Source organism: Thermobia domestica, chromosome 9 (assembly GCF_964235325.1).
Source record: "Thermobia domestica chromosome 9, izTheDome1.hap1.1, whole genome shotgun sequence".
NCBI lineage: Eukaryota > Metazoa > Arthropoda > Insecta > Zygentoma > Lepismatidae > Thermobia > Thermobia domestica.
In genome coordinates, this window is record NC_137462.1 from 245426186 (window position 1) to 245714543 (window position 288358).

Genomic DNA, 288358 nt, shown 5'->3' on the forward strand with positions numbered 1-288358 from the left:
CTTTTAATCACTTCCGCTGCTTCCGCTTAAAGGTGAAATCCTTTCCATATATTCAGTCTGTAGGTAAAAACCCGAAGAGCAATAAACCCGAAATGTAAACGTGAAATAAAAGCAAGGATTGGAATAGCGAAAGAACCCTTTAGGAGGAAAGGAAGTCTGTTTTGTGCGACCTTAAATAAAGAGTTGAGAAAAAGACTTATAAAATGTTTCGTGTGGAGTATTGTACTGTAAGGGTCAGAAACATGGTCATTATCCAAAAAATGATTTAAAACAACTGGAAGCTTTCGCAATGTGAGTGTGGAGGAGAATGGAGAGAATTAGCTGGGTCGAACGAAAAACGAATAAGAGAGTATTAGAAATGGTGAGAGTCAAAAGAACAATTTTAGATATAATTAAGAAAATGAAGAGAAACTGATTGGGACATTGGCTAAGGAACGGTATCATGCGGATCGTGCTAGAGGGTATGGTGACAGGTAAAAGAGGGAGGGGACAAAGGAAACTACAATTACTGAACGATATCAAAATAGAAAAATCACACGTGAAGACGAAGAGGTTAACTTAAGACCGTGGATCATGGATGCTTCTCAGTGGGAGCAAATGACCTGCCAAAAATGGCAGAACACCGATGATGATGATGATGATAACAAAATGTAATGGTGAATAGACACTGAAACTCCCTGGTTTCTATACTCACTTCTGACACCTTAGATTCCGATACACAATGTCAGTCTGGAAACAGAAGAATATTAAGAAAAGAAACCCCTGTTATACCTGTTCTTAACAAACGCACAAGTTGTGACTTTAAATCACGTAGAGCAGCGTTTCCCAACCTTTTTCAACTTGCGGCACACTACAAGTGTAATTTGAATTCTCGCGGCACACCCATATTATATATATATATATATATATATATATATATATATATATATATATATATATATATATATATATATATATAATTATTACTACTATTCTTATTTGTAAATATAAAATACTGTGGTATTTTTATGTGATTACTGATCTCCTTCTTACAGAGAAGAAAGCTCGATCACTGATTTTCCCCCGTGGTAAATCATTATGCTTATTTTTCATTCTAATTTTAAAATAGAAAACAATTGCAATGAAATATAGGACTCGGGTTTTTAAAAATCCACTTTCTCTTTCGAAAACTGTATCTAACCTTTCACTAAAAGGGAAGATCACTAAATTACGAACAAATAAACAAATCTCCTATACTTTTAAAACACAAATGTAGGTAATTTGTATGCATGTTTGCTTTGTTGAATTTATTGAATGATATGTTAAAATTTCAAGTTACGAAATAGTCTGCAACAGTAAAGAAGCAATAATGGTCATGACAATCATAAATACGTTTTTCAACATTAAAAATGTACAGAAAAGTAACACAGTATGAAACTTAAAATTGTAGATTTGTGGTAGAGGTTCATAATAATGTGAAATACAAATATATATTTTCCCCTATGTCTTGCAATTTGGTTCCTATCGAATTAATAATTTGTTTCGATTTCCTCGCGGCACACCAGCGGCCCATTCGCGGCACACTAGTGTGCCGCGGCACACCGGTTGGGAAACGCTGACGTAGAGTGACAGGCAACAAGGTAAAGATCGTGGACGAGGAAACAAAACCAAACAGAATTATCAAACCATCTGAAAATTCATTTTGTTCCTTTCATGCTTCCTAAAGAAACATCGGGGAAAATAACAAAGAGCCTTTTCATTCTGCTTTGTGAGCTCATGAAGCTATTTGTTGCTAATGTTTTTCTCATCTTCATCTGCGTATTCAAAGTAAATAAAGAAGTGGAATTACAAGCGAAACCAAGTTTTATTGTCAAAATTGTCAGCATTCGAAACAACATTAGGGACCATGTGCGAACTGTAAATGAATCAATTACAAAAACAAATAACTTTTTATCACCAGGAGTGAGGAGTTTTATTATTAACAGATATTGGTCTGCTTTTTTCCTACAATAGATATTGATCCGAAGAAACAGTTTGTTTTGTTTGAGTACCAACTGCATTTTTGTGATTTATGTTATTGCGGGATTCCTAATTCGATCTACGACCAAGTAGGTTTGTGGTAGAGAACATCGTGTCTTTGAGTTTTCCCGGGGTACTCCTGTCTCCTCCCATCTTATCATTCCATCAATTCTTCCATCATCATTCCCCTGCCTTAATCATCGTCTTCCTTAACTAAAGTGCATAATCGTGAGACTTTGAATTGAAATATTTTATTTCATTTCATTTTTTCTTCGTTTACAACTTTTCTTCTTATCTCCTGGTTAAAGTTTAGACAACCAGTAAAATATAACAAGAGGCATGACTTTCACACACATTGTATGGTGGTTAAGCAATCAATATGATCGTTCTGCTATGTTGGGTTGCATAACTCGTACTTGCTGAGCATCAATAAAATGTCAGTTTGAAAATCAAAAGATAGCTAGTCCAGGACTGAACATAGAGAATTCATAAGTAATGAATGTTGTAACGGTACCTTTTTAATTGTTGAATCCACTATAGGAAAACAAAGGTGGTACTTGAATAAGAAAATCACAAAAAGTAAAAAAAAAAGAGAACATTTCTGATTTTTTTAAAAAAAGTTAGCTTTTTCTGGAGGAAAAAGCTTCGTTCACCCCTCCCAAAAGTCGTTTTTTTTTTTTTTTTTGCATCTCTAGTCACAATACTGATGTTGAACTTCAGTGCCTTGTCTGCTGCATCAACCTAAAATCCTGGGCAAAAGTTCAACTAGAATGTAGTTCGAATGTCCTCCCAAACAAGACTTGAAACTGAAAACTTGTGTTTAACTTTCAACAGTTATGTATTTGAGAAACTTATATAATGATAACTTGTAGAAATATGTATTTGGTCTAGGAATTAATTCGTGCGGGTGGACAAGAGATGGCGCAACGAACGGAGCGTCCCACAGTTCCGTGTATCCACACATGTGTTGCAAACCCCTGTCATCGCGCATCGTTCGTAGTATAGGGCAGTGGATTAAAGCGTCAACAACACCAGTTTGTAGTTAAGTGAACATGGCGCAATTTGTGCCTGATAAAGTGTTTTTGCGGGGTGTCCTGCTGCATTACTTTAACATGCAGAAAAGTGCGACTGAAAGTCATCGTATTTTGGTGGAAGTGTATGGTGACCATGCTCTAGCTGAGCGAACGTGTCAGAAGTGGTTTGCACGGTTTAGAAGTGGTGATTTCGGCTTGGCAGACCAAGAGCGAGCTGGACAGCCAAAAAAAAAAAAATTCAAGACGAAGAATTGACAGCATTGCTCGAGCAGGATTCGTGTCAAACGCAGGAACAACTTGCAGCAGCATTAGGCGTTGATCAAACAACAGTCTCCAAACGCTTGAAAGCCATGGGAATGATTCAAAAGATGTCACATTGGGTTCCACATGAATTGAAAGACAGAGACGTTGAAAGACGAAGAACCATTTGCGAATTGCTGCTTCAACGACAGAGCAGAAAGGGGTTTCTGCATCGAATTATTACGGGTGATGAGAAGTGGATCCATTACGAGAACCCTAAACGAAAAAAGGCCTGGGTGAAAACAGGTGAACCAGGTCCATCACAACCAAAACGAGATATTCACTGTGCAAAGGTTATGCTGTGCATATGGTGGGATATGAAAGGTGTGGTGTACTATGAGCTGCTGCAACCGGGTGAAACTATGAATGGAGAATGTTATCGACGACAATTAATGCGTTTGAAGCAAGCTCTGGCCAGAACACGACCAGAATGGGAGAACAGACATGATAAACTTATTGTTCAACATGATAACGCTCGCCCACATGTCGCAAAACCGGTCAAAACCTATTTAGAAAATGTCGGATGTGAAGTTTTACCCCACCCGCCGTATTCACCAGACGTTGCTCCTTCGGACTACTACTTCTTCGATTGCATGAACAACGATTTGATTGGACAGCGGTTTACTTCTTCAGAAGATATCGAAACATGGGTCTCTGACTGGATCGCTTCCAAGGATGAGGACTTCTTTCGCCACGGAATCCGTACATTGCCTGACAGATGGGCGAAAGTGGTGGCTAGCGATGGACAATATTTTTCTTAAGGTATTTATGTATTTTGTGTTTGTACTACAGCTTCAATGTGTGCGTACCAACTGCACGAATTAATTCCTAGACCAAATATATGTTATTAAGGAGAATGGTCTATATCTTATGGTCTCATTTCCTATGGTCTCTATCGTATGGTATCATTTCCTTTCTTCTTCTTCTTCTTCTTTTTTTGTGGCAAAACATGTAGAAACTTATTCTTTCTCGATAATTCGATATAAACAGTATGTGAGGAAGCCATAGTGGATGTATGTAAGTTCGTTTATAAAGAAGATTAATTATAAAAATAATAAGTTAAATGCAGAAAATCCACGAAAAATACAGTAGATCAAATAAATTCTATTTCTTGTGTTATCATTTGAACAGTTCTTATATAAACTATTTTTGAAATATTTTCATAATTTTAATATAACAAACTAAGGGTTATTATATAACCTAAAACGTTATAAGCAGAAAGAGAGAAAACGGATGGCACTTCGAGTGAATCATTATGGAAAAGATGGATGCAATGAGAATGTGTGGGGGAGGGAGGAACGGGAGAATCAGAGGAAAACGCGCGGACACGATGTTGCACCCACAAACTCAATGACTTGGTATTGAACTAAGAACCCTTCCATAATACAAGCGAAGACCACCCAAGTTGTGGTAATCTTGAATTTGGAATTCTAAGAAACATAAATCAATGCTTGAAATAGGATCACACCCCAATATATACTGCTTCTATTTAATCAAAAGCCTCATTTTTCAATATAAGATATAGATGACTTTACTAAAACGCACTGTGGCATTTCGATACAAAACTGAAAGCATATGTTACTCTAAGGAAGAATAGAGTATGTGTAAAACATTATAGGGAGACATTATCACTTCATTTTTTCTTTACATTTAATGTAGGTGTATAATTGTGTTTTGAGATTGTCTACTAGATTTAATAATCTTAGTTTATGTTAACATAATATAAGATAGCATTAATTAACGTAGGCCAACGGTTTAGAAATAGGAATTCCGAGGTTTAGAACCTGTAATCCAAAGGGTTGAAAATAAATGCCAAAGAATGATAAAGATCGGTAGAAAAGACGGTGTGGGAGGAAATGATAAAAATATTTACACAGTCTACTGCATAAACCCACGTGGGATGGGATCAAAGCAGAACCCTTCCGATTTAGCCATATAATTGATACATTGGAAACCCAGTTTTACTTTAAAATGTTACAGAGTAACCCATTGTGATGAACCATACTCTCTGAACATATTTTCTAAATATACTTACACTAAATGAAAAGAAAGAACTAATATTGATATTTTACAGTATTTTGCATATTTATTTTGTTTTTTATTATGGGTTAATATTTCATCCAAATCTTACTTTAGGATAGCATGCCCATCCGGTTGTGAATAGGAAGTGGTTACTGGCAGAAATAGATCATACATCCTGTGGTTCGATACAATAAACGATAAATTATTTATAAAGAAAAGGAAAACTGTAGATTTTAAACTCTTTAACATGCAAAGATGAAGCGTACCGGTAATTTTCTTTCTCCTTTACGAGTAATGCTGCGTGTTTATTATTGCCTATTGTTCACACTGTGACCTAACCATTTTTCTGTTAAGTAGAATATTTTCTAGAGATACATCGAGGGCTAACATTGCTTTCTTTTGAAGATTTCATTGTCATTTTGAAACACGAGCATTGGCGTTACTGGCGGGGGAAGAGGGGACGTATCCCCCAAATACCTGGTATAGAAGATAAAATAGGTTAAGAATGGAAATGCTTACGTAAAGCAAGTGAAAAGTAGGAAAAAGGAATGACTGTTATATATGTTATTAAGTACAAAGGAAAGCCATAGGTCTTGCAATACTTATACAATCCAAACAATAGGCGCGTGTATATGCCATGTTTGACCTTAAGTACAATATCAAACTGGTCCTAGAGGTAGTGTGGCAAACGGACTATCTAACACTGTGGCCGCCATTCCGTCGGTATTTTCAGTTAGATTTTACAGTTCTCTCATACACAGCAACTTAGTTGCGCCACCGAGTTGCGCCACAAGTATGAACAGAAATATAAACCAAGCAACTGATAGCAGATACTGACACCTTTTTCCATTTTTTCTGTTTTTTATTTTTCAATACCCATGTATTTTCTCTGTAGTAGGACGAGGTTGCTAGGATACAAGAAATATATGACACGTAGACTATTAGACTATATCAGATGTAGACCAGTGGCTTTAATTCAAACCACTGTATCTGCCACCAGGAATCAAACCCGGACTCCTGCACAGGCAGCGAAGTTCAAACCACTTAGCCACGAGAAATTTCATCGATGTATGTTTGGTTTTGTCAAAAATATATTTTCCACCTTACTTCTTTCCTTAATGGTTGAATAATAATGAAAATGAAATGAAATGAAATTTTTGAGTTTTACGTCCCACGGTTATGCCGGTTAGGCTAAAGGAGACGGTGATGATGAGTAATGAATGCAATGGTGGAATGAAGAAGGTGAGAGGAAACGGGAGAACCCCGAGAAAACCCACGCACACGGTGTTCGTCCACCACAAAGTTCACTTGGCAGGGGCTGGGATCGAACCCGGGACCCCAAGCACCAGAGGTGAACGCTCTACCACTAAGCCACCGCGGCCTGAATAATAATAATAATAATAATAATAATAATAATAATAATAATAATAATAATAATAATAATAATAATAATAATAATAATAATAATAATAATAGATCCGGAAATGCTTCATTTGGCAAATAGGGGTGGCTGGAAATCGGATGATTAACAGAACAAAGAACAAAACATTATAGACGGCTAGTTAGCTCCCATTTTTTATACTACAAATAAAGGTAATTTGGAAGATGGTAGTAAATAAAGAAGCAGGCAACAATCTGTTTCTTGTATCTCACGCGTTCATTACAGGGATGATAACGCATTTTAACCCAAAACATGAGAATCGTCTATAGTTGTTTTAAGGCAGTCGAGAACTCCAGTATATGGTGTGAAAATGAGGTAAATTTCAAATGATAAATAATTATGCACTTTTCACCTCTGATCAGCAATTCAGCTGGGTTTTATTTTTTATTTATTGTATTTATTTATCTATTTATTTATTTATTTTGTCACAAAGATACATCGGCAACCTTATGCGGTGGCAGGGGCGTTTAGTGCATATTACCGCTGTTACCGGCGGTAACGGTAAAAATATGACAGTTTTTCGTTGTTTTCATGTGTCTCTAAATTTCATCATCAACATGGGAAGATGTTTACATATTTTCCTTTTCTTTCTTTTCTTTTCTTTTTTTTTAAAAAAAAAGTTCGGACGGCCTATGCCGCATTTACACTGCCAGTGCCAAATAGGAACATACTGTTGTTGATACCGTAGATTTCAGAGGTAACGTGAACCCCGATAGCGGTCATTCACTCCAGAAGCACCTTCCAGCATGCCAGCCAGAAGCATCCTGCGCGCTCGTATTTGGACTTTTGGAATGGCCCTTATGTTACCGTTCGGCTGAGTGGAACAGGAAAAAATAGGAACGTTCCCTGTCAAAACAAGGAGAATCTAGAATATCATCAGCATGTTTATTCTACTCGCTCTCTTCTCCCTATAGAGGATCGAGCTGACAGTGTGATTCAACTATAGTGTTTCGTTTGCTTCCTAATCCAAGTATGGAAAGTTGGCTGTAATTTCCGTATTCGTAAAGTTATTTCATTGTCTTAACAGTATACAATTTCATAGTAATGATAATTAGAGAGAAGTAAAGATGTTTCCCGGCGCTCCTTCTGATTCGTATGTTTATTATTATTTAGGATTTATGCTAATTAAGTTGGAAATATTTTGTTTTTAGTTTAGCATAGAATACTTTCGATTCAGCAAATTTCCAGCTTTAGCCTCTAGCCTACTAGTTGAATTTGCACTTTGATGCAGTTTGATGTGTTGAAAAAGAACTGTGCAATCGTCTTCATCGTACCGTAGTTTGACTGTCCCAAATTGTGTTTGACAGTTAGACTAGTTTTCAATACGGAAAACCTGTTGCTCAAACATACGATGGAGCTTCGGTTATGGTTGGTGAGGTAGGAAGCAGCAGCCTCTTGTTAAACAAAGATGCACAGAAGTCTATTTTTTTTTCATTGTTATGCCCATTGGCTTAATTTAGTGTTAGAAAAGTCCGTTGACTGTACAAAAGGGTGTAAGTTTTTTTTTTTCTAAAACTATGTTGTGACTTGCTTTATTCTCGAAGTCTTCAAAAAGAACAAATGCTTTGGACTATGTAGTCACAGGCCCGTATCCAGGGGGTTTAGGAGGGTCGGGTCCCTCTAAATTTTTGCTGCTCCCCCTAAAATTTTCACAGTAGGCTTGGAAATGAACTATAATATGGTGATTAACTATAATAAGGTTGGATCGGGCCCCGCTAACTTCAGCCAGCCCCCCTACATTTTTGGGCTTTCTGCCGGCCTGTGTAGTCAACAAAAGTATCCCAACAGCTTCAAACACAAGGTGGAACTATAGAAGTAGGATAAATGATGTGCTGTATAGCTTTAAAGATGAACTGTTAGTACTCTTTAAATCCATGACGAAAACATCGACGAATGAGATTCTCTCCAGAGTTTGTGCAGCAAAATTCTACCAAACCTTTCAAAGTTTTGACTTCAATTTTTTACTTAAACTGTTTTATGTTATAGGATCAAAATAAGAAACCTAGTTCAATATCTTAGAGAAGGAAATTCATAATGTAGGTTTTTGCAGAAAAAAAAATAGATGACTTTGAAGAATATCTAAGATCATTGAGAGACGGTTTCGATTATATTTAGTAAAAAATGGAAGAACCTGAAGAGCCACACTTTTCAAAAAGATCAAGGTAAATGAAGTGAGATTTGACTCTCCCCTAAAAAATCGTTGCCAATGCCTATAGTCTGAAATGATTAATACGCTAAAAGAAAAAAAGTACTAGATTTTCTGATATTGAAAAACTAGAGATACTTGTAATATCAACAACCGGTAACAATTGTGAAAGTGTCACGCCACGCCACTGTGCGGTGGCAGTCATTGCAGTGTCCCCAAAACCTTGCGAAACCTTCCATTTAAGATAATGCTTCTTCACGAGTGGCAGATATTGAGAGTTGCTCGAGACGGTTGAGCTAGAGCAAACGGTGGCAGCAACTGCTTTAGTAGAAACATCTGCAGTTGCTCCATATGAAAGCTCCATTTAAAGCAATATTTCAGAAGCAGTAGCGCAACTCAGTGGCTGCGTATGAAAGAGGGCTTAGTGGCAGTGGCGAGGAATGCTCAACAACGTCTGGCACGTGAATTGTTACCGTATCTCAGCAATAACGTTGCAGCAGCAACCCAAACTATTTGTTATGCGAAAGGGCACGGTGCATAGCAATTCGCTGGTTCCAAAAATTTGATGCAAGTTATAAAAATGTCGAAGATCAGCTAAGGTCAGGCTGGCACAGATTCTGAGATCATCATACGACACACTATTGAGGAAAATCTATCCATCAGCATACGATGATTAGCAAACGAACTCGATATGTCCCAGTCCACTGCAGTCTATGTCACTTTCACAAATTCGGGAAAATCATCAGGATCTGCCGCACTATGTGACATGAGTTAAACCTAGTTCTTGACCAGAGGAAAATGAATGTGTAGCGACAACTGCTTCAAAATTCGCGTGATGTGCCTTACCTTAAACGAATTGTCACATGCAACGAAAAATTGTTGCTTTCCTAAATCCGAAACAGTTGTTGAAACATAAGTGACTGGTAATATAATTATGTTGCATGATTGTGTAACCGCATACTTTTTAACACTAAAGAATATATTTTTTAAAGTATTAAAGCAGTGTTTCAGTAAAAATAAACCTTCATTCTTTTGCGCAAGACAGTATTGATACATCTCTCTCTCTCTTTTTTTTTTTTTTTTTTTTTTAAATCAATTTAAAGAGACTAAAAGAAAGAGAGAGGTTAATATTTCCAGTTGCAAGAAGTGTTGCCACTGAATCCAGTAACATTGAACATATGGGAGGGAACTCCTTTTTCTTAACACAGGGAACCGCATTTATATCTGCATCGCCCCTATCTTTTCGTATTGTCCACTAGCAGCTGTAGTCACTTCAGCAACATGTAGTTAGGTTCAGTGATAGTTACAAATTCCTCCACTTGGCAATTGGTAAGGTGGGTGAGTCACGGCACTTTAGAAACAGAAACACACGCAAAACACAAACTCGCAGAAAATGATGCGAATCTGGTGGTGTAGTAGAGTAGTATTTCTTCTTGGCATAAGTTTGAGGAGCTTTGCACTCCCGGAGTTGGATTGCCCTCCGGAGGTAAGAACAATTAAATTGCTATACCGTCCAATCCCCTGATATTTTGATTCTGCCCTTCGGAAAAATTTTCTGGAAAAATATGAAATCTTTGAGTTTTACTTCCCACGATTATGCCGGATGGGCTAAAGGAGACGATAATGAGAAATTAATGAAATGGTGAAATGAAGAAAGTGGGGGGAAACGGGAGAACAAGGGCGCCGATCATGGGGTCGGCCCATCAATGCTTATGTGGGCACCCGCATTGTATTTATGAATGTACAATATTTGGAATAATTTGGATTCAACTTGTCTTAAAATCCTCATGCATGCTTTCTGCAACCAAACATACATCTGAAAGTTACAGAGAAATCGGTGCCTTTGAGGGAGAACCCCGAGAGAATCCACGCACATGGTGTTTGGCCACCACAAAGTTCATTTGACACGAGCTGGTATCGAACCAGGGACCCCATGAACCACAGGTGAAGGCCCTACCACTGAGCCACTGGGGCCCAAAATTTTCTGTAAGGAAGCTTGGATAGTAGCGGAAAAAAATTAATTTTAGCAGAGGCGTAACTTTAGGGCAGGAATGCAGGCGGGGTCGTCATGGCTTATTGAGAAGCAGACTTCGTCCTTTTCTGATAGAGAGACATTATATACAGTATTATGATAGTTTAATGTAGAGTCCTACACATATTCGTCCACAGAGGAGAGCAAGAGGGGGAAATTTTCACTTACTGAATTTTTGAAAGGAGTTCGATTTTTCGAAATACATATCAAAACACATTGGTTACTCACTCATTACAGTATTTAATATATTTACTGTAGTTAATAGGTTATGCAATATGCGTCAATAATAATTGTTTTTCATGAATAATTTGTTGCATCAAATCCTGTGGGCGTTTCTGGTCCTAAATATTTATTATGGGTAAATAGAAAGGAATTATCAAAATATAAAATAATTTCATATTTTGATTTTGTGATCAGGTCGGTGCAGTTTTTAAGAATGCTCATTGTCTCAAAAGTCGTCCAATATCGTCTCTCTCTCAAGCAAAATGTTTCCCTTTCGTTTAGTATTGTCATACTACTAGTCGTGAAAGCAGGAGATTTCAACATGAAAAAACAGGAGGTATGTCTAATGAAAAACTAAAGTATAAGTGCAGCTAACGATTCACAAAACTTTCATAGACTTAATATTAATGATACTTTTTTTCCATTCCATCCAGTTAAGTAATTTAAAATTAATGTGTTATCAATATTTTTCATTGCAATGTTAAGTTTTACGAAATGAAATCTTTCAGTTTGGCGTGGCATGGTTATACCGTGTAGGCTAAAGGAGATGGTGGAGATGAGAATGAATGAAATGGTAGAACGAAATAAATTGGAAGGAAACAGAGAAAAACTGAGAAAACTCACGCAAACGATGTTTGCCTTCCACAAAGCCACTTCATGCGAGCTTGGGTAGAACCAGAAACCCCGAGTAACTTTTAATCTAGGAAATAATTTGATACAGTGAAAGCATGATACTGGGGATTTTGGGGATTTTAATAATATAATTAATTTTCTTATGTACAGAAGTCTATTCTTTCTATATCAAAAGAAATATTGACCAAAAATTCAACACACATTGTATTTTAAACTATAATGTGTTACAGTTTCGAATATCTACCATATCCTTCATCAGACACTATATGGACACTATAGAACATAAATGAAGATACATACATATATATAGCCATTCTTATGAAAAAGTCTACATTATATTGGCTGAAGCCTTAAGTATATCCCGAAGTTCCCCGTGTTCATTTTCCTGAGACCCCGTGGTCATTTTTGGTCTTTGTAAGGGCCATTTTCTATTCCATCTTCCTGTCTATGCTATCCAAAATTCTCTGCCATAATTCATTAATAGGTAAGCTCCCTGTCCAGTTCATCAATTTATCTCATCCTACCTTCTTTACCCAATCTACTTCTTTCCACTTCCTTATTATAATTCTCTTCTCTATCTTCAATACTTCCGTCTTATCCAAGTTAATTTCGTGATTGGTCTCCTTAACATGTTTGTATAATGCACTGGTATCTTTCTTCGTCCTCACGCCATCTTTACAGTTTCTCCGTTTTTTCTTCCATGCTTTCTATAACATGCCATCTTCCACTCTCATCCTCTTCCTTCTTCTTCCTTGGTCAGTATTTCTTTTGTTACAATATCCAACTCCAGGGCCGTGCCGTGGGGGAGGGCGAGCGGGGCGACGGCCCCTGACGCCAAAGTAAGGGGGCGAAAAATTCGGGAGAAAAAGGAAAAAAGATAGGAAAAATTGCTTGGAATATATGTATGGGGCGCCGTCGTATACTCTCGCCCCGGGCACTGATTTTCCACAGCACGGCCCTGTCCAATTCGAAGCCACGGATAGAGTTATTATTCTTTCTGTGCTTAATATTGATTTCACCAAATTCTCAGATTTAAAACATTGTTACAGTTAAAAACTGAAATGAGGAAGACTCAATAGGCAAACGTACTTGTAATATGGTGTACAAAATTAATAATAAATCACATAAACATTCATAATAGCAGAGATATCTATTGTTTGCAATTGCGATACGTTCTTTTTTCCTACCGCGAAATATACTTCTACCACCTACAAAAACGAAATTCCTATGTTCAAAGTATTTTCAGCATCAAATTCTATAGTTTTCCAATTCATGGTAATACTTTTGATTGAAAACTGTGAAATCACTCTAAACATTAATAGTTAATAAATGTTGTCTCAAAAAAAAAAAAAAAAAAAAAAAAATCCCTGCCGCAGGTCTAGTGGCTAGCGTATATACCTTTGGTGCACATGGTTCCAAATTCGATTACTAGTGGGAGAGCACAAAATCATTAATCTCACAATTATTCACTTTCAATAATCATCTTTTTCTTTTAGCCTAAAGGACATAATCATGGGACATTAAACTAAAAGTTTCATTTTTTTTGAAAAGAAAAAACCTTGGAACTCTATAAAAAACATACAAGTATTTGAAAGTGTTATATTGATATTTTGAATTGGTGCTATTTACAAGCTTGTACATTGACAATATAAATATGAGAATAGAAGTATGTTATCGCATATAGTATAGATTTATGTATAGAAGACAAATAAGCTGATAAGGTGATGCCGAAAAAGAAGTTGTGATGTACAGGAGTAAGACTCTTTCTTAAGGTACTCCTTATGCGTTCTCTTGCATTGCTTACTTAATATGTGGCCAAATATCTCTTGAGGATGTGAACTGTGACACATTTTGCGTACTGAGAGCCTTAGCATGTTGGAAATGAACTTCTGGAAAATTGAATAAAATTTAGATGTGAAATGACTTGGTATTAGGCCGCATTAGGTGTTTTATGTTCGTTTAAGTCACAATGTCAGACGGCTTTCCTGCAACTGAATCAATCGATTTTCCATTTCCCTGCAGGTGTTAAAAAATTACATTCATTTGTACTAATGTGATGTGAATAACACTGCTAATGACAGAACTGTATCATAGTCATTTTTCCGAAAAGAACAAGTAGAATAACATCTAAAATTGATGATGAAACTTGAAGATATGGTTATTCTTCTTACAGACTTCGTTAGAATTACTAAACAGATGATTATGAATGCAGGACAAAATCAAGAGGATAAGACCTTGAAAATTCTTACAAAATGAACTAAAATCAAGGGACAGAATCATAGGCGCAGGCTAATAGAAGGATGATTATTCTTTTCTACAACTGTCACACATCTTTGACAGAGGGAGGGGCGAAGAAGACTACAATTGATGGACGATATCAAAACAGAAAAATCGTACATGAAGAGAAAGAGGTTAGCAGAAGACCGTGGAGCATGGAAGCTTCTCAGTTGTAGCAACTGATCTGCCAATAATGGCAGAATACCTGTGATGATGATGATGTCATGCACCTAAAATGTTATCTGTAATTCTTCACTTTATAAGTAACCTGTTTAAAATACTGAAAACTCAATAAAACACGTAAGACAGTTGTATAGACGTGTTCAAATTGTTAGACTCGCTCTCGAAAAATGCGAAATTCATGTTGCAGTCCTAATTTCGGAGTTCTTGAACATGTAATTTAATTGTTTAAACCACCAATATAGGATTCTTCATTTGTTTACTGTAGACTTGAAGTGGTGATATCACCATTGAACAGCAGATGGCATTAGTAGAGGGGAGAGAGCTCTGAAAGTGGTATTTCAGCTTAGACAGCTGTTGTGATTTCGAACAACAAGTTACAATCTGAAGTATTGTGTCGTAAGCGGTTTCGACATTCAAAGCGTTCAACAGTTCGTATGGGTCAGTTCGAAGTGATCTTGACGTGTTTTGTGTATTAATCTTTTATTCTATGAAGTCCTGTAATCGCGGTATAATTTGAAAAGCCAGAGACCTTTTTTCCCGTAAAGTGGAAGTTGTCAAAACACTTCTGGTGAAAGGAAGATATACACGACAAATTGCTATTAGAGTTGGGGTAGGACAAAAATCTGTGAGTAAAATCTCCGTTTCGATGAGCAAGAAGCAAATGTGTCAGCAAAATAGGCTTTGGAAGTGTGGGTGAGATCCAAAGCTATCGCTAAGACGTATCAAAAAACTAAAAAAGATTGGCTCTGGGAAACAGAAACGCAACTTCTAGAGACTTAAGAATAAAAATGGCTGAGTATAGTGTAGACATTTCACCTGAAAATGTTCGAAGGGTTCTTTGTATTAAGGGAATAAAAGCACTCCGGCCAAGAAAGAAAGCAAAAATTACTCCAATCATTGCAAAGAAGCGCCTCGAATGGCCACGAGGCAAAGAACATTGGACTGCCGATGATTGGAGAATAGGAGTTTTAGTGATGAATCATGTGTCTTCGTGTCTGATGAATGTTCACAATATGTGCGACTAGTGTTGCAAAGGTCTAGAAAAAAAACGGAAATTTTGGGTAAAAAACCAGTTTTTTTACCGTTTTTCCCGAACCTGAAAAAAACGAAAAGATTGGGGAAAATTGAAATTTTCGAATGTTTCACACATTATGCCTTTAAAATGAAAGATATTTTATATTTACTACTTTACAGTTAAGATCATTGAGTAGTTATGTTTCTTGTATTAGAATAGGGAAATTTTATGGCAATAAATATATTTACACCATTTCTTTAAAGTTAGCACCGTGATAGAATGGAGTTATGGCTACAAAAAATACTGAAATATAATCAAAGTTAGATTAAATAATATAGACGCATTTAAATTATCTTAAGTAATCTTATAAAGTTACCGTTTTATGGCAGGGAAGTGTTAAAATAACAGGGCCAGAATCATTTTATTTAATGCCAGTATGCTAAAATCAAGTATTTATTTTATGGGGACACGTATCTTCCTTGTCCTGTGTAAATTTTTGTAAATTTTGAACCCATTAGAAAAAAATCTTTTGTTCGGAAATATTGGCAAAACCCGGATAATATAATTTAAAAACTATTTATTCGCCTGATGCTAATCTTATTTGCTGTAACGTGTCTGCAGCATCTATACATACAACGTATTTCGCTAGCAGGAAAAATAGTTAAAGCAACATCTTTTAATTTTACTTTTTAGTTTTCTGACAAAAATACCTCTTTATTATTTGTATATTTTTCGAAGAACTCAAAAAGAGAGAGGATTTTCTTTACATATACACACATACACCGCATAACTGCGTAAATTTGAGCAGCGACAAATATATTAAAGAATTTAACATGTGAAACTTTTGTTCGTTATTCTTAAAGCCTAGCAGAATACCCGTTCTTCACACGGGGAGAATAGTTTCATTTTCGATATAAGGAGCATCAAAACTGTCACCAGTGAACTTAGGGACTCCAAAACTATGAGTTTGACACTAGTATCAGTCATTTTCACTTACTATTACGTGTCATCCTCTCCCTTTAGGAGTAATAATGGGGGCTGAATTTGGATTTAAATGTAATCGGAAGTGTCACTGTTCATCTCAGGACCCCAAAAACCATGAATTCAACACTAGTATCGGTCATTTTGGATCATATATATATATATGTATGTATGTATATCCGCCTCCAAGTTGAAGGCGATGCATTTGGCTTTAAACTGCATCGGAAGTGTTACTGTTGATTTCAGCGACTTTAGATTCGACACTAATATCGGTCATTTTTCGATCATTTTTATATATCTCTCCGCCTCCAAGTTGCGGGCCTCAATTTGGATGTAAGCGGCATCGGAAGTGTTGCTGTTCATCAAAACAATCCCAAAAACGATGTATTCGACTATAATATCGGTCATATATATATATATATATATATATATATATATATATATATATATATATATATATATATATATATATATATATATATATATATATATATATATATACGTATATATATATATCCCTCTCCTCTGTCTCCAGGTCACGGCGCTGAATTTGGGTTTAAACGGCATTAGAAGCGTCACTGCTCATCTCAGGAACCCCAAAAACTATAGATTCAACACTGATATCAGTCATTTTCGATCATTTTTTATATATCACCCCCTTCCCCCTCCCTAAAATTTCGGCGTTGAATTTAGATTTAAACTGCATCGGAAATGTTACTGTTCATCTCAGTGGCTCTGAAAACTATGGATTCGCACTGATATCGATTATTTTGCATCATTTTAATATACCTCCCCCTCCCTCAATTTGCGGGGATAAATTTAAATTTTTTTAAACGGCATAGAAAGTGTCACTGTTCACCTCAGCGACCTCGAAAGCTATGGATTCACACTAATATCGATTATTTTTCATCATTTTTTATATTCCTCCCTCAATTTGCGGGAGTAAATTTGAATTTAAACGGCATCGAAAGTGTCACTGTTCACCTTAGCGACCCCAAAAATTATGGATTCGACACTTATAGCGGTCATTTTCGATCATTTTATACATCTTCCTCTCCTTTCCCCAAGTTGGAGTGCTGAATTAGAATTTAAGCTTCATCGGAAATGTCAGTGTTCATCTCAACAACCCCGAAAACTATGGATTCGACACTAAGATCGATAATTTTTAATATATATCCGCACTTCCTTCCTCCAAGTTGTACCTTCAAAGTGAAATGATAAAACCCTTTCAAGCCCGAACCTCATCTATGTTGAAAGTTTTTGTCGAGATCAGTCTGGTGGTTTAAGTGTTGTTAAGTTACAAATATAGTTACTTTCATTTTCTTTCATTTCTAGTCTAGTTAGTTACATTCTAGAATACTTTCATTATATATATATATATATATATATATATATATATATATATATATATATATATATATATATATATATATATATATATATTTATAAAAAACTCAGCTATTGCTTCTGCACTATTTCAATAGTTCGTTCTTTAATACACCCCTTCCTCAACCATGGTTGAAGAATTGATTAAACATAATGTTCTTGTATTAGATAAATTTATTTTAAATATATCTTTCTCATTAATTTCAATTAAGTTGCTTTTCAAAGATCCTCTAAAATTTCAGTGATGCACTATGGGCTATAAGCCATTAACTTCTATGACCACCCTGTTACAAACTACAGACTTAAATATTCGCTAAAGCATTTCAGTAGTAAGTAGTTGCACAATACCAATATGAAATATTTAATTCCAACGGTAACAACTATGTTAGTAACACTAAAATTATTATTAATAATGATAACGAGTAAGGAGTAGTTAATTACGAGTAAGACAATTATTTGCTACAGAAAGACTTCTGTACAAGAAATATATGTGTAAAAATAATTTACTTCAAAACAACACAAGGAAAGCAAAATTTATGACGCACATAACTAAAACACAATATTATGTTACTAATATGAGGTCAATGGTGTGGAAACAGGGAAAAATAGATATTATGAAAGATCTGTAATCACATTTGATAGGAAGTTAAAATTTTGTCAACATAGAAATATATCATGGAAAGAGCAAGAAAGGACAATAGGCTTCATTTATTTATTTATTTATTTATTTATTATTTCAAAACGATAGAATATGCATTTATACAAATAACTTGTAAGAACTAAGGTACTGTAATATGATACAGTATATCTAAAACTTTGACTAACAGATTGACAGTATTCTTCTTACGGACGCGATGGTAGCGCCCCAAGAGATTTTTTTTTAGGACTTCTGCAGTTTAGGAGTTCTGCCGTTTAGGACTTGTGCCGCGAAATGATTTTTAGGACTTCTGCCGCGTAGGACTTCTGCCTTTTAGGACTTCTGCCATTTAGGACTTGTGCCGCGAAATAATTTTTAGAACTTGTGCATTTTAGCTCTAATGCCGTTTAGGTCTTGTGCCTTTTAGGACTTCTGCCGCGTCCCCTTACGGTAGTGGTGGATGCTGTTTATTAAATAATTATTTACCATTAATATAAAAAGTGAAAAATATATTTACTCTTTATTGTATCTTTTAGTGTTTATATATTTTTCAAAATTTTTGGGTAAGCCCGTGCCTACCCGGCCTACCCAATAAAACCACCACTGCTCGCAGTACATAAAAGGTGCCACAGTTCACATCCTCAAGACATGTTTGGCCCCATATTAAGCAAAAAATTCAAAAGGATGCGTAAGACGCCCCTTATCCTCGATTGTCTGACTTTTTGATTTGATTGACACTACAAAAAACATACAAGAATTTCAATATTGATATTGATATTTTGTATTGCTGCTATTTATATTGACAATATAAATTTTGAAAATAGAAATAATTTATATGATACTATTTCATACAGTATAGAATTATGTATATAAGACAAATCAGCTGATAAGGTGATGCCGAAAAAGGAATTGTGATGTAGAACACTAACATTCTTTCTTTAGAGTCGCCTTATGCATCCTCTTGCATTGTTTACTTAATATATGGCCAAACATATCTTGAAGATGTGAACTGTGGCACCTTTTACGTACTGCGAATCTTAGCATGTTAGATATGAACTCTGAGAAAGTGAATAAAATCTTGATGTGAAATAATTTGATATTATACCGAATTAAGTTTATTTTATGTTCGTTTCAGCTACAATATCAAACGGCTTTCTTGCAACTGAGTCAATCAATTTTCCGTTTGCCCGCAGTTATTTTTAAAAAAATCACATTCATCGATACCAAAATAAATATGAATAACACTGCTGATAAAGAAGTGTATCCTCGTCATTTTTCCGAGAAGAACAAGAATAACATCTAAACTTTATGACGAAACTTGAAGAAATAGTTATTCTTCTTACAGCCTCTGTTAGAATCACCAAACAGATTATTACGAACGCAGGACAAAATTCAAGAGGACAAACCCCAAGGAAAATTCAGACAACACGGACTAAATTCAAACGACAGAATCAAACAGAATCATAGGCGCAGATTAATAAAAGAATTATTATTTTTTCTTCAGCTCTTATACATCTAAAATGTTATTTGAAATTCTTCACTTTACGGAAATAACATTTTAAAAAACCGCTTAAAACTCAATAAAAGGCGTAAGACTGTTATAGTAAGTATATATTTCACATTTTGATCTTTGCACAAAAAAAAAGTATTTCAGAATTAAAATAAATATTTATACATTACTCAAAATAAAAGACTGATATATGCTACCATACAAGAACGACTTTTTTAAAAAAATCAAATAGCATCACAGTTACTTTTCATAATTAAAATGAATGGTCTTACTGTAATATGCTAGACGTATTTCAAATACCCAGAACTTTTCATATGGGTATGTGTGAAAGTAATTAAAGCTAATATGCGCTTTTATTATAACATTTTTAAGTTTTATTGAGTTTTCAGCATTTTAAAAGAAACAAAAAATATTTCAGTTAAAAAACACAGATAACATTTTAGAATATATGACAATTGAAGAAAAAAATAATCATATAGAGTATGCATTGGTACACTCAAGTCCAAAATTATTGTCGCATATCTATAACTGTCTTCTTGTAAGAATATAATTTGATAATGATTTTGCATGGTACTTTTAATATTGATACTATGTATATAATCTGGAAATATATATTTGTGGTAAATTTCATAGGAAAAGAATTATAAATACGAAAATTATAATAATTAAAATAAAATGTTGCTAAATGGACAAGAAAATTTTATTTTCATTTTATTGTTCTTATTTACTGCTCTTTTGACATGAAATTTGCCACATACGTGTCTTTGCCGATTATACACATACTAACATTATAAGAAATACCGGGGAAATTTTTTATCAAATTATATTCCTAGAATAACATATTTATAGATATGCGACAATAATTTTGGACATGAGTGTACATCCAATAAATACTCCTGTGATTTTGTGCCTTGGATTTTGTCCTCGTCAGAGTTTTCCTTGCATTTTGACCGCTTGGATGTAGTTCCCGCCCTCGTTACTACAGCCATTTTATACATGAGTTCCGTTCTGCATACAAACAAGCTACAAGTCAAGCTTTTTGGTGCTGCATTTCCCTAAAAATTTCCTCCTCGCATAGAATTCTCTGTCTCGAAAGATTAGGCAGAACGGGAATTCCCGTTCTCCCTAAAGATAAGATCATTTAAAATACTGTATTCTCTACAAACTCCTGGAGGGCCTGTGGGCAGAAGGAGAATGAATATTTTTAACCTCTTGCACTGAAATGACGAGTCTAGCTCGTCATGGCCTCCTGTTGCCAAATTTTACAATGACGAGCTACACTCGTCATAAAATTTAAGCTATTGTAGCACCACATAGGGTTACTATATTGATGTTTTGAAAGTTACATAATGATAAACCATCTATGATACACTTTTATAACTTATAATTCAATTATCAGAATTCAGAAAATAAATCGTAGTGGAAGGGATTAATATTGCACCCCCCTAGTTGGGGGTTAAAGGAATTTATTTCCGAGGGGTGTCCGGAAATTTTAGGGAGGTGCTAGGAGGGCGTTAAGGGGGTGTAGATAAATCACTGAAGATAACCAAAAAAGTTCTGTCACTTTCTCTGGAGGTCTGTGTTCCATTGGTCCTTACATCGTAAGTTGAATGCGAATGGAGATAAGGCGAAGGTCAGTTGTTGGTGTGGGTATCCAACATACTACCTGATTGTGGCAGTTCAGTTACACCATGAACTTACGTAAGGACAGAGTGAACATGGGACCTCCACTGAGCGTCATAAGGGTGGGTATGATGTACGAGTCCAAACTGGGGTCAAACGCCACTGCAGCGGGGCGGAACATATGCTAGGCCTTTGATGAGGGTGTCGTGACTACGCTGACAGTGCAGCGGCGGTTTAACAAGTTTAAGGACGGTGACGAAGCACTCGAAGACGCACCACGTGCCGGAAGATCAACACATGTACAATATGAAGATCTTCAGGCAGCAATTGAGGCGAACAGCGGCCAGACATGTGAGAAACTAGGACTACAATTCAGTGTGAGTGGAGAACCATTCGGTAGCACCCCCCATCAACTTGGGAATCTCTACAAGTTTGGTCGATGGGTCCCATATGATTTGACTCCGGGCTAGAAGGCAACGCGAGCAGGCACCTGTGTTTCTTTGCTGTCTCGTCTGAAGAAGGAGCCATATCTGAACACGATGTTGACGGATGAGGAGCGGGTCCTGTACGAAGCTTCATGGCGCCGTCATCATTGGTTAGCATCTCATGAACGGGTTCCAAAAAAGCCGGAACCAGCACTGCGGCAGAAGAAGGTCGTCCTATGTGTTTGGTGGACTACTCGCGGCATCGTGCATTGGGAACTGCTACCAGCTGGTCAGAGCATCAATGCAACTGTGTAGTGTCAGCAGTTGAGCCGCGTTCAAGAAAAACTCAAAACTCTGGAGCCAGCACTTCTGAATGGCAAAGGGGTCATCCTGTTACAGGACAACGCTAAACCCCACATGGCTGGGATAACCCGGGACACCATTCTATGCCTTGGGTGAGAAATACTATTGCATGCGCCATACTCCCCGGACATTGCACCGTCCGGTTATTACCTGTTCCATTCCTTGGACAATCACGTTAGAGGATGCCAGTTCAAATCCCTAGTAGAGATGCAAAATGCACTTGATACCTTCTTCAGTTCCACCAAGGTCTACCGCGATGGATTCCATGGCCTTCCAGAACGTTGGCAGAAGGTCGTCGATGCTGATGGGGACTATTTTTGATCTTCCAGGTACGTCTTAGGTGATATTTCGATATTCGAAGATGGTGGGTGAAAAAGTAACAGAACTTTCTTCGTTACCTTTATATTAGAACAGTGTAACAATCATTATCAATCCATTCTCTCGTATCAAATTTGGGTGAAGCGATATTTTTAAACAGTGGTAATAGTTCTAATGGAAGGACTAGCGTCGGTGGCCACTGAAAATGACATTCTCAATGAAATGGACACGGATGCAATAATAAGAGATTTTGTCAAATTGAAAGCCAGGAATATGCCTTTAAAACATGAAGTTTTCAGTAAGAAAGAAATAGAGAAATTGAGTTAATTACCATAGTCGTATATATAGAAAAAATACTATGTATGTATGTTTTTAGTGAAGCATAAGAGCATACCTCGTTGTCAAAATCAAAGGTGTGTTAGGAGTTTTATTCGTTCCGATCTTTATGTTTCAATTGAAGAGTAAGGGGAAAAACAAGGAATGTCACAAAACTGCATTTTCGAGATAACGGCGTTTTAATGTTGAAAACCGTGTACAAAGAATAGGATTATGAAATCTTTTGCCACTTTTTACATGAACATTTCTACATCTACGCATGCATGGCATAGATAGTCAAATAGTGCCAAGAGTCACCAACAGATAAGACAAAGCACCCGAAAAAGCACATACATGGACATTCCTTGTTTTTTCCCCGTACCCTTCATGTACTTGTCAAAATACATCTTAGGTATATATCTTAGTTGTGTATTGTGTTTATTTAATAAAAAATACTATTAATTATTAAAATTGGAACTTTGTTTAGTATTCATCCGTAAGTCAATTAGTTTCACCATGTTTCATTAATATTTACAGGGAGACGACAGATATTGAAGAAATTTGCGATTGTAACAATTATTTCAAGAAATTTTGTCCATTATAACTTTCTGCTCTTTTATATAATTTAGGTGGGGGCGCCTGAATATTGTTTGCTTACACTTAAGAAATGTCTAGAACTGGCTCTACAAGAACTTAAACTTGAAGAACTCATGACATTGTATACAATATCTGCCCCTCACAGCCTTGGCCAACTAATTTAAGTTTTATTTCTTCTCAAATTGAGGCCTGCTTTATTAACTCAGGAATTCGAGAATTTGCAATTTTGATCGTTAAGTTGCTTGCAAACAATTAAAAATTATTTTCTTTTTGCTTCTTATCAAGGCCAATAGATTAAATAATCATTTGTTTTTTTAAATCATGTTGTTTTAAAATTTAGTCAATGACCTAGGGGTACCTTGGCCCACTCCCTAAATTTTTGGCAGGGGTACGTAGCACCATACCCTTAAATTTTCGAAATTGCCAAATCTAAAATTTGGTACGGTAGTATAGGACCAGGGTATGTACCTCTGTAAGTTTTGGAGTCCATCTCGTTCTCTTTCATGAGTAAAAAATTACCAAATATTCTAATTTAAGAGGTTTTTGACTTAATTTATCCTGTTTGGTGAGGTCTTATTACTTTATGTGGTTATACGGGCGTATACAGGGGTCGTTTTCTTTCATAAGGCATGGCTATGTTGATGCACCCTTTTGAAAATTTGAGAGGCGTGCCTAGGACCACCTCTTAAATTTTGGAATGATCAAAAAACAATAAGTAGTAAATGTTCCCTAGAATTCTAATATATACTACTATAAAGTTGGGTGATCCATCTCGTTCCTCTTTTCAACAATGTATCACTTTACCTACCTTACCATGAGTGGATCTTGTTATCAATCGGAATTTCGTTATCTTACGATGTCAATCTTTGAAAATAAATAACAGTTGTTTACAGGGCATTTCCAGACAAATGTCAACCTGATAGGGAAAAAATGAAACTGCTGTCATGCACATGTGCAATACATCATTTGAAAGCTAATTTCATATAAAATCCAGATCAAAACAGATTAATTAAATGCAGTTTGTAATTCACTGTCAAATAATGCTGAATAAATAATAGATTATCCAAGTTTTTAAAACTGGCAAATTGTATGTTGAGTTATAAACTGATATACAGAGGGATCGACAGTAAGATTTTGACCATCTTTTCTTCATTGATGCACTGTCATCAGTATTTCATAAATCAAGTAGTAAAATGAGTATAGTGTATGTAAATATAATTATCTTGCATATTAGATAAGCACTATTTACATTCGTGTCAGTCCGGAACGTTTTCCATGTTGAACTTTATGTAGCCTTCCTGTATGTTTGTGAATTTTAAAAAAATACTTCACATTTTCTGTCTCCTTTAAACAGCCTTTCAAATGAGCCATAGGACTTTACTGTAGATTCTCCCATAACCGACTAAACTGTGTTCCGGATTGACTAAGTGTGTGTTCCGGACTGACAGATGCTTCTTTTTTCCTGTCTGGACTTGTTTTTGCTTTCTAATCTTATCAGAAATTCTGCCAGGTAAACATCGAGCTTGTACTTCAGAGCTTCTTATTTATATTTTGACAATTTGCAATCAGTGGCGAAGAGTAATCCCACAAGTAGGGTATAGTGCAGTCAAATTAGCAAAAAAGTAAGGAACAAATTAGTAACAAGCTGAAAATTGGTAAAATATTGGTAATGATTATACACATTAAAAGTCCCCTGAAATCCCACTTGACCTTCACCGCCATATTGGAAAATGGCGGCTGGAAGTGTCAAATGAATAATACACAGATAAAAATAGCAATATCTTCGCTATGGTTGAACATAAAGAGATAAACTCAGTGTCGTTTTATAGAACATAAATAACACAATATTTTTTAAAAAGAGAAACAATTTTTCATAAAACACATACTTTTACAAATATTTAGCTCTAAATTCTAAAATTCCTAAAACTACCGTCAAACTGATTTACAATTTTATTGAACTTAGGAAGTAAATATTAACAAGTTAAAATTTGACATAGATGTTGACAGAGATTATTTAAATGACATACTAAAATCCCACAACTTCTTCGTTCGCCATATTGGAAAATGTCCGAAGTAATTGAAAGATATTTTAAGTGAAATACAAAATCTGGACCGGGCTAAATATTTGAGAAACTGTAAATGCAGTCGATTCGAAGTCAATTGCGATCAATGGTGGTGCAAGGGGGAAACATTATGACGTGTTTAAGGCTGTCCTCCGCCATCTTGGTAACCACCATATTGGAATCAACTTGTTTATTTTAAATGACAACATGGTCATGTGACATATTAAGCAACATCCTCGTTTGAAGAGAAACCCAATGGTAAGATTATTTTCCCAAAACCTGCATCAGTTTTGAAGTTGTGAATAGATTTAGGATATGTTATATGTGAAATGTTGTGAAATGTGCTGTGCGAAGTTTCGAATTCAAAGATAAAGTAATAAAACAAGCTTTGTAACATCTCACATTACGTATTCTTTAATAACCTGGAAAAGAGAGAGCTAACACACATGAGACAATTACAATCACATGACATGTTCAGCATGCCCACCGTTCTGTTCTATGCATATCCGCGAGACCCAGTACTTGTGCACTCTGCGAAGCATGGTTGGTGATATTTATTCACAGGCCATAATGACTCTCCTTTTCAGGTAGCCAATGTCAATAATTTTACACTTTTAAACAATAGCTTTAACCCTTTCCACTGGAAGGGCGCCACTCTGGCGACATGCTGGTTTTCCTCAAAAAATCGAAAGGCGCCGGTACGGCGACACTAGAATTTCGAGGCTTTTTCCACTCGAATGTCGCTGCCAAGGCGCCTACTTCCAAAAGGCAATCCTCCTGTCATTTGTTGGGATTTCAGTGACCATGGCGCTGTTTCGATAGACGCTCTATATTTGAAAGAATGTAATGATTTGTGTATGTTTGTGTACCACAATGAAAGCTTCGGGAAGTGGTGTATCTTCACAGAAGAAGCGGAAGTCTGTTCTACAGGGGGAAATTGAAACAATTCTAATGAAGATGATTCTGAAAGTAGCTTGTCTAATATATCGGATTGTGACAGTAATTTTGAAGTTCCCAATGATGATGAAAGTGATTTTTCGGATCAAAGTGTGTCGTGTGACGAAAGTGATATTTCGGATAGTGAATGTAGTGGAAGTGGCGTCCCAGGTGAGCCTGAAAGTTGGGTGAATGTAAAGGATGATGATGATGATGATGAGGTACGTAAATATAATTTTACAATAACTGAGGGATTGAGAAACTGCAACTTAAAATGTTCTGCTACTCCCCTGGAATATTTTCGTTTGTTTTTTACAACTGTCGTCTTCCAGGGCATTGTAAAAGAAACAAACAAATACGCTGCAGAGCGTCTAGAAAAAATGAAACAGAATATGGGCAAGCAATCAATTTGGGCTACTTGGAAGGATGAGACGTTTTGCTGTTGGGATGGAAAGATAAAACAATTTTTTTTGATGTTGTCAACATTACATTCAACAGATAAACAAGCTGTGGAATATGTAGTGAAGGGTGGGCAAAAGGTAACCACTGAGAAGCCATGTGCGGTTTTGGACTACACAAAACATATGGGAGGTGTTGACAGAGGTGATCATTATTGCGCAACTTACTCTTTTTGTAGAAAGAGCTTGAAGTGGTGAAGAAAGATGTTTTTCTGGGCTTTGGAGGTGTCATTGGTAAATGCCTACATATTGTGTAAGTGCAATATGGTGAATAATGGGCTGCGTGCAATATCTCACCTGAAGTTTCGAAGACAAATCATAGAGGATTGGAAGAACAATGGACTGCTGCTATTGGAAGTAAGGTGCTGGACTGCTGCTATTGGAAGAACAATGGACACTGTTGAGAGACTGAATAAATAACCTCACTTTGTTGGACAATGGGAAGGTAACAAGAAAAGAGATTGTGCAGTGTGTAGCAACAGAAGTGTCAAAGGAGGTAGAAAAGAGACACATTTTCACTGCGAAACTTGTACAAATAAACCTGCATTACATCCTGTAAGGTGCTTCAAATTGTACCATACACAGGAAAATTACAAGAAAAAGTAAACAGAGGACAACTATATATATTGTAAATAGGTAAGTTCAATAAATTGTGATTTTTGATGTATAATGTGCTATATATTCTCACATGGTTCTTTTCCAGGTTATTGGTCAAAACGTTCACGAGCTACTGGAGGGAATTTTTCCAGACCCTCTCGAGTGGAAAGGGTTAAAGTGTCCCTAAAGATAGAAATCCAAAGGAGGTAGGTCGGGGGACCTTGCTGGCCATTCAACTGGTCCATACCGACCTAACCAACAACCGGGAAAGTGTTCATTCAACAATCAATTATTAATACATTACCACCACAATGCGGCGGTGCCCCATCTTGTTGCCAATATTGATGAAATCACCCTTCCTCTTCCAACAAAAGTGGCATAACAGTGTTTTCAGGTATGTTTCCATATTGCGCAGCATCCCAGGTTCCATCAATGAAAACAAGTCCAATAAGTTTTCGCCCCATACTCCTCACCACACCATTACCTTACCTGCATCTTGCATCTTTGATGCATCTATCTAATTAAAATTTTTATTAGCCCTGTACCGAACATTTGCCCAATACCGAGAAAGCTTTTTTTAAAAAAATCTGCAACGGTTTTGAAGTTCTAAATTGATTCAAGCTAGCATATGTTATCATTGAGACTTAAATTTTGCTATGTGTGGAACACTGTATAGATGGGAACCGACTGTCTCTTTTTCTTTTTTCTTGTAGATAGGACAGTGTGCTAACTCGAGAGAAAAGAATCGAAATTTTCCTTTTGGCTGGATGATGCAGTTCAGCAATGACATCCGTCTTCAAAGAGCGACATCCTAATCGCGAGCCGGTGACAGACAGTGCTGTACGAAAACTAATCCGCAAATTCATGGCAAAGGGAAACGTTGATGATTTACCTCGATCAGGACGTCCACGAAATGCAACTGATCCAGACACATCAGCAGCTGTGTTGGGATGTATTGGTGAAAAGTCATATGAAGAGTGTGCGACGACTATCAAGTAAACATAATGTTAGTGTCAAAAGTGTTCAAAGAATATCAAAAAGGGAAAAGTGGCACCCTTAAAAATTAAAGGTGAAACCAAAACTGCCAAAGGATGGAGTTTTGTGAGTAGGCGTTGGCCCAAATAGGTTGTGACCAAGTGTTTCCACATAACATTGTTTTTAGTAATGATGCAAATTTCTATGTAACAGGTGAGATTAACAACCAAAATGTCCGATACTGGGTTAATACAAATCTTAATTGGATAGATGCATCAAAGATGCAAGATGCAGGTAAGGTAATGGTGTGGTGTGTAATATGGGGCGAAAACTTATTGGACCTGTTTTCATTGAAGGGACCTGGGATGCTGCACAAAATGGAAATATGCCTGAAAACACTGTTATGCCACTTTTGTTGGAAGAGAAAGGGTGATTTCATCAATATTGGCAACAAGATGGGGCACCGCCGCATTATGGTGGTAATGTAATCGATTGTTCAATGAACACTTTCCCGGTTGTTGGTTAGGTCGGCATGGACCAGATGAGTGGCCAACAAGGTCCCCCGATCTACCTCCTTTGCATTTCTATCTTTAGGGACACTTTAAAGCTATTGTTTAAAAGTGTAAAACTATTGACATTGGCTACCTGAAAAGGAGAATCATTACGGCCTGTGAATAAATATCACCAACCATGCTTCGCAGAGTGCACAAGCACTGGGTCTCGCGGTTAAGGATATGCATAGAACAGAACGGTGGGCATGCTGAACATGTCCTGTGATTGTAATTGTCTCATGTGTGTTAGCTCTCTCTTTTCCAGGTTATTAAAGAATACGTAATGTGAGATGTTACAAAGCTTGTTTTTTACTTTATCTTTCAATTCGGAACTTCGCACAGCACATTTCACAACATTTCACATATAACATATCCTAAATCTATTCACAACTTCAAAACTGGTGTAGGTTTTGGAAAAATAATCTTACCATTGGGTTTCTCTTCGAACGAGGACGTTGTTGAATATGTCACATGACCGTGTTGTCATTTAAAATAAACAAGTTGATTCCAATATGGCGGTCACCAAGATGGCGGAGGACAACCTTAAACACGTCATAATGTTTCCCCCTTGCACCACCATTGATCGCAATTGACTTCGGATCAATTGCATTTACAGTTTCTCAAATATTTAGCCCGGTCCAGATTTTGTATTTCACTTAAAATATTATCTTTCAATTACTTCGGACATTTTGACATTTTCCAACATGGCGAACGAAGAAGTTGTGGGATTTTAGTATGTCATTTAAATAATCTTTATCAACATCTATGTCAAATTTTAACTTGTTAATGTTTACTTCCTAAGTTCAATAAAATTGTAAATCAGTTTGACGGTAGTTTTAGGAATTTTAGAATTTAGAGCTAAATATTTATAAAGGTATGCGTTTTATGAAAAATTGTTTCCCTTTAAAAAATATTGTGTTATTTATGTTCTATAAAACGACACTGAGTTTATCTCTTTATGTTCAACCATAGCGAAGATATTGCTATTTTTATCTGTGTATTGTTCATTTGACACTTCCAGCGGCCATTTTCCAATATGGCGGCGAAGGTCAAGTGGGATTTCAGGGGCATTTTAATGTGTTGTTTAGAACATCATTCCCAACATCTGTACCAATTTTCAGCTTGCTACTAATTTGTTCCTTTCTTCATTAAAATTTCAGGTTCGTTTATTGCACTAGTAGGCCCAACAAACTAACGACGCAAATAACATTTAATATATCATAAAATGTTTAAAATTACAGTCAGAATTCTATTTTCCTTATTGAGTTAAAAAGAAACTACCAAATCTATTTATTTTAAAGAACTTTCTTAGTTGTATTTCTAACACTGTTTAGAGTTGAATTTATGTGCATGTATACATAATCCTTTTTGTTTTAACAAGAAAGAATGAATATATAAGCAAAAGTAGACGGAAAGTAATCTATTATTATTATTATTATTATTATTATTATTATTATTATTATTATTATTATTATTATTATTATTATTATTATTATTATTAGTTCATATTTTCTTCTGTCTCGGATTTGCAGGGGGTTAAGGGGAATTTCCTCCTCAGTTCATGTTTCATTTCCTGCATATTTGAAAATGGAGAGAGAGAAAAGAAATACATTCTTACAATTAGATGTCAAATTTCTTGGATAAGCGTTTGTTACTTGCATCTCTCACTTTAAAGTAAATACTGTACTGCATTTAATTAATGCATCATGAGATAATGACTTCACAAGAAATGTTAATGTTCAGAAGGATCTTATTTGAATCAAGGTAAGATATTTAATATTGTATTCCATGGAGTGGCTTCCGGGCTTAAGCACTTATCGAAATTTTATCGTAACTTTTTTTATTGTTTTAGCCTATATATATATTACAGAATTTTCACATTTTCAAGAATAAAGTTAGCAAACCCCTTCTCGAAACAAGCAAAGCCCCCAGAAACAAAATCGTAAATACCCTACTGATTCTATGAAATAAATAAAAAAAAAAAAAAAAAAAAAACTAAACTAAAATTATAACACAAATATAATTATTTTATCCTGTACAGAGTAGAATGAAATCCAGTCAGCTCACTGGATTAACAAGAAATGTTAGTCTTTACAGCAGTATCGTGGTTCTTGGATGATAATGGTCAGCAACAGTGAATGACTGTTGCTTTTGTTTCGAATTCTTTGGAACATGAAATATGTGCAGTTCATGTTTACCTTTAAAAAAATCTTTCTGCTCTTGAGAATCAGGATGTATTCCGTGAAGGAGTGGCATCAACTTTGAAAATCTTCTTTGACGGCGCATCTAGCCATGGAACTTTTTTGGAACCTCCCACGGGAAAGAAACAAGATGGTATAGGAGGTGATGTAAAAGGGATTGCAAAAAGGGCTATGTTAAGTAAAAACTCCATTTGAAATGCACATGATTTCGTGAAACAAGTTGAAAACAGGGTGAAGCATATCAATGTTTTTGAAGTGCCAGTGGATGAAATTGAAGCAAAGAGGATCTTGATGAATTTTGGAAAGATATAGTGGCCATTCCAAAACTGCGTGAGAACCACTTCTTCAAGGTAATAGGATATTGCCAGAGTGAATACGCTAGGTATCATGCATCAGAAAAGTGGATGAGGCACAAGTTTCTATGCCACATGCAGCCATAAGACACTAAAGCAACATCTGAGGAAGTATCCCTTCAAGAACATTTTTATTACGGCGTGTTTTACGATCAGAAATTCTACATCGGCAGAGCTCTCCACTGCAGCAAAGATTAGTGTTGTTACAATGTAATTCTTGTAGCAGATAGGACAGTTTTCGTTGGCCAACAAAAGATACAGTTGAAAATGTAGCTCGGAAGTTTTTTTTTTTCTTAATGGTCCACTTAAAGAAGAATAATTCGAAACTGCAGAAGTATAACCTGTTGAAAAAAGGATTGTAAGAATTACAGTAGTCCATATCGTCCAATGCGCACATGTTTTAAGTGCTTATATATATGTCACTTTGTGCACAATACTATTGCTCATTACACTCGTATTCCCAGTATCCTAGTTTTATTTCACAAGAGTCCGGAACATGGCTTATAAATTTAATATCTCTGTTATTATAAATTACCTTCATACAAGAAAATTATGGTAGAATACTACACTTGTCTACTGTAATTTATGATATGGGACACTGTCTGATTATTAGTACTTTCAGAGAATTAAAATGATGAGTTGTTTCAGATTGAAACTAAGGTTACAAAACTGTCAGTCCGGAACAGTAACTTCAATAATTAATTTCTATTTAAGTACTGTCATAGCAGATATCGTATTCTAGTCAAAATGAAGGTGTTGAAATGCCTGATAGCTAAACAATGTTACAGCATCCTGGAGCTTTTATTTCAGCGATGATATTAATTCGAAGTACAAAATGTCTTCCGAACTATCAGTCCGGAACACCTGGAAATGCCCTATATGGTTCCATATCGTGCTAAAGTAACCCATGAGAAAAACTAGCTCAATTGAATGTTAAATGGTGCCCAAGCGACCCCAAGTTTTCAATGCATTTACAATATACAATATGAGATTAAGTTTAAAACGCCTAGGAGGATTGGCACCATATCTTGAGTAGGGGTAATGGCATATTGGCCACATTGAAGTGTGCCATTTTAGATTGTTCCGAAATTTTATTATAAGGGGTCATGTGACACGTTTTGGGATGTATTTTATCACAAAAACACGTGAGACATATCTCTAATCATTTAATAGTTATTACCTTCATCATCATCATCATAAGTATTCTGCCATTATTGGCAGGTCCTTACCGCAACTGAGAAGCTTCCATGCTCCACGGTCTTTCGCTAACCTCTTCGTCTTCACGTACAATTTTTCTGTTTTAATATGGTCCATTAATTATAGATTTATAGTCTCCTTCGCCTCCTCCCTCTGTTTCCTGCCACCAATCCTCTAGCACGTCCCTCATGATACAGTTCCTTCTTAGCCAATGTCCCAACCAGCTTCTCTTTCTCTTAATAATATCTAAAATTGTTTTCTTCTCCACCATTTCTAAGACCCTCTCATTAGTTTTCCACTCGACCCGGCTAATTCTCCACACCCACACTTCGAAAGCTTCAAGTAGTTTTTCATCATTTTTGCGTAATGTCTATATTTCTGATCCATACAGTACAGCGTGATTCAAAATGATGTGAACGATAAGGAAACGTTCTATAAGTGATAATACTCTATCAACAATGAAATCTCTACGGAAATACTTTCAATATTATCCTCAAGTTTTGGTTGGAACGAGCGTAGTAGTTTAAAATTTATCCGCTAGGTGGCAGTGATTAGTTCCAAGATGGCTGCCTGTGGTGCAGAGAGAGCATTTTGCGTTTTACAGTTTCACGTTTGTCGGTCTGTTGTTAGTGTTCAACGCGAGTTCCGCACAAAACTTCATAAAGATCCACCATCACAGAACTCCATACGTAAGTGGTATGACAAATTCAACAGAACGGGATGCATTTGTAAAGAAAATTCGCCCGGTAGGCCGTCCACTTCTGAGGCAGATGTCGAAAGGGTTCGAACCAGTTTTTTCAACGCAGCCCACAAAAGTCAACAAGGATAGTAAGACTAGTTTTAGACGGAAGCATTTATCGTAGCATTTCTCGTAGCAGATGTGCTGTCAAAAATTTCATATAATATTCTATGGCATCAAAAGTATATGGTGCTTTTAAACGGTGGCATTTTGATAAGCATCTGTCGTGACGTAGCAAACAAATCACTGGAGAAGAGCGCAATTATGGCTCCGAAATTAAGCGTGAGGTAGCTAAAGCTATAGTAATTGTAACAACAGTTCTCGCCTACTCCAACTCAATTTTCTTTACTACAATTCAATTTCCCACACAAAACAAAGAGCATGGATATTTGGCACAAAATCTTTCGCTTCTTTTTAACACACCACGGCGCTGCAATCGGACCAGAAATGCTGGGGAAAATGCTACGAAATAGAGCAGATTCTATCGACAAGAAATGCCATAGGATATGCCATGGCATTGGCATGGGAAATGTTATAGCATTTGCTACTTTACATGGTAGGATATCGATGATACGATTTTTGCTATGAGAAATGTTACGATAAATGCTTCCGTCTAAAACTAGCCTTAGCAAAGAGCTTCAAATGCCTCAAACAACTGTTTGGCGTGTAGTGCATAAACATTTAAAGATGTATCCGTATCGAGTGCAGTTGTTACGACACTTAACACCTAAGTGCACGTGTCGCAAGACTTTTTGTGAGTCATTTCAAGAGTTGTGCAGTGTTGATGATGATTTTTTGGGCAAACTTTGTTTCAGTGAATAAACAAAATGTGAACAGTTTCAGTAACAGGAAGAGTGAATAAACAAAATGTTCGCATTTGGGGAAATGAGAAGCCTCACCAAATCAGTGAAATTGTGCGTGATTCACCGAAGACGAATGTGTTTTGTGCAATTTCATCTTCAAACGTTTATGGTCCGTACTTCTTTGACGAAGGAACTGTGACTGGACAAACATTTCTACAAATGCTTACTACATGGCTTATGCCACAACTCGAACATGACAGTACAAACTTCATCTATCAACTGGATGGAGCTCCATGTCACTTTCATCACAATGTCAGAATTTCCTCAACAATAGACTGCCACACCGCTGGATTGGGCGGTCAGGTAAAAATAATCATCAGCTTCTACGTTGGCCACCAAGATCACCGCACTTAACCCCCTGCGATTTTTTTCTGTGGGGATATCTAAAAGACATTATCTACAAACCCCCTCTACCCCAAGATGTGAATGAAGTGAAAGAGCGCATCACTGCTGTAGTGCAAACTGTTGATGCAAACATGTTCAAACGGGTCTGGGCGGAATTGGAATGCCGAATAAATGTATGCAGGGTAACAAAAGGGGCCCACATAGAACATTTATGATGTACTATTTTCGTTTTTTTATCCCAAAAACTTGCGGAGTTTTAGCATTTAACTGCAAGATTTAAAGCTATTTGGATGATTAATAAAAAGTTATAAGGAGTTGTAATCGTTCACATCATTTTGAATCACACTGTACAATATTTCTCACGAAGCATTTTATGAATGTTTTCTCAACTTTTTATTCAAGGTCCCACAAAATACAATTTTCTTCCTCCTAAACGCGTCTTTCGCCATTCCTGTCCTTGCTTTTATTTCACGTTCCGGTTAGGCTAAAGGAGACAATGATTATGAGAAAGAATGAAATGGTGGAATGAAGAAAGTGGGTGAAAACGGGAGAACCCCGAGAAAACCCATGAGCGCGGTGTTTGTCCACCACAAAGTCCACACGTCGCGAGCTGGGATCAAACCAGGGACCCCAAGCACCGAAAGTGAACGTTCTACTACTGAGCCACCGCGCCCCCATATCAAAAACTAGTCACCTGTTCTATTTTCTCCTCTTCTATTTCTATATTTGACACCGACTGCTTCGTTCTAATCACCATGGCTTTTTTCTTTTTCACACTTATTTTCATCCCATAGTCTTCACAGCCCTTCCCCAAGTTTTCTAACATCTTATTGATTTTATCTTCAGATTCCGCAAACCGTATATACCGAATCATTCTACCTTTTACTGAGATGCCTTCTTCATTATGTAGGTTCATTTACATTCTCATCCAAATAGATATTAAATATTGTTGGCGAGAGAGAGCACCCCCTTCTAATTGCACTCTCCTCTGTCATTTTCTCTCCTATTCCAACACTTACTTGTTGGTTTCAATATGTTTCTTATTAGTCTTCAATCTTCCATTGCAATCCAATCTTCTTCAGAACATCCAACAATTCCCAATTCACGCGGTCACAAGCCTTTTCTAGATCACTAAATACCACACACACCTCTTTTCCTTTTTCTGTAAACCTTTCACCGATCACCCTTAAAAATTCAATTGCATTCCTTGCCCTTACCTCTCCTGAACCAGAACTATTCCTCCTCAACTTTTTCATTTGGTCTTGCATGCAACCAGTGATGTAATGCTGGATTTTTAGATGGGTATACGCTCATCCCTTGTTATATATATATATATATATATATATATATATATATATATATATATATATATATATATATATATATATATATATATATATATATACGAGGTTTGTCCGGAAAATACGTATACAAGTTAAATAAGAACTTTATATTACAATTATTCAGGTATTACAATATGGTCTCCTTCAAAGTACTCTCCCTTAGACAAGATACACTTCTGCCAACGCCGTTTCCACTGTTGATAACATTGCTAAGAGTCTTCAGTTGGGATGCTGTTCAGTTGCCGTGTCGTTTCTGCCTTGATGGCTTCCACATCTCCCAAATGCCGCCCCCGAAACACCATTTTGCATTTCGGAAACAGGAAGAAGTCACAAGAGGTTAACCCTTAACGAGTTTTCGTAACCATTTGGTTACACATTTTTTGATTTTGATTATTGGGTTGAAGAGTGTTATATTTCCTTATTGTTCATTGTAGTTGTTTGTGTACATACTTTCTGCGATGGGAGAGCAGCTATTGCCCCCTTGTGACAACTCTGGTGAATTTTATGCGGGAAGTAGTGTGTGGATATGTTGTTGTTTTGCAAGCAGTGCTGAAAGCAGACAGAAAATATTAAATACTGAAGGTAAGAAGTTTATGTTTTTATTTTTCTCGATACGTTCTTGTTTGTAAGTCATTGCCCAACAATGTGCAAGTATGAAAACGGCATAATGTCAAAAATCGATTACTATTTACGATAAAAATATACTACGTAACCATTTGGTTACATTGTCCGGTAGCGGATCAAATGTATACTTTGTACAGGAAAAAATACAATATATTGGACTAGCTTATATTGATGTATCATTTGATATTTTTATAGAAAATCTAACGTGAAAAAGAAACATAGTACTCTGTTTATTATTCAAATTTTAAATTTCATACAGAGGCTCAGTATGGAATATAAATATATGTAAATCTATATGTGTGTATAAATAAGTTTTACTGTGAAATCTCATGTCAGATGCAAAGGAGAAATATTGTGATAGGCTATTTATATTTTTGCAGGTGACTGTGTTTCCTCAAAAATGGATGAAGAACTTACCTCCGTTGATATATCCTATGGAAGGAAACTAAGCATAAGGCCAACAGTAGTGATCTCTTTCTCTTCTAATCTATCGTATTTCAGAACCTCAGATTCAGAACCTGATCTTACTTTCAGTGATTCAGATCCAGATTATATACCTGAGATATAGTACAGAGTGAGGCATCAGTTAGTTAAGACTCCTGTAGCACAGGAGCATCTTGGCATTCACATTTGGTTCATGGTATATGTTTTTCGGGTGGGTAATGGACCATATTGTTTGACATGGTTGCCCTGGAGGCATTCTTGGAAGCTGTAATCGTGGATCCAACTTTGGATTTTTAAAGTGGAAGGGGATATGTGGGGTATCATTTGATACGACCTCAATTTCAGGGAAAAAGTGATATAGACTACTTCACCTACCGTTATTGGTTCAGAAGTTATTTTGTCATAAAGTGTGAAAATTTGGCATTACAGCATTATTTGCTCTATGTGCTATCCTTCTTGAGCAAGACAAACTGCAAAGCGCCTCTGCCAATCCGCATGGATTCGCAACAGTATGTCAAAGGTTTCACAACATTGCAAAATTCTCTGCGTCAGATGGTGGATACCATGGATGGGTTCTTGATAAGTAAGGTTCCTCAGATGATAGCAGAGGAAAAGCTCTAGTGGCGTAGAATCTGGGCCACTCTATCCGTCTCCGTCGCCCATTCCAATGTCCTAGAAATGGTCTATCGAGCCATTGGCGTTATCATGAGGCATAGTGAGGTGGAGCTCCGTCTTGCTGAAAAATTATGGGAAATCACCGTCCTCATTCAAGAGAGAGGAGTCTGAGGTTTTAGTCGTGTACATTGATAACTTTTTACAAGTGTGAAATTAAGGCAATATTTGAAGGATGTAATGAAAATCTCAACTCTTCCAACAATGAGACCAAATCGTTTAGGAGGCGGAAGATAAGATTTTTTCTTATCTTTTGAGGCAAATGCATGAGAAGTGTAGACAAGTCAAACATGTTCATAGAACTCTGCCGTACACCAATGAAATCAAAACGATGGTGTCTGAGAATTTTTGGGTACATGCTAGATTTAGTTGTTGTAAACAGCTGGTTACCTTACAAAAGAGAGTGTAACGTACTTGGGAAATCATCCAGACATCTTAAAGTGTTTCGAGCTGATACTGCATCTGCACTAGTATCATGCAGAAAGCCTAAACAAGAGAGACCATCTTTAGAAAGCTTGGGCGAACCTCAAGTGAAAATATATCGACCTGTTGCTACGTGACCATGTGATAATACAAGGAAAGAGTTTGTTGCTCACTGGACAGCCCACAAATCTAAGGGAAGATGTCGTTTTTGTAAGTCGGGAGTAACAAGCTCACTAAAGAATTCCTTTATGCAGTTCCATCTGTAAGTATATGTATCACGATAAGGAATTATTTTGTTACTTGGTAATTGATATCTTTTCTAGACCCCTAATTCACTGTTACACTACGTTGATATATTCAAATTTAAAAATATAAAAAATGAAATAAAAAAGAAGAATATTCTATAAAACTACGCATATATTTGAATGTTATATTTATTCAATCTGTATTTTCTGCGAAATGTAAATATTATTATTCTTTCTATGTGGACTCATAGATAGTACCTTACATTTTCTTATAAATTAATATTCCAGATTTAGATATTAAATCCTATAAAGTAAACAACTCTTACCATGTTTCATTTATTTCTCCTTTCTTATGAGACTACTTTTCTTTATTACTATATGGCTACAAGTACTCAAAAATCACTTTACGGAAAACTGGGCAAAGTAACCATTTGGATACAATTCAGTTCTCTAAAACTATTGGCGGCAAAATTTAGAAAACTACTTTCAAATGATATACAAACGAAATAGACGACATACTGCAAATATCATAATTTTTTGATAATTTTCAAAGGTTGTGAACTGTTAAGGGTTAAATCAGGTGAATAAGGCGGGTGGTCTGTCACGGTGATTTAGCTTCGGGCAAAAACTCACGCACAACGAGCGACGTCTGAGCGGGCGCATTGTCGTGATGAAGGATTCACCTGCCCCCTTGTGCCAAATCTGGTCGAACTTGTAGCTCCTTATCTCTCTACGTAACTATGTTATCTACAGATAATCAGAAGATAATAGTTCAAGCTCGTTTAGCCGAGTATAAAATTCCTTGAACGGAGTACAGCAAGAAATATTTGATGTTCAACTATAGAAATAAATTTCTCTTTTGAACTGTTTATTAATCTGAAGTAATTACTGGATATCAAGACATAGATATGAACAAACATAAATTTACGTTTAATGTTTTAGGAAGACTAGTACATTCACTTACCTTCTTTGAGATTACGCAGAATTACAATGAAATACTTCTCCGTCTAGAATTACGAGTGTCGTCCACAAAAAAAGCAACATATGATTTCTTTTACAACTGCTTTCATATTTACTTGTCGTAAATGTCTTTGCTTTGAGAAAAAAATCCACATATTCACAATAATACTAAGATTACAAACTTGAAATGTTGAACACTGATAATATAAATGTCTTTTTTCTTTCCTTCTAATTAAGATCAACAACGAAATAATTATCAGTACTATATCACTTCACCAAATAAAATAATGACAAAATAAAATGTTGCTAGTTAAAAGAGATTGTAAATGCTTTGTACAGTTCAAACTCTTAAAACGAGCAGCGAGAATTCTGTTGAGCTACTCCCGAAACATCCCATTTACATAATAAAACTAAAATAACCATATACATGCAAAGATTATCGTTCCTGTACATAAGTATTCAGGAAATTATGAAATAAAAAGAAAGGAATACACTAACATAACTAAATATGATCAATGAATATCATCAAAAAGGTAGTTACTAAACTATTAAAATAGTTTGCTAGGAAAAATTCCTTTTATCAATACGACACTCTTGTTTACTTAGTATGTTATTTGTTTAATTAGAAAGGACTTCGATGTGCCAATCAAAAGATAGCTTCGTAAATAACTAATATATTAAATGGAAAATACCGCAAAGTAGCAACTGTTCCACTATCTCAAAGTTGACAGTAAATCATGCACTAGCAAACCTGTACGATACGAAGGTAATCTGCATTTAGTCCTCTTATACAAAACATGCTCCACTATACTTCATCTGTGCCGGAATTCACCATTGGCAAGTAGTAGATAATACCGCTACGAGTCTCTGTTCAAGGGATGAAAATTTGTATTATTCCATGTGTCAAGTTCTTCTGGATAATAGCCAGTATTTCTTTACGTCACTCAACCTATTCAGCTCCAGGAATTGACTCACAATATCAAACTGTTCACCAACAATCTCCTTTGTTCATCGAACGTACACTGCAACTTGTATAAACTGGTACTGGAATGATCCCATTTGAGAATTAAAATATATCACTTTCGCTTTATCTTATGCAGTACTAGTAATATTTTGTACCACTGTAATTCGTACAAATTATAAATGTAACTTTTCTCAATGAGCAATAATATTCTTCCTTTATCCAAGGTATATAATGCACACGTGACCAAATTGCGAACTATGTCAATGGAATATTTTTATAATACGTCGCAGGAATTTCAACTCCGCAATTCTTTCACCACTACTGCAGCTCAAAAACAAACTATATATATAACAATTCTATAATTATCACTCACAAGAAACTTTGATAATCAAAATTAAAAGTTGCAATTGAACAATAACTTTCTTTTGTATTTATTTTCTTCCCATCAGTGCACAGAATACCGTGCGCCAAGGTATATAAAATAACAGGTAGCACCAGTTCGCGATTAGCGTTCTGATTGGCTCCCTACGTGAATTCTAAGGGTGGGAGGAGTTAAAATACTTTCCATAAACCAATCCTCTCAATAAGAACACTTCAGGTAGTAAAATACATAAAGCAAACATTATTCAAAATTTCAGAGGTTCCGGGTATATAGTAACAAATTAGGTTAGGTTATGTTAGGATAGGTTAGGTTATGTTAGAAATCTAATCCACCCTAACCTAATACAACCGAATCTAACCTAATCTAATTTGATTAGGTTAGGTTAAGTTAGGTCAGGTTAGTAACCTCACCTAACCCGTTGTATTTAGTGTGTATTAACCAAATTGTCAGAAATCGTGACTGCAAAATATTTCCTTTACATTACTAATATTTGTTTATTACTCAATATAACACATTTTACATTATGTATTACAGGTTATAAGTTGCACAGATATCTATAGAGTGGTATACATACATAAAAGAACCACCTTCACAGGGGAAAATCTGCAGTTATTTGTCCTACACTGTGCCCTTCGATTTATCGGAATTTAGTTTTTTTGGCTTAGCCCCCTCTCTCGGCCAGTCCTTTAATTATAAGAATATGGTACGTAAGAGTGCACTTTGATCAGAACAAATGATTTTGTCACACGATGTGGCATTCGAGAAAAAATAAAATCAATGTGATTTGTTTTAACAGGTACGGTTCGGTTAAACAAGATTAGATTAGGTAAAGTTAGGTTAGGTTCGGTTCGTAATAGGTTCCTTTGCTAGAATGTTTCCGATACTTAACAAAACCTACGAATATCATTAAATAATATATGAGAGTATACATTTATATTCTCGTTGGTACCCCCTTCCACTTCGCTTTACGCACATAAACTCCTTAAGCTTCAGGCCCTCAGAAACAAATGTCATAAAAGTAAAATTAATTATTGTTGTTACACACCTGTTTTTCAATTTAACTAGTGTGTAGTATATTTTTCCCTGGCTTGTGTATAGCCCGCTCCCCCAGTTCTTTGTCACCGGAACTGGAAGAGTCACTACTACTACTACTGCTATTGCTACTACTACTACTACTACTACTACTTATATCGAGAACAGAACCCAACCAACCCCTGCGGGGCTTCTAACCCGTTCCTACTACTACTACTACTACTATTGCTACTAACTACTACTACTACTACTACTACTATTGATACTAACTACTACTACTACTGCTACTACTACTACTACTACCGCTACTACTACTACTATTACTTATACTAAAGCTTCCTTACCGCAAGATTTACATCTTAAATCTTTATAACATGCGATTCCGATTCATTATGAACTAGTATGAATCGTTAGAATCACTCGTTAAAAATCACTGGGAGGAGCGGGCTATACTCAATCCTTTTCCCCATGCCAGTCTTTTTTAATCAATAATGAAGGAACAACGTCAGATCTTAAACACTACTTTTGCAGGAAACTTAGAAGCTCGTTTTTTCAAACTCTTTGATAATCCTCTGGTGAAAAGTGAGCAGAACATATTCGTGCGATATCCACATTAAAAGTGTTCTTTCGCTTACAGCCGGTTCAATCTTCTTCGAAGTTCATCATTTTTAGGGAATCGATGGAACATTATTTCATTTGTATTGCTTTCTATGTTATTAGTGTGAGCTACTGCACAAGTAAGATAACTTTTCCCCATCTTGAAACAGTAGTGTTATTGTTTATGCAGAATTTCACTTATTTTGAAAAATACCGCGATACCTCCACGTGACGTCACCGACCGCAGAGTATCCTGGGAAAAACGAGAGCAGAAAAGCTATCCCGAGAGTCCCCTGACCGTGCGCCAATTACCCATTACCAAATAGAAGAAGAAGACAACGAAAGCTAAATAACTAGCAGCAACAAAATGCTGAAATGTCCTTAATTAAGGATTAATATAAGTATATAAACTTACTGTTATTTTTGCATCTTATGTACCTACAACTAAAAGTTAAACATAAAATGAATATGACAAGTAAATAAATATACATACATGGAGTAACCAAAATAGGGTTACTACAAACTCGGGCCACACGAGCTCTGAGACGTCTCAAAACTTCCACGTTAAACTGTCCGTTCACACCCTGGCCGGGAGGGACAAATTTCTTGTGAACGATGCCCCTAGAATCAAAGAAAACAATCAACATTGTCTTCACATTGGATCTTGCTTTTCGCGACTTTTTTGTTCTCGGTTCTCCTGTAGCTTCCATTCCTTGCTTTGAGATTTGAGCTCCACAACGAATTCGTAAAACCAAGACTCGTCTCCAGTGATAACTCGGTTGAGAAAGTCTCCTCTTTCCTTTGCTTCCAACCAATCCTCATGGCACTAAATCCTCTTTGCTTTCTGTTCTAGAGTCAAGAGCTTCGGTACGATTTTCGCACACAATTTCTTCATTTCAAGTTTTTGTGTCAGGATCTCGTGAACGATTGTTTTGGGAATTAACAGCTCGTCAGCAATCATTCTGACTGTCAATCTACGGTCTTTAAGAACACAAGTCCGAATTCTTTCAACATTTTCATCAGAACTCAAACTGGGGTCAAACGTCCCTGCAGCGGAGCGAAAGATATGCCAGGCCTTTGGTGAGGGTGTCGTGACTACGCGGACAGTGCAGTGGTGGTTTAACACGTTTAAGGACTGTGACCGAAACACTTGAAGACGCAACACGTGCCGGGAGACCAACACATGTACAAAATGAAGATTTTCAGGCAATAATTGAGGCGAACAGCGGCCAGACATGTGAGGAACTGGAACTACAATTCAATGAGTGGAGAAACGATTCGGCAGCACCTCTATCAACTTGAGAAGCACTACAAGTTGGGTTAATGAGTTCCACATGATTTGAATCCTGGCCAGAAGGCAACGTGAGCAGACATCTGTGTTTCTTTGCTGTTTCATCTGAGGAAGGAGCCACTTCTGGACAGGGTGTTGGCATGTGATGAGAAGTGGGTCCTGTAGAAGCTCCACGGCGCCATAATCGTTTGTTAGCATCTCATGAACCGGTTCCAAAACAGCCGAAATCAGCACTGCACCTGAAGAAGGTCTTCCTGTGTGTTTGGTGTACTGCTTGTGGTATCATTCATCGAGCTGGGCAGAACATCAATGAAACTTTCTACTGTCAGCAGTTGAACCGTGTTCAAGAAAAACTCAAAACTCTGGAGTTAGCACTTCTGAATCGCAAAGGGTTCCTTCTGTTGCAGGACAACGCTAAGCCCCACGTGGCTAGGATAACCCAGGACACCATTCTACGCCTTGGATGAGAACACTATTGTATCCGCCATTCTCCCCGGACACTGCACCGTCAGAGTATCACCTGTTCCATTCCTTGAACAATTACCTTAGAGGACGTCAGTTCAAATCCTAGTAGAGGTGCAAAATGCACTTGATATCTTCTTCGCTTCATATCCCACCAAGTTCTACCGCGATGGAATCCATGTCCTTCCAGAGCGTTGACAGAAGGTCGTCGATGCTGATGGGGACTATTTTTGATCTTCCATGTACCTCTTAGGTGATATATCGATGTTCGAAGGTGGTGGGTGAAAAAGCGACAGAACTTTCTTGGATACATATATATATACAGTGGTGCTTTCAGCCGGTTCGCACCGGTTTGCAAGAACCGGTTGTTAAAATATTTCGAGTTCGCAGAACCGTTTGTTATACCCAGAAATAACGGTAAATTTGATCCAGTTATACCCAGAAATAGTAAATTTTAATTTAACTACTTTTGTTTTTAGAAATTCTTACAGCTACGGGGTTAAACATATGATCTCTCAGAACAAGGTATAAGCATTTATTTCTTTAGATATCAAGAATGAAAACTGGGATCATATAAGTTTAGTGGTAAGGGTTGTTTACATTTGAAACGTATATATACCATTATCGACAGTTGTCGATCCATTGCTGGATTAAGGTGTTGCGAATATATTTTTTTTTACAACCATCTATCTTGGACAATTCGTTTCCAATATATTTGCAATGCTATCTAATTTTGTCACACCACCTTGTATTAGGATGTTGAGTAGTATCCAGTAAAAAGAGTTGCTTTTGTCTATCTTTATGGTTTGTTTCCTAGGAGAGTTATCCATCTATCTACTCTCTCTGTCTCTGTCTCTGTCTGTCTGTCTGTCTGTCTGTCTGTCTCTCTCTCTCTCTCTCTCTCTCTCTCTCTCTCTCTCTCTCTCTCTATATATATATATATATATATATATATATATATATATATATATATATATATATATATAATGTATGTATAGAACCGATTGTTAAACATTAGAATAGCACCAATGTATATATATATATACGTAGGGTCTTTCATAATTGCTATTACAGCATTTGGGGATTGAAAATAGACACGGAAACAAGCAAAGAAAAAAAAGAGAAAAAAGAAAAGTCGCCCAAGTCGAAAGCGATGTTCTTTGCAAGTTATGAGCGCGGGAAATTGCAGAAAATTGAACTGTGAACATTAACCCTTTCGGGATCCTGGGTTTTTGGGGTATTTTTTAGACTTTCAGTCAAGCAGCTACTGCATCGTCACTATTTATCCTAGGATCATGGTTCATACCTCATTCTCTGCAGAATGAAGCTGGCTTTCAAATGGTACCACTTGCATGCCCATATCATATACCAGAAGAGGGAAAATTGATGTCAAAGGGAAAATTTCGAAGGGAATTTTTTTCACACTTTGGGCCCCTCTGGAGCGGCCCTGTGTGAACGTAGAGATCTCAAAAAAATCTGATAAATAGTGCTTGGTAGACTGAATGTGTGTGCCAAATTTCAAGCTTCTATCTTGAATAGTAAGGGCGGGAGAAATTTTATCAAGAATCCCCACAATGCCCCAAATTACCGCAAAACACCATGATCTGACGTAAAAAATTCCCTGACACATCCCTAATTACCCTAGGATCATGGTTTGCACATCATTCTCTTCAGAATAGAACTGCCTTTCAGACGGTATGGCTCACGTGTCTAAGGCGGGAAAATGACGAAAAACGGAATTTTTGGGGTAAAAATATCCCTTTTTTCAACTTTTAGCCCCTCTGGAAACCCCCTGTTTTAACGCAGAAATCCGAAAAAAAATCTGGTAAATACTACTCGGTGGACTGAATGTTTGTGCACAATTTCAATCTTCTACGTGCAAAAATAAGCCCGCCAAAAATAAATTCAGAAAATGACCTATATTCCCCTATACAGAAGTATATTTTGATAAAAATTTTCTGACATCCCTAATTACCCTAGGATCATGGTTTGCACATCATTCTCTTCAGAATAGAACTGCCTTTCAGACGGTATGACTAACGTGTCTCCATCATGTATCTAAGGCGGGAAAATGACGATAAACGGGATTTTTGGGGTAAAAATATCCCTTTTTAAACTTTTAGCCCCTCTGGACCCCATGTTTTAACGCAGAAATCTGGTAAATACTACTCGGTGGACTGAATGTTTGTGCACAATTTCAATCTTCTACGTGTAAAAATAAGCCCGCCAAAAATATATATACCGACAATGTACCTTATTCCAGTATACAGAGGGATATTTTGTAAAAATTCCCTGAGACATCCCTAATTACCCAAGGATCATGAATTGCACATAATTTTCTTCAGAATAGAACTGCCTTTCAGGCGGTATGACTCACGTGTCTCCATCATGTATCTAAGGCGGGAAAATGCAGAAAAAAGGGATTTTTGGGGTTAAAATATCCCTTTTTTCAACCTTTTGCCCCTCTGGATCCCCCATGTTTTAACGCAGAAATCTGAGAAAAAATCTGGTAAATACTACTCGGTGGACTGAATGTTTGTGCAAAATTTCAATCTTCTACGTGCAAAAATAAGCCCGCCAAAAACATCATGAACATAGACTTCATAAGAGAAAATATATATTTTAAAATTATGACGTCATCACCTCCTATGTCTGGACGCAGGAAGGTGTGAAACAATACGTAATGTCTTCTACAATGCCTCTGGACTTGAAATACAAACAAACAAACAAACAAAAAACCGGACGAAAAAGCTCAAATAGAAGAGTTATAACGCAATGTACTATGAAACACCCGTATGGTACAAATTGTACCATAGAATGCCCAAAGGGTTAATAGCGGAAAGACTAATAGTGTTAGAAATGGTATGGTGAATTTAAGAGGAAACCATACTTGTATTTTCGAGAAAATGCCATATTCAAGATGTTTCGAGACTTATGTTTTCCCTTAGGAGCGTTTCAAAAAGAAAAGAAAATCACAAACGACAATCTTACCGAGCGAAGTAGCTCAAGTGGGTTTTCCTTAGTCCTACCAGGCAAATACCAACCGGGATATTATCTACTAGACAGGCCCTGGCCAACACCTTCCCAAATTATTTCTACTGTTGTTGTTAGATATCCAGTATAAAATGGCCTCTGAACTGTATGTGGTAATTGTTGAACAAATAAAATAAAATAAAATAAAATAAATACACACCCTGAAAAAAAGGAAAAATAGACAAAGACGAAGCCAAAAACAACGTTCTCCCCCTTAAAATTTTTCCTAAAAGAAGTAAAAGTTATAAACTAAAAAAATGAGATCTTTTCGACATTTTAAATTCGCATTTTTAATTTTTTTCTTCTTCTTCTTAAAAGCGAGGAAGCAAGTAAGAAAACCCGCAAATCTAGCTCTTCTAGGTAGATTATAATTACCGTGATTAGACATTTTCTCAGGTATTGAAAGGTGTTTCATCTTTGTTTATTAAATTATTAAGCGTTGAGCACAGTATGAGACAAAGGTATTTGAAATGGATGCTGTCTGGACTTATATGCTGGTGTACCATTCCAGCATTAACTTAATTTGCCAAAGAAAACCTTACAAAGACCAGTGAGGATGATTGGTTATCGACTTTTTAAAATTAGAATTACTCGAGCAGCTGTTTACAGCGAAATTTAAGCCTGTAGCCGTGCACACAGATATAAATTCCAATAATAATAATAGGAAAAAATCGATTAAGAAGGTGTAATAAAGCTTTTGGAGATCAACTATCCTAAAAGAGAGTTTTGTTTATTAGCACCAGGCGAATGGTACCTAACTTATAGCCCCCAGTAGTCTCCTTTACAATACTCTTAAGGTGGATCACTACCCGGAAGCCAGTACATATTTTAGCTCATTCCCTTAACTAGTGCGCAATGAAACGTTACATATTATATATTTTGTACTATAAGATAAAGTTATATTTCAGCTACAACACAACACAATTTATTTGATTGTGCCTTCTAATATCGAAAAAGGAAACAAATAAAAGAAAATGGTTGATTCGTTTTACAATGAGCACACAAGATGGCACTTGCTGTTAGAAGTGCTCAATTTTATGAAATGTTTATTTGAATGTGTAAAGTACTTTAAACTAACAATCTTATTACGAAATAAATATATTGTTTGACCGTTTTTCGTGTTATGTTTCACATTTTATTTAAATATTAATTTACATTTAAGGAAATATATTTTGAGAAGAAACTTGCGCAGAACGCCATAATGCGTTGTTGCCAAATTTGTACGTTTAATTCCTGGATTCTAGCGTTGCAGTCTGAGAAGCAGAACTTAGCTGTGAATTACGGTAAGAGTCGAAAACTAATTTCTCCAGCAAGTATCCAAGCAGAATTCCATGATTACTTCCTTTATTATCTGACACCAGTAAACACTCGACACTACCTGGCAACGCCGCACTATTCAAGCAGTGTTTAGCATAGCACCGACAATACCTAGTGATCCACCTTAACGAAGGATATTATCCCTGTTATCTTCATCAATCGGGAGATGCCATAAAAACCTTTATTACATGAAATAAATAAATAAATATATTTATGTCTTTCTCTGAAGTAGTAGCCGGCAAATTAACATCTTTGGATTTTTCTTCGCTAATTCTCTTTGTCTTTGCTTCAGTGTTTTCGTCAACTATAGTCTCTTTTCCTTTTTAACTAATTTTCTAACACATTGAACATCTTGCAAATTGCGAAGCAACTCTCAATTCGCCAACCGACACAGAAATTTAAACACTACTAAGCAAATACAGTATTTTCAAAGTGATGGTTGCACTGATGTTCATTTCTACCCTCTCCCCTTTTTTGCCGAGTAGTTTGCGGAAAAACTACTACTAGCTGCTGAGTATTTATCGAAATCAATCGCCGCTTTCTTTGATGTCAATTGCAGCTACAAATGAACAATACTAATCCGAGGTTCGTTGTTGTAGTTCGTATTGGGAACGACGGTGAATGCTTCAAACTAAACCGACGAAAGGTGAACTAAAATAAAGACCACATTTCTTCGGAACCACCTTCCGCGATTAGAAAGGAACTGGTTCGATCCCATATTGCCTCGCTCAAATTGTATCTAATCAGCAAACTTTGAATTTGGATCAAAGAGGGTGTGAAAACTGTGGTCATTGCTATGTCAAAACAGAACAACTTCAATGTCAGCACATGAATGTAGGCCCTACTCCTTACCACTCAACTCTATCTCCCACTGATTTTTAGTAACAAAAGTTTCCAAGAAAAGCATATGGAAACAGTTTGGCTTTATTTTATTACAGAAAGCTGTTTCAGCCTTATGGTAGTGAAGTACAGACCCGTGCCCTAGGGCGTATAACCCCGTTTCCACCAGTGATCATGTTCGATGTGAGAGCCCCGTTGGTAACGATTGCACGACATCGTAGTTTCCACTTAAGGAGACCTCTATTGAGCACTGCCTGATCCAATTTCGCCCACTCTCCAAAGGCCACCAAGTGGGGTCGGACGATGCTTATTGATGTTCCGTTTGAGGAGGCCGAAAGCACAGAAGTCCATAGGGGATGCATCTGGTGACTTGACAGGGATGTCTCGAAATGGGATAGCCTTTACACGTGTCTCCTGTTGCATACGTGTCATGTAGGTCACCGTTCGTTTGGCAGTATGGCTGTTGGCCTTGTCCTAATGGATGAACACTCTGTCAGTGTCATTGTCATACAAAGCCGGGGCATGTTGGCGATAGATGGGTGTCAATACATGCTCGATATAATACGCTGCATTTACCTTGACATTTGATGACACCCGGTGTTTCGGAAGCTTTCCTTTTGCACAGAAACCCGTCACTACCATAAATCCCTTTGGAAAACTCTCCTTGCAGGAGCGGACCAACTTTGCACGATCGGTTCCATCACTATGGCGGTAGTAAATTGCATGCATCTGCCGGGATCCTGTCAAATAGACCCATGCTTCATCTAAGGTGATCACATAACGCCATTTGTCACCTGCCAGGTAACCTTCGTACAGCCTTTTGCGTGCCACCCGCCGTTCTGCTATGTGCGTTGGCTTCAGAAAATGGACCCGCCGCTGGTATGCATTTCTGAGTCTCAAATTGTCGCGTATGATTCGGTGTACAGTTGCAGTTGACCGTCCAACACGCCTCGTTATGTCACGTTGGGGGGGTGGGATTTTCCTGGGTCACAAGAAGGCGGACGTTGGCAATGACGTCTTGACTGTGTTGTGGAGCCGGTTGCTTTTTTTGCCCCTTTTGACGATGCATGGCAATGGTTTGCTCTGGGTTTGCATTGCGATGGATAGCAGTTGTAAATGGTGGGATGAGAATGTGGGAGGAGTTATGCTATAATCGCGTATGTAAATGTGGGGATTAAGAGATTTGGACCCTTGCATATAATTTTAAGGCTGAAGGCCAAAAGAATTAATGTAAATGTCGGTAGAGCAAAGGATTAAATAGCATATGATGTATGCAAAATGAACAATTTTGAAAAGATTATGTAATTAATGCAGACTCTAGATGTCAGGGCCCTTGGTGGTTTTAACGCATAACCTGAGCGGAAATTACTCACAACATACACCTGATTACGTCACTCGAATTCATGGAGTTACCTCGATCATAATCCACAGCCTGTAAAGAAACATGATACATTTAAATCTTTTGCACATATCTTTTTGCTGTCCTGAGGGTGCAGATGAAGGAGACTCTCCATGTTTTAGCTGTTAATCCTTTAATGGGGATCATGTATCCAATGAGAAACTGTACACTAACATACACACACAACAGAGAAAAAAGAAAATATTTTTTTTTAATTTTGACTTATTACGAACTTTGGTACCAGGCCTTTGAGTATGCGATGCTTGAGTTCATTGTCCGTGATCACGCGTATCTTTCTTGTTGAAGGGTGTCCTCTTCAGTGGCGTGTCTCCTGTCTTGTCCTCGCTTCCTCCACCACTTCCGATTTGGGGAGATGTCTTGAACCAAGCAGCATCCTGAAGAAATCTCTGGAAATTGTTGGTTCCTCCCTCTCCTTGGCTCCTGTACTGGATCGTCAGTCAAAGGCATTCACCAGCAGACTCGTACTCTCGTGTTCGCAAGATGGGAAACATTAGGGGCCTGTCGCTAATAGCCTGGGCGTTAACCTTGTATCACGACGCTTCCTCTCAGTGAAGAGTTTGTATGAACACTCGTCTCATAGGCTACATGGATAACGTCTCACAAAACCAAAACAAAATTAATTTGCCAATGAAAGAGGCATTATGAATATTTATATACAACTATATACAGGTGACTGACGCGGCTCTCTCTCTGAACATCCTGGCGCGAAGCTATTAGGCACTGTTCTTCACGCGGCGTAGTGTTGGTACGACTGCAAGAAGTACACGGTTATGATATTAAGCACACTCAAACACAAATGGAGCTCGCATCATAGTTTGTCACTTTCATTTTCAACACATGATACTTATTCACTTCCAGCACGTTCACTCGCGGAAATTCTTTGTTTTCTCGGTACACCGATAACAAACTATTGGGCGCTGTACTGTATGAAGGACATTGTGCGTCCTTCCCGCGAGTCTAAGACCAACTACTATAGGTCGAGAGAAATAGCCGAGGTCCGATGAGTACTCTCTCAAAACTAAGAACGAATAACCCCGAGTCTTCGAATCTCGTTGTTTTAACAACCTGCAGTTTCTTTCTTAGTTCGAAGACTCGCTACAAACCTGTCCACTTTTCAAATGCCGGGGTGAAGAAGTGTGAAGGAGGGTTGCACTACTGGTTGTTTCACCTGTGTGACCTCATTTTGACCAAATTCTACATTTAGGCGTAGTTTCTTTTAAATAATGTTACACACGATTTAAATATTCAGAAAGCGATATGCTCACCTTATAAAGAATACAACCAGCTTTTTGTTGATATGTATTATGTTATACTACGCATATGTTTCACACTTTAAATCGTTAAACAAACAAAATATTATGTTACTTTTTACTTCCTCACTCACTTCGATGTCAACTTCCATCCCCTGCTGCCTCCTGATGGCAAAATAGCAAAGTTATCACCTGTATGACCGAGAGGGGGTGGGGTAGTAAGCATTTGAAGTTTTGAATGTTTTTTGACATTTGAAGCCTGTAAATGATCAATCTACATATAGAACATAAACAACATATAAAAATACACTAGTATGCAGCCTCTCTAGAACTGTTATACTCTGTAAACATATGTACGGTTACAGATTACCTTTCAAGACGCCCCTCTCTCCCTCAGGTTAGCGTCTGCAAAAGCAAAAAAATATATGGTATGTCGTCTGTATATATGTAACTTAACAGTACCGTGACCACTTAGAAGATATATATTGATATAAGCTTTTATTGGGTTTACTCATTCATGTAAACGAAATACTACCTATATATATATATATATATATATATATATATATATATATATATATATATATATATATCGATTATCCAGAAAGCTTTTACAAATTAATATAAAGAATTATAGATGAAGCTACGTCATATATTAGACAGAGGTGACATCTTTAGGGTAAACAGCCAAGTTCCGTCGGCTGCTCCTGTTGATTCAGAGTTTGAATTTTAGAGGCTCACTTGGCCAGCCGGGGTATCCGTTAGGCCAAGCCACGCTATTCATATTGAGATTGCTAAAAGTAGGCCTGGCTAGCAGAATTCACGCTCTATTCTATTCTGGAAATCGTATATACTTGCGAAGTTTTCGTGAACTTGGAAAACAATACTCTGCTCCGACTGTCTCGTCGACCCACTGTTTCTTACCCACATACTAGGGACTAATATTGAAACCCTATCTCTTTCTTAGACTGCTAAACTTTTATCCAATAATATTCTCCAAAATGAAGATGGTAACAGTGGCTTCACTCAAGATGCTAAAAGCTTGAATCTTTGCTGGAACAAAGGTTGAGCTTCGAAGTTCTCTCTCTTTTTTTTATAACCGTTTCATCGTCCATGCGAAACTTCAAGTTTCCAAGTATGTTTCTTCCATGCGCTCACATTTAAGAACATATTCCAATTTTACTTTTTATATACAACATAATTAAAATACACTAATTTCAATTTGATGTCACACATAAAAGGGATACAAAACACTAAATATTTATATACAACACTTAACCTAATAAGTGTAGCTTCACTATAATCCTTTATACGACCCACAACTAAATAAAATGAAATCTAATTAATGCAAAGATTAAATATAAAAATTAAGCAAAAATTAAATACACAAAACACGAAATATATAAATTATTGTGTGCCTATTACAACATTCCCCTCCTAAGGAAATGCAACCGTTAGTTACTTAATCGTTGCATTTTCTCTAGAAGTGACACACTTAAATAATCATATAAAAGTATAAAAACTCATACACTACAAAAATGCCCTGTTAAACACATGAATAAGCACTAAAAGGAAACAAAACACAATACTAAGAATATATTTACATTTCTCTGTTCACGCTCATTTCTTTTCCTTTCGTGAGGCGCTGGCTTGAGCTAGGAACTGGTTTCCCTGTAGTTCATTGAATGCATTTTTCTCTCCTTTTTTCATTCTGCCAGCGGTTCTGTGGCGACCTGCTGGGGTGTGTCCTCACGTGATGTATACTTCTTCAGGTGGAAGAATTTCCGTTTCATGATGTATTGCTTAGTATCTGGGTCACCCAGTGTACACACATTTCTATCTGTTTTGGATAGGATGACATACAATCCCGCTTATAATAGGAGTATTTTCTTTGTAATACAAGAGAAAGCGTCAGACTTGGGAAACGCTCTCTCCAACAGAAGTTCACCGACCTCGAAATGCGCTGGTTCGCGACGTTTATCGAAGGACTTTTTCCTAGTTTGTGCAGACTTCTTTAGATTCCTTGCCGCCATCTGTGAGTAGTACTGTACGGACTTATGTCTTTTCACTTCTGGGATTTCGAAAATCTTCGCTATTCCTTTCGATGGTGATTGTCCAAAATGTACTTCATAGGGCTAAAGACAGTCGACAGATGTACCGACGAGTTCAGACACTTTTCTATTTTCTCTAGGTGTTTGGGCCATTCGCGCTGCTTGTCATGGCACAATTTTCGTAACATTCTCACTGTTGATCTCACACCCACCTCTGCCATGTTTCTCTGAGGATAATATGGCGTGCTGTAGATGGGCTTTAGGCCTAGCTCCGCGATTTCCCTCTTCCATTTAGTGCTTGTGAACTGTGTCCCATTGTCTGTCTAGATAATCTCAGCAGACGGACAGTTTCAGGAAGTCTTTCAGTTTCTTCAGTGCTGTATCAGTGGTGGCTCTCCTACATGCAAATAAGCCAATCAGCTACGAGAAAGCATCAACACACACCAAGATGTAACTGACGTTCCGCACTAGTACTGGAAGGGGGCCTAGCCAGTCTAAGCATATCATGTATCCATGTCGTGGCACTACTACTGGGTTTAGTGGTCCCGGCCGATATGCGTGAAGGGGGATGCTTTCTGACACAGGCCACACGAAGCTGTGAACTTCCTGATTGTGTTTCTCATTTTCGGCCATACGAAATACTCAGATAATATAGGCACGAGTTTACAAGCTGATAGATGTCCCCTCTCATTGTGGTAATATTCCAACAATGGCTGCACAAGGACTTCCGGTATGCAAATCCGTAGACCATCACGGTCACGCTTGCATAGCCGTCCATTTGATAACAAGTATTGGTAATTGGAACTTGCAGTTTTCCCAGTTTTCCTGACTCTGCAGCTTACTCTTTATCTCTCCAAATACAGGGTCTGATGTTTGTAACTCTGGCAACACTGCTACCAGTTCTCTAAGTTCTCCGGGGATGTGGGTTAATATCGTCATCAGTGACTCGTTTAGTACTAACTTTTTCGATGTGTCAAAATGTTTCCCTGTATTTGGTGGGTACCTTGAGATATAATCACTCAGGTTGTCCTTTGATTTTACATACTGAAATTCGAAAGACATGGTCAAAGTAAGTACCCAGCGCACTAATGTCTGTGACGTCAGCCTACACAGGAGCAAGAACCGTATCGATCGGTGATCCGAACGGATTTTGAAATGATTCCCAATCAAATAGTGCTTAAATTTGTTCACCCCATCGATCACTCCAGCGAGCTCCTTTTCTGTTATTCCGTAGTTACGTTCTGCGGAGTTAAAAATGCGTGACGTCATACTTATCACCCGTATTTCACCGTTGTCATCCAACTGGTACAAATGTGACGAACAGCTGACATCGGATGCATTGCATTCCAATATCAGCTGTTTGTCAGGGAGTGGCTTGTTCAGCACTACTTTTTCCCGAAAGACTTCTCGTATCTTGTTACATGCTTCTTCATGACACGGAAGCCATTGAAATTTCACTCCCTTTTTGAGCAGCTGAAAAAGTGGGAACAGAATCTCAGAATACTGAGTACTGGATATACGGTAAAACTGGCAGTACCCTATAAAAGTACGCAGTTCTCGCACGTTCCTTGGTCTTTTGAACTGGATAACCTTTTCAAGTTTCTCAGGTGGCTTCTCTATTCCCTCAGGCGAGAGTTCATATCCTAATATTGTAATCGTACGTCGTGTGAATTGACATTTCTTCAGACGTAGAGAGACTTCCTGTTTGTAATTTTCCTAGTACAATATCTAGATGGCGCAAATGTTCTTGGAAAGAAATGAAGCTAAAGTGATGTCATCAACATAATGGCCACAAAAGTCTACATTCGTCCCCTAGGATGCTATTGATTGCACGCACACATGAAGCTAAGCTCTGCTTCGTCCCGAAAGGTAGCTTCATAAATACGTGTTATCCCTTCGTGAAGGAAATCTAGGTACTTTTGACTGTTTTCGTGCACTAACACTTGCATAAAAGAGTCTACCGCGTCTATACGGGAAAACTAGCGCCTTTCACAGAGATCCTGAAGTGTACTAAGAGCAGGGATGGGCTGGTCAAAATGACTGCGTGTAATATTCCCAAGTTTTCTGGCGTCGATACACACGCGCAGAATACCATTCTTCTTGGGTACGACGACGAGCGGACTTAGATAAGAAGTGGGATACTTCTTAATAATTCCCCACGCTACCCATCGGTTGATGTGTTTGTGACCTCCTATCGGTGCCTTAGAGGATACGGGCACATTCGCACCTTTAGGGGCTTGTCGTCTGTAACCTCGATGGTGTGCACATAATTCTTAATGCATCCGGGCTTTTCATTGAATATGGCTCGATGTTTGTAGAGCACGTCGTACACGTCTGTGAAGTTGTCCCGCCCACCTAATGAATTTTTCTTTTTCTTATCTACATCGTTAGTTTATCGTTAGTTTACGTTAGTTTTGCTAAAATTATAGTTAGTTTCGAAAAAATAAAATTTTTATTCAACAAATAAATGGACAGGCCAACTTCACGGTTCCCCACCCACAAACGAATTTCAAAAGTTTTTCATATCACATCGTTAGATTATCGTTAGTTTTGCTAAAACTATCGTTAGTTTCGCAAAAATAACGATTTTATTCGAGAAATAAAGTTTCCCACCAACTGTGAATTAGCCCGCTCATATTGAATTCTCATAAAATTCCAACTCACATCGTTAGTTTTACTAAAACTATCGCCAGTTTTGCGAAAATAACGATTTTATTCGAGAAATAAATGGGCAGGCCAACTTCACGGTTCCCCGCCCACAAACGAATTTCAAAAGTTTTTCATATCACATCGTTAGTTTACGTTAGTTTTGCTAAAACTATCGTTAGTTTCGCAAAAATAACGATTTTATTCGAGAAATAGTTTCCCACCAACTGTGAATTAGCCCGCCCATATTGAATTCTCATAAAATTGAAACTCATATCGTTAGTTTATCGTTAGTTTACGTTAGTTTTGCTAAAACTATCGTTAGTTTCGCAAAAATAACGATTTTATTCAAGAAATAAAGTTTCCCGCCAACTGTAAATTAGCCCGCCCATACTAAATTCTCATAAAATTCCAACTCATATCGTTAGTTTATCGTTAGTTTACGTTAGTTTTGCTAAAACTATCGTTAGTTTCGCACAAACGATTTTATTCAAGAAATAAAGTTTCCCGCCAACTGTAAATTAGCCCGCCCATACTGAATTCTCAGAAAATTCCAACTCATATCGTTAGTTTACGTTAGTTTTGCTAAAACTATCGTTAGTTTCGCACAAACGATTTTATTCAAGAAATAAAGTTTCCCGAAAACTATGAATTAGCCCGCCCATATTGAATTCTCATAAAATTCCAACTCATATCGTTAGTTTACGTTAGTTTTGCTAAAACTATCGTTAGTTTGCAAAAAGAACGATTTTATTCAAGAAATAGTTTCCCGCCAACTGTGAATTAGCCCGCCCATACTGAATTCTCATCAACTTCTCACATCGTTAGTTTATAGTTTACGTTAGTTTTGCTAAAACTATCGTTAGTTTTGCAGAAATAACGATTTTATTCAAGAAATAAAGTTTCCCGCCAACTGTGAATTAGTCCGCCCATACTGAATTCTCATAATATTCCAACTCACATCATTAGTTTTGCTAAAACTATCGTTAGTTTTGCACAAATAACGATTTTATTCAAGAAATAAAGTTTCCCGCCAACTGTATAATTAGCCCGCCCATACTGAATTCTCATAAACTTCTAACTCACATCGTTAGTTTATCGTTGGTTTACGTTAGTTTTACTAAAACTTTCGTTAGTTTCGCAAAAATAACGATTTTATTCGAGAAATAAATGGGCAGGCCAACATGGTTCCCCACCCGCAAATGAACTTCAAAACATTTTTCTATCACATCGTTAGTTTTGCTAAAGCTATCATTAGTTTCGCAAAAATAACGATTTTATTCAAGAAACAAAATTTCCCGCCAACTGAATTAGCCCGCCCATATTGAATTCTCATAAAATTCCAACTCATATCGTTAGTTTACGTTCGTTTTGCTAAAATTAACGTTTGTTTTGCAAAAATAACGAGTTTTTTCGAGAAATAAAAGTTTCCGCCAAATGTAGACACAATTACATAGCAGGCATACGCCTATCATGTTCCCTCAGGTACATGAGAATGTGTCCAGTATGTGCCTTATATACTTCTTACGTAGGCCTGTTATGTAAATGTGCTGTTAGGGTTTACATTTGGCGGGAACTTTTATTTGTCGAATAAAATCGTTACTTTTCTAAAACAAAAGTTAATTTTAGAGAACTAACGTAAACTAACGTTAAACTAACGATATGAGTTGGAATTGTAAGGAAATTCAATATGGATTGGCTAATTCACAGTTGGCATGAAACTTTATTTCTTGAATAAAATCGTTATTTTTGCGAAACCAACGACAGTTTTAGCAAAATTAACTTAAACTAACGATAAACTAACGATGTGATATGAAAAACTTTTGAAATTCGATTGTGGGCGGGGAACCGTGAAGTTGGTCTGCCCATTTATTTCTCGAATAAAATTGTTATTTTCGCAAAACTAACGATAGTTTTAGTAAAACTAACGTAAACTAACGATGTGAGTTGGAATTTTATGAGAATTCAATTTGGGCGGGCTTTCACATTTGGCGGGAAACTTTATTTCTTGAATAAAATCGTTATTTTTGCGAAACTAACGATAGTTTTAGCAAAACTAACGTAAACTAACGATATGAGTTGGAATTTTATGAGAATTCAATATGGGCGGGCTAATTCAAATTTGGCGGGAAACTTTATTTCTTGAATAAAATCGTTATTTGCGAAACTAACGATATTTTAGCAAAACTAACGATAAACTAACGATGTGGTATGAAAAACTTTTGAAATTCGTTTGTGAGTGGGGAACCGTGAAGTTGGCCTGCCCATTTATGTCTCGAATAAAATCGTTATTTTTGCAAAACTAACGATAATTTTAGCAAAACTAACGTAAACTAACGATGTAGATAAAAAAGGAAAATTCGTTAGGTGGGCGGGACAACTTCACAGACGTACGTCGTACAGTTGTTGTTTTTCATTCCCACTCAAATCAGTATACTTTTCGACATGTTCTCTTATCTCAGCTGGTGTAGTCTGGGTTCGAACTTTCGCCCATTCCTGTGGCGAGTATACAACATTTGAGAGTTCAGTTGCAGTTGGGAACTTCACGTCATCCAACCGACTGCGCAGAGTAGCCAACTCCCTCTGGTGGCATCCTTCTGCATCTTCCAATGCGAACTGAACGGCAGTATGTGGTCCCCTACAATGACACGCCCATACTACTAACTGTGGGATTATAACAATCAACCACATCATCTTCGAAATCTCAGGCTTCAATCTCAATGTCGCGAAAAGAAACCTCAATGTGATGGGGGTGATTCAACAACAGTATGTTCTTATCATAGTCCAGGATTGCCCTACTTTCTACAAAAAACTGTAAACCCAAAATGAGTTCACGGTTCAGCCCTTTTACTATAATCGCCGAGGTGTAAAAATCCTTTCCTTGAAACTCCAATTCTAGAAGCACCTGTCTAATTATCGAGGCTACAGAGCGCCCAAACGCGGAACTAACTCTAATGTTGGTAGACTATAAACGTAGGTGGGGGTCACGCTGTCTAATACTTTCCCAAAGCTGGACCGAGAGCGCACTCTGCTTGCTCCGCTATCTAGTAGCGCAAGTTTTCTCTCCAAATAACGGGACTTCTACTTCCGGTAAAATAACAATGTTGTTTGTGGGAAGTTTCTCTGCCGAAGAGTCCAATAAATCGCGAAATATCGCATTCGTCTCTTCATAAAGATTCTTATCCAGACTAATTTTGTTCCCATTCCGTAACAAAAGAAAAATTTCAGGCTGACGAATGACGTTATTTCCTTCACGAGAGAAGTGTCACGTCCTAACAATCTCTTTACATCTTTCACAATTCTCATTTCTTACTATTTCTAATTCCTTCACTAACGTCTCATAACTTTCTTCTTCTTCTTCTTCATTTACATTACGATTTTCTACGCTTGAATTACGCACATTCCCAGAAATATAGTTCCCGGTACGTCCACAATATGCAGTACCCTAATATTCTGCTCACCGCTGAGAATATGCGGACAATTCTCAGTTCCGCGAGCTGTTTCCAGGGCTGTTCGCTCTCGAGTTTGTACGAGACGAGTTAGATCTCGTGGATGGTCCAGCCCTCTGTTCTTGTATCCGGAGCTCGTTCATCTCCGCGGCATAGTCACTGTTTCTACCACTACTATTATTATTACGACGTCGGTTTCGCCCACGTCTTTGACCTCGCCCATTGTCACTCGAGTTTCGAGACGCCCCGCTGTCTCGAGTCTGCTCACCGGAATTTCTCATCTGCCAATTCTCTTTCTGGTAACTATTTCTCGGATTGCCTCTTCTATTACCCCTCTGTTGGTAAGGTCCATTGTCTTTATGGCGCCTTCTGTTATTACGTGAAGGGTTATTCGGCCTACTGTTTCTCTTCGGGGGGAAGACTGCCCTACTTCCTCTTCTTCCACGGTGAGCGTGTTGATTCCCCTCTGGCTATTTTGGCTCGGTGGCTGATACGTACTCTGTAACTCACTAACAATATTCAGAAGTTCATCGATAGTCCGCGGCTTCGACGACACTATACAGCGATAGATGGAGAAAGGTAGCTGTCGTGGAAGCACGCGAAGCAAAACTTGGGGGGCAAAGGCGGGTCGAGGATGCTGTTAGTATGTAACAGCTCTAAAAGGTATTCTGTCGGCTTCTTGCTTCCCCGTGTCTCGAATCTGGAGGTAAGAATTGAGGCACGAAGGTTAGCGAGTTTCTCCTCGCTAAGGTATGAATCACGAAAGTAGGTGACGAGTTCTTGATAATTTCTGCACTTCGCCACCGTCACTTGGTACCACTGACGTAAAATAGCCTTAAAGCATCGTCGCGCGAACGCGAGACGACGTTCTTCTGGGACTCCCGTTAACTCAAAATAGCTTTCAAGCTCCACCAGAAAATTGTGGGCTTGGACCTCGTTCTCGGTCCCTGTGAATGTCGGTAAGGTCAGATCCCGGTGCAAGAAACCGAGTGCAGATGCTAACTGGCACGGCTGTAGTACTGAATTGTTGTGGGGGCAGCCTGCTTATCCGAACTCCCTTGTCTCGAGAGCTCTGGAGACTGTCTCGAATTACTCGGTCCTGCGACCGGTGTCTCGGATCTCTCATTCGAGACAGAGGCTGTAACTTTCGCATTCGAACTATTTTCTCGTACCGTCTCATGTAATAGTTCCAACTGTTCCTCCCACCTAAGCCCGGCACGCCTCAATTTCGACTGTAATTGTCCCACTGAATTTTCTACCCCATGCAGCTGTTCGGTTACAGTACCCACACTCGATTTCACACTTTCGACCTGGTTGTTTATTTCGGCTATATTGTCACCTACTTTCTCCACATCATTTCTCAAATGATTTACCTCGCGATTCACCTTAGCGATATCGGAGCTTAGAACCTCGGTAATTTCCTCTATCCTATTGTCTGTATTGACCTCAAATTGGTGAAAGCGTTCATGTCACGTGAATGGAGTTTTTGAGCTCCTGACAGGACACGGTGATTCTACTCTCCAGAGCATTCGCTATGGTTTCTAACCTAGCTTCCAGCTCGTGGATATTTTGTGAAAGTTCCCGCCTAATACTGACAGTAATTTCGCGTTCCACCGTCTCCAATCTCTCTAGTAATCTCTCACTAGCGTTCTCCTGTCTACGCGCGATCTCTTCCATTGCATGTTCATCAGCCTTTTCTTGTTTTTCTAGCCTACCGGAAATTTCTAATAATGACCTTTCCTGTTTCTTCTCCTGCTGTTCTAATTTTCCAGAAATTTCTAACAGCGATTTTTCGTTTCTTTTCCTGCTTTTCTAGTTTCCCTGATATTTCTTTTAACATGGTGAAAAGAGAAGCGAGACACTGATCAGAAGCGATACCAGTGACTTGCGCGGAAGTGGACGGAATCGGATCCCTAACCTGCTCCGATTCTATTGCTCTATCTGTGTGTACATTATTCTCCACTAACGGAACTACTTCCGGCCCTGAAGCGCCCTGTTCTACAATCGCGCCGTCATCAGTATGCAAATTAGGTAAGTGAAATTCCATCGCCTGTCCAAATTCCTCTGGCTGACTCAAGTTACTGTCCGCGGATCCCTCCATAGCTCTACGTTGGCTTCGCGTTAATACCACAAATCAAACGAAAACCAAGCTCTAAATTGTCTAAAGTGCCTAAGGTTCAAAATTTCAAATAATTTAATTCCCCTCCGAAAGGGTAAACATTTCAAATATATCACAAACACAACAAATCAAATGGTATTAAATAATGCATAGACACATATAAATGCAGCTGGAATTTTCTGGATCACACGCGGTAACCTGAAAGAAAGCTAATTAATCCGCGTCAGGCTTATATCAATTTCCATGAATCCGGTGAGTACTTCCCGAATGCTGGTGTGGCTTCATGACCAAATAAAAAGAACAAATGAAAATGACAAAATTTAAATTACTTTTATGCCACAACCATTCCAAAAAGCCAGCAAACTTTAGAAAAAGGGATTGAAATTTTCTCAGGTCTACGTGTGCCGAGCCCCACGCGTACGGCAGCCAAGTTCTTGTAAATGGTGGGATGAGAACGTGGGAGGAGTTATGCTATAATCGCGTATGTAAATGTGGGGATTAAGAGATTTGGACCCTTGCATATAATTTTAAGGCTGAAGGCCAAAAGAATTAATGTAAATGTCGGTAGAGCAAAGGATTAAATAGCATATGATGTATGCAAAATGAACAATTTTGAAAAGATTATGTAATTAATGCAGACTCTAGATGTCAGGGCCCTTGGTGGTTTTAACGCATAACCTGAGCGGAAATGACTCACAACATACACCTGATTACGTCACTCGAATTCATGGAGTTACCTCGATCATAATCCACAGCCTGTAAAGAAACATGATACATTTAAATCTTTTGCACATATCTTTTTGCTGTCCTGAGGGTGCAGATGAAGGAGACTCTCCATGTTTTAGCTGTTAATCCTTTAATGGGGATCATGTATCCAATGAGAAACTGTACACTAACATACACACACAACAGAGAAAAAAGAAAATATTTTTTTTTAATTTTGACTTATTACGAACTTTGGTACCAGGCCTTTGAGTATGCGATGCTTGAGTTCATTGTCCGTGATCACGCGTATCTTTCTTGTTGAAGGGTGTCCTCTTCAGTGGCGTGTCTCCTGTCTTGTCCTCGCTTCCTCCACCACTTCCGATTTGGGGAGATGTCTTGAACCAAGCAGCATCCTGAAGAAATCTCTGGAAATTGTTGGTTCCTCCCTCTCCTTGGCTCCTGTACTGGATCGTCAGTCAAAGGCATTCACCAGCAGACTCGTACTCTCGTGTTCGCAAGATGGGAAACATTAGGGGCCTGTCGCTAATAGCCTGGGCGTTAACCTTGTATCACGACGCTTCCTCTCAGTGAAGAGTTTGTATGAACACTCGTCTCATAGGCTACATGGATAACGTCTCACAAAACCAAAACAAAATTAATTTGCCAATGACGAGGCATTATGAATATTTATATACAACTATATACAGGTGACTGATGCGGCTCTCTCTCTGAACATCCTGGCGCGAAGCTATTAGGCACTGTTCTTCACGCGGCGTAGTGTTGGTACGACTGCAAGAAGTACACGGTTACGATATTAAGCACACTCAAACACAAATGGAGCTCGCATCATAGTTTGTCACTTTCATTTTCAACACATGATACTTATTCACTTCCAGCACGTTCACTCGCGGAAATTCTTTGTTTTCTCGGTACACCGATAACAAACTATTGGGCGCTGTACTGTATGAAGGACATTGTGCGTCCTTCCCGCGAGTCTAAGACCAACTACTATAGGTCGAGAGAAATAGCCGAGGTCCGATGAGTACTCTCTCAAAACTAAGAACGAATAACCCCGAGTCTTCGAATCTCGTTGTTTTAACAACCTGCAGTTTCTTTCTTAGTTCGAAGACTCGCTACAAACCTGTCCACTTTTCAAATGCCGGGGTGAAGAAGTGTGAAGGAGGGTTGCACTACTGGTTGTTTCACCTGTGTGACCTCATTTTGACCAAATTCTACATTTAGGCGTAGTTTCTTTTAAATAATGTTTCACACGACTTAAATATTCAGAAAGCGATATGCTCACCTTATAAAGAATACAACCAGCTTTTTGTTGATATGTATTATGTTATACTACGCATATGTTTCACACTTTAAATCGTTAAACAAACAAAATATTATGTTACTTTTTACTTCCTCACTCACTTCGATGTCAACTTCCATCCCCTGCTGCCTCCTGGTGGCAAAATAGCAAAGTTATCACCTGTATGACCAAGAGGGGGTGGGGTAGTAAACATTTGAAGTTTTGAATGTTTTTTGACATTTGAAGCCTGTAAATGATCAATCTACGTATAGAACATAAACAACATATAAAAATACACTAGTATGCAGCCTCTCTAGAACTGTTATACTCTGTAAACATATGTACGGTTACAGATTACCTTACAAGACGCCTCTCTCTCCCTCAGGTTAGCGTCTGCAAAAGCAAAAAAAATATATGGTATGTTGTCTGTATACATGTAACTTAACAGTACCGTGACCACTTAGAAGATATATATTGATATAAGCTTTTATTGGGTTTACTCATTCATGTAAACGAAATACTACCTATATATATATATATCGATTATCCAGAAAGCTTTTACAAATTAATATAAAGAATTATAAATGAAGCTACGTCATATATTAGACAGAGGTGACATCTTTAGGGTAAACAGCCAAGTTCCGTCGGCTGCTCCTGTTGATTCAGAGTTTGAATTTTAGAGGCTCACTTGGCCAGCCGGGGTATCCGTTAGGCCAAGCCACGCTATTCATATTGAGATTGCTAAAAGTAGGCCTGGCTAGCAGAATTCACGCTCTATTCTATTCTGGAAATCGTATATACTTGCGAAGTTTTCGTGAACTTGGAAAACAATACTCTGCTCCGACTGTCTCGTCGACCCACTGTTTCTTACCCACATACTAGGGACTAATATTGAAACCCTATCTCTTTCTTAGACTGCTAAACTTTTATCCAATAATATTCTCCAAAATGAAGATGGTAACAGTGGCTTCACTCAAGATGCTAAAAGCTTGAATCTTTGCTGGAACAAAGGTTGAGCTTCGAAGTTCTCTCTCTTTTTTTTTATAACCTTTTCATCGTCCATGCGAAACTTCAAGTTTCCAAGTATGTTTCTTCCATGCGCTCACATTTAAGAACATATTCCAATTTTACTTTTTATATACAACATAATTAAAATACACTAATTTCAATTTGATGTCACACATAAAAGGGATACAAAACACTAAATATTTATATACAACACTTAACCTAATAAGTGTAGCTTCACTATAATCCTTTATACGACCCACAACTAAATAAAATGAAATCTAATTAATGCAAAGATTAAATATAAAAATTAAGCAAAAATTAAATATACAAAACACGAAATATATAAATTATTGTGTGCCTATTACACTGTATTAATTCCCTTATCAGACACTGTGAAACCTTTCATCTTGCACTGTGTTCTTATTCGGCTATAACTGTAGCCTATATCAGAAAGTGCTACGATGTAGCTTTCCCAAAAAGGGTCGATTTTCGGCGGTATTCTGCTCACACGTGTCTCTCCACTGCACGGCTTGTACGTGTCTGGCTATTCCGTACTGCGTGTGTCACGTTCCTGACGCGAAACTAGCGCCTCTGGTGGCGACTGCAAATTGCTACCATAAGGATGAAACAGCTTTCTGTATTATTGTAGAAGAGGTAGATTTCAGAAAGTAGGAACAGTGCATGTGACATCTTGAGGGAAAAAGCTCTACATGTTGAGTGCTGTTTTCCATTATAGAAGGGATTCTCGGTCGATTTTCACGTCCCGAAAACGCAAACATTTTTTTAAAAAATTAGGCATCATTTGCAGCAACAACATGAAGACCAGTTGTTTAATGGGATTTTTTCTTTTGAAATACAGTACATGAAAATCAGTTGTTTGTTCTAACGAAGTGAATATACTATGGATCGAATGTAGCATATATCCGTGTACTTCCAAAATTTTAGGTGGCTATACGCCGTACACCCGCGTATACCCTCCATTACATCCCTGCATGCAACCTTTTTTGAGAATTCGAAGCAAACTTTTTGCTGCATGAGATCCTCACATTTCATTGGGTTCGATTTCTTAGTCATCGATTGGTATATTGTCTATCCCGATTGCCTTTCCATTCCTAATCTCGGATATACCTTCATAATATATGTTTAACTTACGATTATCTTTCCAAACTTAATGATCCCTTTACTTTATACTGTACAGGGTGGCACAAAAGTAGATATACCTCCAGTACTGATCGGCTCATGGCATTTTATATCATTTACTTGTTGTTATCCACACAGGTACTGACTTAGTTTCTCCCTTATCTGTTCTTAATTTATTTTCACTTATGCCTTAAGCTCGGAACAAACCAAAGCAAATAAATTCATTATCTTAATAAATTAAAATGCCATACTTGATAGATGCAGGTCTGTATACTTACTTTTGGGACACTCTGTATATTGTAAATACGTTCAAACCTTAAGGGCACTTTGGGCACCATTAATATAAATTAACTGCAATATTTTTTCTGATATAAAACTATTATAGGGGTGATACTTAAAAAAAAACTCTAAGGCGAAAAATAAGGACCATCCTAATATACGTATACATTCATATTTTCCACAATTTGACCTTTAAGGGAAGGCAAATGGATACAACGTAGTGTCATTTGTTGGCTGATGCGAATACAGGTTCGTACCGGAAGTCTTTCATAGTGTCCCCTCTGCAGTCCAGCAATATACCAACTTCTGAAACACAATTACGTATATACGTTATATGTTTAAGTATCGACGTGAAAAAGATAAGGAATAGGGAACAACGTTAAGAAAAAGAAAAAATACGAAATAGATGCCTTTTATTCAAAGTACAAGAACTATGCTACAAGGAACATAACATTAGACACTTCTACGATGGTAGTATGATTATCACAGCAATTTTATACATTAATAGTCGATGCTTAATAACATAAAATTCACGTACTGGTAAATATGAAAGAAATCTGAAAGCTCTTACATTACTCAATTAGTTTTATTATTAATTTTACTTAACAACTTTTAACTATTTAGGACAATTTAAATGAGGACATTTTAAAAATATCAACTTTGGAAACTATTCCGTTTACACTCGAAATGTAACAAATAAACAGCTGTATCCCAAATCGAGATGCGGTGCTTTGGCTGTGTGTATCCCGAATTCATTTCTTAGCATAGGCGTGGATTTTTCATATTCGTCCCAGAATTATGTTCTTATTTTGAAGGTTCAAATAGATGGATATCAGTGATATTCCTCGTAGGTAGCTACTACAACAACAGAATTCAATCTCAGAAAAATCAAATCAAATTCACCATTCGAACCACCAACGAACAGAGTGAAGTGTATAGCGTGGTTCGACCCACGAGTTAACTTCCACAGAAACGTGTTACAATCCAAATAAACATGCAAAGAAATTGCTAGACATATTCATACAAGGATTTATGTTGTCCATAGACTGCAAACCATAGTTCTCTCTTTAATAAACGAAGATAAAATATTTTTCTAACGAATTTTAAAACATGAAATTTGAATTCATTAACACCAGGATTAAGACGACGACATATTCACATCAAGAATCGTGCACTATATTGAGTTGCAGTAGGTGCTTAAATGAATATCACTATTACAGCTAACATATTCTTAAATTACTAACGTCAAAAATAAGCGATATATAACTTGTTATACAAAAGAGTGACGAGGTCTAAAAACCCTACCCCACGAAGGATATCCATAAGCTTAGTGCACTACACATACCCGCGACAAAATACAATGATTCGATGTCACATTATTGTGTCTAGCGTCATGCCCCTGGGAAATAGCACGGAACAGGGGGCGGTAAGTTTGTTGTTCATTGCGCATTCAGTTTTCTGGTGAACTTATGTACGCACCAGACTGTTTTGACATGGATGAGCTAAGGATGACGTACTTCCGGCATCATTTTTCTCCGGTGGGTTATAAAGAAATGTTACATATGGAATTTACGATGGTTATTTATTGTGTTGACTTATATATCTTAATGTGAACGGGACAATTGTAATTTTTGTCCAAATTCCGGAAACAAGAAACTTTAAAAAGCTCATCAAAAATAAGAAGATAAAAAAACGTATTTTATAAAAATTTATTTGAATCGTGTATCGGTTTATACTTACTTCAATAGCGGCCATACTATTTGGAATCGAAATTGCAACTTTTATACTCTTGCATTTTCATTGTCACTGGAGGTGACGTACGTTAATACTTGACTCATCCATTCAACAACTTATTTCTGAAGTCCTTAACCTTAGAAACGATAATGTCAACCGATGCTCATTGCTGGCCACCGTCCAATAAAACAACTTCATTCTGCGCCAATTTATCATAGAACGTACGAGTGGGAGATACAGAGTTCAGGTTCAGAAACGTATGGGTAAATGAAACCTTTTGGTAGCCCTTGGTTGATATAATACAACAAGGATCTTGTGGTGAAAGATTACCACTATTTACTGTATTGGTTGCACAGTAAATGAACTACTGGGAAGTTTCTGTTTCTACGGCAATAAATCTGTGGTTCCTAAACCACAAAGTGAAAGAATTAGCTTGACAACCCAACAAACAACTTAAGGAGTGACATTTTTAATCAGATACAATCTCGCTTACGCGCTTGTTGGATTACTGACCTTTCGCAAATCTAGTTCTTCCAGCACCACATACACCGATTGCTGCAACACAGCGAGTATATGAACTAGCAGATGTATATTACCGTCAGAGATTCTCGTCACCTTTTTATTTGACCAATCCTTGTATATTTAACCAGAATGAAATATCTCCATGCAAAATTTTATGTAATTTATCTCACACTATAATCACCTTTATCTTTTTTACTTATTACAGATTATGTAATATTTAAATTACAAAAATTAACCATGATCTACAATTACAGACTTACAAAAGTGTCAAGGCAGAATATAAAATTTAAATAGTACAGTGAAACATTAAGAAGAAAAACTGTTACGTACATACCGAACTATTATCAGGAGTATGTTCTTATCACATATTCATGTCACAAAACGCTATACTATGAGGATCACAGATGAAATGCTGTGACTAGTTGCCTGTAGCACTAGTTAACAGCATAATCAAATACTTTAATTGCACATTTTTCTTATTTGTCTTTACATTCTTATGCAACATGAGGATTTGAAAGACTAGACCTACTATTAAAAGGGTTAGGACTTGCACATCTTCATTTGATTTCTCACGCTCACTTACAGCTACTAAAATACTGATCTCCAATACTTCCAAATAACCTTTATAGAAATCAGGAAACAATAATAGTGTCGTTTGTGAGGCACGAATTTAATTTTCCGCATCTGAAATTCTCAACGAACACGAAATTTACAGGGTGTCTACTAAAATCTCAAAATGAAATTTCGTTTTATATAACAAAATTTTCCAGTCTGTACTTATATTTATACAGATAAAAAAAATCGTGACCCGAAAGCTAAATTTCGTGACTTTTTCTTCACTTTCATGACTTTCATGACTTTTTCTGATTTCGTGACTTTCGTGACCAACAGACACCCTGTTTAACTTAGCTATAGACTACATGTAATTGATCATTATCACATATAAGGACACGTAATGCACATCTTTGCTTTATATATTTTCCCCCCTCATATAATGTTAATTTGTATAAATCTTGCTGGCTTCTGTCAGCACTTTCAAAACGTACAAAGATTGAATGAATAAGGTGAGATTGGATAAAAGGTACACGGCAGAAGAGTATCCGTACGTCAAACTTTCTGAACATCACACCACAATATTGCATTACATACAACGGATTTACTGCATGCACCCACGATCTTCACAGTTCAGCATGGCGTTAGAAGTCCACTGTTGCTGCTCACCAGTGTCCATACAAGAAATCGTAAGTGGTAAGAGTAAATTCATTTGAATATAATACAATGTTGTAGTGTAGTATAAGTAACTGTGTCATATTTTTATTTGATCATTTACCTCATATAGATAACCTTTTACGTCTTTAAAGTGAAAATCCCACCAATTTATATTAGAATCAAGAAAAAAAATCACAAGTACAGAGGTATTTGAGTGTCTATTATTTAAAACTTATTTTTAAATGTAAGAGTTACGCATTGTACAAACTAGTAATAATCCATGAGATTGTATGATTCAAAACATTAAAGCTTACAGAATATTTGTACAGGCTGCACCATATCTATTCAACAACTCTCTCTTTCAAAATCAACCAATGAATGATTTCGACTAGAAAAAGTTTCATATGTAACCTACGAATCAATATTAGGTGATAAGATTAAAATTAGGAACTTCTATATTCCGCATTTTTTGACAAATTAAAGGAAACCAAAATTTCACAGCTATCCCTAAGTTATAATTCATTCACACTTACAAAATATCAATATGCGTAATGACTTTAGTTCTTTAATCTACTGATTCACATGGAATGGATCTCTTAGGATCAGATCAAAAATATACTTTTTGGAGTCTGTATTTCATTTTCAATATCACAATCAGTTATCTCCAATCTACAGCAAAATTTTTAATTGAGAGTGAGAGTTTGAAATTATTTTGAGCATAAATGACAAGCAACTTCCTACAAATGAAATTTGTAATACGTAACTACTTCAATGTTTTTTTGGCAATATCATCCTCTAGTGATATACAGTATATATAATGATTTTCACCACGAGCCTCTGGAAATATTTGAAAAAATAATAAATAACTATATTCTGAAACAGAGATGCAACTATCACTCTACATGTTAAAATTAACGATTTTTTAAATTCCTCATATACAGCAATGAGAAAACACTGACTTTTCCTCATATACAGCTCATATGAATTCCTCATATACAGCACTGACTTTTACGTACTAATTTAGCAATTCAATTCAAAAATCACCACAAGACGACTTAAAAGGAGGAAAAAAGAAAACAGCAAATACTTTCCTACATACTTAATACACGTGAAATACTTTTTCACAAGCTTCTTTCTATGAAAAGGCTACTTGCCGGCTTGTATCAATTTAATGAATGTTATGAAAATATCCGACGTAGGTGCCTAACAAGGGAACCTTCCGAAAATGATAGTTGCAGTGAAAGATGTGGCCTATGCTAATTGAAAGAGCTGTAACAGAGATGAGCATTCCCAAAAAATTAGCTGCCCATAGCAATAGGCTCAAGAAATATAAGGGATGGAAGTTCGGGAAACAGCAAGGTTGGACAAGGAGGAAAAGTGCAAATTCCGCAAAAGAAATAAAAAAAAAAAGGACACGGCAAAATACAATGCTGACAAGTGATGTATAGAAAGAGACTTGCCGTAATAGGGAACAAATGAAGGCCACCAGTGGGGTTAACAGTGTGCCAACTGCAATGAAAAGTACATGTTTTGCAAAGAGCACTATATGAAGTGAGTGCAATATTCAGTGTCAATCTGTCATGTAGAACATAAGATATGGCGTGTATAATCAGTGGTACAATCTAACAAAATAAAATAGAAAAACAGAAGTACGAAAAATACGGAAAAGACGGAGTTGGCCATAATGCGCCACATTTGATCACGGGCTATGCATATTAGAATGAACAAAACAAGAAGCACCGAATATGCAGGAAACCGACGTACCTAGAGTCGAAAAGAAAAACGAGTTCCAAAGTTGGCAACACTGGCCATGAACATCCAGACAAGTAATATAGTTAGGCCACTAGCTTCACAAAAAGAAAATTCCGGCAACAGGCATCACTCGGAATGCATCAATGCTAGAGTGATTGAGGCAATGTCAAGTCGGGGAACATGAAATGGATGGGTTGAGCCAACAACCGATAATAGAAGTAGTGAACATTATGTCATGGTTTGGTCGTATGTGGGAATATGCAGTGTGTCCCACCAAACTTTGTAACGTGAAAGATTTGCGAAACGAACAAAACTGTGACGGATCCAGTTGTGCAGGAATGTACCAATATCAGGGGGTGATAAAAGTCTGTGAGAAGCAAGTGCTCCCATGATCCCCATCATAGGGCCCCAGGAGCCAACTTCCAATTTTCAAATGGCAACAGGGCCCGAGTGGTACCTCTCTCAATAGATCATGGAATGTGCAACAACATCTATAGGAAACAATTTGCTATATGAAGCATGTTTTTCAAAATGGCCGCCACAAATATATGTTGTGTCTTAACATGGCATCGAACATTGTGATCTCAAATTGCTGCGAAGCGAAAAGAGATGTTGCAAATCCAATTGCACAGGAATGTACTCATGTCAAGGGCCAAGAGAACTTTGTGAGAAGCAAGTCCCCCAGGGCCCCCATCATAAGGCTCGAGGGATCAACCGCAACATTTCAAATGGGAACAGGGAGCGGATGATATTTCTCTGGATAGATAGAACACCGCCTATAAGAAACATTTGCTATATGAAGCACGGGTTTCAAAATGGCCGCAAAAAAAAAAAACGTTGTTCTTGTCACCGAGCAGATATTTTGGCGGCCATTTTGAAATCCCATATAGTGAATATTTCTGATATGCCTTGTTGCATATTCCAAGATTTATCGAAAGAAATATAACTCGATCGATGGTGCTATTTGAAATTTTGAAGTTGGCCCCTGGGACCCTATGATGGGGGACTTTGTGGCACTTGCGTCTCACAGAAGTTTGTCGCCCGCTGACATGGGTACATTCCTGCACAACTGGATGTTCACATTTTATTCGCTTTGAAACTATTTCAGTCGCAGAGTTAGGTGGGATACTCTGGATATATCATATAGGAGGTGATAGTACTGCAGACAGCAACACACAACAGATCAAGCCTTTGATTATGTTTGCTTTCTGCAGGTGTGGATATGTAATAGAAAGACCACCAAAGGTTCCGACACCTCTAGAGCACTGTTTCGAGGCATTCACAGGCGATCATTGTACCATGTGTGACGGATTGGCAGTATTCCGCTGTGCTCACTGCAAATGTATCTTCTGTTTGGACCATTGTCTCATCGAACAATTGCACGTACAATGTGGACGAGCATGTACAAATGATGAGAAGGCTAATGCCTGTTGCCGGAATTTTCTTTTTGTGAAGCAAGTGGCCTAAGTATATTAGAATTGTCTGGATTTTCATGGCCAGTGCTGCCAACTTTGGAACTCGTTTTTCTTTTCGACTCTAGGTACGTCGGTTTCCTGCATAGTTGGTGCTTTGTTCATTCTAATATGCATAGCCCGTGATCAAATGTGGCGCATTATGGCCAACTTTGTCTTTTCCGTATTTTTCGTACTTCTGTTTTTTCTATTCTCTTTTGTTAGATTGTACCACTGATTATACACATCATATCTTATGTTCTGCATAACAGATTAACACTGAATATTGCACTTACTTCATATAGTGCTCTTTGCAAAACATGTACTTTTCATTGCAGTTGGCAACAGTGTTAACCCCACTGGTGGCCTTCATTTGTTCCCTATTGTGGCAAGTCTCTTTCTACACATCACTTGTTAGCATTGTATTTTGCCGTGTTTTTTTTTTTTTTTTTTTGTGCGGAATTTGCACTTTTCCCCTTTGTCCAACCTTGCTGTTTCTCGAACTTCCATCCCTTATATTTCTTGAACCTATTGCTATAAGCAACTAATTTTTTAGGAATGAACATCTCTGTTACAGCTCTTTCAATTGGCATAGGTCACATCTTTCACTGCAACTATCATTTTCGGAAGGTTCCCTTGTAAGCTGTAGAAATAATTATGAAGCACAGTCTTCAATATTCATTCTTTGTTCTCACAGAATACTATACCTAGGTATTAAGTGTGTGAAATTTAATGACAACTTTTTCACATTATATCTGGATTATGAGGAACAAAATAAAAGCAAATAATTTTTTTTTTTTTTTAATGATATATTTTGTAATAATTGAGGTTGTTTCTTGATGTCTAATTCATCTTCTCACAGACTTAAATTCATTTTGCTGACATTCCCAAGAACTCAAAACCCATGTAATAAATGTGTAGTATTAGAAGTGCTTGATCTGAACACCAGAGCAATCACTTCGGGCCAAACTCTGCAAGTAAACAGTATCTGAAATACTTCTGTATTAAGAACAAAACTATTCCACCTCTATTTCAGACATTAGAATAAAGTATTTATATTGTTCCAGGAACTAAGAGAATGAAAGCTCACAATGCATACAGATTACACTAGATTCAAAGGAAGAGTTCAAAATGGCAATTGGGGCTAGTTAAAGATGCTAAATTCACGGAAACAGTTACTTTCAAAAAGAGCGAATAGTGTATGACGATTACAAAGAACATGGGACAGTAGATAAAACAAGAGCATACATGTGTTAGGAATTCCAAAGTTTTAAATCGTTGTTGATAATAACAGGAATGTAAGTCGAAGAACCAAACTTACTATGTTACAAAGGCTGTATGAAGTCACAAACTATTACACCAGATAAGACTTTGACCCATGACTGATGAGTAGCAGATCACTTGTGTGTCGTTGGTGTAGATACTGGTAACCTATAGTACCGTCCCAGCCTACAAGACGCCTTAAATTGACATCTACGCCGGTATTTACATGTTCACTTTCCATTTGATCCAAGAAGGTGTTTCCAAGTAGGTTGAGAGGCATAAGAGATAACAATGCTCTATGTTTAGCGTGTCCCCAATTTTATTCCTGGTATGTCAGCGTGTGTACGTACACATACAACTTCCTGAAACACTCTTTATGGTGCCAATAGCAGTACACGCCGAAAATATATCATTTTCAAAATACCAGAAATGAATTTGGAATCACAACATATAACAGTATTGTGAAATATCAACTCAAGTCTCTACTGCAAGCTTCAACTCTTCATCGTGTATGTATCAACTTGTGATCGACCAATGTCCAGCAAACAATACTTTCGTTCGATATCTCAGACCCGACAAACTTTACGAATTGACTATTTTCATGCTCTCCCTCGTTGGTAATTCCATTCATATAACGACGTCATCAATTACCTCACAAGGTTCTTAAATAGCCAATATAACAATTAATGTTTCTGTAAAATTATATTTAATGAATGGAAAACAACATCTTATACGGCAATTAAAGTTACGACTTCCCATAAGCACTACACATGACAAAAGATAAGGTAAAAAGGACTATACAACATATAATTTTGATTGAAATGATGCTGTATCTAAGGTACAATTCTCAACTATGTCACACGGACTATAACAGCAGATTTAAAGCACCAAATTTTCAAAAGAAAAACTTAATGTACAGCTGGTCTTTCATTTCCTCGCACAACAGTAAACTCTAAAATACTGCGACAATACTGTTCGTGAGTTGATGGTGGAATAGAAATGCCTTTACACCAAAGGCATAGGATAAAAACCAAAAGAATTATGACTTAATTCCAAGAATCAAGAATGCTCTTGCCTGAGAAACTCATGTGCTAAATAGCATCGTCTTTTCTCATTAAAGCTTGGCATAGAAACGGTGAAAACTACTTCCAATCAATTATCCCATTTTTTTAAGAATCTTTTTCCATTTTTCTAAGCATCTCATTCATTTTGACCTTAGATTTCTAAAATCTAGCTAGCTAAGATACGCAAGTACGAAATAATAGTCGAAACACCTCTTGTCACATTGATGACTCACAATTAATACGACGTGACGGAAGATGTCAAATGCACGAATTTTACGAATATTTAAATACATTAGATTCACACAAACAGTTTCATATACATCACTTGCAGATAAGATAAAAGAAAATCATCGGGATTTGAAATTTGACATACATGAAAACAGTGGAACCACATTTTCTCGTTGAATTTCATAGCTGCGTGCTCTTACATGTTCATTCTGTCAGCTTGTACATCGCAAGAAGTAAATAATAATAGTAAATACAAAAATTATGAGATCTGCCCTTCTCGTAAAGCACAGGAAGAGAAGTCACTTCTCTAAAATACATATGCGACATTTAGAAATTTACAATTTAATTTATTGCACAATTCTTTATTAGATTACCCAACAAGACCCAACAGTTCTATAATTTTTCTTTAAAATAATACATCCCCTCTACTCTCATGATTTATACGAAACATTCCTTGAATATCTGCATCTTGCTACGTATTTCAATTCTTGTCAAATTTACGTAATCAATGACCTATTTCGTTCTGAAAATTCCTTAATTTAACTCAACAAAGCCAAAGCTATTTACTTGTAGTTGATGCCAACAGGAAAGAACCATTTGCCCATAGAAAGAACCTTGTCTACTTCCCAGAAAAAGTGGAAAAAACAGAAACATAATTAAGGAGGCAAAACTTCCCCTTCCTCCTCCGCGCAATACCAATGGGTGAAAGGATCTTCTTACTGTATTCACACAGCAAGCAACACAAAATTTCACGATTCATACAGCTCAAATGACAAAGCGAAAGATCTACAACGGAACTGTTGATCGAATCTTTTTTTCCTTCCGCAAACTTTCATGATGTTAAATTATGAACCCTTATAAATGCACCACGAATCCCAATATTTATTATCATCATCAAAGTATCCTTTTGAGTACACAAGAACGCAAGACCATGCGACAAAAAAATAAGTTTCAAAGAAATACTTTGCAAACGGCACCTAAGCCTCCCCTTCCTCTCCTGCCTTCGCAAGCCAAGTGCGAAAATTATTTAACTTGATCATGAAACATAAAAAGGTCATATATTATTACGCATTATAATAATTTCAGAAGTGTTTAGCGTTTAAAGTTATTGTGAAGTTCCTTCTTACTTTTTACCCATAAAGAATCAGAATTTTTAAGAAAGGTTGAAACAGAGAAAAAAAAGTTCTGCGAACTTCACGCAACCGACATTGATAAGCAATTTAGACTCCTTCCTAAAGAAAACAGCAACTGGTTTCATACCAGACTGAAAACAGTATTACAAAAATTAGTGAAAATTAAACATGTTTGAATTTGTATGTACCCCACAGATACGAGCTCGTGAGAGTGTGAAATAGTTAATCATAAATTTTATTCAAATTTAAAATAACACTTCAAAATAATTTGTTCTTTCAACAACGGCAGTACAGTTATTTCTGCTTAATAATCCCGCCAATCGCATATTGGCTCTGACATTTATATGCCTAACAGTAACTTTTGATAAAATATGAGAAATAGCTACAAGAATTCGGAACAACTACACACATTTACGTCAAACTGTACATGTTTATCCTTACTCTATTGTTAGCTTATTTCAGGATGGTGCTTTGCAATTTGTATTTACTGTCTGACTAGAATCAATTTGCAAATTAACTTCTTGTACATATGTAATTCGAACTTCAAACAGAATTTCACATATACAAATTTATTTTAGAAAGTAAAAACAGATAAAATCAGATTATTTCAGTGGGAAATAAATAATTGACAGACACGCTAGTGCACTTCATTAAATGTTATTTGAAAATTTTAACGTTTGAGAAACAGAAGTTTCAGGATTGTTGTAAAAGTATACAATGTATACTTATGTATTGTTGTACAAAGTATACATTGTTGTAAAAGTATTATATGTATCGCTGTTAAACATGAAACTTACACGTTAATACTCATATTTTGTTACGACACACAGAACAAGAAAAACACAGAGTTGCTCTACCTCAATCATACATGGAATGAATTCATTATTGCTACTTTACGAACTACGTTGAAGAAGATTAACACTTTACGGAAAATATGTCAAATTTAATTACGAACAACTATTGCACTGGTAAAAAACAAACTATGATAATTTTGCTGATTAGATTAAATTCTGCCTTTCATCTTACATGAAATATAAAAAGGAAATAATGGTTTACACGCCAATCACGACCCAACAAGCCATTTTTCTAAAGAACATTCTGCTTTTTATATTGATGATCTTCCTCAGTGTCCCACAATAGATCACGTTTTCCCATCACATTTTCTTATTTTAGTAAAGGAGTTCTCTTTATTTATATCATCATCTTATTATGGTTCTAATTCCAAAAGAAACTTGCTCATGGTCCGTTCGGCACATTTAATTTTGGCTTAAAATGGAAGGAAAACTATTCGAAACACTCATCGTTAGTTGGAAATCACAATTGTATTCTCATACAAAACATTCAGCAAAATGTTATATTATCATACGACCAGATATGCAAGATTCTTAGTGAGCAGTGTGGCAGTAGAGTATGTTCCTATTGAAGGAAAGAAACGTGCAAGATGTAATCTCTAAGAAAGGAAAAAAAGATCTAACAAGTTTTCATAAGATTGGTCGATTAACCCATTAGCCCATTTACCTCCCGTCTTCCACACGTATAAATGTCGAGGTATCTTGCATTTGTGTCACACAATATATCTGATGAAATGGTTACGGAAAACTAGTTTCAATGAATATATTATATAATCGTACCGGAAAATTTTCTTACAATGTAAAAAACTTCACGTGCTATTTTTCAGTTTTAATTTAATGACTTACGTTTGAAAAGGTATAAAGGTATAAGTCCATAGAAAAGGGAGAAAATCTTACTACTCTACTTCCATTATAGTAATCTTATTTCTAAAAAATACCACAGGTATTCTTTGGCTAAAACAAGCAACTACACCCTGTATTTGTGTTTATCCATTACTATATATAAATTACTACATATTACTACATATTTGTTCCCTTTGATATATATACGCATGAAACATAAATATATTGCAAATAATAAATCAACACAATCTAGGCACTTCATTATTTTAAATATAGTGGAACTCTCACGTAATCACACGAACAGAATATTATGTATTGCACTTGAAGTTCACATAAATATTTTACAATCACAAAGGTTCAAAGGACAAGATAAATACGCATGATTCAAACAGGAAAACGCATATAAAGAAATACAAAATAAGCGAAATGTTGTTGTTTCATTTATTCTGACATGATTTGTACCTTTTAAAAGGATTGTGTTTAATCTGAAATCGCGAAACAAACTTGGCAACAGCGATACATATTTAGTACGTATGCAAATATATGTAACAGCGAATATACATAACGATACCCAATGCATATTGAAAGCACAATGGGTTATAAATATTGTACAGTATTTCCATTAATAAGCAAACACGTATTTCTTCCTGAGTGCATTACCACGTTTGTTTTTTTCGTTTTTAGCATCACAGTTCTTCAAACTTGTGATTTGTAGCACCCTTGACAAATTTTCTGGAAAATAAATTAAAAAAAAAAAAAAAAAAAAAAAGAAGTCAGATTCAATTAAACTTAAGCAAGCATCATATGAACAAAGTTAGATTTTGTGCAATGAAAATTAAATAAATTCCACGTGACTTTCTCATTTTTAAGAATCCTTATGATTTCAATACCTCATACAATACTGGTATCATCCTCAGAGCGAAAGCCACTTTTTAAAAGGTAAATCGAGTGGATAATTACATGTTACTTAATACCTTCATCACAGATATTTTTCTTATCAACTTCTTAAAGATCCTGAAAAAAAAAAAAAAAAAAATCTTAAGAACTAAAACATTAAGCAGAAAAATACTGATAAACTGATCAAGAAAAGTATTTTCCTACCAACGTACATACTGAATCACTCATAATTATAATTCAAAGTAGCCAATTCTTTGCGTTTTATTATAATGGCGTGCCGCTTTAGTATATACATTTGTACGAAAATACTTTTCCTTGATTAGTTTATCAGTATATCTTTCTAGTGAGTGTTTGAGTGCTTAGGAATTTTTGCAGTCTTGAAAAGTTGGTAAGTCAATATCTGTGATGAAGATCTTAAAGTAGTAACAGATAAATGACTACTCAAAATGTGACATCCGCTTTGATCAAGATACCATGATTGTAAGAGGTATTGAAATCACACAGATTCTGAAAATAAAAATATGTAACAAGGTTCGTAGAATGTATTTAATTTTTTATTATTTTCGATACAATACGATTACTGTACTAGAAGTAACAAAAATCAAAGCAACGTCTTAAGTTTAACAAACAAGAAAACATAGTTTCCTATATAAGACTTGAGTATAAAAATTAAATTAGTCACACTCTAAACTGAGAACAGCAGTTTACTGTTTCACAAAGGAGCATTTGAGTACTTCTGCTCCTTTTATAGCCCCAGCAATGCCAGACGTGAATTTCGTTACAAGAAGTTCCTACGTGGCTAAATGGGTACTTTTTCGTCTTTGGTGCGAGAGATCCGGATTTAATTCCCAGGGATTGGTTGAATTTGTATTTAGTGTCCCTTTCAGCAGTGAGGCTATATGAGTCTTGGATTTACAGCTTATGTAAGAGGCGAACTACATGAGCTTCTGCCGGAAATCGAACCCGGATCTCCCGCGCCGATTTGATGTTTTAGTTTAGCGTTCCTTTCAGCAGCAAAGGTATAAGAGACGTGGACCTACTTATTAACGTGGAATCCGAGCCACATGACCCCCCACCGAGAATCTAACCCGGGTCTCCCACGCCACAGACGCGTACGCTAAGCGCTTAGCCACGAGGGAACTCTTCTCCCGCGTCGTTTTGTTCCCTATTGTGGCAAGTCTCTTTCTACACATCACTTGTTAGCATTGTATTTTGCCGTTTTTTTTTTTTTTTTTTTTTTTTTTTTTTGTGCGGAATTTGCACTTTTCCCCTTTGTCCAACCTTGCTGTTTCTCGAACTTCCATCCCTTATATTTCTTGAACCTATTGCTATAAGCAACTAATTTTTTAGGAATGAACATCTCTGTTACAGCTCTTTCAATTGGCATAGGTCACATCTTTCACTGCAACTATCATTTTCGGAAGGTTCCCTTGTAAGCTGTAGAAATAATTATGAAGCACAGTCTTCAATATTCATTCTTTGTTCTCACAGAATACTATACCTAGGTATTAAGTGTGTGAAATTTAATGACAACTTTTTCACATTATATCTGGATTATGAGGAACAAAATAAAAGCAAATAATTTTTTTTTTTTTTTAATGATATATTTTGTAATAATTGAGGTTGTTTCTTGATGTCTAATTCATCTTCTCACAGACTTAAATTCATTTTGCTGACATTCCCAAGAACTCAAAACCCATGTAATAAATGTGTAGTATTAGAAGTGCTTGATCTGAACACCAGAGCAATCACTTCGGGCCAAACTCTGCAAGTAAACAGTATCTGAAATACTTCTGTATTAAGAACAAAACTATTCCACCTCTATTTCAGACATTAGAATAAAGTATTTATATTGTTCCAGGAACTAAGAGAATGAAAGCTCACAATGCATACAGATTACACTAGATTCAAAGGAAGAGTTCAAAATGGCAATTGGGGCTAGTTAAAGATGCTAAATTCACGGAAACAGTTACTTTCAAAAAGAGCGAATAGTGTATGACGATTACAAAGAACATGGGACAGTAGATAAAACAAGAGCATACATGTGTTAGGAATTCCAAAGTTTTAAATCGTTGTTGATAATAACAGGAATGTAAGTCGAAGAACCAAACTTACTATGTTACAAAGGCTGTATGAAGTCACAAACTATTACACCAGATAAGACTTTGACCCATGACTGATGAGTAGCAGATCACTTGTGTGTCGTTGGTGTAGATACTGGTAACCTATAGTACCGTCCCAGCCTACAAGACGCCTTAAATTGACATCTACGCCGGTATTTACATGTTCACTTTCCATTTGATCCAAGAAGGTGTTTCCAAGTAGGTTGAGAGGCATAAGAGATAACAATGCTCTATGTTTAGCGTGTCCCCAATTTTATTCCTGGTATGTCAGCGTGTGTACGTACACATACAACTTCCTGAAACACTCTTTATGGTGCCAATAGCAGTACACGCCGAAAATATATCATTTTCAAAATACCAGAAATGAATTTGGAATCACAACATATAACAGTATTGTGAAATATCAACTCAAGTCTCTACTGCAAGCTTCAACTCTTCATCGTGTATGTATCAACTTGTGATCGACCAATGTCCAGCAAACAATACTTTCGTTCGATATCTCAGACCCGACAAACTTTACGAATTGACTATTTTCATGCTCTCCCTCGTTGGTAATTCCATTCATATAACGACGTCATCAATTACCTCACAAGGTTCTTAAATAGCCAATATAACAATTAATGTTTCTGTAAAATTATATTTAATGAATGGAAAACAACATCTTATACGGCAATTAAAGTTACGACTTCCCATAAGCACTACACATGACAAAAGATAAGGTAAAAAGGACTATACAACATATAATTTTGATTGAAATGATGCTGTATCTAAGGTACAATTCTCAACTATGTCACACGGACTATAACAGCAGATTTAAAGCACCAAATTTTCAAAAGAAAAACTTAATGTACAGCTGGTCTTTCATTTCCTCGCACAACAGTAAACTCTAAAATACTGCGACAATACTGTTCGTGAGTTGATGGTGGAATAGAAATGCCTTTACACCAAAGGCATAGGATAAAAACCAAAAGAATTATGACTTAATTCCAAGAATCAAGAATGCTCTTGCCTGAGAAACTCATGTGCTAAATAGCATCGTCTTTTCTCATTAAAGCTTGGCATAGAAACGGTGAAAACTACTTCCAATCAATTATCCCATTTTTTTAAGAATCTTTTTCCATTTTTCTAAGCATCTCATTCATTTTGACCTTAGATTTCTAAAATCTAGCTAGCTAAGATACGCAAGTACGAAATAATAGTCGAAACACCTCTTGTCACATTGATGACTCACAATTAATACGACGTGACGGAAGATGTCAAATGCACGAATTTTACGAATATTTAAATACATTAGATTCACACAAACAGTTTCATATACATCACTTGCAGATAAGATAAAAGAAAATCATCGGGATTTGAAATTTGACATACATGAAAACAGTGGAACCACATTTTCTCGTTGAATTTCATAGCTGCGTGCTCTTACATGTTCATTCTGTCAGCTTGTACATCGCAAGAAGTAAATAATAATAGTAAATACAAAAATTATGAGATCTGCCCTTCTCGTAAAGCACAGGAAGAGAAGTCACTTCTCTAAAATACATATGCGACATTTAGAAATTTACAATTTAATTTATTGCACAATTCTTTATTAGATTACCCAACAAGACCCAACAGTTCTATAATTTTTCTTTAAAATAATACATCCCCTCTACTCTCATGATTTATACGAAACATTCCTTGAATATCTGCATCTTGCTACGTATTTCAATTCTTGTCAAATTTACGTAATCAATGACCTATTTCGTTCTGAAAATTCCTTAATTTAACTCAACAAAGCCAAAGCTATTTACTTGTAGTTGATGCCAACAGGAAAGAACCATTTGCCCATAGAAAGAACCTTGTCTACTTCCCAGAAAAAGTGGAAAAAACAGAAACATAATTAAGGAGGCAAAACTTCCCCTTCCTCCTCCGCGCAATACCAATGGGTGAAAGGATCTTCTTACTGTATTCACACAGCAAGCAACACAAAATTTCACGATTCATACAGCTCAAATGACAAAGCGAAAGATCTACAACGGAACTGTTGATCGAATCTTTTTTTCCTTCCGCAAACTTTCATGATGTTAAATTATGAACCCTTATAAATGCACCACGAATCCCAATATTTATTATCATCATCAAAGTATCCTTTTGAGTACACAAGAACGCAAGACCATGCGACAAAAAAATAAGTTTCAAAGAAATACTTTGCAAACGGCACCTAAGCCTCCCCTTCCTCTCCTGCCTTCGCAAGCCAAGTGCGAAAATTATTTAACTTGATCATGAAACATAAAAAGGTCATATATTATTACGCATTATAATAATTTCAGAAGTGTTTAGCGTTTAAAGTTATTGTGAAATTCCTTCTTACTTTTTACCCATAAAGAATCAGAATTTTTAAGAAAGGTTGAAACAGAGAAAAAAAAGTTCTGCGAACTTCACGCAACCGACATTGATAAGCAATTTAGACTCCTTCCTAAAGAAAACAGCAACTGGTTTCATACCAGACTGAAAACAGTATTACAAAAATTAGTGAAAATTAAACATGTTTGAATTTGTATGTACCCCACAGATACGAGCTCGTGAGAGTGTGAAATAGTTAATCATAAATTTTATTCAAATTTAAAATAACACTTCAAAATAATTTGTTCTTTCAACAACGGCAGTACAGTTATTTCTGCTTAATAATCCCGCCAATCGCATATTGGCTCTGACATTTATATGCCTAACAGTAACTTTTGATAAAATATGAGAAATAGCTACAAGAATTCGGAACAACTACACACATTTACGTCAAACTGTACATGTTTATCCTTACTCTATTGTTAGCTTATTTCAGGATGGTGCTTTGCAATTTGTATTTACTGTCTGACTAGAATCAATTTGCAAATTAACTTCTTGTACATATGTAATTCGAACTTCAAACAGAATTTCACATATACAAATTTATTTTAGAAAGTAAAAACAGATAAAATCAGATTATTTCAGTGGGAAATAAATAATTGACAGACACGCTAGTGCACTTCATTAAATGTTATTTGAAAATTTTAACGTTTGAGAAACAGAAGTTTCAGGATTGTTGTAAAAGTATACAATGTATACTTATGTATTGTTGTACAAAGTATACATTGTTGTAAAAGTATTATATGTATCGCTGTTAAACATGAAACTTACACGTTAATACTCATATTTTGTTACGACACACAGAACAAGAAAAACACAGAGTTGCTCTACCTCAATCATACATGGAATGAATTCATTATTGCTACTTTACGAACTACGTTGAAGAAGATTAACACTTTACGGAAAATATGTCAAATTTAATTACGAACAACTATTGCACTGGTAAAAAACAAACTATGATAATTTTGCTGATTAGATTAAATTCTGCCTTTCATCTTACATGAAATATAAAAAGGAAATAATGGTTTACACGCCAATCACGACCCAACAAGCCATTTTTCTAAAGAACATTCTGCTTTTTATATTGATGATCTTCCTCAGTGTCCCACAATAGATCACGTTTTCCCATCACATTTTCTTATTTTAGTAAAGGAGTTCTCTTTATTTATATCATCATCTTATTATGGTTCTAATTCCAAAAGAAACTTGCTCATGGTCCGTTCGGCACATTTAATTTTGGCTTAAAATGGAAGGAAAACTATTCGAAACACTCATCGTTAGTTGGAAATCACAATTGTATTCTCATACAAAACATTCAGCAAAATGTTATATTATCATACGACCAGATATGCAAGATTCTTAGTGAGCAGTGTGGCAGTAGAGTATGTTCCTATTGAAGGAAAGAAACGTGCAAGATGTAATCTCTAAGAAAGGAAAAAAAGATCTAACAAGTTTTCATAAGATTGGTCGATTAACCCATTAGCCCATTTACCTCCCGTCTTCCACACGTATAAATGTCGAGGTATCTTGCATTTGTGTCACACAATATATCTGATGAAATGGTTACGGAAAACTAGTTTCAATGAATATATTATATAATCGTACCGGAAAATTTTCTTACAATGTAAAAAACTTCACGTGCTATTTTTCAGTTTTAATTTAATGACTTACGTTTGAAAAGGTATAAAGGTATAAGTCCATAGAAAAGGGAGAAAATCTTACTACTCTACTTCCATTATAGTAATCTTATTTCTAAAAAATACCACAGGTATTCTTTGGCTAAAACAAGCAACTACACCCTGTATTTGTGTTTATCCATTACTATATATAAATTACTACATATTACTACATATTTGTTCCCTTTGATATATATACGCATGAAACATAAATATATTGCAAATAATAAATCAACACAATCTAGGCACTTCATTATTTTAAATATAGTGGAACTCTCACGTAATCACACGAACAGAATATTATGTATTGCACTTGAAGTTCACATAAATATTTTACAATCACAAAGGTTCAAAGGACAAGATAAATACGCATGATTCAAACAGGAAAACGCATATAAAGAAATACAAAATAAGCGAAATGTTGTTGTTTCATTTATTCTGACATGATTTGTACCTTTTAAAAGGATTGTGTTTAATCTGAAATCGCGAAACAAACTTGGCAACAGCGATACATATTTAGTACGTATGCAAATATATGTAACAGCGAATATACATAACGATACCCAATGCATATTGAAAGCACAATGGGTTATAAATATTGTACAGTATTTCCATTAATAAGCAAACACGTATTTCTTCCTGAGTGCATTACCACGTTTGTTTTTTTCGTTTTTAGCATCACAGTTCTTCAAACTTGTGATTTGTAGCACCCTTGACAAATTTTCTGGAAAATAAATTTAAAAAAAAAAAAAAAAAAGAAGTCAGATTCAATTAAACTTAAGCAAGCATCATATGAACAAAGTTAGATTTTGTGCAATGAAAATTAAATAAATTCCACGTGACTTTCTCATTTTTAAGAATCCTTATGATTTCAATACCTCATACAATACTGGTATCATCCTCAGAGCGAAAGCCACTTTTTAAAAGGTAAATCGAGTGGATAATTACATGTTACTTAATACCTTCATCACAGATATTTTTCTTATCAACTTCTTAAAGATCCTGAAAAAAAAAAAAAAAAAAAAAAAATCTTAAGAACTAAAACATTAAGCAGAAAAATACTGATAAACTGATCAAGAAAAGTATTTTCCTACCAACGTACATACTGAATCACTCATAATTATAATTCAAAGTAGCCAATTCTTTGCGTTTTATTATAATGGCGTGCCGCTTTAGTATATACATTTGTACGAAAATACTTTTCCTTGATTAGTTTATCAGTATATCTTTCTAGTGAGTGTTTGAGTGCTTAGGAATTTTTGCAGTCTTGAAAAGTTGGTAAGTCAATATCTGTGATGAAGATCTTAAAGTAGTAACAGATAAATGACTACTCAAAATGTGACATCCGCTTTGATCAAGATACCATGATTGTAAGAGGTATTGAAATCACACAGATTCTGAAAATAAAAATATGTAACAAGGTTCGTAGAATGTATTTAATTTTTTATTATTTTCGATACAATACGATTACTGTACTAGAAGTAACAAAAATCAAAGCAACGTCTTAAGTTTAACAAACAAGAAAACATAGTTTCCTATATAAGACTTGAGTATAAAAATTAAATTAGTCACACTCTAAACTGAGAACAGCAGTTTACTGTTTCACAAAGGAGCATTTGAGTACTTCTGCTCCTTTTATAGCCCCAGCAATGCCAGACGTGAATTTCGTTACAAGAAGTTCCTACGTGGCTAAATGGGTACTTTTTCGTCTTTGGTGCGAGAGATCCGGATTTAATTCCCAGGGATTGGTTGAATTTGTATTTAGTGTCCCTTTCAGCAGTGAGGCTATATGAGTCTTGGATTTACAGCTTATGTAAGAGGCGAACTACATGAGCTTCTGCCGGAAATCGAACCCGGATCTCCCGCGCCGATTTGATGTTTTAGTTTAGCGTTCCTTTCAGCAGCAAAGGTATAAGAGACGTGGACCTACTTATTAACGTGGAATCCGAGCCACATGACCCCCCACCGAGAATCTAACCCGGGTCTCCCACGCCACAGACGCGTACGCTAAGCGCTTAGCCACGAGGGAACTCTTCTCCCGCGTCGTAGACGCGTAGGCTAATCATACAGCCACAAGGATGCTCTTAATTCCCAGTAGAGTGCATGTGGCTCGGATGCCAGTTATTCGTTAGTTGATGTGCCAAATAACCACAATGATGAAAAAATAACCTTAAACTGCAAATAAAATTTCGTCAGAAGTTACTTTTTCTACAACACATAATTTCACTGTCCATAGAATGCGAAGATCCAACTTTGATCAACGTTATTTGCGATTATTCCGTTGAGGCGATGAGAAGATAAGTAAATTATTTTTTAAAATTACTTTTTTGTAGAACTATACGCGACGTATTTACTAACGGACACTGTAAGATATACATTACGTAAGTAAACAGTGAACTTATCTCTGTATCTGTGAATCAACGAATCAAAATGGTGTCAATCAACATTTCCAAAGTTCGATTGAAAATACAGTCAAACGAGTATAAGTACATTTTTAATAATTATACCTACTAGAAAGTTAAAATCATAAGAAGTTAGTGCTTTTACGTGTTTTGGACAAGGAAGTGAGAAAAAACATTATTGCGCTCCCTAATGTTCTGATCTTTTGCAGTCAACACAAGTAACTTTATCTTTTATGTTTACTGTTCTACAGAAATGATGACATATATATAGGGTGTTTCAAAACAACACCGACAACGTTTGGGAGGTGATTCCTGACACCAAGATAAGACAAAATGTATAGACCAACCTGGGTGCACAAATGCTTTCTTTCGCAGTTATAGGCTGCCGAAAATATGTAAAAAATGAACTTTAAAGGCCCATAGCTCCAAGGGGCTGCGGTGGCTTAGTGGTAGAGCGTTCACTTCTGGTGCAAGGGGTACCGGGTTCAAACTGTACTCCCGCCACGTAAATTTTGTGGTGGACAAACACCGTGTGCGTGGGTTTCCTCGGGGTTCTCGTGTTTTCTCCCACTTTCTTCATTCCACCATTTCATTCATTTCTCATCATCACCGTCTCCTTTAGCCTAGCCGGCATAAGCGTGGGACGTAAACTCAAAAATTTCATTTCATTTTTTCTATAGTTCCAAAACTATGGGACCTACTGTAGTCGGGTTAAGACTTCACTTAGGAACCAGAATGCGCCCTATCCAAATATCCATGTTTCAGAATCGTAAGATACTTCCCCAACAATTTTTATAGAGGTAGTTGGTGAGTACTTCAAACTATAAGCCCGTAGCCAAATTCCCTCTATAAAAATTGTTGCTGAGTACCTTAGGATTCTGAAACATGGATTTTTGGATAGGGGACATATGACTTCCTACGTGAAGTCTTGACCCGACTACGGTAGATCCCATAGTTTTGAAGCTGTGAGCCTTTAAAGTTCATTTTTTCATGTTTTCGGCAGCCTATAACTTCGATAGGAAGTATTTGGGCACCCAGGTTCGTCTATACTTTTTGTTTTACTTGGTGTCAAGAACCAACTCCCAAACGTTGTAGGTGTTGTTTAGAACATATATGAGGATTTTACGACAAATTGCATTCAAATTACGCTAAATATTGCATATTCATAAATACAATGTGGAGGCCCACATGAAATTTCCAGGATCGGCGCCCATGGAAAAACTATATTATATATATATATATATAGTCTAAGTACTCTTTTTCCGTAGTTTACCATATAGTACTCAAATTCAGAAAATTTTGTTGTTTTTTTTTCATCTGATATCCGACTGTCTTCTGTCAACCAAGCCTCTGACATACTGAAAGTATTTGGAAACTTGTCCTCAGCTCCAGGAATATATTCATTCTTGTCCAGAGCTCTACGGAAATAGTTTCACATGCAAATGCTGTTCTGTTCACCATTTAATTCCTTTGGAGATTTAACATCCCTTTAAAAGACATAAATCTGAAGTTTGTTGTAGGATCTAAATTACGTATTTCCAATGAAATCGAACGTAGGTCTCCCGCACAGAACGGAATTAAACCGTCTAACCATGAAGAAACTTCCTTCGATTTGAATATGGAGGAAAAAAGTTATAGAAATTTCCTCCTTCCCCCCCCCCCCCCCTTAGAAAAGGAAGTTTTGAGAACTCTGGGACACGTATCCAATTATTTCTAATAAGGAATTTAGAGCACCAAATTTTATTTTCTTTAACTTGCGAGGTATATATATATATATAAACGTTTCAGTTAAAGTAAAAAGGCTATAGTACATATTACCACGATGAGTACAATTCTGAACTGAAAATTGTGAGTATTAAATGTTAAATGGGTTCAAGTTTTTTCTTCAAGTCTCCTATACAATATGAAATGAATAAATCAATACACTGTTAAAATTCTTGACTAACTGTAACCTTTCTTTGTTTTAACTTATTAAGATCCTACCATCATAAAGTTAGGATGCGAGTTTCACACTTACATTCAACTAGTGTCCCAGAATAATCAGAAATAACGCATTTTTTTTATCTGTTTTAAGCAAAATAAATTTGATTTCAATCATGAATTAAAAAAAAAAAAAACTTTTGATTTAAATCACATTAAAACAACAAACCCTACTGAAAACTTGAATAGTTACTTGGATATTTTTCGTAAGAATGGGAGTTAGTAACAGTGAGGCGTATGAAATCTCAGGGCAGCCCTGCACCTAAGCATAGACTAATGGTCTTTCCGGATTCATATCCTGTGGTCGAGATCTTGACTGACTTTTAAAAATAATAATCCTTTAATTCCACCAAGCGTATACCTGGATACTACCTTTAATTTTAGTACACCTTCTCTCTCTTTTTTTTTTTTTTCCTATTGTTCTTGCTTGTTAGTGATTCTAGTGTACATTGACACCTCAGGCTGTATCTAAAGATTTTAAGTACAAGACGTCCGTCCAGCTTAGTCATAACAAAAGAAATGAGACCAAGAATTTGCAAAAATGAAGGCAAGTTCTGATGCACAATACCTTGCCATTATACATCAGAAAGTGGCACTGCCTCCGTCTGTCACTGTCACAAACATATATTAATACATTTCTATATACGCACCCTTAGTACCACGACAGACATCCATTCTGTACTCTAATTCCATTCAAGTGTTACATAGCATGGTAGACATGAAGCTGTTAATTCCCTGACGAATTCTGGTTCTTAGACCGTTTACGTTCTGTACATGTGTGCAATACACGAGATCTTTAAGGTAGCTTCAAAGGAAAAAAAAAAAAATCTAGAAGGGAAAGATCAGATTATCGAAAAGCCCTGGCAAAAAATGCTGAAACCTCGTCCAATCAATCGTCCGGGTAATTGTGTATCCAGAAAGCTACGTCCTGTTTGCAAAATGTGATGGAGCCCCTTTCTACTCAAAAATGGTACCTGGTGGAAGGCAAGGTATGAAATTTTGAAGTATGTCTGTGTCAGCAAAAAACAATGGGCCCATGATCCAGTCTTTCACAACGCCACACCACACATTCCGTTATGATGAGTCACGTTCAACTTCAAGAAGCATATGTGTTTGTCCATTTCACGCTGGTACCTTGTCGTGACGTCCCCGACTTGCAGTCACGACGAAATATATGTTGCACTAGCGTCACGGACTTCAATTCGGCAAAGGTTAACACACAACATCTTCTATTGTAGAGTTCACTCCGCCATGTTTAACAACTGTGCCCATGAGCATCTCCGCAACACCGTTTCGTGTTATACATAAATTGCAAAAGACAGCAGTGCTGTACATATATAGATTTCTATTGTGGCATGTATTAGAAAAAGTTTTAAATCTTCTAGAAATACATGATATAATCACAGACTTTTGTCACCTGAGCGTTACTTAAAAAAGCCAACTTCAGTTACCTCGAATTTCCAAGGTCAGTATCATATATATAAAAGAGAGAGAGAGATCTAATCTAATAAACTGAAATTTTCTCTAGAATTAACAAGAAAAAAATACATAGCTCACTACTACAAACTAGTGAAATTTACGGATACAATACCTTTCCAAATACTCTCACTGAAATTATATGAATATAAAATAAAAGCTTCAGAACTGTTCTAATTTATTGCTAACACATACACACATGCTTAACTCGAGGCCGCAAGGAAATATCAAGTGATGCGTAACATCCTGTCCACTTACGCTTAATAGCATTACCAACCCATTTTCTGAAACCCAAAATACTAGAATTAAAACCCAAACCACTCCTTAAATCTTCATGATGGAAAAAAAAAAAAAAAAGTACTTTTGATCTTAAAATTACCATAATTTTTGTTAATTATAGATGCATATAAATACACTACTACACTTAACTGGCTGCAAAAATATTCAAGATTGCTTTATAACATGTATATGTGCGCTGTAAAAGACTTAATATCAAGATGGATAAGTGAAGCATTACTGATGGCAAGAGATATACAGCTGGCAATTCTATCACATTTATTTAAGGAAAGGAGAGAACTTTACAACTGTCGACTTCAATAGTAAATATTTTAAATAGATAGTTTGTTATTTCCCAAAATATTTTGGTTTTAAAAATAACGTTCCGTATAATGTTTATTTTAGATTTCTGTTTAAATACTTATGCCTAGAAAACGAAGCTTTATACTTAGTAATCGAGTAAACGTGTCTAAATATAAGGACGCGCATCTTCAGCGTTGCCACAAAAAGTTCTAAACAAGTTTCCGTAATTGCCTCCGTCTTACCATACACTTTTAAAAATTTAATTGACGAAGCCTGCTCTTGAAAAAAAATGTAATAAAACATAAGCTTAATTTGAATTAAAACACAATTTTATTAAAACCAGATTTGTTTTTAGTTCTACTAACAAAAAAATACTTGTACTATTTCCATTTGAATTCCTCTCGAATCTTGAAAATTAATTCCTTTTCTTTGGAGGTTTTTACATAAATTAACATGTTTCTAACGGAAGAAATTACAGCAAATCTCAATACTGACTTCGTAAAGACGCAGTTAAAAGTTTCAATGGCTTATTCTCCCTATTACCCTAATTAGATAATTAATATTTTGTCATAAATTATCATGTTTCTTATCTTTATTCTTAAGGATTATGCATCAAAACTATGCATGGCAAAGCGTATTGCAGGAACGAAATTATGGCTCAGGAAAGTCAATCACGCACGTTGTAAAACTTCGTGTGGAGTCATACGAAGCTATATCGTCGCACGGACACAGATTTCATTTTTGAATTCAGCTTCCCTAACTATCTATCTATTTTGGAATGCTTGACACCAACCCTTATTTCAGATAGTAATTCCTCTGTACCTATTAACGTATTTTTTTAAATTCTTGATAACCTTGAGTTCTTTGCTCGGACAATTTATTTGTACAGCGTTCTGTATTCACGAAGAAATTAAATGTCGACTAAACGCAGGGAATACGTGTTATTATTCAGTTCAAAATCTCTTATCATTGCAAATTCTGTCGAAGAATTTGAAGCTCAAAATATATAAAACGATAATCATGCCTGTTCTGTATGGTTGCGGAACATGGTCGCTTACTGAGGGAGGACCACAGACTGAAAGTATTTGAGAACAAGAGCCTGAGATGAATATTCGGACCCAAGAGGAACGGGAATGGGGAATGGCGGAAACTTCATAACGAAGAACTACATAATTTATACCCTTTACCAAACATTGTTAGGGTCATCATATCTCGGAGGCTCAGGTGGGCAGGTCATGTAGACAGGATGGAAGAAAGTAGGAACGCTTTCAAAGTCTTAACTGCACGCCAATCGGAAAACGATCATTAGGAAGACCCAGATGCAGATGGGAAGACAATACTAAGATGGACCTCGCAGAAATAGGAATACAAAGTAGAAACTGAATTCAGTTGGCCAAGGATAGAAGTCAGTGGAGAGCTTTTGTAAACCTTCGGGTTCCATAGGCCATAGAGTGAGTTAGCGTTCTGCACGAAACTGAAGGATGTACAGAGTCGGTCCCGCGGTAACACAAATAGCTTGCTTCATCTACCACTATTTCACTATCAGTGTCGAAACCGGAAGTCGTAGATTTCTGTAACTTTTGGTCTGAATAAAGGGATACGGGAAGGTACAAAATCCATTCTATGGATGATGAATCTGTATCAAAAACCCATTTCTCGCTATTTCTTACAGCTTTTGCTCTATAGAAATCACTATTGATGTTAGTAGTGGTACTAAATTCCTACCACTTCCAGTTTTAGTAGAGGCTAGTTGGGGCTCTGCTCCCAGGTCCCCTCGTTCACTCGGCCTACGGCTTCCCATCTCTTATGTATCAACCTTTACATCACGAGTGAATTTTGTATATTTGCTCTTAATATTTCCTGAATTTGGCCAGTTGGGGATTCGCCCCCAGACCCCCGCGCTTGATCGGTCTACGGACCTGCAACTCTTAAACCCACAATTCTACCGAATTTCAAGTTTCTTTTCCTATTTCAACTATCTAAAAGAAAAAAAATTGTATTCTAAGAAAACTCCCATTTAAAGAACATGGGAATTTTTTTATCCCCCCTTTAGACCCCTTAAAAAGTAAAAATATTAATTTTTGGCAATTTTCTTGTCGGTTAGTCCATGCCAAATCTCATTCTATTCCTGTTGGAAGTACCTAATACATATTTTGTATTTTGAGGTGTAGATGTCCCATATAAATAACATGCGAAAGATTTTTCAGTTCCCATAAAACCACTCTTCAGTTGGAAATTTTTATTTTTGGTGATTTACTTAGGTAGCGCTAACGAAAACGTACTAGCATACATAATTTCAACAATTCCAAGAACCTAATATATGAGATAATAGGTCGAAAAAGAGGCCCATTTAAACAACATTAAGAATTTCCTCATTGCCCCTTTAGAACCCCTAGTTAAAAATATTCACTTTTGGCAATTTTCCTGTCGGTTAGTCTCGAAAAGCTACAATTACGTCAAATTTAATCATTGTAGTCTTACAAGAAGTGCCCAATAATTTTGAGGTGTAAAACGTGTCCCATATAAATAACAAGATAAAGATTTTTCAGCTCCCCATAAAACTACTCTTCAGTTGGAAATTTTTATTTTTAAGATTTACTTATGTAGTGTTAACGAAAAAGTACAAGCATACCGAAATTTCAAGTTTTCATTCCAATTCCAAGTTCCTAAAATATGAGATTATAGGTCCAAAAAAAGCCCATTTAAATAACATGGGGAATTTCATCCCTCCTTTAGACCCCCTAAAAAATTAAAAATATTCATTCACTTTTGGCATTGTCTGTGGGTTAGTCCCGGATAGTTACAATCATGCCAAATTTCAACTTTCCACGTCAACCGGAATTACCCATTATTTTATGTCAGTTCAAGTAGTTTTATATATAGTTAGGATAGAAGATATAAAGGTGGGGTAGACATATAATATATTCTTTAGACGCTGAATCGATTCCAAATGAACGCATTTCAGTAGCTATTATCATTTTTGTTCTATGATGAATGATGATGAAACATGAAATTGTTTATTTCTACGATTTACAGTTCGAATAGAGTGTTAATGGAAGAGAGAAAACCTATTCTTTAGATGCTGAATATCTTTCTCATTATCTCTTTAACGTTCTATGAGACTTTCCATACTTATAAGACAGGTAAACATAGCTTGGAAGTCTAAAACGAAATTAAATTCCCCTATTATGCCCTGTGTGCTACAGGAAAAGGATGATAAAATAATAATGAAAGAATTAGTGGATTGAAAATAATAAAAAAAGGAGAGACTTCACGAAAACCCGCTGATACAGTCCGGCATGATTTAGAATTCAACCCAAGACTCTTCGCACTATCTTCTATCACTGAGACAATGTTCCTCATTTATAGTTTTACCAATATTATTGTACGTGCTTAATGAGCAAAAGGAACTTACTCCACAACAGACGGCAATTCTGGAGCTCTACACAAATATTTATGTCCATAGCCTTTCACACCGTCAAACGGTATAAAAAATACCGGAGGTTGAGTGTTTGATCTGGTTTCCAACGCTTTCTCGTACAACTGAAAAAAGAACAAAATTACAATATATATAATTCTTCCTTTGTTTTTCTTTTGAAAACTTATCTGTACAATAAATTAAGTTTGTTCGTCTAAGCCTCTATAAAATACATGTAACATTCACTATCCCACTCTTAGGTATAAATTCATAGCTTTCAAAACAATATACTGGCGTGCAAAAGTCAGAAATATAGCGTTTGAAACCAGTAACGTAAAGGATCGAATTACAACTCTGGCGCCCAAGGCTATACTTCAGGAAAATGTAGTTGATGTCTCTTAAATTACAGTGATAAATTGTCGTTCACAATGAATTCAATATTCAGTCATAGTTGTTGAATGCACGTTTATACGGCAGGATCACTCGAAAAGAGAAAAGTGTATTACGATATGTAATACAAAAACGCCTACATAAGAAATTTCTAGCACAATAAATCAATTTATTCTGTAATATGTAAGTAGCCCAGTCAAATGTAACAGTCAAATATATGAGGCTAGGACTAGGCACTAGCCTACTCGACGCAGGTGTAAATTCATCGGTAGTACAGCGCGTCAAATGGTTGGCTTTAGTTACACGCTATTAAGAAACTGATTAAATTTGCTAACAGATAGAGGCAAATAGTAACCTCATTTTCGCTACAGTTCACAGATTTATGGCTGGTCAAATGGCACTCCTTCAACTGGGTGATGCGTGGTCGGCTCATCACCTCCGAGGAGTCAGTACTTCTGGCTATTTGGATTGGAATTTGATACCTCATAATTCAAATAGCTTTCCAATTGCCTCACGGTGCTGAATCAACACCGGACAATTCAAGTGGTCCGAGTTAATAATTCAACTAAGCAGAAATTCATTAATATATCCATTAAGAAAGCATTAAACAAGAAAATGGATGTTTAAATTAAATAATTATATAATTTAAACATTCACTTTCTTATCACAATATTGCGAGCGGTGATTATATTCAATGAGAAAAAGCGGAAAGGCTATTACTCACCGCAAAAAATATGTAGCAGAATTTTCTTCTACATGCAACAGCTAGCGCTTTCGGAAGATGCTACTTCCTTCATCAGCCTGTGGTAGAGTTTACAAAGGATAAAAAACATGAAGGATGGTTAAAAGTTTAGGATATTTAAAAAACAAGTCTTCTGTCAAACATTAAAATACACGGGAATATAAAATTGTGGTACATATTTTTTACGGTGAGTCTGCCTTTCCGCTTTTTCTCATTCATTTTCTTATTTAATGCTTTTTATTCGCAACCGCAGTTAGTATAGGCCCGTATTTATATATTGTGCGCCCATGTGCTCTAAATAATTTGCCGCCCTTCGCACTAAATCCCCCCCCCCCTCCTGGAAACGACCAATATTAGAGTTGAATTTATAGTTTTCTGGGGTCGCTGAGATGAATAGTGACACTTTTAATCCATTCAACTTCAAGGTCATACTCCACTCCACTCCACAGGGAGCGCGCGAGATTTTAAAAGTAATCGAAAACGACAAATATTAGTGTTGAATTCATAGTTTTCGAGGTCCCTGAGTTTAACGGTATCAGTTTTCATGATCTTTAAGTTCATCCTCACCCCTTGGGGTGGGGTGGGAGAGGATGACTTTTTAAATATAATTAGATAAGCTAGCTAATTAGTAACTACTGTAATTAGAGCGAATTAAATACATTAACAAATTTTCTCGCTCTTGCGCGGGACACTACAGATTGCTAGTTTAAAACATTATTTTATTGTGAATCTTAAAAACTATACCAAAATTTTGCCGCCCCTTAAATTCTGCGGCCCTGTGCTCGAGCACAGAATAGCATTTACCTAAATATGGGCCTGAGTTAGTATATTTTGATATACTGGGTGATTCAATAAAAACGTACCAGGCCTATATCGCAGCTAATACTGCACGTAGAGCCTTCAAACAAAGAATTGCATTACCAAATCGTATGTGTAGAATGCAATAAAGTAGTAGCGACACCAGTGGCGTATCGTGAATATCTCCAACGGGAGTCATCTACAAATTTTAACATGGAAACAGGGGTTGGTTGTGCCTCCATTGAAACAAGCGCATTATGGGAGAAACGTCGAGAGGAAACGCCTTGGCATATTTCTTCCTCGTTGGCAGCAACACGGTCGCAATACTAGGTGAAAGTCAGATGGTGCGAGGGTGTTTCCTCTCGACGTTTCTCCCATTGTGCGCTTGTTTCAATGAAGGCACAACCAACCCCTGTTTCCATGTCAAATTTTGCAGATGACCGCCGTTGGAGATATTCACGATACGCCACTGGTGTCGCTATTATTTTTATTGCATTCTACACATACGATTTGGTAGTTCAATTGTTTGTTTGACGGCTCTATGTGCATTATTAGCTGAGATAAAGGCCTGCTACGGGTAGCCGGATACAAGTCTGCAACAACACCTCTAGCGGCTAAATGGGAAAGGATATGACAAAGTTTGTCCTCTAAGAGTTGCATGACATTTAATGTCCTTTCGAACGATTCCAACAGTTATACCACTTTCCATTGCAAATTTTGAAGTTGGCCCCCGTTAGAGGTATTCACGAGACGCCACTGGTCTCGCTACTATTTTTGTTGCATTCTACACATACGATTTGGTAATGCAAATCTTTGTTTGAAGGCTGTACGTGCAGTATTATCTGCGATATAGGCCTGGTACGTTCTTATTGAATCACCCGGTATATGACTCAGAAAGATTTTTGAACATGACTACACAATGCTTTTATTGGTGATAAATTATAACAAGGGGATATAGTCAGTGAACCGACCTCAAAGCTGTGACACACAGCCTCTGTTGCCAAGCCAAAACTGTCTCTGGGCGAGCTCGGCCATCAAATATAGTGATCTTCATTGCTTAGAAGATGGGCTACTTGTTTTAAAACTTTCGTTCAGATCCGGTCATTAGTTACCGAGAAATAAAGCACCACATACAAACAGAGCAGAGCCTGTCCCTGGCCGAGCTCGGTCCTCGAATATAGTGAATTTTATTCATATGGCGATGAGCTACATGTCCACAAATTTGGTTTAGATTAGCCAGAGTTACCGAGACACATATATATACCCGAAGTGAAACTATGTTTACGCCGGGAGCTATTAAAAAAATAAAAAATAAATAAATTTTAAAAAAATCGGGATAATAAATGGAACATTCCGTATAAGAATAATCCACTTTCAATATCACTTCACAAATGGGGAGGAACTGAGCGGGTCAGCCTCCTCTTCGTTATATCACTGCATTGAACCAATTTTGATAATATTTGAAACGTAAGTGGATCCCAGCCAAACTTTGGTTTTTATCTCATAATTTCTCCGGAAGGGCTTATTTTAAATGGAGGTAGAGGAAAGGGAAGTACAGGGATTCAAAAATTTATGTTATATTACAGTACCTCATGAACCCGTCAAGTTAGAAAGATGACACTTGGAATATATAATTCTTACTAAAAATACTCCGCATATCCTAGCGTTTTTCACAATTTCCGCTTCAAGGGGTGCAGGGGGCAACTTCTATATAAATAAAAATAAATGTAACGATGTTTGGCACCCAATTACTACTACATCGCTGTACCCAATTTGGTGACTTTTGGTACATGAATCGGTCATGGCCTAACTTAGGCTTTAACAAAGGCTGGGTAAAAAGTAATGGCAACATTGTTACAATTTATACTTGGGCTAATGCACAGAACAACATCTGTTAAATTCCTTTACTGTAATGCCTCCCATCTCTGTCACCTTCTGCCATATTCGTGGAAGACTTCGTACACTGTAAGCGTGTCAACCTTTGTCGATGTCACGCAGCGAGCATCATATACCATGGGTGATGGTTTCGCTCGTGACATAGTGCTTCCACGATGTGAACTTCATGGTGATGTTTGCACATATCAAACCATCTGCATTAGTTTTACTTCCTTTTCACCTTTTAATCTAGGTGTCCCATGTTTCAATTCTCGGTTGAACCACAACCCTTCTTTCATGCATAAACCAAGTAGCGGTTCGGATGTCACTTTAAGCGAAAGTCTTCTCCTTAATAACCTTGGTATTACGTAAGGATGTTAAGCCTAAACATACGAAATGAAACCAAATTGTATATTTCTGCATGCCTGAATGCCTGTTGTTTTATAAAGAAACCAAGGTTGCTTAAATATATTGATAGAAATTGGCAAAATTTATCGATTGCCTACGTAGTTTCCAACATTAGCTTGGTTTGGACTTTCAATGATAACCACATACTAAATTTGTAATTTAATACCTCAGTTTTAGCGTACTGATTATGATACGTTGACCTTTAAATTTTACATGCAAAGCAATAACAGGATTTTCCCGTTATTATTTTACATTTAAAGTAATGACGGGATTTTCCCGATGGCTAGGGCGGGTTTCTCAATTTAAGAAATTTACTGACCGGACTTCTTTAAGCTTATGGGACCTCTTCCAGCATAACACCGTTGTTGCTGCATAATAACACCAAGGCGAAACAAAGTTATTTCTGTGAATATGTAATATAAATACATAAAGCAAAATATCTAAATCAAAAAAACCTGGTTTAAACTCCCTCCAAAAAACGGGTTTTTGGCATTTTCAAAAACAACTATGGTTCTTGCCAACCCTGCTTACTTTTGTATATAGGAGGTTAAAAATTCTTATTATATACATTAATTAATCCTTTGGAGTTCAAATGTAAATATGTTGAAGTAAAATTGTTTGAAATATCTTTTCGAAATTCATGGTTTATTTTCGAGGTTTTATATTATTATCGGCATCAACCACTAATTAAATTACTTTTTGTGTTATAGAGAAGCGAAACAAAGTCTGCTTTATCAATTTAAAGCAGAATTTTGAAAAAAGCCCAAAATTTCCCAAACGAAGAAGAAAAAACCGAGTTTTTTCCCCAAACAAGCCGGTTTTTTTCCCGAGCCCTTGCATCTCTACCCAGTGGAAGCTCATATGGTTCGGATTTCATATTAAGCTGTAGGTCCACGTCAGATATAGCCTCGCTGCTGAACGGGTCGGTAAACTCAATACAAACCAAACTGAATTCCTAAAAATACTTTTTCCAGTTGCAAATGCAATTAACCATACACGGCGAAGATATTTATACACGAATAATACATGAAATTTCTTTAAATAGCCAAGTACATCTTTCTCAAAAACGTAGTATGCCACTGTATTAGTTTCTATGTCAGTCATTTCCAACTAAATGTTCAGTCACGAAACAGTATGGTCTCTTTCTCAGTAAACCAACCAATCCCTCCTCCCCCCATACACACACACACAAAACGGAATAGACAGGAAACTTAGCACTGATAAAAGACAGTTACAATGGTTACAGGCAAACAAAGCGTAGTTAATGGTCTTACAGACACACTATTTGTGTATTCATGACTAAGGCCGCGCCTCCATTGCATCCGAATGCGATTGCGAATGCGAATGCGAATTTCCCAACACGTGTAAATAAATTGGAGTGCCTCGACTAGTTCCGACCTGCGAATTACGAAAACCGACGAAAAGATGCGAATGCGAACGATCCCAACATGCTGGGATTGTTCGTCCGAATTCGTGCGAATGGAGAGTCGTCTGCAGAGAAATTGAGCGCTACGTGAGAGAAGAAAGTTCGTTTTGCGTTCGTTGCGAGGTGCGGAGATAAAAATGAAAATAAAAATGGAAATAGATGTTGATGTTTTAATAAATTGTGTTTTTGATAAAGTCCCATTGTGGATCCAAGTTCATCCAGATTACCACAAACGACACGTGGTGAACAAATTATGGGCAGATGTAAGTAAAGAACTTGGAGCGGAAGATATGTAAAATTTTCTTTGTTTTTTCTTTAAAATATAAAGATTTACTTAATACACGAACTGCAACTTTTTATTCAATCTATATTTCCTCTTTGTTCCTCAAATAATGATTTTACGAATGCATGTAATTATTAACTAATATGTTTGAAATGGCAAAAACGGGTTTTTTACTCATGGAGAAAATTTTCTTAGAAAGTTGGTTGATTTTGCAATCTCTAATTTTATTTAGTTAATTTATTTTAAAGTAAAAATAGCGATTAGCACAGAAGCATAATAATAACTAGAGCGAAATTCACTCTATTTTGCACACAAAGGAAATTGATATTATTATTATTATTATTATTATTGCTCTGAAAACTTTAAGATGTGAATTTTCAAGCAAAAATATTTCACATTGAAGGTTTGAAAGAGACATTGCAACTTGATTTGCATTCACAAAACTTCGGATGTAGTAGAGGCACATGAATTCGCAGTTCGCATTCGCATTCGCATTCGCGTTCGCAGTCGCATTCGGATGCAATGGAGGCGCGGCCTAATTGTACGTTTCCTTAGCTCAAGCTCTTCTCTCTATCACATCTAATCGTAAAAGAGTGCTCCTACGTTACATATCGGCCAGGTGGAAATTTTTTCTATGATATGCTCTTACACGTATTACAGTAGGATGTCTAAGCTTTTCTTCGTTTATCACAAATCTTGACTACACATGGAAACCAGTCACTTTTTCTTGCTTTTCACTGAATAAATACCTTATGAAGAAACGTTAACAGTACTAATCAGATAATATCATACAGTAATGATGTCAATGCTGATAAGAAGTTAAAATGCGTCCTTAATTTCAATTTCTACTTAAGAAAAAAAACCCTCAAACAGTACTCCAAAGCACCACTTTCTTTCGTATTACGTTAACTTAAGTTTCAGAATAATCACAAAGGTCTTTCATAAATGTATTATGTATTTTGGGCCTCTGTACTTTGTTTCTTCTTATCATCTAAGCATGAATACAACCTCATATCTGAATATGAATCTTTTGCGTACGAAAGATAAAAGTATTTGTAATAACTATTAAAAATACATACCTTTCTCCCTAGGCGGAAAGGCACAACTGCATCATCCTCTGCATGAAAAATAATAATAGGAGCATTGATATTCGAAATATGTTTTTCACTTTCAAACAGAAGATCATTTGATAATGACTCTACGAAGAACCAGTCGAACATAGGCAGTATCTTGAATGGCTAAAAAGGAAAAACAAAATATTAAATAATATTACTAAATTTTATACAAAAGAGAGACGTAAGACTTACTTCTTTTTAAGCTGTCAGTTTAATCACCACATATGCACCGCACTAGCGAACCAATTTACTTTCTGGAAGAACAAACGTACAAAAGCACGAAAACTTTCTAAGACAGCATTTCAAGGTATGAAAAACACGAAAATTAATAATTTTCTTGTGTTATTTTCGAACCTATCTCTAGTAATTGAGTAAACTTCATATTATTCGCTTTGCGGATTAATCGAGCCAGCTTTTGAAAGAGAAAAACTGAAGTAATGTCTGAATTACCGCAACTCAAGACATTACAGGGGAAGTTACCAAGGCATATGGTGATGTGTAGGTGTATATGGAGGAGAAACGAAAAGTTGAAAAAGCATGGCTCACGTTGGAGAAGAGTCGCTTCAATCATTTCATTGTATGAGTAGGATTATCCTCTTTTCATCATTACTGATTTACACTACTTAAATACATATTACTAATCTTTAGGACATTTTTGCTAAATGGATGCCTTCTTTACGATGTAATTATTTGTAACGTCGTATTATAATAACAATGTATATTTACTTCAATATTAAAATACATTTCTAAACTTCTTTCCTTCTCTGAGAGTAAGATTTAAATACAGATCAGTTAAGTTGGACACGTAAAAATAATTAATAACTGTAATACCAAAAATCACTCCACTGTTCCTCCGACTGATTACGACAAACCATACTCAACCAAAATCCATTCACATGCTACGAAGAAATGCACGAAAATGTTACACTACAGCAAGCGCCACGCACTACCTTGAAACTTCATTTGCGCTTGATCAAATTCTCCTGTAACAGTGTTCAAACTATGTTCTTGTTTGTATTGCAATAGATGAGTATTATTATTTCATATCTGGAACTTAAATATACACTAATGGAAACACACCTAGGAACATTCAGTTGAAATTTACGGTATTCTAACCGAAATTTGGTACACATGAAGATAGCGGGTGTAACACTCAAATATGGGGCGTGCGGGATATTCCGAACATGCTATGCAGGGTATTTGAAAACATACACCACTCGCAGTGGTGGTGTGTAACTACCTCAACCGGCCATATTAGCTGTTCGGGCAGGTAGACGGTTGTACAGTCGCTGATTATTTGTCTCCTGTATGGTATCCCACGCTTGTTGTAGATTTTTGAGTACCTAGGGGATGGTCATTGCAAACATTCGACTGGCGGTTACACAGTGTCCACTATGACAGTATACCGGGAAAAATACGATGTATTTTTCTTGCGGAATGGAGACGCTCGTTATCTTGATGAGATCAGAGGACAGGACTGACAACTGTATGAGTGCACTACATTGAACATACTTCCCGGAATGAAGACTTGACAAGAATAAGATGTTTACTGTCTATAGGAAAATTCGGAACCCCAGGTGTGCAGCAAACTGAACTTTCGGCTCATATGCACGTCTATGGACACGCACACATCTGAGATACAAACGACTCTTATTGCTGAATGCTGAATACTACCGCCAACCATTTGCCACGTTCTCGGCAATTAATAGATGTCAGGGGTAACTGTATGAGATGAATGTAAACCTCCTTCCAGCAATCGATTGTTTATTATTTGTGTCCATTGGAGGCTAAGGTGGCCCTGATGTATTTTCAGTAGTTCTGCCAATTAAGACAATCCGAATGATTCTTTAATCCGAACGCTCGGCAGTGCATGACGGAGGAACTGGTGGGCATTCTGTTGTGAGAACTCTTTGTCTTGCTGTGGACGACTTTGAAATTTACTAGTAACATGTCCTCTACAAATACTAATATCCCAGCTTGTTCTCTATGGTGACTGGTTCTCCAAGCTAAGATTAGCATGCTCTCCACGGACGCACGTTTTGTGGTGTGAATTTCTTTATATGTATACGACGTAATCGTATGCGATATAATCGCAGAATGTATATGTGTTCTTAAATCGTTTCTACTAGTGTATAATTAAAGTGACTCCACCTACGAGGCTATATGTAGAAACACAGGAGGAGCTCATGTGGTTCAAATTACGCGTTAATCAATAGGTCCCATCTCACATAGCCTCGCCGCTGAAAGGGACATTAAACCCAAAATCAACTCAACTCAACAACTCTTATATGTAGGAAATGTTCTTTTTTTAATGTATTAATTACTGTCAGCAATTTTTACTATCTCCATTTCATTATCTGCACATAAATGTAGATCACTGATAATTTACTGTGAAAATTTTTCATCAGTTTTTCTTGCAGTTTCTATTCGTCTCTTTGAGACTACTAAGAATAAATGAGGAAGATTGTACTTTGTATTTCGTTTGTGCAGAACAGTTACCACATCTAACATGTTCTTTGCCACTGGTGGATCAATCCCGTAATGAAATGAAATGAAATCTTTGAGTTTTACGTCCCACGGTTATGTCGGTTAGGCTAGAGACGGTGATGATGAGTAATGAATGAAATGGTGGAATGAAGAAGGTGGGAGGAAACGGGAGAAGCCCGAGAAAACCCACGCACACGGTGTTTGTCCACCACAAAGTTCACTTGGCGGGGCTGGGATCGAACCCGGGACCCCAAGCACCAGAGGTGAACGCTCTACCACTGAGCCACCGTGGCCCTCACAATCCCGTAATGTTGTAGAAACGCACGCTGCACTCTAATCGGCCATCCAAAGCTGATAAGAGAAAACAACTTTTGTTGCACAACTAATATTAGAGTCCACTTGGATGCTATTACTTGAATCTAGCGACAGTCTCTGAAACCCTAAGCCGTTCAAGTAGTGTGTTTCATTCACTGACGATGCGTGGCTCTTAATCGCCAATTAACATGTTATCACAATACCTGTGAAGTCGGAAAGTACTGTACTCTAAGGATGAGCTTGCTTACGCCAATCTTTAAAATATTCATATTATATTAGTATTCTGTAATACAATACTACAAAGAATGTATACCCGACCAAATAACTGGAAAAAAAAAAAAACTAATGCTAGATACAGTTATAAAGGAGTACGATCTCCGTAATACGGTAAAATTTAAGTAAGAGAAAATTTTCCTTTAATCCACATTCAACAATCAAATCTTCCACATTCAAATCTTAAGCACGAAAGGGAACGAATGACAAAAAAGTGGATTAATAATAATGGAGAGAAAGGAAACGTGAGTACAAAAACCTAACCTGGTGAATGTGTTTTTCATGCAAATAAATCAGATAAAGAAGGCGCATGTGAAACTTACCTTTGCTAAGTGATGCTCTTTAATCTCATCACGAATACAATTGAATGGAGATTCTAGAAATACTCCAACAGGAGGATCCATCTCTTGGCTCAACAAAGCAGTTACGTGGCACGATACCCTGTTGGTTACAAAATCACCACATTACTTACAACTAATACTAGGTCTATTGAAACTTATTTGGTAACCAAGCAATACTAACGCAATAAGCCAACAAAGTTTTGGATGCGTTACCGAATTAGTCAAATGAGTTCTCTTTTAAACTGTTCACTGGTATATATAAGTCAAGAGCAATGTTAACTATTAACGTATTGAAAATTTGATAAATCAATTATCCCTTCAGCAGTTACTTTCGCTCTTTCGGAATCTTTTCAGGAAGTATTTTCTGGCAACTCGTCAACTCTGGTGGATGGCTGGTATGTCTGGTAGAGAGAACAGAAACTTATATACATTCACCACTTATAAGACTATGTTCAAGAGCTAATGGAATAGTGAAAAAGAATAACATTATATTTAGTGAAAATATGAAAATACAAGAAAAAAAAATTGAAAACGAGTATATACAAAGTTAGTGAACAAGAAAGTTTTAATAAAGTGTACATGACTGTGAGGTTAAAGTTTAGTAGGCTAAAATATGTGGTAAAAATACCACACACCAGCCGTGTAAATTATATATATTTGCTTATTAGTGATATGATTTGTTGAGTGAAACTGTTGCGCCAGTATTCGTGCAGCTACTGAGATTAAATTGAAGAAGTAATGACCTCAACACTCAAGATTATAGTTGAAATAAATGTTATGAATTTTATGATTGTGGTAGTGAATACAAAAGTTATTTTCCTAACAGCTTTTGAAGTAGAAACTGCAATTTCTAAGAAAAAATTAAATAACGAAATCTTTAAGTTTTACATCCCATAGTTATGCTGGCTAGACTAAAGGAGACGGTGATGATGAGAAATGAACGAAAAGGTGGAATGAAGAATGTAGGAGGAAACGTGAGGACCCGAGAAAAAACACGCACACGGTGTTTGTCCACCACAAAGTTCACTTGGCGCGTGCTGGGATCGAATCAAGGACCCCATGCACCAGAGGTGAACGCTCTACCAGAGGGGGCCAGCGAAGCCCCTGCAATTTCTAAAAGTATTGATCTAACGAGTTTTTGTGGTTGCCTCAGAATTCTTAAGTTAGTCGGTCCAGATGTTTATATTTCTTATGTTTACCCGTTTGTTTTATCCATGAATATTTAGTTCAGGTTATAGCTACAGTATTAGCTGTTAAGCTTAACTATTGATAAATAAAACTTAATCACTACTTCACATCATGTATGAAATGTGAAATGTATTTATTTGAGTTCAGAAGGTGCATACTAGTAAATGAGTAAATGAGGCTTCTGATAATATTAACTAAATTTTCAAAATGAGAAGTGTAATTATTTGTAAGTTACATTCCTGCAAATGTTATGCTATTTTATTTTTTCTACTCTTATATATTTTTAATTTCTCGTTTTTGTTTTTTTTCATATTTATACTAGTTTGTGACTTAGAATTATTGAATACCTTAATATAAATACAACTTCTTATATAAGTCTCCTATAGTTGGGTACTGTACTCTCTTGGAGGTAAATAAATAAAAATAATTTTCTACATTTCTTTACTGTTTTCATACTTTCTTTTCTTTTTACTTGCAGAACAACATGCATATCAACATCTTATATTCATTTTTGTTAATGTTTTTATATATAAAACTCCAGAAAATTATACAAGTATTTTGTATTTTATTTTATTTTTTTAAATATTTCCTTGAAGTTTCTTTGATCTAACAATGTGTACTATCTACTACGATAGTACACAATTTGTTACATCAATAGTAATAATCAATTTTAACACAAGTAAAGTTAAGTTCTAAATATAGAGCACTTACCCTGTGCCTAAAGAATGACCCCATATAAACAAAGGAGCCTGCTTCACACGACTTCGAAGCCATTTATATATAAATTTGGCATCAGAAACAACACCCGTCTCAGACAACGCTACCGGACTTGAATCAGCATATCCTGAAAAATACGCATGTTTAGTCTTTTAGCATATACAAAACAAAATTAATGATTTTACATTAGAAAAAAAGATGGAAAAATATCGTATACCACTTCATTCTTGTCTTAATTTGTTTCTCATTACACTGCCAAAAGGAAAGCACATTCACACATTTCCCATATATAGTGGACGTCTTAGGCATGTGGTTACGGTACGTGACGTTTGGGCGCGAAGCCATTTGGGCGCCAGACGTTTGGGCGCGAGTTAAATTAAAAAGTCTTTATATTAGGCGCTGCGTACTAAGTTCGAATTAAGATATCACAAGGTGTCTACTGTAGTGGAAGTCCTTGAATTATACTGGATTTTGTTTTACATACTAGAAATACTGGAATTTCAAAATTCTAAAAACTGAATTAACAATTAAATTTTGTAAATTTAAGTTTCAGCCAAAGTGTGCCTTTTATTTGATAACTTTTCAAGCTAAGGTAAGTAGGCCAGACTAGATATGATTGCCTGCATCACGTACATAGTGAGCCTATTCCAATAAAAAAACTTAAAAGCAGGCCTTCTACTGTAGTTATGCAATAAGTGTAAATGTCAAACACATTTCTAGTGGCTAAATGACCAATATATGTACATTTAACTATTATTTTTCACTTTGAAATAGTTCTTTTTTCCCCCTTTCGCTACTTTCTTCAATGCAGATTAAATGCTCACAATGGGACGAAAAAAAGCGTGTTAAGTTTTGATTTTTATATTGGAATGTTAAAAAAAGTGATACCCGAAACACGGCATACTACAGTTCCTAAACTCAATATCTTAGACACCCTGTATTAACATCTTTCCCTCAACTCGATTAGGATTTAGGATTTCTAGATTTGTGGGCTTTCGGCATCTAAGGCCATTTAGCCCGTCACGTTTGAGGGAGCACACTATCCGGGGAAAGGGAAGGAAAGAAGCGGCCTGGACCTATAAATTAGGTACCACCTGGTGTGAATGAGGAAAACCCAGGAAAACTTCATTCAGGGTGGCTGGCCTGAAAGAGCATGTTATAATTTTTCGACAGAATGCACCCACCGGGAATCGAACCCGGGACCGCTCGCACCGAAGGCGAGAGCGTTAGCGACTACGCTACGCTGCGCCACTTTCCTCAACTCAAGTGCGCGGAAATCTTTTATTGGTAGTTCTTTATTGGACTTAAGGAAGAGAAGAGTTTGGCAAACGTAATACGAAAGAAAACAAATTTTAATATTCATAAGTATGTAATTATTAACTTTAAAAAAATACGAAAAATAAATCAATATGTTTTAATTAATATTAAGAAAATTATTAACAGTTCGTCTGATTCCTTCATTTCCTAGCTTTCTTATATAATACAAAAATGAGATCATTAGAGCAGAAGTACAAGAATCGTAAACAAGCGAAAAATCAATCCATTTGACGAGGTTAGGCAACAAATGCCACAAACGCATTAAACTATTTAATTTAGATGAATAAATAAGATAGAGATAGAAAATATACAGATAAATGAGGTGAGATAAAGATAGAAGTGTAGGAAATGTATATATATATATCTTGATTCGTGTTTAGTTTTCAGTGCCTAGCTTACTTTATATGTCGTAAATTGTGATTTTTACTATGTACCTCGCGCCCAATCGTCTGGCGCCTAAACGGCTTTGCGCCCAAACGTCCGGCGTCCAAACAGCAGCGCCGAAACGTCCGCGCCCAAATGGTGGCGCCCAAACGTCCTGTCCCGTGTGGTTATCTTATCTCTAACTATTTATTTTGTCTATGGGAAAGAAAATAAGAAATAAGCATTTATTCTTAATTCTACGTACCATCGCGTTTGTGCTCAACTTTTTCGATCACATGAACTGCATCACATACACGGAGAATAGCATTAGGTGTCATCTTTAATACCTAATTTAACTAGAATGAAGGAGGTGTTACTAAGTTATTTAAGCACAGCAAAAGAGAAGCACAATACTATTTTCTACCAAGCAAAATTCAATGGAACAATACAATGTGTTACTTCTTTTCTTTACTGCTGTATACAAAAAATCTGTCTCTGGATATTTTTCTTTTATTTATCTATTTAATACAATGAAACTTCAACAATTTATTAAAATCAGTATCACCCGACCATGACAGGAGTTCCGGTTTTGTTTCGGGGCACCAGTGCACTGTTAATTGCAATAAATACGCAGCGAGGCGGATAAGAGAAATGGAGGATCTTACTGCTGCAGTATAGTTCCAGGTTTTGGAAGTTTCAGTTTAGATGCTGCAAATAGCCTGATCTTTTCGCTCTTAATAAAGAACGTCGTAAGTTACATAGTTGTTATTGAATATAAGAATGGTTCACCATGCTTGCACTAATGAGAACAAGTTATGGATAGCAACGTATACGTGAAAACTACCAATTCAAACATAACATAGCACAATCGACAATTCAGTGAGCTTCTATCTTTATTTAAGCAGCCTGTATAAAATTTTGTCACTTTTTATTGATTTCATTACGTGCTACAAAAGAGAGGCAACTTGTAAAAGGAAAGAATGATGACGTCAGTGACTAAAGATTAATTTAGGATCGGTAGTTTAGCTTCATATTTTGTAAATTTTATATTAAATCAAGTTAGTTAAAATACATTGTTTGAAGCTTTATGACGATTACATTTGTACATTCTAAATGTAGGTTACACGTATCTTCAGTGTGAGCCCGGAAAGAGTTTAGAAGCTTTCACACGAAAAATGTGAATATTTCTGGGGAAAGGATGGTGTAAGCGTATGAATGTAGCCTAAGAATATTACAATTTCAGAACTTTTCTTATTAAGGGGACAAAGTTCCTTTGGATTCCCTCTGAATTTATGTCTGACTCTAGTTCTCATGTAACAAAGAACTTATTCTGCTATATATTTTCACACACAGTGTGAGTAATTTTGAAACTTCGAAGTCGTAGTAATAACAGTTCTGCAGTCAGTGTGCACGGGCCTCCCAACTATAAGTTCCCTCAAGTTTTGGACTTTTTTTTTTTTTAACGTGTGAGGATGCAGAACCAGTTTCGCCGACAATAGCGTAAACTTATCATTAAGTCAAAATATTAAATATGCTACTTACAGCTACAGCAATATGAGTGCAGGATTATTTTCAACTGGAGTATACTTAGGTATTTAATATTAGAGCCCCTCTTCTTTATGAATTGGTGTAAAAAGCGACCGTCATTTCTGACCAATTGTCTTACATATCCTACCTTCGACTAATGAGATAACAGACAAAGATAAGTTCCCCTTTTATTCAACTTGTTTACCTTTAAGACAAATGAAATATCTAGTTTGATGTCTCTATAGGCTAAGGAAGATGGATGCATGATAAAAGTGAATTATCATGAACGAATATTGGTGAGTGGGGAAGTGAAAGGAAACGGGAGAACCACGAAAAAACCAAGGACACTATGTTGTTTACCAGTAACTCTCACCGTTAGTCTGGAATCGAAACAGACTCCTCGGTTGTCTAGCAACGAAATGAAGTTCAATGAAAAACTTATGTCAAAGGTACTGCATTTCATTTACATTTTCATTATAATTAGTTTCTGAATTAGTAATAACGCTGGAATGGCATAATGTCTCTGAGAGTTTTCCTATTCCAGAAAACTTTTCTTTTTAAAATAAACAACTCAGAGAACGCCATCTGAATTTCACAGTATCCATGACAGGCACCTAGCTAGAAATCTTAATCTTTCCCTATCTCAATAGTTTCTGTTAACTGAAGGCTTGGAGAAGAAGAAGAAATACAAAAAAGATTTTTCAAAACCAGATCACTCTGCAAACTAGCCAACTTAAAAAGAGAAGAAGTTACCTTGATCTCCAATCTCAATGCAAAACAATTCGGTCACTCAGGAGACCATTTAGACAATCTGTCAGAAGCTGGAGGACACTTTTACAATCTCAAATCTAAACAACAGAACTAGATTTCAACAATGAAAGCGTACATACCAAACGTTGTAACTTTTTATTTATAAAGACGATCTTCAAGGTTTTAATAATAGGAAGAGCAGAAATTATTTTTTTTAAAACAATTGAATGTTATGAGATTCATGGTGTTAACGAACTACTAAAGCAACGCCGAACCACTTGAGCGGTATTGTGGGTCAAAGGACAATGTTCTGAAAAATAACTTTCAAACCACTTGAAATTTTACTTTACTTAACTTAAACATATGCGTGAGGTAGTTTACAACGAACAGAACAATAAGAACCGTGAGAGATTAGTTACAAGTTAACCGGGTGATACGAGGGTCATTTTATAAATAATATACACTAATATTTTGTGACTTATACGTTTATTGTTTGGAGATCTTTTTACAGGCCTTCAATATAATCTCCCTGGTTGGCAATGACGGAATCCCAATGGCCGGGTAGCTTCTGTATTCCATCAAGGACGCCATCTTTCTGAAGCTGTCGAATAGTTCGGGTAACGGTTGCAGAAAGCTCTTCCAACATGGAAACCGACGTCCACGCATACGTTGTTTCAACTTTGGAAAAAGGTCGTAGTCTGGTGGATTCATGTCCGAACTGTATGGAGCATGTCGTAACATTTCCGAAACGTATTAGCTAAGTTTTTGAAGCACAGTATTAGCAGTGTATGGGTGAGCGTTATCGTGGAGAATCAAAGGACCAGCCCTGAGCAACTGCGATCGGGTTTTGTGCATTTTTCTGCGCAGTTCCCGGAGGAATTCACAATACGTTGCTGTGATACTTCTTCCACACGGAGCTCTCTCCGTTATGATAATGCCTTGGTGGTCGTAAGCAAAAATCATCATTTGCTTAACCAGGATGTCTACTCAAATTCCAAAATGAAATTTCGTGACCTTTCTTTCCCAAACCATAAAGTTTAGAAACATTCTGAAGAGCGAATTTGGGTGCGAATTGAGCCAAATTTTCATGCATGGGATAGAAACGTGTTTTGCTTGCGATTTGGTAGGGTCTAAACCCGAAACTAGACATGTTTGGTGATGAATTTTGACGTTTATAGAACAAAATTTTCCAGTCTATACCACATTTCTCCAGATAAAAAAAATCGTGACCTAAAATCTAAATTTCGTGACTTTTCTTGACTTTCATGACCATTTTCTAACTTCGTGACTTTTTCATGACTTTCGTGACCGATAGACACCCTGTTAACCTTTGACTGAGATCGGCGACACTTTTCTGGTCTTGAAGAAGATGAAGCTCTCCACTCGTTGGATTGTGATTTCAACTCCGGCTCAAAGTCTCTGATCCACATTTCATCAACAGTAATAATGTGACGCAGAAAGTCCTCACCTTTAACGCTGTATCGTCCAGATGTGTCTGCTTCTGTTTAGCTGTCAAGAAGTAGGGGACCCATTGGTCCTTAGATATTTTTCTCTATAATGTAAATCAATTGTTAGAATTCGGTATACTGACGCAGTTGGAATCTCTGTGATGTCAGAAAGTTCCTCACATGTCACACAGCGATCTTGTTCAAGTGCATCTGCCCAAAGTTGAACACTTCTTTTATCGGTTGATGATTTCGGCTTTTCCTAGTCTTGCATCACCCTTTGTGCTTACACGACCACTACGGAAACTGTATTACGGTCCACTGTTGTCTCACCACAAACTTCACGTAAAGTTGTGAATTTCTGTAGGGTGTTTGACACGTAAAGTTTCAATGTTTATGTACGAACTCTAACCTTCAATACATATATTACCCGAGACACCTGCCTCCTCCATTTCCAATAATTGTCACAGTTACACACACTGTTCACTAAAGAGCACACAAGCACATGTACTGCTGCTTCAAGACCTTAGCTTCAACTGACGAAATGTTTACCTCGATTTCATCATCCACTCCGTAGTGTTGCTATAATGTGCATTATTTATGAAATGGCCCTCGTATTTTAGTTACAAAACCGGACATCGGAACTTATTCGCTGGTCAAGTGATAATCAGTCATCACGAAATATTTTCCTTCTATGTTTTGCACTTACCTCTATAATCGAAGCAAACAACATGGTAATTCAAATTTCTCAACACTTCGTAAAGCTCAATTCTGTGAGATCCTGCACGAGAACCGGAATTTCCATGTAAATATAATATAACAGGTTCTCCATGGCTTAGTAATTGTTCATATTTTTGATCGCTCTTTGGGGTAGAATCCATTAATATTCTAGGAAGAACATGCCTGAAAACAATTAGATTATTAGCCACCTTACAAACAGAATTACATTACAGTCATCTATGAAGACTTTTTTTTCGTACTTAGAGATTTGAAAAAAAAAAACATAAAAAAAGACATCTGAAAATGCTTTCATGCGTTGAACCAAATCTTTAAAGAGATTTCGCTAGAACTTTCTCATAGATAATAAAATACTATTAATTAATTCTTATGTATGAACAAAATTGTACCTGATATTCAGGATCCGCACGTGACTTTTTCAAATGAGGAAGAAAGCGTATAACACGCGTAAATTTTAAAAGACTTTTAAAATACTGTGAAAATTTTAGCATATTTATAGCAGCATTTCTCTACCTGTTTATTATGTAAGATATTTCGTCAATGACACCGTCTGCTCGACAGTAGACTGTGCTTCATTCATTCCCTTCCGTTTCGTCACCAACTTGAATCTTGATTGATTAAATTAAACTATCTTCGATTTACACTTCCATTATTTAAATTTAACTGTATTCTTTTTTATTTTAGTATTATAGGCCTTAATAACCTGTCTTCTGACATTATTATAGGTTTCATGTAACACTAACATATTTTATATCGTCCTGATTCTATTTAAAGTGTTTTGACAGGTCTGCGACTGGATTCTCACTTTTTGCGCCTCTAATACTAATTCTCTTTTCGAACTACTCAAGCCGTCGTCTTGTTTACCTGAACCATAGGTTGGTGGGCAACTTGGGAAATTAAAATTAATTTCTCTCTCTCTCTCTCTCTCTTGGGAGAACTATTTTATACTTTGATAAGGTCTCCTTTGTAACTGCATCTAACAAGTAAACCTTACGTTTGGGTGAATCGAGTTGCAGACTGAGACACATATGAGAAAGTAGTACTAAATGTGGTCAGTATTTCAGTGAAGTTGTAGGTGCGAAGCTCCAGGGGTTTAGGAGATACAGCTACCAGAACATCACATGGAAGTACAGAATAGTCTTCATACACTTGGAGGTAAAAGCTCTGTAAGACCTCTTGTAACGACAAAAGGTGAATAACAAATATATGGGTATATATTAGGACTAGGGGGAAGTCATATAGTAAGGGTATACCTGACGGCGGCCATTTTGAAATCCGCCATTTTGAATTAAGGTTAAGTTTTTAAAATAGGAATAGGGTTATGTGATACATGATTTAAGGCGCAAATTTAATCAGAAGAACAATGGTCACGTTAATTTTGAGTTACGTACAATTGGTAAAAAGTTACAGGGAAATTAAATATTGTTGCAGCATATGTATTAGTCCTTTACCCCACCTTGTAAATTTTGTTTTAATGATAATAATTAAATAAAAAGCAGGTGGATAAATATTAGATCTATGGTAAGAGTTGCCTTGATGGCGGCCATGTTCAAATCCGCCATTTTGAAGCAGACAAAAGTTTTAAACAAAACGCATAACAGTGATACTTTATTAATAGCAAATTTTACCATACATCCAACGGTATACTATTTTTGCTTTATCATTAACCAGCATTTGTTATCGCATAAACAAGTTGCTAATTTAAGGGGAAATGACCAAAGAGGAATTGAGTCACAATTGAACTTGGGTCTTTCTTCCAGAAAAGTCCTCAATTAGTACAATCAATATGTAGTTCAGAAAAGAATGCATGACTTGCACAAATGCTCTGCTCACAGTGAGCACACCTGACAAAGGCAATCGAGTTACACTTGACACATCTGTCGTTAACAATTCCGTCAAAGCAATAGTCGTAAGGAGCGATCCATTTAATTTTGTGCTGGTTAATGATAAAGCAAAAATGGTTATACCGTTGGAGTTATGGTAAAATTTGCTATTAATAAGGTATCACTGTTATGCGTTTTGTTTAAAACTTTTGTCTGCTTCAAAATGGCGGATTTGAACATGGCCGCCATCAAGGCAACTCTTACCATAGACCTAATATTTATCCACCTGCTTTTTATTTAATTATTATCATTAAAACAAAATTTACAAGGTGGGGTAAAGGACTAATACATATGCTGCAACAATATTTAATTTCCCTGTAACTTTTTACCAATTGTGCGTAACTCAAAATTAACGTGACCATTGTTCTTCTGATTAAATTTGCGCCTTAAATCATGTATCACATAACCCTATTCCTATTTTAAAAACTTAACCTTAATTCAAAATGGCGGATTTCAAAATGGCCGCCGTCAGGTATACCCTTACTATATGACTTCCCCGTAGTCCTAATATATACCCATATATTTGTTATTCACCTTTTGTCGTTACAAGAGGTCTTACAGAGCTTTTACCTCCAAGTGTATGAAGACTATTCTGTACTTCCATGTGATGTTCTGGTAGCTGTATCTCCTAAACCCCTGGAGCTTCGCACCTACAACTTCACTGAAATACTGACCACATTTAGTACTACTTTCTCATATGTGTCTCAGTCAGCAACTCGATTCACCCAAACGTAAGGTTTACTTGTAAGTATTCTATCCTTGGTTACCTTTTCCTGGTTTTCCTTCTGTCTTTCCCTCTATCAGCACGGTGATCCAATCAGAGTGCCGAATAAGATGGCCTAGCATGCTGTTTCTTCTTTTTCCTATTATCTTCATGATCTGTCGTCTTTCATTAGCTTCCTTTAGTATGTCTTCATTCCTTTTCCTTTCGGTACAAGATATTCGCAGCATTCTGCGCCAACACCACCTTTCAAATGCTTCCAACTTATTGTTAGAATTCGGTATACTGACGCAGTTTGAATCCCTGTGATGTCAGAAAGTTCCTCACATGTCACAGCGATCTTGTTTAAGTGCATCTGCCCCAAGCTGCACACTTCTTTCATCGGTTGATGATTTCGGCTCTTCCTCGTCTTGCATCACCCTTTATGCTCACACGACCACTACGGAAACTGTATTACGGTCCGCTGTTGTCTCATATCTATTTCAGTTTTTCTCAATGTCCATGTCTCTGATCCGTAAAGCATTACCAAAATAAATTTTATTATAATTACAGGTAACCTCGTAAACCCCGCTATGCCACGTACCCTCGTCTAAACAGCTTTCATAGTTACATAGCTAAATGTTCTTCCCAGATTTGAGGCTGCGTTTATAGTACATTCATTACAAACCCTTTTTTCACCTTTTAATAATTTTGTCAGGAAAACTTATCTAAATTTTGTTCTTGTTAACATTGTTTTATTGTAAACTCTTTCAAGTTAACGTCCCACTTTATATCCTTTGGGTTAAGGGAGGCGGATGATCAAAGCAAGTGAATGATGATATAATTGGTGTATGATATAATGATGATATAATTGGACCCCGAGGAACCCCCCACAAACTTACTTGACCGGGGATCGAAAAATGAAATCTTTAAGTTTTATGTCCCACGGTTATGCCGGGTAGGCTAAAGGAGATTGTGATGATGAGAAATGAAGGAAATTGTAGAAGGAAGAAAGGAGGAGGAAACGGAAGAACTCCGAGAAAACCCATGCATATGGTGTTTGTCCACCACAAAGTTTACGTGGCACGAGCTGGGATCGAATCAAGGACCTCATGCATCAGAGGTGAACGCTGTACCACTGACCGGCCCCTTGACTGAGGATCGAACCATGGATCTCACACACCAGAAGTAAGTGCTCTACTACTACTGAGCAACCATGCTACCCGTATTGTTTTATTGTAGATAGAAATTTCGATGCTTTTTATACATACGCAAATTATCTTTTATCTAATCATTTCTTATCTATCAATCTACAGTTTAAATATACACATAGAGGAGCATGTCGAGTTTATAGACAAAAAGAAAAAAATTAATGACATACAGTCTACTGACGATGCTGATGGTGATTCTCACGAGCTGCTTTCAACGAACAATGTGAACAATTATAGTTTTTTTTTTATTTTTTATTTACAAATAAGCTTTCTCGGTTGTTACTTGTTTCTTTGCAGCTTTTTTCAATTTTAAGCGCATTGTATCTTTTATTTATTTATTTCTACTGCACTTGTTGTCCTTTGAAAAAAGGAAGACTTGAAATTTAGAAACAAATTTTATACGTATACATGTAGCAGCGAGTATGTGCTTCCATCTTTAATTAAAAACTAAATACTTGTTTGTAATTATATATGCTTAATGTTCTACAACGTAGGTTTCCAAATTATTTTTCCTTGCGCTTCCTTTGTAACTCCTGCCTTCCTTCCGTGTTGGACTAATATCATGTAATCTCAGGCTCTACTTTACATGCGAATATCGAATAATTATTTACCGTCATCTCCTTTAGCCTATATGGCTCCAATCTTCCAATATCCTACATCCCTAGCTTGGGAACCATTGTTCTTGAGATTAGACGAATATTAACTTCGGTAACATTAGTTGTTCAAAATCCGTAAAACATGAATTGCTCTTTTGAGAAAATATATATATAGGTACATACAGGTTATTAATGAAATGTAGTGACAAACTGCACAAGGTAATTCCTCATATCAAAGTAAGAAAAAAGTTTATATAGAACTCTGGGTAAAGTGCATACTTTCAGGGATAGGACCGTCCAAAACGTGGAAAAAAAAATAAATAAAAATAAATAAATAAATAAATAACTGCAACGCGTTATTTTGAACACGAGGAACCCTGAAGTTATCTTGCACACACCGCCGTAAAGGAAGTCACATATACGCAGGGCTTGAGAAATCTTGCTTGTAAGTACTAGCCAGTAAAAAATCTACTAGCCGGACCATTTTACAGTCACACTGATTATTGTGACATTTGCTATTTATTCTTGAATTCCTTATGGGTATGTCCAGCTGTATGGTGGACTATACTCGCCAAATATGAAAATGTACTCGCCACTCGGGAAGTCCTGCACATAAGCCAACCAAAAAGTACACATCTGCGTAATGGGCAATTCGCAATGAGTGAGCAAGGTGTTCCTTACAGGGTAAAACTCCCAAACATGCTCCAAACGGAATTCCCAATTACAGTCGGAGTTATAGGTGAGACCAAAGTAGGCAAAAAGTAAGCTTTGACAGTACTGACGATGCCAAATTTAATTTCTTGGGAGAGCAAGTGGAGGGGAAAAGCAATTTCGGGGGAACTGCAATTTTTATCTATGCCGAAATTACTTGATCTACACAGCAATAAAACGTACCTACGGAGACTGTCGAGGGCATCGAAGCAGCGTTCGCTTCCCCTGCCCTTACTCCTCTAGCGCCGTCAATGCTTGACAGCAAACACAGAATGCGTTGGAACGAATTTGGAATTGTTAGGTAAAGCCAGGTTTCACGATTCCCCATGCTCGGAATAATACGTGCGATGTAGTTTTTCACACTTTTGGACGGTCCTAGCTCCGATATTACGCAATTTTCTCCACATGTCCACATTAACTTATTTTTTCTTAACTTGATGTGAGAAATCAAAATTTGTCAGTAAAGTTAAACACCACCCTATATATATATCAGGTGTTCGAAAGTCGTGCCAGGTCCAGCCATAGATAAAGCTAGAGGTAAAACGAGGGCGAAAACATAATATGGTCTTTAACCTCTGGGGCCTTTGTCGGCGGTAGGGCCCAATAAAGTTATGGAGATGTGGTAACAGCATACGACATATGCTAAGATATGTGTCTAATAAAGATATGTGCATTATTTGGCGTGGAGTAAGAGTAACGTACGTGACTGGCAACTTCCAGGAGATCCGTGTTCAAACCACAGTACCAACTTATTTCTCGGTATAAATAGTTACTTCAAAATAAATGTGAATGGAAACAATGAAAGGAAGAAAGGTAAGAAGCATGCAGAAACAGAAATAAACACACTCACGTAACATATAAATGTCTGAACGTGTCAACATCAGGACTCAAACCAGGCTCAGGTGAACTGGAAAAATGAAATCTTTCAGTTTAACGTCTTACGTTTATGCCCTTTAGGCTAAGGGAAACGATGACTAAACCAAGTGAATGATTATGGAAGAATGCGTAAAATGAGAAAGTGGGAGGAAATAGGGGTATGACGAGAAAACCCACGCACACCATATTCTCCACCACATACTTGACGGGAATCGAACCAGGTACACCACGCAACAGAAGTAAGCCCTCTACCACTGAGCCCAGCTGCCCCCCTGACGTGCACTAGAGATTAGCCTCTTGATCACCTGTTATGTAAGAAATGACATGTCATGGATACTTATATATAAAACTTGTTTGTGTGTTTGTCATAATATCAGCATTATGTCCATTTTGTATCACAATTAATTATGGTCAGTCATTTATATAGTACGTGAGCATGTTTATTTGTGTTTCAAACACTATTCCTACTTTGTTTCATAGTTTCCATTAGGATTTATTTTGAAACAAACGTTTAGTACTGTTAAAAAGAAAGAACCGGTGGTGGGAGAATAATAGGAGAGGAGTCGGAACATGATTGAGGCCGCCAATTTTCTCTTTCATTTAACATCTCACGATTATGCACCGACGCTGAGCAAAAACCCTTGTCCTTTCTCCTCTATTATGAAAATTTTTGAGGAAACATGCAATGTTTGGTACATGAAAGTGCCTGTAAAAGCCTGTTAGATCTTGACAAGCATTATACAGGCGCCTGTTTCGGCAAAAGCACATGTAAAGAAAATATTACAGGCACATTGTCTTCAGGTGATATGCATGTCGGAAAAGTATTAAACTTCTGTTGGAAATTTTGCACGGAAACACGCGATGTATAGAGCCTGTACATTAAAATGAGAACATGCAATGTACACGTAATCACTCACATGCAAGTAAATGGAGAGAATATGTGCATGTAAAGTACCTTGAGTGGATTGTTGATAACATTCGCAATACAGTAACAATGAAAAGTACAAGGAAGGTGCCTGTTTATCAACATGTAGTATACATGTGAGACATTCGCATTACATGTAAATATCATGTATTAGCGTATAGCATGGAAAACGCATGATGTAGAATATGTTATTTTACATTTATCATTTTCGTGTACATGCGAAGTGTGTAACTCCCGTACGTGCAGTGTAAGGCAATGTACAGGTGAACGGGAACATGCAATAATCATGATTGCCAATAAATGTATTAAACAGATACGTGTGGTAAACAAGGTGGATTGGAGCTAAACATTCACGTTATAGGCATAGGAGACATGCAATATTCAGGCACAAGTCTCCAGTTCGACATTCGCTATACAAGGTTCTGACACATGTATAACAACATGGGATTACAACTAATACATTGCCTGTATTATCTCCGTGTACATGCGAAGTGTGAACCCACCTATATGCAATGTACAGGCAATGTGCAGGTAAACGGAAAATGCAGTCATCATGATTGCCAATAAATGGGTTAAATGGTGCATGCCATGAACAAGATTGATTGGAGTGAATCATTAATGTTACAGGTGTAGGAAACATGTAATATTCAGGCACCAAGTCTCCAGTTTGTTATGCACATATGCAAGGTCCTGACACATGTATAGTACTTAATGCGAAGTACTTTACATGTATATTCCGCTAACACGCCCACTAATTCCCTTTCACCTTTATTTAACATATCAATTACATTCTTATCAAATGAAAAGCAGCTGTCGTCAGATCCTCATGAGGTAACGTATATGTCAACTACATGGAATATGCCGGTTACGTACATGTCTTTCCACTCTCTACATGTTGTTTACACGCATTTTTCACGTTGCAAAATTGCAACCCTATCAGCATGAAAACTACCTGTTTCCATGAAATGAACATGCAATGATCGTGAAAAAAATCGATACCTGTCTCATGCGTTTAAAAGTGTTCCATTTTCAGGCGCATGTACAGACGCCTGTAAAAATATGCCTGTTTATGCATGTTTCACAGGCGCCTGTAAACCACCTGTATTTTCTGTCTGGGCTTCCTACAAACTGGTTAGCTATATTTGAAAAATAAATTTTTTTGCCTGAAATAGCAAAAAGGAAGGAGGGAAAGATTTTTTTCGTTTAACATGATTAAATCCACTAAATGGAATATACAAAATTACATGTACAACAATAATAATAAATTAACATATTATCACCAATTAACTTCTACCAGGCCTGAATGTACTTTTATTAATGTATAGTAATTAACACACATTTACAGTGCTCCACAAAACTTACGCAACCCGAGAGAACGTGGGATAAGTTACGTGTGGGGCCCATTAAACACTGGTAGGAAGCATGCATATACAAAGAGATGCACAGGTAAGGCGAGGGCCCACTATAGCGCGTGCGTAGCACCGTCGCGACCGTGGTGAACAGATTTTGCCACGAAGCATACACGACAGCCCTGTTGTGTCCGAGGCTGCAAGCAGTAGTTCCTGAATGGGATACTAAGCGTACACACCCTGCAATGGCTGGAAGACGACATTTGATCATGGGCGAAGAATTGGGCGATTGGAACTAGGCTGATCCGAAAGTGAACGTGGCGCAGAAATTCAATGTGAACAGAAGTATTGTGTCAAGGCTATGGAGTCGCTTCCAAAATGGACATATTCTCCACACACATGGGTGCAATTTCTGCGGAGTATTTGGTCCGGACTTTCTGTTTATGGATGAAAATGACCACCACACCGTGCACATGTGGTGTCCAAGTATCTGCAGAGCGAAGACATTACGCGCATTGCATGGCCTCCACACTCGCCGGAGTTGAATACCATTGAGCATATGTGGGAAGCTCTTGGCGGCGAATAGCGCAGCGCAATCCACCACCATGCACTCTTCCTGAACTGCGAACAGCTCTCCTCGAGGAGTGGCACCATCTATCACAAGACTCGATCATCACTAATTTGCAGCATGAAGGCCAGATGTCGTGCCTGTGTATCTGTTCAAGGTGATCACACACTATATTGACTGTTTATGCCCTCACACCATCCAGTTTTACATGTCGAAGTATCGTGATTTTAAACTTCCTGGTCACCCTGTACATTCTAATTTTATTGTTGTCCTTCATTTGTGTTGCATTGTGCATCTGTACCGCTTTTCTGTTGATTATCTTGGTGCAGTAATCTTGTTTTATTTTCTGTTACTTCCTTCGATTTGCTTAAGCTTTGTGGAGCAGTGTATATTTAATAATTATTTTCTTCTGTTACAAGCAGGTGGCACTTTTAATGAAGACAATATAATGACTACAGTTTAAGATTATGAATACATTGAAAGTGGAAAAGTCCATGACAAAATTAGATATATTTTTATTTTTTATTTTTTAACTTACCTATCGCAAACACGATTTGAGACAAGAATTTGTAGATAATTAAAAACTAATTTTTATAAACTCGATAATTTTAGGAAACATGTTCACGAGAAACTGAAAATGATCAGTACAAGTAAGGTTTAATGTATTTCATTTTATCGTATTGCCAACTATTCATGCAGCAAATTTAAGTAAATGGCGAACTTTGATATCTGATTCGAAACGGAGTTTGTCTAAAACCGAAGAAAGAAAGAACTAATTTCTTATTCTCCTGCCTCAATTCAAATTTTGGTCTGATTACAATTGGTTTTGAAACGTTAAAGTCCAGTGCATTCTGTTTACATGCATACACACACATATGAAACCTTCAGAAACACAGAAGATTCGAACTCGGTACATCAGGACTATCAGTTAACCTTTAAAATATTATTCCTTGAGCTTCTATGACAAATCATTCAAATATCTGCAAACTTTTGTATTAAACTTCTCCTCCAACGACAAAATTGTGCACAGGAAAACAATCCAGATTGACTCCGAGATTGATTGTTTTCAGTTCCCGCTCCATTTTACGAAGTATAATTGAGTTCAGTTGATTTTGAGTTTAACGTCCCGTTCAGCAGCGAGGCTATATGAGACGTGGACCTACTGATTAAAGTGGAATCCGAACCACATGAGCTCCCGCCAGGAATCGAACCTCGGTCTCCCATGTTACGATGTGCAAGTTTGAATACATTCCTCAGTACTATTAAAATACTAAATTTCACTGAAACCGTATCAAAGTGTTTCTGATATAAATTTTTATCATCTTCAAATTTTGAACACAGTTATACCAAGGTGAGTTATAATTTCGTTTGTTTTTGGTATAAAAATAGGTACAACGTAAAAATGCGTGAAAGCTTATGTTATTATACAAAGTATAGAACATTGTATTGAATGGTCCTCTGCAAACATTCAACAAGAACCCAATCAGAAGCAAAGGCTAAGATAATGCGGGGTGTTGAACTAATTCGAACCCCCACAACTTCTAGAGTTTCTGGGTAACTATTTGTGACCAGTGACACGAGGCTTTATTGATCTGAAGCAGAACATTTTTCCTATTGATCGAAGTCAGATATTTGTCGCATAACAGCCTGGATCGCTATAATAGTTTAATGTAAAGGTTCCCATATACAGCACAACCGCCTGAAACGAGTTTCCAAAAAATGAACTATCGATTTCACAACATGCGCGTCATTTCTATTTCACTTGGATAACTGGCGACACACGAACTCAAGCTGAAGATGACATATGCTGTTTTCGGATAATCCTATTTGCGTTGCCAGTTTACGTGTATTTATGTTATGAGTGAATCCGTTGTTACAGTCTACTTCAGGAGTTCCTTCTTAATCACAACCGTTCTTCCGCCCCGAAGTTTGCCTTCAATGGTCATGTTATCTTCCTTGAATCGCGTCAACCATTTTTAGACTGTCCGAATATTTTCCCTTTCCACAGCACCAATATCTTTTATAGTTTCCGTAGATTTCACTCTTTATCTTCCAATGCTACCTTAACAGTGTCATTTGAACGAGTTACGAATAGTCACTTAATCGAGTTTCATGTTTGACTGTCTCAGTTTGATTGTGATGTGGAAAACGACGATGTCTACATAATGAATGGGATGCACTCTACGTCACAGTAACTCATGGTTAATTCAGTGCTTCCACGTAACAGGAGTAATTGATCATACATTCAGATGGGTTGACAAACTAACACATTTATGACTCAGCCTGCTACTGATCAGTCAAAATAACCAACACGTGATCTTAAAGAATTTGATCTGTTAAAACTTACCAAACGCCTAATTTGATTTTATCCTCGGTTACCAGATAAAAATTCCTTGTGTCTGGGAGACCTAAAGTCTCTGGTCTACTGAAGTCCGCATTTCTTGGCCATCGAACTACAACAAAATAAGAAACCATTAAATTCTACACTTTTATGAAGATTTATTGTCGCTTAGATATTAGAACAATATCAAAGCCTCATATATTAATAACTACGCATGTCATTTTTTCTTTCTTTTCTTAGACAGTGATTTTATATATTCAAATTTAAGATGAGAACATTAGCTTGCAGCTCTTCTTCTCTTCCGCAAAATTATTCTTGCTAAAATGACCCAGATCTCATTACGTGGAGGCAGCTGGAATTCAAGCTCCATCCACACATTACTCAACCATCCAAACATTCAGAGCATGTTGAATGGTTGGAATTTGGCGTCCCTTTTACCACAGAGGAGACCTACAGCTAAACGTGGGATCCGAACCACATGAGCTCCCACAGGGAATCAAACTCCGGTCTCCCGCACTGAAGAGGTGTCGCTAACTATATCGCGAAGAAGGTGCTCTTAAATTATGTTGTTTTATCATTGTCAGTCAAGGGCATCATCATAAAATCGGATTTTCGGTCGAATTTAGGTATCAAAAAGTAGAAAGTTGCTCTAACATAGCCACCTCTGTTATCACGTTAGCACACTTTTCCGGTGGAACCTGTAAAAAAATGTTTATACGTCTTTCAATTGTTTGGATGTAACAGGGAAGATTTATACATTCAAAATCAAGAGTTTTATTTGCCATAGATGATAAAAAACAAATCTTTATCAAACTTTCTTTCACTAGAGGGGATAACAGCATACATTTCAATCAGTTTAATGTAGTCCTGGCATTAAAATGTATTAAGGAAGGCATAAAAGTTATAACAGATTTTCCCTTCATGTGTTGATTCCTAGTAGCTTCCAGTATCCCACTCTAACCCAACTCTTGTACATTATCTCTAAAGCACAATTATTGCCAGCACGTTCTTACAGTAACAGAAGAGCGTGTTTCTCTTAAACACTGGAACGATGATATTTTAAATGTTCTTCAGCATATGCTCCATTGTTTGCAAGACCATAAGACGCGCTTTCTACCGCATTTCACTGAATGGTACTCTTTATCCTCTCCAGCTGGCATACAGATCCCTATTTCCCTACCCTATTGACAGTAATACTCCGTAGTTGGCAGGGCAATGTCGATTTTTTAATACTCTGCATTTAGTGAGTGCGTACGTACTCGGGCTTACGGTTAAAATCAAACCAGACAGCAGCAAACATCTTCACAATGTAAGTGTCTAGTATCTTCAGTTTATTCGCATAACTCATTTGAGAAACATTTGTAAGACCTGGTGCGTATGTCAACCATTACGAATGACTGAGCCCATCAGCGTAGTAAAAGAAAGCGTTTTTCGGTCATCCTGAGAACATATTGTTGGCGATGATATTCACCGAGAGACAACATATACGAGAGTTGAGTTACAGAAAAATGCCAAAAGCTAGGAATCAACAGACGAAGTGAAAATCTGTTCGAACTTTTATGCCTCCATTAATACCCATTGATGTCAAGGACTACACTGACCTGATTGATTGGTCGAAATGTAAGCTATCATCCACTCCAATGATGGAAAGCTTCATTTATGCAAAATAAAACTACTGAGTTCGAATTTGTAAACTTTCCGTGTTACACTCAAACAATGTAACGGTTCAAGTTAGTGACAGACACTCTTGATGATAATAGCGAAACAACATAATTATGACGGTCTAAATGATTAGATTGCTGGGTAAGATGTAGATGGAGCTCAGAATGCAGCCACCTTCACATGGTGACATCTGACCATTTTAGCACGGATAATTTGTGAAAGGGCTAAGCGCTCCAAGCTATTGTTTTCATCTCAAACTTGAATGTATAAAATCACTGCCAAGATAATAAAAAATGCACTGTATATCTTTTTAATACAAGAGTTTGTCTGCTTCTAAAACTGTTAAAGACGTCATTTCACTGAAATTCACTAACTTTAGGTCATATGCAAGAATTCTAAATATATCACTATTATCTTAAAATATATATTCACCATTACTACTCAACCAAAAGTAATTTCATGCTATTAAAATTCGGAAAACTTAATCCTCAAAATTTGAACGTTAAGATAATTGATGTTTTCAGATTTTTTTAAAACTTCAAGCACTTTGTGGGAACTGATGATAAAATATACGATTTTTTAAAAAAATGTTCTCCTCGTTTAGTTGCACGCGAATACACTACTTTTTCGTACTACTAGAATTCGATATTAAAAAACAGCTTTTTTTACCCCAACTAATGTACACTCATGTCCAAAATGATTGTCGCATATCTATAACTGTCTTCTTGTAAGAATATAATTTGATAATGATTTTGCAGAGTACTTTTAATACTGATACTATGTGCATAATCGGGAGGTAAATTTCATAGGAAAATAATTATAAATACGAAAATTAGAATGAGTAAAACAAAATGTTACTAAATGGACAAGAATGTTTTATTGTTCTTATTTACTGTTCTTTTGACATGAAATTTGCCACATATATGTCTTTGCCGATTATGCACATACTAACATTATAAGAAATACCAGGCAAATTCGTTATCAAATTATATTCCTGCAACAACATATTTATAGACATGCGACAATAATTTTGGACATGAGTGTACATATATGTGTGTAGATAGAGAAGTACTGCAAAACAAATAAATTATTTTGAAAAACATCTACCAAACAGCCGGAAAGGGTAAAGCTCAATACTCAATTCACACAGTAATACCGAGCCCACGATAACAAATGCGGGCAGGTTATTAGCCAGGTTACTTTCTTCATTCAGGGTGTCTACTAAAATTTCAAAATGAAACTTCGTGACATTTTTTTTTTTTTTTACCAAACCATAAAATTTTCGAAACATTCAAAAACTAATAACAGTACCTATATTCTTTAGCACTTATCTATGTTATCTCTACTTTCAAAGGCTGTTCCCTAGAGCGGGAAAAACTCAGTGTCTTCTCCAGTTGTCTAAACTGTGGTTTCGGCGATGCGATTTGCATCGCCACTGCTCAATGATGCCAGGTGAAGGACAATCTCAAGAGCGAATCTGGATGCGAATTAGGTCGAATTTTCATGCATGCGATAGAATCATGTTTTGCTTGCGATTTAATAGCGTCTAAAGCCGACCATAGACATTTTTAGCGGTGAATTTTAACGTTTTATAGAAGAAAAGTTTCCAGTCTCTACTTACATTTGTACAGAAAAAAAAAGTAACCTAAAAGCTAAATTTCGTGACTTTTTCTTGACTTTCGTGATCGACAGACACCCTGTTACTACAACTCCACGGGTATGCGAGGCAGTGTTCTAGAACCCTACTCTACTGCATCTATTGTAATAAATACGAAAAGCAAATTTTCCGAATTATAACAGGATACACAAACTTCTACAACTCTGCAGCTCGTCGTAATGCATGTGAACTATGCTTTCTAAAAACCGAAATACGGAAGTAAACAATTTTATAGATATTGTTACTGGCTTCAGTTGCAAGAGTCGCCATCTCATTTAAACATTTCTCATTATTGGTTTGACGCAAAAGTTTGTGCCGTTTTTTGGCGCTACATGGCAGACTTCCATGAGTAGGCGGGAGAAAATGAGTGATTTGGTTGTGTTGTTTACATTTTGTGCAGTATGTACAATGGCAAAAATTAAGAAGCACTTTCGACTTATCATGCTTTCTGTTGTCGAAAAGGCAAGAATGCATCGCAGACGCAAAAGATATGCTGTAAATGGTTCAAAAAGTTTCGTGAAAACAATTTAAGTTAGTGATGAACCACGCTTTGAACAACCGCCCGGGATTGATGCTAACGAAATACTGGTTCTAACTTAAAGTAGTGGCACAAAACAACTCAAGAGCTCGGAGAAACTTGGAATCAAGCAGTCAACAATGTCACGGCGATTACGTCAACTTGAAATGTTAGGAAGGACGACGTATGGGTGCTGCATAATTTAACCGAGAAAAATTTGATAGACCAAATATCTGTTTGCAATCATCTACTGAAACAGGTCGAAATCTATTCATTTTTAAAGCGGATGGGTATTGGTGGTGAAGAACGGTGGTAAGTATAACAATGTTAAGCGTTAGATATGATGTAAGTTCCGGGATGATCCTTCAACCAGTGTAAAAGCCAGTTTACATAAAAGAAAGTACGCTAGCTATACATTTGGTGAGACTCAAATCTTCCAGTTTAACATCCTACGATTATGCCCTTTATGCTAAGGGAGACGGATGACTAAGGCAAGTGAATGATGATGGAACAACTGGTAGAATGAGAATGTGGAAAGAAACGGGAAAACCCCCGAGAAAACCCATGGACACCATGTTGTCTACCACAAACTTACTTGGCCGGGATCGAGCCAAGGTTCCTACGCATCAGAGGCAAGTGCTCTACAACTGAGGCACGGTACTCCCCTTTGGTTCAACTGAAAGGGAGTTGTTTATTATGAGTTATCTGAAAACAAGACAATTATTTGGAGAAAAACCGTTCACCGCTCAATCAATAAGAATTACCCTGAATAGCAAAAACCAAGAAGGGTATGTTCCATCACAATAATGCTATACCACGCGTGTCTTTCGTCACCTGACACAAACTGTTACAATTTGACTGAGATATTTTGGTTCACCCACTGTACGCCCCACATCTTACGCCTTCCGACTTTCAATTACTTCGATCGCTTCAAACCAGCTTAAATAGTAAAAACTATTTCTCTGGAAGACCTGCAAAATCAACTGGGTCTGTTTTTTCGCCACATGCCTCAAAAAAGTTACAAAAACGAGCCTAATTTTTGCATCAAACTAATACAAGAAATGTCTGCTGTGGCAAAATAATGGGTTCTGAGATGTAAAAATCCGAACTTAAAACGCCCTGACTTTTTCAGGACTCTTTACGTGTAAACTGAATTCTCTGACGTTACCAGGTTTTTCAAGGTGATGGGAACCCTACTTAAGCAGTTTGGCATACATGCTGATCAGTCACGAACTTTTCTTTTATATATCAAGGTAATTTTCTTCGGTATAATGATAAATCTTATTAAAGTATGTAAAAATTTAAAAAAAAATAAAAAATGGGCTAGTTTAATAGTAGAAGAAATTTAAAAGACATGACTGAGACATACAGATTGACAACAGTCCTTTGCACTCAAAATAAAATGAAATACTTCAATAAAATACGTATCAAACTAAATTTCCAGCACACATATCACGAACTGCTTTTGAAGATTTTACTCTACGAGTGCAGCAATTGAAGAAACTGCATACGTAGTAATTACTAAGTCATTAAATAATAAGAACCTTTCAAGAAAGATGAAAAGCCAGATAGCAAAACTAATATTTTCTTGTCAGTTTGTACATTTCGCAGTTTGTTGATTGAAAATTTTCCCTTAAAAGCGAGCTTATATGAACGCAGCATTGAAACTATGGGTTCCATAGGCCAAAGAGTAGATTAGTTAGTATATAAAGCATACCTGCATGTAATTGTGTTATTTACTACAAAACAATTATGAAATCTACAGATGATTCATGTTTCGTGTAGGTTATAACCTACTGTGTTCGTACTTTGATTTTATTTCAGTGCAATTTATAATACTACAGAATAAATATATCAATTAAAATTGCTCATCTCACATCTTGTAATTTTAACAGTTAGCACCCTGTTGTATTCATTGGAGAATGTGGAAGAGTGGGTACCGTTTTATGGTTAAGTCTACAGTAAACTGAAACGAATAAGCAAATGCTCATTTTAACTGCTGTCAGTACAAAATACATTTGCTGCTGCTACAACTCGAAACTGTTTTCTCTAAAGACCGAGTTAAGGTTGAGGACATCTGTTATCTGTTGGTTATAAACACTACACGTGTATTTCCTTGAAAAAGAGACACAATCTGGAATTATGAATTAATTTGCCAATGCAACAAACAAACAAATTAATAAATAGAATAAATAAATAAAAACCAGAATTAAAGAACACAACGTATTCCTAAGAATATTTACTCGGGGGCACGGTGGCTCAATGGTAGAGCGCTTATCTCTTGTGCGTAGGGTCCCTGGTTCGATCTCCGGCCAAGTAAGTTTGTGGTAGACATCGTACTCGTGGGTTCTCTCGGGGTACTTCCATGTTCTCCCACTTTCTCATTTCACCACTTTTTCCCTCATCATTCACTTGCTTTAATCATCCTCTCCCTTAGCCTAACAGACATAATCATGGGAGGTTAAACTCAAAGATTTCATTTTCATAAGAATATTCATCCACTCCAGTTCTTTTAAAGTGTCTATTTGAATAAAGCTGCAAAATTGCAAGCATAAAAGCTTTATGTAAGTCTTAGTCACAAATAGAAAGAAATATGTCCAGATGTTTTCATGTAAGCACCAAGAAACTGTCTTTTAATATCAATAACTGTAATTTAAATAAAAATGGGGTATCAATATCGTGTTCCATACCAGATTAAATTAAAATTACACAAAGAGTTATATTGCGTACAATTCAAAAATCAAACTTCTGTATTTCACAAATAGTAATGTTAAGGAGTTCCTCACTTACAATACTGGATTTAACTAAGTGATGAAAAGTAAAGATACTATAGGAGAACAATTTAAACAATTTAAAAATTCACAATAATTGTTTTTTCTTTCTTTTTTTTTTTTTCACAGCAAGTAAAGTGAGCATTTACTGTATATTTATAATATTCACATTCACCACATGCTCGAATGAAGATAACAACGGTGCTAGCTGATGAAATTATACGATACTATTTCAAAAATATCAAAAAGAAATTTAAAAAATTCAAACTCTATTTATGAGTAAAAAAAAAAAAAAAAAAAAAGCTATACACTATCTTGTAATTTATTCCGAAATAAACACAAAATCTACCTTACACTTATGTTTCTTTGCCATATTGAGTTCTATACTATAATATATTACATCATTACTCAAACTGAACATTTATTTTTATTTTTTCCTTGCAATGACCACAGTAACGCAAACGTACTACTTACCAAATGGTAGAAAGAGCAAGTTCCTCTGCAAAGTATGTGAATACCGAAATAAGAAGGGAATAACAACAAAAACAAAGATAAAAATGACTGCCAATATTTGTGCGGTTCCCGTTAATATTCTGAAAATAAAAGAAAACAATGGATTACTATTGGAATTTTCAAATAAGTACATTAATATACGAGAAACAGGGGAAATGACCATCATCTACATGCAGCATGTTCTCTATAAGTTAAATGCATATCAACACTAAGTAATATGCACTATTTCTCTAATCGAAAATTCGTAGTATTGGCAATTGTATCCGAACTGTGCTTATTGAGCCAATGAACTATAGTAAGGAACGCTGTTGTATACCGTGAGGAAGCAACAAAGTCAGCGAACAACTCAGAATCGGGAAAACTTATTGAAATAGAAACAATTAGTAAACTCTGTCCCCGCGTATGACATATTCCATTTTTTAGACTTATTCTCAAAGAAAAAAAAACTAATATATCGGCAAATATGGTCATTTTATATTAAATTAAATCAACATGTCCTAATTAAGTCTGTATCAACCTCGGTAAAAGGATGATGAACTACAATCAGCTAATAAATCACTAAAATATGCAATCGATGAAGTGATTTACTACGGATACCGGGAGCAGGCTGCTTGAGAAAAACAGATAATGCTCAGAACAATGTAGTTGGCATGGAATCCAGACGATGGTGCCATCTCTTCTCCACTCCTCCAAAGCTCCAAAGAGTTCTAGAACAACATTTACAAAGGAGCGCTTTTCAAGCTTTATAGTGTTTTTTTTTTTTTTTTTTTTTTTTTTTTTTTTTTTTTTTTTTTTTACCAATTGTAATAAAAATATTAGGGAAAGATGCTGAAACAATTGTTTGTTCTGAATCTGTGACGAAATAACATAAGACAGAAGAATAGCCACGAGATTTCTTGAAGACAAAGTAAATCGTTCACTAGAAGAATAAGAATACTGCACATTTCATAGCAACTGTAGAAAATATTATGCTCTAGAAACTAAACAAGATCATACAAAAGAACAAATACAACAGCTGAAGAGAAATAAGGAGAGCTTAGGAAGGTTAAAGAGAAAATACTTATCTCACAGGTTGGATAAAAAGTGATAGCAACACTGTTCTTACGTCAGAGAGCTGTGTCTTAGTGCTACAAGAATTTTGTAGATAATAAGGGAATGTGTAACGATGGAGTGCCGCAAGTGATAACAACTGTGGTGTTATTCAGTCAAAAGTGGCAGTGCTGTGAAGCAAAGAAAAGTGGAAACGCCATAACAATATCTTTCGGAAAGACGAGAAACGTGCGTGGGTCAAGATTGAAGTGGCACGTAAGCGCAGTGCGCAATATTTTTAGGGACTTTGCGGCAACCTTATCACCAAAATGAAGGAACCAATTCGCGGGAAGCACTACGACATAAGAGGAGACATCATCGGGGCCTTAGTCCCTAGGGGACATCGACAAAGAATGACGCGCTCACAGTGTATGACATCTTTCACACGTATGGCAAAAGCTGATAGAAATGGGAGGCGATTACACTGAAGAAATATAGCAAGTTTTCTGCGCATAAAGTCAGGCACTAATTACAACAATGTTGCTACTACATTCTATTCAGCCCTTGTAAAAGTAACTGGTAAAAGATATATTAAAAGAAGTAAGGAGATTGGTCGCTTGACCTGAAATTTAGCATCTCTTTCAACACCCAGGAGACATGAGACGTGGACCTACAACTTAACGTTGACTCTGAACCACAAGAGCTTCCATCAGGAATCGAACCTGGGTCTCCCAGCCGAAGGAGCTTACGCTAACCATAAGGCCACGAAGCCACGAGGAAGTTCAGAAGAAGCAAGAAGGTGTATGCAGCGTGTATTATCAAGACTGATCCAGAGTGAACAAGGTAGCTTGACTAGGAAGCTGTTCAGAATATGAATACAGACGTTATACAGACGAAACCAATATGCCGAAATGCAAAAAGTAGAATAGGTGATTAGTTTTCGGTACCTCAATATTAGTATTAATGAAGCCGCATTTAAATGTAAAACAGAAACTTGGATGGGAACGATGAAAACAGCAAGGTGGGACAACAATTATATCTTGTAGGACCTTTCACTAAGCATATGATGGGCAATTGAAACCTGATTGCAGATTATATCTCCGATAAGTATTAATAGTATCTAACTACATTTTATACGTAAGTATGTCACAGCATTTGTGAATCAGAAGTCGTCATATGCGTTCAAAGATTTGTCCCATTGTGTGACCAATCTACGAATGCCATCCAAGAAGACAGACGGCGGTCTTCACCCCGTCATCTAAGTAAAACTTCCGACTTTTCAGTGGATTTTCTAGAAGGTGAAAGATTAGGGCCGTAAGGAGGGTGATGCAACATTTCCCAATTGAATCCACGGAATAAGTCCTGGACGTCGCATGCAACATGAGAAGAGAGTTATCGCGTAGCACAATTACTCAGTAAGTCAATAAATCAGATATTATTTTTAATGGATGTGCACAGATAGGCCAAAGTCACACAGTAGAGTTTCTCCTGGTTCCTACAAGTCAACCATGATTGGTCCATGACAATCAAAGAAGATTGTAACCGTGAGTTTTCTTGCAGACGGTTGGAGCTTGAATTTCTTGGAGCGTGGGGATGATGGACGTTTCCATTCCATGTTGGAAGATTTTGAACTTAATTCAATATGGTGGTACCAGGATTCATCCGCAGCACCAATACACAACAAGAAGCTACCCCATCCCACCCCCACAACATCCTGGGAATCTGCGTGCACTTTCGTCTGCAATCCCCCTTTTTCTCTACCCGTCTTTCTGCTTCCCTTTGTGATACTTCGTGATATGTTATACAATCCTCCGGGCAGTACCAAAATTCATGTAGAATTGATCTGCTATGGATCGACTGCTCCACTACACAAATAGTTTAGATTGTCCTTAGTGCCAACAATGTGGGCTTGACTTAGACGGGAAGAATCGCTTGTTTCTGAGCGTCTTGCACAAAACACAACCTATTGACTACTGTTATCTTTTATACACGTCCTTCATCCGACGAAACACATCAGGTGATTGGCATCCTTGAGGAACTGTATGACCACACGCTGATCTTGTTTGAAAGGTTCGTGGATGTGGAACGAAATCTTTCAACGCCTTTTACAGTATTGGCAGTGGAAGGACGTTTGCTCATATCAAGTTTTTTGCTTCTATTTTAATTATTTTATTGGCCATTTTTAGTTTTTCTTCTTAAAGTTTGATGATTTTGCCCCTGGGTTAAGGAAGACGGTGATGATAATGAATGTAATAGCTGATTGAAAGAAAGTGGAATGCTTACATGTAAGACTACTGATTGCAGCTGAAATCGGTCAAGAGATGTATTCACCCCAACTTCGAAACTTCTGCATGCACATAGTAAGTTTTTTCTGTCCAGCCGTCCCTACTACTGATTGAAACTGGTGAAGATAAAGAGTGTGAATTCCCACCCATCTTAAAAGATATGAAAGTATAAATCGCGTAAAAAGTTTCCGATTTCCATCACACTTAAAAGAACTTAAGAATTATTCCTAAATCTTAGGGTTGAAATTAGAAACGAAATGTCCAGTTTTACGTACCAAAGGGAATGGACTATTAATGAAAATGAGTGATTAATTGGTGATATGATAATGTGGGAGGAAAGGGTTGAGTTGAGTTGATTTTAGTTTAGCGTCCCTTTCAGCAGCGAGGCTATATGAGACGTGGACCTACTGATTAACGTGGAATCCGAACCACATGAGCTCCCGCCGGGAATCGATGGGAGGAAAGGGAAAATCCAAGAAAACCCATGGATATGATTATGTTCACAACACTCACATGGCCTGAAATTGAATCTGAGTGCCCTTGCAGATAGCTGAGCGATCTACCACTCAGAATTCAATGAGTCTCTTTGTAAAGTGAGTTCTTCGTATGTTAGTACATTTCAGAGTCAAGATAAGGGGGAAGAGAGGTGATGGTGATAATAATAGTATTAGAAACAAGGTTGTTGTTATTGTTGTTGCTACTCTTAATAATACGAGGGGCATACTGAAAGTCGTGAGCAACAAGCAACATGTTTTCACAACCACAATCTTTGGTTGTAAGTGAAACCAAATATATCACTTCAATCTACATACCTTTCTTTCTTTCCAGCCGTTGACGCTGTTTGTTGCTAACACGTGACCACAAGCAGATTTCCAAAATGGCGGGCAGCGATGTTTCGTTTCGACAGCCCTGTAATTGAATTCCTTGTCAAAGATGGAGATGTTTGCATGGGTGCCAGCATGTTTGGAGGTGGATGATATATTTTAAGGATGAGCCTCGCAGCGGGCGCCCTCGAACTGCCTCCACGGAACGCAACACGGTAAGGATTGATGAGCTGATTAGAGGAGATAGGTGTATCACTGAATGAGATCGCTGCAAAACTTTCTGTTGAATATAGTGCGGTGCAAGAAATGATTCACAGTTTAGGTTATCGGAAGGTTTGTGCCCGTTGGGTCCCACGTTTATTAACCGAGGACCACAAACGTCAGAGACTAACCATTGCCCAAACCCTTCTTCAGAGATTTCGACATGAAGATGATGGCTTTTTGACGAGTATTGTGACTGGAGATCAAAGCTGGTTCCATCGTTATGAACCTGGAACAAAACGACAGTATGGAATGGCACCACTTGAACTCGCCACCAAAGAAGAAAGCGAAGACAGTTATGGGGAGCGTCTTCTGGAATGCACAGGGTTGCATTCTGGTTGACTTTCTTGAACCTGGCCACACCATAAATTCTGCCCGCTACATCCAGACACTTTTGAAGGTCCGTCGTGCCGCGTGATAGACGTCCTGGAGGGATCATTCTTCAACAGAATAATGCGTATTCGCATATTGCATGTGCCTCTATAAAGCAGATCAGATTTGGGTGGGAAACACTTCCACATCCTCCCTACAGCCCCGACATGGCACAATCCGACTACCATTTTTTTGCTTTTGTGAAGGAACAGATGCGAGGTCATCACTACGAGACACTGGAGGATATTCGGCAAGCAGTACGTTAGTGTCTACGGGCAGGTGGAATGGAATTCTATATCACGGGTATTTTCAAACTTGCAGAACGATGGGGAAAATGTGTACAAAAGATTATGTGTAAAAGTGAAAGAAAGGTGTGTAAATTGAGATGATATATTTGGTTTCACTTACAAATAAGAGTAGGATTATGAAAAAATGTTGCTCACGACTTACAGTATGCCCCTCGTACAATAGATACAAAAAAAAAAAAAAAAAAAAAATTCCTTCCATGAAGAAAACAAAGGGCATGAATTGGAAATGAGCTTCGTCTGAAAAACATTGCCGAAGTAAATTGACATGTTGAAATTGCTTGTGATGTTAAAAACAGACGAAACTCAATATTACGACGACCACTAATGTTATCACAAAGTTTGACCTTCCAGACACTTAATTATTATTGAGTCTTGTAAATTATGAAGTTGCTGTCTACAAAAATAGAATAACATCAGAAATACTTCTTATTGTTATTGGTTTTATATACGTCGTCGTCGTATATTTAAAACACAACTCTACACTTTTTATGATACCGCTTAAAGAAAGTCCACAAGTGTCATGATTTTTCTTGCTAATGTAACCTTTAAAAAGTTCATAAAATGAAATTATTTAAAGTTTAACTTCAAAATCATCAATGCTCAAAATGCTTTTTACCAGAATGAGGAGAACACCAATTCTTATAGTCGCAGCAGTAGATTCAGAAAGCTTACAGTAAATGACTGAATACTAAGAAGTATATTATAATTTTACAAATAGAGAATGTTGATCACGATTGCATATAACAACCAATTCTTCACGCTAAGTATCAGCCTATCTATAGCATCATGTACTTCCAACTCCTCTTCAACAACATATCCAAACTGGTTTCAAAATAGATAGTAGCCACCATATACCTTGCCCTTGTTTTTGTAGAACCTGCATTTCGCCATAAGGCATGTATTACTTATCACTTGGTCTTGGAGCAAATTATTCTTATGCTGTGGATGTTAAAATTCCTATGCTGGACTTAATTTCTTAAAATTCTTTTTCAGAATATCATCTATCGTTGAATACTGCGGGAGTTTAACACATTGCCTGCCACATGCATCACCAATGTTTCACAGCGGGCTTACTTTGCGGAGCCGTGTGCATCGCATAAGAGATTCACATTTTTTGTTTCACAGTTTTAAGCGGTGTGAGTCACCGGTGTGTATAAACAAGCACATGGGTTTATATGGTGAAAAGCATTTCTGTGGCCTCAGAAAGTTGCTCAGTATTCTTTGTTTCCGGCTTCTGGAAGCTTCCGAAAACGAGGTACTGGATTAATGTTTAAGTTAAATGGAACAAGAAAACACGAATTAAAAAATGGACCGACGGGAGCAGTTTACCAGATTTCAGTGTGGCAGTCAACATGTAAATAAACTCAAATGAGAAAGAGTATAGGAGGCGACGGTACTATTTATTGCTTTTATGTTTGTTGCCAGTGCCTGTGTGAACAGATCGGTACTATTAAGTTTCCCTATTTATATTCTATATTGCAAGACATTTGGTACTCAGTCCAAACGGATTTGTTTAAGTTTTAAGTGTCCTTTATTTTCGTCACGTGCTGAAATATTTTCCTTTTAGGGAGTTGAAATTAATTTTACAACTTATCACCAACTTCATGTTATAAAGTGTGAAAAAGGAGAAAAAGTAACGGCAAATCCTTTGTTTCCTTCTGCTGTTTCCTGGTCAACATCTGTTAACTGGTACAATGTATCTCTTTTTAGATGCATAACAGGGCTTCTTTTGATGTTTCGTTGCTTCGAGAGGTGAGACAGCATAGGTGTTAGGAGTATTTACTGGAATGATGATTTTATCTGCATCCATGTCATAGACGAGAGACAGAAAAGACTACAGAATTTGTCGCAGCGCTTGTAAACAACTGACATGTTGAAATTACAACACTTAAACCAGGGTGCGAAAGGAAAACTACGAATTGTGTTTATTACATACTAAACTTTCACTACATGTTATTTATATATATAATACAAATAGGTATATAAGAAATAGTTACTGCATTAGAAGTGCTTATATGAGCTATAATTTTTTATTCAAAATACATATATTTTTTGTAAGTTGGGCACTTTTCAATGAAACTGATGGTGCCCAACGTACACAGGTTTTTCACTGTATCTGGACAATCCTTTATTTAAAAGTTGTATTTACGTTAAATAAGGGAGAATTAGTCAAAACAAACACTCACAGAAGAATGCACAACACAAGACTTGCTGAATATAACTATTTTTCACTACTTACATTTTTTGCTGCCACAGTATATAGAGAGCAAAAGCAATTGCCACAAAAGGAAATGCTCCTTGGACGAATTTCATGTTGTCTCCTAATGAGGGATTAGCAAATTCACCAAACAATAACCAACTTGTTTAACTTCCACACTATCATGCAGTTTGGTTAGGAAAGAGCACCTACGGGTGAAACAAGAACCCCAGGATTGTGTAAGCATTAGAATTCACATTGTAAAATCATGCTAATAGAAATCCATAATCGTCACACACGCAATCTTTAACCTAAAACCTTCAATGATTGAGATTCTAAAAGACATGCACTTATACGAGACAAGATGAGATTTAAAATAACAATGTTTGCTATTTGAACTAACAGAAACAAGTCTGAACGAACATTTTAATTCTATAAATAATAAATATACGAAAATTAGTTCCCAAAAGATTAACACATTAAAACAATCTCCATACACACATGATTAGACGAACATCATATCTCAAAGGTGAAACAGAAAGATACAACGATGAAGCATAACTTCCAAACAAATAGGTATTAAATAAAGGTTTCGACGAACTATCATAACAAAGCAATATAATTCAAAATGAATACTTCTTTAAAGAAAAGAAATAAAGAAAAAAACTGCATACATGTAGCAACATTACATTTGCTGAGCACTGTCAAATGCAGTAACCACAGTGATCTTCTAAAATCACATTATATAAACGTTTATTATTATTATTAACTTTTTATATCGTTTCTTCACATTCTGGGTGTTATTCACCTGTAGATCTAAACCAAGTGACATGCAGCAGAGATTTATATTGCTCTCTGTACAACCGAACTTAAAACTGGTAATTTCCAGCATTTTTCGAGTCCATTAAAATGTTTAAAGGCGTTTTAACAGTGTAAAATCTTAGGTGTATGCTCATTTCACGCTTATATTTCAACGTTCTCTCTGAGAGTAAGAAACTGTTATCGAGTAATTAAAAATCCGTATGTTCATTTGTTTCTTACAACTACCACAGAAAAAGACAAATCTTAAAATATCCGGTAGCAGCAATCGACCCCAAGTGATCTGCCAAATATGAGAAAAGTATGCCAAAAAAGAGCTATATCGTGGCTATATAATACCCGTACGCGCCATCGTCGTGGGAGACCCGTCTTCAATTCCCGGTGAAAGTTCATGCCATTCGGATCCTACGTTAAGCTATAGATCCACGTCTCATATAGCCTCGCTGCAAGAAGGGACGTTAAATTCCAATCCAACAAACCAAGATTATGCTTAAGTATTCGTAAGTTGAATTCACAATATGATGCTAAAAATTCAACTATTTTATTTTCTGGGTGTGTTTTCGTTCAATACTATTTGCTTTCATATTTATTCCGCTGACGTTTCGAACAACTATAATTATTGTCATCATTGAAGTTGTTAAAACTCGTTAAAGTAGCTGTTCAAATAACAACACAGTAGTTTCTGAAAGCGTCTTTATAAACTAGGAATAAATTTAAAGAACGAAACAAGTGCGAGTAACCGCAAAAGGTGACACGAAAGAAGCACCATAGTTTTAAATTTTCAAAAGTAAACCCAAACCCTTACAAATATTTCTATAAAGCCCAAAGAATCAAAAGAACACGTATCACAACAGTATTTACACAACAGTGTCGCACAGTCACTAATCAAAGTGTATATTCAAAAGTATCACACATATCCTTCTGTTAACTTTGGGAATAAACCAATTTTGTGCGCTGTTCTCGGTAACCTGCAACGATATTTTTCCCCCGGAGTTAAAACAGAATCTTAAGATATGTATAGAAACGCATTTTGCTGTCGAGTACATAAGTGTAAATATCATTTAAGAATCTTATCATTTATGTTTTAAGTAAAGGGTTCACCAGATCTACTGACACCAAGTCCACAAATTTTCTTTTTCACTTTCCTCTGACATTTCAGGCCTTCGAAAATCCTACATACCCATTGCCCTCTCCAACTCCTTTACAACTTTCAAGCAGAAAAAAAAAACTACGTCGACTATTTTTTTTACATATTCCTATTTAGCATTGAAGATACGTTAATAGCTGATAATTTTCCTATTAAAGTGTGTATGTGAAAAGACAATCCATATTCTTCTTGAATACCTTTACATAAAATTATCTACAATGTAACTTACCTTTTCAGATATCTGTCTAATATTTTGAACTGAATTCCCCTACAGGTGACTAATGGGTGTGAAGGTTGAGAAACTATACGAAATGTGCAGGGAAAGTAAGAAATTATTTAAAATAATTCAAACATACCTTATAGATAAACTTGCGCGAATTAAAATTTCAACAAAGCGACAGTTATTTGTGTGTTGTCACATCATACTTTTTCTGAAATTATTAGTGACATTGAAGTTACTAATGATAGTTTTTCTTTTTAAAATATTCACTAAATCCTCACCACGATTTATTTAAGTCTCCTTGACCTGTATTAAGAGAAGTTTGCGATCGCAACAGAAAGCGATTTCTTTCACAAAATTTCATTCTCTAGACCCTGAGGTGGTAAAATGGAACGTTAACTACGGGAATTAAAACAGTTGGGGAAGGGAAGAGGTGTATGTGCTATATAGGTAACAATAACAACAATTTTGACCAAGTTACTGAAGCTTCACAACAAGCCAAGACAGAAATAACACACACACACAGAAAATATATAGTACACAAAGTGAAACACCATTTACCAAGAAAATACACTTTCAGAGCTCTTCGTGGCTAAATGAATACAATCTTCGCCTTTCGTGCGGGAGAAACTGTGATTAATTTCCAGCAGAAATATATGTAGTTCTAATCTCACGTTAGATCCACGTCTCTTATAGCCTAGTTGCTTCAAAAAGAAATGTTAGAATCAAAACAAACTTTTTTAAAAAAAGATCACTTTATTCTAATTATTTTCTGTAACTTTTATAACTTATTTTAAGACAAAGAAGAAGAGTTCATAGATGAATAAGAATGAATTACTAAGCGACGAATCTGTGACAACAGGATGAGAGGTTGTCAAGCATTAAATTATCTACTTCTTATCTGTGTCTTTAAGGTTTAACCTGATTTTGCGAAGAATAACTACAACTTCTGAAGTAAAGGTTTTGAGAGAGTAGGGGCAAACATTTAAAAAATTAACGTCCTACAATGCTATTCTCTAGCTAGAAAGCAAATGATAAATGCAAGTAAATCATGGTTTTAAAAAAGTAGAATGACAACGTGGGTGACAAAGGGAGAATCTCGAGAAAACTCATATCTACATTTGTTTTTCACAAAGCCACCTTACAAGTAAGAAGTGATAGAGACAATTAAAACAATTTACACTAAGTATTTCATATTAGATTATAAAGTACAAAGGATATGAGAGTTTCAATAAGCATACTTTGTCTCCCAAAATGAAATTAAAGTTCTAATTCTCTGAATTTTATGTCTATTTTGCAAAAAGCCTACAGATGCAAAAATCAGACTATGCAGCAAAAAGTTCATTATTGAGTACTATATAAAACAATAACTTGGACTAGGCCCCATGTTCCCATAAACAAAAATCATGTTTTGCGTATCTGTAACAACGAAAGTGACAGAGCACATTTGAGAAGTACTTGGCACAGTATGCAAATGTTATGCGCACTTTTTACAAAAAATATATAAAGAAATCAATTATAAGGCTTCTAGCAAGTGCTCATATATTCCTAGGTGCAGTAGAACGCAAAAGGCTTTTTACCGCTCGATTTCATTTTGCAATAGTGAAACAAACTGACTAGTTTGAATAAGTTTTCTGGGAGTAAAAGGAACACACTGCGTGCGTATTTCCCAAACATATCATACAATTTGATCTATTTATTCCACAGATATTGGAAAAGAAATCTAGCATTCACAAAGTACTTTACTTTCAAATGTCCATGAACGATTTGCTTTGCATTGTCTCTATCAAAATTGTAAGAAAACTAAAGCACAGTCTCGTGTACTGAATATAGAGTACATATATGAACACGATGCTAGTAGCTTGCTTTTCAAATATACAGTATGGGAAGCATTAAAATAAATAACATAGTTGAACATTTCAGTTCCATTTCACAATCTTGTAGTTTAATCATAGCCATTATATATATTGCTATTTGTTGAAGTTTTCAGACAATTTTCGACACAGGCTATATGAAACGTAGACCTATAGAGGAATCCGAATCATTAATGCGTTCAAATTTCAATACACTAGTTTTCGTGTTACGTTTCACTATGACCCAGTCAAAGCAATGGAAGCATACTTAATTTACTCACTGAATACAAAGAAGGCTCGCGTCCCAACCCTCAGCGGGGGCATGGTCATGTTGACAGTTTTTGGGGCCAGTATGGAGTAGTAATGATGGATTTACTGGCGAGAAGTACCACAAGTACTACGCTCCAATGCTACAGAAATCATAGGATTCCATCAGAACTAAGAGGCGTAGAATGTGTCCGTATCCTGTAAGACAACGCTTCAGCTCACAACTCGCATGCTGCCCAGACAAAAGAACAATTCTGCGGATATGAAATCCTTTCCCATCCCCACTACTGTCCTGATCTTGGACCATTTGACATTAACCTTTTCCCAACCATGAAGTAATTTTTTAAGGGGGAATGTATTTCCAAGATGAGAAAACGCTGATTTCTGAGTTCAAGTCATAGTTTCTGGAGGAATCTGCAACTTTCTACAAAGTCTCCACAAGTAGATAAAGCGGTGGGAAAAGTGTCGGGTTATTGGAGGTTCCTATGTGGAGAGAGATTAATATCTGTAACTAATTTCGTTTATCTCAGTCAACGGTAAGTGGCTTAGTGGAAATCTTTAGTGAAGACACTTCGAATATTCGTTTAGTATATATTTTTACTTTCACTGAGACGGCCATCTTACTATAAAGATAAGTTTCTTAAAATGAGATACTTGCACTGTTAACAAAAATAGCCAAAGTATGTTCATGTCCTGAGCTGATGGAAAAATGAAACGAGATCTTCAACATCCCATGCTTATGACGTTTAAGTTAAAAGAGATGGGTGATTAATGAAAGTGAAAGATTGTAAGAGAATTGGTGAAATAAGAATATAAGAGAAAACGGGAAAACTAGGAGAAAACTCATGGCCACGGTGCTGTTTACCAAAAACAAGCATGGTGTGGGATCAAACCAGGAACTTACCGCACCAGAAGTGAACATGCTACCATTAAGCTATTGTGGCCCCGTTGAGCTGATGGAGCACGCCAGTATCATCTGCTAATTCATACGAATATTCGGGTGCCATCGAGTTTGGGAAAGAAGTGTGTTCATGTATGCACAAAGCTTCTGATGCGATATTCCTAAACGAAATGCATTAGTGGGAAAAATGCAATTCTGTGAATTCTCAAAAACTGATTCACACACTATTATAAATAGTACCAACTACTGTGACTCATCTTTTCTTATAGAAAGTTTTTTTTTTCTCCTTGTTGTTGTTGTTCTTGACGTATTGGTCTGGTTACAACCAACTTTGTGAAGTATTCTGGAAGTTTGAAAGTTTGTCAAAAGCTTCAAAATAGTAGTCTAAGCGCCTTCAAATGTGACTTCCTGCCTTCTGTTTTGTAAATCGATAATCGTATAGTAGTTTTAAAACTTACAGTAATAAATTTATATCTTATTTATTTATTTATTTTGTTTCAACGGCGAATAACATGTAGAAAAAACAAAAGATAAGATTAAGTGGAAGTGAATTTGTAGTAAAGTAAATAATGGCCTCACTTAACTCCTCCATTTTATCACATATAATGAAGTCTTCTTTAAAAAATGGATTGCATATGACTGGATTAGAGCTCAGCATCTCATTTAGCGACGAAGTTATATTAGACGTTCACCTACAACTTACGTGGGGTCAGAACCACACCAAGTTCCCGCTAGGAATGGAACCCAGGTCTCCCGCGCAGGAAACGGGTACACTAACTATATAACCACGAGGGAGTAAAAAAAAAAATAAATAAATAAAAATAAAACACACCGATACATTTTATAATGCAATTAGAGCTCCCATACTTGAATTTCCTAATTAACTATTGAAGCCCCTTTAAGATACTCACTCTAGATAACCGATTGTAGTTAAAAATTTCGGGTGGTGTATTAAAAAGTCTTCACTATGTATTCCATTTTCATTTCAAGAGCCATAAGATAAAATTTTGGACTGAGATAGACAAACGAACCAGACAATCTGTAAGTACTTACCTGGAGCATGAACATTAATTTATATGTAACTGACAAATGAAAATATTTGCATAAAAAATTAATAAAAACTGGATTTCATGTAAATATTATTTGGTACATATTTAACATATTTGTAAGGTAACAAAACACTTACTTCTTTATAAATTTTCTTTTTCTTATTCCAAGCATCACTCAGTTTACGTGCTGCGATTGAACTTTCCCTCACTTCTGGAATATATAACAAAAAACATAATTACTTCATTCAAATTAAAAACACCTTAATCTTCAAAATATATCCACACTACTTTAAACATAATTAAAATCGAGTTGAGTTGATTTTGAGTTTAACGTCCCGTTCAGCAGCGACGCTATATGAGACGTGAACCTACTGATTAACGTGGAATCCGAACCACATGAGCTCCCGCCGGGAATATAATTAAAATCGAAAATGTGTACAAAAACGTTCTGTTGACTACACAATAACCTTACTATTACTTGTAAGGCGTTCTCAAACTTAAGAGTAGAATACTTTAACAGATGTTTAACACGTAAAGAAAATGTATTAAATGAGATTATGTGGAAAAAGGTAGCCGGACAATTCGGGATAGGACCATTCGAATGTTTACTATAATAAAGTTTCTACAATTACAACTGTGGAAGACTGGATCTGAATAATATTTCCGATACTATTGAGCCATTCTATTTGAAATCAACCAAACTTTCAGACAAAACTCGTCGTTTCAGAAATAAAATGAAATGATTTTTTTTTTAGTTTTACGTCCAACGATTATGTCGGCTAGGCTAAAGGAGACAGTGATGATGAGAAATGAATGAAATGGTGGAATGAAGAAAGTGGGAGGAAACGGGAGAACCCCACGAAACCCATGCACACGGTGTTTGTCCACTACAAAGTTCACTTAGCAGGAGCTGAGTTTGAACCCGGAACTCCATGCATCAGAGGTGGACGCTCTACCACTAATCGTAGTCTCAGAATTCGATGAAACTTTGTGTGTATGTAGGCCCCTGCGATAGATGACCATGTACCAAATTTTAGCCCTGTATGACATAGCACTGAAAGCGGAAACTGATGAGGACTTGCAGGAAACACTTTCAAACTTGAACGACCAACTGGAAAATAACGCAAAATGAAGATAAAAAAGAAGAAAACGAAAGTGATAAAGTGCACAAGAGTAGAACAGAAAGAGGCAAACGTATGGCTAGATGGAGAGAAAATCGAAGACGTTAAAACGTTCTCCTATTTAGGAAGTCGAATATCCTCGGACGGAAGAAGTGAAAAAGACGTAAGTTCCAGAATAGCGCCGGCTAAACAAGCATTCTATAAGAAAAGAGGACTACTGACATCAAGAAATGTGTCGCTGGACGTTCGTAAACGACTTATTAAGACACTGGTATGGAGCGTGGCGCTTTATGGATCAGAGACGTGGACATTGAGAAAAGCTGAAATATCTCAGCTGGAAGCATCTGAAATGTGGTGCTGGCACAGAATGCTGTGCATATTATGGGCTGAAAGGAAAAGGAACGAACACCTACTAAAAGAAGCTAATGATGGACGACAGATCATGAAGATAATATGAAATAAGAAGAAACAGCGTGCTTGGCCATTTTATTCGGCACTCCGATTGAATCACCGTGCTGATAGAGGGAAAGGCAGAAGGAAAACCAGGAATATGAAGACCAAGGATAGAATATCTAGATGCAGTTACGAAGAAGAGGCCTTACCAAAGTATAAAACAGCTCTCTCAAGCGAGAGAAAAGTTCTAAAATTTCCATGTTGCCCACCAACCTATGATTGAGGTGAACAAGAACCCCTGTAGTTCCAGTGTACACAGTGGTAAAAAATGGACAAATTTGATGCTTTTTGTAGAACTTTGTTAGCTTCAATTTGTCATCTCTCTCGTAAGTATTGAGCTAGAGAGAAAAATAGTATATTTGAAGAGGAAAGAATAAGCTACAAGATATGTCAGAACATTTATTTGAAAATCAAACATTTTCGAGAAATAATGGGAAAAATTTTGATCAGTAATATCTTAGAAAGTGCCCATTTCATCTTCTACAACAGCCACCATGGCTCCAATAACGCAGTTGAGACGGACGTGGCAATGCATAAGCAAAATAAAATAAAATAAAATTATTTTACTCAAAATTTATTATATTTTATGGCATAAAAGCACTATGTACAGGGCGTAGCATATACACACACACTTTCACAGCAAATGTTGGAAATGTCCCCTATGAGCCTCCACGATTCAGGTGTATAGAGACTTTTTGAACGCTCTCGCAAAAGAAATAAATTATAAACTGTTACAAAAATCTACAGTGACTAAAATGAACAGTGGGATAAGACTAACTGCTATTTATTATACTGCCACCTAGGAGTGACACTTCTAAATGTGTCACATTTCCTTTCACCGGAGGAAAACGAAATGAAATGAAATCTTTCAGTTTTAAGTTCCAAGATTATGCCTGCTAGGTTAAAGGAGACGGAGATGATGAGAAATGAATGCAATAGTGGGATGAATAAAGTGCGAGGAAACGGGAGAACCCCAAGAAAACCCACATAAATGGTGTTTATCCACCACAAAGTCCACTTGGCGCGAGCTGGGTTCGAACGAGGGATCCCATTGCACCAGAAGTAAGCGCTCTAGCACTGAGCCACCGAGGCCCCTGCCATCGGGGAGAATTTTGTGCCCACCAACTTAAAATAGCAAATTTACGAGAGAGACTACAATTCAATTTGCACCGAGGGTATAAGCTTTAGCTAAATATGCTGAGCAATAACATAAATTTTTTTTTACAATTTTAAAGACGGTGCCTTCCATTTCAACTCAGGCAATAAATAAATAAATAAATAAATAAAAAATAAATAAATAAAATAAAAATAAAATAAAATTGTACAATCCGCGGCAAAAAACCTGCAACATGAGGATGTAAGTTTATTGTGAAACTACGCCTAACAGCACAGGGAATGAACATAACGTCTAAGTGGAACGAATCACTCCAGGATAAACCTCGGCATCCTCCCGTCCGCATTTATTTTGGAGCAAAAGACTTCGTCATTTCACAATAAACTTATATGCTCATGTTGCAGGTTTTTTGCCGCGGATTGTACCATCACCATCTCAGATATTGTTGAAACTTTTTTTTATAGCAACTAGACATGGTTTTAAGAGACCCATGTTTTTTGTTTTGTCGAAAAAAAAATTCCCGACAAGTTATGGGCCATCAAAAATAGGAAGTACAATTTATGAATTGTAAAAGACATGGAAAATAGTTAACTTCAGAGCCCCACCATTCAGTTATGGAGACAGGTAGAGTTATAATTCTTGTTGTGGTATGTATAAAGGGATATAAATAAACTATATTTTATTATAGTTTGGTTTACGCATGCGTATCTTTTTGTACATAAATTAACAAATGAACGTCAGTTTATCTGAAAAATCGAAGTTTGAAATTTTTTACGAGCACTTCCGGTTCAAATTTTAAAATTCTCTTTTCACGGTTGGTAAGATCTAGTTATACGCTTTCCGAAAAAAAAAAAAAAAAAAAAAAATTGTATCGCTTCTGTGTGCAACCGTTTTGTCGCAAAAAATTTGAGAAATTGTAAAATTTTCAAAAATTGCCATTTTCTTGAAAACACCATCTTTTAAAATTCTGAAATTTTGTCAGATGGTTCAACTTTACATGAATAATAAACACGCTAAGTACCATTCTCGACCAATGCTTCATCAATCAACTACAGCCTTTTGAAGTTTGCTAAGTTTCATTAATTTTGATGTCACAGTTAGCAACACTAGAAACAATAAAAACGCAATGATTTGATGATGATTGTGGTTCACATTCATTAAATGAAGAATAAATGGTTTCTCTGACTGGTTTATTATTATTTTGATCAAAAAAGCTCTCTGAAATAGTAAAATGAGCCTCCCCTTCTTCTCCGTTTTTTTTTTTTTTTAAACCAAGTAATCTGAAATGGAAATTACGATTACGAAACATTTCACTGATTTTTTTTTTTCCACATGGACCAATTATTTGCTTGCTTGGTGTCTTCTTCGCTAATATCATGTAACCGTGCAGATGCTCCAATAGGTGTCGGTACACTCACAACTCGTCCAGGAGTGGATCTAGGGGGACGATTGCCCTCCCAGAAGAAGAAACTTTCTTATTTTATATATAAATAAAACCCATCCCAGAGTTCGGAGCTCTTAAAAGTAGCTCTAAGTAGGAGTATTACACCTCCTTCCCCCCAGAAGTCCGTCCTGGAACCACCCCTGCGTAGCATATTGTCGATAATCACAAAACACTTATTTTCACTTCTCTTATGCTCTCCTGGAAACCTGTACCCTGCTGAAGCTCCATATGGAAGCATAAACAGCACTTCAACTTTACGTAATTCATGATTTATAAATAATTCTCCTACGCACCACTGGTTATTATGCGTATATGCACGGGCGCCGATTCTTGGGGGGCCCCAAAGCGGATGTGGGCCCCCTATTGTATTTATGAATATACAATATTTGGCATAATTTGAATGCAATTTGTCTTAAAATTCTCAAATATATACCTTCTGCATCTGAATGCCCCCCCCCCCTCCAAATTCAAAGGGAAATAGGTGCCTTTGCGCATATGTATGTAACAACAGTTCCTTTTTGCAGACTACTTAAATCTACACTTTGAATTGCAGAAGCTCGATTTTGGGGAAACACGAAGTTAGTTTATGGTGACCCGTTACTGCCATAAAAAACTTCGCAGTTTTCCGAAAGCCAAAGGTGACTTCTTTGAATACCAGTTACCGGTCGTATATTTTCCCATTCTAGTCTTTTTTTTTTTTTTTTTTTTTTTTTTCCGGCAGTTGTCGAATTTAGTTCCAGGCAACAAAACAAAAATAATACCCGGAGTTAGTACTTGTGCTATACTCATGAATTCTTCTGCGGTTTTAATAATGTGTATCCGTTTTTGCCTAAGGTTATGCCACGTTGCCACATTCTTTCCAACTTCCCCCCTCCCCCCCAATACCGTCGCAGAGACCCTAGCATGGCCGGTTTCACTGCAAAACCACTGCTTTCTCGGACCTGTCTGCATCTCGAACATCTGAAAGCGATTTTTAAAGTGGAATGCAGCAACATCAGAAATCACTGACACGGCTTGGGAAATTGTACACTTATTTTCTCGTATTCGAACCTTTTTCTATAACCTATATTTTCGCTTTTCTTCGAGTATTTTTAGAATCTTGTCTATGGCTATGAGTACATGAGCTGAATCGTGTGTTTTTTCGTTGCTTATTACAACAAAACTGTCAGTTGTTCCATATTCCGGTGATAACTCTGAATTTCACTTCGCAGAATAACAGTCCAGTTTTTAACTAAGTCCACATGAAGTAAAATAGAATTTGTATCTTGAAATTTTATACGATGCTTTTCGGTAGCAATTAATTCTCTTTGGATTTTCTTGATGTAGTTATGAATTACAATTCTTACAGTTAAACAGCAATGTAAGATACGAAAACAGAAAGTGGTACAGTTTTTATTTTATTTTTTTAACGAGATCATTGTTTTTCCATATGGCGTACGTAACACCTTCATTTTCAACAGGATCAATAATTAAAGACTCCACACTTATTCCTTCCACTCCAGGACATTCACCACATTCTTGAAGAAGTCAGCTGTCATTTTGTACGGATCATACTACTAAGGAAATAAGTCACTCATGACAGCTTTAATACAGGTTGCACCTTTAATTTGTTGCAACGCATTAGCAGCTAACTTAAAATTTGCACAATACAGACACACACTTCCCTCGCAGGTTGCGGACTGACCCACGTTAGTCGAATACTATAAAATTCCGAGTGACCCATTCTTATGCTGGGATTCTTCTATTCAAAAAGTCCATAAATTTCTTTGATGAAACGCGAAAGAAAATGTTTCGATTTCTTTTTTTTTTTTAACTTTTTGTCCTTTTTTGATCATTGTAATGACATCGCACTTAATTGAGTCTTTGGAGCATTCCAAATCATCACTGAGGTAATAGTTCAGGCTTTTTATAGATAATCAGAATTTATTGGATGGCCATTTGAAGTAAACTTAAAATTTGTGTGTTTCGTAATCGTAATTTCCACCTCAGATTATTTCGGTTTAAGAAAACGAAGGAGTAGGGGGAGTCTCATTTTACTATTTCAGAGAGCCTTCTTGATCAAAATAATGAAAAAAAAAAAAAAAAAAACAAGTCAAGAAAACCTTTTATTCTTCATTTAATGAATGTGAACTACAAACATCATCAAATCATTGCACTTTTATTGTTTCCAGTGTTGCTAACTGTGACATCAAAGTTAACGAAACTTCGCTAACTTCAAAAGGCTGTAGTTAATTCACGAAGCATTGGTCGAGAATAGTATTTGGTGTGATTATTATTCATGTAAAGTTGAACCATCTGACAAAATTTCAGAATTTTAGAAGATGGTGTTTTCGAGAAAATGGCGATTTTTGAAAATTTTACAATTTCTCAAATTTTTTGCGACAAAACAGTTGCACACAGAAGCGATACAATTTTTTTTTTTCGGAAAGCGGGTAACTAGGTCTTACCAACCGTGAAAACAGAATTTTAAAATTTGAACCGGAAGTAGTCGAAAAAAATTCTCAAACTTCAACTTTTCAGATAAACTGACGTTCATTTGTTAATTTATGTACAAAAAGATACTTATGCGTAAACCAAACTATAATAAAATATAGTTTATTTATATCCCTATATACATACATACCACAACAAGAATTATAACTCTACCTGTCTTCATAGCTAAATGGTGGGGCTCCGAAGTTGACAATTTCCCATGTCTTCTACACTTCATAAATTGTACTCCCAGTCTTCGATGGCCCATTACTTGGCGGGAAAAATCTATTCGACAAAACAAAAAAGTATGGGTCTCTTAAAAACATGTCTAGTTGCTATAAAAAAAGTTTCAACAATATCTGAGATGGTGATGGTACAGGCTCTGCCTGAATTGAGATGGAAGGCACCAGACACGATTAAGAGAATAATTACAAAAACATACTTTGGTGGACCTGAAGTACCCCCTTTGGTAATGCGAAGGTTAATACTAAGACCATCATATGGCGAATTTCAAATTAATAGAAACGAAGGATTGAAAATCTGATTTTTTTTCAAAAGCCTTTAATTCGAAAAACTATTTAGAAGAATACCTCATCCAACTGCGTAGATGGCTTTCAATTTATGTGAAAATTTTGCAGCCGTTCACAGGATTTCGATACCACAAAAGGTTCTTAATATATAGTAAAGTTTGCAGCACTGCGTAAAATTGTAGTGATGTTATAAAAGCAAAATAAGTCAAAAGCTGCTTTTAAAAGTTCCCGTTAATACGCCACTTTAAGCAATATTAAAATTTAACCATTTCTTCATATTTTCGGATTGGTTTATGATATAAAATTGCTGTGAATGCCATCGTGATTTTTATATCCATTAGATGGAACAAAATGTGATACTTATCTAAACACTTTTCGAAATAAAAAGTTCATTGAAAAAATTCAAATTTTCAATTCCTTGTAACTTCGTTTCTACTTGTTGGAAATACATTATATTATGACCGTAGCATTCGATACTAAAGCACTACGAATATGCATTACTTCATGCGTGTCACTTCCGTTATTACTGTTGTAGAACCCTTCAAAATTTGATTGATTTTCAATGATTGTGATCCTGTAGCGTCCTTGGTTTGCAGCACTACATGACTTGTGGTATATTTTTAACATGTAGATTTAAAATACGGTATAATAACTTACACAGTGCTATTTGAAAAATATACAACTTTACGTTGTGCTGGCAACACTGTTAAACTTGTTTACTGCACAGTATGTCAAATAATGTCTTCTGATAAATTTCCAAAGAAATTAGGAAATACCTGGGTATTTTATCAAAAGTACAATGGCGTCAAATTTCAAAAATATTCTGTCAAAAGTATAATAAACTACTGTATTATTAAACTTTCACACATTTTGCCTTCTCTACGCATTTTTTTCCCAGACTCTTTTCTTCTCAAAATTGTGTTGCGGTCGCATTTTGTTCATGCTATTCTATTACTTTCTATTCAGGCTGGAAAAAAAATTACAATCTTTTTTTAAAAATCACTTTTGTTACGGTAATTTTTTTATTTAAATCATTCTTTTTTTAAAAAAAAAAAAACTTAATACGATTTAAATGAGGTTCCATTTCCTAAGCAACGTTAGAATGAAAGCAAAATCAGAGATGATCTCATATTTATGTTATCTTTCTGCATGGCGTTTGTCACACGTGATAGTTACTCGGCAGCAGTACAATATTATTCACCCATCATGTAAGAGCAAGTGCGGTCACCGTGATCTTGGTAATTAAATTCACAATGATTGGACGAAAGAAAAATAATGTGTGGTAATATTAAGTTTTCTTTCTAAGCATCTTAATCAATAAACAACTAATGCAGAGTTTAAACCTCATTTACAGAATACGATTTTTTTTTCAAATAGTCTTATTCCTTTTTAACGCTATCACTCTGTAAACTTACTAGACGGACGGTGTATATCGCTTCCATAATTTAACTACTTCCGTAGTAGACTTTAGCATTCAAATTATGAATACAGTCTACAATTTACGTAAAAGTGAAATCACATTTCTTCCCAGTAAAATTACCTTAATGCCTTCTATACTCTCCTTTTTGTTAACGCATGCGGATACTCCACTTGGCACCTGAGAAATAATTGTTCAAAATTAGAGCTGTTTTAGTAATTACTTTAAAAAAGAAAGTTTCACGCCCAACACGAGTTGGGATCGAATCAAGGACATTACACAGCTGCGGTGACCACTGTACTACCGCAACCCTCAGATATTACCTTCTACTACTTCGTAGACTATTATTTTCTTGGGGTTAAGCGCTGTATCGCCGGACCAGTTTTAGGAAATTTACTGGGTCAATGGGAGAATGTTTAATGTTTGTGAGAAAGAACGAGTGAAAGTCAAGTAAGGGTAATAGTAAAAGTTAAGAAAGTGGTTGTATTTGTTGATTGTTTTTGAAGTTGTAAGCTCGGCATTGTACAGGGTTATTCAAAAAGAAAGAACAGATTTCAAACATTTATTTCTTCCAAACTACAAAAGATAGAAAATAGATTCGAACGTTACTTGATTAAGAAAAGTTTACAATTTACTGTTAGTAATTATGGTGTGCATTCAATATAAGCAACGTGTGTTACACGATAAATGTCAAAACGGTGGCTCATTTCTTGCCACACACGAATCAGCTGGTCTCTAGTTATCGAATACACAGCTTCAACAATTCGATGTCGTAGACCTTCAAGTGTGTCAGGAGGGAAAGGAGGGATAAAAACACGGTCTTTTACGTAACGCCATAGATAAAAATCACACGGAGTGAGATCTTAAAAAAATGTCTTCTTCCATATCATCTAACATGCTAATGCAAAATTCGTACCTTTTGTTGTGGTCGTCAGGATGCAATCCTTGCAATAACTGCAGTTTGTATGGCTTCATGTGCAGACGATGTTTTAGAACTCGCCATACCGTTGGTTGAGGAATGTTAAGTTCTTTGCTTGCTCGTGATGTGGATTTCTTTGGGCTCCTTTCGTAAAGTGTACGAATACGCTCGACATTCTTCGATGTGCGTGGACGTCCCGTGCTTTTTCCTTTGCAGATGCAACCATCTTCTACGAATTTTCGATGCCACTCGTAAATTTGCTTATGATGCGGTGGTTGTTTATTAAATTGACGGCGAAATGCTCGCTGAACTGCAACAATGGGCTCAAGTTTTGCCAATTGTAGCACACAAAAAGACTTCTCCTGTGATGACGCCGCCATTTCACTACAGACAAACAACACCAAACAACAGTGCCAATGCGGCCGTGATTGGAACTTCTATCCGGGCTGTTTAAATTGTAAATTTTCTTAATCAAGTAACGTTCGAATCATGTTTCTATCTTTTGTAGTTTGGAAGAAATAAATGTTTGAAATCTGTTCTTTCTTTTTGAATAACCCTGTATGTGGAGGCGAATGGACTATTTCGCGGAGGTACACTTGTTTTACTCTACGGATCCATAGACTGTAAAATGTACAGAAAAATTTGGGCAAGTCTTTAATTTGCCCATTTCATGTCAGAACAGAACCAACCAATCCCTGCGGCGCTTCTAACCCGTTCCTACAACTACTACTATTCCTACTTATTATACTATGGATCTGTATAGTAATACTGCACGCCTAATGTAACGAAATCTAACACAACTTAATGTAATTCAACCAAATATAACCGAATGGAGTACATTTTCGTACTTGGTCCGGCGATACAGTACTAATACCCTTTCTTGGTATCTGCTTTGTAAAGCAATGCATGCTAAAAATTTTTACAGCAGGGTCGAAACATAATGGTATAATATGTACAAAAATATGGCACAATAAGATAGGGTAGAGTAGACTAGTGTAGGATAAGAGAGTAGAGAAGGGTTCCTTTAGGTTACGGGAAGGCAAGTACAGACGCCTTCTCTGAACCTTAATCCCTATACGGTAATAGTATACATGAGAACGTCGTGATCTGCGTTTCTTCTGTGTTCTATTACCACTTCTACATGAAATACCATAAATTTTCTACGTAGTGCAATAGTAAGAAGTATCCATGTGCACAAGACATGCGATATGCGTTAAATCCCCCCCCCCCTTACACACATAGTCATAAATAAAGTACAAGGGCACTACACATGCAGATATGAAGTACAGGTACGTTCTGTTTTATTTTCGTATCAGTCGATAAGTAAATCAAAGTCGCTTTGTTACCCCCTTGGTAAGTTCGTAGATACTCAATGAATAATCCCTGAGAGTATGAGCGTCCAGCTCCTTCGGGAACTGACGCGGCTTTACGTATACTATATCCGTATCGTGACCATTGGGTAACTTGTACGAGATAGGCCTACTCACTACAAGCTAGTTTTGCATACTATTGTGTTCCTGCCCTGACTAGGTAAGATAGCATTGCATTTTAGTGGCCACCTAGCACACGTTGAGTTGAATTTAACATCCTTTTCAGGAGAAAGCCTATATTCGACGGGACCTACTGATTAACATGGAATCCGAACGACAGGAACTCCTGCCGGTAATTGAACCCACCTAGCACACGTTGGTTTGTTTTTACACTAGATTTATGGCATATTTTCGGACGCAGTATGTACACGCAAAGCGCCGAAGTCTTCTTAAAGATAATATGCACAAAGTAATTTTTGAGAATGGCTTAAGTTTGGTGGTTTTAGACTTTCTCAGTAGGGACTGTGAATTTCGTTGTCAAAAGTTTGTTTTTAAGCCTGAAAATACTGAATCTACTCTGCAGCACAAAGGTCTACATAACACAAAAATATGGGACTGTAAGTATGCTAGACTAGCATCATCACCGTTGTACCTTCAATTTTACAAATCTATGAACACCTAAACTGAGATACAACCACAATAAAATCTCTACATTTATTCAATTTTCACAATTTTACGCAATTATTGTAACCATGAACTTAAATTTATAAAACAGTAAACAGATACCCAGGCGGTAAATTCATAAATTAATTATTACCATTTAAAGATTACTCCTACTAGAATACTCATTAAACTGACGTCTCAATCCCTCCTCATGAGTCACGATATCATGAACATCACGCTATCATTTGTCACTTTATTCACCACCATATATTTGACTAATTAGCTGTTCCTGTTCCTTTTCCTTGCATTTCTGTCCATGAACGATTCGGTCGACGGATCGAATCAATGAACAGAACGAATGAGTCATGATTATTATTCATTTTCGTTTTGACTTAAAGAAAAAAAAATGTCTACAGACAGGCAAGGAGCGAGGTCGAACAAGGTTTTGTTTTAAGTAAAAATGAATTTTTTAACGTTATTTTTTTATTCTGGAAAAAAGGACAAACTCACAGGGCCTTATGCAAAATCGCTCTAAAGCGTGATTAAAGTCATACTAAAAAGTTTTGCTAACATATCTTTCCTGTAGTAGTCAGACATTTAGTATGATGCTAATCAAACTTCTAAGGACTGCATATGGCCCAGAAATAATATCGCAACACCAGGAAAAAATTATAAATTATCATAAAAACAAATATAAAGAATTATAAATAATGCTAAACAGAGAAATGCACAAATTGATATTCATATAAGAGAGATTTTGTATAAAGCATATCTCTACTTTTATTGTTTGTTAAAATGCATACAAAGGACAAGAAAAATGTAATATACAATTTTTCAGTTAACAGTTGGAATTTTTTTACAGTCTTTTTTTATTCACGTACACTTTAGTACATAAAATATGACAACACGTCAATTTTTAACAATAAACTGAAATCACAAACATTGTTGTGTCTGTTTGAACTAGTAGTGACATCTCCAAAAACATTTGGTATACTTTTAACTTGACTTTTAAGACATATTTGTCTTGTCTTGTCTTGTCTTATCTTCTTCACCATAACTGGTGTTAATTTATCTGAAGATCTAGATGCACCCATGAAATTTTGTGCAACAAATGTGCTTACTGCTTGATGTTATTATTATTTTATTTTGGATGAATGACTTAATTTTTTTAAACTTTTTTTATAAGTTAATTCCTGTATGCTGTAGGAATTGAATCATAGCTTGGATAGCCTTCCAATTGTTAGATCCGAGAATACATTTATATGAGAAACGGGAGTAACCCAGATGAAGATATAATTGATGCAGTAGAGTTGGTCTAATATTCTGATAGGATTCGCATTCGAATAGTATGTGGTTTAAGGTACCAATCCCCTTGTCGCACCAACAATGATATGTCAACTTTTTCCTAATTTGATATACTTTAGTAGGAATCAAAGCTGTGCTAAATATGAGTCGGTAATAAATTATAACTTCTCTTCTTGACCATAATTTTAGGTTTTTTAAGTTATCATAATTATTAATCCTACTAATTTCCCAGTATAATATTCCAGCTTTTGAGTCAGTATTAGATAGCCACTTATTAGATTCTTCTGTGATGTATTTGGTTATCAGATTTGAAAATAGTTGATGCTAATTTAATATTTGATATCTTTTCTTCTTTACAAGCTCGTTGAGCAGCTGAGTCAATAATATTAAGGTTGTTATCTATGTCTTCGTGGGCCTTACTGAAGATGAATATTATTTTGTATTTGTTTGTAACCATTGTTGAATATAAGTATTTGATGTTTAAAAAATTGACCACGATGTATATTTATTCTAATGGGTGGCTTGTAGAGATTGTAACACACTTAGAGAGTCTGTGCATATGGCCGAGTTTTTTTTCATATTATTTCTTTTTATAACGCTTGACGTATTGCGAATGCTTCTCCTTCGTATATGGATGTGAACGTTGGTAATTTAAATTTTTCCAAGATTTTTGTGCAGGAATGTAGAATGCCACTCCAACATGTAAATTCGGATATTTTGATGCGTCCGTGTAGACTAATATGGTTTCCTTATCTATGGAATTCAAAGTATTTTTCCAAACATTTTTGTATATAGATTTTCTTAAGTCTGAATGATAAATTTTTTTGAAGTTAGGAATTTTGGATGTTATTATAGTTATGTTGGTCTTGGTTAATTCCAAACATAACAACTGATTAATGGTACCTTTTGAATGTGACTGCCTATGGTTTTTAAATTACTATATGCTTGAAAAAACCAGGGTGGATTCTTTTGGTAAGGTGTATTCCTTTTACTCAGAAGAATATCTAAGTCGTGGAGTTTTGCAATTATTGATGAACATGATTTGCCCATTGCATTTAAAATAAAATAAAGTGCTTTTTCCATTATACGTAAATGCAATTGTGTACTACCAATTTCGTAAAGTAAGGACTGTTTTGGGCAAAATGAAGGTGGCGCAAATATCAACTTTGCCAAAGAGTAAATAATTTGTTCCAATTTGTTTAGCTGAGAATGATTAAGCGTCATGAAGATAATGCCATAGAACACCTTTGCTAGGAATCCTTGTTTTAAAATCGTTACCAGAGAAGAAGGGTTTATTTCCCACTTTTTGGATGATAAACATCTTAACAATTTATAATATGTCATAGCTTCTTCTTGCAGATATGTAATATGGTTTTTCCAAGTTAGTTTTTTGTCCAATATTATGTCAAGGTATTTAAGAGAGTTTACTGAATTAATTCTCGTTTGTTGAATTTGTAACATATTGATTATAGCTTCTCTTTCTATTGAATATTACAACTTTAGTTTTATTCCAATTGAGATCAAAACCATTTTGGGTCATCCAAGTATTTATTAGTGATAAGTGTTGTTCCAAGGTAGGTATGCTTTCGTTTATATTCTTGGATTGCAAGGTTACTAGTATGTCGTCTGCAAAACTTATTATTTGACAGGGTGACCAATCTTTAACCATTAAATCTAAAATGTAAATATTAAATAAAATGGAACTAAGCTTGCTACCTTGAAGTAATCCCAGAGACGTTTCTCGAGGAGGGGAGTAGGTGTTTTTGATTTTAATAAATAATTTCCTATTAATTAGTGAGTTATGAATAATCCTGATCATTTTCCGGAAATCTTTATGTGGTGTAATTTCTGTATTAATATGTCTAAACTCACATTATCGTATGCACCTTGTATATCTAAAGAAACTGCTAAGAGATGTTGTCTTGAATAAAAAGATTTGTAGATATCAATGATGAAAAGAGACAGAGCATCAAACGTTGAATAATTCTTCCTGAATCCTGTTATGTTGGGCGGAAAGATTTGATTGTGTTCTAAATACCATATAAGTCGATTCAGGATTAGATTCACAAAAATTTTCAAAGAGTACGTTAATAGTGCGATTGGTCGAAAGTTGTTAGATTGCTCCGTAGAGTTCGGTTTCGGAATAGGAATTACTAGAATTTTCTTCCATTGTGAAGGTATGGATCCAGAGTTCCAGATATTGTTATAATACTTCTTCGTCCGAAATCTTTCTTCTGCACAGCAGCCATAGCTAAAATACACACAACATATTCCAAAACTCCTGTATTTAAACAGTTCAAAGAAACAAGATGACGTCCACCAACATCATCAAGTTTACACAAGTCACCTATTCCTTTTCAAACAACAAAGTTTAAACACATAAGTAACACAATACAAACAGGTAAAAAATTTTCTTTAGAATAACAAAAAATTCCCAAAATTCTTTTCATATATACGTTCAAGGTAAATACTATTGTCTTCTTTAAAATTCTAAATATTCCTGTCTTTTACTTCATTTTCAAGTTTATTCCAGTCCGCGCACGCAAGTGTTTTCCGTTCGCTCTTCGAGTATTCCCTCGCCGCGTTCGCGTTTCCGCCATCGCCCGCCGGCTTAAAAGTCTTTTCATAAACATTTCATCTATTATACAATGTTCTCTTCAACTTCCCACGACATCAACATCTGGTATTATTCTTTTCTTTTATTTATAATAATCTGCGATTGTTCAATGATATTCCAAGGTTTCTCTTTTATTACTATTCTTTTAAAGCATACAGCTGCGAGGTTTCTCTTTTTATTATTCTCTTCTTTTATTTAAAATTATTTTAAAGCATACAACTACAATGTATTGTGTACATCTATTATTCTTTTTTGTTTTCTTTATAACAATCTAGCATTGTTCATCAACTAAATTATTATTCTTTAAAGCATACATTTGTAGGTTTCTCTTTTATTATTCTTTTCTTTTATTTAATATTCTTTTAAAGCATGCAACTACAATGTATTGTGTAGTTCTATTCTTTTCGTTTTCTTTATAACAATCTACCATTGTTCAACAACTAAATTATTATTCTTTAAAGCATACAGCTGCAAGGTTTCTCTTTTTATTATTCTTTTTTTCTTTTATTCAAAATTCTTTTAAAGCATGCAACTACAATGTATTGTGTACTTGTATTATGCTTTTCGTTTTCTTTATAAAAATCTACCATTGTTCAACAACTAAATTATTATTCTTTAAAGCATACAGCTGCAAGGTTTCTCTTTTTATTATTCTTTTTTCTTTTATTCAAAATTCTTTTAAAGCATGCAACTACAATGTATTGTGTACTTGTATTATGCTTTTCGTTTTCTTTATAAAAATCTACCATTGTTCAACAACTAAATTATTATTCTTTAAAGCATACAGCTGCAAGGTTTCTCTTTTATTATTCTTTTCTTTTATTTAATATTCTTTTAAATGCATACAGCTACAATGTATTGTGTACTTCTATTATTCTTTTCTTTCTTTATAACAATCTACCATTGGTCAACAAGTTTCCAAGGTTTTTCTTTTCTATTATTCTTTTATTTTACTAAACATTTATCTTTGCAACTTTGACATCTATTACTATTCTCTTTTGTGTGACTCTTATACATACAATAGTGTACTAGCTTTACCCCACCCCTACCTGTCATCATATGTCATTTAAACAATAGTGTATTTCTTTACATCTAAGCATCTCTACCCATTGTCTCCTGCTAATTTTGTTGACATACTCCACCAAGTACTACTACCCTACAACTAATAAAATAATAACACATGAACTGAAGGTGAATCATAACTTAACAGTAACTAAAATCGATACACGCTCTTCAAAGCTAGTTGTTCTAAGTTCTATAATCAACGGAATAAACTCTTCAAAATATTTTCGTTCTCCATTTTTACAAAAACAACACCAACCGAAGTAAACTAAAGTACCATTTCACTGGCAGTTCACTTACTGAATATATTGATTTGGAGCTGTAAAAATCCATGACAAATTCTTCCAGGTGCTTGCAATCAGTACCCGTTATTTTTCTGAGGCTGTACTTATCTTCCAAAAAAATAGCAAGTGGTGCTAAGATCTTGTCTGTTTCTCTACATGCTGGTAACCGGTGCAACGACATTGTGCAAATTTTTTCTAAAGATTAGATCGTTGATAATCTCTTGTAATTTATGACTTCTTAACGAGGAGCAAAAAGTGCTGAAATTGCGCAAATTTCCAACTCGACGTTGCCAACAACAGGATTCAGGGAATCGTGTTAAATTTTGAACCGAAATCAAATGTATAAACTTAATTCCTTTCTGAGATATACTTGTATTTACAAAGCAAAATGTTTATTTACAGAAAATTTCACGTTTACAGCTTGAATCCTGTAATTTAAATCCTAGAGCTTTTAAAAGTGTTATAGTGCCTTCTCATGGTTTATCTGTAAATTTTTAAAGTGCGGTCTTCCTCCTTTCGATTTCTGCTGGTCTGAAATTCCTACCCAAAAATACTTTTCACTACTTCAACACTCAGAATTACCATTCAATTCCTACTTGAACCACAGAAGACTCAATTCTCATTTGAATATTCAGAAGTTCAAGGCACGGCAGAACCTCCTAATGAGTGTTGGTACGGAAGAGTGTAGAATTAGCATTGACAATTTATATTTTGAATAATAATTACGGGACACCTGGATCATGTTTGCTTAAAAACGGGACATTTAGGCGTCCCGTTTGAGAATAAGGAAAAACGGGACAACGGTTGAAAATAAGGGACTGTCCCGGCTAAAACGGGACGTCTGGTCACCTTGCGCTACCGTTCACTATCTGCACAGCGGAGAGATCCTTTTCTTCTTTAAGACGACTAAAGTTCTATCAACGATCTACCACGGGACAAAAACGGCTCGACACGTTAGCAATTTAAAATTGTCATCAAGAACTTTCTGCTGCACTCGATCTTGATCTTATTACAGACGAATTTATAATGCGCACCCGAAATTCGCAGGCAAACCTTTGCTATGAGAAAGAAGTAATTCTCCGTTGGCCACCTACAAACCTGAACCTGGATGGAAGAAAATCAACTAAATACAAATAAGTTAATATTAACATAATATTACAATTTTGTAAGAAATTTAAAATTGGTAGTCATATCTTATTCTTACATCTATTTTATTGTCTATCATTCAAACATTGGAAATGTTCAAACTTTTTTTCTTTTTTTGTCTCCCAGCAAAAATGTGTATTGTTATGGGGGAGAACACCCCCCTTTTTACAGACACCTTTCATATACGAATAAATAGTCATGTCCAGTGTGCGAATTAAATAATCTATATTGGGGGGGGATAAAATTAGGCCAACAAGACATAACGTCTGAAGGTGCAAATTTCAAAATGAGACAATAATGCCTTACCTCCATATATATATATGCGTGTGTGTGTGACATCTGTAATAAATAAGAGATTTATTAATTTAATAAATCTACCAACAATAATTATGTACGTATATATTGTCTGACATACACCCCACCAAACCTTTCTGAACATGTTTAAATGTTGTACTCACTCTTGTCTCCGTAGCTCTTTAAGGTTTATTTAGTTAATAATTCGGCTCGAGCGATAGCCATGATCACAGGCATATGTTAATTTTTCCACTCATATTGAAATCTTTCACTTTGCATAATTACATAGAGGTAGCAAGAAAAAAAAAAATACTTATGAAAACCACTAAAATTATCAGTTAAATCGGACATACTTTTTTTTAAAAAAAAGAAGAAGAAGAAGTGAAAATCTAGATATTAGCCTATCAAACAAGAAATGGATTGTTGCTGGTCCCGATTTCTGACATCAAGGTCAAATCGATGGCCAAATATTTAAAATATCTCAATTCAAATTTCGAGCTTATGCTTCTACTCCCCGCTAAAGCTGCGCTCTTCACGACTTTTTTCTTCCAAATATCGATTCCGGGATAAGGCTCAGGAAGTCAACATTTACAATTACTTTACTGTTAAGTTGCAGATGAGTTGATTCACTATGGGCTGCGTTATTCAAATAAAGTAAAACATTACATTGAAGAGTTTCAGACAACATTATTAGCGTGGACAGCAAACTGTACAGCGAAAAGAAAGATGAAAAAATGGAGGGTTAACTTTTAAAAACCCCGCTCTAGTTGAAATGCTTATACAAACACGGACAATGACACGGAGAACCAGTCGTATTATCAAATGCTGAAACAAATCTTCAATTCTGCGCTTATTCACCTAAAAATCACCTCCACTAACATTTCTGCTTACTAAGAGCGTATCTCCAGCGTGTACGTTAACATATACTTACGAGAGAATACCTATATCTCAGATTTTGAGTACAGTTTTAAAAGTTCATTAGGTAAACTGTAAAAGGCAATGATTACTATGCTAATTATCACAAATTAAATGCAACTTTTGAGTTGCATATACACAACCTACTAGGGAATGAAGAATGTGCTAACAAAGCGTACACTGGAAAATGAAATAACATGTTATAACAAAAATTAAAATAAGATTATAATCGATATAAATGTAAAGGATGAATATGACATGTCTAAACTTCGCCAAGTATGGTAGAAGAAGCTATTTGTTTACTTCTTCTTGGCCAACCGCTAAGAACATTTATAAATCCATATGTGGCTTTGTTATACGCAATTAGTGCATTCAAACTCAAGAACGATGACAAACTGAATGATACGAAGGTACAGTTGCAAGTAAAAACCGTAGTCATAATAATATAGTTCAACTAAACAACTTTGACAATAGTAGTTAATTAGGTGGTAAGTAGAAATGACCAAAACTGAGTAGTTTACATCGATCATTCCGAAGAAATTTGGAGTTACACTGAGCATAGTTTGGGGGGGAAACAAGTATCCCCGGTGGGGATACTTCAGCTGAGTTCTTTGGCGGGGGAACAAAATGTGATTAAGGGGGGAAATCCCCCTCATCCCCCCGGTAATTCGCACCCTGGTCATGTCCCATTGATGTTCGTCATTGAGGGGTTTTATTATACTTGCAGAAATTAACTGAACCTATTATGCGATAAAAGGCTAAATCGTTTATTGATTATAGTGAATTCTCAGCCACTATCGTTTCTGAATTGTTGCAACTGTATTGTTGAATTGACTTGATTATCATTCATTGTATCTTTTCAGCAGCAAGGCTATATGAGACATGGATCTACAATTTAAGCTGAAATCCGACCCACTGTCGTTCTATGCTCTCCCACCGGGAATCGAACCCGAGACTATGTACATAAAATGCAAACATGCTAGCCACTAGACCAGCGGAGAGGGCTGCAACTGCATTGTGACGAGCTGTCAGTAGTACATTGTTGACCCACAGAAATGAGGAACGTAAATAGTGAGAAAGTGAGTGAAAACGGTTAACCAGAACGAAGGGGGGGAGGGAAAACTGGCTACAAGATGTCTAAATCCACCCTGGTTAAAACCAGTTGGTTTTCAAGCAACTAATCCTACATCCATTGTTCTTATTTAGAGTAGTTGAGCCCCCCCCAATGTTTTCTTCGTGTCGGCGCTCATGCTTCCCAATAACGATAGCCGTGCCTCTTTGTGAGAAATTGCAACTTATATTTTTACTCTGCCAATTGTAAAAGTATACTCAACAAGAATTTCCCTACACTTTAAGACATTTTAAGAAAAAAATACCTTCTTTCCTCTCTGTAAATTTTGAGCATTTTTTCCCTACGCTGAGGGAAATTTCCCTCCATCTGGCAACTGTGAGCCGAAATAGGGAAAAAATCTTTGCTGTTTTCTCGTCGTTACTTGATATTAGTGCTGTCAATTTTTTGTGACATTTACGGTTTTCGGTTTTTTGAGAAAACCGGTTTTTCTGAAAACCGAAAACCGCAAAAGCAATTTTCAAAACCGAAACCGCAAATGCGGTTTTCAAAATTGACATTTCGGTTTTATGAAATTTCACTTTTTTTTCAAAACCGGTTTTCGGTTTTTCAAAAACCGATTTTGACAGCACTAGTTAAAACCAACTGGGTATTTAAAAAAACTAATTTAGCAATATTGTGGCTTGAGAAACCGTTCCATACCACTGGGTTTTTAGAAACTGGTTATTCTTGATTATGCACAACATTTCTATGGTTTCGAATGTTAATTTCTGTTGCTTGGAGTTCAGGTGATCCATTAAACATTGCTCGACATCAATGGAAACCAATGGTGCATATCTTCTAAGCACATGGACAGGAAGTTCAGTTGACATTGCAAAGGTTTCTACTTCCGGATTGTTTCGCAAATTCAGTTCAAATTTGTCCGTAGGAAATCCGTCAAGATTGTGTCTAAATTTATGGATTATGTGCAAACCAGATTGAAAATAAAACATAGTGTTCTGTCCAAATTAAAAATAAATAGAAAAAAGGGACAATAAAGATGCTGAAGGCTAAAAGAAGTTAAAAAGGGGGAAATTTTATTAATTTAGCAATAAAGGTGAAACATTCTCGAAAAAGGTGCAACAAAGTGCCTTCATTTCAGTTCGTTTTATGCCCGGAAATACATATTTTGAACTTTGTTTAAGAACTACATTTTTAGAAAAGGTGTTGCACCTTAAAATCCGCTCTCTAGTAATTACTATTGTGATAGATCAATTCTCAGAAATTCTTCTTCCCTAACTATTTAGATATCTGCAGTCTTCAGTATCACATAAAAAAATATAATTATGCTGTGTCGCACACTCGATGTGCTGGGGTAATGGATACGTCAATTGCAGGGGCACCTATGACGAGCACAAACAAAATTTCATTTCTTCGAGACAATTCGGACAGTATTTCTTTCCGTGACATCTCCAATTAAAAAAAAGAAGAGAGAGAACGTTGGAAAAAATATTTTAGCCATATTTCAGTGGAAATCCCCATTTTATTAAATAGGATTTCAAGACTACAGTGTTTATACTGGGGCCATATTGTCCGAATTCCCATATGTGTTCTCCGAATCGAATGCTTCTTTTAATTAACGTTCCATCTCTGTCACGAGTCTTCTGGATATAAAAAAAGAAGAAGAAAGGCTTGCGTGTTGTTATCTGTCATAGCAAAGATATTATGTGCAATAATGTAAAACAATCGTGCTATTTAACTCAGTGTAATATTATCTTGCTTTTTGTCTGAGCTGTATTGACAGATTAAGAAAATGGCTCATTGGTTTCACAGAAACTTACTAAAGGCTACAACTGTAATAAACTTTGATTTGCCAATGATCGGTGTATCACCTGATTCAATAAAAATATGCAGGTTTGTAGTAGTATGAATAATTGTGGCAATAAGCTCGTTAGTAACATTTGTAATAGTGTGTTGTAAAACTTGCGGTTCAGTAACATTTAAGAAGTGCAGATGAAGACTGGCGAGATAGGCTTTTAGACTTGTTAAATCCGAAAATAACATGAGAAGGAGCTATCCCGCTAGTCCAGTAGCTCGCGCCTTTGGTGTGCGTGATCCTTGGATTGATTCCCGGTCGCACTGAAAAAGGTGCAGTATTACTATACGGATCCATAGATTGTGCAAGCACCCCCCCCCCCAAAATAGGGAAGTCTTTAATTTGCCCATTTTATGTCGAGAACAACCCAACGAACCCATGCGGGGCTTCTAATCCGTTTCTACTCCTACTTCAGCTACTACTTATACTATGGATCCGTGTAGTAAAACTGCACGAAAGAAAAAATGAAATCTTTTGAGTTTTACGTCCCACAATTATGCCGGTTAGACTAAAGGAGACGGTGATGATGAGAAATTAATGAAGAAAGTGGGAGGAAACGGGAGAACCCCGAGAAAACCCACGAGCACGATGTTTGTCCACCACAAAGTCCACACGGCGCGAGTTGGGATCGGATTAGGGACCCCAAGCACCGGAGGTGAACGCTCTACTACACGGAAGAAAATATTGCAACCAAACATTTTTACTAATTACTAGTTAATTAATTAGAGATAATGTAGGAGATCTCTGAAAGCAGGAAATGAAATATAATGGTCTTACACATTCAGATTAGGTTCATGAGGACTTAAACCCCGGTTTTCCAGGGATTAGCTCATTACGAAGGAAAGGAAAAAAAAAAAAAAACATCGACAGCAGGTCATACTTGAAATAAAAAGCTCTAAATATTGCGTTTTTGGAAATGTAGTAGATATAGATACAAATGATATTGGTAGGTATTAGATATAAAGACACTTCATTGATTTTCTTCCATTATTCAATTGAGGAAAAGGGATTGCAAACGGAAATTTATTAGTGATCTTTACTATACTTTCAGCGATCTAAGAGCGTCAAGGAATAGACTACTAGAATTACTGCCTGACCCACATCATGATACGCAGACGATGGAAACTGCGTTGAATTTATATCTGGCGCTTTTACACGGATTTCTTTCGCCATGTGATAATAGTGGAGGAGAAAGTAAACTTCGGTTTTCTGTACGCTTTACATGGACACATTCCTTGCTTGGAAGTACGCCTCAGTAAGTACAGGTAACGAATTAGGTGTAGAGAAGTATTTGCGAATTATTCTGTTTCAAATGTAGCTAGCAATCTAATTTCTTGTAAATACAAATTCATTTTTCGTTTAGGAATTCGAAATGTGCTGATTAAAAACTGGATTTAGTTTATATTTCTTTGCAGCACCAAGGTCATTTAACCATTAGATTGTCGAAATGTTCACGTCCATAGAAAGCGTTCGTGATAGTTTGGAAAACCATGAGAATATTTAATGTTTCGTATGTTGTAAAGTATTACAGAATTTAATATATTGCATTTGGCTGAGAAACAGGGCAAGATCTATCGGTAAATAGACCTAGCTTTCAAATACGTATCGCCTGAAATAAATGTAAATTCTAAACTAGATTCCATATCCTAACATAATTCGCTTCATTTAATGGCACATTGTCCCCTCAATTTTGAAGGTAATTTAGTTAGGGTAAACTATCCAATAGTCGACCGAATTTGATTACGAAAAACGTAAGTCGGTATTTTGTATTCTTTCTTTCATTGAATATGTCCAAAAAATGTGTATAGTACTCTGTGCACTCTCTAGAATCATGGGATTAGGTTAGTTTTCAAAAATTTTATTACATTAATTTATTACACTTTTTTATTATAAATGTGACAAATTTTGCTGTAGTCGACCACCCAAAATCTAAGTTCGACCACTACGTATACCAGTAGTCGACCAGGACTTCTAAGTTATAAAATTGTCCAGCTAATCTCAGAAATTGATATAAAAACATTTATAATTCACAATATTCTAAATAAAAATTGTGGCTACCATAGGATCTAAACCACAACAATTTTTTTTTAAATAAATACAGGCCTATTCGACAAATTCGTGCAAATTATATATGAATGTGCGAAGATAGGCTATTTTTAAAGTTGAACAAGAAATTAACGTAACATATTATAAATATAGTTTATAACAGCAATTAATGATTTCTTTATAGAATAGTTATAGCTTAAATTAATAATAGAAATAGATATAAATAGTCATTTCTAAGGACAACATTGACTCAGAAGAAAATCCTCATCCCTGCTGTCGCTATCTTCGCATTGATAGAAACAGCTTGAGCATTGGAAATCTTCATACTCTTCTGCAGTATGTGCTTCCAAATCAGGAAGAACGCTCTGCGAATTTTGGGAATGCATGGAAGATGGGTTTTGCACAAACAGTCTGCACAAGTTACACATTTGGGCTGTAATTTATTGCTTTCGTCGATATTTCCTTTGCATTGTCTGCAAATTTTATGTTTAATTGTATCACGTTCCACTGATTCAGGAATACAATAATAATGCTCAGGGATATCAAAAGCACTGTTTTCGCATGGGTTCGATGGTTCTTGCTCATGATTGCCACTATCAGGAATGCTTTTCCGGTTCTCAGAACTTGATATTCCTTTGTGTACTTTCTTTCTATTGCCAGAACGCTTGTTGTTTTCTTTCGCTGAAAACTTCTCAAGGCAAGCCCCTTTTCAATTTTCTTTTTCTTCTAACTTCCTTCGTTTCATTTCTTCCTTTCCCTCATAATATTTTTGCCATTCTGCGGAAGATATGCAAATGGAATTTTGTTCGAAGATCTCGATCTAGTTCCCCGGCAACGTGTTTTCTCAGAGTCTACCTTTGTTGGCCACCACAGATGCTGCTCACAATTTTCCAATGAAGCTTGATTACTTCCACATTCGGGAGGAACATCTTGCCCGCTGCTGAGAGGAGAATCATTAAATGTCAATGGACTAGTGCTTGTATGCCTAACATCAACTGTTAAAGCCTCAGGAGTTGAGAGTAAGGAACCTTGTTCATTCGAAGTTTCACTGTTGTGTTCAGTTTGATTCTTTGCTTTCTGTTGTACTTTCTGCCAGAACTGAAATAATATTGTTTCTTCATCACGTACACTTGATTCGCCCTGCGATTCTCTCACCATCTCAAATTTGTCCAATGTTTCCAATGTTTCCAATCCTAGTTTATACTTCATCACTTCAACAGTATTTCTATATGCCGCAACTGTTGGCTCACAAGCTGATGGGGTTTCACTCGTAGATTGTGGTGGGATTTCACACACACTTACCGCGTGACTGAATTGTGAGGCGTTTGGTGGGACAATGCATTTTGTGTAATCAGCGGCATTTGGGTCAAATGGAAAGAATCCACACTTTCGAAAGGCATTCCTTATGATTTCAAGGTTGGCATGATTTTGTATAACTTTAGCTAGAAGTGGACAAAAATCTAACTTGATGAGGACCTTATACGAATTTTCGGCTTGCTATTTGTGGACAGCTTTCCGCCAAGAACCCTTTAAACTTGTAAATACATCTACATCTGCCGGTTGTAATATGTGGGTCGCGTTGAGGTTCAAGGCGTACAGAATAATGCCAGTTTCAGAGCACAAGTTACTAGTGTTCAAGTTTAAATGAGTTCTATGTCCGCCAACGAGGAAAAGCACGGGAAACTTTGTATTTCTTCTTTTCAACCAAGGGTGCAAAACGTTAGCAATGCATTCATAGAATGTTTCAGATTTCATCCATCTACTATCAGATAATCATAATCCCCATTCTTTTGGTACAGTATTTACCAAATCTTTGGGTGGCTTCACATAGGGGAACACTACCAAAGTTGGCAAAATGTTTCCTACAGCATTGAATCCAGCTAGAACTGTAATTGTATCCTTTTCTGTTCCAGGAGCCACTTCATATAAGTTTTTCCAACCTTTGGGTCCCAAAATTACCCCAGTTCGAGGACACAGTTGAAAGTTTGTCTCATCAGCATTTAGAATTCTTTCTAAATCTTCCAGCAAATCATGACAATTAACGCTAGTTAGGTACTCCTTCAGTTCCTGAAACCAAGATCTGATTGCAGTCTCTATAACACACGTGCTTTAGATACTGTTTCCACTGTCCTTTCAGTCACTTCTTGGTGCCTTCTCAAAAATGAATAATACCAGGCAGGACCAGGTCTTCCATTCCTCAACGGCGAGAGTGGATATGATTTCAGCTTCTTGCAAAAAATAAACAAATTAATGAATTAATCGAACAAGTAGCTTCATAGTGTGAATGAATCTCATTCTCCCTCTTAGCAAGTCAAATAATGGATCAATATTCTGCAAGGAGAGAACACTCAACATTCTTCAGCACCTAAATCAAAGGCATGAGATCCAAGTCTGAATAGAATATTCAAAACTACAATATCAAATATTGGCACGCAATAGGTATTTACAGACATCCAATACTAATCTCTCTCTCTCTCTCTCTGTTTCTAGTTCAATTTTCTTCATGTGCTTTTTTAAATTTCTTCAAATTCATTGTATTTCATTTTCTTATCACAAATATTACTCTTCTCTAAAGTCGACCACTTTGTTTCCAGTACTCGACCTCCCCGGTCGCCTACTGCTTCCGTTGGTTTAAATTAATTCTTTTGTGATCTAATGAGCATATTGACTTCAAACCTTTCAAGCCCTATACTTTGTTAATTAATTTCTTACGAATTTTCCAAATGGTATTAGTCGACCACCCTGGTCGACTATAGAAATTGACCGTTTGAAAGAATGCAGTAGTCGACCTCCCCCATTCTTTGTCCCAAAAGAAACAAATTTTATTATATTCAAGTATTAAACTAAAGAACTAACCCAACACAAGCTTTTTGAATATTAAAACCTGAATTAGTAACGGCCATTATTGTATAAACACATTTTTTCTACCCGTTGTCAGTATTCCAAAAAAATATGATCCTTCTGTGTTTCTTCCGTCTCCTGCTATAGTCCTAAACACTTTGGCGCGATTCAGGCTAACCGTGTCAAACAAAACAATACAAGTTTGCAGTGATACCAGACAATGTTTAAAGTTTTCAATAAGACATTCATTGGAATTCACAATGGAATAGACTTAATCTTAACAATGTATTTTTTCCAAGTGGTCGACTACTAACCTAGGTCGACTATAGCCGGTTCCACCCTACTTGGGTACATATTTTAAAACTCAAAATCTTACTTGGTACCTGTAACTTCCATTCGTATTTAAGTCGTTATTTTCAGAATATTTCGATTCTCTCTGGGATCATCCCCAAGCGCAGATGTGATGCAAGATGGAATCTGTTTTTTATCCCATTATTCTATCTTCTAAATTTGTAAATAAAAAAATCGGCACCAAGTGTTCCGCGGTTTATGTAAATTCTGCGTTTTTGTGCGAACAGACTGTTGCCTTAACGTCTGTAGCTTTTTAGTGTCCACTGCAGTTGTTGCTTAAAGCTATTTACGAGATTGCAAAATAATGGAATAAATGTCACTTTACCTTTTGCACAGTCAGAGCGCTGATAATGTAAGTTGAGTAATTTTGTTTGGAAACACCTTTGTACAGTATTCAGTCTTGATCAGTCACTCCTTTGTTTCTATAATTAAACAGTTTCCTTGTTGAATTTTAACAGTGACAATGCCGATTTTATTTTAATTTTTTAATTTTGTATCACACAGGAAACAAGTATTACCATTGATGTGACTACGTTGATCGTCATAAGCAATACGGAAGCCATAGTTTGAGAAAACGTTTTCTGGACGAAAATAGAAAAGGAATTGTAATAGTGCGATTATTAAACTAAAATACGAAGTGAAATCAAAAACCAGCAGAGTCAATGTTAAAATTCAACAAGGGAACTGTTTATAGGAAAAATTGAGTAAGTGATCAAGTGTGAATATTGTGCAAAAGTGTTTCCAAACATAAAAAATACTCAATTGACATTATCAGTGCTCTGACTGTGCAAAGGGTAAAGTGACATTTATTCCATTATTTTACAATCTCGTAAACAGGATTGAGCAACAACTGTGGTGGACACTAAAAAACCACAGAAGTTAAGGCAACAGTCTGTTCGCACAAAAACTCAGAAGGGATGAATTTGAATTTACAGAAGTGTACCGCGGAACGCTTGGTGCTGATTTTTCCATTTACAAATTTAAAAGTGATATAACAATGTAATAAAGAGCTTTTTTGTGGCTAAGCGGTTAGCGTACTCGCCTTTGGCGTGGAAGACCTGGGTTCGATTCCCGGCGGGAGCTCATGTGGTACAGATTTCACATTAATCAGAGGTCCTGTCTCGTATAGCCTCGCTGCTGAAAGGGACGTTAAACTCCAAACCAACTCAACAATAATGTAATAAAAATAGATTCCGGCCTGCAATGATCCCAGAGAGGATCGAAATATTGTGAGGATAATGACTTAAACACGAATTGAAGTTAGGGGTACAAGGTAAGATTTTGAGTGTGAAGGTGATTTCCTTTTATTCCATTTTCCTTACATTTATGGATAAAATTCTGTTATCAGTAATTGGAGATAATAGAAAGCAAAAGATCTAAGGAGATATTTCCAAATAATATAATAAAATAATAAAAATATAAGCAAAAAACAAAATTACGCTCGGTTTTGTGTATACTGGCAATCATGCTTTCGAGGAATTTACAGTATACGTTTTTTTTTTTTTTTTTAATGGGGATATTTGCTGAGCAAATTAAAGTTTCCTAAAATTTAATAAGTTATTATCGTTTGTAGTTACATATCAGCAGATGCTGATTATAGTCGGCTCTTTTGTATATTGCGAAATCCCAAGTTTTGCTTCTTCCATCGACAAAGTGTAAAGTTCATTCTTAAGTACGAAGTAATAGGTTATGAACATTAAAGGAACACACAACTAACATTGCAGTAACTTAAATGGGGTTTTATGGCTAAGATTCATTAAATCTGCTGCGTAATGGGTCAGAATCTTATACGAGACAGTATTAAATATTATTATCGAAAATTTTAAAAATTATTTTAATAATCTCTAAATTCTCTAAGATCTCTTAAATCTTATTGAATACTACTAAATATACATATTAACGCTGGAAATACTAAAATATATGAAAATGAGGTAATTAATAGCTGAGTTATTTATGGATTAATGAAAACTTACCATTATAAGGTATTGCATAGGAGGTTATCAGTTTTTACTGGTAACCGTTTTGTATGCTTTTTAGTCCTTATAATGTATCACTTATTTATTCCTTTCCTTTTGTCCAGGTCACAATCCGACGCAGTCTTTGAAGCAGCAAACATGTGTCTTGATGTTGCCATTTGGTTTATGAAACATTCGTCCATGATTGCAGGAAAAGATGAGTATGTAAATATTATAAATGCATTTAAATAATTTCAGGCGAATGGGACTGAATGTAAGAACAATGAATAAACAGAAAGCTATCATAAAAACTTAAGTCTAGAGATACTGCTGTTTTAATTTTGTATAGTAGTGAGTTCCTCCATCAGTGATTCTAAAGTTGGAGGACTGCCAGTCGACTCCCAACTTGGTCCCCATTAACACGGAGTTAATTCCACAATTGCGTATGGTTAGCCTTAATTAATCGTATTGGTAGATTCGTAACCAGATAACAAGCGGTCTGCAAGAAGATAAATCCACAAGTGTACCTATGATTGGACTCGAGCTGAGGACCTATTCTGACTTTAGTCTTTGGACAACAGATGCCTTGAGCAAGTTGATCAGTATTATTGTTGTCCACATGAATCACTCATTACACTACCAGGTCACATATATACGACAGTATATTTTTGTTTACATATACATGGGTGTGCATTAAACTTGCGTTAAATCCAAGCTTATATTCTCTTACTTTCATGCTTAATCTACGTTACCGACATAGTCCGGTGACGAGACGTTCTTTTCAGTGGTACCACCTTTTATTTCTGAGTCCTAAAATGTTATGATTTCCGTAGTGTCACAGTCTGTTACAATTTCCTTAGAATACTGAACATATTTTTGTTATTCGTACCGGTTATAAACTTTATCACTTCAGATGGGAATACTAACGATAGTACAGGTGTATTTTTCTTTCAATGATTTAATAATGTCTTACATTACAATACTAAATATATAATATTTTTCTTACGTTATAAGTTTAATTATAATACTAAAGATAATAATTGTCGTTATATGGCTGTGATAGAATTTAAACCTTTTTTGTCGTGTTCAACTAACAACATAGTAAGCTGTGCCAACGGCGCTCATGCGAAAGATGGCAGCTGCATTAGGCGCCGATGTTAAGACACGCTGTTGACAAAGAAGAGAGGCGATAGTCAAATTTGTTCATCCAGATGTATCCAAGAAGTCGTAGTGAAAGAATATTTTCTTGGATTTGTTGAAGTAAGATATACTGCTGGTGAGGGTTTGGCTGACTGTCTGTTAAATGAACTTGCGAAAAGGGGAACACTTTTAGAAAACGAAATGAACTCAATAATAGTTCAGACATAAAAGACAAGAAAGTTGGTGTTCAAAAAGGAATTACTGACCTCAATCCCCGAGCATTTTATGTACCCTGTGGGAGCCACCTTTTAAATATCGTGGTTAATGATGCTGCTATGTCATGTTAAGTGACCAGTGAAAACAAGGTCAGCTTTTTAATACACTCTTAAGCCTCTAAGATATACTACAGAAGAAGTGTATGATGTAGTATACGAGGCCGCAACTAATCCTAAAATTGACACTTTTGGGAAAAACAGCTAATGGTATTGGGGAGAAATTGAAAGACGAAATTTTTGTATTGCTTGGTGACACGGTACAAGGCATTGTTCACAATTAAGTCTTGTAAGTAAATTTCTTCAAAAGTGCTTTAAATTTATAAATTGCCTTAGACCTGATTGACAGTATGAAAAATGCCTTGGAAAGTTCAATCGGAGAAAGGTCTAAGCAGTGTTTAACAATGCAAAGCAACTGGCTGAGAAATCGGAGATCAGTCCACAATTCTCGGATGAGACTTTTGATCACAAAAAGTTAAGTAACATTTTTCATATGAGCATGATACGTTGAGGCAGAATCAGGAAGGAATTCGTTTAAGGTTAACTTTTTTTTATGTGGTTTTAGATAGTCACCACTTCGATGTCAGAAAAATTTGAACAAATACGAAATCAGTAATAACTTAAATTTCTTTATGACACCGCAAGCCTTCAAAAGTGGGAAAGAAGTGAACTTAGAAAGTGTTACTTTAATCTCCAGTTAGTTTTGACCACGGTTAGCTGGTTTAAACCTTGATTTAAACCAGCTGTTAAAAATAATAATAATAATAATAATAATAATAATAAAAAAAAATTGGTTTAAACCAAAAAAACGAAAAATGTTCGTAAAAGTGTAAGTGTTCCTAAAATCTTGATGAACACATATTTGTGGGTTATCACGTGTCACTCCCGCATATTCGCATTATATTCAGACCTAAATTCCCCATTCGTTACTCAAAGAGATTATACTACAAAAGCAACTTTTTTTTTTTTTTTTATAAGTTTATGAATGTTTCTTTTGTGATTTTTTTAGTTTGTTATTATTGTTATGCAATTGCAATCAAAGAAAAATTCCAAATATTGTTTCGCTTTAATAATGTTTACTATTGATAAAATACATCGAAATACCGTACTTTATTGGGGGGGGGGGGTCATACAAACCCCACGACTGAAATCAGAAGTATCTTTGGTATCTATTTATGTATAAATGGGTCAAATAATTCTTATCTTTATTCACTTTTCTTACTGATATGCAAATTAAGCCCTTGTATTTCTTTAACTTGGACTAATCAAAGTCGTAGTGAACTAACTTAATTAGTCCTTCTGTACTCTGCAATATTTTAAAATTGTCCATATGCAATTCTGTATAATGGTTTCACTTGTGCAACTGTTTATCTTTTTGTCCTTCTCAAATGACTCTTCATAATTTCACAATTATATTAAAAGTATGTAAAGATCAGTATAAGTATCAGGAGTCCTTCATGAGTAAGTCGGCAGACGTATCACATTTGTGACCAATTAGTCCCGGTTTCAAGTTCAAATGGAGGATAATTTGTTTCGGATGTAAGTCGAGAAATGGTTTGGACTCCGCTTTAAGCTTAGTGACCCCCTTCCAGCGTAACCCGGTTGTTGCATAATAACACCAAATTGAAACAAACTTATTTTTGTCCATATGTGATACAAATGCAATAGAGCAAATTATATATATATATAAAAGTTTAAACCAAAAAATTCGTTTTTTTTTTCCCCAATAAAAACCATGGTTTTTGCCAACCCTGGTTTTGACCCATTAAAATGAATTTGATATTGACAGAAATAAGCTGCTGGAAAATATCTTGCTTTTGTCACCAATACTGGCCCGTCATAGCTGCTCAGAAAAGACGCTATTCTACATAACCTCAAATTCATTTATTGCCACGTTTCCGAATATTTTTGTTAACTTTAAAAACCTTACTCACCATTCCAATGTGAAACGATAGCGGAGATTTTTTTTTCGAACTAAGACTAATAATAATAATAATAAAACAAACTACCTCAGGTCTTTCAGTTTACATCTGAACAGACTAACAACGTTGAAATGCTCAATATAATATATGTGGAGAAAGTATTGGGATTTTGCCAAGCAGGAGGCCAGAAAAATACAATTTTGATGTTTTGTGTTTTAGCTGAAACTTCTCAGAAAGCTTGTACCTGCTCTCAAATATAATTCTCTAAAATCCCGGTGAGGACACTCGGTCATAAAAGTGTGAGAACTTTTTCAGGCCAGTCATCCTGAGTGAGGTCCGCATTTCACATTCTCACCAGTCATGGTACCTAACATAACAGAGATTTCATGCCGCTTTCCCTTTCCCCGGGTAATGTGCTCGCCGTGACGGGCTTAACGCAATAGATGCTGGTAATTTCCAGGAATATTTATAAATAAATAAAATATGTTGCTCAGCAATGGACTAGATATACAGTCAATTTCTGCATTTTCATTGTGTAAATTTTATTAGTTGTATATAATAGGAACAACGTTTCTAAGTACTATATCAGAAAGTACCGTACCATACCATACTATAGTAAAGTACCGACGTAATACTGCGCGGTTAGTAGAGATATCGGCACGCTCGCACGCAGAGAAATTTTGGCCCTGTTTCCGGAGAACTCCAATTCATAGACTCGTGGCTCTCAGAATTTTCCCTTGGACCGGCCCTAATTATAAGTGGAAATGGTTTTCCGTTGGAGTTCCATAATATAACCAATATTTTTTCTACCGAAATGTGGAAAAGGGCTTATTTTTATATATTCATGGCCAGCGATAAACGTTCCTTACCCATACCCTTCGTGAGAAATAGCCCTTTCCGCAAGCGTATCCATAAGTGACCACGAACGCCTTCTCTACACATCCTGGGGGACAAGGTTGTCACATTTTTTCTTGAAAATGTGTGGACACCATATGTTCTTCCTTCTAGAGAAAGCCATGGAGAAAACCGTAGTAGAAACGTACTCTGTATTTTATGCGTGAATTGTGTTACAAAAAAGTGATCCAAGAAAAATGTTAAATGATCCAGTGCCTACAACATAATTCAAATAAGACGAAAATATCAATAACTAACTGGTTCATACTTAAATAACAAACTAGAAATACAAATCAATGAACAAAACAAAAAAAAACTTGTATTTCTATCTTAAGAAAATATCAAAACTCAACGCGAATGATTTGAATTTTCTTTCTTTTTTTTTTTTTTTTTTGAAAGATATACTTATCTACACTAGTATAAAAAGAATATTAAAGTGACTTACTCATCAATACCTAACTCGAACTATTATAGATATAAACAGGAATTTGTACTAAATATTCCTTTGCCAAAAAGCAAGGGCTAAGAAAAAAAATTTGAAATATGTCCTATAGGAGAGTGAAAGAGGGTTCAAATAGTTTTTGCTGAGAATATAGTATATCACAAATCCTTGAAGTTAGGAAGATGAAACCAGGGGGATAAAACTCTTCATTAAATGAGACGAAATCATGTTTCAACGGTTTCGAAAATTTTGCTCCTTTAGGAGAGAAGAGAAGGTCTGTATTAATATTCAAATTTCTAGTTATTTTTTTTAGAAAATGGCGGGTGTCAGGATTCGCTTAGAAGGCATGAAATTCAGTACATACACTTTTCATTAAAAATTACAGACCACGAGTTACAGATTTAAAAAAAAAAATCCATTGCTGAGAAAGAGAAATGAGGTCAATTTGTATAGTATTGCAGTATAATTTTAGTTTTATTATTGAAATATCCTCAGGTACTAATTAGAAACAAACACTAGTGCAAAATGTTAGCAAAATTGCAAATTTGATTAGTACTCGGTTGATAAAGCTGCCAGAATCTAAACTTAAAATAAAATTGAAAACAGGCTATTATGAGAATGATATCTGTAAATATTTTACTTTTGTATTGAAATCAATGTAATTCAATTGAGTGCAAATGTCTTACATCAAAACGTATCCTAAGGTTAGTGACTTCGGCTGAGTTAATGGTTCTTATTATCGAAGCCAATAAATAGCCACTATTAAAGAAATGCAGTTAATACTTATGGTATGGTATATTAATCCGATATGTAGTCTTCTTTCACTTAAATAAGGCCACTGGTTTGGGAGGCGCGAAGACGATTTAACTCAGCCTTGAGTAGTGTTCCCCGTCACTCAGTCTTGACGTCTCGTTAAGTTAGAAGAAGTCTCATCTCATCTCGATTCTCAAAGAATTCTTTTCCGTCTTGTTTCGAAAAATTTCTCGTTTTGTTCAGTAATTTTATATTCTTGACTTTTGAAAGTATTCTTTGTAAATTTTTCCATTTACATTTAGTAATAAGAAATTTAATCCTTTTCTTGACAAGAAGACTCGTTGCTCAGAAAAAAATACTGCATGCGATTTCCGTGTCAAAAAGTTGTAAAAATAGACATAATTGCACATTTTAGTTACATGTTTTATTTAGACAAGGCATATATCTCATAGGATACATTGCCAAGAATAGGTAATCACAAAGTAAGCAAAAAAATATTCATAAACATTATGTATCCCAGAGGATACATGGCCAAGGAACAATGCTTTATGAGGGCAAGTTGAATAGTTAGTATTAATTTAAAAAAAATACATATTGTTCGGGTTTCTTAAACAATGGCATATTGAAAGCGGGCCCGTAGCTATGGGTGGCCAGGGGTTGAGCCCCCTTCGACCATATTCAGCGCCCTCTGAAACTTTCATGCTATGCTTCCTGAGCTTTGCTCCACCTCTAAGTACACGATCCTTCTTTTTGTTACTTGCACCAGAAGGACCAGATTGCGGATCATGTGATACCGCTGGCCGAAAGAAATTCGATATTTCCAAACAGCAAGAAAATACGTTGACACCAGCATACTACAATCACTTCGGTCGAAATATCGAGGGAATGTAGAGAACTGAAATTTACCAACTGACAACTATTGAGAACATTGGTGGTAATAAACAATAAATTGAATCGTTCTATAAGAAACGAAGTTTATTGAGAAAGGATTTTCACTTCCTTCTCTTCGTTTCTTTAATTCGCAAAAGAATAATAATAAAAAGAAAGCTTAAGTCTTTCTTTATATATAAACTTTCAAAAATTCATGCTTAAATTTACAAATATGTGATTCATTTTATTACGCCTTGCAAAAACCGGAGAACTATAAAACTCAGGGGATAGAATGTAAAATAACCGTACTACCTTCCTGAAGTTGTAAACTTTAGCATCAAAAGAAAGTCTCTTGCAGGAATTGAGAATAAGCATTTACCCTTTTAGATGCAGTGTTCCCCCTTCCCCCTACTTTCTTTCCCCCCTCTTTTAAGTATCATCGTAAAGAAAATAGGATGCATGTAAAAAAATTAGATTCTTCGTAAGTTCATTTTTCCGTAGAGATATTTTATGGACAATAAATGAACATGTAACTTTATCGAAAACTTTCGAATTCCAACATAGTACAAGTTGGTGTTTACGCTGAACTAAAAAAATAAGCTTTTACTTTTGCTGTCATCAGATGACAATCTAAAATAGAAACTTCAAACAAGGAAAAACAAAGTCATTCAGTTTAGAAATCTGGCAGCATTGCCTCCTTCGCGACCTCCAGTGAAGTTTGCGGTTGCTAAGCCACAGGGAATAGAGGGAAGTCTTTCTTCTTTAGGAAAAATGGTCGTTTATCCATGGTCTCAAGTTTAAATATGTACAGAATTGTGTTTCCAAATGACTTTCACATTGATCAGTTTTATTTCTGTAAATAAGTGCAGTATCTTTTATATCTATGTTTTGACATTCAGTACCGTCGCATAATATAATGATTCGAACAGAATTTTAAAATATTTTCTTATGATAGTTTTGTTACTTTTCTTTCTTATGTAGAAGTGCTCAATTAATGGTTTTATGTAATTTAATTCGTTATTCTTCTTGTACTTTTCATTTGAATATGTGTTAACGGTTCGTATGCTTTACAGTATATCCATGGAAGAAGCCAAAGCTGTTCATACAAGTTTGAGGAAAGGTGCCGGAATTCTAAAATTGGTCAATGATAACTTCATTCCACGACTTAAGGAACGAACTCTAGAAGGAAGTGATTTAGATCCAAGAGTTCTGCTGGCTTACTTAAATCAGTGCACAGCGGAAGCGCAAGAAGGTAAAAAAATCGAGAGTATGGAAAGATTAAAGAGTAAGAGAGGAGATTACATAATAAATTTAATGTATTTGCTTAGATGGCACGCAATGAATCTAACAAACTGACATGATTTACGTATGTGTGTTGTGTAAAGTTTTGTTTTGGTATCTATTTAATATTCGGACTTCTTCAGGAAATGGCAAAAGAATGTTAAATGAAAGGATGTTGAAATATTTTTATATATTTTGTATCAATAAGCTCTCTTCAACTTTCAGTTTCTATTGCAATATATGACTGAACTATGAATAATATACGTTCTAGGGGAAAAAATGCCAATCAGATATATATATATATATATAGATAGATAGATAGATAGAGCTATGTAAGGTACATTAGAAAAGTAATGCGTCTGATTTTCTTTTAACGACTAATTTTATTATTTTTACAAAACAAGGTTGGCCCCTTCAAAATGGTTCCCTTGAGCAGCTACTCAGCGATAGGGGTGTTGTTTCCAATCTTCGTAGTAGTTTCGGAAGCATATATTTTTTTCCACGCGCTACCGTAGCCAGCTATTTTTAAGTTGGTCACAAGGAAGCGGGTGAGGTTAAATTTACATCGAAGTTGCACCACCCGAGTGTGTCATAATGTCACGTGGTATTATCATGGGGGCAAAGGTGGAATAAAACGAACTCTGGGGGCTTCTAACTCCAGCTGTTTCGTAATGTAAGTAAATCATTTTTTATCAGTAAAGTTGTGTGTGCAAAGTGGTACGTTTCCTCCTCGTGGTGCCTCTGGCACCTTTCCCATCTTTGACTCCCCACTTACCCTCTAGAACCCCTCGCTTCACGAGGGCCCCACTTCTTACTTTCCTGTTGGTTTATAACAGCATTGTTTATAAGGGCTATCAGAAATCTCTAGATAAATGGCAGAAAAAAGCACAATTTAAGCATTATATATTACGTACAAGGGCAAATGAGTATTATTTTCATCTTATTTTAATGAAAGAGGTGTTATGAAAATTTAAAAAAAAAAAAAAACAACTTCTTGAGCCGGGTTTGAACCCACACCAAAAGTGATTTTCGTTACTAGCATGCTCGGCTACGAGGACCGACAGCAACTGGCGTTTGATTTGTGCTATATGTATGCTACGTGGCGAGAAACGGATAACTCCAACCAATCAGAACAGTGTATTTAGCTCCTATGGCTAGAGTCGAGCGTGATTAAAATATATGCGTTCTGGAAGGCTTCTGCTGCAATACCTCTCAGCTCATCGGCTACGCTCTTCTTAGTATTATCCAAAGTGACAAAATTGTACCTATTAAGGTGGTTTTTGAGCAAGGGGAATAAAAAAAAAAGTTGCAGATACTGAGATCTGACGAATAGGGGGAGCGAAGAACCAGAGGAATTTGTCTATTTTTCCTGGTAGCACAAATTCCTTGGACGATGCCCCGATTGATTTTTTATTTGTTCACTTGATTTGTTGGGACGGGAGAATTTGGAGTGTGCTACTCTCGACTTTAGCGTTTTGTCTTGGTATTGTACTCCAAAAATCCATGATTCATCACCGAGTAACGTGACTGAAGAATTCTGGCTTCCTCTCAAGGTGGTCCAAAATATCAAGACACATCCCTCCAATTATCCTTCTGCTCAGTCGTGAAGTTCTTTGGAACCATCATGGCTCACGCCTGTGTTAAAATTTGATGGACGGTAAAGTGATCAAATTTAACTCTCTGCTGATCGTTTCACCGTCAATAGACAATATATCCTTTCAAGACATTTTACTCTTTCCACATTGTCATCCGTTTTCGATGTTGAAAGTCTTCCTGCACAGGTTCTTCTTCACTTGTTCTCGGCCTTCTAAAAAGAACTTTTGGTGTCCGAGCACTTGTGCCCTAGATAGGGAATATTTTCTATAAGGTGCCTTCCATTTCAATTCAGGCAGAGCATGTACCATCACCATCTCAGATATTGTTGAAACTTTTTTTATAGCAACTAGACATGTTTTTAAGACACCCATATTTTTTTTGTTTTGTCGAAAAAAATTTTCCCGCCAAGTAATGGGCCATCAAAGACGGGGAGTACAATTTATGAATTGTAGAAGACATGGAAAATGGTCAATTTCGGAGCCTCACCATTCGGCTATGGAGACAGATAGAGTTAAAATTCTTGTTGCGGTATGTACATAGGGATATAAATAAACTATATTTTATTATAGTTTGGTTTGCGCATGCGTATCTTTTTGTACATAAATTAACAAATGAACGTCAATTTATATGAAAAGTCGAAGTTTGCGAATTTTTTTCGAGCACTTCCGGTTCGAATTTTAAAATTCTGTTTTCACGGTTGTAAGACCTAGTTACCCGCTTTCCGAAAAAAATTTGTATCGCTTCTGGGGTCAACCGTTTTGTCGCAAAAAATTCGAGAAATTGTAAAATTTTCAAAAATCGCCATTTTTGGGCGCCATTTTCTCGAAAACACCATTTTTTAAAATTCTGAAATTTTGTCAGATGGTTCAACTTTACCTGAATAATAAACACATCAAATATCATTCTCGACCAATGCTTCATTGATTAACTGCAGCCTTTTAAAGTTAGCGAAGTTTCGCTAATTTTGATGTCACAGTTAGCAACACTGGGAACAATAAAAGTGCAATGATTTGGTGATGTTTGTGGTTCATATTCATTAAATGAAGAATAAAAGGTTTTCTTGGCTGTTTTTTTATTATTTTGAACAAAGAGGCTCTCTGAAATAGTAAAATGAGCCCCCCCTACTCCGTTTTCTTAAACTGAAGTAATCTGAGGTGGAAATTACGATTACGAAACACACAAATTTTAAGTTTACTTGAAATGGCCATCCAATGAATTCTGATGATCTATAAAAGGCCTAAACTATTACCTCAGTATGATTTGGAATGCTCCAGACAAAGTCTCAATTAAGTGCGATGTCATTACAGTGATTGAAAAATGACAAAAAGTTAAAAAAAAAATCGAAACGTTTTCTTACGCGTTCCAAAGAAATTTACTGAATTTTTAAACAGAACAATCCCAGCATAAAAATGGGTCACTTGTAATTTTATAGTATTCGACTAAAGTGTGTTAGTCCGCAACCTGAGAGGGAAGTGTGTGTGTGTGTGTGTGTGTGTTTGTGTGTGTGTGTGTATTGTGCAAATTTTAAGTTAGCTGCTACTGCGTTGCTACAAATCAAAGGTGCAACCTTATTGAAGCTGTTATGAGTGACCTATTTCCTTTAGTAGTATGATCCGTAGAAAATGACAGCTGTCTTCTTCAAGAATGTGGTGAATGTCCTGGAGTGGAAGAAATAAGTGTGGTGTCTTTAATTATTGATCCTGATGAAAATGAAAGTGGTTACGTATGCCATATGGGAGAATAATGATCTCGTTAACCCTTTCAGACCTGGTGGTCACATTTGTGTACATTAAGTTTTAAGCTTAATATAATTACTCTGGAGGATTCTAAATTGCTGGGTTTTTATGTCAGAATTCTTTGAACTTTTCTAAATCACTTTCCACTATTTCTGTGGTGTTTTAATCTGTTGTCAGGAAGCAATGCACATTTCTTGTAGACTACTTGCAGGAGCTATCACAATGGACAAAGCTCACTCACGTAGGCTGTTTTATTCTTGGCGAAACAAGCTATTTGCAATAAATTCTCCTTTTGTTTTAGTGATGTATTTTGAGTTTCTAAACTATATAGATCAAAATGATGTGTTCGATTAATCCCATTTTTATTTTACATACGTATTTCAACCCTAATGCACGCAAAATGTTTCGTCCATAATTCTCTAAATATGACATCCGCAAACGAATTGACGGTTGTATTTCATTTGTTACGTCATAAAGAATAATAATTCAAAATATCAATAACACCGGAGAGTAAACAAAAAATCAGGTCTGAAAGGGTTAAAAAAAAAAAAAAAAAACTGCCACTTTCTGTTTTCGTATCGTACATTGCCGGTTTAACTGTAAGAATTGTAATTCATGACTACATCAAGAAAATCCAAAGAGAATCAATTGCTACTGAAAACCGTATAAAATTTCAAGATACAAATTCTATTTTACTTCATGTGGACTTCGTTGAAAACTGGACTGTACCGAAATATGAAACAATTGACAGTTTTGTTGTAATAAACAACGATAAAACACACGATTCGGCTCATATACTCATAGTCATAGACAAGATTCTAAACATACTCGAAGAAAAGCGAAAATATATTTTATAGAAAAAGGTTTGAATACGTGAAAATAAGTGTCTACAATTTCCCAAACCGTGTCAGTGATTTCTGATGGTGCTAATGCCACTTTAAAAATCGCTTTCAGATGTTCGAGATGCAGACAGGTCCGATAAAGCAGTGTTTTTGCAGTGAAACCGGCCATGCAAGGAAGGGTCTCTGCGACGGTAGTGGGGAAGGGGGGGGGGCAAAGAATGTGGCAACGCGCCATAGCCTTAGGCTAAAACAGATACACAGTATTAAAACCGCAGAAGAAAAAAATGAAATGAAATCCTTAAGTTTTACGTTCCACGATTAGGCTAAAGGAGACGGTGATTATGAGAAATGAATGAAATGGTGGAATGCAGAACGGCACGAGCTGGAATTGAACCAGGGACCCCAAGCACCGGAAGTGAATGCTCTACCACTGAGCCACCGCGTCCCCACTAAAACCGCAGGAGAATTCGTGAGTATAGTGCAAGCCCAAACTCCGGGTATTACTCTCGTTTTGTTACCTGGAACTGAATTCGATGACTTCCGGAAGAAAAAAGGGAAAGTATGCGACCGGTAACTGGTATTCAACGAAGTCATCTTTGGCTTTCGGAAAATGGTGAAGTTTTTATGGCAGTAACGGGTCACAATGAACTAACTTCATACTTCCCCCAAAATCGAACTTTTGCAATTCAAAGTGTAGATTTAAGAAATCTGCAAAAAGGAACTTTTGTTATATACATATATGTATGATAACCAGTGGTGCGTAGCAGAAATATTATGAATAAATCATGAATTACGTGAAGTTTAAGTGCTGTTTATGCTTCCACATGAACCTTCAGCAGGGTACAGGTTTCCAGAAGAGCATAAGAGAAGTGAAAATAAGTGTTTTGTGACTATCGACAATGTGCTACGCAGGGGCGGATCCAGGACGGACTTCTGGGGGGGATTGTAATACTGCTACTTAGAGCTATTTTTAAGAGCTCCAAACTCTGGGATGGGTTTTATTTATATATAAATAAGGAAGTTTCTTCTTCTGGGGGGGGGGGCGGCAATCGTCCCCCTAGATCCACTCCTGGATGAGTTATGAGTGAACCACCAACATCTATTGGAGCATCTACACAGTTACATGCTATTAGCAAAGAAGACAACAACCAAGCAAATAATTGATCCATGTAAAAAAAAAAAAAAGTAAAATTTTGTTTCCGAAGACCATTTTAAGTAAGTGAACTTGAAATTTGTGTGTTTCGTAATCGTAATTTCCATCTCAGATTACTTCAGTTTAAGAAAACGGAGGAGTAGAGGGAGGTTCATTTTACTATTTCAGAGAGCCTTTTTAATCAAAATAATAAAAAAAAGAACAGTCAAGAAAACCATTTATTCTTCATTTAATGAATGTGAACCACAAACATCATCAAATCATTGCACTTTCATTGTCCCCAGGGTTGCTAACTGTGACATCAAAATTAGCGAAACTTCGCTAACTTTAAAAGGCTGCAGTTAATCCATGAAGCATTGGTCGAGAATGATATTTGGTGTGTTTATTATTCAGGTAAAGTTGAACCATCTGACAAAATTTCAGAATTTTAAAAAATGGTGTTTTCGAGAAAATGGCGCCCAAAAATGGCGATTTTTGAAAATTTTACAATTTCTCGAATTTTTTGCGACAAAACGGTTGGCCACAGAAGCGATACAAATTTTTTTTCGGAAAGCGGGTAACTAGGTCTTACCAACCGTGAAAACAGAATTTTAAAATTCGAACCGGAAGTGCTCGAAAAAAATTCGCAAACTTCGACTTTTCAGATAAATTGACGTTCATTTCTTAATTTATGTACAAAAAGATACGCATGCGCAAACCAAACTATAATAAAATATAGTTTATTTATATCCCTATGTACATGCCACAACAAGAATTATAACTCTACCTGTCTCCATAGCCGAATGGTGAGGCTCCGAAATTGACCATTTTCCATGTCTTCTACAATTCATAAATTGTACTCCCCGTCTTTGATGGCCCATTACTTGGCGGGAAAATTTTTTCCGACAAAACAAAAAAAATATGGGTCTCTTAAAAATATGTCTAGTTGCTATAAAAAAAGTTTCAACAATATCTGAGATGGTGATGGTACAATTTTATATTTTTTTGCCTGAGTTGAAATGGAAGGCACCATAAGCCCTTTGTAACTTCTCATAAGTCACAATAGCGGATTCGTAATGCACCTCAGACGCTGTCAACAATCGTGTAGCAACTAGAGTAAGTTCGAACTTGTATAGAGTCAGCGGCAAGGATCCATTTAACTGTCCTGTGAGAGTGGAGGCAGCAGCTTTGTCGGTAGTAAACAATGTTGCCAGTCTCATAACCTTTCAACCCCACCCCGTCCCATTTGGAGAGAAAAGCATCGAACGAATAAAAATCCGAAATAAAAAGTTAATATGCATGGATCATCTGCTCATTGTTTTGGATAAAGACTAATATATATTTCTGAACAAAGTTTGTCAGTTAGAAACACCCTATATATATTTGAGGTTAGAAATATCTACAGGAATTTCCAGCATCGAGATAAAACAAAAGAAGATACAGAAATTCTTCCTTTCAGCAATGTGACCAGCCAAGATATTGTCAGAAAAATTCATTAACAATCATATTTAGAGAACAAAATGTCGGGTGAATGACTGGCAAAAGAGAATGTTCAGTACTTTTAGTCGTAGATTCCATTAACACTCAATTGGATCGGGTGCAGAGGTGGCGCAAGAATAATCTTAGAAATTTAGAACATTCCTGGAGCATTTTATCAAACGTTTTACAGGAAAATGAACAGTAATCAAGTACAATATTTCAATGAATAAGAATTATAGTACGTTGTTCAAGCTAGAACACTGTTAGAATTCGAAAGAAGGAGCAATACACACGTCTGATTACTTTACTTTGTCTCAGTACAGAATAAACTATCAGGGAAAGAACTGAAATAAATTGCAATAATTAAGATCTCAGGAACTTGCCCGTTAGTCTAATAGCATCCGATGAATACTGAAAGTGAATTATGATGATAAAATTGGTGGAAGAATACAGAAAGAAATGAGACAATTCCGAGAAAACTGATGGACAAGATGATGTCTACAACAAATTTACATGGCCTGGGATCGGAACTAACTGCTTGCACCAGAGATGAGTGTTCTACCACTGAGCCAGTATATTCGTACTTCAAAGAAAGAACTTTGATTTCAAAAGATGAGTCAATTCAGTAAATATTATGTGTGATAAACCAATGAACAAAATAATACTGATGTGCATTTAGAAATAGTACAAAAATACATCATGTAGCTTGGATTTATGAATTCAAAATTATTAGATGATGAAAATATTCATTCAGTTCTCTGATGTTGAAGGGACAGGCAAACAAAGCTGCTGAAATAAAGAAGCTGGTTGCCAAGTGCAAAAATATGTTGTCATGCCAGAGGACTGCGTTGAGAAATAGTACGGGTAACTTCAAGGTCTGGACATTAATCTGTGAATATATTTACTAGATGCTTCTCGTAGAAAATTTCACGTTACGATGTATTGCATTTAGCAGATGTTTTAGATCCAATTTCACAAGTTCTGTGTAATTAACAATAGTGAAGTAGTTGTATTCACAGTTTCATTGAGTCATAATAATTGTTTCTTGACTTGAACATTCTGCAAAAAGTATTTTAAATTTGAAAAAAAAAAAAAAAAAAAATCAATATAAGAAGTCGCTTAAGGATTTATGATGTTTACATAATTGAGAGTATTGTGAACGTAATAGGATATAAAATGTAGTAAGGCAACGTAAAGGAGACATGGTTTCGAAATTTGAATTAAGGTAACTCCATGAGTAAAAGGGAAAAGGAGAATCAGGAAGTAAATGCAATGGAAAAAGCAAAAATGTATAGTTGAAGGTTCAATAGGTACAAGAACGTAAACACACCAAAGTTAGATATCTACAATTAAAATAATGCTGAAGAAGACAAAACTAGTAAAATTGGTTGATCGTTTGTAATGTACAAGACATTTATAATAAATACACTTATGAAGGCTATGAACTCCTACGCAACGTATATATTTCAATATTTTTCGTAAATTGATCAGTCATACACTCGAAAGATGAGTACATTGGAATTAAGTAGACTAATCAAACATGTCTGTCTCTCCTTTCGAATTCTAACAATATTCTTCTAATTTGAACAACATACTATTGCTTGAAATATTGTACTTGATAATTGTTTATTTCCGGTTCAACTTGTGGAAAAACCATTATGACTTCTCTAATTTCTTTTGAGGTTACCCATGCACCCCATCCAATTGTACATTAATGAAATGTACAACTAAAACTAATGAACATGCCCTTTCACACGACTTCGATCTATTTTCGGCTGGTCACAGCGTCGGAAGGAAGTATTTCTGCGCCCAGGTTGGTGTATACGTTTTGTCTTACCTTAATGTCAGGAATCACCTCCTAAACGTTGTCGGTACTGTTTAGAAATCCGCATATATATCCCAGGAAGTCATGGCAGTTTTCTTTTCTGAAAATGAGAACGAAGCAAGAAATTCTGAAATATGCAAATGGAAGGTTACTACGTATGAATGTAAACGTTAAAGTATGGTTATGTATGGTAACGTTATGTATGGTTTAGTAGTAAACGTTAAATGCATGAAGATGGAGGACATACATATCCCCATCAAGATATAAGACGAGAAAAAAAAGTATAACGAATTGTTCGTTTCGTACGTATTTTATCTCGAATTACAATATTACAAACCATTAGAAATACAATTACAATTATGTATGAAGCTAAGAAACATGTACCAGTGGCGTTTAGAGCCTTTTGAAGTAGTATTACAAAGAATCCACAACGTATTGCCAACGATGTGGAAGGCGTCGAATGCTTATCGCCCCACTATGAATGAATCTTCCGATTTCACAGCTTATTGCTACGACAATGTCTTTATGCGTTCGAAAGCGTGTTGCGCGTAATGGCTTCTTCGGTTTTAGTATGAGGTTAGAATCACAAGGTGATAAGTCTGATGAATATGATGGGTACTTAAATATTTCCTATCCCTTTCGCGCGAGAAGATTGCATACACACTACTGCATGTGCTTTCACGTTATCATGAAGAATGAGTGCATCGTATAGACCTTCAGAGTACTTCCCCCGAATAGTCCGATGTAGGTATCGTGTCAGGGAAGTGTGGGGGTAGTAAAGTGCGTTCACAGTTTGACCATGTGGAATGAAATGGCACAAAATCACCTTCGAATGTCATACGCTAGAATGACCATTAACTTGACAGGGGAGGAATTGTAACGAAATTTCTGCTTGCGTGACGAGCCTGGATCACGCTCTTACGCTGACTCGCTTTTCAGTTCTCTTTCATAGGCAATGATCCTGTGGTGTCATGATTCTGCGATCTAGTAGATTCTTCGGGAAACTATTTCGAGGGACTTTAGGAGTCACTGGTACCTTTTTCTAGACTTTACCCACAATTGTAATTATACGTATAATGGTTTGTAATGATGTAATTCGAGATAAAACACGCACGAAACGAACGATTCTTTGTAAGCATTTTTCTCGTGTTATTTTTTGATGGAGGTACGTATGTTCATCCAACTCCCTACATGTACCGTTTACAGATATACTAATCTTACATTTGTATATTTCAGAATTTCTTCCTTCCTTTCTACTTCCTCGTTTAGATATATATAATATGTATGTATGTATGTATGCATGCGATGGCGAATCATAAAGTAAGTTACACTTGCTCGCCGGGAGAGCACGCTGTGTGTCGGGACTGTGGCCAATGCGGGGCAAGCTACAGTAACTGCTGACACGTCCGAGAGGAATGTTTGTGCGGTCTTCCGTCGTGTTGTGTGTGCAGAGCGGGCTAGGTTCAATGGCGCATGAACTGATGTTCACTCCGAATTGGAGGTACGATCAGTTTTCTATGCGCTAAATGGCTCAATTACATGGACATTCATCGTAAAATCACTGCTGTATATGGAGAGCGTGCAATATCTCGCCCAGGTATTGTAAAGTGGTGTAAGCAGTTTGACGCCGGACGCACGGATCTCACGGACGAACATCGCGAAGGCAGGCCCGCAACCGTTGCAAATGTTGACCGTGTAGATGGGATCATTAGAGAGAATCGGCGCATAACACTGCAGGAAATTGCCAGCCTCCTGAACATTTCATATAGGAGTGTGCTCTCCATTGGTCACGACCACCTTGGCTTTCGTAAACTATCAAAGATGGGTAGAAGTCTGCTTACTGATGTTCACAAGGGACAACGTTTCCAATCGTCACTGGCATTTTTGCAACGGTACTCTGTGGAGGAGAACGAAATGAAAAATGAAATCTTTAAGTTTTATGTCCCACGGTTATGCCGGTTAGGCTAAAGGAGACGGTGATAATGAGAGATGAGTGAAATGGTGGAATGAAGAAAGTGGGAGGAAACGGGAGAACCCCGAGAAAACCCACGAGCACGGTGTTTGTCCACCACAAAGTCCACACGGCGCGAGCTGGGATCGAACCACGAAGGAGGGGAACGAGTTTCTGCGATGAATCATTACAGTGGATGAAACGTGGGCCCACCACTTTACCCCCGAATCAAAGAGAACATCGATGGAATGGGTGCACATCACATCACCACCACAAAAGAAGGCCAAGGTCCAACCTTCAGCAGGAAAGTTCATGGCAACAGTGTTCTTTGATATTGAGGGTATGGTGCACGTGGGATTTATGCCGCAAGGCACGATAATCATCGCAGCTTCTTATTGTCAAACGTTGCACAGGTTGTGTAAGGCAATTAAAGAAAAGCGGTGGGCAAAATTGAGCGCCGGTGTGATTTTGTTGCACGATAACGCAACATTTCTCACGGCCCACCAAACGTCCGAACTGCTGCAAACGATTCACTGGGAGGGATGGCAACATTCTTCATACAATCCGGACTTAGCACCATGTGATTATCATGTGTTCGGTAAGCTGGAAAATAATGTCAATGGGCGATGATTCCGAAACGATGAGGAGGTGAAAACAGCTGTCTCCAAGTGGTTACATAGTGCTGGAGGTGATTTCTATGCATCCGGAATCGAAAAGTTGGGTGACCTTTACAAGAAACGTTTACAGTCTCTTGGTGACTGTGTGGAAAAGTGTATGTTGCCATAGCCATGTTGCCAATGTGTAGATGGGTTCATAAATGGCCATAATTTGGAAGTGTAAGTTACTTTTTGATTCGCCCTCGTATATATAAGGGTTGCCCAAGATATCTGGATAAATTATTCGGTATGCGATTTTGAAGAGAGAGATAATCCAGATAACGGATATATCCGGATAACTGATAATATCCAGATGAGGGATTATATCCGTATAACGAAACGAATAATACCTGGATAAAGGATAATAATCCCATGATGGATATCCAGATAACGGATCAATTGAGATAACGGATAATATAAAGATAAAAAATGATATCTGCTGGATTGCTGATAGCGTATAATATGCGCGTGACAAAATATGTAGAAGACATGTACAGGGTGTCTATCGGTCACGAAAGTCACGAAAAAGTCACGAAATCAGAAAATGGTCATGAAAGTCACGAAAAAGTCACTGTTCAAATGTAAGTACAGATTGGAAAACTTTGTTCTATAAAACGTCAAAGTTCATCACCAAAAATGTCCGTGGTCGGCTTTAGACGCTATCAAATTGCAAGCAAAGTACATTTTAATCGCATTCGGCCTAATTCGCACCCGAATTCGCTCTTGAAAAGATTGGGAAATTTTATGATTTGGTAAAGAAAAGGTCACGAAAAAGTCACAAAATTTCATTTTGGAATTTTAGTAGACACCCTGATGTAGTAATTAATGGTTATAAAATAATTGCAAAACAGCATATATATGTAAATGATGCACAAAATCTAATTAATTTAAACACACGACCGCTATTTCTTATAAAGTTAGTATGTGTATAATCGGCAAAGACATGTATGTGGCAAATTTCATGTCAAAAGAGCAGTAAATAAGAACAATAAAACGAAAATAAAACTTTCTTGTACCCTTTAGCAACATTTTATTTTACTCATTATAACTTTTGTATTTATAATTCTTTTGCTATGAAATTTACCACAAATATACATTTCCCGATTATACACATATTTGCAGGTATTAAAAGTACTCTGCAAAATCATTATCAAATTATATTCTTACAAGAAGACAGTTATAGATATGCGACAATAATTTTGGACATGATTGTACCTATGCATTGTAAGAAAAAAAACAATTCAAAATTTTGCTACTGATAAGGCTATAGATAGCTACTGTTAAAGTCACCGTTATCCGTTAAGTTTTTAAGGGATTGTCTCCGTTAACGAACTGTGCTGAGGTAATCGACCTAACTATCTATCGCGAAATCATCATCTTAAAAATCACATTCGTTTAAGTTATCTTACGGAGTAACTAACGTGCGGGCGGACGTACTAATAACACAAAATTATAAAACTCACTGAATGATCCTAATAAATAAGCAAGAGTAACGCTTTGGGCGGTCGATTCCCAAACCAGCTGACATGAACAGAAAGAATAATGTTTATACAATTTAAAAATAAAAAAACTAGTGAGGTTGAGGTGGGTTGAGTGTGAGTTTTAACTTGTGACATTACCCTTACGATTTCGGTCATCTTTGTCTGTACAACCTGGCAAATTAAAGGGGCGGAGGATCGTGGAACTGACATCACCTCCAGGAAAGCTGAAGTCAAGAAATATAGATCTTAGACCTTCGGAAGAACCTTATTTACATATATAAATATACTGGAATACCTTGCATTACCAGTTTTCATTATCACATATTTACAATTTGTGAATATGTTTTCCAATTGCTCAAGAGACGGGACGAGATTAAAATAAATAATAAAAAAAAAAAAATTCCCACGATTTTTTGTCGAACAATTGTCTCGTTTCGTTTGTCAAAAATATGCTTTCTCGGCTCGTTTTATAAATTTATGCACTCATTTTTTTCATCTAGGACTAATCAGAAACCGACCGGGTCACATTAGATCCCCGAACAGTGTAATATAAGAACAATTAAACTATATTTTCGGAGTATATTATGTGTGACTTGTATATCTTTGAACGCTGATAAATGTTCTTCATTATGTTGATATAATCACTTTATGTATTAAGTTTTCTATATTATGAAATATTAATCACGTAACACTTAAATAGTGTTTTAGATTTAAAACTTAGGTGAACTGGTATAGCACTCGAGACATTTCTCGTCTCATCTCGAAACCGAAACCAGAATTGTCAAGTTTCTTGTCTCGAATTTGAAAAACCTCTTCTCGCCTCGACTCTCCTCTGTTTTCGAGACGAGAAATTCCTTGTCTCGTAAGTAACACTATTGCCAATCCAAATATTAAAAACTACAGTAGATGCAGTAAATGGGATCTATAGGTGAAAATATTGTGTAAATCGAGTTGAGTATTGGCGTGTGATATGATGATGAGAATGGGGACTTAGGTAGCTCAGTGGCAAAGCGTTCACCTCTGGTTCGTGGGGCCTCTGGTTAGATCTCAGAACATGTTAATATGTCCTGCTCTACATCGTGTCCATGAGTTTTCATGGGTTTTTTTCCGTTTTTCTCACATTTTTTTTCCATTAATTCTGTTCGTAAATATTCACTTTCAGTAATCATGTATATTTTGTTACCCTACAGAGCATAACTGTGGGCCGTAAAACATACATATTTTATTTTTCATTTACAATTGATGAAATATGTATATTTTTCTCTTTATGTATTTAAATTAAAGATCTTTTTGCATCATTTACATATATTTGCAGTTTTTCAATTATTTTATAGACATAAATTACTACCTGTCTTCTATATATTGTCTCTTATTTGTCACTCTATATTGTTAGCAAATTACAATATTCTAATAAAACACAACTTTAAAAAATCACTTGGATATATTGGATATGGACTACAGATAGCGCCTTTAATGTCACCGTTATTCTTGATATATAATCGAATTAACTTCATTAACAAAATCGACGGAGATAATCGCTCTGGCTGTTTATTGTTTAAAAAAAAATGCATGTACGGGATATGGGCTCCGGATAGCCACCGTTAAAGTCACCGTTACCCGTTAAGGTGTTAACGGATGTAGTCCGTAAACGAACTCGGCCGAAATAAACACACTAGCTGCCTATTGGAAAAAATCAGAACTGAAAAATTCACTTTCATTCAAGAGTTACCATGTGGAGTAACGGACGGACGTACTTCTCTTGTAATCTTAAAAACTAACCAGCATGACCCTAATAAAAACTTGTACAGAAAACTTTAGAGTGAATTAAAAAATAAAACAGTAGAAACGTCATTTCGCATTGTAAAACTATAGTAGGCTTTTAAATTAACGAGCGTACACAGACACCCCCACAGGAATTTTTCCAGGGGAGGGGGAAGAGGGATGATCAAATCACAATCCAAGTCGCAAATACGCTCATTCTGATGCATGTAGTACTGCATTTTAAACAACAATTATTCATGCAAAGTATATAGTGTTCTAGTGCAATTGATGCCCAAGAGATGGCAGCACAAGAGCTTGTTAACTGAATCGAAATATTCTGTACAAAGTTGAAAGCAATATTATTATTTATCTCATAAAATAGTAACAACTTATAATTTAGCACAGAAGTGTTTGTACAATTAGTTATAAATGAATTTATCAATTTAGGAATAATTCGTTAATTGTGAGCTCACGCAGCACTTTAAATATTGTTATTTCAAGACATGGGAAGGAAATGCGTACACATCAATTTTTGACTACCCTCGTATATTACCGACCCCGTGGTCGGTGGCTATGTTTTTTTGGGGAGCACAATAACAATATTGTGCTTAAGATATGACGCTATTTTCAAACAAGAGATCTTTTAGAGGGAGTTGATAGTAGTGATGGGCAGAATGATTCATTTCGGAGAATCGATTTATTGACTCTGATTCACTAAATGATTCGATCATTTAATTCGTTCATATGAATTGTAGTCAGTGCATTCCCTTCGCGCAAGTGAAAGACTGTTGCAATCACTTTTTTTTTTTTTTTTTTGGGCCAGCTTCAGTTTTCCAGAAAATACTTTACTCCATAATATTTTCACAGAATACGAGCAGTCATAACAATTTATTTTCAACTTCTTATTGGCGTACGTATTAATATGGAGAAAATAGAGAGCTCTAAATGCAATGTATAGGCGACATTCATGTTTTTGGTTTTAAATACAGGAATCATTGTACAATGGGCCCTGTGGTATTGTTTTCCCAGGTCATATGAACTTTGTAAAGTACACATCATGTTAATGGATTTCCATTGTTCTTGTAAGTCTTACAGTTATGTCCTATAGGCTAAAGAAGAGGCGGATGATTAGTTAAAGTAAATTGTAATCTCGGTACCCATTCTATTTTATCCTGGGAGGTCAGCGTGGCTCACTGATAAAGCTGTTGCCTCCGGTGCGTGGGGTTCCTGGCTTGACCCATTACTAAGTAAGTTTGTAGTGCACATCATGATGTCCGTGGTTTTGTCGGGGCCACTCCCATTTCCTTCTGCACGCTCATTCCACCTATTCTTCCATCGTCATTTACTTGCCTTAATCATTCGTTTCCCTTAGACTAATGGACATAAACGTTGAACGTTAAACTGCAAGATTTCTATTTTATCCTATTACATTCTAAAAATACGTTCTATTTTATTCTTGACTGGCAAAAAATTATGATTTTTAAAAATTCCTTTGAGCTAGAGAAGAAAGGGAGTTGACACATCAACATATGTTTAATATTGTAATCATTTTAAAAGGATTCACTCGAAGGAGACTTTGAATAAATGCGGGATGAAATGAAAGCATATGCGGCCGAAGGGGAGGGGGTGGGGCCCAGCCCCCCTGGCACACGAAAATGTATTAAATTTAAGATTTTTTTAATACAAATAAAAAATACCAAACGTAATATAGCAACCAGGGAGATGAGCCCCCTAGAAAATTTTCTTCGAGCGCCCATAAATGAAATCTTAAAGTTTTACATTCCATGGTTATCATCGTGTAGACTGAAGGGAACGATGATGATGAGAATGAATGAAATGGTGAAATGAAGAAAGTGAGCGAAAACGGGAGAACCTCGAGAAAGTCTCACATATAGTATTTGTCCGCCATAAAGCCCATTTGGCGCTAGTAAAAGAAAACCAAAGACCCCATCCACCAGAGGTGAACGCTTTACCCTTAGTCACCACTACCTCAATAAGCAAAAGATGAACATATATTTGCGAAAATACTAGTAACCTCAATTGAACCCAATCTGAGAAATGACCCAGGGGAAACTTCTTAGCCCGAGGGATTTTCTCAACGGCTACCCCCAAAATCATCACTGTTCGTCTGTATTTCGAAGAGAAAACCATTAGTTAACTAAATTTGAGTTCAGTTGATTTGAGTTTAACGTTTTGTTCAACAGCGAGGCTGTATGAGACGTGGACCTACTGATTACATGGAATCCGAACCATATGAGCTCCCGCCGGAAATGATTCCGGGTCTCCAACATTCCCTTGTTTACATTCCATTTGTATCTTCACGTCTACTTCAATAGTAAAGCGAAAAGTAGATATCACTAATGTAAGCTTTGTTGCATGTGGGCAAGTGTTTTTACTGAAAGATGCAATACACTGTCTTCCCAGAAAGAATCTACGTTCGTCTTTCTATAGCATATATATTTTTTTTAAAAATCCATTATGTACAGTACAGATATTTCTATGTAAATACTGTATTTACATTAAATATAATATATTACTTTGAGTTGATTATGAAACATTGAAATTGACCTTGTTGGCTAGTACAGTTGAAAGTGAAGATAATAGTTTTATCCAATGTACACACAGTATCTTAATAAAATGGATAAATGCTTATCAAGAGTATGCTGATATTAACTACGAAATCGTATTACGTCTAATTGAGCAACACTATCAGTAGTACTTCACGACGAGAAGCAGGCAACAGGAAAGTATTTTGAAAGTAATATGTTTCTAACAACGCGGCTTCCTTTCGTCACAGGAAGCAACCCTACTACGCAGAAAAAAAAAAAAAAAAAAAAAAAAACGCACGCATCTACGAAAAAAAGAAGAAACAGCGCGCGTATGGTTTTCTTTATCTTTTTACTCCCCGTGAACTGTAAGCACATTTGCAGAAGCAACCCTACCAATTCTCTCACATAAGCTGGCAGTTTGTGATTCACAATTCGTTTCGATCACGGCAAGCAATTCAATAACAAGTACAAATGATTCATTAGAAGAATCAATTCATTTGTGGAAAGAATCATAATTAATTTGATTCATGCCATGATTCGTTCACAATGATCGAATCGTTCATGATCGACAAAACACTAGTTGATAGTTATCCTGGCGAGAAAGATCCTCCCAGAACAAGAAAATTCAGTACATATCTAGTTTCTTATAAACCTTATGTAGGTTAAAAGGAGTTTCTAGGAAGTAAGTTTTGCTTCTAACATGACTATACAATGCTTGTGATTATCGGTGATCACAAATACCTAGGTAGAATATACTGCGTATTAGTAGAATCAAATTTTGATATCACTATATTAAGAGGAAGTAGATTTAAGCGCCCTCTTTCCTACGCCACTGGTCTACAGTGCGGATGTATGAATATACTTCGAATAATATGGTTGAATAAAATATACCAATTTTAATAACAGTTCTCACACTTGTGTCTACAGCACAGGTAGCTGTGTCTGATGCTATGCAGTATGAGTCCAATTTTTTTCTCTTTTCTACGAAGTTTTAAATACTTTATATGTAGTTCTTGTAATGGATTATTTAGTGTGGGAAGGGGACACGGGGGCTCAGTGGTAGAGCGCTTCTGCGTGAAGACCCTGGTTCGATCTCCGGCCAAGTAAGTTTGTGGTGGACATCGTCGTGTCTGTAGGTTTTATTAGGGTACCCCCGTTTCCTCTGCCTTTCTCATTCCACAAACTCTTCCATCATCATCATCATTTCCCTTAGCCTAAAGGGCATATATATATATATATATATATATAAAATATATATGTGTGTGGTGAGTTTTATTATTATTATTTTCCGTTTTCCATTTCAAATCACAACGATCACTTTCTAGCAATATTATAACACAACAAATCAAAAAATGGACTGTCTGTGTTGACTATTAATGCTCGTATCTTCTGGTCGCCCTGTAAAATAATGCAGAAAATCACTCATATCTCCCCTCCCGACAATTCTTTCAACCAATAACAGAATACAAACACATAACAGCGCCTCCACGAAACAAACGCATAGACTCGTCAGATAGGTAAAAACTACAGTAAATATATTAAATACTGCGGTGGGTGAGCAAGCAAATCTGATAGTTTTTGAGATATATGCCAAAAAAAAAATTTCACTTTAACGTCCCACAATTATACCCTTTAGGCTAAAGGGGACGGATGATTAAGGCAAGTGAATGATGGAAGAACTGGTAGAATGAGAATATGGAAGGAAACTGGAATATCCCGAGAAAACTCACGTACACGATATTGTCCACCACAAACTTATTTGGCCGGAGTTCGAACCAGGGACCCCACGCACCAGAGGTAAACGCTCTAGCTCTGAGCCAGTGTGCCTCCCATATCATGTCGAAGAAGCAAACCCTTTCTAAAATTCAGGAATTCAAAATCTTTTCCCTCGCTGCGGACTCCTGTAGCTAACCAGAAGTGATCGACTTTAAGAGTCCCTGCTTCAATTCACTGATAAGGGTTAAGGGAGTGAGATGGAAACTACCATTGGAATCCTGAATGTAAATATATCAAAAGCTGTTTCTCGATATCTCTTTCCGTTGTTACCATACAAAAACTCAGAATTATAAGCTGGATGCGACAGACCTCGATCATACAACTTACGTTTCCAATTTAAATTCGAGTTTGGATCATTCTTGGGTTGAGTTGAGTTGATTTGAGGTTAGCGTCCCTTTCAGCAGCGATGCTATGTGAGACGTGGACATACAGCTTAACGTAGGATCCGAACCACATGAGTTCCTCCGGGAATTGAACCCGGGTCTCCCACTGCTCCAAAGTCACGTGCGCTATTCGCTTAGCCACCAGAAGCCCAGAATCATTCTTGAGGACACTAAATTCGTATCAAAGTAACCGTTTCTTGCTGTCTACTATGTCGATATGGATCAGTATTGAAATCGGCCGTTCGAAGGCTAAGGTCTAAAGAGTTGGTTTTGAGAAAATCAAAATTTGCTGTTTAGCTAAAAGTAACAAAGTTGCGGATGCGGTAAGGTTTCTACAAACATGAAGAACATTTATCAGCGTTTAAACATACACAAATCACACAAAATATATTCCGAAAAGTAATATAGTGTAAGTTTTGTTATATTATAGTCTTCTGGCTCTCATGTGACAGGTAGGTTTTCGATTACTTCTAAATTAAACTAAAATATATATATATATATATATATATATATATATATATATATATATATATAAATTTACAATACGAGACAAGAAAGTTTTTTTTTTTTTTTTAAGAAACGAGAGAAGACAATTGTTCTGCAAAAAATTGAGACGAGAAACTTTTATTTCTAATCTCGTCTCGTCTCTTGAGCAACACTAAATTGGCAAACATATTTTCAGTTCGTAATTATAATAATGCATACCGGATATGCAAGGTATTCCAATATACTGTATATGTAAAGAGGTTCTGAAGGTCTGGGAGCTGTAACTCTTCTTGACTTCAGCTCTCATGGAGATGATGATGCGGCACCACGATCTCCGGCCTCTTTAATTTCCCAGGTTGCCATATGCAAAGATGACCAAAATCATAAGGGTAATCTCACGAGTTAAAATTCACACTTAACCGACCTCAACCTCACTAGTAGAGCGTAGGATTGAGTAAGTGTGATTTCGAGATAATGGTGTGAGTGGAAGTTGGTGTGTGTGTGGGGGGGGGGGGGAGAGTAAGCATGATGTCGAAATGATTATGTGAGTGTGAGTGGTGTGCCAAAATGATGTTTCTTGTGCATGCGAAATCGAATGACTGTGATGCCGAATGGATTGATGTTAATCCTGTCATTAAAGGAAAAAATAGGCTTTTGTCGCGACTAATTAAGAAAAAGTTGAAAATTTACCAATTACTACAACATCATAAGGGGAGTCTTCTTCCTCTTGTTCAACTCAACCATAGGTTGGTGGGCAACATGGAAATTTTAAAACTTCTCTCTCGCTTGGGAAAGTTGTTTTATACTTCGATAAGGCCTCTTCTTCGTAACTGCTTCTAGATATTCTATCCTTGGTCTTTTTCTTCCTGTTTTTTTTTTCTGCCTTTCCCTCTATCAGCACAGTGATCCAATCGGAGTGTCGAATAAGATGGCCAAGCATCCTGTTTCTTCTTTTTCCTATTATCTTCATGATCTGTCGTCCTTCATTAGCTTCCTTTAGTACGTCTTTATTTCTTTTCCTTTCGGTCCATGATATGCGCAGCATTCTGCGCCAACATCACATAAGGGGAGTATATCCTCAAAAGTCACCAACTCTTCCCGTCTTGCTTTCTCCCTCTAGAGCCCTAAACATGCAGATTTGCATACCTACATTGAAATGTAATAATTCAATTAAGACAGTTCGTATCAATATAATATTTAGTTAGTTTCCTCACATTACGGTCATGTCCTTACGTGTTTTTGGGTAAAATAAGTATACGTGGCGCTATTCAAATAAATTGGTGAAAAAATAGATTTTTCAATATAATTTTCAACATTTTTGTTATTATTACTAAAAGCTTGATAACGCCCCAACAGCATGTTCCAAGTAAAACTTCTTGTTTTATTAGCTTTAGAATGGTATACGCATTGATATGTTTATAGAAATGGACAGTGTTGAGAGATTTCTTACCAAATGAGTGCAGGTGCGTGTCTGTCTGTCTTGAGTACTCAGTACTGCTTCTTCTGTAGCCTCCTGTATACAAAGTTTAATATGTTCCCACCGTCTGTTACTACCTGCTTCTATCCTTTTCTCGTTTAAGTATTTTTCTTCGAATTTCTCAACAAAAAGATTTTTTATTTCGTCGTTCTTCAGCTCTTCAGTATTCAACATCTTGTTTCCCTACTTTCTTCTGCCTGCATTTTTCAGTTGAATATCCACTTGGACCAGCACAAGGTTATGATCAGAAAAAATGTCAGCTTCAGAAAGGCTCTTAGCATTTTTCAAGCTATTCCGACATCTGTCCTGAATCATAGCATAGTCCATCTGATATCTTCCGCCGTCTGTTGGGAATTTCTATGTATATCTTCTTCTCTTGTGCTGATTGAATCACGTGTTCCCAATTACTAGTGAATTCTGTCTACGGGAATTGACCAGTATCTCTCCCCTTTCATTTCTTTCTCATTAAACCGTATTTGCCTACGACACTACTTTCCTGTGTTTCTCCCACAACTCCATTGAAATCTCCCATTACAATTACATGCTGGTCTTCTCTCTGTCTATATTTTTTCATAGGTTTCCTCTACTTCTTCAATTGTATGCGAAGTCGTCGGTGCATATGTCTGTATCACTATTAGATCTTTCTTTTTTCCTTAAGTCTTAACACCATAACTTTATCATCAACACACATTCTACTTTCACTACTTTCTCTTTTAAGGGATTACCAAGAATTATTCCTACCCATTATGACAGCCCTTTCATTACGTGAGTAAATCATTCCATATCCTTCGCTGTTCAACACCCCATCACCTTCCCATCTAACTTCACAAACCCAGATTGTTTTGTTTCATTTCCTCGCTAAGATTTTCTAATTTCCCTCCCTGTAACATGGTACGTACGTTCCATGTTCCGGTCCTAAACATTTTGCTCTTGCATGTCTTTCTTCCCCTATCTATTCTCCCAACATTATTACTTTCTCGTCCAATAGTCCTTCCCAAGCCTTCCTCTCCCGAAGATCCGAATGGGGATATTGTACCTCCGGAACTACATTTTGACCTGCAAAAGACCATTGTACGTATGTCTCTTTCTGCTGTCAGCAAACTAGGGAAAAATAGAATGGTGGTTTCCCATTGGCTTCCATCCCGCAGTATCCCAGCCGTTAAAGTCCTCTGACCACGCCCTGCACTAATGTCCAAATTGTACCAATCACTATGATTTCCGCCAACTTAGCTACTGGAGAACTGCTGCCTTCTCCCAGAACACTCTTCGTCTGGCTACTCCATTTAGACCAGAGATGCAAATAAACACTCTCCCTTGGCGAGTGGTTCATCGGTGCAGGGGAGTTTTTAAACAGTACATACTATAAAAATCACGATTGGAATATGGGATGGCGGCTAATAGCTTTTTTCTTGGGCTAGTAAAATTTTGTTGCTTATTTGCCTTCTGGTAGTAACTAAATTTCACTGTAGCACGCAATCGTCCCCACACGACACATAAGTATCTTCTTAAACGTGGTGTTTATCGGGGAGGCTCTTCTATATGATATACTTAAAGCCATTTCTGTTATCCGGAAATTATCCGCTATCTGGATGTTCTATCATCTTGGTGTTATCCAGGTATATGTTATTGGGATATTATCTGTTAGCCGGATATTATACGTCCGGATATATCCGTTATTTAGATATTATGCGGATATAGGGTATCCATTATTTGGATATTATTCACCATCCGGATATTATTAGTTATTCGAAACAATATCTGTTATCTGTCATCCGGATAAGTTTCTATCCGATATCCGAATAAAAAATTATCCGGATGTGGCCATCCCTAATATAGTGTGTGTGTGTCTTTAGGTCTTTGCTCAAAAACAATGAGCAGACGAGAAATGAATACACTTGACAATGCTGCTGTAGGCTTTATGTAAATATTTGTACACAATTTTTTTTTTCTGTGTACGTTGCTGTTGTCCTGGTATTGCAGACGCATACTATGATAGACGCACGTTAGATTCTTACCCAGAAGTTTTTTAGTCGACGACCTTTAAACTGCTCAACACTATATAGACATTGTAATCGACAGCCTCGAGGGGTGGCTGGTATCCTGGTGGTGGGAACTTCACGCTAAGGTCAGTGTCCTTTACAGACGACATTCATCGGTACAGATTTCGTTTAAATTGGTTAAAGGTGTTCTTAAAATACGTTTTCGCCACTAATATATATAAAACATGTTTCCGATTGGTTAATACATGCACCTTTGGTGCGTTTCCAGATTCACTTCTTGGTGAGAGCACAAAACTTTTGTGTTAACTCATTATCGTGAAGCAAATGTGAGGGAGCTATACATTAATTGAGATATTTCTAACTCATGTCTAGACGACACTGATAGCCGATGTGCTGATGACGCCCATGAAACTAAAAGTAATCTAATTGGCCTTATCTCATCGTAGAGTGTAATGCAAGAGATTTTAGTTCATTATATATTGTTACCTATATGTAACTAATCATATAAACTGCTCTAAAGCTGTCACTAAATCGATGATGATTAGTGATGTTTTGTAAAATGATTTATTCTTCTTTAAACTTTCCAGTCACGATTGCTCGAGCGGTTGAGTTGAAACACAATCCTAGTCTTATTTCTGCCTTGGCATACGAAACAGCTACAATGTTCTCTACTGCGGCGAATTCGTTACGTACATTAAGTGAAAAGAACTTTGGTCAGTGGAGAAAGTATTTGGAATTAAAAGAAGCATTCTATATGGCATTTGTAAGTATTTCAATCCGAAAGGTTGTATCTTATTAGAAAATGTAGAATAAATGATTTTAAGTTCAGTTTCGAGTAAGGAAAGAAGGGTGAAAATATAAGAACAGCATCTTGGGTCCAATTGTGTGAAAAGGGTGTGGGTAAATTATTTTGGAGATACTTTCCTTTATATCGGCTAAATGTTTATGAGTAGAAAGGAAGATGAGAATATTGATGATCAATTTGTGCTGACATAGGGTGTGTATATTGACTGCGAGTTTGGGACGTATGGAAATGTTCGTCTATGTTGACCTGGCTGTAAGTAATTACTGTGAAGTATACAATGTACCTATTATATACTGAGATATTTCACATTTGAAAGTTGTAATTTATTTTGTAATAATTAAGATGTAATGATAATTAAAAGGATGATCCTCAACAGTGGTGATTATATACTTTTTGCGGGAAAGCATAGGGAAGGCATGAACTTCGACTGTTTAAAATACATATGCGTATTCACTTAGTAGAAAAATTACCACAGCAAGGCTTACAGAAAGAATCAAACCTAGAATCTCCTGATTAATTAAATCTACTCGCTGAACATAACAATACGTTTATTGCAAAATTTGTTGACGTGTAACAGTTCCGCCGACTATCCACTTAGTTTCATCAAATACTACAAATAAACAGATAGTGACAGATTTTACCGAGGTATATGTAAGAGACAGCAAAAAAATCCCTGAATGCTGATTGGTTACCATAGGCTACTACAGCTGATCCCCTTCAATCACTAACCAGAATATAAAACAGAAACAACACCCCAGTTAACACCATATATATTCATATCTTATAAATAGGCCTAATTAATTTGCAAAATAACCTTTACAAGTAACTCTAATTACAATGATAATAATATTTTTTATTAATGAATACAAAACGCCACGTCCACTTTTGTTTTTCATGGTTGTTTTAGTAATTAATAAACTACAAATGTAACATATTTTATTTTTTAAGGAGTTACCGGAACTCTTGTCCGTCCGTCCGTCTGTCCTTCAGGAAGACAAAGAATCTCAACAACTACATGAATCAGGGTGTCTATCGGTCACGAAAGTCATGAAAAAGTCACGAAATTTAGCTTTTGGGTCACGATTTTTTTTATCTGTACAAATATAAGTGCAGACCGGAAAATTTTGTTCTATAAAAAGACAAAATTCACCACCAAAAATGTTTGTAGTTGGCTTTAGACGCTACCAAATCGCAACCAAAGTATGCTTCTATCGCATATATGGAAATTCGGCTTAATTCGCACCCAAATTCGCACTTAAGAATGTTACGAAATTTTATGGTTTGGTAAAGAAAAGGTTACGAAAAAGTCACGAAATTTCATTTTGAAATTTTAGTAGACACCCTGATGATGGATCGCCATCAGTTTGGGCCAGAATGCAGAGGAAGAAAAGTTAGGAGAATCGTATTCGTTGATGGATGTGATATTCAAACCGGAAGAGAGGAAATCGACTATTTCCAATTTAAACTTCGATCACTAGAGCAAAAATAATAATAGATAGCGAGAAACGGTTTCCTGCATTTGATCAGGCGTCCCTCATCCGTAACTCTCTAGTACAGGGTTTCTCCACCTGGGGGAGGGGGGGGTCGCTAAGATAAGCGGAAGAGAAATATACGTAATTAGAATCTAATACCGGAAATATTTTTAAATATTATTTAGAATTTTGTTCCGATAGGCATATTTTTATTTTTATACAGACTGTTAAGAACAACCAAAAATAGGTCTACTAAACATTTTCAACAGGTGCAGAGTTGTTTAAAATTCAATTTAAATGAAAGAGGTACGATATGAAACTAGTGAGAACTGCGTATCTGCCTATTGGATCTCCACAATAGGTATTATTAAAAATCCTACACAAGCTTATTACAAGCCAGAAATTATAAGGGGGTCGCTGGGAAGAGGATGTGATAAAATAGAGGTCGTGTTAGGAATTAGGTTAAGAACCATTGCTCTAGTAAAACCGGAAACGACAGACTACACTTTCGATTTTAATATTGATCTACTTAGAGTAAAAACGATAAGGGATAGCAACAAACAGTTTATTTGGAATCTATGTAGCTTCCAAGAGTATGTATCATCTCTCAGTATTAATTGAGAAATATGCTATACAAAGAATCTCTTTACGTGATGTGCACTGAGACTACTGCTTGTTAATTGAGTACAACTATGATTCCAAAGTAGGTTTGGTACGAAATTTTGGTTTAACATCGAAAAAATAGTGATACATTAACTCAAATTATTTTCTGTTACAGGCGTACAGCTATTGTGGAGAAAATTTACTCTCACAGGACAAGTGTGGTGACGCAATAAGAGCTTTGCATGAAAGTCGGAAGTGTAAGTACTTTTCATCAAATTATCATCCTCAGCATTGTAAACAAATATTCCATTGTTACTGGCAAGTCAATTCCGCAGATTTATGAGGTTCGATCGCAACGATCAAAGGTTGATCTCTTCATTTTAAAGTAACAGTTACCGTACCGTCTTTAATATCTCATCAATTGTAGTATTTTATTTGTTCTCTGTTGTATTACAGATAAGACACGCTCCTCTCAAGTTGTTTAATCTGTGTCTTGGTTTCTTCTTTTCTTTTCTTAATTCCTACATTTTCAACAATGATCTTTCTCCCAACATTTGATCACTTCAGATCGTCTTTCATCGCCGTTGCGTAATATTCTTGTTTCTGCGCTGTAGATACAATGCTGCACCTCAAACATTCCATGAGCTTTTCCACTGCTCTTTCTTTAACAACCTACAGAATATATTTTCTTCTTAAAGACTTGTTTTGTAATTTTTATTCCTTTCTCGTTTACATCCCGATCTTTGCCAGTAATGCTATTTTGTACCTGAAACTGTAGTCACCAGGTGTACTTCCTCCTCTCCAATTTTTGTGGTTAACAGTCTTGTTTTTTTGTCATCCAATAAAGATGCGTTAATCGTATTGTTTCCTCAATTTTGAATGTTTCAATCTGTGTAATATTCAAATTAACTATGTAAGTGGTTTTGTAGTTCGTTACAAATTCTTTGTCATTAATCAAATGACGAGGTGTTCCCATCAGAAAGGAGGGGAAAGTTGTAATAAGCATGTGTCGAAAACTGTGCCCTTTTACAATCACAAGCTCTCGAAAATGTGAGGGATTAGTGTAAGAGCATTATTTTCATAAAAATGGGGTACGTAGAAAGAAATGTTGGAGTCATTATAATCATTCTGCACAAGATAAATGATAAATGACTCAAAAGTGTGATCTAAATATAAGTACGAGAGCAGTTAATTGACCCTGAGTTTGGTATTAACAGCTTGAATAATACAAACTATACAAACGATAAAAAGTGATAAATCGTGTGGTAATAACGTAACATGTTCCGTTCAAGTTACCAATAGTCAAAATTTACAATAAACTATCTATTAAAAGATTCTTTCCCCTCGAAACTGTTAGCTTACGACATATGTACTGTATTTATTCTTCAGATTACGACCAGGCGTCTCAACTATGCAAAGACTATTCTAAAACTAAAGGTCCCGCTCCTAAAGCGAAGCCAGATCAACATCTTTTCTTCCGAAGGCTGGAGCCAATCATAAGACGAACGTTAGAAAAATGTGAAAGAGAAAATGGCTTGATGTAAGTAAAATAATTTACTTAGATTAACTATTTATTGATCAACGTATTACTACTTCTTATCAGTTGTCTGAAAAGATTCACTCTTGGTAGAGCATTTAACGTAGAATCGATCCCGGGAATACGCGCAGATAGTAAGCGTTTTAATCACGAAGGGCTTTGGTGTTCTAGATTTTCTGCAGATGGTGTGCAGATTTCATCTTACGTTGTCCTTCCATAGCACAGCCTAAAAGGCATAATTGTGAAACGTCGAAGGTTAAAGTAGATTTCATTATTAGTTGTTATTGCTTTAGTTTTAAATTTAGTAAATTGAGCAGGCGATATCATTTGTGGCTTTGTATTGCTACCAGCAGAAGTACATACCTATCACTTCATATATAACTGCATATGTTTCCTCGTTTCTGTAAAACTTTGATCGACTGGAGCTGATGACTAAGTCACATCAGCTTTAAAAATTGTATTGTAGTTAGAATTATTATACCGTGGTTTGAAAATCATTTTAGATCGTAGAATGCTTAGTACATACAAGAATACTTAGTACACTTTAGTACACAAAGCTTTAACTATATACACACCTAATAATATATTTTAATAGGTGTATTATACATTTAATTAATTAATTAATGTATTTGGTTGCTTGCTAACTAACTTAATGTGAAAGAATATCCAGTGTACAAGTGCGAATTTAAAGATACGAACCACCCTATTACCGTCCATACGAACTTCTTGCATTAAGTGAATTTAATACTTTTACTTACTGATGGAGCATTTAAGTCATTATTACTACAGGGTGCGGCACGTAAAACCGGCCCGTAAAGTGAACACATAAAATGAAATGTAATGTATTGAATATGATTAACCACAACACATAAATGAAATGTAATGTATTGAATATGACTACTCACCTTCACAGCAGACTTCACAGCAGGTGCTGAAAGTGTCCTCCGCCCACTTCAACACACATGTGTGCACGATTGAGGAGAATCATATATACACCTTTGTCAGTTCTTGTGTTGTAATGCTATTGGTGACATCCTGGATCCTGGTCTTGAGTTCTTCAATTGTGTGTGGATTTGTTTCGTATACTCTTCCCTTTAACAGTCCCCATAAGTAAAAGTCACACGTGGACAAGTCTGGTGACCGAGGAGGCCACAAGCCTTTGCTGATTGTCCTCTCTGGTGTAAACATCTCATGCACAAGGGACAATGATGCAGCTGATGTATGGCATGTTGCACCGTCCTGCTGAAAGTAACATAACTGACGCTCCTCTTTGGTCAAGTGTGTATAAAATTCCTCCAGGATTCCCATATACACGTCACTGTTCACTGTCGTCTCAAAGAATATGGGCCCAATAACGCGTGTGGCGGAAATGACACACCAAACCCCAATCTTCTTATCATGCAAGAGTACCTGGTGGATTGCGTGTGGATTTTCTGTCGACCAATACCGGTTGTTTTGGGAATTTACGTACCCAGACAGGTGGAACCACGCCTCGTCACTCATGATGAGCATTAGTGGATCCAAGAAACCACTGACAACATTGCTCAACAGCCATGAACAGAAATGCACCCTCTTCTGCAGGTCAGGCTCCTTCAGTTCTTGCACAACACTTATCCGGTACGGTTTTAACTTCAGTCCCCTTAAAACACGTCTGCAACTTCTCTCACTCGCATGAACCTGTTGACTCAATCTCCTGGTTGACTTTCGAGGACTTCTTGTCATTATCTCCTCCACCTGCATCTTTAATTCAGGTGTGCAGACAGATGGTCGTCTGTTCCTGGGAGCATTTTGAACCGATCCTGTACGCCGCCATTTTTCAATCAATTCCTGAATGGTGCTTTTTGCTGGCACAGAACGTCCTGGAAATTTCTCCCGAAACAAATTCTTTGTTTTCACAAAAGATCCAGTGAGAATGAACCCTTCAACAATGGCAACACGCTCGGGTATCGAATACGGCATTATCACACACTGACACTCACCCGGCTTAACACAACGAGGCCTTTTTCTCAACTGGTTTCGACAAGTTTCACTGGCTGCGGCTGCACGTGACTGCTGCAGGTCACGTAAGTCGACCCGACCTCGACACGCCATCTCTTGGTAGGAAGGTAGATTATTTAAGTGTTGCCAAAAACACAATATACCAGAATATTACGACGGGCCGGTTTTACGTGCCGCACCCTGTATGTATTTGCATTTCAATTTTGTGATCTGTGTTTTGTGTACCTACTTGTTCTACTAATCTTTAGTTCTCGCAGCTAAACATTAATGTTTTTCAATACATCATCTAGTATGGTATACATTAAGTTTTAGAGTAAAAATTTGATTGGGCTGGAGATTGAACTGGGTCTGGGGCTAACTGTACTGATGTACTAAGCATTATCACAACCCATTCTTTCTGCAGACCAACTACACACTCTTAAAGGCAGTAATGATGTGGAGTCTGCTCCAAGTTATATGTTTTGTACTTGAATAAACCCAATGACGAATTTTTGAAATATCTCAACTGTTGAATTTTGTATTACTCTGGTGTGTAAATACTGTTTCTCTTCTTGTTATTTTAGGAGCGGTAAAAATTTTAAAATACTCTATTCTTTTATCAGGGATTGTAGAATCTTTGAAGTGTTTAGTACTTCACCATACAAAAATACGAATTATATGTAAGAGTGAATCATAATTCTTGCAATATTTTCACAACCCAAATAATAGACACGTGTATATTCCGTGATCGGCCGTAAGTACAAGGTCCAATTGGCTTAAAAAGAAGTGCGGCAAGCGGACTTTTCAAGACGGAAAACCGTCACTCCGTCAGTATCTTCAGTCGGTTTCCAGTGGCAGTGAGGATAAGTGCCCAATAACATTTGATGCGTATTCCCGTAACTTTGGAGTTCATCAAGGCAGTGTTCTGGGTCTACTTCTATTCCTATTATACGTGGACGATCTGCCTTCTTTGTTCACAAACAGCTCTACAAATATTCTTCTATTCGCTGATGATTGCAAACTCTACAGACAAGTTCAATCCGAGTACGATGCGCTTGCTATAAAACACGTTTACAAAATTGGTCATACGAACATAAATCCTGTCTCCTCTTTCAGAGATCTTGGTGTTATCTTTGACAGTAAGCTTACTTTTGTGGATTATATAAACACACTATCTTGTACTGCTATGAGAAAACTGGGACTCCTTTAACGCTGGGATATAAAAAATCCTAATTCCTTAAGCTTTTTCTATGTCATATGTTGCTCCCACTATTGGGTACTGTTCTCCTATCTAGTTTATAGCCTGTCCTACTTATTAAAAAAAAAAATAAATAAATTCCGTAATTAATTTCTTTGTAGCCATTGTATCCTACCGAGTACCTCACTTCCGAACACTTCCAAAAAATGACGTTTTAAAATCCCTCAATATCAAAACTTCCCTAGTGAGAAACAAAATTTCTGACCTAATATTTTTGCCCCCCCCCCAAAAAAAAAAAAAGTGCAAATGGCCACATATCATGTGAACAGTTATTAAGTCAGATCAATTTTCGCGTACCCGCTAGAACAACACGGTCTAGTGATCTCTTTTATACTCGAGCTGCAAGGGTAAATATTGTCCAAAGGACCCTTCTAAACCGAATTGTTAGTACGTATAATCAGTTACCAGAAACTGTAGACATTTTTTCTAATGAGTACACTTTCAGATCATCTATAAATAAGCTATCTTTATAATGTCGCTATGTACCATCTTGAGCTCAAATTGTTATTCAGTTGGTATGTTGGGGGTCGCGGTGGCTCAGTGGTAGAGCGTTCACCTCTGGTGCTTGGGGTCCCGGGTTCGATCCCAGCCCCCGCCAAGTGAACTTTGTGGTGGACAAACACCGTGTGCGTGGGTTTTCTCGGGGTTCTACCGTTTCCTCCCATTTTCTTCATTCCACCACTTCATTCATTACTCATCATCACCGTTCTCCTTTAGCCTAAACCGGCATAACCGCGGGACGTAAAACTCAAAGATTTCATTTTTTTCAATTGTTATATATCAAAATGTTAAAATGTTTCAGTGTAAAGTGGCCTAGTGCTGTATTTGAAACCTATTATAAATAAATAAATAAATATATGTTCAAACTCGGGCATAACGCTGCGCAACAACTTAAACCATTTGTCATGCGAAAAGGGAAGGTGCAATGAATCACAGCATAGCAGCTGGTTGGTTCCAGAAATTTCGTGCAGGTTGTAAAAATTTCGAAGATAGCCAAGGTCCGGCCGCGCCAGGTAACAGATTCTGAGATTGAGGAAATATGCTCTGTATGTAGTTGAACTACGAGGGGATAATTCACGTAGAATTCTTTCCTAATTGTTGTATTTATCAATGCCGACTTTTATTCCGATCAGTTGGAGAGCTCTTTCGTGGCTAAGCGATTAACGTACACGCCTTTGGCTCGGAGACCCGGGTTCGATTCCCGGCGGGAGCTCATGTGGTTCGAATTCCACGTTAATCAGTAGGTCCCGTCTCATATAGCGTCGCTGCTGAAAGGGACGTTAATATCAAATCAAATCAAATCCGATCAGTTGGAGTGGATGTATGCTGCACTACGCTAAAAATATCCTGCATTCGTGAATCCAAAGCACGCTCTGCTGCTACAAATCACGCAAAACTACTCTCGGTTCGAAAAACGAAACAAAAATTTCAGGGACTTAATTATATTGGTACCCGACATGTAATTCTGACGTTGCCCCATCGGATTACTACCTGTTTCGGTCTGTGGCGCACTTCCCGAAAATCACGACGCTTCACCCATTGGCAGAAGTGTAAATAGCAGTGACGATTTCTTTGCCTCTAAGAACAAGGCTAGTATCGACGTGAAATCTAGGAACTGGCAGGGAAGTGCCTGCATACAGTTTAACACGAGGGGTTATACTTACAAGTAACATTTCCCACGTGTAACACTCCGATTTTGATAAAATTTGGCAGGTAGATATTACACACAAAATAAACGAATACGTGTTTTTTACTTTCTGCGAAAAACGGTTTTTAGGGGGCTAAAGCCCCCACGCAGTATTTTGAAAGTTGACGCCTGAAAGGCAAAAGCAAGTGGACCGAAGTGAACGAAATTGTGCACATATATTGCAGACGTAAAATGAAGGAATCCGTGTTTCGTATTTTCCTGAAAACGGTTAGATGGGGCACGGACTCCTCCAAACCTTTGATCATAAAATATCAAAAGTGCTAATAACAGTATGTCAGAAGTGCTTAAAGGGCATGAAGAATTGGAACGACACATTGTGTATTGATAATACGCAACAAAAAAAAAAAATAAATAAATAAATAAATAAACGAATACGTTTTTATTTTCTGCGGAAAAACGGTTTTAGGGGGTAAAAGTCCCCACCCAAAATTTTGAAATTTGAGGCCCAAATGCAAGAAGAAGTGAACCGAATTGAATGAAATTGTGCACAAATATTGTAGACGTAAAATGAGGTAATTAGGTTTCGTATTTTCCTGAAAAAAAAGCGGTTGAGTGGGGCACGGACCTACTAAACTGTTGATTACGAAATATCAAAAGTACAAATAAGTATACGTCAAAAGTACCTAAAGAGTATGGAGAATTGTAACGAAACTTCGTATAGGGAAAATTTGCAAAACAATAAATGAAACGTATTTTAATTTGTGCGAAAAAACAGTGTTGGGGCCTAGGCCCCCTCCGAAAAAAGTAAATATTACCGTAATAGCGCAGGAAGGAGTGGACCGAAGCAAATGAAATTGTGTTTAGATATTGTATAGACCTTATGTAAAATCACATACCTCAACAGCAAACAGGAAATTAATTGACAAGTGTTTTTGTTCTTGCGGAAAAACATTGTAACGGTTAAAGTTGCCTCCTGAAATACTATAAAGAAGGTTATACTGTTTGTGCTTGTTGTTGACTTGCCAAATTTGAAAAAATCGGATGGAAACTCTTATGAAACACGAAAGGCCTTATTTTACATATCCAATATCTACATACAATTTCATTCGCTTCGGTCCACTCCTTCTGCCACTCAACGCCTCGGTCCACTCAACAGTTCTTTTCTTTTAAGGAAAATACAAAACATGTATTCCCTCATCTTACCTCTACAATATTTGTGCACAATTACATTCACTTCGGTCCACATCTTCTTGCCTTTCGGGCGTCATATTTCAAAATTCTGGGTGGGGGCTTTTGCCCTCTGAAACAGTTTTCCCGCAGAAAATTTTTTAAAAAAAGTATTTGTTTATTTTTTGCTTATTGTCCCTACACAAAGTTTCGTTGCAATTCTTCATGTCCTTTAGACACTTCTGACATACTGTTATTAGTACTTTTGATATTTCATGATCAAAGGTTTGGAGGGGTCCGTGCCCCACCCAACAGTTTTTTGCAAGAAAATACGAAACCCGTAGTCCCTTATTTTACGTCTGCAATATCTGTGCACAATTTCATTCATTTCGGTCCACTTCTTCTTGCCTTTCGGGCGCCAACTTTCAAAATTTTAGGTGGGGCGTTTTGCCCTCTAAAGACGTTTTTCCGCAGAAAATAAAAAAACCCGTATTCGTTTATTTTTTTACGTATTGCTTATACACAAAGTTTCGTTGCAATTCTTCTGTCCTTTACACACATCTGACATACTGTTACTAGCACTTTCAATATTTCGTGATGAAAGGTTTGGAGAGGTCCGTGCCCCACCTAACCGTCTTTTCCAGGAAAATACGAAACACGGATTCCCTTGTTTTACGTCTGCAATATCTGTGCACAATTTCGTTCACTTTGATTCACTTGGTTTTTTTTTTTTTTTTTTTTTTTTTTTTTTTTTTTTGCCTTTCGGGCGTCAATTTTCAAAATTTTTGGTGGAGGCTTTTGTCTCCTAAAACCGTTTTTCCGCAAAAAATAAAAACACGTATTTGTTTATTTTATGTGTAGTATCTACCTGCGAAATTTTATTAAAATCGGAGTGTTACGCTTGGGAAGTGTTACTTGTTAGGATGTTAACGTGCTCTCATTGTACTATAATAAATACAGGTATGTTGCGTATCAGAATATTGCAAGACTTATGGCTCACCTTTGTATTCGTGAAGCAAAGATATGGAATGTATTTGTGAATTTTTGTCTTATTTGCTACGTTTTAAAAACTGCTGACAAGTTGTCGAAACTGTAACACAAGTTATTATTAATATATAGTTAGTGTTTTGATCTGATTTAGTTTATTCTCACCAAAAACCACAGTTCTTTACTTACTTATTCTCCGATAATAATTGAGTGCTGTGGTAATCGAGAGATCAGGTTCAAATTATCCAGACCCACAATTTTGTATAATATATGCCCTGAGCATTGTATAACTAGTAATTTTATTGCTTGCTTTTTCCAATATACAAGTCACATGTGTTTCATTGGTCAGAAAAATACAGGATATATTAAAAAAAAAAAAAAAAAAAAAACAATTTTGAAACCTCATATTGACTTATTTACTTATCTTATATAGATTTGGTGTCATATTGTAGCAAAATACTTCAAGTTTTTTACCTTATACCCAAAGAGGTCCAATGTGGCTTCCATTGGTGATGCTGCACACATCCCATTTGAAGTCGATTTCTTTCCAAGTCCGCTGCAGCATGTCAGGTATGACTTGTTCAGTTGCGAGGTTGATCCTAGATCTGAGCTCTGGTAGAAAAGTCGGTAAAGGTCTAACAAACACGGTATCCTTGATGAACCCCCAAAAAAAGAAATCAAGAGAGGAAACCAAAACACACAGCTAGCACGCTCGCACCAGTAAAGGCAGCCATCTTTGCTGCAACTGCCCAAGCGCTTGCGGTGGTTTGTTTCTAAAGTAGTGTACTATGTGAGTCAAAACTTCATGTATTTTGCTACAAAGTGACACCAAAACCATGTGTGTAAGATAAATGAGTAAATCAATATGAGTTTTCAAAGTTGTAAAGTGCTTTTTGATACACCCTGTATATACCAATATGGTATCCAAGTGGATGCTTCGCAGCTATTTTTTTGCTGTCACTACTTCTTTCCCTCCCGGTGTAATAGTTTGAGCGAAAGGGCTTATTTTGCTCCATTTTTAGCATTGTATAATAATGTTTTTACTTTTCTAGTAAGTAATTTTATATGTATAATCTTCTCTTTTCTGTAGCTATCATCATAAAGTGCCAGTTGATCCTCCTGAGCTACAAATAAAGGCAACATATGGCTTAGTCAGTCCAGAAGCTTTCGAATTGCCTCAACCAAGTCCGTTATGGAATGCTACGTCATACGAAACTTTCCAAGTTGCAGATAACATAAGTAAAAACCCTTCAACTACGGTAAGTTGAATATTCACATTTCACAATATTCACATTTGGAAGTTAAGAAAAAAATGGTTAGTTGGGGAGACAGACTCATTATGTTGATTATTTATTTTTGTGCGAGCCTATTGGATACGTAATAATTACTTCCAAATAATTTTGCATTATCACTCGTCAGATTTGAGTAAAACCGAGGGTTTCTAGTCAAATTAGCCAAATATTATAAGAGTAGTTTTTCCTTCGTCCGTGTGTGTATGTAAATCTGGAATGTCCAACCCCTTGTCTACAGTGAGACATGTGTAGAATTTTTGAGAATCGTTATATTGCAAAAGGAAAGAAAGAAAAAAAAAAACACTGCTAATATTTGAGAATAAGGATTCTGAGTAAGTTGTGTGTCAAAACCTGTTCCGAAAGAATGTAAGTAAAAGGAGTGAAATAAGAACACAGCTTTTCCATGTGTACAGTTCTCAACCAAAGTACATACACTTCCATGTTATTTTGTGAACACTTCCTGAATGAAGGAATAATGTTGTTTCCTTTGGTATACAGAGCACGTCCTCGCTCTGTTCGCCAAAGTTCTTTAAGTAAATTAGTTCTTTACAAATCTACAACAAAAGAACGTTTATTGAGTAAGGCGAATGTACAAAGGAGATTGAACCTTGTTCATAAATTTTATATGTCAATTTAAGCATCTAAACCTAGTTTGCATTGGAAGGTCTCAGTATTAATAATTCGTCAAATTTATTTATTTGTCTTTCTTTTGTCGGAGTGACAAGAATACCCACTACAAAGCAGCGAATCAAGTGTTCGCTTTTTTGTGTTCTTTCTTAAATTCGTTTTCTGTTTTGAATTTTAATATGGAAATACAGTGTAGGACTATGAAGAAAGAAATTTCTGTCGTATGTAGTGTGGTCTTTCTAAAGTTAATAATAGGAAGGTTGAAAATAAAATGAAAATCTGTAGGTTTTACGTCCCACGGTTATGTCGGCTAAGCTAAAGAAGACTGTGATGATGAAAAATGAAGGAAATGGTGGAATGAAGAATATGGGAGGAAACGGGAGAAGCCCGAGAAAACTCACACGGTGTTTATCTACCACCAAGCTCACTTGGCGCGAGCTGGGATCGAACCAAGGACCCCATGCACCAGAAGTGAATGTTGTACCACTCAGTCACCGCGGTCCAATAAGAAGGTTGAATAGCTTTGAACTGTTTATTTTATTAATTTTTTTTTAAGTGGCAATACAGTTTGTGTACGTTTATCATTTGTCGCCGAGACAAAAGGCTGTTGGGCTTTGTTTATGATGTTCCTACGGATCGTGTTTAGGTGCTTAGTGGCGAATAGTACTACTTGGAAGCATGATAACACCCTGAATTATCACGTATCAAGAATAGCGAATATTCATCCTATTTCAGATTGCATATGGAAGGAATGCACAAAATCATAAGTTCTTACATGAGCATGTGGATACCTAGCTTTACCATAACACACTGTTGACAAATGCGCCACAGTACTTGACAGTAGTCGTGAATCAGCCACAAAAGAGCATGGTAACGGGAATCCTCATGAGGCACCACATTCACCCTCCTGGATACACTGCGTACATTGATGGAGAATTATCGTCGATGGACATGTGGTGAATTATCAAATAAATTTAATATTTAATTCTCTCTGTACCAGATGCTAAACTTGAACCTAAGCATGCGTAAGATATCAGCAAAATAGGTATTGCATATTCTGACTGATGTATACTCATATCCAAAATTATTGTCGCATGTCTATAGATGTATTGTTCTTGGAATATAATTTGATAACGAATTCGCCTGGTATTTCTTATAATGTTAGTATGTGTATAATCGGCAAAGACATGTATGTGGCAAATTTCATGTCAAAAGAGCAGTAAATAAGAACAATAAAACAAAAATAAAATTTTCTTGTCCATTTAGCAACATTTTATGTTACTCATTCTAATTTTCGTATTTACAATTCTTTTCCTATCAAATTTACCACAAAAATACATTTCCCGATTATACACATGGTATCAGTATTAAAAGTACCCTGCAAAATCATTATCAAATTATATTCTTACAAGAAGACAGTTATAGATATGCGACAATAATTTTGGACATAAGTGTACAGAAATTGCATAAAAAGGGATTGTGTACATGCACTGTGAACATTCGCAGTTGGAAGTTAACCTGTTCTTTTCTCCCATTATTGGAACGACGAAGCATGTACCAAATGGTATGAATCGGGATTGAAGCGACAGTCAAGTGAGTAGCGTCATCCGGTTTCATATGACCATAAAAATGTCAGACAACCGGGGAATTTGAAGATGGTGGTAATCGTGCATATGACCGAGGGGTTATTCTTTCACACGTTGTTTCACAAGGGGTTACAGTGAATGCACACTACTACATGAGTTACCTTCGTACCCATTTTGCTTCCTGCTCTCAGGCCCATCATTTTGTACAATTGGGGCCCATCATTTTTCACGATAACGCAAAATGTGTGGCGCCAACACAAGTGGCGATCTTCCTCGTAGCTAAGCGGTTAGCGTACGCGCCTTCCAAGTTTCATTCCCGGCGGAAGCTTATGTGGTTCTAATCCCACGTTAAGCTGTAGATTCGTGTTTCATATAGCGTCGCTGCTGAAAGAGACGCTAAAATCAAACCTAAAAGCACAAGTAGTGAACTTACTGTAACAGTGGGGGTGGGAGATGTTGGAGCTCCCACCTTATTCGTCTATCATGAGTCTGCAACTACAATCTGTTTCCTAAGGTGAAAGAACGAATGAAAAGGAAACGGTTTAGAAACGTCCCGAGCATCATTCCGGCCATAGAGCGGTCTCTACGCACACTGACACGTCTCCAAGGTTCGTAGAAACGTGTTCAGGCAGCAAAAGATTACATTGAAGGATTGCAAATGATGTCATGTGCACATCATCTTTCATTTCACTTTATCAGGTATATTTAAAAAAGAAAGAAAAGAGAAAAGACATTTATCACTGAAGATAATGCAGTCATATATAAGGTGAAGCACAAACACCTAACTGTTTTTATTCATTTTCTGTCAGAACACACACTACGCATCACTGCGATTACTGTCCTCTGAAGTTCAATTGAGGTGGAGTGCTGGTCTGTATAACACTGCATTGTGGCGGTAGAGGAGTTTATAGAGATAGTCTTATCACGGTTACACAGCTCAGTTTTCGACGTAAGTTTGGTCGACGCGATTCCCCTAATCGGAGTATTCTGTTGCTGCTATGGGTATCAAAATGGCCTCAAGACTGAACTGCGAAGGACGACGTCGTTCTCTATGTATACCAGAAAATGCGACTCGTGTGTTTGACGCGAGTTTGCGTAGGCAATGTGTCGCACTTGGTTGGCGAATACCAGCGTTCGTCGGATCCTGCACGAGTATCTTCACTACCATCCTTACAAGATCCAAGTTATTCATGGACTTACTGAATGGGTTATTTATGGAGCGTCTGCGATTTGAACATAACATTGTGAACAGATGAGGTTCATTTCTACTTGTGCAGGTATGTAAACAAACAGAACTGTCATTTCTGGGCTGCAAACAACCCATGTGAATTAATGGAGCATCCTATGCAGAGGTCAAAAATATGGTGCATTATTTCCTCCCACAAACTACGAGTGTGTGTTAATCTGCATAGTGGACACTTACGAAATGTTATTTTTAGGATAAAATGATACTTAATTCTCCATGAAAAGAAAAATATATCTTCGTGAAAAAATAAATTATTTCACTTTCCCCTGAAGTGCTGTTACTTTTAGTGTCGTCAAGTGTTTCTGGCACACACTGTATTCTGTAAATGTAAGATTCAATGGACACAGCGTTTACTTATTTGGCAATTTCTATTTTTTCTTCAAATAGAGATATTAAACATTTAGTAAATATATACACTCACTAACCAAAGAAAAAAGAAAGAAAGAAGAAAAAAAGAAGTGAAGTTCATGAAGGAATCGTTTAATTCAACTGCAGTTCGGTAGAAGTGTAGCGCTATAGTTTCAAAGATTGGGAACATCGCGAATAGCGACCAGATGGCAGTAATGTCAGCACTAAGCAATTCAGTTTTGCTCGTGCAGTCAATTAAAAAGCACGAGAGAGTGAGTGAGCACAGTGATGAAAGGTCAAGAAACACAATGCCTCGTACGCATTACCAGCATTTGACGGCGTTCGGAAGAGGCCGTATTGTGGGGTTCCACAAGGGTAGCTGGGCAAGACAGCGCAAACTGCTTAAGGTGTCAGAAAATTGAATAACGAATTTGGATTTAATTTTTGTAATTGCTTCATAGTTTCCATTAAATGGGGCTTCGGTTGGCGAGTCATTTGTGGTAATAGAGAGGTGGGGTAGTTCGGAACACTAAAGAACTTCGGTTCACTTCAGTAGTTTCCTGAGTCAGATATCATATCGTTGTTTGTTTCAAATCCCTTCCATTCATCTTATCTGTTATTGGTATACGCATTTCATCTGGCATAGTTTATTTGAAAACATAACATCCTAGGAATCTCTTGGAAACCATCACTCCATCAAAATACCTGAGCACAAGGTAGGACCCATTTCTCATGTAAGGATAACACCATTCAGACGAAAGTAGTTAAAAAGTCATTATTTTTTGAAGTGAACTATATACACTAAAATGACATAATTAGAAGTGAAGTAGTTCTTTCTGACTAGGTATCCCCAAAGTAGTTTATAATCTTGGGATATGACTAGTCCCAGAGGTCGAAGTGAGACGGTATGCGGTGGTATGCCATACCGCCTCTGCTTTTTCAGTGATCAAGACATACCGCCACTGGAGAGTAGATGTTTAATAGCTTTAATAAATCCATTTTTATACACAGTAATTGACGAATAGCTCTGTACGTAAAAAGATTTTATTTGTTATGTAGAAATAATTTGTAAGTTGACAACATCGATATTTTTATCTTTTTCATACCTTTTGTTTTTAAAAAGGAGGTATCTTCAAAGACGTTCATCTAGTTTGTATTTTTGATGTCCCATATTTAATTGTTTCTTTCTTATGTGTGTGTGTGTCTTCTTACCTTAATGCATATAAATGTCATGTTTTGAGCATGGGTTGATTTAGGGGTTGTCTGCTGTGGGGGGCGCATCTTCCGGGGGTTTGGGATATCCCTCAGTCGATTGAGGGGTCCGCGAGTTTATTCGCAGGAAATTGTTAAAACAAAAACTTGACTTTTGAGCATTTTCTTGCATAATTCTGTCTAGTACAAGATAAGAGGATATTTTTTTATATTTTTTTTTTTCAGAAAGTTGTTGGCGGGGGATCAAAGTCTCTCAATGTCTCCCCCCGTAACTACAGAGAAGCTTTCCATTGGTTTTCAGTCATTATGCACAGTAAATAGAAATGCAATCTTTTAAACAACATACCCTCATTGTATTTCAAAATTTAGATAGCCGGTATGTCGAGTCAAAATCATAATGAAGCATACCGCCTCTGCTTTTTTTTTCACTTCGAACACTGACTAGTCCTACTTAAGAACACAAAGAGCATTTTTTTCATGTGTGAGAAATAAGGATTTGTTAGTTCTATCATGGAATTTAGAAGTGAATTTAATGATGATGTCTTTCTCATATTTTAGAAAACCGATAAAGTGGAAGGTGATCTGCCTCCAGTGAAAGAAGTAAATCCGCACCAATCATCAAAAGATCCAACAACGAGTAGTGGATGCAGTTTGCAATAGTATATAATTTATCTTCAAATAATGTAAATATTGCCCTCAAATTGTGCGATGTGAATTATATTTTACTGTTAAAAATAAGTGGTATGTAACGGAGATATGCAAAATGATTACTTTAAACATAATCACCGATAATTTGTGTGCTTTTATGAGGAAACTGACAACCAAATGAATTATGTAAAGTTATTTTATACTTATTTGTATGTATTATATGTATATATAAATGCATGTTGTGCATACGTATTTTAAAGTGTATATTGTTCACTTAAACTTAGTAACGAAGATTCTAGTCTGCTAGTAACTATAATTGAAATAAAAATTATTGGAAACGGAAGAGTAATCAAGAGATGATTTATACAATGAAATAGTAAATATATATTCTATTAATTATGTGTAATAGCTTATGCAAGTTTCTGTACAAAATGTATTTTTTACTTTTCTGCGCTTAATGTTGAAAAGAAAATGAACCTTCATATGTCAAAAATTCTTGATATTGTCGTTTATATATATATATACAGTGAACCCTTTGTTAAGCGATCAGTGTTCATGCCATTGAAAATCGGTCTCTTATTAAGTGTTTTTTTTTTAATAATAATAATAATAATAATAATAATAATAATAATAATAATATCTAATATTTGCTAAGGGTACGAAATATGCACAGCACCGTACTGCAGAGGTTCATTTGTCTATATTGAGTCGAATTTCAATGCCTAGGAAATGCCACCTCTACTGACTATTGCCCAGCATTGGAGTTTCCATTGCAAGATACTGTATAGCAGCTGTACCTAGGAAATGCCACCTCTACTGACTATTGCCCAGCATTGGAGTTTCCATTGCAAGATACTGTATAGCAGCTGTACCTAGGAAATGCCACCTCTACTGACTATTGCCCAGCATTGGAGTTTCCATTGCAAGAGACTGTATAGCAGCTGTACCTAGGAAATGCCACCTCTACTGACTATTGCCCAGCATTGGAGTTTCCTTTGCAAGAGACTGTATAGCAGCTGTACCTAGGAAATGCCACCTCTACTGACTATTGCCCAGCATTGGAGTTTCCTTTGCAAGAGACTGTATAGCAGCTGTACCTAGGAAATGCCACCTCTACTGACTATTGCCCAGCATTGGAGTTTCCTTTGCAAGAGACTGTATAGCAGCTGTACCTAGGAAATGCCACCTCTACTGACTATTGCCCAGCATTGGAGTTTCCATTGCACGAGACTGTATAGCAGCTGTACCTAGGAAATGCCACCTCTACTGACTATTGCCCAGCATTGGAGTTTCCATTGCAAGAGACTGTATAGCAGCTGTACCTAGGAAATGCCACCTCTACTGACTATTGCCCAGCATTGGAGTTTCCATTGCAAGAGACTGTATAGCAGCTGTACCTAGGAAATGCCACCTCTACTGACTATTGCCCAGCATTGGAGTTTCCTTTGCAAGAGACTGTATAGCAGCTGTACCTAGGAAATGCCACCTCTTCTGACTATTGCCCAGCATTGGAGTTTCCATTGCAAGAGACTGTATAGCAGCTGTACCTAGGAAATGCCACCTCTACTGACTATTGCCCAGCATTGGAGTTTCCTTTGCAAGAGACTGTATAGCAGCTGTACCTAGGAAATGCCACCTCTACTGACTATTGCCCAGCATTGGAGTTTCCATTGCAAGAGACTGTATAGCAGCTGTACCTAGGAAATGCCACCTCTACTGACTATTGCCCAGCATTGGAGTTTCCATTGCAAGAGACTGTATAGCAGCTGTACCTAGGAAATGCCACCTCTTCTGACTATTGACCAGCATTGGAGTTTCCATTACAAGAGATTGTATGGCAGCTGGACTATGGGTATTCCACCATTGCATCCCACTCCTCTTTACAGGCTTTCCACAGGCCGGGGACGATGCGGACTCAACAATGGTGCAGGTGCCGCGTGAGGAGTCCATTAGGCTGGCATCTGGATTCTTGACAGGGATGTCAGAGAAGGGGATTATCACAATTCCAGTTTCTTGTTCCATACAACGACAGAATTCCAACAGTTTTCGCCGTGTGACTGTATGCCTTGTCTGGGTGCAGTTCAACTTTGTTCTCGTCATGTCCGTACAATGCTGGGATTTCATGCTGGTACATTTGGCAGGATATGAGTCTAGTAATACGCAGCATTGATTTTGACGTTTCGCTCCCCCTTTCGAAAATGCAGTTTCCCGCTGTACGAGAAATCGGTCACTGGAATGGGAAACTGCGTGCTGGCGGAAGAACGTGCTTGGCCCGTAGCATCAATAGCTCTGTATATAATGGCATAAACTTTACCACAGTCTGTGAGGTAAATCCACACCACACCTCATCAATGGTAACAACAAACTTTCACCGATTACCTAAAGATGTTTATACGGCCACCTGCAGTTTTTTTCTCGCTTAGCCACATGACACGGTTTCAAGGCGTGCACTTCTATGAGGCGCGGGGAATGGTGTGGTTGATTGTCGCCTGCGATATGCGACATTTGCTGCCATCGCACGCTGTGTGTGGGGATTTTCGGAGATTGTCATACGCCGAACCCCACACAGTAGTGGCGGGCTTCTCCTCATGGGAGGCCAGTTTCTAGGTGTTCGCGTCGGCGTGGTGGGCCCAGGATGCTGTGCCGCATATTTATAATATGATTCACAGTGGCACGACTTACACGAAAATTACGTCATGCGCGACGTCGTGAACTTAACGTTGGAAAACGGGCCAGAATGAACCCCTCCCAGAATCTGATTCAGTTTCGGCGACATGAGACTACGCTCGATCACAGTGCTCTACTGCGTGACTAAAGAGACTATTCCTTACCTCATGGAAATCTTACGTTGATGGGTTGCGCATGTGCAATACATTTGCACATTGACAAACTCAACATATATGAATAAACTTCTGTAATGTGGGATGCGTGTATTTTTTCTTTTTCTTTTCTTTTTTTTTTTCTTTCTTTCTTTTACTGACTTGTGTCTTTACTTTGATTGAACTTAATGCTAACGATCTCCTTTGAATAATAGAAAGAGAAGTTACATTTATATTATAAATGTCTTTTGATGAATAATCTTCGACAATTAACAAAATCATCTCTTTCTGCTCGTGACGTATAGGCTCATTTGTATCTTCTGATTCTCGCTGACGGCACAGAACGCATGTTGTGCCGTTGGCTAGATCTGTCCAGTCATTCAATATCTTCCCCAAAGTTTCTAGAAATTTATACAATGGACCACAAATGAAAATACTTTAAAGAAAGAAAGTGAAATCAACTCCAGGAAACGTTCAGAACACCCACGCTTCAACACTATCTGAACATCAGAAGCTGCTCTCAGTTTACAGGGTAAAAAGTAATTTGCCAAATATGCCCTTTTATGCAGAAGTCATACCCTTTTCATTTTCCATTTATTTTTTTCATTTTCACTTAATGTGGTTGAGGGAGGATATGGCAGCATTTTGCAATTATTGTCATATATAACAAGGGTTGTATTGTCTTGATAGTGGTTGAGACAAGGATTTTATGCTTAAGGAACAACCATCACCTACTGAATCCTCTATAGCAGGTGGCCAAGCTTTTTAGGTTTGAAGGCTACTTTTCATGTTAGAAGTACTAATATACAGAAATATACACACAAAAATACTACAAAAAATGCTACTTGAAAATAGTAATTGTGGGTAGCAGGGATTGAAAGTAATTAAAAGAACAGCATTGCTTTCTCAACGACATCAGTTGCGAGTGAATTGGGGTAAAAATTCAGATTTTACACGATACTGTATATTAAAAATTTTCCCTCCCTGTGAAGACTAACTCTGCGATAGCAAAGAGATGGGAATATGTGAAGTTTGTGTCGATTACCTATCAGGTTATCTAAAATGAATCCATAGTAGATATAAATATCTTGACACCATTCAGATGTGGATATCTTTCTAGTCTTCAGTTCACACAATCCAACCATGAGGAAAATACTACACCATTCCCAATTGCTGCCTTTATCAAACTCCAAAGGTAATGTTAGGGACATTCTTTGCGAAACTTTAAACACACAGAGAGTATCAGCGCGAAGTTAGGGAGCAACTCATTGATTTTTGCAATATTGCGTCAGTGAAATTAGTGATATTCCCTTGTCCAACTTCCATATTTATTATTATTATTATTATTATTATTATTATTATTATTATTATTATTTGAATTTTCAAATTCTATAAATATTGTTTTGTAATATAGCTTTTTAGTACCTAACAACTATCAAGAAAATGTCTTTTCAAGATTTCGTTGTTCACGAATATTCCCCATGTATATTTAGAGCGTCAATATGTATTTCAAGATGTATTCTTCAACAATGAGAAACAGTTTTAAGGCGCTGGTTTTTTATTGAAATTATCTTGAAAATAGCAATAAAATGTATCGTATATTTTTAAACATATGGATCAGGTTGTCTAAAAAGTATTGAACCTTTGGAGCTCAAAATTGAGAATACATTTATCGTGATTTGAAACTAACGTGAAACCACACATATATACTGTTTTGTTCGATGGCCTTCTGTCATTTTTCCAGCGACACGACAATCCCGTCACTATAGGACTTCCGTGATTTTTGGTGGTGGGAAATGTGCAAAATTACGACACATGTGCCTCACAGGACTCTTTTAAAGCTAAATACAATTCAGGAAGTTCTGCAGAGACCGAAACAAATGATAACGGTGCCTAGCCCGGGCTATACACTGGACGCCTTAAAATCTTCCAGCCAAGTTCTCTCAATTTCTGACGGGTCATTCATGATCTATGCGGTCTGGCGTTGTCAGCGTGGTATCCGATACCCTTTCTGTTAACTAGTTCCGGCCATTTCGCTTTAATTGCTTGGTGCTTCCATCGTTCTGCGCGGCGGCAGCAGCTCGTCATGCACGATGCCCTTCAAAACCCTTCAAACGCGCAGCGTTACACTATCCTAGCATCAGTATGGACTTTGCGAGAAACTGTGGAGCGTTTCCTCGCTTCGATCACTTATCTTTTTGACACATTGTTGTAGTAAATTATCCACTTTTCATCACTCGTGATCAGCTGCTTCAGAAAGAGCTCGAATTCCTTACGTTTCAGTAGATGGAAGTGTTTTTGAGTTAGATTATGTGGCACCCAAACGTCAAGCTTCTTTTAATAGCCTGTTTTCTCCAAATGGTGTATCACTGGTGATGGATATTTAAGTCATTGGTAATGCCATGATTCTTGGTCGACTTTTGCCAGAATATCATCCATCTTGCCGTGTTTGGTTGCTCAGTGTGAAGAGCAGTATCTTGGACATCGAAATTTCCAATACGAAAGTGGCTGAACCATTTTGTGGGTGTTTCTTTTGATGATAATGTCTCTCGCCCATAAACAGCACGAATTTCTTCACAGATCTGCCTAACATTTACGCTTTCATTAAAATAAAATTGTAAAATATAGCGCAGTCCATTTATCTTCATGGCACAATATCTTATGTGTGATGATAAAAATTTCACCACATTTTTCACATCTACTAGCTTCACCTGTTAAGAGGACGTTAAGTTTAACCTGCTACGACTTATACACTAACACAATCTCAAGTGCAAAAATTCTCAATACTTTTTAGATTACCTGATATTAAATACTTTTTTTAAAAAAAGAAGTACTTTTAAATGAAGCTAGAAGCAGCAGCATACTGCATACATCTTGTATGTTTTATCATTGTAATTCAAATCTGTATTCACTATCAACTGTGAAGCCGTTTATCCTCGTAAAAGTACATTTTAAAATATTTTTCAGATGTGGAACCAAAGATTTGTGCTTTTCTTGCCAGAATTTAACGAATTTAAAATATAAATGTGTCTTTTTGTCAGTTTCTTCGGAAACCAGCATGTACATTGAAACCACATAACGTTAAACATTGCTGTATTTTTTCTTTTAAATATTATGCACAATTTCTTTATACGTTTTTCATTTTAAGAGGCCATTCGAACGAGATGAAAAACTACTCGCAGAATTCGTGAATATTTAAGAACACTACGCTAATAAAATATTTTGAAAATATCTAAATACGCAATCGATATTGATCAAAGGATTGTGAATAACACACACTTATAACCATTCTTTCTGTAATAAATAAATAAATAAATAAAACTTCAATGCGGAGAATTTTAGAGCCCAGGCCAAAAGCTGGCTAAAAGTTTCCGCGTATAATTAGAATTAATAAAACTACGATTTACTATAGACTTAACACTTGAAATACGGAAAATCGGACTGATCGGTTACAGAAATTTGATTGTTGCATGCAATTTAAGCAGCTAAAAAATCACAGATTCTCTTAAGGATTGTTTCCTCCTATGTAAACAGACCTGGATTTCTCGAATTGAGTATTAAAATAATGGGAAACAGAATTGCTATATTGTTAGAATAAAATTATTTTACGAAAGAAAAACAGAAAAAGTTTGTTGCATAACACTGCAACACAGTCAGTGGTCCAATAACGCTGTGACGTTTGCTAGTTCCTCTTCCTATGAAAGAAATTCATTTTATATGAACAGTTTTGTATTTTAAGCCAAAATGTTCGACAAATCTCATGTAGAGATTTGTAGTTCAATCTTAAGTCTTTGCCTAATTGATTACGTACATTAGATTAATTTGGAAAATAACTCATATTTCAGGCTTATTTCGCGTGTTTATTCCAGGTTTCAAAATAATACAAACATTTAAATTTTTAAAAATGTTAATTATCAGAACCGAACTATGTGGCACATTATTGTATGGTATACATATTTGTTTATAGTTATAGAATTTACCTTCAGAAAAAGAATAACAATTAATGCAATATAACTGTCTAAAGTACTCAACTATGCATGAAGCCATTACAAGATTATAATTAAAAAGAGAGAAAAATAAAATTTTAGTTATTTTTTAAAGATTTGTATTTAATAAATTATTTATTTCCCAAAACTTTAATGTTTGTAGAGTTAAGTTTATGCGAAGGTTTTTATGGTAATTATCAGTGTATGTTTCAACAATTGTCAATGTCACTTAACCGAAATACATAGTTATTTATGCTTGCTGTTTTCTTTATTGCCTATCCTTCAAAAATTATATTATTATATTTTTTTGGAGATTATGTGTATCTAGTACCTAGCGCACCAACTTTCCGTTTGACCTGTATACTCTAATTAAAAAAAGAAAAAAAGTACATGAGAGCTACGAGGTGACTCATCTACAATTCGAATGTTTTAATAAAACTTTTGAAGCTTCTCTGCAGTTCAGCCACCATCACCATGTGATAACTATGAACAACTCTAAATCAAAAAGGACCCGGCCTTTTACGGTAAAAATAGGTCTTAACTTGTGACCTCAGTTTCTAATTTCCTTTGAACTGGCCGCTCCTGACACCCGTTCCAGTGACGCAAGTGTTTCGAAGTCCTAATATGGTGTAAAGGGACCCATACAGACATATGCATGAAGAAACCTTCCAACATGCATGAGAAATGATAAAACCACAGGCAAGTTGATGGTTGTTCATGCATGTTGACGGTTTTCAAAATCCTCTGTAAACATGCATGATAGTTTTGCCGTTCTTCATGCATATTTACAGTGTATGTGCTCGTTCGTGCAGGTCCGCCAATCACGACAGCGAAAGAAATCACGTGATTCTTTACTCCAGTTCATTCTTCTACTAAGTTGGACAGCAACTTGGTACGTGTGTGGGCAAAAAATTCTTCCAACATGCATAATGAAACAAATCTTTCATGAAAATTGGTCATGCAAGTATGTGCGTCTAATAATCTGCATAACTAACACACTATGCTCTTTTGTGCTTTGCAAACAATACCCTTGAGTGTCAATTCTGGAGAAAAACCAGAACTCTCATGGAGTTACAAGCGCCGGAACTTGGACGCTCAGACTCCTCGACTTCCCTCCTCTCCCTGAAGGCATGGTGGCCGTTTTGACAAAGGGATGGAGAGACTGTTGAAAACAGGATTTGTTGGCAATTGCTGAAGAGAAACTCACTGTCTTACCCACTGGCACTAACGAAGGTCAATCACGTGTCTCGAGGGGGCTCCGTATGACGAGGATACCGCACAGGTGTGGTTGTGGTAGAAGTACACAAAACACCAAAACTAGCGGCAGGAGATGCAAGTAACTCCGGTGAAAAAGTCTGAGATAAATGCAGCACTGGAAGCGGCACGCGAGACGCATCGTAAGAAACAGTAATATGAACTGGACAGTCGCCACGCATCGGTTTACCGCGGTACGTACACTCCTTAGACGTAATAGTGGCGGTTGTCGAAGACTGGAAGTTAAAAGGGTAAACCTTGACGAAAGAAAGCGAGGGCTCAACGTTGCAATAACGCGAGACCGAATCAATCAAGATCCCCACGCACGCAGGCACTCTCCCCACGCTCGAACTCGTAGCCAGTGGACCTCTTTCTATAAGACGGTGTCTTATGGAACTTACCCAAAGTTACTGATATTGTTACTTTTGTATCCCCAGATGATTGGATGATGAAACTCAATGTTAGGATTTTTATCATGTTAGTCTTAGTCTTACTTATATCCACGTCAATACTTTGGCATCAAGTGTTAGGACTTTTATTTTATTTATTATTATTATTAAGATTTCTTCGTCTTCCCATGGGATGAGCCTTAAGCCCTCTCATAATGCAACGCTTTGTGATACAAGAACTTACCATCCATTTTATCCGTTTTTTAGTGTACTACGATGGTATTTTGTTGCTTGGAGCAAAATGCAACTTGCTTAATCCTTTAAACATCCTCAAACAGACTACATGGGGTTTTAATGTTGAGAAGTCTATTCTTGAACCCAGCAAACGTCTTATATTTTTGGGGATACACGTCGATTTTGAAGTGAATCAAATCTGCATTGATCATAGATACTTCAATATCATTTCTACTTGTCCTTGGTCTCTTTTGTTTAAATCTAAACTTGCTCGTCAGGTACTGGCCGGCTATATTGTCTGGGCCGTGGCCATAACCAGTTTGTCTTTTCCAATTGCATATGCTGTGTTAAATTGTTAGCTATTTTCTGGTTTTTGCTGTGTTAGGTAATGTTCGTTCTTGCATGTTCCTATCTGGGTTTCGGAGTCCAATTTTGTAATATTGTTACTCTTACGCAACACCCATTAGCTCAGGGAAACATTTTAAGTGGACTGGGCTGGGTACCCTATTCTTATTATGGAATTCCTAACTGCTGCCTTTGTCATTTTGTTGTCATATCCCAATCCAGTCCATTTAATTGTTGATAATCAAGCTGTTCAGTATTGTTTTCATAGAAAAAATTGTGTTCCTTTTCCGGTACCAATTGTTCATACTGTGTACACTTTGCCAAATTACATCTTTTTCGTAGTCTCAGAGAATAATAGAGCAGATGACACCGTGCTCGATCCTTCGACTGCCCTCTGCCAATCAGGAGCTGCCAACTGGCTACCAGGACTACAAAACGTGGTAACCGTGTGGAACAGTTCAGTTCGAGCTAAAAACGAAATTAAATAAAATCCTAAGTTTTACGTCCCACGGTTATGCCGGCTAGGCTAAAGGAGGCAGTGATGATGTGATATGAATTAAATGGTGGAATGAAGAGTGGGAGGAAACGGAAAAACTCCGAGAAAACCCACGCACACGGTGTTTGCCCACCACAAAGCTCACTTAGCGCGAGCTGGGATCCTACCACGGACGCTATGCACCAGAGAACACTCTACCACTGAACCACCGCGGCCCCTCTATTCGAGCTGGTAGAGAGTAGCCGGTGAAAACAGCGTCTGGTTACTTGGAAATCTCGATTCCAAGTCTTAGAATATGGTAGTACTCTACACATTTCGTTTACATATGTATTCGGTACTTTGCTTTTATGGTATGTGTTAAGATCTCTGGGGACTTAACTTCTTGTTTACCTTTTGACGTCCAGCTTTAGCGAAAGCAGATTATCGATATTCGGAATGGAAGAAGATAGTGAAGAGGATAAAAAGGTAATATAATGCACCATATTGCATTTTAAAGTTTCATTCTGTACCGTCGCTCCTTATTACATTCTACCGTCCCTAAGAGCATAAAGTAATTATTATATGGTAGTCATTTTGTAAGCGGTACCACCCCCCCCCCCACACAAAACTTTCTTAAATGAAAGTTGTTTGTTTTTCTATGATCTTCTCAATACGTCAATACCTTGCGATTTAAAATTTAATGGTGATCATCCTAGAACCAATGGTATGTGGCCATGTTAGACAAGCAGAGGGCTCCCTTCGATGCATACTCCAACATTTTCCTTTCTCATTTTTTTTTTTTTTTTTTTTTTGCGTCATTCTTTTATCTCCAACCATTTGTGATTTATAGACACTGCGAGTTTTATCTGAAACACATGTATATAGATGCATTTTTGATTTCCAGTGGGAGTTCGCTTGGTTTGGACCCCACGTTAAACTCAGGTCCTTGTTTCATATAACCTCACTGACAAAGCAAGACATTCACTCTAAACCGACCAACCACAAGATAAGGCATGTACCTAATTAAATCTGCCATTTTTAAATTGATGTAGTACATTTATTACGCATTGTACAAGTTTCTGTTTCCCATTTATTGAGAACAAGTACAAGAAACAATGCAAAGAGTTCATGGATTGTATTCATGGCGCAGCTTCTTGCGGATTCCTGGCAGCAGCAATCCACTTTCGCTGAAACTCTCGAATGGTTTTCGTAGCCTCACCTGTCTTCCTCAAAACGCCTTTCAATCATGCCCAATTACGCTCGATAGGCCGGCACAGGTGGGTTCATTTTTTTTTTTTTTTTTTTAAACAAATTCGATCCCGTTGTTCTTCATGAACTCTATCGTCGCTTTGGCGTAGTGGGCTGAGACGAGATCAGGCCAGAATATAGTGGGGACATCGTGCTTTGGAATTAGTGGCAGCAGTTGCTTCTGTAAGCACTCTTGGACATAGGCCTATGCGTTCACCGTACCCCCCATAGTAGAATGGGGGCACTTGGTGCAGTTTTTGGAACCAGATTTAGTAACTTTTTGAAATCTTGTATGACCCATTTTTCTATGGTGAAAAAAGAATACAGGGTGAGTACAAGAGAGTGTACTCTTCTCTTTTACGGCCACTCTACCCCCTACAGAATGAACCAATAGCAGGGGTGTACTCGTTCTCCTTTACGACTACCAAATCTTATTTTCGCAACACCCATATATCACATACGAGAAATTACATAAGGCTGAACATCTATTTTAACAGCAACCCTATGTAACATAGCTTAGAATTATGGGGGTGTATTCGTTCCCTTTTATCAACCCCTATGTAACAACATAGAATACATAACTATGAACACATTTTCCAACACCTATTTAACACAGCAGAGACTATGAACATAGCAAAGCTAACAAAAGAGTATGATTTACTTTGAACCGCTATTTAACACAGCAGACTATGACCTAATAGCAGGGAACCCCTATGTAACAGCAGAAATTATACGAGCATTCATCTAGTACTACATGTCCCAAAAGAACTGACCATCGAGGTCAAATATTTAAAACCGAATAACTCCAAAACAGTCATATCGAGGTAATGTTTCCACACTTAGTAATAGGTCATCAATGTCTCAAAAGTGCTGACGATCGAGGTCAAAGGTCAAATATTTAAGCTCGAATAACTTGTAAACGAAGCCACATACTGAAATGCTATTTCCACATTTAGTAATAGACCATCAACTGCGTATGTCCTAAAAGTACTGACAATAAAAAAAAATGAAATTAAATCTTTGAGATTTACGTCCCATGGTTATGCCGGTTGGGCTAAAGGAGACAGTGATGATGAGTAATGAAGGAAATGGTGGAATGAAGAAAGTGGGAGGAAACGGGAGAACCCAAACACTCGGTGTTTGTCCATCACAAAGTTCACTTGGCGGGGGCTGGGATCGAACCCGGGACTCCAAGCACCAGAGGTGAACACACTGCCACTGAGCCACCGTGGCCCCTACTGACAATCAACGGTCAAATATTTAACCCCAAATAACTTGTAAACGGAGCAACGTATTGAGGTGCTGTTTCCACATTTAGTAATAGGTCAAGTACTACATGCCACAAAAGCACTGACCATCGAGATCAAAGGTCAAATATTTAAACTCAAATAACTTAAATGGTGCAACGTATTGAAGGTGTGTTTCCAGGTTTAACAATAGGTCATCAACTACTACATGGCACAAATTTACTGACCATCGAGTTCAAATATTTAAACCCAAATAGCTTGTAATCGGAGCAACGTATTGAGGTGCTGTTTCCGCATTTAGCAATAAGTCATCAACTACTAGATGTCCCAAAAGTACTCGCCATCGAGGTCAAGTATTAAAATCGAAATACTTGTAAACGGAGCCGCATACTGAGGTGCTTTTTCCACATTTAGTATTAGGTCATCAACTACTACAAGTCACAATAGTACTGACCGTCGAGGTCAAACGTGAAATAGTTAAACCCGAATAACTTGTAAACGGTGCAACGTATTGAGGTGGTTTCCACATTTAGTAATAGGTCATCAACTACTATATGTCACAAAAGTACTGACCATCGAGGTCAAAAGTCAAATATTTAAAACCTAATAACTTGTAAACGGAGCCACATACTGAGGTACTGTTTTGTACATTTAGTAATAGGTCTAGTACCCCATTGTCCCAAAAGTACTGACTGTCGGGTCGAATTACAAATATTTAAACCCGAATAACTTACATACGGAGCAACGTATTGAGGTGATGCTCCCACATTTAGTAATAGGTCAAGTACTACATGTCGCGAAAGTACTGACCATCAGGTCAAAGGTGAAATATTTAAACTCGTATAACTTGTAAACGGAGCAATGTGTTGAGGTATTGTTTCCGCATTTAGTAATAGGTCATCAACTACTATATGTCCCAAAAGTACTGACGATCGTGGTCAAAGGTAAAATATTTAAACCCAAATAACTTGTAAACGGAGCAACGTATTGAGGTGGTTTCCACATTTAGTAATAGGTCATCAACTACTACATGTTACAAAAGTACTGACCCTCGAGGTCAAAGGTCAAATATTTATACCTTAACTTCTAAACGGATCGACAGATAAACTGTGGCCTATTCAGTTTTGTACCAAGCAGAAAAGTGAAAAATGAATAAATTTAGGTGTTCTATTAACTTCTGTGCTAAACAGGAAAAAGCAAACAAATGCCATTCTAACCAACTGAAAATTTTGTTTTCTACCATTCAAATAAACGAAGGAATAAATTTGTACCAACTAGAAAAAGCATAAAAGGACCATTTTAACTGGGTGAGTATTATATACCATTTTGTACTATTTAAATAAACAACGGAATAAATTTGTATCAACCAAAAAACGAAAGAGCACCATTTTAACTAGCTCAGAATTTCTCTACCTTTTGTGCTATTCAAATACGCGAAATAATAAATTTGGGTAGACTATTTATACCAACGAGAAAAAACAGGACTCAAATTTTAACTAGTTCAGTGTTTTATAATTTTTGGGCTATTCAAATAAAGGAAGGAATAAATTTGAGGGATCTATTTAATTTTGTATTTTTTTTAGGTTGGTACAAATTCATTCCTTCGTTTGAGTAGTACAAGATGGCACAGAAATGTAGTTAAAATGGCATTTCTTGGCTACTTTTCTCGTAGGTACAAAATTGAATAGTCCAGCTAAATTTATTCCTTCGTTTATTTGAATATCACAACATACAAAATTGTTAGTTAAAATGGACCTTGTTTTTTCTGGTTGTTACAAAATTAAATAGCCCACTCAAATTTATTCCTTCGTTTATTTAAGTAGTACAAAATTTTGAGTTACCTAAAATGGACCATCTTCGCCATTTTTAGGTTGATACAAAATTAAATAGACCACTCAAATATTCATTCAAATTATATAGACCTTCGTTTATTTAAATAGCCCAAAAAGGTATAAAACACTGAACTAGTTAAATGGCGTTGCTTTACTTTTCCTCGTTAGTATAAAAAGAAGTCCACTGAAATTTCTTTCGCTTGAGTAGTACAAATGGTACACATTCGGAACTAGTCAAAATGGTCCTTTTTTCACTTTTTCTGGTTGGTACAAATTTATTCCTTTTTTATTTAAATACTACAAAATGGTATAAAACACTGAGCTAGTTAAAATGGTTCTTTTTTGCTTTTTCTGGTTGGTACAAATTTATTCCTTTGTTTATTTGAATAGTACAAAATGATACAGAAATACGGAGCTAGTTTAAAAAGTCCCTCTTCGCCTTTTCTGGTTGATACAAACAATAGTCCGAAAAGGTATAAAATACTGAACTAGTTAGTGGTCCTCTGCTTTTTCTCGTTGGTATAAAAATTAGGACACCTAAATTTATTCTTCCGTTATTTGAGTAGTTCAAAAGGTAGAGAAATTCTGAGATACTTAAATTGTTGTTTTCGCATTTTCTGGTTAGTACAAATTTATTCTATTATTAGTACAAAATGGTATAACATACTCAGTTAAAATGGTCTATTTTCCTTTTTTCTGGTTGGTACAAATTTATTCCTTTTTATTTCAATGGTACAAAAGTTATAAAATTTTCAGTTAGTTAAAATGGCATTTGTTTTCCTGCTGAGTACAGAAGTGAATAGCACACCCAAATATATAACTTTTTCCTGCTTAGTACAAAACTGAATAGGCCACACAAATTTATCGGTCGCTCCGTTTAGAAGTTTTTAAGGCTTAAATATCTGACCTTTGACCTCAATGGTCAGTAATTTTGGAACATGTAGTACTTCATGGCCTATTACTAAATGTGGAAACAGCACCTCAATACGTTGCTCCGTTTGCAAGTTATTCGGGTTTAAATATTTGACCTTTGACCTCGATCGTCAGTACTTTTGGGACATACAGTAGTTGATGACCTATTACTAAATGCAGAACCCACATCAATACGTTGCCCCCTTTACAAGTTATTCGGGTTTAAATATTTCATCTTTGAACCGATGGTCAGTACTTTGTAACATGTAGTTCTTCATGATCTATTACTAAATGTGCAAACGCCACCTCAATACGTTGCTCCGTTTACAAGTTATTCGGTTTTAAATATGACCTTTGACCCAATGGTCAGTACTTCTTGGACATGTAGTACTTGACCTAATACTAAATGTGGAAACAGGATCTCAATATGTAGCTCCGTTTACAAGTTATTCGGGTTTTAATATTTGACCTCGATGGTCAGTACTTTTAGGACACGTAGTAGTTGGCTTTTTGCTAAATTCGGAAACAGCACCTCAATACGTTGCTCCGTTTACAAGTTGTTCGGGTTTAAATATTTGACCTTTGACCTCGATGGTCAGTACTTTTGGGACATGTAGTAGTTGACCTATTATTAAATGTGGAAACAGCACCTCAATATGTGGCTTCGTTTACAAGTTATTCGGGCATTAATCTTTGACCTCTATGGTCAGTAATTTCGGGACATGTACTAGTTGATGACCTATTACTAAGTGCGGAAACACTACTTAAATATGTGGCTCCGTTTACAAGTTATTCGGGTTTAATTATTTGACCTTTGACCTCGATGGTCAGTTCTTTTGGGACATGTAGTACTAGATGAATGCTTGTGTAATTTCTGCTTTGTTACATAGGGGTTGATAAAAGGTACCCGTGCTATTGGCTCATAGTCTGATGTGTTAAATAAGGGTTAAAAATAAATCATACTCTTTTGTTAGCTTTGCTATGTTTATAGTCTCTGCTGTGTTAAATAGGTTGGAAAATGTGTTCATAGAGTTATGTATTTTATGCTATGTTACATATGGGTTGATAAAAAGGAGCGAATACACTCCCATTATTCTCTGCTATGTGTTCATAGTGTTATGTATTCTATGCTGTTACATAGGGGTGCTGCTAAAATAGATGTTCATAGTCTTATGTAATTTCTCCTATGTTATATATGAGTGTTGCAAAAATAGGTTTTCGTAGTCGTAAAGGAGAACGAGTACACCCCTGCTATTGTTTCATTCTATAGGGGGTGAGAAAAAAGTGGTCGTAAAAGAGAACGAGTACACACCCCCATACTCTTTTATCGCTATAGAAAAATGGGCCATTAAAGACTACAAAAAGTTACTAAATCTGGTTTTAAAAAAATAGCAAATCTGGTTACAAAAACTGCACCAACTGTCTCCACTCTACTCTTCGTGACAAAAACTGAACTCCTTTCTCCGCACTCTTAGATCGACTGCCACACAAGATATTTCTCGTCGAATTTCCCCACTGCAACCGTTGTTTCGGATCGTGGGAGATGCTGTCCAGGTGAGACAGTATAGAATTATTGGCCAGGAAGCACTGAAAAGTCAGTCTTCACGTAAATTTCGTCGTCCATAATGATGTGGCGATTTTCGCCTCCGAGGTAGTCATAAAGTTTGCGAACACGTTATGTGATGACGGTGCGCTGATTTTCTGAAACTCTTGGCACCTTCTGTTTTTTGTATGTCCTCATACCTTCGCGTTGCTTCGATCTCTGCACCATGTTGACGCTTGTTTTGTACTTCCTGGAAACATTCCTGACCGAAGCACTAGGGTTCTTCTTTATGGCACTCACGATCCTTCTGTGAAGTCGAGGGTCACGTGGGCCCTAAGGATTTCGATTGTGTGGTTGTCGTTCGATCGACTGAGTCGTAATGTACTGTGTCAGTATGGTTTTGAGAGGTCCTGCGGAGCATTTTCAGGTCCTTCGCAATCAAACTCCACGGGCGACAAGAATTTTGGAGCCATTTGTCGACGACTCGTTGACGGCGATCTCTTTCATTCATTGCTGTATCTGTACCCTGCATCATCAAACAATAAAAAATATATCAATTTCTAAGTTAACGTACGTGCTATCAATACATGTAAAACAACTTGTAGAACGCGTAATAAAGGTACTGCATCAATTTAAAAATGGCAGATTTAATGCGGTACATGCCTTATGGCTTGGGATGGAATCAGTGAGCCTTAGCATTAAAGATAAGCTCTAACACTGAGCCAGCCCTAGGACTTCCATCTCTTCCCAAAATTCATAATTTCCCTCATTGATTAACGTTTTTTTATCTAATCATGAAGTGACTGCAGCTGTAGATGGGTACTTTTGCACGCGGAACACTAGAAACGGAATACACGGTGTGGCAATTAAATAACGAGACTAGTGTCATAAATGTGATTTATTTGAGTTCAAGAACGGACGAAAATGTTCAAAAAAATTAATAAACTTCTGCGCAAAGACAGACATCTGAGTATTCAGATGATCGCCGACATGACGAACATTAACAAAAGATAGTAAGACAAATTTTGCATGACAATTTAAACATGACAAAAGTTTGTGCAAAATTGTCCCGAAAAACCTCTCACAGGAACAAAAAGACATTCGAAAGACCATTTGCTGTGACGTCATGGAACGACTCAAAGCAGAACCAGACTTGCTAACACGTGTCATCACGTGATGAAACATGGATTTTCCAGTAAGACCCCGAGACAGCATCAATCCATGACCCCGAGACATGCACTGGAAGACTCCCGCATCGCCAAGAATGAAAAAGCACGAATGAGCAAGTCGAAAGTAAAGGCAATGCTCATAGTTTTTTTTTCTTTCTTTCTTCGATATCAGGGGTATCATCATGACTGAATGGGAGCCTTAGGGTCTAACGGCGAATCAAACCTACTACAAAGAAGTCCTAATCAAGCTGAGGAAAAGACCGGATTTGTGGAAGAACGATGCATGGATCCTTCACCAACACAATGCGCCTGCCCATAATACCCTTTCTGTGAAGGGGTTTTAAGCAGCCAAGCGCATTCTTGTGCTCGACCATCCTCCGTATTCTCCATACCTGGCTCCCTGACTTTTATTTAGTCCCAAAAGTGAAAAGTGCATTGAAGAGAACACATTTTCAGTCTGTGGAAGAAGTGAAACGAAAAACGACAGAGTTGTTGAACGGTGACATCTGATGACTTACAGTATTGCTTTGAACAAAGGAAGGCACGTATGCAGCGCTGTATAGATAGGGGAGGGGAGTATATTGAAGGGGCTGGTTTGTTCATAATCTTCAACCTCCTTACCTTCTGAAAATCGTTTATGCCATTCGAAAACTCGCGCACGTGACATAGCATTATCTCCACACACCTTTTTTAACATTGCACAACATTCCGTCGGCTTTTTTTTTATTTAATTTCATCAAAAATTTGATGTTAATGCGCTGCTCAACTTTACTGTCCACCATGATTCCGGCACTACTACAGAACACTGTCCTCTTCATGCAAGCCTGCAAAGAAAATAAAAGCTTTCAGAATCATGAAACAAACAATGGCTGCTCATGAAGGTTCAAGATCAACAACACATCATTAGCTATCTCCCCCCACGATCCTGCGTGACAGGAGATGGGAAGTCTCGTTATTTAATTGCCACATTTCGTAATGAACTTAGAGCACCGCTGGAAGAAATGTATGAACATTACAGGAGATTATAAGATGTTTTTGAAAACAAATGATCATTTTCATTACTAAGCCGAGTTTTCAGACAAACCACGTATTTACAAGTATGAACAGAATATTACAGAAAAAGCAGTTCCTTTATAAATAAAAAAAAAAATAAATACTCATTTAATAAATTGTATCTTCACGCAAAAACTACTACAGATCATTATTTTTAATATGATGATAATGTATATTGGTAGAGGATTTTATCGTACCACATTTTCGGATGTTACATCCTTTAAGAATTACCAATTTTGTTAACTGCTGAATTTAAAGACACTCACATATAATGAATACAATTGCCATTCACTAAGAATTCAATGATTAATACACATGCGAGAAGGGCACAAATATTTACCACGGTAATACACGGGGCACGTGGTATAAAGAAATAATACGAATGGAAAATTTTAATCTTTATTTTTCCCAAAAACAATTTCTTACATAGTAACCATACAAAATATATATTATTCACTAAAGTGAAAAATAGTTTGCAAATCATGTAATTCACAACACATTTTCTTATTTAAATTATGAAACATAAACTAGTTAGTATCATGGTCCCATTGAGTCTTATATTTGACTATATAATACGTACTAATATCCTTGCTTTGTAATTACTAACATTTTAAGTGAAGCTCAAATAATCCATTCTTGACATAGATAGTAATCCATATATTAGAATACTCTATACATTTGTATCAAAATCTACCTAACAAAAAGAAAGATCTTTGAGAATATTAATAACAGCTAATAAATTATTAGCATATAAAATAAGTTAGGAACTATAGAAAAATTATTTTCATACGCTTCACTATAAGGAACATGAAAATATAAAGCGCACCAAAATCTCACTGGTAAATGTAATGTCAATCATAGAAAACTGAAAATATACATGGAATTCAAACTTCGATTCCTTTCTAAATTTCTACCTATTCTCTTATGATCAGTTTTCTACCCCATCTTTGTTTACTGAAAATACATATAATTTAATACCTTAGAACAACTTCCGAAGAAACGAAAACAATAGTAATAACCTTTTCGCTTTCTATATATGTGAAAACTTTGTATCCCAACATTGACTATATTTATTATATGATAATTTTCTGAAATATTAAGCTAAATATCAGACCAACTGCTTATGGTACGTGTACCAAAACATCAATGCAAAGCATCCAGAAATTTGGTGCTAAACATGACGTAAAAATAGCTGCAGAATTATTTTTCCCCTTCACTGGTAATTTCAAATGTGACTCCGTGTTTGTTCAATTCTTCAAGAAGTGAAGTTTTAGCAAACGCTGCTCCAGGCGGATAGACGCCACCACTGGAAGGAAACAATAAGGATCGTGAATAGACAATAATCCCTCAATGATGAAAAAAGTTCTATGTTTGCATCTCTTCCTACATTCGTAATTTTACAAAATAAATAATTTTAAAGTTTAAATAAAAATGTCATAATATATTCTCTTATTTTGTTTTGCAAAACTGAACTGACTACCCCGTTTTTAGATAAAGGATTATTTTACTTCATTTAGGCAGCTGTTGTAATGCATGCCCAGGGTTACAACTTCTTTGTCAAACAAGATTTTCCTGACTTGTCCAGGTCACGATTCATAAATTTCCAGGTATATGCATAAGCTTAATAATAATAATAATAATAATAATAATAATAATAATAATAATAATAATAATAATAATAATAATAATAATACTTCCAAGGGATTCTTCATCTACTATGCATATACATGTATATACAGGGTGTAAATTAATGCAACAGAAGTCAGGAGGTGATTCCTGACACGGAGCTATAAACAAAAAAAGTCCTATGAACATATAGCATATTGATAGAGTTAGCGAGGGCCGAAAGCATGGGAACATTAAGTTTGAAGCAGTAGATATCGAAAACCAATAAGCTTAGAGATGGTGGTCTAAAAAGTCTAGAGGTGGCGCTGGTATTCAACGTAATTGCTAGGTTCACACATACACATGGCGCTGTGTTCAAGACGCTGTACCGTGCGCTACAGTATAGGAGTGCGGTCATTATGCTGTAAGTATTGAATAGGACAAGTGACAGTGCTCAACTAACACATAGTGCGTCACTCAAACCGCGAACAGACAAACTATTCATATACTATCCTGCACATGGCAATGGGCGTGAAGCAGCACGACTCTATCAAAAACGTTTTCCTAACAAACTCCAACCATCATATAGGATATTTGAGGCAATTTATCGGCGCGTGTGTGAAACAGGGACTGTAATACCTGACCATGTGGATGTTGATCGACCCAGTCGTGTACGAACACCGGTTATGAACGAACTATTGTTAGAAGCTGTGGACAATGAGCAAGATACAAGTACAAGAGAACTTTCCAGTGAGTCACATGACTGTGTAGCGTCGGTTACATGAAAATGTTTGTACCCACCTGCAAAGGATACAACAACTGACAGAAGCGAATTCTCAAGTACGTGAAAGATTCAACCACTAATATCATGCTGTGACAGACATAGTACTGTTCACTGACGATGCCACGTTTGGAAGGGATGGTATCAATATGCATAACATACACATATGGACAGATGCACATCCCATGGTACGGTTGTTACTCATCATCAACACCAATTTGGGTTTAAAAATGTATTGAGTGGTATTGTCCACGATCAACTGATCGGCCCATACATGCTACCTCGAAGGCTGAATAGAGCACAGTATTTGACGTTCCTGCAGGATACACTGTCCGAATTACTGGAAAATGTTCCCCTAGTGATTCGCCGCAACATATCGTACATGCATGAGGGGCTTCCGCGCACTTCAGTGTGCATGTTCGCTGGTGGTTAGAACTTCCCAAGACCGAGGTAAACAAAAAAGATCCTATGAACATATACTGGGCATATTGACAGAGTTAGCGAGGGCCGAAAGCGTGGGAACAGTAAGTTCGAAGCAGTAGATATTGAAACCAATAATCTTAGAAATGGCCGTCTATAGAAGTCTAAAGGTGGCGCTTGTGTTCAATATGTAGTTGCTCGGTTCACACACACACAGGTGGCGATTGTGTTCAACACGCTACAGTACAGGAGTGCGATCGTTGTGCCGCGAGTGTTGAGTATGACAAATGGCAGTGCTCGGCCACAAGATGGTACGTTATTCAAACTGCGAATAGGTCAGCATGCTATTCACGTACGGTCATGCAGGTCGCAATGAGCATGAAGCAGCACGACTCTATCAAGAGCGTTTTCCTAACAGACATCAACCACCATACAGGACGTTTGCAGCAATTTATCGGCGCGTATGTGAAACAGAGACTGTATCACCTGCCCATGTCGATGCTGGTCGACCATGTCGTGTACGAACACCTGTTATGGACGAACGTGTGTTAGAATCTGCGGTCAATGAGCTGGGTACAAGTACGAGGAAACTTAGCCGTGAAATGCATGTTAGTCACATGACTATGTGGTGTGCGTTACATGAATATGTCTTGTATCCATACCACTTGCAATAGAAGCATATTTCCAACTACGTTTAGCATTGTGCCATTGGTTTATTCAAGACCACTACCAACATGCTCTTTCAGGCATCAATACTGTTCACCATCGAGGCCACGTTTGAAAGGAGTGTTATCGTCAACATCCATAACACACGTGGGCAGATGCACATCACCATGGTACGGTTGTCACTCATCAACACCACCAATTTGTACTCAAACCATGATCAGCTCATACATGCTACCCCGAAGACTGAATGGAACACAGTAATTGGCTTTCTGCAGGATACACTGCCCGAATTTCTGGAAAATATTCCCTAGTGATTCACCGCAATATATAGTACGTGCATGATAGGGTTCACGCGCACTTCAGTGTGAATGTCTGCCGATGGCTGTACAACAGCTTCCCAATTATGTTGGATCGGGCGTGGCGATCCAGTGCATTGGCCTACCCGGCCTCAATCCATTGGATTTTTATGTGGGGACACATGAAAAGTGTGGTGTAGTGTATGCTACTCCTGACAACGATGTTAATAACAGCGTATCCTTAACGCCTGTGCAACTGTTCGCCATGACTCAATAGTCTTCGAACTTCGTCAACCCATGATCCGGCGTTATCATGAGACTTCTTCCATGACGAACATTTTGAACATCTCTTGTGATGTGCCCGATATACGTACGTCTGTCTCTGCACTCGATATCTACCGCTTCGAATTTACTGATCGGTCCATACATGCTACCTCGAAGGCTGAATGGAGCACAGTATTTGACCTTCCTGTAGGATACACTGCCTGAATTATTGGAAAATGTTCCCCTGGCGATTCCCCACAACATATGGTACATGCATGATAGGGCTCCCGTGCACTTCAGTGTGGATGTCAGACAGTGGTTGAACAACTTCTCAAGATGTTGGATCGGGCATGGCGGTCCTGTGCATTGGACCTCGCTACCTGTGCCAATATGCTATATGTTCAGTTCATAGGACCATTTTTTGTTTAACATAGTGTCAGGAATCACCTCCAACATTTGCTACATTAATTAAATTACATCCAGTATATATATACATTGCCTACGTAAGCAGAGAAATTTTGCAAAGCAAACAAATTTATTTCATATATATCTGTCTCTCTCTCTCTCTCTCTCTATATATATATATATATATATATATATATATATATTCTGTTAAAGAGCCTTGTATGACAAAAGAGAAAGGAGTTCTGAGAAGTAAAAATTTGTACTTAAATCCCCAGTTTTCCAGTTTTTTCAGCTTTCCGTGAAACTTAGTGACTTTTCCAAGACTTTTTACAAGTTAACTGAATTCCCTGACTTTTCCAGGTCCGTGGGAACCCTCAAATAGCATGCGAACAAAGCAACCAACCAACGCGAAAATGACAAATGAAGATTACACTGTACCTTCTTCTCTTAAACTCTTTCCCTTCGAATGCTAAACTTCTTATTTTAAAGGACTTACAAAAATTCATGCGCGCAATTAGGTTTTAGAGGAGTGCACTAACAGCAGATACAAAGTAAATAGTTTTGTAGAAATAAAATATCTTTGTAATCAAACACACACGCATGAGATATGTTGACAACTCTAATTTGCACTTTCATCAAGACAAAAACCAAGTCAAAGTATCACAACTTTGATAAATGTTCTAAATGACGGAACTAGAACATGAAAAAACGAATTTACTATATACACTATCTAGTCAACAGACCATATATTTTGCCATCACCTTCTATTCGTTATGAATAGTAAAATTGGAACCAGCTGTCAGAAATGTACTGCAGAAGTCTCTATAAAACTAAGTTCTTCTATGCATTTCAATGTAAAATATACCGTCGTGCCATATATGGAACTATTTCGTAAAGAAATAAAATACTGACAAAACCATCGGTATGACTAACAACTCACAGAACTTGATAAATATTACATTTTCGTAAAATATCCCACTTTTTTAGGTGGGTAAATAGAGAAAGGGTAAATATGCTAATGGATATATATTACTACATTAAAATTAAATACGAAACCGCAGGATCACTAATAGGTACTTGCCTATATCGAAGAGAGGAAAAGATAGAACACGTAATTAACTCTTGGTACCTAGATAGTATTATCAGCTGAGATATGTAGTGCGAACGTGAAATGAGAGCAAGGACTGGAATGGCAAACGATGAACTTAGAAAGAAAGAGGAGAAACGGTTGAGATATTGGCTGAGAAAGATCTGTATCCTGAGCGACGTGATAGGTGGAGAGGGAAACAGGGAGATGAAGAGATCATATAAACAGATGATAACTACGTTAGAACGAAGAGATTCGTTGAGTACTGTAGTACACAGAAATTTCTCAGTTTGGGCAAGAGATCTGCTAGTAAGAAATACGAATCATGATGATGGTGGATAATAAAAATAATATACATACTTGTGAGGCATCTTGTTGCTTTCTCTTAGTATAGTTAAACCAGCCAGTACCAAACACGTGCAAGTAGATCCGTAACCAGGGTCAGTGCACTTAACCTACAACACAAAGATTATAATAATGTAAAAATGCATTAGCTGTTTAAAAACTATAAATGCAAAAAAATATTTGAATTGTATTAACAGTATATAAAATGAAATGTCAAAAATTAAAGAGCAAAAACATTAAGAATGTTAACAGTTCCTACCCAACCAGCGCTACTGGGTAGAAACCAGATAAGAGCTACTTGTATTGTCTCTAGTGTTTTCATTTTCTGAATTTTCACTTTAATTTACAATTATGATAGATATGAAAAAACTTTTTTCTTTTATCCAAATAGACAAACTATAAACTTTTTTTTTTGTTTTTGTTTTGCGCATTCGAAATATATGACTATAAATCACACTAAAGGGTAAGAAAGTTAATAATTGTCCCTCTACAAGTTTTGTTCTTCCAGTTTGCTTGTCAGATGCAGTTTACTCCTTACCACTTGACGGTCACAATCTGTATTGAACCTGACCACAACATTGCAGTCTTCAATCACGTATCTTTTGCTCGATATAAACTAATCAATTTCGCCTGTCCTTCTACTTGCGTGTCGCCATGCCCTTTTTCTGTGAGGATTTTTGTTGAAGAATTAGTTCGTAATGTATATATATATATTTTTTTTTTAGTTCGGTAAATTCTACCAAAAGGTCTCCACGTTTGTCTCAATCGCCAGATCCGAAGTTTTCTATTGATTTTTCGTTTGCCTCTTTTTGTACTATTCTGACACTGAAGTTTCCAATGATTATCTTCAAGTCACTGTACTTTCTAAATTGTTTGTAAAATTCTTCCGCTTCGTCTTTTGAATAGTTTGTTGTAAGGCATACACTTGAATTATTTATAGTTTGTATCTCTGGGAAAGTTTGATAAACCATGCTACTCAACTAGAAGTACTTAGTATTTCCAAAGACATTGCTCTTCAGTTGATAAGAAATACATCACCGGTCTTATTACACGCTGACGTTATATAACAAATGTTCGCTGAACTCTTATTAGTTCTCAGTTTTATTTACTTCGATTAATAGATGATGTTCCATTCCATTTGTAGCTCTCCTTCCAACTCCTAAAATTGTGCTTCTCATGACAGATACCTTGCATTTACGTAGCAACTGTCAGTTTTGAATAACAGCCAATTTCATAATTCATAATTTCATAATTCATAATTCTTACTATCTTCTGCCTGCATGTAATTCTGAACGTTGCCATATCCAATCACAATTCGGCTTCCGAAGAATGACAATCTTGGCTTATTGTATCCTGTCATAGTTGGTAAAATAGGTTGGGAGATATTTCGCCAAAAAAACGTGCTAGTCAAGCATTGGTCATAACTCTCAATATCCGTCCTCCTGACATACGTGAAAGCTGGAAGTTTTACCGTGGAAAGGTGGTTTCCAATCTCATCCACTGGGAGGTACGGTTAGAACATTACATGGTTGACTTGTATATTAGGCAAATAATATATATATTCACAATATCTATATATCGCTCAAAGGCAATACCTATTACAAAAAATGAAACAATGTCTCTTATTAAAATTTAAATCAGATGGCTTGTTGTTTCTACTAAACGAATATTTGCATACTGATTACTCCACAGATTTAATTCAACTCAAAAAAGCGAGTTTTATTTATTCATTATTTTTTATTAAATCTTCATTTTGCCATTCGATTTCCAGTTAAATCAGTCAAAAGATTATCTGTAAATCTGTTTCTTCAAGTTTCTGACACCAATTAAGGAATAAAATTTTGTAGATAAAACATTTTTTTTTTTAATGAAACCCATCTTAAGCATCGGAATTATTCAACAAATAATAAACTTATTTAACTGTTTCTAGAATATGTACACTTATTGTCCATTTCTGCGTTAGATTCCTGACGTCATGATTAGTTGGTGTTCCAGATTTCATTTTATTTATTTATTTATTTAAATCTCTACATCTTAGCTTGTTTTTGCAAAACTTTTTTGAAAATAAAAAAGGAAAACTGTATTATTATTTCACTGTATATTTGTAAACACTGGGGTCTAAAACGCTGGAATGAGTTATAGTCTGCCCACAGCATCTAACTGACAGTCTGATAATTCACTATTCGATACAACCACTTCCTTCACTTAACATTTTACTTACGTAATTTATTTCATAGATCATGAACTCACCGTGGCAACCATTTTCTTGTTAGGTGGCTGAGTATAATTATCAGTAGGTTCTGCCAGTTTCTCAGACCATCCCTCAGCAAAAAACGTTAATGTAAAATGTGTATTCTTCATGGTCTCCTCTGATGGACCTTCATGGCTGGCAAGTCCCAAAGAAAATAGACGGGGATACTGGAATATAAATCACATTTTTAACAAAATATAATCCAATAAATGTACTTTATTGAAAAAAGAAGGGAAATTGCATCTGAATAGATGAGCTCTAATCTATATATTGGAGTGAACTATAAATACTATATACGATAATTTTCAAATGGGAATGCAGTCTGAAAGTGATAGAGAATGATAAACAATAAAAGATATTTAAGCAGTGACTATAAGGAGAGGAGAGGACTAACTCCATTCTCCTTACATGCTACGCAAGTATTACTGACCTGCTGTATAATATACGCAGTAGTCAATCATACATATACCTGGTATCAAAATAGCAGGAACATCTGGTGAAAATGCAACCTATCTCACTAATATTGCATGAAATCAATGTAGCATAGTGTCCAAATACATGCCATACCGTATCTCATGCAATGCACAGCACACCTCAGTCCCAATAGCGAGCATGGAGGAAGATATTTGCTCTATCTTGGCTACAGGTGTTCAATAACAATTGAGGTCTGAGGATTAGGCGGGCCAGGGAGTGTGATGCAGTTCATCCCGATGTTCATGAAACAATGTAGCAACAGTTTTAGTTTCATGAACTGACGCATACCCTGGAAAACTGCAATACTGGTACATTGTTTCATAGGATGTACATGATCACCTAAAATATTCACAGTGTCACTAATAGCAATGCATTCAACAAGCATAATCACAGGACCCAACAATGCCAGGAATGACAGGGACGTCGCCACGGCAGGGACGAGACGGTTCGGAGCATAAACTTCTTTGGGCACCCGCCAACATAAACTTGTCCTGCTGTAGGAAGGATTCATCAGACCATATTACGCATTTTCAGTTACTGGTGGTCTACTTCCATGCTCTGAGCATTACTTTTGTTGTCCTACAGCATTGTTGGTGGTGATCAGCCGTTTGGAAAATGCAACCCGACCGCGGATGTTCAGGCTATGGAACTAGCGTCGGACGAAGATTGTCGCCACCACAGTGCGAAAAATCGAAGAGCTGATCCTGGAAGACCAAGGTAGAGGTAGAGGTGTGTGTGTGTGTGAGTAGGGTACTTTATTTCTTGGTAACTACTGACCAGATCTGAACGAAATTTGGTGGGCAAATAACCCATCGTCTAAGAATAAAGTTCGCTATATGAATAGAAGTGGCCAAGCTCTGCTTATCTCGTCTCGGCTCGATTTGTATGTGATACTTCATTTCTCGGTAACTACTCGCTGGATCTGGATCAAATTTGGTGAGCAAGTAACATGGTTTAAGGTCATAAATATCGCTATATTTGGTGGCCAATCTTGCATTGTATGTAGTATTTTATTTTTCGGTAACTATTGGCCGGATCTGAGCAAAATTTGGTGGCCAGGAACTGGTTCGGCTTGGCAACAGAGTAAGTTCGATTCACCTTGGCTTGTTACATGTAGTATCATCCCCGTTGAGCATAGGTGCGAATTTTAGACTACCCGATAAATACTGGACAGACCATTATCTAGAAACAAACTTGTCAATTTTAAATTAATGGACAAAAAAAACACTAAAATATTTCACCATGCAAACACCAGCAGGGAATCTGTTGCGCACCAATTACTCCACATCTTAAATATAGAGCTTTGGCTGGCGAATGTGTGATTTTCCTTTACGTTGATATGGATCGCCACAATATGGTTTCACATGTTTGAAACAATGCCTCTTGCAGTGTAGTTTTCCCACACTTTTTTGAACGGTGCCAGCTCAGAAACTATGCATTTAAGCTCACAGTTTTATGTACACTTCTTCTTCTTCTTCTTCTTCTTCTTATTATTATTATTATTATTATTATTATTATTATTATTATTATTATTATTATGTTGATGTAAGAAACTATGAACATGGATCCGATTCTGAACAGTTTGAGAGCTACAGGCTGTGAACCATTTTTGACCTTATGTTGTTTCTTATTTTACAGAGGTGACACAGCGTATTTGAAAGGTGATGGAATGAGTTTTCTAACAGTGTGCATTATGTGGCAGTGGTGTTTTTGGGAGATAATTATTGAGAGAGATTTCGATGATATCACATATTTCAAACTCCGTTAGATCTTACAAAACTTTAACTTTCTCAAATCTTCCTCAAAAACTTCCTTTCCAAAGACATCACTACCACATATTACAACCATTAGAAAGCCCATTCCATCACACTTCAAATGCACTCTCTCTCATCTCTAAAAACTATAGGCTGAAAAACGCATAAAGTCAAAAATTGGTTCATAACTTGTAGCTCTGAAACCACTGAGACTAGGACCCATGTTTATATGAACTTTTTTTCTTAGAATTACCCATACTATCATTTCCCAAAATATTGGCACTTCTTCCCGGGACACCCTGTATTATATATACAGGGTGGTAAATTATTTAAACTTCGGGAGATGATTCCCAACAACGAAACCAGCAAAAAAGTCCTCGGAACTTTGGTCAGTGAGGGATAGTTGAGGCAATATAAGGTGCCGAAAGCGTGGAAAAATGAACTTCAAAGGCTGTAATTCAAAAATAACGCAACGTAGAGAGTGCAGTTTAGAACATGACACTCAAAGTCATACCTACTCGATTGAAATATGTATGTTTTAAGCCTCCGCAAGATGTGCGAGGGATTCCCCGAAGAAACGTAGAGATTCCCTATAACCTGGCAAGTAATTCCTACGTTCCTTTGGGCCGTAGGAATATATATAAAAGAAATGAAAATCTAAGAATTTCAGATATATATATATATATATATATATATATATGTATGTATCTATCTATCTTTTAACTTTAACTAGTCACAAATAAAACTTTACATATCAATTAATCTTAAAAAAAAAAAAAAAAAAAAAAAAAAAAAAAAAAAAAAACTTAAATTTTTAAATACTCAGAACAAGTTATCTCTTACCTGAAGCAATAGTCTTCTCCCTGCGCTGAATTTCGTCAACATCCAAAATAAGCTCGCCATTAGTATTAAGACCATCACATGCAACAATGACCGAAGCTGAACGTAGCACGCAATCTGAATGGGTCTTTTCTTTTCCTCTTCGTAGAAGAACCTTTGAGTTCTTAACATCACAGGGCGATCAGAGCTGGGGAATGGTAAACACCACGTACCTACAACATTACTCTTATGCAATGGAGGTCTGAAATAAAGAAAACAATACTTAAATCCACATTTCGCAACTTATAGTTCGTATACATTTCTACGCAACAATAAACTACTTCATTACTAGATATCTTGATTTTTATCTAATTATTTTAATTCATTTTTGTATTGTTTATTTATTTGAGTGTGTGTGCGCGCGTTTCATTTGTTAATTGGCTGTTTTGAGCGTAACGTCCTTTTTCCAACACCATACTATATGAAATTTAATTCTATAACGCTGCACAGGTTATACATATATGGATCCGAAGCTCATTGACTTGCGCTGATAATTGAACCCGTTTAACGATTTATCCAAGAAGAAGCCTTATGTTTGATTGGTTTTAAGTAAATTCTGAGAAGTTTTACAGAATTGTAACCCTACTGTTGAGAAAGCCGTTAAAACTTTACTGGATATAGTTTTTATAGCTCTGACCATGAAAACAATCATAGTTTTATAAAATGTCAGCAGAACATATTTGAAATCAAATGAAGTGCCAACCATATTTCAATTACGACAGGTTTATCATACTGAGAACTTTCAAAATAAAATCTGATACATCCTTTAATGGAGTGTTTAATAATTTTGTTGCGAGATTTAAAGGGTATGGTGTATGGAATAGTGTTAAATACGTGTACGCAGCAGCTACATCATAACTGACTAAGCAGTAGCTACAAAAAGTTCATTAACTTCAATCATAACAATGTTCCTTTCTTTTCTCCTTTTCTGTTCATGTTAATCAATTCATATATGCCTAAGAATAATTAATACTTTTCTGACCAGAGCATGCATATATTTATTAAAATTAAAATAAGTCATAATAGTTTCAATAACTTAACATTATCTTCATCTGATATCTTAGTCATCAGTCAGCTAATTTTACATTGTACACAACTACAATAAACAAAGAAAAAAGTCAATAACTATGTTCGGAAAATACTACGCTGTACTGTTTTATGAAATTTATTTATCGGTTTGCGTATTTTCCATATCTCAAAATAATGCAAAAAAATATTAAGTTTCCTTCTACCTAGTATCTTGCTGGGACATCCTTGGATATCAAGCGCCAACTGTTTTGACTCGCCGCAACACAGATGCAATAACAATCACTTGAGAATATTCGTAAGGGAAAGTGTATAACACAGGTTTTCCAATTGACACTGATTGAGTGGAAGACAACACTGTGCCCGAAGTCACGTTTCACCACTTTATCCTACTCAAGAATATATGGTGGCCACTAAAGCATGGTCTCAAGAGAACTCTTGAGCTGTTGCAAAACGTACTGTTCTGTTGGAAAGAGACTTTTCTCTACGAAAATGTAATTTATATGAGGAAATGTACCCCATTATTGGAAAGAGACTTCTCTCTACGAAAATGTAATTTATATGAGGAAATGTACCTCATTATTGGAAAGAGACTTCTCTCTACGAAAATGTAATTTATATGAGGAAATGTACCTCATTATTGGAAAGAGACTTCTCTCTACGAAAATGTAATTTATATGAGGAAATGTGCCTCATTACTAAGTTTTAAACCCGTAAGTCCATCTCCAGCCACTGGGGTTCCAAACTTATGCAAGCACAAAATTCCCACACCATTACACTTCTGTTTTTTCGTCAATGACAACTGTAGAGGGATGGACTCATGTTATTTACTACTCCTATCAGCAAGGCACAATATCAACATGGGTACATCGAACCATACGAGCTTTTGGCATTACAACCATTTAGTTTCCATGGTCTTTGGCAAAATGCTGGTGGCATTTCTTGTACCGACTGTTAAGTTAAGGGCTCTGGTAGGACGCTGGATGAACAGTCCATCCATGCTAAATTTGACGAATTGTTATGACACATTTCAGTGCGCTGTTGGTGTTATCAAATATCAACAGTGCACTTACAGCCATTCTGTTTGTGTGTAAAAGCCTACTGAGTAGCTTTTGGCTCATATTTTTCACTTTCACTTTGAGAGCCAAGTCCCTTGCTGCCTGGATTTTAAGTTGATGCATCTATCTGAATATACTAATGTCTGCTGTTTGGACGCAGAGATTCTGCTCAAATTCCGCTTAGTCATTTCGCTAACATCCATCCATTCCACATAAAAGCGATGTATTCACATTAACAAACTGTCCACGTCCTTCATCCGTCTATTCATATCACAACGTTTCATTTGATAGATGTGTCTAGCATGTTGGACTTCTGTATAATGTGTCTGGCATGTTCCGTATAATAGTCATATAAAATTAAGCATCCGCAAATATAAACAATTGGACAAATAAGTTACATACTAATAAAAAGAGAATCAATGTCATCTAGTACCTTCTCTGCAGTTTTGGTGGTAATTGCGGCAAACGCTGTGGAAATAACTTTCGTCTTATGTCTCGGAGTTCACTATAATGTGCCAACCCATAAACAGCAGATTCCCATGTTCCATAGTGCAAAACAGCGCCCTAGACATGGCAATACAAAACTCAACTTTAATATTAATATACTCCACATACACTAATGATTTCTATTGTAACCTCCTGACAAGAAATAAGACATAATAACAACGTCTTAGCGACCATAGTGAAATAGTGAAGCATTCAATTTTCGAAAATTATTTCAAGTTCTGGAAATAGCTAGATGCAAGTTTATTTTACAGCTGAAAATCAAACGATGGCAAGAGCTCCTTCGTGGCTAGATGGTTAGCGTACGCGCCTTTGGCGTGGGGGACTCGTGTTCGATTTCCGGCGGGTGCTCATGTGGTTCGGATTCCACTTTAGTCAGTAAGTCCCGTCTCATATAGCCTCGCTACTGAAAGGGACGTTAAACTCAAAATCAATTCGACTCAAATGCTGACAAATATAATATAAAAGACTATCGAAAAATCAAGCTGATTTTAAGAAAATCAATTAGCATAAACTAATAAAAATCCCAAGAAAATCAAAATATATGGTATTTAAAAAATTTTCTTGAAAAACAAATACAAATAAAAGATATCACACAACATTTTCGCGTCAATTCCTTAAACTAAATCATGATATACTGCAATTATTAATGAAACCTCTTCTTGTGTAACACGAATAAACTTATAAGACGTTTGCGGAAAACTTCGCTGGAAGAAAACTCACCTTCAAAAATTAACTACCCCTAGTGGTACTAGTAATATAATGATTTACTTGTAATGTTCCTTCAAGGCGTGATTTTTAACTAATTCTAATTGCTCTAGCGGCCAGAGGGCAACTAACAATGGTACAAGGTAAAAAATGCTTCATTATTATTATTGTTATAGCGTCCTTATATGAGGTATCTATAACCAGTTATTTCGCTTACTATTTAAGAGCTCTTAAGAGTCTTCATCCCGGCGAAATTAAAATACCGCTAATTTTACAGTAATTATGTGATATCTTCAAATAGATAAAAGATAATTGAAATATGGAACAAGAGCGCCCTAGAGAATATTATTTTGCGTGAGGTACCGTTATCACAAGTCACCTGGTGGCTTTCCGTTTTCAGCTGTTTAGAAACGCGAAAATAAATGCCGATTTTCAAAATGGCTCGAAATTGAAAGCAGGTAAGTGAGTCGTGATAACGGTTTCTCATGTAAAATAATATTGTCTAGGGCGCTCTTGTTCCACATTTCGATTATCTTTTATCTATTGGGAGATATCACATAATTAGTGTAAAATTAGCGGTATTTTAATTTCGCCGGGATGAAGACTCTTAACATATTAATAAATGAATACACTAAACCTGCATTTTTGGTTCTCGTAGAAATCACTCGATACTAGCTTCTTGTATTAATCTAATACGACGCATTCCGGGTAAATCAGTTCAATAATTCTGATGAAAAGTAGCTACAAATGAAGTTTTCAAGATCAATGTTAATTAAGATAAAGTCAGTATATTCCCTCCCGCAACTCAAACAAAAGTCCCTATTTGTTGAATAACCCCCTAGATGTATTATTTCTTGAAATATAATCAGGTTAAAAATATTACAAACTAAAGTTTGTTAAAGATAAACATTATCAAATTTAAATCAGATTAATACAAAATAATAATAATAATAATAATAATAATAACAACAATAACAATAAATAAAAATAGTTACAGAATGCAAAATTTACCTTTAATCCACCTTTAATACGTGAATCCAAATATGTTTCCACTGAATTCACTTGACCTGTGGAAGAAAAACAGATTATTGCTAATGTATACGCACACATTATGTTCTTTTCAATTTCTTTAACTCCTTAAAGCTGTGGTTTTCAAAGTGCGGTCCGCGGGACCTAGCCAGGGGATTCACGAGGCCTAAAAGTTGCAATATGTTGTGATAAAATGGAACTCACAACTGTTATGCAAGAAGTATTTTTAAGATTAAGAAACTGGAGCTGTGGGCAGTACGAGTACAAAACAATAACTACTCATCATTTCCAGTGCTCAAGGATTTCATTGATTCATTAGGTATAAAACTCTGCTAAAGTGCACAAAACACTTGTAGGACACTTGAAAGCATTAGCTGCAAGCGTTCGAGAATATTTGCCTGTCCCACAACCTGGTGCTGGTTCAATTGAAAATCCTTTCAGTAATGTACAAACCCATGACACATAAGGTTTGAATCTCTCTAACACAGAACAAGAACAGCTATTGGAACTATCCTGCGAAACTTCATGGAAAAACATTAAATATATATATCTTTGTAGCTTTTGGTTGCGTGGTGCACAATTGTCTAAAGAGGCATTGCAACATATGATGCCTTTCCCTACCACTTGGTTACGTAAGCAGACTTTTTCTACTCTTTGCAATATTAAAACCTTAAAGCAAAATCGTCTTAATGTGGAATCGGACCTAAGATTAATGATGACAAAACTTATTCCAAATTTCAATGCAATTATGAGAAAATACAAAATGTTATTCCTCACATTAGTGACCCTACATTTAAGAATATTGTTTATCAAGTGGATTTCCTTAAAAAAGAATCAGTCTTGAAAGTTACTGTATTTTCAACTAAAACTTCGTTCACTAGGAAACAATCGTGTATGGAGAATAAATTACTTATTGCATTATTTTTCTTGACCTTTTTTTTTTTTTTTTTTTTTTTGTCAGTGATAATTCTAATTAGTATATATTTTTTTTAATACCATGTAAAATTTCAGATAACATTGCAAGAGCGTCCGTAGATCACTTTCCGGGTAAACACGGTGTCCGCATTATCGGAAACTTTGAGAACCACTGGCTTAACGCACTAAAAACAAAACGTAAATGCCTCATTGTTATATACGAAATCAAGTCAGTTGCTTTCTCTTCACTCGAGTTCTGTAAATGATTCGAGATCTATAAAACGTAACAAGAAATAAAGCCATCTTTATCTTCTATAAAGCCATTTATCTTTAATTTGTTACGAAGTAAGATGTAAACGTGGTCACTGACAGATGTGAAATCTATCTCACGCGACGAACGTAGATTTCTTTGTAATTTACCCTGTATATCCATTAACAATATTCAATCTTTCATCCTTTTAAAGTATTCTGGCAATTCTATTAATATACACAGTTATTTGTTAATGTATACATATTACGCACATTTTACGCATAAAATAAAAAGTAATATTTTTTTTCCTCGCCTGAGTTTCGTTTCTAGGAACTGCTCTAAATTTTCCCATAGCAGTTTTCAGAAGTTTATTGAACAAGTTTTTTCGCAAATTTTGATTGTTATAGGAATACTAAGTCTTCGACGCTGATCCATAAATATAGTATAGTTAGAGTTCAGTAGAAAAAGATACTTAGCAGAATACAGCAAGCTAGTGTTCAATAAATATCTGGAAAATGACCAGAGGTTTACAGCTGTTTTTGTAAACGAAATACAGTCGAGAAAAATATACGGATCGAAAAATGAAATGAAAATGAAATCTTTCAGTTTTACGTCCCACAGTTATGCCGGTTAGGCTAAAGGAGACGGTGATTATGAGAAATGAATGAAATGGTGGAGTGAAGAAAGTGGGGGGAAACGGGAGAATCCCGAGAAAACCCACGAGCACGGTGTTTGTCCACCACAAAGTCCACACGGCGCGAGCTGGGATCGAACCAGGGACCCCAAGTACCAGAGGTGAACGCTCTACCACTGAGCCACCGCGCCCCGAATATAGGGATCGAGTAACCAACTTACTATAAATTACCTTTTCCATTTTATAGCATCTTGCGCTTATTAATTTATCGAATTATGCACCAATTTTTCATCTTAATATAAGATAAACTGCAAAATGTCATCACTTTTATGCGAATTAGTAGATGTTTCTTTAAGCCTCTGAAATTCAAATTCTGCAATACACAGTGAGCTTATAAAAATACCTTCGTGTATTAGAAATTCCTCAATTTCTTGTAGGTTTTAATGATACATTATTCTACAGCTTGACACAAAGACGCAACGGGCTTAAGCCATCACCTGGCAACTAAATTGAGAAATGTGTAGTAACCATACAAAGTTTCAGGTTGGTAGTTAATTCTCATTTTCTTGGCCACAGTCCTTTACTTATTCTTTCAGGTAGCTCTGAACTGTCCTCACGACGGTGGGTGAATGCCGCGCTACCAAGATCATTTGGTTTTTTTTTCCTCAACTGTTCCCATCCAAGTATTGATCAGATTCAATATTGCTAAATTTGGAGATTTTACGGAAACCAGTAGGCTAGCGCGTTAACACTTTATTCCACTCATTTTAATTGACCTTTGAATTCACACTATTTCATCATTTACGAGGGTGTTTTCATAAGTAACTGAATTCGGATACTAATAGATGGTGTTGACGTCATTTGTATATGTAAACATGAAGTTTCCTTCTTGAATAATATAATCGTTAACGCTCTCGCTTTTGGTGCGAGCAGTACCAGGTTGGATTCCCAGTGGGGACATTCGGTCCGAAGATGTCCGGCTAGCCATCTTGAGTGAGATTTTTCTTGGTTTTTATCATTCACACCACAAATGTCGAGACGATACCTAATATAAAGGTCCCGGACTGCTTCCATCCTTCCCCATTCCTTCCTTTCCACTTCCCTGGTTAGTGTGATTACCGAGGTACGTCATCCCTCAAACGTGACGAGCTTAAGAGCTAAGAGATACCAAATGACTAAAAAATAATTCCTATTTCTAATAAAGTTTCCTTTCTATGAATAAATAATCTGTGGTCTCAAATTATTCTGACAGTAATTTGTTGTTTGATATTTGTTTAAACAGAAGTGTTATTTTTCTATTTGCTTTCCATTATTCTATGCATATGCCCAGAGCTATTTTTTCGTTTATACAGGGTGTTTCCATGGTCTTGTTAATTAATAGGAGGAGGTAAATAACTCTTATCAAAAGAAACAAAAAAGTTTTAGCAAACATAAATTCAATATTGCTTCTTTTGAAAACTAGAGGCTTCCAAGAACATCGGAGAAGGAATTTTGGAACTACTATTACTATTTTCAAAACTACTAACCGTAAATCTCAGACAGCATGTTCGAGTCTTAAGACCTATAACCTGTTCTGTCCAAAAACTCACAGTTTGGAATTATTCAGCAGCGACATAACAGATTTCGTCAAAAGAAGTAAGGGGTAAAGGTGAGTGGTAATGGATCAAGTAGCTACCACGAAGCAATAATATGCTTACAGTAAATCTCTATTACAAGTACTTTGAATTTGAGTGGAACTATATGTGGCTCCATAGCTCCGATTTTTTTTTTTTTTTTTTTCAAATGATTGTTTAGAAACCAAGCGCTATAAACAGCCACGAAACAACAGCATAAACTTACTTACAAAAGAAGAGACGTGCCACAGTGGCTTTGTGATGAACTGCTCATTTCTGATGAATGAAATTTCCGTCTGGTAGTAGGTAGTGCCATACGAGTGTGATGATGAATATACACCGTATACAGGATTTTCTTGTAGTTCTCTCATTCTCACCTACCCTTCTTGGGTTGTTATCATTTACTTCCTATTGTCACAGTCTCAAGTGCATAAAACGTAAGGCATTAAACTCTAAGATTACTTTTTTGTTCCGTACTTCCAATCAATCGACGGTATAGTATAAATTCAAATCAAACAACACCAGAAGGTGTTAGAATACTACTAACAGTGACATGCTGTTTTCTGGAATCGATTCAGCATCATAAGAAAAGATACCATCTTCACCTGTATTTCTATACTAAAAACGAAAGACGTAAAACTAAACTATTGCAGGGTTCCTACTTATTTGGTGAATACGAAATCCCCGACTTTTTCAGGTTTCTCAGGCTACGATTTACAAATTTCCAGGTTTATGTATAATACAAAAATGCAACTATATTTTTCTGGACCAGAAGATTCGTCATCTATTCTGCATGTGTATACAAACTTTTTATAAAATATCCCCTACCAAACAACCCGGCAAGAAGACTTTTTACGAGTAAGCTGAATTTCCCGGCTTATCCAGGTTTTCCAGATTTCCCAGGTCGGTGGGAACCCTGTAATACTTCCGCTTTAAATACTGGTCTCCATGAAGCAGAAATGGTAAGAGATGGCGAAAAGTGATTTTTGGAGTCGATTGAGCGTCCCAAGAATAAGTTCCATCTACCCCGTTATCCCTCTAATCAAATCGAAAGCTGCAGAAATTAACTATTTCCGGTTACAATGTTGATCGCCATGAAACAAAACGGTAAGAGGTACCGAGAAGTGGTCTTCTAGAATCGATTCAGCGTCCAAAAGGTAAGTTTCATTTCCTCTGTTAACATACAATTGAAACTGGAAGCGGTAGAAATTAGCAATTTCTGGTTTCAACGTTGTTCGCCATCGAGCAAAAACGGCAGTATAAAGTGACAAGAAGTTTCTTCAAATCGATTCTTCACCCGCATCTCTATACTAAAACCGGAAATGGTAGAAATTTACTACTACTTCCAGGTTCAATATTGAGTTTCATAAAGCATAAAGTGTAAGAGAGAGCAACAAGCGATTTCTTAGAATTGATTCAACATCCCACAAGTAGGTTTCTTCTCATCCATATTTCTGTTTTCAAACCGACAACAATAACGTATACAATAAAAGACAATTCTGACCAAAGCATACATTAACTAATAAATAATAGCGTTACAGTTTCGGAAAATTAACTTTGCATTCATCAGACACATTATTTGTTTGACAATGTGTCTGATGAAGGCAAAGTTAATTTGCCGAAACTGTAACGCTATTATTTATTAGTTAATGTATGCTTTGGTCAGAATTTGTCTTTTATTGTATATAAGAAGTTTTAAAGCTAAAATGAATGGTATAACGACAACGTGTATTTATTCTGTTCATTTTATTTATTATTTAGGGCAAAAGTGCTATATTAACACGCACAACCTACACGTCAGAAGCAAAAGAAAAAATGTAATAACTAATGTGGTGAAAAATGTTGATTTTTCGTTGCCATGTAGAAGTATCCTTTTATTGGTTGTTATAGCTATGTATTGATATTGATTCGGCTACTAGGGAAACAGTTAAGTGTCCATGTAAATGTTTATAGATAGTTATCAATATATAACTAATCAAGATGTCGAGTAATACGTCGTGTCTTATAACTGTAAAGTAATTGGCACTAATTCCAAATATAGTATATTTCATGTAATTGAGAGAAGTGTATGTGATCTTTTAAATAGTCTCAGTAGTGAGCATCAATTAATTTTATATGGATTTTACTACACGATTTCAACAATTCGAACTGTGAACTCATACTATTGTATTGTTATATCACCATAAAACAAAAACTCTTAATAGAAAGCTACATTTTTTATTTTTAATCGCTTCAGCATCTCAAGAAAACATTACCATTTTCACATTTGACAACTATTACCAGTTTTATAATGGATTTCCATTTAGCAAAAATGATAACATATAAAGTTCCATTACCGAATTTATTTCTCTAGTGCAATGGATGTAGAAATTCATTCCGGTATGAATATTAATAGCAGTAAGAGATAGCAAGAAATGATTTTTGATATGGCTCAGTGTCTCAGAATAAGTTCAGTCCCTGCCCTTCTTCCTGTATTACAACTGGAAGTTACAGCTCTACTACAACCAGTTTCAGTATTGAGCTCGAAAAGGTTGGAAGTCTGTAGTTCTACAATCAGTGAAACGAAGTTCAAAAGCCTGTTCGTTTGCGACAAAAGATAATCATGGTTAGGAACTGAAAGAATATCAACCAAACGATGTCCTCATCAATAATTCCTAAAATAGACTTCAAAATACAAAGAAGAAACTTGAACTTAGTCTTTTGTACTGTGTCTCAAGTACACAAATAGTGTAACGAAGACGAATTAAGTTACTTAAAAACACCAATTTAGTGAGCAATTTTTCAATACGTAACTGCGTTCTTTCAATAATACAATAATAGTGTTTTCTAAGTACTACATGAATAAATAAAAGAATGAAAATTTTGTAATATTACTTAACTAAGACATTGACTGCAATCTTCATAAATAAAGGACAAAACTGGCAACGCGCAGAAAAACAAAACAATCTCACAGTATTGCGAGCGGTGATGATATTTAATGAGCAAAGCAAAAAGGCTACTACTCATTGAAAAGTGTATAGTAGATTTCTCCTACATGTAATCAGTAGCGCTTTCAGAAGTAAACTGTTCCTTCATCGGGTTGCTTAAAATTCAAAAAGGATTAAAAACATAAAGGAGAATTTGGAAGGACAAACAAAGGTTAACTGTAAAAACAAATCTTCCGTCAAAAAATTAAATACATGGAAATGGCACTCACTGTCATTGCACACTGCTGTACACTGTTTTCTTTTCTTGCTTTCCAGATGGCGAAAGTATGTAATGAAAAGATTACTCCAAATAATATTTAATTCTCCTCTATCTCAATTAAGTATAGGTCTCTCTTTATGGATGTAATATGATTCTTTGATGTTTCATTCCGTTGCTGTTTTTACTTTTTCAGTTAAACATGACTCCGTGATGTGATGGTTATAATCTCTAAGATGTGTAGCGTTGCTGGACCAGACAACTGTTGCGGGTTCCGAGACTTCAAAGTACGAACGTGTTTAGTTATTCTAGTGCAAATGTTCCACTTTGTTTCACCTAATACACTTTATCACATTGACATTTCAACCGATAGACGCCACTGGTTTGTACAGGGTCAGTAAAAAGTGCCTTGAAATTTGTTAAGTATTTGTCTATGGATTTAGGAATAAGTTCTGAAATTTTGATGTTGTGTCTTTGCAGAATCTTCTTGACTTTTGCCGAGAAATGTGGAACCAAAGGAACACTAATCCATTTGTCAGTTGCGGCATCTGTTGTTGGTTGAAGGTGGGTGCCGACCATCTCCTGTTGTACCTGTTTGTACCATTTTAATAATAAAGATTTTTGGAAACCATTTTCTTGTCCAATTTCTAATAAATATTGTATTTCCTTATTGAGATCGTCAGATAGATCTGAAAGTAAAAGAGCTCTTTTAAAAAAGTTTTTCCAGACATTTAATTTCTGAAGCCATGAATGTGACGACTTAAAGTTGATATATTTTGTACCAGCAGAAGGTTTACGATATACCGAAGTAACAAACTTATTGTCATGTCTTTTGATAATAATGTCAAGAAAGTTAGGAGCACCATTTTCTTCAAGTGCCATGGTAAATTTTATTCTAGGATGAACCTGATTAAACTCGTCGGACAATTTATATAATTCCTGAGGATCCTTGTACAAAATCAAAGTATCATCCCAGTGAGTGCTATTCCCATGTGTTTAATTTTTTGACAGAAGATTTATTTTTACATTTCTTAGCCTTTGTTTATCCTTCCAAATTCTACTTTACGTTTTAAATCCTTTTTGAATTTTAAACAACCGATGAAGGAAGAGGTTACTTCCGAAAGCGCTACTTGTTACATGTAGAAGAAACCTCTACTATATAACTTTTGCGGTGAGTATTAGCCTTTTTGCTTTTCTTATAAACAAATCTACTTGGGTATATTTTTATTATATAAAACAGGTCACCCTCCTTTCTTTTAAAGATTACGTTGAACCGTACTTCACTTAAAATGAAACTAGCAATCCATCAATGAAGATTAGTGGATTCCATCTAAGTTAATTAATACAGGAGTTTTTAAGGCAGGCGGATGGCCTTTTTTCTTTCTAATTATACACTGTAACGACAAAAAAATTACCTTGGAACTTATCCATTATGAAGACAATTCCCATATCAGAGGGAATGCTGTCCATTCCACATGCACTGACAATGTATACACCTTTCTCCTGAGCTGCTTTGTGATATTTCAGTTGCATGGTCTCCATATACTGAAAGAATAAACAGTAGGAGTATTAAGAATTATCAATATGCTCCCTACTAGCATTCGTGTAAGTACTCTAGTTTTAATTACTTATGGAACTACGGAACACACTGTAATGATAATACTCACCTTCTTATATACTTATGTTAATTTTTACATCGATATTTCAAATGCTTCATTCATGCATTCTTCCCCAGGGACAAACGTCGGACTTTTATTTTTCAATAAGCTATTTACATATTTAATTGTAACAAATAGACTCTATAAGAATTATATAACAATTTATACATAATACTCAATTATAACCCCCAGTATATTTGAAAGCGGCTCTTATTTTTTGCAATAATCATCAAAATTATAAATTGTGTACATACGTTTAGTTCATGAAACAACTAAGATATACCCTATTTGATTTTTCTTGTGTTACAGGTTTTATCAGCAACTGTATTATTCTGTAAAAATATTTGTAGTGTAGTTTCTATCACAAGTCGCAAGACACATTTATTTGAAAAAAAAAAAATGACTCAAACCAACGTTTCTTCTTGAAAAGAAATGTCCGAAGCATTGGAAATATCGATGTAAAAACTGACCTAAGAATACAAGAAGGTGAATTAAATTCATTATTATGTGTTCTCTAGTTTGTTGCCTTGGGCTGGAATGCTCCCTACCTGACAATCCTGAATCAATCTCTAACGCTCGAATTAAAGCATGAAGTACTACAAGAAACAAGAATTTTAGGAATGCCAATGATTAGTTTTTGGATCAGGGGCCACAAATTTTTGAACGGCCCCTAAATCGAGTTTTCGTATTTTCTATGAAATAAGCACATCATATTGAGTTAAGCGATAGTTTGGGTTTTGCTACATTATATGTAGTTCTCCAGGTATAAAGCCTAAAAGAAAATTTTTGATTGAAATATTGTATATTGGATCTTTTGAGCCACAAATATTGGGTATATCAAAAGTCAATATTTGGCGTTTTAGGCACACTTTCAATAAAGATACGAAAAAATGGAAAAAGAGGATACTGACTGAAAACGGGTGGTTTTCAACCTAAAATCTTGGACTCCACACTGGAAAGTAACGTTGCCAGTTTAGCAGACTGTTCTCTTGAGCCCTCATCACATCAACATTACAGCATTGTTAGGAAACTGAGTCAAGGTGCTGTTAGTTCCCTCACACGACAGTATGCAAGTTCCCCGTGTCATTTTTGTGTGTATTTACGTTTCGTTCGAACAACCTCTGAACTGTAAACGTTACTTTTTCATATGTTAAATGAATGAATAGAGCATCTTACTACTGAGACTAACAACTTTGGAAAATACTGACTTTTATGTTGGGAAAGTAGATCAAGTTTATTGTAGTTGGGCAGGAAGTGCTTAAAACTTGAGACACAACTTGGTTGCGAAGTAGTTATTGACTTTTGAGACAAGAAAAAAGTCAAAGCACATATTGAAATTCTAATCCCAAGTGTTTGTATACTTTAAAAAGGATTAGAGTTTTACCAGTGGGTAATACAAGTGTAATTAATATAGAATAGATCAGGTTTATGGAGATATTTAAAGATATATCAAGAGAATGAGATAGAAATTAAGGGAGACAATGTGCCGAAGCGATATGATTATTTGCTGTCTACAATAGTAGCTTCAGTTTTAATAGACTACGTAAGGTAGGCAGTCAGTCATCATTCTACAGATAATAATTTATGAGTGGATGGGATTAATGCTTTGTAGTGCTACTGCAAGTACATTTTTGAGTGAATCAAACATGAACAATATAGAGAATGACACACACATTTTTATTGTCTCTAACAGTTTGTATACGAAAATAACTAACCTCCATTTGGGGCCCCACACGAAATAGTAAAAACGATTTGTTGGACTGAAAATTTGCCAGAAAATATTTTACATCTATTGTCACTGGCTGTGGATATGGAAGTTTCGCTTGTAAGAGATCATTTGCTAAGAACTTTTAAAGAAACTTTTGTGTCTGCAGATGTTATTTGCATGTGACTGACATGTGACTAACTGTAACCGCTGCAGTTAAATGGACGTTTTCTAAGTGTCAAACTATAAGAAATACGCATCTCTACACAGCTACACTCAGACTTCTTGTGTTTTAGAAAAGAAAATATATAGAGCATTTACACTGTAAAGCTAACCAACAACCACATAAAGTGTATGCATATTGTAAATTGGGCTGCACATTTCTTTTATATTACTTTATTTTCACCTCATTTTATCCTATTCTTATTAATACGTATCGAAAAAGAAAACAATGAATTTACTAAAAATTTCAATGGTAAGCTTCTTGGTTACAATTTACTCATTATAAATGATTATTCCGAGTCCCAAAGCGGCCCTTTTTTATTTCTTCGAAATGAACTGAGTTATGGCAGATCAGACTTCACCTATGTAGATCACGTTAGAAGGATTTGCTTTTAAGGATTTGAGAAGCAGGTGCAACAGGAAGTTTTGTCGGATGCTCATCATCCTGAAACCTCTCACAATTATCCATACAATTTATAATGTATGCCATTGACCCATACAATTTATAATGTATATATCATCCCTCCATACAATTTATAATTAATCTGTCACTCATTTATACAACGTATAAATTTCTGACATTCATTCACACAACCTGTAATGCATTTGGCATCTATCCAAGCAATTTAAAAAGCTTACCATTTATATTTCAAAGTCAGCTTCGAATTCCATTTCCTCCAAATTTGTAGCGCAACAGAGAAATTTCAGTAGCACAAATAACTACCACTATTGCGTGCAGAATTGAAAAGGAAGAAATGTGAACTTAACGTAACAAAATGTCTATAGATATCAGCCAACAGTATTAGATATTTAGTTACTAACATGCAAAACAAGTACTAGGCTACTTACATACCAAAGCAACATGCACACCTACACACACATGCCACAATTAACAAACTATCATATGTATGTCATCCTTAAATAAACTACCTACAATCTGGATTAGGATTAGTACGTTTTAAGTTCTCTTTATTTTGTATTATCAATCTGCCAGTTGATATAGAAAGTACTACAATTAACAAAGATTTCGAAGAATAATTGTTTCTTTTGCAAGTTATAATCAAATAAATTACGATGCTATTTAAAATTACAACAGCTGTTCTTTCTTGCTTCTATTTATACTAGTATTTCCTTCTTGCCTCTATACTAGCATTAGATTAATTGTGTAAATATAAACGTAGTAAATATCCACAACTAAGTCATAATTATTTTAATATTTTTTTAAGGACTTACGACCAGCCAACTGCATCCTATATTTATATTTATTTATTTATTTATTAGTATAATTTACTTACATATGGTTATCAAAATAATGGAAGCATCTATAATTTCCAACACGTAATACGTGTAGGATGGTGACAAAGAACATGTGTGTGCTGTGCCTAGCCTTTGTTAGTGATGTGATGTACCTGTAATACAAGCGGGATAAAACGGATACGTGCGTTGAAATGGTCAGAAAATGGTGATGCAAAATATAACACTTTTCTTCTGAGTTTCAAGAAGGAAAAATTGTGGGTGCGCGGTTTGCTGGTGCTAGTGTTATCTGACGTGGCCAGTGTGTTAGGTGTGCCACGAGGAACAGAGGCCAAAATGACGACAGCTTACAAAACTCATGGCAAAACATCGGAGAACGGTAATAGACGACGGGAGAGAAAGCTCAGTGACAAGAACGGCCAAACATTGAAGAGGATTGTCACCAGGGACAGCCATAGATACGTATGCTTTTACTGCATACGTAGCTGCGGAACTCAATCAGCACCTAAATCATCCTTCTGTGAAATCAGAGTCCAATGCAAGTTGCATAACCTGAACACCCGTGGTTGGGTCGCAATCACCACAAACAATCTTTAGCAGGAAGAAAATGGCGCTGAGAACATGCAAAGTGTGCCACCCATGATTGAAAACGCGAAATACGGTGTAAGGAGTGTTCTTTTACTTTTTTCCACCAACAGGCAATGTTTGGAGAACGATCAAACAAGTTTATGCTCCGAACGGTTTCCTCCTTACTGTGAAACATGGTTGCGGCTCTGTGATGCTGTGGACAGCAATTTCCTGGTATTTCGTGGGTCTTATGATTATATATCCTGAGTATAATGGACACTTACAGGACGAATTACTGCCAGTAATTACATGAACATTTTAGGTGACCACGTGCATCCTATGGTCAAGATTTTTTTTTCGGATAATGATGCAATTTTCCAATATGGTAATATACCAATTCATACTGTTCAGGCATAATTTTAGGAACATCGGGATGAACTATAGCCCCTCAAATCTCAATTCAACACCTGTGGTGGTTAACGGTGGTCCTATACCGCATTGATCAGATGAGTTGCATTCTAGCCACGTGTTTCCATTATTATCTATTCAAATAAAATATACTATATAAGCTAAGTACACATATAGACTAGGAACTCTTTAATCAATTTTCAAATCAGTTGCTTGATGATAAAACCAATTAGTTCAAATCAATATCTGCCCTATATTATGTCGAACATATACAAAACGTATTACTGGAATATTATGTTAATAGTTTTAGTTTAATAAGAGAGTAACTAATTGGTATTAGTTAAATTCTAGGTGAATAATAATAATAATCCAGCACTGAATCGAATATACATAGCTATTCAATAATTTGGCAATTCGCAGCAACACACGTTATCTGTTAATGTGTAATGATTATTATATTGATTTATTCATTTCAAATTTACGTTTTTATTGCTATAGTGACATGAGAAACGCTGATAATTATCACCAGTGGTTTTTAATGTTTGAATTTAAGTACACATGTTTATCATTTCGTTTTCTTACAAAATGATACAGACGTTCCCGTAACACAAAAGAGTATTTACATTTGAAAACTGTTTGCTCCAAGGAGATTAAGCTTTTGGCATTTCTGTCTGGCATTTACATGGCTCACCGACAATCAGTTTTTTTCTTCACTTAAATATGCAATTGGTTATATATATATATATAAAACCAACGAACAAGTGTGTTTTGGTAGCTTCAAAAGCTAAATAAATTCATAATTCGATGAATTAATAATTGTTTTGAATAATATTCTTGCTTTCTGAGCTGTGGAGCTAAAGTTTTAATTACTTTAATCATTTTGTTCTTCTAGCATTCTATCATTCACTTGAAAATCATATTAATGTTAACTACATAAATACAATGAAGAATAAAACAAATGTTTACAAGTTGATTGCAATTACTTTGACTTTTTTTTATTTTTTTCAATTGAATAAACAAGCATGTTTCAGTGTAAAATGTTAATATGTCTCGCCATCAGTAAGCAAAAGCCGATGACCTATTCAGTTGTCAAAGTAGAAACAAATGTTCAGCGAGGGCCGCGGTGACTCAGTGGTAGAGCATCCACCTCTGGCATGACGTCCCTGGGTTTAAATGGTAATGTTTAAATAAAATCACATTTACTATTGTTGAAATAACAATTCAAATAGCTGAGGAAGTGAATATAAGTTTTTCTCATTTTCCTAAATTACGTGGTATTCAAAGTGAAGCCGATAGCGATAAGATTTTCAACAAATTTCTCAATGTTAGCAAATACAAACTGAGAAAGAATATACTATACACGAAACTCATCAATATCCTACTTACCTGCGGCTCTCCGCTCACATCTACATGATGTGTACTACTATCTATGCAAGCTTTCACAACAGGTTCTCCATAGAAGCGATAAGGCCCGACACAGTTGATTACAACTCGAGTCTGTGATGCCATTTTCAGTAACGATGACTCATCTTTAATATCGGCAGTCACTATAGGAACCTTATTCAGATCTTCTCCTTAAATTAAAACAAAATAAATTGAAAAAAAATACAATTTCTCTTCATCTAATAAATTCATACATAAAATTCTAGCTCTAGCATTTAAAAACAACAGGAAAAGAAAAGGGAAAATTACAGCCACTTCACAAGTTCTAACATCTTTCTCTCAAGAATGTAAGACTAAAATGTGAATTCAAGAATAAAATTTTTATCATTATTATTTCAAACTGGCACTGCATACGACGTAGATCGTTAACATAAGAATCAAACTTCAGATACTCTTAGAATGAAATTCAACTCTTCTATAACAAAAGTGCCCCTTCCCTCCTCCCATCGCCTTTGGTTTGATAAAGAAAGAGATTACATCAGGACATAAAATTTCAAAACCAGACAATTAGATTAAGGATAATCAATTTTGAATTGGACAATTCATATACATGTTTGAGGGGCGACTGAGGGTGGGAAAGGAGGGGCGAATTACAACGTTGTGAATACTTCACTTTCCATATTCATTGTGAAGACTTACATTCCGGGTTTTCTGTCACTCAGTAACAATTATTTTCGTACAAAACAGAACCTGCGCAGCCCTGTGAGTTTAGGCAAAAAACATTCCTACTGAACGCTGCTCGCCAGCTGTAAATTTTTAGTCGCCAGTGGCAACTTGGCGACCGGAAATTTTGCGCCTTGTTTGATTTATTATACATTAATATTTCAAATGTGTTAAGCAAAGGAATATTCATGGAAGTTAAGGGGCTCAAGCCTATATCTATGATCGCGTTTTCAAGTTGAGGTTTCTTGTACGGGAATAGAAATAACTATTTCCAGTTTCATTAAGAGATTGTCTCTCTTTGCTCACAATTGTTTGCTCAGTTCGTAAACTCATCCCACAGGCCGCTGCGGTTTTCTCACTGAGACCATAGTTTGCTTCGTAAATTTTTACGCATCTTTAAAATGAAAGAGTATAAAACTCGGGATATTTTCCTTGATGAGCATGTAATCGGTGCAGTGGCAAGGTAACAGTATATAATTCATCTATTTAGAGATGCAAAAAAGCCGGCTTTTTTGAATCGATGGTTTTTTTCACATAAAAAGCCGGCTTTTTGGGAAAAAAACGAGAATTTTGGAAATTTTGGCTTTTTTCATTTCATGATTTTTCTATCTAAATAGCTTTCTTATAGTATATTCTATAATTAGATAAAAATTCCATGACCTGAATGTGATATTTCGCTCTGAAATTCACCATCAAGATGGATGGAGCACATGTTTTACGAATTAAAGCTAACATGAAGAATGTTGTATTTGAGGGTAATTTTAGAGGCTATTTAACTTTATTTTAACTTTTGAGTTATCGACATTTTTTTTCTTCTCTAGTTTGTCATCCGTGTTTCATTTCTAAGAGCTTTTAGTACTCTAGCTTCTAGCGCAAAAGTTAAACGTGCCCGTTTTTCTATTTATCCGTCAAAGCGTACGTTTTTCAATATATCCGTCAAACCGTACTTCCACATTTCTGTTATACAGCAGCTGTGAAGTGATTTAGCAATAATTTTCCGGACACAACCTTGAATACCAATTTATACAAATAATCAGTAGCGGATTTAGAAAAGTACTTTAGGACGGTTTTTTCTGATTGTTTCGTTTCCTAAAAAGTCCTAATTTTATTTGGGAAGTGCTTGAAGTTTTATGAGTACAGGCATAACTAATATTTCGTTTCGTTTATATGTTTAGCAATAATCTTCCGGATACAACTTTAAAAATCATTTTATACTGAGAATCAGTGGCGGATTTAGAAAAGTATTTTGTGAAGGGTTTCTTACTAATGTTTAGTTTTTTTAAACATTCGTAATTTTTATTTGACGGGAGCTTAAAGTTTATGAGTAAAGGCATAAATAATAGATATTTCGTTTGTTGCAGGCATTCCGTAACTTTGGGGAACGGGCTTCAGTCCGAAAGACCGCTCCCCTAACCTTCGCAAAACCGTCACTGCTGGTAATTAGTAATAATAACGATTTAAAAACAATAAAAAAGGAAGTCGCCCAACTCACAGTACACGCACTATTTCTACATTCACAGATGGAATGAAGAAAAGCTTTGTCAGAATGGTCGAATGCTGGTTGAGTCCCGGACTTCCCGATAGAAGCGCAAAAGCTAATCACTCAGTCATGTTTGTTGTGCAGTTGTATTTAGCTTAACTTAAATATATTCCGTAGTCTTTTTTTTTTTTTTTTTTGGCGGGGGAGTTCCGTAATGATATGTTGAATCCCTCTTGTTAAAAATTCAGAAAACTTGAGGATTGGGTAAACTGTGATGGTGGTTCTATAAAACTTAACTGTAGAATTTCAAGAATATACAGAACCAAAAGCTCTAGATGTGCAGCATTTAAGTGTATCATATAAATCTAAGTATTTCTCTTATGTTTTATTTTAATTTTATTTTGTTTCAAAAAGAGGGTATGGAATATTTTGAAGTAAAAATACTACATACTATTTTGCTAGTTATTTGTGTATTCTTTAAAAAGAAGTGTTTACTTTTAGGGTTGGCTGATTTACACCAACTCTTTTTTTTTTTAATAACTGGTTTAAACCACAAAAATAAAAAGAATGAAAAATGCGAATCGTGTGAACTTCATGGTAACGTTTCCAGATATCAAACCACCTGCAATAGTTTTATTTCCCTTTCACCTTTTAATCAAGGTGTCCCATGTTCAATTCTCGGTCGAACCACAATCCTTTCTTCATGCGTAACCCAAGTAGCGGTTCGGATGTCAGTTTAAGCGAACGTCTTCTCCTTGATAACCTCGGTATTTCGTAAGGATGTTAAGCCTAAATATACGAAACAAACCAAATTGTATATTCCTACATGCCTAAATGCGTGTTGTTTTATAAAGAAGCCAATATTGCTTAAATATATTGATAGAAATTGGCAAAATTTATCGATTGCCTACGTAGCTTCCAACATTAGCTTGGATTGGACTTTCAATGATATCTACGTACCGGTACTAAATTTGTAATTTAATACCTCAGTTTTAGCGTACTGATTATGGTACGTTGACCTTTAAATTTTACATGCAAAGCAATAACAGGATTTTCCCGTTATTGTCTTACATTTCAAGTAATGACGGGATTTTCCCAATGGCTAGGGCGGGAGATTCTCAACTTAAGAAATTTACTGACCGCACTTCTTTAAGCTTATGGGAGTTCTTCCGGCATAACCCCGCTGTTGCATAATAACATCAAGGCGAAACAAACTTAGGCTATTTCTGTGAATATGTAATATAAATACATAAAGCAAAAAATCTAAGTCAAAAAAGCCTGGTTTCAACCAAAAAAGCCTGGTTTAAACATCCCCCCAAAAACGGGTTTTTGGCATATTCAAAAACAACCACGGTTCTTGCCAACTCTGCTTACTTTTGTATATAGGAGGTTAAAAAATTCTTATTATATACATTGGTTAATCCTGTGGAATTCATAATGTAAATATGTTGAAGAAAAATTGTTTGAAATATTTTTTCGAAATTCATAGTTTATTTTCGATGTTTTATATTATTATCAGCATCAACCACTAATTAAATGATTTTTGTGTTATAGAGAAGCGATACAAAGTCTGTTTTATCAATTTAAAGCAGTATTTTAAAAAAGCCCAAAATTTCCGAAGCAAAAAAGCAAAGCAGAAAAAACCGAGTTTTTTTCCAAAAAAGCCGGTTTTTTTTTACGAGCCCTTGCATCTCTACATCTATTCTCTGAGTCCAAAACAAAACTATGTACATTTTCTTACGTTTTTAGGAGTATGATATGGGCATGGACACAAGCCTTAAAAATACAAACTGTTCGTACAAAATACGGACGTCTGGCAACCCAACATAATGTAATTGCTATATTTTCATTGTTGGATATATTTGCATGTTAGATCTAGCATGTAATGTAGACAAAAGTTAGGTGTTTTCTATACTTTATTTTTTTTCATATTTTCTCTTTCTTTCTTTTGAAATAAGAGATTCGAGGCCGTAGGCTTAGGATATGCGGGGTCTGGGGGTGAAATCTCCACTGTCGAAGCCTAGTGTATATATATAAATTGTAATATTTATTTAATTGTTCTCAAATACAAATAAGTTTACAAGAATTTATGATTATAAAATAGCAGTTACCTGTTTTCTCAGAAACCTCCTTTAAAACGGACTCCAGCTTTTCTTTGCTCCTTCCTGATATTGCAAATTTTAAGTTCCCCACTTCTTTACAGATTTGTGCAGTTCTTATAACAGCATGTTTACCAGTGAACCCAGTGGCTCCAAACACAATGAAATCAAACGGACGACCGTCACCAGTAGCCATATTGAACAGATCAATTATTCACGATGAAGTCAGACGTCACTGCCTGTAAATAAATATGAACAATTAAAACATAATTTTAAATAATGAATGAATACTAATCACAGTAACACTAATTCAGAAGCGGGCCTAGAGTTCTATAAGAGATAAGTCACATCGGCAATGGAAGTGAAACCAGTTTTACCTTTCCACCCCGCAATTCCCCTCCGCCGCCAAGGCTTTGGGGCCTCTAATGATTCTAATGATTTTTAACTTTGAAGGTTTCTTTAAATTCTGATGAGAGAACTATATATTACACGAAAAAATAACCACGAATTGCATAACCACATACCCAATGTCTTATATACAGAATAATTGAACATAATTTTAAATACTTCACTCAGTACAAATAATTCAAGCTATTCAAGAAGTGGAAAACAATTGATCTTGCGAACACTGATCAATATACCGTATTTCATCAATTTGAACTCTTTTGTCTCTGTAAAAATCAATCTATTACATTTTCACTAATACACAAAAAGTTAAAATTGATATAAAACCTTGTAAGCAATGGTGAAAAGCTTAATTGCTTCATCTTTCGTACACTTTTAACGCTTATTAACACGTAAAATAGGGACATGATAATACTTGCATGATGCATTGAAATTTAAGTATGTATTCGATTTTGATTATTTCTAAAACAAACGAGTAATTCATTAGACCATTTATTTTTAGCACGAAGACAGACCTACTATTTAATGTAGAATCTTAATAATACATTCTCTTATTGGTAATTAATTCCATGTAGGAAACGTGTTTACTAACCACATATCTACGAGGAATGCCACAATACGCATGCAATCCCGTCAAGTCTGTTGGCGACCGAATTTACTCGCCTTAAACATACCTCACATAGCAATTGACCCAAATCCACAATAATTCTAACCTTCAAGCTAGTAAAAGCAATAGACATTCATGTTTATGTAACGTTCATAAATATACTTGGACATCACCAGACGGAAAAACACATAATCAAATTGATCACGTTTTAGTAGATAGAAGAAGACAATCTAGCATAATTGACGTCCGGTCGTTTAGAGGGGCTGATTGTGACACTGATCACTACCTGGTAGTAGCGATAATACGGGAGAGATTATCGTTGAATAAAGGTAATATTCAATGTCCGAAAACGGAGAGATTTAATTTAAAGAAATTAGAAGAGAGCCAGGTAAGAGAGGAATACCAGATTGAAGTTTCGAATAGATTCGCGGTTTTAGAAGACTCGGAGTGCACTAGTGTTGAGAATACTTGGATTGAAATTAGAGATAGCATTAAAAGTTCAGCAATAGAAAAATTGGGACACGCGGAAATACGTAGGAACAAACCATGGTTCGACCAAGAATGCATTAAACTAGCAGAGAAGAGAAAACAGGCAAAATTACGGTGGCTACAAAATCCGAATGAAACAACTACACAAAATTTCGCAGATATCAGGCGGGAAACTTCCAAAACTTTTAGAACAAAGAAACGGGATTTTTTGAAAGCTAAAATTAAGGAACTTGAAGATAAGAGTAAAAATAAAAATATTCGGGACATGTATAAGGGGATCAGCGAATTTAAGAAAGGCTATCAACCTCGTGCTTATATATTAAAGAAATCTGACGGAACAGTTCTCACCGATACGGATAGCCTCTTAAATAGATGGAAAGATTTCTTTGACGATTTGCTGAACACGCAGCCAAAAACTAATGTGCGTGGAGAAAAGGAGATACACACCGCAGAACCGTATATTCCAGAACCCAATCGAATAGAAGTGGAAGCCGCTATAAAGAAATTGAAGAAACACAAATCTCCGGGTGTAGATGAAATTCCGGCTGAGTTAATTTTAGCTGGAGGCGAAAAATTGTGGAACAAGATACACAAACTCATTCTCCTTATCTGGAACAAGGAAGAATTGCCACAAGAGTGGAAAGAATCAATCATTGTTCCAATTCACAAGAAAGGCGACAAAACTGACTGTAATAATTATCGAGGCATTTCTCTTCTGTCAACATCCTATAAAATCCTTTCAAATATTCTGTTAGCAAGATTGACCCCATACGCAGATGAAATTATTGGAGATTATCAGTGCGGATTTAGACGAAATCGATCAACTATCGACCAAATATTTACCATTCGCCAAATACTCGAAAAGAAGTGGGAATACAATACCCCGGTACATCAACTATTTATTGATTTTAGAAAGGCTTACGACTCGGTTAGGAGAGAAACATTATACAACGTTCTTACAGAACTTGGAATACCGAGAAAGCTAATTAGATTAATTAAGATATGTTTAAGTGAATCCCAAAGTAAAGTCCGGGTAGGAAAATTTTTGTCCACGAGCTTCCACGTCGAAAATGACCTGAAACAAGGAGATGCGTTGTCGCCATTATTATTTAACTTTGTGCTGGAATACGCCATAAGGAAAATCAAAGATAGCAACCAGGGCCTAGAGTTGAACGGCATTCACCAGGTTATGGCATATGCTGATGATGTAAATTTAATAGGGGATGATAGGAGAACAGTAGAAATAAATGCAGAGATCTTATTAAACGCTTGCAGGGACATGGGTTTAGAAGTAAATGCAGAGAAAACTAAATACATGGAAGTGCGTCGGGACCGTAATACGGCAAATTGTGGAGGCGTTAAAATATTAAATAATGCTTTTGATAAAGTGGATACTTTCAAATATTTAGGATCAATATTAACAGACGAAAATCATATTCACGAAGAAATTAAATGTCGACTAAAAGCAGGAAATTCGTGTTACTATTCGGTTCAAAATCTCTTGTCGTCGCGAATTCTGTCGAGGAATTTGAAGCTTAAAATATATAAAACGATAATCATGCCTGTTGTTCTGTATGGTTGTGAAACATGGTCGCTTACTCTGAGGGAAGAACATAGACTGAAAGTATTTGAGAACAGGATCCTGAGAAGAATATTCGGACCCAAGAGGAACGAGAATGGGGAATGGCGGAAGCTTCATAACGAGGAACTACATAGTTTATACGGTTTACCCAACATTGTTAGGGTCGTCAAGTCTAGGAGGCTTAGGTGGGCAGGTCATGTAGCTAGAATGGAAGAAAGTAGAAACGCTTTCAAAGTCTTGACTGGTAGACCCATAGGAAAACGACCATTAGGAAGACCTAGGCGCAGATGGGAGGACAATATTAAGATGGACCTCGCAGAGATAGGAATACAAAGTAGAAACTGGATGCAATTAGCTAAGGATAGAAGTCAGTGGAGAGCTTTTGTGAACGCGGCACTGAACCTCCGGGTTCCATAGGCCATAGAGTTAGTTAGTTAGTTTTAGTTAGTTTATGTAACCTATTTCTTTGTAAAGTTTCGAATTTCGTTTTCCGACATATTGCTATTCTCCACTGGTATTTTATAGTTATTTATTTGAATTACAAGTGTTGACACTTACACATTTGTCTGTAGCTTCGCTTGTGCATGCTTTCACAATAATATTTCAAATTAAATAAGTTCAAAATGTACTTCAAGAATATTCATTCCTTCCTTAAATGCTAAAAAAGACACACACACATTATATGTTAAATTCTGAAATCGTCAAGAGCATTAGAGCGTGTGGTACCTCTTTGCTTGACCTACTCTGAGTCAAGTTTTCCCCAACCTAATAACATTGAAATTCTTTTGGATTGTTCCTCAGTTGGCAATGAACAAATTGTTACAAAATTTTTCATGGAATGAAGTCGATAATAAAAATTTCACCAATCCCCCCTTTTTTTTTTCCACTTCAAGATCTGCAACAGCACAGCCTGTGTTTTTATCTCTTTTTGTAGTGTACGAAGAATTTGGGCCAGCTATTTTTTTTAAAAAAAGTTTTAAAGCCCTGCTCATATCAGAGCTGTGGATATTTTTATTCTTGTTTTATTAAAGGACAAATTTATGATATCGGGAAGGAGTAGTTGGTACGTTTATTGTTTTTGCTGAAACTTCAGCACTCTTTCGATATATTCGTTCAGTTCCACCTCACTTACTACCACTTGAGCAGAGTTTCATGTTTGCTTTCAAAACTAGAAACTGTCTCTTGCGTCTCACGCATTTGAAGGTCTTATACTTGATGACTGGCTATACAACTATAAATTATGTATTGTAGTTATTAAAATTCTGAGTAACCTAATGATTTCCACAGGCACATAATTTCTTGTATGAAATGAAATAATAATAATAAATCCGTGGCACGAGAATTCATAAGGTCAGCTTTGGGACTCGTAACTTACGGGAAATATGTAGTCACTACATCGGCTCCCTTAAGCCGGTAATTCTTGCATTCTTTCGAGAATTTATTTTCCTTAAGGACGTTGTTTGAAAGCTGCACTGCAACTACTATCTGAATTTTCACAACAGAGTGCTGAGCAGGCTAGGCTGTTTAACGTCAGGATCTGACGGGAAACAGTAGACCAGTGTAAAAAGCATATTGGAATAATAATATCCACTCTTTACTTCGGTAATTTTTAATCATGCTTTAGAAGAGAGAGAGAGAGAGAAAGAGAGAAAGCGGAGGCAGCTTAACAATTGGTTTCAAACTATTTTCTTCGCTTCCAGTACCTCTGAAGTCGTCTAATTTGGAGGAACTTCTTGAATAGTAAATCGAGTATTTCGACTTCTGTTTTCTTTCTTCTATATCCCCATCCCCCCAGAATCCATATTTTAACATCAAATAAAATGGATAAACTATTAACTAAGAATAAAGAACTTCACGAAAATGCAACTGCTGTTTACAGTTTTCCTTCTAAGTGGAAAGCGAGCCTACAACTTAGGGAAAAAATAACTTCACAGTTACGGTGAACTTGAGGGAATATGTGATTTGTTGCATGGCGTAGAGACTCAGTTGTCCGAAAGTCCCCTTGTCTAACTGAGTTTGAAGAAAGCTCGGTTCTGTCATTAACATCAGGGCTGTGTCCAAAAGGAGCCAGGGGCCATGACCTCTACTCGAACAATCACTTTTTAATTTTATTTATTTATTTATTATTTAGAAAAAGAAAGAAAACGTGATTTGAAAGATCAAAAACGCCACCAAGTTGACAGCATTGATGATTATACTTGAACTAATATCGCAATTATGCATTTAATATTCTCTATTTAAGTTAGTCGCAAGTTCAGGAAAACTCCCCTTGAAAATATGCTGAGGATGACACTAGTTCCGATCCCTCCAAAATTTCCTGAGTACGGTTTATAATCCAAATAAAATAATACCACTACGCTTCTTGACGTGAATCATTGCACTTCTTATTGTCCAATAAGGATGAAGACTTTGGGATGCGGTTATTAAGACGTGGTATCTTATGATTTAGCTCGCTGATATAACTGAAAAGGGTAAGCAATTTAAAAATCCGTTTGGTATCTTTAAAATCCACATTCGTTATAACTATGGGATCAATTTACTCTCCAATCTTCGCAATGCTTTGTAAATAAATTTATTTTCTAGGGTGTTTAAGAGTTTATCATGAACTGAAAATCATAATTTTGTTCAAGCTACATATTTTATCAAATGTAAACGATATCTCAGGGTATTCCTATAGCTCAGGTGACGAAATCTTCAGTTTATACTGTACATATCAGGTTGTCTAAAAAATATTGCGCATTTTGCGTACGAGATGGCTTAAATGTTCCGAATCTCAGAATATGAGTTTCAGTGGGTCCGGCCTAACGTCATTTGATAGGTGAAGCTAGTAGGTGTGCAAAAATAATGGAATTGTTATAATCGGACCAATTGCAGTGTGCTACCAAGATGAATGAACTTTCCACAAAAGTACGCTATATTTTACAATTTCATTTCCATAAAGACCTAAATGCTGCGCCGGCCCCTGAAGAAATCTATGCTGTTTATGGGAGAGATATGTTATTAAAAGCAAGAACCAAAATTGAATCTATCGCTTTCGCTCTGGAAATTTTGATGTTGAAGATGCTAATCGCAATAGGCGACCATCACAGAAAAAGTGGATGATACTCCGGCAAAAGTAGAGCAAGACTGGCATATAAGCTACCATAACATCCCCAATACAACATAAATAGTACAAGCCATCAAGGACATGCGAAGGAGGAAGGCCACTGGAGATGGTGACATACCAGCAATTCTGCTCAAGGGATTAGGAGACAATACAATGAAAGTACTGACTTCACTTATCAACAAGATCTACCTGAGTGCAGAATGGCTAAAGGATTTTCTTGATGTTACAATGATAGCATTACCCAAGAAAAAGGAAGCAAAGAAGTGCAGCGATCACAGAACAATTAGCCTTATTTCCCACACTGGAAAAATAATTGAGCGCATACTGAACAGACGGTTGGAAAACAAAATAGAAGAGATGTTGGACGAAGATCAATTCAGATTCCAGAAAGGAAAAGGTACCAGAGATGCCATTGGGTTGATGAGAATTATCTCAGAACGAGTTCTGGACGTAAAGGAAAAGTTGTGTTTGTGCTTCATAGACTGGCAAAAAAACTTTCGACAGAGTCAATTGGACGAAACTTTTGCAAATACTTAAAGAAATTGGGGTCAACTGGAGAGATCGACGGCTCATTCGCAACCTGTACATAGAACGAGTCAAGATGCGCTTGAATGAAGGAGAAACCAGTAGTGTGGAGATTACAAGAGGAGTCAGATAAGGATGTCGCCCCAATTATTTAACATTTACAGTAATGTTTAATGAAAGAAGCATTAATAGGAATTGGAGATTTCAAGATTGGAAGACAGATCATTAACAAGATCAGGTATGCAGATGATACGCTTATTATAGCTAGAACCGAAGGAGGACTACAGGAGATGATTCACTAAATAGCTGACACTGGGAAACTATATGGAATGGAAATCAACATCGAAAATTCGAAAGTCATGAGAATATCCCGTGGAAATACGCTCTTACAGGTCAGAGTAGAACAAAGAGTACTTGAAGAGGTCGATCATTTCAAGTATCTGGGAAGTATTTCGACGAAAGACGCTTACTGTACCAAAGAGATCAGGTCGAGAATTGACATAGCCAAAGAAGAATTCAACAAGAAAAGGTCACTCTTAACTAGCAGCCTTAATACTGGACTAAGGAAGAAATTGGTGAAGTGCTATATATGGAGCACTGGACTTTATGGTTTAGAGACTTGGACATTCCGGAAGTTAAAGAAGAAATATTTAGAGAGCTTCGAAATGTGGTGGTGGAGGAAGATAGAGAAGATAAAATGGACAGAAACAGCAACAAACGAAAATATTTTAAAACGGATAGGAGAGAAGAGGAAACTTCTAGCTACCATCCTTCGTAGAAAAGCCGATTGGATTGGACATATCTTGCGAAGAAATTGTGTTCTTCATACCAGCATAGAAGGAAAGATGGAAGGAAAGTGAAGAATAGGAAGTAGAAGAACACAAGTGATCGATGATTTGAAAAATAAAAGAAAATATTCAGAGAAAATATAGGAAGCTGAAAGTCGAGAAAGATGGAAGAAACATTTCCAGGTCCAAACTAAAAATTACGGAGAAGAGAAATAAGAACAAAGAAGAAAAAACCTCACTAGTCCCAGGACCTGCCAAAAGGCAGAATACTTAATAATAATAATAATAATAATAATAATAATAATAATAATAATAATAATAATAATAATAATAATAATAATAATAATAATAATAATAATATCGCCAATAACCTAAATATCCATCACCAAACAGTGTTACACCATTTGACTACAAAAAGAAGCTCTACGTTTGGGTGTTACGTGATCTGACTCAAAAGCATTTGCTCGATGGAACGTAACGAACTCGAACCATTTCTGAACCGTTTGACTACAAGTGTTCATAAGTGGATAACCTACGACAACAATGTGTGAAAAAGATACTGTTCGAAGAGGGAAGCTGCTGCACAGTTTATGGCAAAACCCACACTGACACTCTCAAAGGTTATGCTACGCGTTTGGTGGAACTGGAACGGCATCGTGTATCAGGAGCTACTGCTGCCAGAGTCCGCCATGTACTGTTTACAATTAGTGCGAGTGCCCCTAGCAAGTCTAAAGAACTGGTCAGCAAAAATGGTGTCATATACTACGTTGACAACCCCAGACTGCATACATCGTTAACGACACATCAGAAATTGAGAGAACTTGGCTGGATTGTTTCAATGCATCTACCATTCAGCTCAGATCTGGTTCATTTGTTTCAGTCTCTGCAAAACTACCTGAATTGTGTTACGTTAGTTTTAAGAGATCTGTGAAAACGACGTGTCACAATTTTGACCAGAAATCAAGGAAGATCTATAGGGACGAGATTCTGGTGTTGCTGAAAAAATAAAGTCATCGAAGAAAATGGTGCGTATTGTTATAGTTTCAAAATGTAATTTTTAAATAACAATAAATTTATTCATGCATGAAGAGCGCTGGTAGATTCGCCTGACATTCCTCTGTAAATGATATAATACTACGAGCCCTCAACACAGCTGGATTTCCTTCAATACGGGAACCTTCTGGTTGCTGTCGTTCGGATGGAAAGCGACCGGATGGGATGACACTGGTTCCATGGATGAGAGGTAAATGTTTATTGTGGGACTTCACATGCGCTGATACATACACTCATTCAATAACAATAAATATATTTTCAATTTTGACCTCCAAATCTTCAACACTTTGACAACCGATATAATTTAGTTATGAATATTTCGTATTATTGTCCTTCTTCTACTAGTAAGTACGAAATGTCTGAAATACGACTTCTCACCTTAATCAATATCTGTCTCAGCACCTTTCTGTAGCACCTCTTCTGTAAATATTAGTGAGATTACTTTTCAAATTTACCTATACGTCTTCTCTCAAGAAACTTACTTACAAATTCTTCGCTACATTTCCCCTCAATAGAGCAGACATAATTCTTGATGCCAAAAATAGAATTCAACTGGCCCTCGTTTCATCTTTACGAAAAAACTCTTCGTACTTGCTACGCCTTCCTTAACACTAGCATAAACACTTTCCTACAATTATTATGAACGATAAAGTTTTTTTTTTTTTTTTTTTTAAATACCCCAATATCTTTGCCGCATTTGTTAGTGTGCAAGGTCTGAAGGTCTGTAGGTGACCTCCAACATGACTAACAAGGGAGTTAGCGCAAGTTGCGATCGCAATTGCAATAAAGTTTTGGTGTGCATGGCAGAGGGTTACATGTGCAATACAAATATGCGCACAATATTTGCCATCGACAATTACACTACACTTTACAATCATGCGTATGTTTAGTCATCGAGTTCAAACAAATGGTTGTTGGTAGCTCTGGGCAAAAGATTACGAGGATGAACATGCCGGAAACAGAGTGGTTTTATCACAGTAGAAGCACTTCATGAATGCTTGCATTAAACAGTCTCCCGAGTCACGCTGCGTTTGATAATCAAAAATACGTTCGGGCGGTGTTCGAAACCTTTCTCGTCGGAAGTAATCACATCCAGCTACAGTGCGGGAGTACCGAACAAATTTTGCTAAGACTAGAGAACGGAACTGATTATGTAGAATACACATGACCAACGAAATTGAATCCGTCTACGATAAAGTGAACTAATAGTCATGAAGGATAATGTGATCTTCAATCCGCATCAGCACCACCCGAAACTGTCGGAAGAAATGCACATGAAGTTTCTGAATGTAAGGTATACACCCAGGAGAGATTGTCTTGACAATATACACCATGTTTTGTAGTCGGATAGCATCGTTATAATTTCTGTCACGATATGTCCCGAGCAACTCAACCAGAAGATGAGACATTGTGAGCGAAATATCGCATCTTCGTAGCTTAAAGTGTAATTGCCGATGGCACTGAGTTTACACATGTTTGTAATCAGTACCACAAACATATTCATAGAAACCACAACTCAACTGCAATTGCGTGCTTGGGGTTCCGGGTTCGATCCCAGCCCCCGCCAAGAGAACTTTGTGGTGGACAAACACTGTGTGCGTGGGTTTTCTCGGGGTTCTCCCGTTTCCTCCCACTTTCTTCATTCCACCATTTCATTCATTTCTCATTATCACCGTCTCCTTTAGCCTAACTGGCATAACCGTGGGACGTAAAACTCAAAGATTTCATTTCATTTTCAACTGCAATTGCAATCGCAATTTGCACTAACTCTCTTGTAAGTTTAACACTGTTTTTCATCACATAAAATACAAGATTCTTCACTTCTCATTTTTACAATGCTTCGAATAAAATAAGGAAATGGCAGCCTCCTACAATAAACTAACTAACTCTATCTCTCTCTTTTTCTGTATATATATATATATATATATATATATATAAGGTTTTCTCTCGCTCACAATAATAAAAATAAAGTTAAATGAAAGAGAAGCTAAATGAAATTAATTCATACGAACAATTGCCGTAATCAAAATTTTTATGGGAGCTCAGCCAATACCGTCCTCAGGATATTTTCGAGGGAGGTATACTTAAACTTTATGTAACTAGCTTAAAGAAAGAATACGACGGCAATTCGTGTGTGATCTTCAGTGCTATGGTAATTTGGTGGCATTTTCGGAGGCATTGCATATATTTCTGTTTGTCATTTATTATGACTGTATTCTATTTGCCCATTATATATTTACTGGTGGCAACGTACAGATGGTCAATGGCTATTGTAAGAGTATACACATATTACTCAGTAGTAGAATGGAGGGAAAATAAATTTCCTTGTAAGCACAGATTTGAGGAATGTAAAGATGTGGTTCAACTTTCCTTGGATACTGAACTTGGACGTTAATGCTATCAGCAGTGTGACTATTAAACTCGGGGACATGAGAACAATGGATTCGACACTAATATCGGTCGTTTACGTAATCGTCCTAAGGATGCTAAGGGGGTTAATGTTCAACGTAGCCTTAAATGGTATAGGGAGTGTCACCAATTAACTTATGGGCCCCGAAAATTATGAATTCGACAATAACATCGTTTTTCAATGTTCTTAATATCACTAATCTTTCCTAGGGATACTAATGGGGACTGCATTTGGATTTGAACAGCATCGGAGTGTCGCTATTCATCTAAGCGACTCCGAAACTATGGACTTTATAAAACAATCCATTTGACACAACTTGTTCTTTCTGGCACTTGCTTTCTTCTGTTTTTTCCTTCTTGTATGTGGTCATAACCCCCATAGCAGATCATGCCGCGATCTGCGATGTGATCACAGAAAATTTGCAGAAAAATTGCCAGAGAAAAAAAAAAAAAAAGTATCCAAGAGAAAAGTATAAAATCATGCCTGCTATGTCTAGATGCACGGACTACTCACATAAATAATAGATCTAACTTTTTATTTTACATCGCGTAAAGCGCATTTTCAACAATCACAAGCATTTCTTGTGAAGAAAATTTTTGCAGAATTTCTGCAGAACATTTTTGACTTACAAAAGCTCATCGCAGAAAGACAAAGTTCTGCCATCGGGGTCATAACAACCAGACAAGAACTGTTTCTATGACAACATAACATTCAGCCAATTATAATGGCTCATTTCTCTCGATCTGCAATGGTAAACATTCCACCCTTTCTGCACTGTCCAATTTGAATATAAACAAACGTACATTGTTTTAATCGAATGTCAACTTGAGAAGTGGATCTGCTAGTTATTGAGAGCATTCTTTTTAGTTCTCTTTTGTGTGATTTAATTTTATAAAACTGAGATTTACTTGCA

The 288358-nt window shown here is 36.4% G+C and overlaps 3 protein-coding genes across 9 annotated transcripts in view; 1 reads left to right on the forward strand and 2 right to left on the reverse strand.

Annotated features, from left to right (window-relative positions):
* Nucleotides 1–67128: 67128 nt before the first annotated feature.
* LOC145660647 (lysophosphatidylserine lipase ABHD12) lies at nt 67129–157802 on the reverse strand. Of its 3 annotated transcripts, XR_014126856.1 has the most exons (12): nt 157626–157801; nt 146166–146239; nt 139815–139981; nt 132458–132576; nt 125383–125488; nt 114188–114381; nt 108071–108203; nt 106154–106271; nt 102720–102878; nt 95716–95843; nt 91837–92005; nt 67129–86587 (listed from the first exon to the last, which is right to left on the reverse strand). XR_014126856.1 is itself a non-coding variant. In XM_081725950.1 (11 exons), the coding sequence occupies exons 3-11, from the start codon at nt 139886–139888 to the stop codon at nt 86542–86544; spliced, it is 1077 nt and encodes a 358-aa protein (XP_081582076.1). In that variant the 5' UTR covers nt 139889–139981; nt 146166–146239; nt 157626–157799; the 3' UTR covers nt 67129–86541. The 3 variants fall into 3 exon arrangements, 1 of the variants encoding a protein (XP_081582076.1); XR_014126857.1 differs by lacking the exon at nt 139815–139981 and having other exon boundaries at nt 157626–157802; XM_081725950.1 differs by lacking the exon at nt 91837–92005 and having other exon boundaries at nt 157626–157799.
* A 10006-nt stretch (nt 157803–167808) lies between these two features.
* Nucleotides 167809–230467, forward strand: LOC145660648 (BRO1 domain-containing protein BROX-like). Its single transcript, XM_081725951.1, has 9 exons — nt 167809–168056; nt 169070–169273; nt 175337–175432; nt 182578–182756; nt 206503–206678; nt 208971–209052; nt 210185–210335; nt 218460–218628; nt 224239–230467. Exons 1-9 carry the CDS (start codon nt 167956–167958, stop codon nt 224338–224340), a joined length of 1260 nt encoding a protein of 419 aa, XP_081582077.1. The 5' UTR covers nt 167809–167955; the 3' UTR covers nt 224341–230467.
* Nucleotides 230468–243219: 12752 nt separating this feature from the next.
* Nucleotides 243220–288358, reverse strand: part of LOC145660649 (saccharopine dehydrogenase-like oxidoreductase) — a 104965-nt gene continuing 59826 nt past the window's right edge. For all 5 annotated transcript variants that reach the window (XM_081725952.1, XM_081725955.1, XM_081725953.1 and 2 more), the window contains 9 exons: nt 276493–276719; nt 272182–272369; nt 266397–266526; nt 258369–258424; nt 256579–256709; nt 254026–254263; nt 250954–251121; nt 248719–248813; nt 243220–244140 (listed from right to left, as the gene is read on the reverse strand). In XM_081725952.1, the coding sequence (XP_081582078.1) occupies nt 244035–244140; nt 248719–248813; nt 250954–251121; nt 254026–254263; nt 256579–256709; nt 258369–258424; nt 266397–266526; nt 272182–272369; nt 276493–276676 (1296 nt within the window). In that variant the 5' untranslated portion in view covers nt 276677–276719 and the 3' untranslated portion in view covers nt 243220–244034. The remainder of the gene's footprint in view (nt 244141–248718; nt 248814–250953; nt 251122–254025; nt 254264–256578; nt 256710–258368; nt 258425–266396; nt 266527–272181; nt 272370–276492; nt 276720–288358) is intronic.

Coding starts and splice junctions, on each gene's coding strand:
- LOC145660648 (XM_081725951.1), top strand. CDS start 167,956: ATGGCTCATTGGTTTCACAGAAACTTACTAAAGGCTACAACTGTAATA. Junction 169,274..175,336: donor TTGCTTGGAAGTACGCCTCA/GTAAGTACAGGT, acceptor CCTTTTGTCCAG/GTCACAATCCGACGCAGTCT. Junction 210,336..218,459: donor GAAAGAGAAAATGGCTTGAT/GTAAGTAAAATA, acceptor TCTTTTCTGTAG/CTATCATCATAAAGTGCCAG.
- LOC145660647 (XM_081725950.1), bottom strand. CDS start 139,888: ATGAAATTCGTCCAAGGAGCATTTCCTTTTGTGGCAATTGCTTTTGCT. Junction 114,382..125,382: donor AAAATCAAATTAGGCGTTTG/GTAAGTTTTAAC, acceptor AATTGTTTTCAG/GCATGTTCTTCCTAGAATAT. Junction 102,879..106,153: donor AAGAGCATCACTTAGCAAAG/GTAAGTTTCACA, acceptor TTTCCTTTTTAG/CCATTCAAGATACTGCCTAT.